At 43.0% G+C, this 235,435-nt stretch overlaps 3 protein-coding genes and 1 long non-coding RNA gene across 27 annotated transcripts; 3 read left to right on the top strand and 1 right to left on the bottom strand.

The window, feature by feature from the left end:
* Positions 1-968: 968 nt before the first annotated feature.
* On the bottom strand, positions 969-58,570 carry KYAT3 (kynurenine aminotransferase 3). Of its 15 annotated transcripts, none has more exons than XM_075131658.1 (15): positions 34,496-34,615; positions 32,914-33,029; positions 31,149-31,320; positions 25,770-25,828; positions 20,164-20,308; positions 18,186-18,335; positions 16,975-17,061; positions 15,789-15,914; positions 15,571-15,691; positions 7,793-7,869; positions 6,946-7,035; positions 6,001-6,187; positions 5,031-5,104; positions 4,376-4,462; positions 969-3,271 (listed from the first exon to the last, which is right to left on the bottom strand). In XM_075131658.1, exons 3-15 carry the CDS (start codon positions 31,155-31,157, stop codon positions 3,209-3,211), a joined length of 1,275 nt encoding a protein of 424 aa, XP_074987759.1. In that variant the 5' UTR covers positions 31,158-31,320; positions 32,914-33,029; positions 34,496-34,615; the 3' UTR covers positions 969-3,208. The 15 variants fall into 15 exon arrangements, with proteins under 15 accessions (XP_074987759.1, XP_048717330.2, XP_074987763.1 ...); XM_048861373.2 differs by lacking the exon at positions 34,496-34,615 and adding an exon at positions 33,706-33,801; XM_075131662.1 differs by lacking the exon at positions 34,496-34,615 and adding an exon at positions 33,706-33,800 and having other exon boundaries at positions 31,220-31,320.
* A 53-nt stretch (positions 58,571-58,623) lies between these two features.
* Positions 58,624-107,596, top strand: LRRC8B (leucine rich repeat containing 8 VRAC subunit B). 6 transcript variants are annotated; one of them, XM_048861365.2, is made up of 7 exons: positions 58,624-58,761; positions 80,598-80,653; positions 86,722-86,860; positions 94,632-94,731; positions 96,008-96,139; positions 97,071-99,232; positions 99,986-103,466. In XM_048861365.2, exons 6-7 carry the CDS (start codon positions 97,097-97,099, stop codon positions 100,256-100,258), a joined length of 2,409 nt encoding a protein of 802 aa, XP_048717322.1. In that variant the 5' UTR covers positions 58,624-58,761; positions 80,598-80,653; positions 86,722-86,860; positions 94,632-94,731; positions 96,008-96,139; positions 97,071-97,096; the 3' UTR covers positions 100,259-103,466. The 6 variants fall into 6 exon arrangements, with proteins under 6 accessions (XP_048717322.1, XP_048717321.1, XP_048717324.1 ...); XM_048861364.2 differs by lacking the exon at positions 96,008-96,139 and adding an exon at positions 92,225-92,567; XM_048861367.2 differs by lacking the exons at positions 96,008-96,139; positions 99,986-103,466 and adding an exon at positions 106,092-107,596.
* A 34,188-nt stretch (positions 107,597-141,784) lies between these two features.
* Positions 141,785-170,991, top strand: LRRC8C (leucine rich repeat containing 8 VRAC subunit C). Of its 5 annotated transcripts, XR_012669700.1 has the most exons (5): positions 141,786-141,989; positions 142,810-142,891; positions 158,469-158,610; positions 161,287-169,439; positions 170,423-170,991. XR_012669700.1 is itself a non-coding variant. In XM_048861648.2 (4 exons), the coding sequence occupies exons 3-4, from the start codon at positions 158,473-158,475 to the stop codon at positions 163,546-163,548; spliced, it is 2,400 nt and encodes a 799-aa protein (XP_048717605.2). In that variant the 5' UTR covers positions 141,786-141,989; positions 142,810-142,891; positions 158,469-158,472; the 3' UTR covers positions 163,549-170,991. The 5 variants fall into 5 exon arrangements, 4 of the variants coding, with proteins under 4 accessions (XP_048717607.2, XP_048717605.2, XP_048717608.2 ...); XM_048861648.2 differs by having other exon boundaries at positions 161,287-170,991; XM_048861651.2 differs by lacking the exon at positions 141,786-141,989 and adding an exon at positions 141,996-142,170 and having other exon boundaries at positions 161,287-170,991.
* A 48,665-nt stretch (positions 170,992-219,656) lies between these two features.
* Positions 219,657-222,265, top strand: LOC142073114 (uncharacterized). Its single transcript, XR_012669796.1, has 2 exons — positions 219,657-219,728; positions 222,158-222,265. It is a non-coding gene; the product is annotated as an uncharacterized LOC142073114 (long non-coding RNA).
* Positions 222,266-235,435: the final 13,170 nt, after the last annotated feature.

The following is a 235,435-nucleotide window of genomic DNA, read 5'->3' as shown; positions in this document are numbered from 1 at the left end:
CCAAGCATCGGGATCCAAAACAGATTGCTAATTCAAGACATAATTTAGAAAAGCACCACTGACTTTAATAGTTTTCCTTTTGTATCTGCAGATCCTCAGCATGTTTGAAAATCAGGCCACGTTGGTTTAGGTACCAAAATATACATTTGGGGCCTTTAAAGGCCTGATTTAGGCACCAATGGCCCCAATTCTGCAAACATGCACTTTTAATTTTTACTTACAGTGAACAGTAAAAGTTGAACCAGGTGCAAGGTGTCTCAAGTTGCGCATCCAATGATGAGCTGCCAAAAACTTAACAACCAGTTCCCTCCTCATCCCACGAGGGGGTCGTGGCCCACCCCCGCCCCCCGGGACTCTTGCCCCATCCAACCCCCCACGTTCCTTGATGCCCCCCCCCGGGACCCCGTCCCATCCACCCCCCTCCCCTGACTGCCTCCAGAACTGGGCAGGTGGGTCTCGTGGGCCACTATAGTGGGTGCCCACCCTGCCCCTAAGAGCCAGAGGAACCTGCCGGGGGGCAAGGTGAACCAGAGTGGGGCGGCGCATTCAGGGGAGGAGGCGAAGCAGAGGTGAGCTAGGGCCGGGCGTGGAGCTGCCGGTGCTCCAGCCCCAGAACACCCACAGACTCGGCACCTAAGGTGCCACTTTTGGTCAGTTGTTAATTTAGAAGCCCTTTTACAAGGGCTTCTAAATTTAACAACCGGTTCCAGCAAACCGGTGCAAACTGGCTCCAGCTCACAACTGTGTGCATCCAAAATCAGTGGCCACTTTTGGAAGTTTTAGCCTCTGAACGTCCTCTGAAGCATCCAGTTCTGGCTACTGTCAGTGACAGCACTAGATGGACAGTTGGCAATCATGCTTCTGATACTACAGGTACCATTTTTACAATATTATGCAATGGGATACTTACTGTCTTCATGAACACACTATTTTGTGCATGTTTGGCCTTAATGAAAGCAAATCTACTATTTTGTGTAAATTTCTCATTTTTAATGGTTTGTTAAATTAGCCTACTTTCATTCTCTAACATCAGCAGAAGTCAAACACCTCAAACAAGCATATTATGGAAATGGTAAGTGGGTGGGACAGCTGAATGAACTCCAACATGCAAGTTCATGTATATGCCACCATTTGTGTGTTTAGACTTTTGATTAAATGAAAAGATATGCAGATTACACGTATCTTAGCACATTGCTGTGGTCCTGATCCATGACCAGGCTCCTAAATGCTACAGTAATACACATATAGCAATAATGTTAAACCATGACTTTCTGGAGAAGTCAGCCTTTCACAAGCCCTGAGATTCACATGGAGCAATCTGTACCATGCTTTATTGCTATTGTGAGGATATGTCTAATTACTCATTCATCCCAATTACCCAGAAAGCAAATGTACTGACATAAAAACAGCTATCTTGGGGACATCTCAACATAAGTGGTAGAAATAATTGGCATTTCTAATCAGTATTACATTTTTTATGCTCCAAATCTGCTATATTCAAATACAGATATGGCACTATGGTTATTTACAATTACATTTTGATAGGCAATTATAAACTACTGAATTGTGTAAGGTATTGAAACCCTTGTTGTTAAGGTCAGAAGCCAAAATTCCGGTGTTGTATTATTTTGTATCATCAGTCTAAGGGATTAGTAAAATTTAACTCATCCTATACCCTAGGAACCCAGTTTCTCTCACAGAAATCTATATATTTGTTATATTTATATTAGCAGATTTGTTAAAGTTTAAGATAATTGACAGTGCTTGAAAAATGGCAGCTCTAAGCCTCAGTGTGGTTTGGGGTTCCCCTTTCTCTACTCCACCTGCCTTCTCCCTATGTGCTTCATCTACACTAGAGAACATGGAATTGATTGTAATTGAGCCAATTGTTTTACACCAACTGAGGTACAAGCATATTACAAGCTGAAGCATGTTAACAACACTAACTGTTTTGTCCTGCACCCAAATTAGCACTCTGCTCAACAGATTCTGCTGTAATGCCCTCTATGTCAGGGGAGTTGCAAGTGTAGGGCCAGCATTAGGTGGTGGCAAGCAGGGCAATTACTCAGAGTCCCATGCGACAGGGGCCCCGAAAAGCTAAATTACATGCTTCAGCCCTGGACAGTAGATCTCAGGCTTCAGACTCCTGAAAGGGATACAGTAGTTTGGAAAGATTGAGAACCACTGCTCTAGGTAGATACCCACTGAAATCTCCCAATGTGAATTGTACCTGGGAGCTGAGCCAGGAACTAGGGGATATTGGGGGTTACCTCGGAGATAATGGGATTTTTGGAAGGAGAGGTCAGACTGCCACAATGCCCCTGGAATCTCACAATTTCCCAGAGATATATTCCATAACTCATCTGGAGCCAATTTCATTCCCAGACTATTCTTTCACCATGCAGACCTGATTTAACTCTACTCAATCACCACCCTTTTAAAGAGTTCTGGTGGAGTTTTTTTGAGATGGCAGTACAAAGTAACTAGAGAGACAATGGAGGATGTTCTGGCTGAAAGCCCAGGACCAAGATCAGGAACTAAGAGAGAAGCCAGACGGTTGTTACCAGCCCACTCTATGGCTGTACAATTTACTTGTGGATAAAGGCACTGTTGGACTAAACCCATGACCACAGATCGGTAGAATTAAGGATATGTTTACATGGCAGTCAGAGGTGTAATTTCATTATGGACTGACATAAAAATAGCAGTGAAGGTGTGGTGGCACAGGCTTCAGCACAGGCTATACAAATCTGCCAGGAACCCTGTACTCATGTTGCTAACCTCTGCTGAAGCCAGAGCTGTTTCTACACTTCTATTTTTAACTGTGCTAGCCAGATTAAAGCTAACATGGGTATGCCTTATGCTGCAATCATCTCTCTGATTGCAGGGTAGACTACAATGCACCCGATGAAGTGAGCTGTAGCTCACGAAAGCTTATGCTCAAATAAATTGGTTAGTCTCTAAAGTGCCACAAGTACTTCTTTTCTTTTTCGAATACAGACTAACATGGCTGTTACTCTGAAACCTGTCATTATTTGCAATGGATAAATTGTTATTCTGGCTACTCAGCAGGTAGTCTCCCAGAGTTATTTGTAATTTCATATGAATCATGTACTGTATTTAGAGTACATTGGCTTTTAATGGTATAATGAAATACCCATGTATAAAATAATTGTACTAGATGGAATAATTAATACAAATATAAAAATCAAGATGTAGGATTATTCCAGTTCTTCAGGATCTCCTCAGCTGCATCCAGTGTGCTGTCTTGCTGCAAGTATAGAACGCCACAATTACTGTAGGTACAGAGCTCTACAAAATTGAGTATCAGCCATTTTTACAGCACTGCAAACTAGTATTTTTTGACAAAGTTACAAATTGTATCTTGTAAATATCCAAAGGATTCAATAATTTGCCACTAAACTTTGTAACTATATATCTGGAGGGTACACCAAGAAAGGAATTCAAAGTTAGATTTCTTGTAAATATTGTATTTTTAATGTACAAAATTTTATAATATCCAAACAACTCCTTTGCTTTCCTTAGTGTCAATACTATCAAATGTACGTAGAAATCACTCCCATTACATTTGCGTGACTATCTGCTGTATTTACAGTAGTGGTCTTGTCCACGCTACATTTGAAGTCATGCTAGCATAGTTAACCTAACCTGTGTGTAAAGGTGGGTTTTTTTGTTTTTAAATACCCATGTAATGAAGTTGTGCTTTGAATTCTCTTCCCTCCACCCTCACCACCTCAAGCGTAGGTATTCCATATTCTGGACAGTTTTGTGACTTGGCTATCGCCCTGTACGTCGTACAAAGTAGTCTATAGCGTGATTTGGCTAGAATTTTGTTAGAAATTATCTCTGTCCATACTGGGCAGGGAAGCCTCACTAGCAACACACACACACACTCCATCATGGTATTTGCTAAGTCAGCTTGCAAATCCGTTGAGTGATCCGAAGGAATCCTGTCAATGGAGGCTAAGGAGAGAATCATCTTATTCCCTGGCCACTTACCCATCCCAGCCAGTGCCACCTACTTTGAGGGTTGAAAGTTCCTTAGCAAAGAGGCAGTCAGGTTGCTCTGTGTTTCTGCAACCTCACCACTCTCCATTTCTGTCCCTGCTTCAAATCAGCGTGGGCCTGTATTTTGTATTAATTTTTTCCTCCATGTGCCTATTGTTGCATTCTTAATAAAACTAACTTTTCAGTAATGCTATTAAAAATGTCAATATAAAACCAACCAAATAACTAACTGCTTAAGTGCAAAAACTAAACACAAAACAACTCCTTTAGATTAAACTAGCACAAAAATTTAGTAATAAGCAACACTGCTATCAGAACAGTTTTCTAGAGCAGGACACAAACTTACTTTGATGAAGCAAAAACGTATATATTTCTCAAACTGCTTTTTGGTGTCTGGGCCACAGAATGCTGTAAGAGGAATTGCTGACAGTTTCTGAAATGATGAAACATAATGATTTGCCTATTACACACAGATAAAGTCAATTTTAGGTTTGATAAATTGTACAGCCAAGATTTTGGAGCCTTCCCTTCCTTCATTAGAATTGAATTGGCTTAATTTTCAGAATTCACATATCAAAAATAAGTACCTAATCCTGCACCAGTGAAATCAATGGGTTTATCTTGACTAGGAAGAGTGATCAAGTTTAGGTTTGGCATGTGCTAGCTAAATCTGACCTAAACTCAACCACTTTTCCTAGGCAAGACAGGTAGCAGGATCTTGCCTACTGCAAACATGTAAGTGTGGAAAATAGCAATTATTGGGACTTGTCTTTATTGTTTTGTGCTAAGACTACAAGCTACATTTTCAGTAGGATTTTAGCCACTAGATTCCCACAGTTAGGGTGATATGCACAGCTAAACCTCTAGGCATGCTTTAAAATGTAAATATCTGAGCTGTATCCTTTTATAGGTTCAGGTCCAGGTGTATTTTTATTTTAGATATAAAAATATTCCTAATTTTTAATATATATCTGAGTGACTGGGTAGAAGAGACATCTTACCTTAGATTTTATCATCCATTTCACAAATTTATAATCATAATGTTGATTCGCCTCCATATCAGACAGATCCACATCTAAAAATAAAAATGAACGTAAAATGGAGCATAATATTATAGCACCTCCCAGATTCCAGTGGGAGGACACTTCTCTCTCAGTATTCTTTATTACAGTTGATACTAGAGTCACTATAAACCACTAGGAAGAGCTGAACCAAGTCTTGTGCGCCATTCAGAGTCTAATCCTGGTTTTGTCAGGGACTTGTTGTATGACTTGGAGGGTGGGGGGCGGGGAGAGGAGAATGGGATATTTACCTATTTCAAAGGGGCACTATGAGGCCTAATTAACTTAAGTGCAAAGTGCTATTACAGGCAGTCAATGGAAGACAGAAGACTGGGTCCAGGTCTACACTAGGAAAAATCCACACCTCAGAGATGCAGCTATACTGACCTAGCCCCCTAGCATAATTATAAAAATTCTTCCATCAACACAAGGAGGTCAGTTACCTATGGCAATGGCAGAATCCCTCCCACCACCTACACTGAAGTGCAACAGCTACAGTTGCGCCTCAGTGTAGGTACAGCTCTTCCTAGTGTTTTTGTAGATCAGTAATTCTCAAACTTTTGCAAATCATATACCTTCCTAAACTATAAATCCAGTTAACCACCTTCTCACCTAACCCTAATTTCACATCTTCCCTGCAACAGTCATCAGACTTGATTAAATGAAAAAGTAATACAAAGGCAGTAATTAGAAATCACACCACTCAAAAAAATGGATGAACAGAGTTTACCAAAACTTACAAAAATAATCACCTCTGGGCCAAGTTCACACACAGAACATTTTAGCCCAAAAGGAGTTTGTTTGAAAGTGTTACGAGAAACTGAAAAAAATGGAGGCTTAAAATGGAAGTTGCATTTTAATCTTAACTATAGTGTATGCTCCCACTCCCTCATAATAAACCTTCACTGACTAAGTGCAGAAACATCAACAATCATGAAGTATCCTCCATCTGGAATGACAGGTTTCAATCCAACTTCTTGGAGTAGCTCAGCCATCCGATTACGCTTGCCTTCCAACTCTCGAGACAGCGAGTAGAAGTAGCAGTCTGGGTCATCCATGCGTTTAAAGTCGATCCAAAGAGCTTGTGCCAACGCCTCCTGCAAACATAATCAGCATACAAAGTTTTCCTGCAGGTGGACCCTTGCACACATGCAAAGTCCTACTGAAGTTACTGGGAGAGGTCACTGGGACTTTGCATGGTGTATGGACCTTCTCACATAGATCTCTTTGCAGGACCGGGGTCTTACTGAGTCCACAAATACCCCAAACCACTGCATCACAAAATGGAACGTGTGCATTTATTTTGACAAGCTGTTATTATTTACTCTTTCTAGTGTTGTAACACCTAAAAGTCTCAATCAGGATCAGGCCCACATTCTGCTAAGCATTGCACCAGAGGAAGTCACAGTCCTTGCCTCAAGAGTTTACAGTGTAATTTGAAGTATAGTTTAGTTTTAATTATTGATGCTAATACATGATAGAATACTAGTAAATAACTGTTTGGTAAAAGTAATTCACAGCAATATGAGATGTCACTGCAGCATCCTGCAATTACATTTTGGCTGAGAAAGGAGTGAGGCTGCCAGGCTTTGTGCAACAATGGTCACCTTTGCAGATTAATGCAATGAGAATTTGCAAGGTTCTGGTGTATTTTTTAAATTGCCTCATTAGTGACTCTAAAATTTGCCTTCTCTACCAGCACGTTTATCCCCAAGAAACTACATAAAAATATTTAGACATCTCAAAATTCATACTAATTTGTTTTAATTGTATTGCAGTAGTGCCTGGAGGCCCCAACTCCTTTATGCAAGACACTGTACAAACAGAACCTCTCTCCTCTCCCATCTGTATCTACCTGTAACGGAGTTGGGCATGTATACAGCGTATTTTGCTGAACAACTTGCAAATGTTTTATCAAATGCTGTGGACCAATGGACCATCCAAGCTAAGGGGGAGGAGAAAAAACAGACATCTTAAAAATAAGGCAAGTTCGCAATTAGGACTCATAATAAAGAATTAAAAGTTGAAAGAATTCGAGGTATTCACAATGGGAAAAAGCAATAGTGCACTTCTGTTGACATAAAAACTGTACAAGTTTTGCTAAATGGCAGGTTTAGAAATGCTGGAGATAGAACTCATATATACTAATCAGTATAAAGCATTGTCATTACTTTACCAGAGCCAAATAAAATATTTATTGGTCACATATTTAATGGGACTCAAGCTAGCCTGAATTGTTGCATCTCTAATGTATTATGGGTGCAATTTTATAGGCTAAAACTGTGCACACAAGCAATGGTGTTTTAGATCTGTGGAAGTAATAAAATCCTTAGATGTTTTAATGCCAACATTTTACACCCGCTTCACAAAACTGGAAACAGGTTTTAAAAATACTCTGTATGTATCCTTCAGCAGTTTTGGCTCTTTCTGCAAAGCAAATAGTGTTTTGTACTTAATTTTTTAATATTCACCCCTCCCTTCCGTTTCACTTTCACAAGCGTTTATTTTTAGAATTAATAAGAGCATTGTTAGAGAGTGCATATTAAAGGTAGGTAGCATTTCCAAGTGAATATTGTCTGCAATTTTTTGTGAGTTGGATGCACAGTAAGCTTTCAAATGATAGAATGCAAAAATAGACAAGGTTTAGGTCAGATAAATACATATTATTTATGTAACAGATCTCTTACTCTTGTTGTTCTTACCTTCCAGCCAGTTACACTATATGTCTTTCCAGCACTTCCTATAGTTATTGTTCTCTCCCACATGCCTGGCAGTGTAGCTGCACATAAAATAAAGTGACTTGGTTGCCAGTGCACATACATGTTCCATACAATCACAAAAACCTGTACTGTTCCTAGCTAAGAGCAGCAATATTTTAATATAATATTGTAACAAACAAAGCTAGGAGAAAAATTCTTATTTTAAATGAAAAATGGAGAAGTGTATTTTGGAATAGAAATTAGGCAAGGATCAAAAAAAAGAAAGTTAAGGAATGAGCAAGACACACAGAGTGAAAACATCTTTCATTTTATGAAATTTGAATTGGTATGAATTTGGTGCTTGTGAAAGGTACCAGACTGTCAGCCCTGGAGACCAAAGCCTCCATTTAGCCACAGAACAAATGCTGAATGACCACTGGCGCACACTGCTACACTTCCCTCTCACTGTGCTTTAATCTGAATTGGAGGGATCACCCCTAGAAATCCACCTCCGCTACGGCCATTCAGTCCTTGTCCACTCTGCGGGTGCTGCCATTAGGAATGTTAAGCAGTGCCAGTTGTGGTGACTGAGCCATTCACGCCCCCAAACATCTACTAATTCTACGTCAGCAACTTGAAAAACATCCATCCCTTAAGAATAAGTTTTGAACTGAGAGTGGGTGAAAGAAAGGGCAATGAAGTAGTTTCTCAGCTGTTACTGGATAACAGCAAAATCAAAATAATCATCATGGGATTGATTACAGTGTATCTCAAAATCCATAGTATCTGCCAATCTTCGCTACCGTTTATAAAATACACGGGAATAGCTGAACTGTTACAACTACTACTGAGATTCACAACTGTATCCCTGTAATGCACAGTCTTAGCATTCCTGCAGCCAGCCAAAGTGTTTCTCAGCACCTCTTAATTTCTGTAGAATTTAAGCTTTAATTTAAAAAATTCAATGTCAAAGCCTTATGATAGCACCAATACCTGCAATCTCCCCACCAAAATTTAATATTAACATACTTAAAAATATTTCACCAGCTGCCGAGAGTCAAAATGTGGCTTCAGACTTGCAGAAAGTGGATTCCTCAGTTTTGCAGAGTTAGGTTATGTCTACACTAGGAGCACTTTATTGGTATAGGACTACTGCTATACTATACCAGCAAATTGCCCTAGTGTGGATACAGAGATACTGGCAAAGCTGCGCTTTGTATCGATATAGCAAAAACACCGCGCCCCACCCCCCCTCCGAATGAAAACAGGTTTGCTGGCATAACTGCATCTAGTCCAGGGGTTTCTGCCTGGACAGCTATATCTGTCAGGGATCACACCTCTTCACACTCCTGACCTGCCAGCATAGTTATGTCTGTCAGGAGTGTGCAGAGGTATGATCCCTGACACACATAACCATGCTGGCAGAAGTCTACATTGTAGAGTTGATCTGGGCTACAGAATAAGCCTTCCAAAAGCATCCCTGGCTATCTGCTTTTGGTTGAAACTCCCAGATCTGTTCCGACTATCTAGCATAGACATAGCATATACAGTAGGTCTACTCTGCAGGTGGGAGGTGTGATTCCGCAACTCACATAGATATACGGGCACTAGCTCTGATCAAGCTGGTGTGCTAAAAATAGCAACGTGGCTGCAGCAGCGTAGGCAGCTAGCCAGAGCCGCCACCCGAGTACATATCTAGGATCTTAGACAGGATTGTGCTTGCGCAGCTAGCTTGAGCTGCCACCCATGCTATTTTTAGCGCACTAACTTGATCAGAGCTGGCAGATTTACTAACATTACACCTCCCACCTGCAGTATAGCTAAATCCAGGAGTTCTTTGCTCTTTTCTCAACACTTATGGGTGGTTCTTGGGCTGTTGGTTTATGCCACAGACCTAGACAGCTCTTTTTCATCTCTGATTTCTGTAGTATCCAGCTACAATGGGATTGTTAGCTGGACAAGCCTGTTAACTAGTTCATGGCTGATCATTGTAACAGTGGATAGGTCTACACTGGCTAAAAAACCCACAGGTGGCCCGGGTCAGCTGACTCGGGCTCAGGCTCCGGCTCCAGGGCTGAAAAATTGCTGTGTAGACATTCGGGTTCCAGCCCAAGCCCTAAACACAGCAATTTTCAGTCCTGCAGCCTGTTCCCCATGAGCCTGAATCAGCTGACTCAAGCCAGCCACGACTGTGTCACAGGGCTTTTATTCCAGTGTAGATGTACCCAATGTTGACATTTACACGGTCATTGCCAGGCCTCAGAATTAACACTGTATTGAGATGAACGAACCATCACGCCCTTTCGGGGTGCCTCATCACTAGGAAAAAAGGTGTGTTCTTAACTCATGTTATCGAGCACATGGTAACTGGGGACACTTAGGAAAGTTAATACAAATTAACTAAAGGTGAGAATTTAAAGTGAATTTCTCAAACCACATTAAATTCTTGTGTGGAAACTCCATTCAGCATTAAAGTGATCTTCAGTTGGTTTAATATATAGTGAATTATGCTAAACCAAATTTAGGCCATTTTAATTCTGCTAGAGCAAAAGACTTTTCTTATATCTGCAGGCTTTTTCACAGATGGCTTCAATGGAATGTCCTTTCTGACTCTCACAATCCATGGACCACTTCATAGGATAAGCCCAGATGCATTTCCCAAAGTTGTTACAGATAAGGTTAGATGAGGGCACAAGGACTAGTGATTTCAGTTGTCCTGTTGAATCCCATCCCATTGTCATACTAAAGAGCTATTGCCAAATCCAGCACAACTGTCAGGAGTTTTCTCTAGGGAGGCCCATAAGCAAGGCCGTCATAGACGTAATGGCAAAATTCCACGGGCAAGTTTTCACAGTACCTACCTGTACTAGAACTGGTTCAAGTCAGTGCCCATCACTGTCATTTTGGGGCACATTTACAAATGTAAAACACAAAACAATTAGCAAATGAGAAACCCATCTTCCCCCTAACCAGCACTCACCTCTCCAACAGACTTGTAACCTTGAAAACAAAAAGTCAGTTTGAACAGATGCATCTTCTATTGAGCTATGTAGGCTGTAGTATTTAAGCACCACGTCCTAAAGGCTGACAAACTGGCTCCAGCATACTGCAAGCACAAGTGAATTTCAAAGCTAGGTGCCCTCTGTTTAGGCCATGTCTACACTATAGGTGCTATAGTGGCACAGATCTATGGTGCTACACCTACAAGCATGCCACTTAGCCAAGACACTTCCTACAGTGACAGAAGGGGTTTTTCCCCCTCACAGGAGATAATCCAATTTTCCAAGCGGTGGTAGCTACGTCAATGGAAGAGCTGCAACTAAGCCCCTGAGCACCATAGCTACGTTGACCTAACTTTTAAACTTAGACCAGACCTGAGACTGTTTTGCAAACTACTCCCAGGAATTCAAGCATGGGGACAGATAGCAGGAGCATTCCACACAATAATAGCAGGGAGAAGGTAGAGGGGGAAAGGGCAGTCTATCACTTTCACAAGCCATAAATTCATATGCAGGATTAAATGGAATGGGGAGCATTTTTTCTATGCTATATGGCAATATCATTATATTCAAACTCAGTACGGTTTAAAATAATTAATGCCAATTAAGTGCTGGGAATTATCTGTAAGGTAACACATATAAGCATATTACCTGGGCTGGGGCACTGTTTGTTGAAATGCCAACAGAATCCTCAATTACGATATGAGAACTCTAAATCTGCCACTATAGCTCTAATCGTTACTCATAAGAGATTTGCACTTTTACAAAAGTCAGATAAGGGTTAGAGACATGATGAAGTGTTCTATATTAGAGAAGACTGCCTGAGCGACAGAATAAAGACTATGCTAATTTTATGATATACCTATAGCTACCCTATTAGATTATATAATAAGAACCACCACCAGACTCTGTAATATCCATTTTGCATCTTTCATGTAAGAAGCGTCACTGAATTGATTGAATGTGTAAAGCTTAATATAAAAACCTTGCAGCTTCTACATAGTGAAATAGTGGATTTTTTTCCTTGTATTATTTTTAATGTACAGTTATAAAAACTAAGAAGCTGAAGTTAAAAAAAAAAGTCTTGCTTCTTTTAGTAAAAGAAGACTTTATCAGTTACATTTTTACTCTGAAGGTTTTATGGTTGGTAGGTTTTTAACAATAAATTGTAAGATCATTTGATGGGATCTGTTAGAGTATGCAGCTAAAGCCAGTTGACTCACACTCTAAGCTTTAACTTGAGTCATTATCACACTGGAATTGTAAATTTTATGTTGTGCAATAAAAATGCTTTTTGTTCATCTGGTATTTTTTCCTTCAAAATGTTAAAACAAAGTTATACTAATAATACTAAGAGTTATTTCCTCCATGTCCCAGTGGGCAACAGGCCTCTTGTATGATATTATGATTAGGCCACCAAGTTGGCCTTAAAAATAGGATTTTTTTAAAATAGCATGAGAAAGCAAAAAAAAAAAACCTCGTGGCCTGCATGTCCCACAGATATCAGTGGGAGCTGAGCATGCAAAAGGACTGCATCTTCAGCAAGCAGAAAGCAATACATTAATTCAGTTACACTAAACTCATCTTAACTACCAGTTTTCCAAAGTCATTGTAGACAAAAAAAAACATTTGCTTATTCCTAGTTAATCTCAATTTTATCATTAATAAAAATTAGTGGGTAATTTATCTGTAAATCTCAAAGCACTTTATAAAGAAGGATATCATGATTGTCACTTTAAAAGATGGGGAAACTGAGGCAGGGAGACATGAAATGGTTTGCTCAAGGACGCACATTATATCAGCATCAGCGCCAGGAACAGAACACAGTTCTTCTGACTGTCAGGAAAGTTAATTTTATGCCTTTTGGGTTAACATTTTAATTTCAACAGGGCTACTTTATTGGGCATCATTAAAATTCACCTTTATTGTCCTAACATGGGACTTCATAACTCTACAGTCCATTACTTTTCAGCTGGGTGTTCATGCAAGTAGCTACTTCCAGAACCAAAACCTGTGTATAGCTGAGAAGATAATCCTTAATAATAAATTAGCAAGGCAAGGGATTTTGGGGGAAAAAAAAATTGAAGGAGAAAGTAGTTAAGGAGATCAATGGTAATTGGGACAAAATACAACACGGTTTTACAAAAGGTAGACCATGCCAAACCAACCTGATCTCCTTCTTTGAGAAGGTAACAGATTTTTTAGACAAAGGAAACACAGTGGATCTAATTTACCTCAATTTCAGTAAGGCATTTGATACGGTTCCACATGGGGAATTAGTAGCCAAATTGGAAAAGATGGGGATTATATGAAAATTGAAAGGTGGATAAGGAACTGGTTAAAGGGGAGACTACAGCGGGTCATACTGAAAGATGAACTGTCAGGCTGGAAGGAGGTTACTAGTGGAGTTCCTCAGAGATTGGTTTTGGGACCAATTTATTTAATCTTTTTATTACTGACCTTGGCAGAAAAAGTGGGAATGTGCTAATAAAGTTTGCAGATGATACGAAGCTGGGAGTTATTGCCAATACAGAGGGGGAATGGGATATCATACAGGAAGAGCTGGATGACCTTGTAAACTGGAGTAATAGTAATAGGGTAAAAGTGCAAGGTCATGCATTTAGGGATTAACAATAAGAATTTTTGTTATAAACTGGTGACGCATCGCTTGGAAGTAACAGAGGAGGAGAAGAAGGACCTCAGAGTATTGGTTGATCGCAGGATGACTATGAGCTGCCAATGTGATATGGCCGTGAAAAAAGCTAATGCGGTCTTGGGATGCATCAGGAGAGGTATTTCCAGTAGAGATAAGGAGGTGTTAATACCATTATACAAGGCACTGGTGAGACCTCATCTGGAATATTGTGTGCAGTTCTAGTCTCCCATGTTTAAGAAGGATGAATTCAAACTGGAACAGGTACAGAGAAGGGCTACTAGGATGATCTGAGGAATGGAAAACCTGTCCTATGAAAGGAGACTCAAAAAGCTTGGCTTGTTTAAGCATAACCAAAAGAAGGCTGAGGGGAGATATGATTGCTCTCTAGAAATATTATCAGAGGGATAAATACCAGGGAGGGAGAGGAATTATTTAAGATCAGTACCAATATGGACACAAGAACAAATGGATATAAACCGGCCATCAGGAAGTTTAGACTTGAAATCAGACAAAGGTTTCCAACCATCAGAGGAGTGAAGTTCTGAAATAGCCTTCCAAGGGGAGAAGTGGAGGCAAAAGACATATCTGGCTTCAAGACTAAGCTTGATAAGTTTATGAAGGGGATGGTATGATGGGATAACCTAATTTTGGCAATTAACTGATCTTTGACTATTAGTGGTAAATATGCCCAATGGCCTATGGTGGGATGCTAGATAGGGTAGTATCGGAGTTACTACAGAGAATTCTTTCCTGGGAGTCTTGCCCACATGCTCAGGGTTTAGCTGATCACCATATATGGGGTCGGGAAGGAATTTTCCTCCAAGTCAGATTGGCAGAGGCCCTGCGGGTTTTTCACCTTCCTCTGCAGCGTGGAGCACGGGTCACTTGCTGGAGGATTCTCTGCATCTTGAAGTCTTTAAACCACGATTTGAGGATTTCAGTACGTCAGATATAGGTCAGGGGTTTGTTACAGTAGTGGGTGGGGAAGATTCTGTCGCCTGCATTGTGCAGGGGGTCAGACTAGAGGGTCATAATGCTCCCTTATGACCTTAAAGTGTAGGATTCAGACTTCTCACAATCCACTAACTAGGATTCAAACTAAGGCCACAACCTCCAAACATTTACACACATGATTAACTTAAGCACTTGTGCAATCCCATAGACTTCAGTAGAACTACTCATGAACGTAATACTAAGCACATGTAAAAGTGTTTGCAGAATCTGGATTTAGGGTTATTGGCAGCATATATTGGATGTGCCTACACTAAGATCCAGCTCCTAGTGAAGTCAGTGGAGCTGTTTTCATGGATTTCAGTGAGAGATGGATCAGGCCCTAAAAAAGCAAACTATTGCAGGGACCCTGATAGCATTAAATGTTTAGTTGTCTGATTTGTCCTTGCAATGGTTTTGTTTAGCATCTCTGCCTGAGAGAACAACTGAAGCAAGACTCCACATAGAGCCCAGAGTGATTTCAGTGTTTGAAATGCCCATTATTTTTTAATACCCTCTGCTTGGGAGGAAGGTGTAGGAAATAATCTTCTACTAATTTTGTTCTTTACCTTTTTCCAACTTTTTTTTTCCTGTTTTTTATGGGAAAAACAATAATGTGGTTTCCTTATTATGCACTAGCCTCACTGATTATGTCAGCAGAGCTCCAGGAAAGAGGTTTGATAGTGAGCTCTTGTTCCCTTCCCTCAGCTAGCTCTGCAACAAAGCACACCACTGAGATGTAGAGTCTCTAAGGTGCCACAAGTACTCCTTTTCTTTTTGCAGATACAGACTAACATGGGCTGCTACTCTGAAACCAGTGATTATGACGTTATTCTTCAACAAAGAATTGAATTAGGGTGGGATTTTCAATAGGACCTAAGTGGTTTAGGAGTACAAGGCCCATCTACTTTCTATGGGACTTGCATGTCTCAATCCACTTAAATGCTTTTGAAAATTCCACCTTTAATCTTTTAAATAAAGATTTAGAAAATAAAGGATGTTCCTCATCAGAGTTTCATAATTTTAAACTAAACCAAAATTATAGTTTGAACTACTTGACAGCATCAGTTATCTTTGAGATGCGCATTTATGATATCCTTCCACAACCATCTGCGTGGTTATACAAAAATCAGTACCTATTTTAATGTGTTTATTTCCTTTGTACACCAGCCATTCATACACCTCATCACTGAAGCACAGGGTGTCATGTTTAATACAGAGATCAGCTATTACCTGGAGTTCTTCTTTGGTAAATACCTAGAAGGCAAAAAGAGAGGGCCAATGCATTAATCAGTGTATTTAAGATACACTCTGAAATTACAACTACTATGTTAAACTAGAATGGAAGTCTTACCTTGCCTATAGGGTTGTGAGGAGTATTCAGTAGAATAGCTTTTGTTCTGGAATTAAATTTACTAGCAAGTTCAGTTGCATCTAAGACCCAATCAGCACTAGATGCAGAGTTCCCAATAACAGTTTTCTAGAATAGGAATAAATGCCTGTATTACTTAAGTGCAACACACATTATAGCCCAGACCAGGCCTTTCCCCATGCAAAGCTCACAGGAAGACCAAAGTTAGGAAACTATCTGTGCCCTACTGCAACATGTAGTCAAGAGGAGAAAGCTTCAGCCAGTCAACGAGCAGGTGGAGAGCATGACCCTTCTAAGCTTCATACAGTTACACATTACAGTGAGGGACATGGCATAAGAACTGCTGGAGTTCACCTCAGTTCACAAAGACAGGGTCAAAATTTCTTACACCGGGAAATCCCTGCAAGTCTTCAGGAAGTTACTAATGCTGTAGAACAGTTCTCCCCAGCTCTGCCTCCCACAAAACTGTGGGAGCTCAACTGCACAGAGTGCAGGCACAACGCCTTCCTTAGGCTGGAAGAATAATACTAGGTTACTTCAATACCCATCCCTCTAGATTTTTGTTCCAAAGAACAGAAGTTTTCTGGTCCTTTCAGTACAACTAATTAGTAGTTTTCTTTCAAATATCTGAGGTGTTGCTATTTGAAAATCAACCACAGAGAAATTGCTAATCTCCATAACTAAAAAGGAAACAGTCATTCCACTTTTTGTGGTAAATGGAAGACCATTCCTAATTTAGTAGGCAGTTTTTGGAATAGAGATTATATCCCATCACTTCACAAGCTGCTGAACAGGATCAGAAACCAACTCTTTAAAATAACAAATACGTAAACTAGGCATATGATCACCCTTCCATTATTTTGTGTTTCAAAACTTTTCTGATGGTGTCAAACAAAAGGACTTTAGGAGCTTTCAGCATGCAGAAGTTGAATTAAATGGGAAACAGTGCCCTACTCTTTACAACACTTGTAGAACACTATTTCTATAATGCTTTGGATAGCATCACCTCTGAGCCTTATATTGTAGCATTTTATCTCATTTATTATATAGTTGTATGTTAAGAACAACTAAACGGGGACCATCTATAATGTGATTATCAAATGTTATTAATCACAGAATTATTTTGTAAGACTAATAATAAATAATAATATTTTTTTTAAAAACATACATATCTCAATGGGATAAAAACAGGTTTTCCTCCTGCCATCTTCACCATGGGCTCATAACAGTCAAAAAATGGCTCTATTATTATCACCTGAAATTAAAAATACAGTCAGCAAGACCTAGAATTGAGAAATTACTATGCGTCATAACATCATATTACTTTCTTCAGATTTACTTTGGCCATATGAATTTACTGTGCACCTTGGGCATTCAACCCTGATTTGATAATGCACAATTTTCATCGTCTTAGAACATCATATGGCAATGCTCTCAATCTGATAATTAGAGGTACTACTCACTAAGATAACATATATTAGTAGTACTTCAGAGATTAGACATGGGCAATTCTTCTCAAGTTAGACACTACAGTTGCTACTAGCATATAATGTTAGAAGTGCTTATGGACAGAGACACAAAAGGTATTAAAACGTGGAGAGACGAGGCAAAAGGGGCAGTGAACAATGGCAAAGGATTAAGGTAATACAAAAGACTCAAAGAGTGACAGAGACAAAAGGGGAGAGAAGATCAAAGCAACAAGGAAGAGAGAGAAAACAGATGAGAACACAAAACAGAAGTATTCTTAAGAAAAGGAAAAAAGCCAATGTACCACACCAGAAAAAGCACTTGTCAGTTACAGTGTCTCCCAAATACCGCTTCCCAAAAAGCCATTTCAGGTATCTGGTAGCAGTGGGAAACAAAGCAATAATGAAAGGATGAATCATCAGGCCTACCACATGAAAACAAATACTGATCCTAACTTTAAAAATGTGTATACTTTTTTTTCCCTTCACATTGGTACCATATAATAGTCTGAAACAAAATCTGAACTATAATGGCTATTCAAACATTGAGAACAGATACCCTGAACCATATTTAGTTTCTTGATGCAGACAGCAGCCCACAAAGTTTGTAAAATAGGAATTAGTGGGTGTTAACGGCAACAATGAGGTAGAAGTACAATAAATAGGGGAGGAGGCCTGCATGTTGGTGAATGGGATGGAGGCATCCATGGGACAGTCTCCTTATTGAGATACGGCCCAGTCTCTAAAAATGTTTGCCAGCCCCTCACCTACATGACAGGGCTCTTAATTATCTGGCATAGGCTAAATAGATAAAACTGCAATTTATATATTTTTTAAAAACACTAGAAAGAAAACATCAACATAATTAATTTTATTTTGGTAGCTATAATAAAATACTTCAGATAAAGCTTACTTCATCTCCCACTTCAATTAACCCCTGTATTGCACTAAACAGAGATCCATATCCTCCCACTGTCACCAAGACGTCTGTGTAAGGATCAATCTTTCTTCCACAAACCTTCTCATATACCTGGGACAAGGCTTTCACCAGCAATGGATGGCCCTGTTCAAAATAAAGAAAAAACGCATGTGGTGTGCGCTATGTATTAGGTAACACAGACAACTGATAATACAAAAATTTATCTATGCACACATACACGCTTTATCTCTCAATAAACAGAAATAACTGTGGACAGAATTATTAATAAGTAGGAGATTACTGGTATGATTAAGAGGAGATATTGTCCTGTAAGTGTTTGATTTCTTTCATACACAAAAATCAAAACAGGAGGAGGAGGCTGTTTGTTTGAAACAAAGAAAAATACAAGGTGAGCCCCTACACTACCAGTTTTAGCCTAAAATCACAAGTGGGTTTTAAAGGGGTTTGTGGGTGATGGGGAAGGAAGAGAGGTTCAATTTCTTGATTCCTACCAGGCAATTCTTTCTACATCTGATGTTTTTGGGTTCTAAAATGCCAATTTAGCAGTATCCTACCCCAAGGTAGCTCCAGGAGCCTCTGGTGTGCTAGGCCAGTTATGAAGGATAATATATAACCCCATTTCATTCCCTCCCCTATAGGGACACAGAGAGGGAGAGGTCTCATTGTTTCCTTTCCTTGCACTCCCTCATCTGTCTGTATTGTGATGGGGTATATAGGCCTCCCGCTGGCTGGAAAGAGAATAATGAGAGCCGTGGGCTCAAACTCCAACCCATTACACCTGTGAGATCAGTCAAACCTGGAGGAAGGAGATAAAAGAGGAAAAGCCCGGCTTAGTGGGTACTGAGATGGGCAGGCCTAGGCCTGCCAGAACTAGACCAAAGGGGACCCTGAACCCAGGCCACAACTGAATTCTTGGGACAATGAATGAATGAAGAAAGGAGAAAAAAAAAAAGACTGTAGGGAAGATTAAAGGTTGAAAAAAATCAGGGAAATCAGAGGGGACACCAAGCAGCAAACCCTGAACAGCACCCACTACTCCTCAAAGGCGTCTAAGGAGTCTGCGTATTGCCCAGAGGAGTTCTGCCTGGAGGCAACTGGATGAGAGACTGGAAATAGACCCCCATAGTCATAGAGCACCAGAACCAGTCCAGATTCCTTCTCCTGGTGTGATGGATGGCCATCTTGGCCAGCGCCAGGAGGAGGTTAACAAAGAAGTCTCAACTTTCTAGGGCCTCAGCCCAACTTAGTAGTAGATAACTGGGAGAAGGTGTGGATTTCTTGTGCTAGCCCCTTGAAGAGGGGCCAGCTGGGCCCAGCAGAAAACTAGAGACTGCTAGATGCCAGAGTCTCTCTGGAACAGGTAGGCCTGGTATACAACCTTTGACTATGCTTTGTTCCCTGTAACCAATTTACTCTCTTTTTGGTATCTGAGGACAGGCTAAGGTAGGAAGTAACCTATGGAGGAAGCAAAAGTCCGAACAGACATACCTTAGCAACTTATTGCAGGGTCCCTGAACTGAAACCCACAGGGAAGGGTGGACCTAGTTCCCCTACTGACCCTCTGAGGATGGTGGTGTGAAGATTTCTGGAGACAAGGGCTGGAAGGCCAATAAATGTGAAGTTGGGCTGAAGACTTGACATGAAGCTACTGGACTATTGTTGTACTGGACTTGGATTCCCTGGAAGGGGTGAGACCGTAAGTGACCTGGCCAGAGGATTGGCAGGGTACACATGCTGCACTATAAGATGATAATCTGAGTGAAGGACTCTGCTTTAAATAAACCTACACTAGGAATGTTGATCAGCAGCTGGTAAGCTCTATTACAGAAACCCACGCTTGGAAGGAGGAAGAGGAGCCAAGATGAAAGGGAACAAAGTTATACACCTAACTTAAAATTAAGTCTTTAAGTTTCCCATGTAACAAACTTTCCCCAAAGTTCAATGTACTCACAAAGCCACGTGTGTACTGGTTCAGCCTATCAACTGTCGCTGCCTTGGCTAGCTCTTCTTTAACATAGCTAGGAGGGGATATATCTGGAAGGCCTTGACCAAGATTAACAATTGAGGGGTCTGCAGCCACCTTAGTAAATTCAACCCTAGGGAAAAATGTGTGTGTGTTAAAGTTTTATCAAGAAAATTATCCTGCTCATTTGTCAACTTTAAACATAAAAGCAATGGGCTGAATCCACAGTGGGCCAATGGACTCTAGAAAGGCAAGACCCCTAGAGGAGAGGAGGGAGCACTGCAAGGCTATTAGGAACCCCAAGTGTGGGCAGAACCATCTGGGGAGATGGTGTCTCCAGAGCGTATCTCCTGAACAGCCTGTATTGCCAGGACTCATAGGGGACCCTGTCTGCAAACAAAAACTACACACCCCCAACGTACTCCCTGAAGGAAGGCAGCAGTGAAACAATACTGCTGGGGTGAATCCCCCCCCACTCAGACCATAGTGGATCTTGCTGAAGCAGGCAGGTGCAATTACTGGGGTGAATCTAACCTGAAAGCCTAGCAAACGTTTAAGCCAGCAAGACTCACAGTATTAGCCAGTCCTCTCACGGAGCTCTGTAAACATTCCTAGTCATACCAGTCTATGGACCGATGCATGGAACAACAAACTCTATTAAGCCCGCCAAAAGCTAATTATAGAATTTTTAGCCTGCAATTTTTTCTCCTTTTGTGTGCTCTTTCCTTCTGCGCTTCCCTCACCATCCAATTGTTAACCAGATAAAAAAAAATTACAGTTACAGTGTCACAGCCGTGGTCTACACTACACAGTTAGGTCGAATTTAGCCGCGTTAGGTCGATTTTATAAAGCAACCCCGTTCAGTCGACCTAAAGGTCTCTTAAAATTGACTTCTGTACTCCTCCCCGGCGAGGGGAGTAGCGCTAAAATCGACCTTGCTGGGTCAAATTTGGGGTAGTGTGGATGCAAATAGACGTTATTGGCCTCCAGGAGCTATCCCAGAGTGCCCCAATGTGACCACTCTGGACAGCATTTTCAACTCCAATACACTAGCCAGGTACACAGGAAAAGCCCCGGGAACTTTTGAATTTTATTTCCTGTTTGGTCAGCATGGCAAGCTCAGCAGCAGAGGTGACCATGCAGTCCCCTGCAGAATCGCAAATGAGCTCCAGCATGGAGCGAACGGGAGACACTGGATCTGATTGCTGTATGGAGAGAAGAATCTGTGCAGGCAGAAAAAGAAGAAATGCTAATGTATATGCCAAAAATCGCACAGGACATGATGGACAGAGGCTACAACAGGGACAAACAGCAGTACCGCGTGAAAGTCAAGGAGCTCAGGCAAGCCTACCAAAAGACAAAGGAGGCAAATTGTCACTCTGGGTCAGAGCCCCATACATGCCACTTCTATGATCAGCTGCACGGAATTCTAGGTGGGAGATCCCACCACTGTCCGTGCACACCTGCAAGGGGGGAGTCTCACGCAACACAGAGGAGGAGGAGGAGGAGGATAAGGAGGAGAATGTGCAGCAGGCAAGTGGTGAATCCGTTCTCCCCAGCAGCCAGGAGCTTTTCATCACCCTGGAGCCAATACCCTCCCACAGCGGGATCCCCGACCCTGAAAATGGAGAAGGCACCTCTGGTGAGTGCACATTGGTAACTACAGTACAGGGCTTAAAAGCAATAGTGTTTAATGTCTGATTTTCCCTGAAGACCTGGGATGCATTCGCGGCCAGTACAGCTACTGGAAAAGTCTGTTAACACGTCTGGGAATGGAGCGGGAATCCTCCAGGGACATCTCCATGAAGCTCTCCTGGAGGTACTCTGAAAGCCTTTGCAGAAGGTTTCTGGGGAGGGCTGCCTTATTTCACCCTCCACGGTAGGATACTTTACCACGCCAAGCCAGTAGCAAGTAGTCTGGAATCATTGCAGCACAAAGCATGGCAGCGAATGGTCCTGGGTTTTGTTTGCATTCAAGCAACATTGGGTCTTCATCTTTCTGTGTTAGTCTCAAGAGAGTGATATCATTCATGGTCACCTGGTTGAAATAGGGGAATTTTTGTACGGGAACAGTAAAAGGACCCCGTTCATGCTGGGCTGTTTGCGCTTGGATAAAAGGGATCATCCCATAGCCATGCGGCGCGGGGAAGGGTGAAGGGACCATCCCAAACAGCCACGCGGAGGGGTAGGGGGAGGCGTGTGCTGCACATTCACCCGAAAACCGCAGCCCCTCCTTTTAAATGGCAAACCGAACCAGCATTGCTTGCTATGGGAAAGGAGGACGCTGCAGTTTGAAAACATTCCCACATGTTATGAAGGTGTTAGAAGCCAAACCCCTGTACCCTTTGGCTTACCATGGCTGCCTGGAAACCGAATTCTGTTGCCCAGCCTTGTGTGATGTGTCACCATACCAGCAGGTGCTCAATATAAAAGGCAAAATGCGACCTAAAGCACATGTGCTGTCTGCTTTGAATTGCTTGATTCACTGTGAAAGAGTCTCCCTTTTGTTCTCAGAAATGTATCATCTTAAATTTTACTCTCCCTTTTTATCCCCCTACAGGTGCAAATGTTTCTATGCTCCCCCTATCATCTCCATCCCTGAGGTTATCGCAGATTAGAAGGCGAAAAAAACGCACTCGCGATGACATGTTTTCTGACCTCATGCAGTCCTCCCGCACTGATAGGGCACAGCTGAATGCATGGAGACATTCAGTGGCAGAGTCCAGGAAAGCATTAAGTGAGCGCGATGAGAAGAGGCAGGATGCAATGCTGAGGCTAATGGGAGAGCAAACGGACATGCTCAGGCGTCTCATAGAGCTGCAGGAAAGCCAACAAGAGCACAGACGGCTGCTGCATCCACTGTACAACCACCTGTCCTTCTCCCCACCCAGATGCCCAAGAACGCAGGGGGGAGAGGCTGTGGGCACCCAGCCACTCCAGAGGATGGCCCAAGCAACAGAAGGCTGTCATTAAAACAGTTTTGATTTTTAGTGTGGCTACAATAAGCGATGTGCCCTTGTCCTTCCCTCCTCCCCCACCCCACCCGGGCTACCTTATCAGTTATCTCCTTTTAAATTTAAATTAAATTAAATTTAATTTAGAAAGAAAGGTTTCAAAACAATAGTGACTTTATTTCCTTTGTCAGCTGTGATCGAAGGGGGGGAGGATGGTTGGCTTACAGAGAATTAAAAATCAACAAAGGGGGTGGGTTTGCATCAAGGAGAAACACACACAGCTGTCACACCATAGCCTGGCCAGTCATGAAACTGGTTTTCAAAGCCTCTCTGATGTACAGCGCACCTACCTATGCTCTTCTAATAGCCCTGGTGTCTGGCTGTTCAAAATTGGCAGCCAGGTGATTTGCCTCAACCTCCCACCCCATCATAAATGTCTCCCCCTTATTTTCACAGATATTATAGAGCACACAGCAAGCAGTAATAACAATGGGAATACTGTTTGCGCTGAGGTCTAACCTAGTCAGCAAACAGCGCCAGCGAGCTTTTAAAGGTCCAAAGGCACATTCTACCACCATTCTGCACTTGCTCAGCCTACAGATGAACTGTTCCTTACTACTGTCCAGGCTGCCTGTGTATGGCTTCATGAGCCATGGGAGCAAGGGATAGGCTGGGTCTCCAAGGATAACTATTGGCATTTCAACATCCCCAACAGTAATTTTCTGGTCTGGGAAGTAATCCCTTCTTGCAGCTGCTCAAACAGCCCAGAGTTCCTAAAGATGCGAGCGTCATGCACCTTTCCCAGCCATCCCACGTCGATGTCGATGAAACGTCCCTTGTGATCCACCAGTGCTTTCAGCACCATTGAGAAGTACCCCTTGTGGTTTATGTATTGGTTGGCAAGGTGGTCCGGTGCCAAGACAGGGATATGTGTTCTGTCTATCGCCCCACCACAGTTAGTGAATGGTTTTGCAATGGGTTTCCCTCTGACCTGTACATTTCTGAGAGTCACTACCCTTGATAGCCAATGCAATCACTGACGTTCTGCTACTTGAATCACAGCAGTCCCCACAGTAGATTTGCCCACTCCAAATTGATTCCCAACTGACCGGTAGCAGTCAGACGTTCCAAGCTTCCACAGGGCTATCACCACTCGCTTCTCAACTGTCAGGGTAGCTCTCATCTTGGTATTCCTGCACTTCAGGACAGGGGAAAGCAACTCACAGAGTTCCAGGAAAGTGGCCTTGCACATGCAAAAGTTTTGCAGCCACTGGGAATCATCCCATACCTGCAACACTATGCGGTCCCACCAGTCACTGCTTGTTTGCCGTGCCCAGAATCGGCGTTCCACTGTATCAACCAGCCCCACTGCCGCTATGATGTCCCAACTGCCACATGCTGTGCTTTCAGAAACATGTGTGTCCATGTCCTCCTCACAATCATCCTTGTGCTGCCATCTCTTTGCCAGGTTCTGCACATACTGAAGGATAATGCGCAAGGTGTTTACAACGCTTACAACAGCAGCGGTGAGCTGAGTGGGCTCCATGCTTGCTGTGCTATAGCATCTGCACAGGTAACCGAGGAAAAAAGGCGCAAAATGATTGTCTGTAGTTGCTTTCACGGAGGGAGGGAGGGAGGGGAGATTGACGACATGTACCCAAAACCACCTGCGACAATGTTTTTGCCCCATCAGGCATTGGGAACTTAACCCAGAATTCCAATGGGCAGCGGAGACTGCAGGAACTGTAGGATAGCTTCCCACGGTGCACTGTTCCATGAGTCGATGCTAGCCACGGTAGTGAGGACGCACTCTGCTGACTTAATGTGCTTAGTGGGGACATACACAATCAACTGTATAAAATCAATTTCTAAAAATCGGCCTAATTTCGTAGTGTAGACATACCCACAGACACAGCCATCAACAACTGAAATTGCTGCGAGGAGACTGAGGCAGGATGGTCATTGATGAAAGAGCACCAAGTGCATTTAAACAATCTGCCCAACCCCTCAGTTAATGTTACAAACTAATGAAATCCCACTAGATGGCAATGACACACCTGATGCTACTTTGAGACCAATTTAAGCCCTGGATAAAAATATAGTAAAATATATTAGGTTAATTTGTACAGCGACAGGTTCAAGATGATTAAATGAAACGGGTGTAAATTAGAAAAGCTAGGTTGTTCAACAAAACTAATCTATACATCTGTAGCCCCTTGTTGCCACCATACCTAAGAATCATAGATGCTGGAACTAGGGGTGCTGCTGCATCCCCAGGCAGGAAGTGGTTTCCATCATATACAGGGTTTACAATTTGGTTCAATAGTTCTCAGCACCCCCACTATACAAATTGTTCTAGCACCCCTGCTGAGAATTACTTTTGTTTTACTTTGGTTCATTCTGCACTTCAGAATTCTAACTTACTCACAGCTTATGACCTTGTATTGGTTTAATTCACATCACCACCACCATCACATTTGGCCCATTGAATCCATCTTCTAGGCATACGTGTGAATACAATTCAGCACCAGGGATAACAAGAGTTGTATATTTCTGTGGTGCTGGATAAATAATCAATTTGGAAAAGATAACACACTAGTTGATTTTAGAATTCTGCATATATTTTAAGGTGTCACTTACCATACATTGACATCAAGCCCTTCAATTCGTTTTGCGTTTTTGTGCTTGAAGGCCATTGTCTACAAGATCAAAATATATAGACAAAGGGGTTTAGCTAAGAATTGCAAAGTCTTATATTGTTTGACATTGTAACATTTCGTGAGAAACCCTCTCCTACGCCCTTTCAAAGATACCATAACTGAACAAGTTCAATAATATAACATTGCTCATATTATAAAAGCCTTAATGGACGATAATCGCTTGAGTTCAGTCTAACACAGGGGTGGGCAAACTTTTTGGCCCGAGGGCCATATCGGAGTGTGAAACTGTATGGAGGGCCACGTAGGGAAGGCTGCACCCCCAAACAGCCTGGCCCCCTCCCCCATCTGCCCCCCTCAGAACCTCCAACCCATCCAACCCCCACTGCTCCCTGTCTTCCCAACCCCCTATCCAGAGTGTTGCTCTTTTAAGACTTCTGAAAGCATGCTCCACACCTTATCCCTCTCAGATTTTGTAAGGCACTTCAGATTCTTAAACCTTCGTTTGAGAGCTATCGCTGTCTTTTGAAATCTCACATTGGTATCTTCTTTGCGTTTTGCCAACTCCGCAGTGAAAGTGTTCTTAAAATTAACAACGTGTGCTGAGTCATCATCCGAGACTGCTATAACATGAAATATATGGCAGAATGCGAGTGAAATAGAGCCAGAGACATACAATTCTTCCCCAAGGAGTTCAGTCACAAATTTAATTAACGCGTTCTTTTTTTTTTTTAAATGAGTGTCATCAGCATGGTAGCATATCCCCTTACTGGTGGCCGAAGCATGAAGGGGCATACGAATGTTTAGCATATCTGGCAGGTAGATACCTTGCCATGCCGGCTACAACAGTGCCATGCAAACACCTGTTCTCACTTTCAGGAGACATTGTGAACAAAAAACAGACAGCACTATCTTCTGCAAATGTAAACAAACTTGTTTGTCTGAGCGACTGGCTGAACAAGAAGTAGGACTGAGTGGACTTGTAGGTTCTAAAGTTTTACTTTTTTTATTTTTGAATGCACTTATTTTTTGTACATAATTCTACATTTGTAAGTTCAACTTTCATGATAAAGAGATTGCATTGCAGTACTTGTATTAGGTGAATTGAAAACAGTTTATTTTGTTTTTTTACAGTGCAAATACTTGTAATCAAAAATTATAAAGTGAGCACTGTACACTTTATATTCTGTGTTATAATTGCAATAAATATATTTGAAAATGTAGAAAACTTCCAAAATATTTAAATAAATGGTATTCTATTATTGTTTAACAGTGCGATTAATCACTAATAATTTTTTAATTGCGATTACTTTTTTTAAATCGCTTGACAGCCCTAATTATTGAGAGAGAGAGAGAGAGCGCGCACGCACGCACGATGTGTTTGTCAGAGAAGGCAAGGTCAAAGAAATGGACCTTGCACTTGAAGCAGTTTGCGATAGTCATTAAGATTCATTGAAAGTATTTTTATTCAGACTACTCAAAACTTTTTAACACTTATGTATCTCAAACACTGGGGAGAAAATGTTTTTGTTATAAAGTCAACACACATGCTCTTGAATTAAGGGCTAAGAAAATTCACATATAATAGACCTCCAAGGATCCTTCCTATAAAACCAGGGATAACCAGACCCAATATTTGTGGTATCTTTAAAGTTTACAAACACAACAACAAACACCAAAAGAGAGAGAAAGCAGGAAAAACTCTTCTGGCCTTCATACAGTCAAACAAAGAATAAAAAGGTAAACCCATTCCCCCCGCCCACTCTTTATAGTGCAGACAGTAACTCAATGATAGAACTCAACAACTGCGTTAAGATCATGCCTGCATAAAGCGTGGGATCAGAAATCAGTTAACCAAAACTTCTGTCTCAGAAACTAGGCCTAACTGGTGGACAAAATATTGAGGGGATTGGCTATTCCACCTATCACTACCTTTCGAGATCCTTCAAGAAAGGGACTTTGGGCTGTCGAGCAAGCTTCACCATCATGGCTGCCACCCCCACTGTCTCCTAGAACCCATGACCATCTTCAGCCTAATCCCTCCTAACCAGGCTGGGCCATAGAGAGGAAGCCAGATGACATCACCTCCAGCAGTTTCAGCTAAATCCTGAAGGCAACCTGGGATGTAAAACTTCACTCCCCCACACTCCCCCGACGTGCTCTTTTCCTTATGTACCGCAATTCTTTTCTTTCCTATCGCTCTCCCCTTTCTCCTTCTGTCTAATATGAGCCTGGCTTAGCCAGCCAAGACTGCATAGTTTGCAACACTGCTGTGAGCCTGTGACCACAGAGGCAGCTAAGCCTAAGCACCACAATGCTAATGCCCTAAGCATCACAATGCTGGGATGAGTTTGCTGAGTCCTAGAATGGCTGATAAGACGGTGTGCGTGCCTGTTTTTTCCAGCAGTGAGGTTTGCAAGTGAAAGTCAACATCAGAGACAAAAGCTGCATTTTCTTTGCTATTCTTTTTTCCCCTCTTAGGAAACCGGATTGAACTTTTAACAGCAGCAGCAGCAGCACCTCCTGCCTATCTCAACTAATTTCTTCTCTTTTCCCCAAAAATGACAGTTACTTCAATCTTTGATGCCACCTAAGAGATTGTCAAAAAAAAAACCTCTTCAATAAAAGGAAAGGGAACAAGGGATGTTGTAAAACAAAAGCCTTACTCAATACTTTACATTTCAAATGCTTTAACTGTTTTTCAGTCTTTTTCTGTATCTTTAATAAAATCCTAGAAAGATTGTAATGGTATGTTTGCCATAATACTGTACTAAGGAGGCTGAGGTCTTTTATGCCAAACCCCAAACCTTGTTTAAAACTGTTTAATGTTGGATAGTATCTGGGTTACGTTAACACCTTTGGCCCAATTATTCCACCTAATTTAATACTAACAGGCCCCAGTCCTGCAAACATACACATGCTTAACATTATTAGTGTGAATAGCTCTCACTGGTGTTGATTGGACTGTTTGTGCTAGTAAAGTTAAGCCCATGTTGCAAGTGTTTGCAGGATAAGGGCCTATGATGTCAAATCACTTCTTTCACTATAATTTTATTGCATGGGCCAGATTCTAATCTCAGGCACATGGCATAAATTTCGATGAAGTTCAGCATAATCCATTTATCCCAACAAGACATCAAATCTGTTTTGGAGAACTTGGCAAGTGAATGTGCGACTCTTGCCAAGGGACATATCCAAATTGCAATTAAAAGGGAGTTTTGGTTAGATATGGTTCTTTACTAGGTGACACTGGCATATGCAGGTGTCTAAAAGAGTACTCAACCACTGCACTGATGAGCACAATGCAGACGGAGATTAGTGTTTGGCCATAATACACCCCCCAATAATATGAATATTTTATCATGCCCATTTCAAATAAGCACTTCTGGCAGCTTCCCTTTTGCTTTTTCACATGCTAGGCTACTTTTTTTTTTTTTTAAACTATGAAAAACTGAGAAGTCTAGCCCTGAATCTCTCTAGTTAGTAATCAGGATTCTGTGTGGTCCAGTGGGCAGCTCATTGTATTGATCAACTCTTAAGATCACTTCAATTAGCTAACCACAACAGGCTACTCAATAGCAGGATTGTTATGACTGAATTACAGTAAGCTTAAACTGTACTAAATATTTCTCTCCTGGCTGAAATCTTACTGAGAACTAAAAGACTGCCTGTTACAGCCTTCATATCACAGAACATTGTATGTTCGATTGTTAATAATTAAAACTTTCTCTCCCTATATACCTTGATCTTAGTTTTGATTCTGATGTCATAAAATGGCATTTCTGACCCTGTATTGGCTATCAAGGGCCCCAGCTCAGTTTTGGGTTCTAGCTCTGCCTACTTCAACTTTTAAAAGGCCAAGCAATTAACTGAAATTATTAAAATGAGGTAAGATTAAGAGAACAGAGCTGTCTTCCAGGGAGAAGAAAAAAACACTACTGAAGCGTGTCCAGATGCTAGTGAGAATGCTGAGGATTTCCCTATTTTATACGATATGCCACTCTTTCAATTACATGATTGGTTTACCTTCTCTTATAATAGAAGTACAAGGAGACTTCCAATGAAAGTGAAAGTTTAATACTGATAAAAGGAAGTACTTTTACACAATGCATAATTAACTTGTGGAATTTAATGCCATGAACTATTATTGAAGCCAAGAACTTAGCAGGATTCAAAAAAAGGATTACACATCTGTGTGGACAATTAGATAAGATATAAAACACATAATGCATATAAAACATCCTGCTCTAGGGCATAAGCCAACTTGGCTTGGAGTTTAAGAAACTTCCCCCAAGGGGAATTTATTCTATAACTGTACACTATGGAGGATCTTGCACCTATTTCTGAAGTATCTAGTGATGGACACTGTCTGAGACCAGGATGCTGGACTGATCCAGTAATGCAATTACTATGTTCCATTACACTGTCCCTAGGATCTCATCCATCATGGTGAAAAACTGCACTTTCTTTTGACAAAGTTAGATATAAAATGGTGTCACATGATTCCATAAGCAACTTAAGTGAGACTTCAAGAATATATCGTATACAATAAACTTAATCAAGTGTCAGAGTAACAGCCGTGTTAGTCTGTATTCGCAAAAAGAAAAGGAGTACTTGTGGCACCTTAGAGACTAACCAATTTATTTGAGCATGAGCTTTCGTGAGCTACAGCTCACTTCATCCGATGAAGTGAGCTGTAGCTCACGAAAGCTCATGCTCAAATAAATTGGTTAGTCGCTAAGGTGCCACAAGTACTCCTTTTCTTTTTAATCAAGTGTAGCTCTCTCTCAGGTACCTGTATAGCTAGCTCCTATTGGCATAGTATCTGAGGACCTGCAACACCCCTGTGAGAAATACTATTATCCTCATTTTATAGATGGGAAATGGAGGCCCAGATCCACAAAGGGACTTAGGCATTGCAACACTAAACATTGCAACACCTAAGTTTTAGGCACCTACAAAAATCGCTAGAGCAACAGTGGGATCCACAAAGCCTGGGTTAGGCATCTAGGGTCCCTATACATTCAATGGGGAGAGATATGCACCTAAGAATGTTATCGACAAATGCCAGCATGCTAGATGGGAAGCATGGAACTGAACCCATCTCCCGAGTCCCAAGTTAATGCCCTGGGGATATCATCATGCTAGTGTGGTTTAACATTTGATTGATTTGAACAATAATTTATTGCAGTTTTCATATTAAATGTCTGGGATTAAGGCAACAAAAAATGAAGAAAACATAATGCTTTGTGGACCTTCTCACGGAACATGGATGAATCTTAAACTGCCTAACAAAAATGAAATTTTTGCCATCAGTTCAGTGAACTAAACCAAGTAGACATCCAATCCAATATATACTTACTGGCAGCATCACAAAAATAAATACAGCGTGACATACACGTAGTGTAATCTACGAACTGATGGAGTACATACTTCAGAGGTCGAAAATCTGAAGAATCTTACAGGATAAACTGTCTTCAGTAGCTGTGTCCTAATGCCAAGGCAGCAGAGGCTTTGCTGAGCAAAGAACTTGCCTGCACAATAATTTAGAAGATTATAAATAAATAAATAAATAAATAAACAAACAAACAGAACACCTTTATCTAGTACTTACAGATACAAGACCAGAAATGTGTATTTCCCTACACAAAGTTAAGCAATTTTAGAGCCTGAGATTTTTCTTCTTCTCCCATCCCTCCCCACACCCACCCTAGATGATTATTTCCTTATCATACCTAAATACAGGGATGAAGCTTTTTAAAAACAGGGAGTTTGCAAGACATTTTTTAATATCATGAAAAAGGAAGTTTTAATCTATTTGACAGAACTGAATTAAATAATGGTCTCTTCACCAAGAGATGGATGAAAATAAAACAAAAACCTAAATCCAAAGTCTATACAGCTAGGGGATTGCTAATGGGATATGGAAACTTGTTTCTAGTCCACTACTTCAAATCCAGCCAGGTCAGGAGCAACTAAAAATTATCATCATCTGATGGCTCTTCATTAGAGTATTTGAAACAAATTAGTGGTTTCAGATGGATTTTTTATGAACAAGTGCTCACATAGCAAACAAAAAAGAAAACAATCACTATCATAGTTGGTAGTGCCCATCTGAGAAAATACTATTAAGGCGACTGATTTTAAAGTACTAAGAATCCATCCTTGAAAAATCAGTCCCCTTTAAGGTGTCCCAAAATCGCCAAAATTGAGATACCTAAAAAATCATTAGTCAATGGGGAAATCAAGATCTATGTATTATTTACTTCTTTTTATATAAAAAGTAAACATCAAGTTTAAACTGGTTTGGCAAACATCAAATTTATCAGAGCAGAAAATAACACACCCACAGAAGACATTTTGTACAGAGTAACAGACCATTCATTGGCCTGAAAAAATGACCCCAGTAATCCATGACCACAAAAAAGAAGGAATAAGAGATGTTACTACAGGACAGGTTTCAGAGGAACAGCCGTGTTAGTCTGTATTCGCAAAAAGAAAAGGAGTACGTCTCTAAGGTGCCACAAGTACTCCTTTTCTTTTTACTACAGGACAGCCACTTTTAGAATGTGTATTTAAGTAAATTTATTGGTTGACAATGTCAAAATGATTGTTTTTTCTCTAGTAAATTCCAATATAACCGAACTGACCTAACTTCAGAACTGCAACATCACAGCAACATGATTAACTTTGTACTGCAAAGCTCAATGATTAGAGAACAAACAGGAAAACTGCAGACTATATATCCAGTGGGGGATGGGGAGAGATGTTAAAAGGAATCTGAGAAATACTGTCTTAAAAGAAAAAGAAAGAAAGAGGTAGGCTGCCCATACGTACCGAAACTAGAAAGTTTTAGTGGACTACAAACGCAATGGAAATAACGCAAATAAAACTGAAAGGGTCTGATTTAACCCCAGAAGAGCACAGAACTTCAGCATTGTGGAGGACAGATTCTCTGTCAAATACGAATGATTGTACCTAGCCATTAAAGTGTGGTTCATACCGAAAAAAAAATTTTTTTTTAAAAAGCATCTTGAACTTTCATATTTATTGTTTCAACGACTCCATATCAAATGTATCCAGTTAAAAGTATACTGATTCCCAACCACCACTACATGCATACATACTTTATCGAAGTCCTGAGAGCCAAAATAGGTTCTTTCCATCTCATGCAGCCATTACCAGTAATAAGGGTTCTGCAGGCCAAATTAGACCCTCACTGACATCTGGGCAGTCTGGCTACCTTCAAAAATTTGAAAAGGTGTTGTTGATTGGATTACTAAATAAATAATAAATAATAATAATAAACAATTCTGTTCCTGATCCACAATTAGAAATCCAGTAGCCTCAGCCCAGCAGTTCACAGAGCTGATGGGCTAACAGAAAATAAAACAACAAAACTTATTTTTGACACTAAAGTCAGCAGATATGACTGAATATAGAAAACGAACAGGTCCGATTTTTAGGTCTTTTTCCCGCGTCCCGACCGCTGCCCGGTCAGGAGGCCATTTATCCCGATATTGCGGCTTTGGCCGCTCCGGCGTTTTTGGCTCGACAACTCCGGCCGCTTTCTTTGTTGTTGTTGTTGTTGTTGGGTTTTGTTTTTTTGGTTGCTTCCCGGCGTCCCGATATTTTCTCCGTTTAATCTGGTCACCCTACTCTGCACTCTCCCGCCGTGGGGGCTCTCTGCAGCACCCCCGAAGTCTGGGGCTCTCTGTCAGTCCCTCCTCGTGGCTGCGGCCCGCTGCCTACCACTGGCGGCCGCTCTGCCCTGCGGAGTCCCCAGGAGCCCGGCGCACGGCTGGGAGGGAGGCACGGGCGGCAGGCCGAGGCCAGCTGTCCCCTTACCCTGGACGGCCTGTCCCAGGAGCAGCGCGGGCGGCGGCTCAGCCAGCCCGAGCGGGGGACACGCAACTCACCGTCTCCGCTTCGCCCGGCCCCGGCGCTTCCCACCCGAGAGGGGTGGGGCCGCGGCCTCCTTCCCCAGGCTCCAGGACAGCGTCTCTCCCCAGGCCGCTTCCTCTCCCCTTTGTGACCCTGTCACTGCCCCGAGGGCCCCACCCCCAGCAGAGAAATGCCCCGCCGCAGCGGTGGTCGCCGGGGCGCCCCTCCCCCACGCCATGGGGGTGTCCCCTGCCCTATACACCTGTAGTTTTCAAACCTTTTTTCTGCAACCCAGTTGAAGAAAACTTGATGCCCGCGACCCAAGGGAGCTGGGGGTGAAGGGTTTGGGAGGGGCTCAGGGCTGGGGCAGAGGGTTGGGGTGCAGGGGTGAGGATTGCAGGGTGGGGCTGGGACTGAGGGGTTCAGGGTGTGGGAGAGGGCTGGGATAGGGGGTTGGGGTGCAGAAGGGGGTCAGGGCTCTGGGCTGGGGGTGCAGGCTCTGGCTGGGGCTAGAGATGAGGGGTTTGGGATGCAGGAAGGAGCTCTGGGTTTGGGGGGCTCAGAGCTAGGGCAGGGGGTTGGGGTGCAGGAGGGGTGCAGGGCTTTGGGCTGGGGGCACAGGCTCTAGGGTGGGGCTGGGGATGAGGGGTTCAGGGTGTGAGAGGGCACTCTGGGCTGGGGTTGGGGTGTGGGAGCGGGTCAGGGCTCTGGGCTGGGGGTGCAGGCTCTGCGGTGGGGCTGGGGATGAGGGGTTTGGGGTGCAGATGGGTTTCTGGGTTTGGGGGGTGCTCTGGGCTGAGGCAGGAGATTGGTGTGCAGGCTTACCTTCAGTGGCTCCCAGTCAGCGACACAGCTGGGATGCAGAGGCAGGCTTCCCGCCTGTCCTAGCACCGCGGACCGCGCTGCACCCCAGAAGCAGCCAGCTGCAGGTCCAGCTCCTAGGCGGAGGCATGCAAGCAGCTCCATGCTGTTCTCGCCCGCCAGCACCGCCTCCCCCACAGTCGGTGCTCAGGGCGGGGCCAGCGTACGGACCCCGCCTAGGAGCCGGACCTGCTGGCCACTTCCGGGGCGCAGCACAATATTGGAACTGGTAGGGACTAGCCTGCCTTAGCTCTGCAGCACCGCCAACGGGACTTTTAACAGCCCAGTCGACAGTGCTGACCAGAGCCGCTGCAACCCAGTTCTGGGTCACAACCCAGGATTTGAAAACCACTGCTATAGAGCAACCAGGGCATGTGACCCCCCTAAATAGATGCGGAGATCTCACTCATCTCCCCTACAACAGGTGTCACACCCCCACCCCACTACAGCAACAAGATGGGGATTAATCCCTACATGGAACAAGCAGGATATGTAGCCACCTGTCCAGGTTTCCCAGGATTGGCTTGTGTGTGTGATTAATATTTTATTAATGTTCATAAAGAATTATTTAAAAATACAAAATGGTAAACAATGTACAGCTTGTGTGTGGTACCAAATACCATACAGGTCACAGGATAGCCAATCAATTTATGCAATCATGAAAAGCTGCAAGACTGGGCAAAATAAAGTCAGACAATATTGCACAGACATAATGTGTTTCAGTGGAGGGGTAACAATAATAAAGACATACACAAATAGGCAAAAAAAGGAAGGCGGAAATGAGGAGGCAGGATGGGAAGAGGGAGGGAAAAAGCACAAAGGTCAAGGTGAAATGGAAGTCTGGCATATTTGAATTATCTCAGTGTTCTTTATCCAAATGTATCAAGAAACTTGGTTCACATTTCAGATTCTTCTCACAACCATAATAACGAGAGATATACTTTTGTTTTTTGAATGTAAGCTAAGGTTCAGGAGAACAAGACAGAAACTTCAGATAAGTACTAGTACATCACTTGTGTGGATAGCTGCTGTTTCCAAGTGGCAACGCCACAAATCAGTTATGCATGTAATCCTAAAAAAGGGCCAGTTAAGTTTTTCTGTCACACTACACCATCGGGAAGTTTGGTTATGTGATGTATTTACAGAAAAGCTATTTTTATGAAAATTTCATTGTTTTACAAAATGCTATTGTTTTATTTTTTTACTCTCACCATTTGCTTTCACCAAGATGCTATAATATAAATAGGGCCCTACCAAATTCACAGTCAATTTCAGGGTCATAGGATTTTAAAAATTGTAAATTTCATGATTTCAGCTATTTAAATCTGAAATTTCATGCTGTTGTAATTATAAGGGTCCTGACCGAAAAAGGAGTGGGGGGTGGGGACACAAGGTTATTGTAGCAGGGATTACAGTACTGCAACCCTTACTTCTGCACTGCTGCTGATGGTGGTGTTACCTTCAGAGCTGGGCAGCTGGAGAGCGGCAGCTGCTGGCTAGGAGCCCAGCTCTGAAGGCAGAGCTGCACAGAGGTAAGGATGGCCTGGTATGGTATTGTCACCCTTACTTCTGCACTGATGCCTGCAGAGCGGGCCCCTCAGTCAGCAGCTGCCACTCTCTGGCCACCCAGCTCTGAAGGCAGCAGTGCAGAAGTAAGGGTGGCATGGTATGGTATTCCCAGTCTTACTTCTGTGCTGCTGCTGGCAGGGCGCTGCCTTCAGAGCTGGGTGCCCGGCCAACAGCTGCCGCTCTCGGGCTGCCCAGTTCTGAAAGCAGCAAAGAAGTGAGGCTGGCAATACTGCGACCCCCCCCCCCCTAAAATAACCTTGTGACCCCTCTGCAACTCCCTTTTGGATCAGGACCCCCAATTTGAGAAATGCTGGTCTGTACTGAAATCTGTATTGTATAGGGTAAAAGCACACAAAAGACCAGATTTCATGGTCCGTGATGTGTTTTTCATGGCTGTGAATTTGGTAGGGTCCTAATCATAAATCCAACTGTATAAGATTTTGAGAGAGTGGGAAAGTTTATAACTAATTGTCACAATCACAGGGCAAGCTATGCTTTAGATTCCATTTTGTCCTCCTTGAGTGGACCCTTCTGCTGACAGGCCTGGCTTCTTCTCTCTCTGTGGTGGGTGGGGCCACATGGTTCAACCACTCTGGAGGTATGTCTACACAGCAACTGGGAGGTGCAATTGCAGCCCATGCAGGCCTACCAAGCTAACTCGTTAAAAATAGCAGTGTAGCTGCAGCAACATGGGCTAGCCACCCAAGTACAATCCTGCCCAGGATTGTAGGTACATACTTGGGTACATACTGCAGTGTAGACATACCCTGAGACTGGATCTCAGTCTGGCAGCTCCCCACTTGTGTGAAAAAACACACCCCTGACCGACATAAGTTTCACCAACAAAAGTGCTGGTGCGGACAGCGCTATGTCAGCAGGGATGGTTTAATTATGCCAGCAAGAGAGCTCTCTCCTGCCGGCAAAGACTGGCAACACAAGAGACCTTACAGTGGCATAGCTGTAGTGGTACAGCTGTGCTGCCTTAACGTCCATAGTGTAGACATAGCCTTAGTCAATGTAGTGGGTGACTTACATCAGTGGGAGCTACATTTTACTGTATACCCTTACAGAGTTACGCTTATGAGTAATTACGTCGACCTAACTCTGTAAGGCCAGGCCTTACCCCAGTAGCCTGTGACAGCAGCTGATTAAAATGACTCAAAAAGCAGCTTCTCCTAACTCTAACTTCAAAACAAAGCATTATTTATTTTTTCACCCAAAGATATATAGCACACAGAGCAAAGCGGGAAAACAGCATATACACTAATCCTTCCTTGCAGGCTTCTATAAGTTCCCTTCAGCCCAGCTACTCCAGTTTCTAGCTGGGAAAAGCAGGATGCCCTGCTGCAGTATGCACTCTCTCTCTTTCTCTGTAAGCATTTCAGTCCCTGCTGCTCACTCCCCCCAATCCTTTCCTTCTAACCCAGGATCTTCAAGGCTTTAGTACCCATTGATCCTAGATTTGAGTCCTGGAAAAATAAACTGTTGCCAGCCTCTCTGGAGTCAGGCTGGGGTTATCCCCCAATCAATAGCTTCCCCACTGTTTCATCAAAGACCATTAGTATTCTCTCACTGAACCTAATCTTTTCCATTGTTTTGTTTCCTGTTTGTTTCCCCTTAGCCACCTCCTTTGGTTTAACTCTATGCAGTCAGGCAGCATAATATCAGCCAGGTGAATTGAGGTGTACATGATATTTATAAAAAAATACAGATATTTCCCTTATTCTCCACACGAACACGTTTTAGAAAACTCCAAATATGATTTAAGTAGCTTTTCTGTGCACAATAATGTTGTGATTTTAACGTCCAATATCATAGAACCTTGCCAGGTTAGAAGAAACAGTATGAATCTTCCCTTTACAATGGTACATAGATGTTGCAAGATATCAGAGCTTAAATCCAATTCTTGTTTTACAGCATCCAGCACCATAGACAAGTGTTATTTGGATGGGGAATTACACATGAGAGGAATAGGAGAATCCATTTTCTGGTGATTTTTTTTATTTTATTTTTTAATGGGAATGATGTGAAGCTACTAAGAGGCCTAGCATGTCAGTAGTAGTAATGGAAGAGATAGATTATCAGGCTGGAGTGCAGATGGTTTCATAGAGGTGTATGATAAACGTATTACATGGATATCACCAGTTCATATTTGGTGTGTATAAATATCTGTTAATACATACACAGCAAGAGAGAGGGAGTTAGTTGAAGAAAATCAGTGTGTCAGAAACTAACCAGAAGAAACCTGCCTACATATAGCTAGAATTATGCAGTGTAGTTGTAGCCATGTTGGTCCCAGGATATTAGAGAGACAAGATAGGTGAGGTAATAGCTTTTATTGGCCCAACTTCTCTCTCACTTACAGAAATTGGTCCAATAAAAGATATTACCTGACCCACCTTGTCTCTCTAATAGCTAGAAGTAATCATAGAATCATAGAATCATAGAATATCAGGGTTGGAAGGGACCTCAGGAGATCATCTAGTCCAACCCCCTGCTCAAAACAGGACCAATCCCCAATCAGACAGCTAGAGACAGCATGCATGGAGCTAAGAGGAGGAAGATGTGAAAAAAGATTTGCAAAGAGATGAACATTTTATTTAGCTTTTTTTCATTAACACTTAGGGTTTGTCTACACTTACCAGGGATCAACAAGCAGCGATCAATGCATCAAAGGTCGATTTAGCGGGTCTAGTGAAGACCCACTAAATCAACCACTGATCACTCTCCTGTTGACTCCTGTACTCCACTGGATCGAGAAGAGTAGGGGGAGTCGACGGGAGAGTGTCTCTCGTTGACATCACGTAGTGTGGACCCAGCGGTAAGTAGGTCTAAGCTATGTTGATTTGAGTTATGCTATTCACGAAACTCAAATTGCATAGCTTAAATCGAATTTTCCCTGTAGTGTAGACAAGGCCTTAGCAACAATACTTCATTCTAATCATCTAATGTTTCCAAAGCAGAGCTTCCACAGGACTGACTCTTCAAAGTAACCTCTCAAAATGTCCACCAGAGGGCAGCAGATGATAAACTTTTACTTGCCACAATAATGTTTAACAACCGGAAAGACCTTAATTTTAGAAGGCTTTGAGCTAGATTCATGGTCTTGATGCAGCAACTTTGCACAGGTCTGCTAGCACAAAGAAGACATGCATCTGAAAAATCCAGGTAGTGATGGGTATATACTCCCATATCAGCTCCTCCCTCTCCACAAGCATGGGTGAAGTGGATACGGGTAGGATGCTAACGGTACAGCGACATTAAAGCGCTGCCATGGCAAAGGACCCTCCTTAAAGCACTGCTGTGGCAGTGCTTTAATGTCGTTGTCAATCTGCCCTCACCCGGGCTGTCGACGGGGGCAGAGTGGGAGCTACTGCTACTCCGGCAGTGGCCAGAGCCCTGGGCCCTTTAAATCACTGCTGGAGCCCCGTGCAGCGGGGGCCAGGCAGTGCGGATGGGCTGGCTGGGGGATGCTGACCCCCCAGCCCTGCTCCTTCTGCCTGAGGCCCCGCCCCTTCATAAGTGCTTTGTTACTTTCACCCTGACCATGATTAATTGATTAAGTCTGCTCTAGTGATTGGCAACTAGTTAACTGACCACACTGAAAATTCTAGTTACTCTCTGTACTACCTAACAGCTTACAAGCTCTTCCCAAATTTGACAAACAATTTAATTAATTACATATTGTAACCTTGTGTGCTCTGTGCTGCAAAGACTCTTTTATGTTTCAGTCAGAAGATTCTGAAGAAGGCTCTTGCTTCCTGATTCTTTTAGAGTAAATTAATTAAGCAATTAAGCCTAAGGCTAAGTCTACACTACAGACCATACAGCAGCACAGGCCTCCTGTATAGCCACTCCCACCAACATAGCGCTGTTCACATCAGCGCTTTTGTCAGTGAAACTTATGTTGGTCAGAGATGTGTTTTTTCACACCCCTGACTGGCAAAAGTTTTGCTGACAGAAGTGCTACTGTCGACAAAGCCTTAGTCATGTTGTTGGCAAGCTTAAGAGTAAAAAGTTTCTGTTTCAAACACCAGTAACTGTAAAAGCTATTCCACAGCAGTGTAAGCAGGAACAATGACATTTGAACCTAATGATCTGATGGATTAAATAAAATTTTATAACCAGTACTTTCCAAAGTATTAGTAAAATTAAAAAACAAATCAAAACCCCAAGACCCACCTATAACAAATACACCTTTAGGTTTCAGGTTTCCGGGTGGTAGCCCTGTTAGTCTGTATCAGCAAAAACTACGAGGAGTCCTTGTGGCACCATAGGCTAAAACCCATGCATCTGATGAAGTGGGTTTTAGCCCACAAAAGCTTATGCCCAAATAAATGTGTTCGTCTCTAAGGTGCCACAAGGAGTTCTCATTGTTTTTACCTTTAGGTGTGTGGCTAGATATTTGCATTTGTGCATTTCTTTGTCATATTTACAAAAGAGAAGATATTGTTTATATTTAGAATACTTAATGAACTCAACATCCACACAAAGGGTATTTATGTAGCATAATTTTAAAGAGCAGGAAATATCTGAGATTGACTTTGAATTTAGGAGTTTCTTACACATTTAGTTAATACACAGTATTGTATCCTGTATATCCCTGCCTAACCCACTATCATGCATAACACCTTGTTTGTTTCTTTTTAACAAAACTTGGATTTGAATTTATAATAAAAAATTATGGCAGGAAATTTATTTCTATGTCTTCAACTGTTGTAACGAGAAGAAAGAAAGAAAGTCTTTAAATCTGATTTTCTTTTACTATAATACAGCTAAATCTTATTTGTAAAAAAGGAGTTGTGGTCAAGAGTCGCCACAGTTTATAATAGATTATTGTCAGCCAGTTCGATTAGACTGGAAAAAAATTCTTTGCAGAATGGATGCAGTTCAGATCATACTCTTAACTGTAATGGAAAGAACAGCTGTCTTGTTTGCTGGCGTTATCTACAGTAGTTGTGTGCAGACAAGAGCCTACAGTACCTAAATCTTGGTCCAATGAACATATTGAGGCAAAGCACAGAATGTGGGGCAGCTTCCTCTTGGGATATAGCTAGTGCTTCCTAAAGCAGCACTGTATGCCATGAATTATACAGTGCATACATATAAAACCTTAAGGAAGAATGGATTTGAAAAACCACATAAATAAACATATACCATGTAAATAAATTCCTTGTATGCCAAATGGATTATAATTAACTGAATTATATATTTAGAGATAAGTTATTATTTGTCTCTGTGTGTGGCAGCATTAGTATGAATGAGAAGGCTTTTTAGTCTGCCTGCCAATGGTAGATCCAAAAAAATTGATTTATACTATATACAATTGTGACAGATTGTAGCGGCACTACCAGTTTCCCTGAGAACAAGTATTTAGCCTCAGCTCAGTTTCCCCCTCCTCTAAAAGAGATCCTGTGAGGAAGGCCTATAAATTGGATGCTTAGAAAAGGGGTGGAGGGTGGGGAGGATGCCTGTGAAAACTTAACTTAAAGTTACATTAAAGTTAAGTACATGAATAAGTTTATACGGGATAGGGACCTATGTAGCTTTCAAACAGCACTTTTCCTCTTATAAACGCCAAGCTTGAGAATTTTTGTATTTAACCCAGACTGTAGAATTTCCTCCTAACTATAGATTTCTGAGGAGGACAAGCAGTATTCAGTCTAGGACCATTAACGTGTTTAAAGGGCAATAGTTCACAAGCCCTCAGAGCTAGAAACAGGTACTATATACCACTGGAAAGCTAGGAATCGCCCCCTTTCCAATCATGTTAAATCTTTTGTATTTAGCTCTGGTAGACTATGATATTGAACTATAAATCATGACAGAATGTGTTTAGAAAAGCTATTTTAGATTATAATTAGAGGTTTAAAATGTATCTTGGACTCATGATACGAAGCACAGGGTTTTCAAGCAGAGGCACAGATATCTGAAAAATAGCATCAATAAAAATTGAGAACTGTCCCATTCCTAAAAGAGTTTGCTCTAAGAAATTATTGTGTGGCACTAAACAAAACACAAAATGATGTAGAAAAAAGACTGGGGCCCCAACCCCACAAAGACTTACACACATGCTTAGCTTTCCGCTTCAGTGGGACTACTCACAGTGCATATAGTTAAGCATGTATGTAAGTCTTTGCAGGGTAAGCATCTGTGTTAGCATTCATTTGAGATGATTCACTTTATCTTTTGTAACTTAGCATCCTAAATACATGCCACTAAACTCTTTACACCAAACTATGCACACTTATATTTGTCTCCTGTGTATGTTACACGTGATTTTCACATTCAAAACATATGATCCTTTTGCCTGATGGAGTGTAGAATAACATTTAATTAGGAAATAGCAGTTTGTACCAAAAAACGATAGCTAGCAGTGTTCAAAAAGATATCACAGCCAGTTAGTTTGAACCAAGTGTCAGGATTAGCTTTGCTTCATTATCCTCTTCGCATCTGAGAATTCTCAGTTCCTAATGACAACATATGTTTTTATATAATATATATAAATCACCCACTTGCCTGTGATATTTGCTGAGTAAAGCACAGAGTGGATGACTTAACTCTGCATGTTTTGGTCTTGTCAGCCTGAGGTTTTTTTTACTTAATATTCATGCTGTTTTTACCATCTCATCCTATCATTTTTTAAAATCTCTTTGACTTCTTCATCAAATTATTCACAGATTTACATCTTATAGAAGTTCATGCGACAAGTTGGTTTTTTTCCCTACTGAGCCAAACCATAAATAATTGCAATTGGCAGATCCAGTGAACTATTTATTGACAAATTTCGACATGGGGGTAAATCTGGTTCTGTTCAATATCTTCATCAATGATTTAGATAATGGCACAGAGAGTACACTTATTAAGTTTGTGGATGACACCAAGCTGGGAGGGGTTGAAAGTGCTTTGGAGGGTCAGACTAAAATTCAAAATCATCTGGACAAACTGGAGAAATGATCTGAAGTAAATAGGATAAAATTCAATAAGGACAAATGCAAAGTACTCCACTTAGGAAGGAACAATCAGTTGCACATATACAGAATGAGAATGATTGCCTTGGAAGGAGTACTATGGAAAGGGATCTGGGAGGATCATAGTGAATTACAAGCTAACTGTGTGTGCAAAAAAAGCGAACATCATTCCAGGATGTGTTAGCAGGAGTGTTGTGAGCAAGACACAAGAAGTAATTCTTCCACTCTACTCTGCGCTGATTAGGCCTCAACTGAAGTATTGCGTCCAGTTCTGGATGCCACATTTCAGGGAAGATGTGGACAAATTGGAGAAAGTCCAGAGCAGAGCAACAAAAATTATTAAAGGTCTAGAAAACATAGCCTACAAGGAAGGATTGAAAAAAATGGATTTGGTTAGTCTGGAGAAGAGAAAACTAAGAGGGGACATGATAACAGTTTTCAAGTACATAAAAGATTGTTACAAGCAGGAGGAAGAAAAATTGTTCTCCTTAACCTCTGAGGACAGGGGAAGAAGCAATGGGCTTAACTTGCAGCAAGGGCAGTTTAGGATGGACATTAGGAAAAAATTCCTGTCAGGGTAGTTACACACTGGAATAACTTGCCAAGGGAGGTTGTTGAATCTCCATCACTGGAGATTTTTAAGAGCAGGTTAGACAAATACCTGTCAGGGATGGTCTAGATCAGTGGTTCTCAAAGCCGGTCCGCCGCTTGTTCAGGGAAAGCCCCTGGCGCGCCAGACCAGTTTGTTTACCTGCTGCATCCGCAGGTTAAGAACCAGGAACTGAAACTAACCAAACAAAATTGAGGGTAAGAAAGCTATTTTCCATGTCCAAGTTGAGTTAAACGCAAAAAGCAAGAAAGGGTAAGGAAAAGAAAGAGATGGGCTCAAATGAAAAGCCTGGATCTCAATAAGAATGCATTAAAGTATATTTTCCTTTCTTGTACACGAGAAAATTGTTCCAAATATCTGCAGATAAAGTGTTAGGATTTAAACTGCAATTTTGTAGAGTCATAGTTGTAATGATCAAGCTCTTCTAAAGTGTCATGTGCAGCCTTCTGGACCTGCAGGGCTGCCATAGTCAACAAATATTTGTTTTGTGTTGAAAGTTACTAAGAGAAGGAAAATTCCCCTTTCTGAGCCTGGCGTGGTTAGAGGCTGCATTAGAAGTTGTCTTGGTAAATCTGACAAAGACACCAGTGTCAGCAAATGACAACAATGTGCTGGGATCTCCAGATGAAAAGCCTATTGAAGTGTTTTGGAGTAGTGGAGAGTAATCCTCATCCTTCACCAGCATTTACAGAGCAGTTGATGACTGTGGAAAACATCATGTTTAGAAAAATCACTGCCTATGCTACAGTATACCATACTTGTTTGTATTTCCTTTTCCTCTCATTACTCAGAACACTTCTTTGATCCTGGCTTTTGAATTGCTGCTCTATTTCAAACCTTCTCTTTCTCAGTACACTCCTTCAAAATGTCTTTATTTCTTATCTTTCTCACTGTCTTTCCACACAAGATCCTTAATTGTTGTCAATGTGGGTTTTCCTCTGGCCACAGCATGGAAACTACTCTCCTCTATGTAGCTAACTTCTTTCTTTCTTCTTTCATCCACCTTAACCTCAATGCAGCTTTCAGAGCTGTCAACTACTCTGCCTCTTAATAATAGGTACCACTTTTACTCAGTCTTTTGACAACTTCAGTGTCTTCTTTCTATTCCACTTCTTTATCTGTCTTGACTAATTTCACAGTAGCAGCCACGTTAGTCTGTATTCGCAAAAAGAAAAGGAGTACTTGTGGCACCTTAGAGACTAACAAATTTATTTGAGCATAAGCTTTTGTGAGCGACAGCATCCGATGAAGTGAGCTGTAGCTCACAAAAGCTTATGCTCAAATAAATTTGTTACTCCTTTTCTTTTTGTCTTGACTAAGTAAGCTTCATGATCCTGAGGTAACTGTCTCAAAGATTATCATGATATTAATGGGAAAGAAGAGTGTCCTTTTATGGTTCATTCATCTCTCTCCTTCCCGAATTCAGACTGTAACCATGGCATCAGTACTGCTGAATTTCCTTTCAATTTTCTTTCCTTTCAATTGCCATCACCTCCCTAAAATATGGCTTATGTATACCACTGCCTCAGGTCTAAGTCTGCTGAAATCCTCATCCAGGCCTTCATCTCTTCCTGCCTTGCCTAGTCCAGCTTCTTTTTTTTATTATACCCTCAAGTATCAGTTCTCTAAACTCCATCAAGCTCTAAAGTGGATATCTGCAGATTTGCAGGGCTCTACACACAATCACACCACACTTGGCAAAAAAGCCAAGTTGTTGCAGCATCTGCACCTCTCTTCATCTGTCTTCTCCCTTGCTTATACATCTTTAATTTCTCTTTTCCTCTGTTATTTATCTATTTTAACTTTATAACTGTTATTTAACTCAAAGTGTTTTGCTGTGAAATAGTTTATATCAAAGATGATATACAGATAACATCGTATTGTATTATTATTAGAGAGAGGGCCAGACCCAAACACTGCACTTTGGGCCAAGCTCTATTGTATTGACAGGCTTTGTGTATTATTTTGAAAATATATCAGTACCTGCTGCTTCTCCTATCACTCTCCTCCCCACTCCCCCCGCCCACCCTACACACACATCTTTGAAGTAGAAATCCTCTTTCTGACATAATACTCAGTTGGGAGGATTCAAGTCATTATTTTTAAACCACTAAAGTGTAAAGAATATTTCTAAAAAGCCCCCTCCAAGATGCTGCATGGGAGTCACATTATTTGGAGGACAGTACACTTTAGGCGAGGGGTTGGCAACTTTTCAGAAGTGGTGTGCCGAGTCTTCATTTATTCACTCTAATTTAAGGTTTTGAGTGCCAGTAATAAATTTTAACATTTTTAGAAGGTTTCTTTCTAGAAGTCTATAATATATAACTAAACTATTGTTGTATGTAAAGTAAATAAGGTTTTTTAAATGTTTAAGAAGCTTCATTTAAAATTAAATTAAAATGCAGAGCCCCCCCGACCGGTGGCCAGGACCCGGGCAGTGTGAGTGCCACTGAAAATCAGCTCACATGCCGCCTTTGGCACACATGCCATAGGTTGCCTACCCCTGCTTTAGGCCCTAAGAAAAGCTCCTGGTATCCTTTTACCAAGACAGCAAAGCAAAGGTAACAAAGGAACAATTAAGCCAAAATTAAAGTTACTTCCATGTTTTTGATAGAGCTGGCACTTTTTACTGTTGAACCAGAGTGAGACTAATGCTTACTGAAGTGTGTAAACATAGTTGGTTTGAAACCCAGCCACAGCCTTGATTCAGCAAAGCACTTAAGCATATGCTTACATGTATCCTATTCAGCAAAGTGCTTAATTACGTGCTTAAGTCCCATTAACTTAAATGGGATTTAAGCATATACTTCACTGAAATGGGGCCCAAATCAGTATATTCCTCCACCTAAAGGGCAGTTTGAGTCATGGTACAATCCTTTTATCTACTCATCTTGTAGATTAACCCCCCCCCACACACACACACACACATTCTCTCTCTCTCACTCTTTCTCTGTTATTAGTATGTAATTGCAACCTCTGACAAAGCTTTGATGGCCACAACACACTATTCTAACAAGAGTGTGATTTGAATACAGGAAGATGCATCTGGATGTGACGGTTTCTGTCAAAACGTCATTTAAAATGACAGATACTCTGGTTATTACCAGCAGGCTGGAACAGATGGCCAGGCAGGAAATATAGGACCCAGTTATTGAATATACTGTACCATTGTTTTTGGCTACTTTATGAGTCACAAACTGCATAAACAGTGCTTAATCTCTTTGAAGGGAATGTAACCTTTTGCCATGGTGCCCAACATAAGCATCCTACAAAGGAAATCCAAAGCTTATCAGGGTTGGATGCAATATAGCTGTAATCATAACGGTCCCGGGATATTAGAGAAACAAGATGGGTGAGGTAATATCTTTATTTGGACCAACTTCTATTCATGAGCGAAACAAGCCTGGGACAAGCGTGAAGTTGGTCCATTAAAAGATATTATCTCACCCACCTTGCCAGGGTTGGAGGCAGTTTTAAACACTGACTTAATTTCATCTGTTATATGGTTCCACTTGTCACTAAAGAGGAATTAAAAATTGATATAGACTATATCTATAAAAAGCACCGTCAAACTACAGATGCATAGAGGTGTCCTTAACAAGTACCATGTATGCTATAGAGTCATTTATATTTTTCAGGGCCTCTGCCCTTTAAAAGGGCAAAAAATGATGCTGTCTTGCTGCTATTGCTACCTTGTTTGCATTCACTTCGTCACAAACAGTCATCGAATATGGGAAACAACACAGAGTGAAAAAGGAAAAGGAAAATACACACCTCTCAAAAGCCCTGCATTAAGCAGGATGTTCCAAATTTGGGCTGTCTTTCTGTTCATACCTCACAGTTCACTTCCAAAGCGAATTAAGATAAACTGAATTAAGGCCACTTTAATTCTGAATAACAGTCCACATAGGGATTTAATGTGGTTTAATTAATCCACTTCAAATTCAGACCTTTAGGTCTTATCTATTCTTGAAATGCTACTGCCGCACAGCTCCACTGCTGCAGTTGCACTGCTGTAGTGCTTCAGTGTAGATACTACTAGTGCTGATGGGAGGGGTCTCCACCTCCCTGAGAGATGGTCAGTAGGTCGACGAAAGAATTCTTCCATTGACGTAGGGGCATGTCTACACTACAAACTTAAGTTGACCTATGTTAGGTCGACTTACAACCATCACAGTAATTGTGGTGCTCGTCCTCACCAGGAGTGCTTTACCCGACTTAAGAGGCTCTCAGCTTCACACGCGGCTCCCCACTGGGAGCTGGCTCCCCACACACACACACACACACCCGCAATATCCCGTTCCCCTGGGCTCTCAGCTCCCCGCCAGAGCCGTGAAATTGACAAGAATGACAGCCAATGGCTGATGTAAATAACTTGCAGTGTCTACACGGACACTGCATCACCCTAAAGACACCGACATAAGCCCTATGCCTCTCGTGGAGGTGGAGTTATTATGTTGGTGTCGTAAGGCACTTACATCGTCAGGAGCAAGGCTGTAGTGTGTACTCTGACATAATTAGGTCGACGTAAGCTGCCTTACGTCAATCTAACTCTGTAGTGTAGACCAAGCCTAGTACTGTATACACTGGGAGGGGTTAGGGCAGCTTAACTGTGCCAATCAGGGGGGTGGATTTTTCACACCCCTGAGCTACGTAGTTAGGGTGGCTTAACTTTTACTGTAAACCAGGCCTTAGTTCAAATTAATTTTCTCGGATATCCTTCTGTAGACAAGCCTTACATTTCTCATTGCATTGCAACTAACAAAGCAGCAGCTGATCATCCTGGCCCCATGTGCCCAATATTGGCTGCTTCCATATTACCAGGGCTGCTCTGGTCTCTTCTTTTCCACATGACTGGAATTAAGGCACAGGATTAATATGCCTCGGCTTTGGAGTCTCAGAATTTCAAACTGTGCAAGTTAGCCAATTCAATGGTGAGAATCTGGACTATTTGATTTTAGCCTGTAATATCCAAGGCTCTGGGATTGTCATCATGCAAGCAGAGACTACATTGATCTTCCCAACCAACAGATGCTGGATAAAACTTTTCTGCTTGCCACAATCCTTAGATGAACTAATTAAGAATCCTTATGCAAGCTTGATGTTGTTCTAAAAGCTATTGGCAGAATTTCTTGTTTGCGTATATAGTGCCACAAGAGTTTGGCAGGTCCATCCACATGTGGATTCAGCTGTAAGCTGCTATATATCCAACAGAGGTCAGTGTTGCTCTAAATTATCCTTTCAAGATAGGTTTAAATCAGAATCTATGTAATATGCAATTTCAGGAATTACAAAAGGAGACACAGAAACTTTAGTAAGTGCAAGAAGCAATTGAATAGTATCAGACTTCCTGAATATACCAACTGGGAAAGCCCAAAGAATTGTAATTAAAGTATTTGTGAACCTATAGTGTTGAGGTGCCACATTTCAAGATGCTTCAGATCAGAGCCAGTGGCCCTAGTAGAAACATCAATGGTATTTTATAGATTACAGTTGTCAGAAGGGCTCCATGGGCCTCTCAGGATGATCAGATGATTTTATATTGCTTCAGCCAGACCATGCAGCTGTTGTCTTCTGTGTCAGAAAATGGGATGGGGAGAAGCAGAAACCAGGCCAGAAAAAACATGGCTACCAATAGCTTTGTCAGAGATGCATGTGGTGATCATAAGAAGAAGTTATCTAGCAGGCAAATTCTTCATTCAAGAGGATTGGCTCAGGGCTTGTCTATGGTGTGGGGGGAGTGCACATAAGGTAACACACAGTATGCAAGCCACACCAATAGCATGCAAATGAAACACCTGTTCCATCTTTTAATTTGCATCCTGTATATACAAAGTGGTGGCTTTACTGCCTGCCAAGCGTGTGGCGTTGTCAGACAGTATCTCAGCCTGCATCCTAGGATTTATTTTTTTTCCTTGTGAATTGTAGGATGCAAAGCAAAAGCCAGGCGGGTTCAAAAATTTTTTTAAAATCCCACTTTCTTTGCCCACGCTGCCTTTCTGGGTAGCTAGCGCCCTTTTTTGAATTGCTGTTGTTGGCCATCATGGACCCAACAGTGCTCCACGCCACTTATGCTGGCAACTGCGAATAGGCAAAGGCTACTTGGGCTGTATTTCAGCACTCAAACTTTCAGCTTTGGTCTTCACCCATTGCACCACTCAGCAGATGATATGGCAACAAGCTCCTCCAGCATCAGGAGTATTAAATCAACATATTGTGTTTTGCACCATATTTGTCAGTAAAGGAAAAAAGCCTTGATGATGGTTGGGAGGCTGAGGTGCAGAGACTTGCTCAGTAGTTTGAGCAGCTAGCAAGGCAATCCGTAGAAAATAGAAACAGATGGGTCAATGTTTTCAGGGATGCCTATTGTTCTTATTTTGTCACAGACAAGTATATGCTTTGCCTCTGCTTATTCTTGTTCACGGGACTTCTGGGGTATGGCTTGAAGTTAGCAGGAATGTTGGAAGGCTCAAAACAACTGGGCTCCCAGCTGCCACTGTTCTCTATGCCCAGAGGTTGGCTCTGTGAAGAGAATGGCCTCTGAGAGTATTGGGGGGCGGCGGGGGAAGAGTGTACAGCAGGAGTATTATCCAGGAATTAAAGAACATATTTGGTTCCCAGTTTACAGGACTGAAGTGCCTGCCCCCCTAATAGCAACATGCATTGAAACAGCATCTTGGCTTAGTATTGCATCCATGAGTTGCCTTTGCACCTCCCTGCCTTTTTTCATACTTTATTTGGCCATTGTGATGCTTTCCCTGGCATCTGCAACTCTGTCCTTGGCCACTGCCACAGTCTCTGGGGAGATCTCCCTATCTTATTCCTTCTTTGTCCTCAAATACTGCCTCCCTCTCTCCACTATTTTAGTTTTTCTTTGGGACTCTGCAGTGAGGTCTGAAAACATTTAATCCTGAGTTTTCCATTTTCACCCCCTGAGATTGGCCAGCCACTTAGTTGTTGATAGAAGCACTGTCTTTGAGGTGTAGCCATTGCAGGTGCCGTGGCTGTGGGAATATGAAAAAAACACATTTGCTTATTTTGCACATATATACACACATCTGTGAGATTCTTCCCAGTCTTGGTGGAACCTCAAAGGTGGTAAGTGGTCTGTGTTTCAGGAGGTACTGGGTGCACTGTGATTTTTGTCTGTTGTGCTTTGGAGACTGGGGTGGTAGTGGTGGGAATTATGTTCCTGGTCTGGCTCTGCAGTTTTGTTGTGCCTTGGTAGTGCTTATACGGTGTCAGGAGAGTTAATGAGGGGCATCTGGGGGTGAGATGGATAGTAATCCACTCTACATCCCCTTTTAGACTGTCCTGACTTTCAGTGACATTATACTGAGGTGGGAGACAAGGAGGCAGAGAATGGCTTTATTCAAAAAGGTGAAGGGCAGACCAGCGAGATACACTGTGAAGTAATTCACAAAGATGTTCCCCCCCAGAAGCACTGCAGGAGTGGACGGGAGTTGCAAGCTATACTGGAAGAAATGACCATACTGCTATCCCCCATCATGTCCAGACAAAAATTAGCAATTTCTTAGTCTAAAGTAAATCCATGTATTCATGTCTGAATATCGGTAAAATCATAACAGAATTTCAGAAGCCTTCACAATCCATCACTAACATTGAGCACTCAGAAGCTGACCTTTCTCAAGGTTATTGTTATCTCTACAGCTAATGTGACCAGTGTACATAAGTTTGCATCTGTTGATTCTGACATAGGAGTCTGCTTCTCTCCAATACTATTTCTAAAATAGGCATTTGTCTTTTTTATTCATCAGGAGGTATGCAAGAGTCTTTACCAGCACCACATCTCAAAAGCTTCAATTTTCTTCTTTTCAGCAGCATTAACTTCCCAGGATTCATACCCAGAAATCACTACAGAAAAATTAGGCTGTTCACCAATCACACCTTCATACATTTCAAGATGCCATAGTTTTCCCACACTTTCTTAAGAGAGGCCACTGCTGAGCATGCCATCCCTAGTCATCTTCTGATTTCTTTGGAATAACCTCCTTGGTTGGATACACTGTATATGAGCCCAGATAATTAAATTATTTTCTGCCTCTATATCTTGTCCATTGATCGTAATGTCCACTTGCATCCTGTTTTTGTTTTGCATCAATGTATATGCATTTTGTTTTCACTGCATTCAGTAATAGTCCATTGTAGGAGGTTGGGGTCGTCCCTCCCTGACCATCTGGGAGAGAGGCCCCATCCCCTCGCTATGCTGCCTCTGTAGTGGTCAAATTCAGGGGGAATTAGCTCTGGCAGCTCAAGACCTCCAGCAGGGCAGAGAACGAAACAGGTAGGTAGACCTAACCCACAGTTGGGGCAGAGCAGCAAAAGAGTCTCAGAGCCCCAGGCCCTCAGGCAGGGCGGGGCCCCAACTGGTTAGGAAGCTCTGGCCTGCAGTCAGGGCAGAGCAGCAAAAAGAGTCTAGGGGCCCTGGCCCTCAGGCAGGACAGGGCACCAAACAGTTAGGGCTTTGGTGCTGTAATGGCTCAAGGTCCAGCAAGTGGGAGATGTTCTTCTCCTCCAGCAGCTCTAGCCCAACTGAGCTTAAGGGCCCGCCCTTTATAATTCCAGTTCCTGTCCCACCCTTCTGTTTCCACCCATCAGGGGGTGGGTGAGGGAGGCCACGCCCCCTCGCTACATCCATATTCCTCACTAACTGTTTTAGAGCCTCCCACATTCATTGCATTGCAACAGTGGTTGTAAAAAAGAGCATCTTGTCATCAGACTTAGATTTTCCTTTTTCTCCCCTGCAGACATGGAGAAAGTGTAGAGAAAAATAGATAGGTTCTGCAATAATTGTCAGTTCTTTTCCTGTAATAATGCGTGTTATAGGCATTTATACCTGAGCAGGGAGCAATAGTTTTTGTATCTTTATGATCATACAATGTCCATATGTGTATGTGACGGGGCGAGTTAGTCTGCTGCAGGGCTTCCCAGAGGGCTACAGAGAGATCATCACCTGGGGAAGGGCAGGTGCTTGCTCCGGAGAGGTAGGGAGAGCTCCTGATGGGCTGCCAGGATTTACAGGCTCGAGGCCCTGGGAAGAGGGCAAAGGAGCTGAAGCCAGAGGCAGGAGCAGAAGGAACTGAGGCTGTGGGAAAGTGGTTGAAGGAATAGAGACAGTGAGCTGGAAGGAAGAGGCAGCAGGATGCTGCTGTTTACAGCGTTCCTGGGCCAGGGCTCAAAGTAGTTGGTGGGCCTGGGCGGGCCCCTCCCTCCCCACTAGCTGCTGAAAGAGCAACCCAGCTGTGGACTGCCAAGCTGCTGCGAGGAGTATCTGGACTCTTGTTGGAGCAGTCCCGGAAGTGGGGAAAACCGGATGGTGACACGGCCAGAGGCCTGTGCCACAAAGCAGATGCCGAGGGACAGGATAGGGGCTGCGGCTGCACCATGTACTGGCTGCCATTTAGAGATGGTGAATGGTGGTTGAGAAGGGGTTTCACTGGGCAGGAGAGATGAGGAGAGGGGAAAGGAAAATAGGTAGATGGGCATGTGTCCTTTGTTGTGTGGGCCTGAAAATGGTTGATGGTCAGGTTTTTAGCATGTGACAGAGGCCAGTTGCCTGGGCAGGGGAGCTGCCACCTTGGAAATGTGTATTGGGGACAGAACAGACAGTGTGGGCCGTAGGAGGGAGGGAGGTGGGGGCTGGAGACTCAGGATCTTATGCCTAAAATGGCTGCATCATCTGGAACAGAAGCTAGCATGGCAGGTACCGCGTTGTCTTTCAACCTGGCTGGCATCTGGGTCCTGAGTCCCAAAGAGAACCCAGTTCTCATGGGACAGCTCCTTATTGGCCTTTTCATCATCCAGTCATTCTTGCTGGTTGTCCTTGGGGCAGGAGGGAGGAGTGGACAGCAGCAACCACAACCTTTCTGGGTTGGATGGTGTGTAGTTGTGCAAAATCCTGTCCAGTTCCTCACAAAATGAACAGGTCACATGTCTACTGCTGGATTTTTTTTTTCCTTTCATCCCCAGTTTAAATGTAGGTCCTCCTGATTTCTTGCTCTTTAACCAGCACTAGTCGGCATCCCAAACATGGACCTCTGCTTTGCAATGTCTACAAACAGATCTTTATTCCTGTGGCTTCCACGTGAACTTTCTACACTGATACTTCACTCCAGATGGTGATGAGATCCAAGGTCTCAGCACAGGTCTAAATGGTGAAGCACGTTGTGAGCCTTCTGGACTAGTATTTCCTCAATGCTAAAACACTCCAATCCAGGAGGAAATGGGTAAAATCTGGCCCTGCACCAGCTTTTAAACAGGGAAGGGGACATTGTGGTAGGGGAGGGCACAAAGGTAAACAGATGGGTCAGTAATCCAGTTTAAACTCACCACATAGACTAGCCCTCAAATTGCAGATAGTTGCTGCCAAAGGAATGGTCAGCCAAGATATTATTGTTCCTGCAACTCTGCACAGTTAATAAGGGTATGGGGAGCCACATATTGATCTCTCTGGCACTGTGGAGAAAGCTCAGTTAGCAACAGTTTGCAATAGGTTCAGAGAACCAGAAACCTGAGCAGTGGATGGCTTTTCTCTAAAACAGAGGTTCTCAAACTGTGGTCTGCGAGCTCCATTCAGGTGGTTTGCGGATAGTTCCCTCTAAGGTGCGCGCCTGGGCAGCCGCACACAAGAGAATGAAGGGCCACCCACCTAATTAGTGAAGCCGCACAGGCATGGCTCCACTAATTAGGTACCTAGACTCTGGAGAAGACACACATGTAAGGTGAGGTGGTGGCCTTGGGGGGAAGAGGGAGTAGGTGGGAGAGGGCAATGGGGTGAGAAGAGGGAGTGGGGGGAATTTGGGACACGCAGGACTGTGGCGGCCAGAGAAAAAGGCGACTTTCCCCAGCTCCAGGGCTGTGGCTGCCAGGGAGAGACAGCCCTCCTTACCAGCCTCAGTTCTGTGGCTGCTGTGGTGAGGCAGATACCCCCCTCCTTCCCAGCCCCAGCTCGGGGGCTGCTGCAGCAGGGGAGAGAGGGAGAGACCCCCTGCTCCTTCCCCACTGCAGCGGGGGAGAGAGGGCGCATCCATCGCATTAGAAAGGTAAGACTACTGATATTAAAATATGAGTTGTGTGCTTTTATTTGTAGAACAAAAACAGTTTATTATTATTAAAAAAAAATTATATAGCACTTTTATCCAAAGTGCTTTACAATAGTTAGCTAATGGTACAAACAACATTTGGAAAGATAGTGAAGTGGTCCGCCAAGACCCTCAGCAATTTTCAAGTGGTCAATGAAAAAAAAAGTGTGAGAATCACTGCTCTAACGCATATTGGGACACTTATGTATGTCATAGCTCCTGTCTTTTTTTATGTCCCCAGTGTTCTCAAAAATGTGAAACTGAAGGGATCAGGGTAGATGTTTGTCTCACATTGGTCATACAGAGTATAGTATTTGAAATTTATATTGCTTACCAGAATTTGGGCAGATTTGTAACTACTTTCATAGTGTCCAAACACCAATCTAGAAAAGCTTTGTCTGATGGCATGGCTTATGAGAAAGTGAACTCTGAAACACTTTGGATTGTCATATGGTAGCCAGCTATCTCCAACGCATAGTATATAGTGTGGAGAACTTTTATCGAGGCAGTGTTACACCAGGAAGGTTGGGAGAAATTCATTTCTCATATAACACAATTGCAACATGAAGTTATATGAACACAATGAATACGGCCTGTTAAATGTAAAACTATAGGTGCACAAATGAAGACATGTTGATTCTTTCAGTGGGTGGCTAACAAATTATTCCCTCTGGACACCTTTAATCTTCATCCGTTTGACTTTTCCAGGGTGTAATTGATGCGCTGAGTGGTCCCCCTATGCTATTCCTTCTGTTAAGTCAGTAACAGAACAGATAACTGCTAAACCTAGCAGATTGACCTCTATCAGTTGTTAATGTGGCTGTTATGCAACTTCTGAGGTATCAGATTCAGTTTTATGACTTAATCTGATAAATTTCCTTTAATTTTTAGCACAACAGAATGTTTGTCAGAACTATTCCTAGTTTTGTAATTTAATAGGATATTAACTCATCTTCTTTTGGCTCTAATCCTGTTGCTGCCAATGAGACAATGTGGCAGATCCTGGATATAGTTCAAGCTTTAAAATTTAGCAGAATTAAAAAAATTATAGGATAAGAAGATATTTTATTTATTTTGTTTACAGCAGGGAAAATAGTTCTATTTCATCTGAATGGATTAAATCATATATCAGGAAAGTACAGACACAGCAGAGGTTTTATCTTTCTGATGGAAATCAAGGTGCAATCAGCAAAGGAGATAGCAATGTCATGAGCCAAAAGGCAATTGCTTTTTAAAGGAGAAATTTGCCAGCCTGCTATCTAGTGCTTACTAGGCATTAAGAGGAGTTCTGAATTCAGTAACTGCAGACAATTCCATTCAGTCTTCTTTGTTGACCTGGCAATAATCATTTAAATGAATTCAGAGTAATGCTAATCAAAGTCCATCCCCTACAGGTTAAAGGGATACTATGGATTTAAAATAACAGTAACTTTGTAAACATTTTCTTCCCTAAGTTACTAATAACATTTTAGATTATTAAAAATAATATTTTTTTAAAAAAATTTACATTTAATTGCTTATGTTTGTTTACATTTTGTATTTCTCTCAGCTTGGACAATGAAGTCAGTTTCACTTTTGTTTTGAGTCTGTTTTATTTTCAGGCTCTAAGTGCTGTAATGTTTGGGTTGCAAGGGAGTGTGTATTTTTATAAATAACTCTTTTAGTTGGAACTAAAAACAAAATTCTCCTTTTAGGATTTGCATGTGCTCATTTTCACAAAATCTAGAGTTTGTGCCATTTCATTTATGCTGTTCTCTCGAGCTCTGAACAGAAAAGGAAAGTTTGGTGCCTTTCTGGAAAAAAAGTATTTCTGAAAGTAGATCCACTTTCCTGGAAGCCAACCTGATCGTTGGATAAATGGCTTTTTATAGTGGAATGGGTATGAAGAGTAATTCTGTATTGTAAATTGGGTTTCAAATGAATCTCTGTTAGAAAGCTGCTAAGAATGAAAGCTGGGCATAAAAATTCTGCCAATAGATTGAGCTGTCTGTCTGAGTCACTAGAAGGGGGCCGGAGCATTCTTGTCCCAGATTATAAGAGCCAGATGCAGAAATCTAAGTAGGAATGAAAAAAATAATTTCAGTCTTTAATGGACAGAGGCAGAAGGGAGGTTGCTCTTTGCATCATGTTTGAAAGGAAAGTTTATACTGCCAGCTATAGAAAGAGGAAGTGAAGAGGGAAATTCAAATAAATGTGTATATATAAAGAATTGTTCATATTAGTGAACCTTTTAATTTTATTCTAGGGTTCCCATTGGAATTTGAATTGGCATGGAAGAGCTATCCACACAGACAGAGAGATCATATTACTGTGACTCAGAAAGCATTTGTTTCTGCATGGACAAAAAGGAAAATCCTTGCTGCAGTAGACCATAGGATTGCTACCACCAGCTTTGATATTGATGGGTCACTTATGCTTGCAGGAAATGTAAAGATGTCAAATGTACTTTGAGTACAACTCCATTGTAACTCTCCAGAATGGCAATATTGTTATTATTTCTAATGCACAAATGTGCCAGGTGCTTCATAAGAAATACGTATGAATAAATTAATGCATCATACTACATCATCACATCTTTGTGATGTAAAGATATTTTGCCCACAGAACACAGCAAGAAAGATAGCAATCCTAAGCATTAGAAAAAAGAAAATGAGTACTTGTGGCACCTTAGAGACTAACCAATTTATTTGAGCATGAGCTTTCGTGAGCTACAGCTCACTCATGCTCAAATAAATTGGTTAGTCTCTAAGGTGCCACAAGTACTCCTTTTCTTTTTGCGAATACAGACTAACACGGCTGTTACTCTGAAACCAAGCATTAGAAAAGTTACCCATGGCAAATTATTTTGTCATCTGCAAGGAATATATTATAGGAGATAATCCCACACTAGCCCCTGCAGAGGGGAGTTGGACTGGATCAGGAGTTGTCTTGATATGGACCACATTTAATAGCAATATTATCTTTTGGACCACCTTCCCTCCCATTAATAAACACACAATATTCCTGTGGCAACATTCCTTTACCTGGAATAGGAATACTGGGTAAAACATGTATTTTTAAACTTCTTTAATGCAGTTTAGCAGCTGGAAATGAAAAGCCAGCTGTCTACGGACTATCAGCAAGTGCTTTGCAGAACACCAGCAAATCTAAAATCACCATTTGGGAACCTCTAGACTAGATGACCTAAGGGGTCCCGTCCACCTGTAACTTCTCCGACTATATGAGAGTCCAAAGGCCAGGTCCTAGGAAGGCCACGGCCTCCAGTTCAGCCACGCACGGGTGAAGGCAGTGGTGTTTCACCGCCGTGGCTATCACATACCTGGACTCTGTGACCACATGCGAACTTAAAGCTGTTTCTCACATCGCCCGTTGTCTCCCCCGGCGCTGGATCTTGCTCCCAAGCTCTTGCGAGCAGTCGCTGTCTCTGGTGCTAGGTGTTTGTAGGGTGCCCAGCCAGCACCCTGGGGCCTTTACCCTGACTGGGGGCTTTGGGTGCTATCCTATAGCGATCCCCACTGCGGATGCACGGGCGGCAGAGGCGCGGGCAGGGACAGGCTGATGAGCCCAGCCCGGCTGCGGCAGAGGAGTCCAAGGGCGGGTTTGCTCCGCCGGGCACTCGGGCGCCCACCCTGCCCAGGGAGCCCAGGCGAAGACAGCCGCCTCCCTCCCAGGCTGAGCCGGGTCCCCGGGGGGGGGGGGCGCTTATCTCGCCGGCCAGGCCCGGGCGCCGCGGGAGGCCTCCAGCTCTCACAAAAGGCGGGGCGGGGTGGGGCGGGCGAGGCTCTGCGCCTTTGTCTCCGGGCCCCCCCGGGCAGCGGTTCCGCCAGTCGGGCCCCCATTGGCGGAGGGGCGGTAACGTGACCAGCGAGGCGGGCGGAGCCTGAGGTGCCGGTTGGAGCCGGTCCCTCGCGGGGCGAGCGTGCGGCAGGGAGGCTGAGCGCCCGGCGGGCTGGGCCCTGGGGGACGCGGAGCGGCCAGGTAAGCGCGGGGCGGTGGGCGCGGCAAACGCCTGGCTGCGGCCGGGGCGGCGGCGGCGGCGGCGTGAGGCTGGGGGAGCCGAGCGGCACCGGGGCGGCTCGCCCGCCGGGAGCACCGGGGTGAGCTGCCCGCCCGGTGCCGGAGGCTGGGGAGCGGCCTGCCCCCGCCCGCTGCGTGTGGTGCTGGGTGCCCCCGGGCATCTCCCATCGGAGGTGGGCTCCCGGGATCGGCCTCCTGCGTGTGCGGGGCGGGGGCACGCGAGTTGCGGCCAGTGTCTCTGGCCGGCCCTGGGTACGTTGCTGTGCCCCGCGGGGGGGGGCAGTGGATCTGGCTACCTGCCGCTGTTGGCTGCCCCCGTCAAACGGGAGATCATCCTTCGGCGAGCAAAGAACCGTAGCGTGTGTGTACAGCCTGTTCCGCCTGTGAACCTTGCCTGCAGGTGCGTGGGGTGGCTGGGGCCCAACCCAAAGCTTTAGTCTGCTTTACATAACTCAGCTTTCTTCGCCTCTGTCCTCTGGTGACCCAGTGGCCCACAGGTTACCTCAGGGCTTGGTTTCTGCTCTCCCCAAAATACCGATGAGCAAACCCCAAATCCAGGTGTGAACTTAGGGTCTGATCCTCAAAAGAGAGGGGCCCAAAGTCCGGTTCTGAACATCCGATCAGTAGAAAAAGATCAGATCTGAAATAAGCAGCTCAGGCTTGTATTTTGAATGAATACCTCTGGGTTTCCTCCCGAGAAACAGTTCAACATAAAACAAAGAAACTTGGCTTCTTGCGCTTGCTGCTTTCCTGGCTAAAGTCAAACACAGCTTCTCTTTTTATATTCCGAGCCATAGTGTTGAAATATCAAAATGCAATGGTGGAATGAAACTTGGTAGGTGGTGCTTCTATTCTCTAGAGCAGGGTGGCCAACCTGTGGCTCCAGAGCCACATGCGGCTCTTCAGAAGTTAATATGCGGCTCCTTGAATAGGCACCGGCTCCGGGGCTGGAGCTACAGGTGCCAACTTTCTAATGTGCCGGGGTGCTCACTGCTCAACCCCCGGCTCTGCCACAGGCCCTGCCCCTACTCTACCCCTTCCCACCCTCTCCTCTGAGCCTGCCATGCCCTCGCTGCTCCCCCTCTCCCCCAGAGCCTCCTGCATGCCACAAAACAGCTGATCAGGAGGGAGGGGGAGGTGCTGATTGGCAGGGCTGCCAGTGGGAGGGAGCACTGGGGAGCGGGGGAGCTGATGGGTCGGGGGGTTGCCAACATATTACTGTGGCTCTTTGGCAATGTACACTGGTAAATTCTGGCTCCGTCTCAGGCTGGCCACCCCTGTTCTAGAGCAAAGCTGATTCAGTCTCCTGAACAGAAATGGGGAACTTGAGTTCTACAATAAAATTAAAAAGTCAATTACACTACAGTGATAAAACTGTCAAAATTGACTGCCCTATAGCTTAACCTACTTTTAAAACAGTGTCATTTAAACTGTCCTGATTATGGAAACTGTTTCTGAAATGAGAGCAGAAATTTTAATTTCTAGATGACTCTGTAGCAGGCGTTCTCAAACTGGGGGTCGGAACCCCTCGTGGGGTCACGAACTGTCAGCCTCAACCCCAAACCCCACTTTTCCTCCAGCATTTATAATGGTCTTAAATATATAAAAATGTGTTTTTAATTTATAAGGGTGGGGGGGGGTCCCACTCAGAAGCTTGCTATGTGAAAGAGGTCACCAATACAAAAGTTTGAGAACCACCGCTCTATAGCAACAACTGAGGGCACTGAGTCCTTTACACTCTCGTGTGTGAGAGTACATATCCTGCTATGCCTCTGCCTTGCTTCTCTGTCCTTTCCTACTGAACTGGTAGGGTAAGGATCCTGCTTTCTGATGGCAGGATTCTTGCATATTTTAATATCCTGCCTGATGTGCACACCCTCAAAGCAAACACAGCTGCTATGTCTGATTGTAAGTATAATGGCCTTGTATGTTTATTTAAATCTTTCAGAAAAAGATAAAAGGGGGGGGGAGAATAAAAGTAAAGTGCAAATTCACCATATCCTCCAGTATTTAAGTACAAGCCTCAGGATATAAGTTGAAAGATGATCATGATTATTATGTGCACTGAGTATGTGTGTTAGGAAGAAATGTTTATGCACCATATATAATCTTGCCCAGCTGGTTATATGAGTTATGGGTGGAGCTTTGTCCCCCCCCTCCCCCTTTATTTAAAATGTTAGATACTAGTTGCTGCCAGAGGCATGGTACTAGTTTAAATAGTGGTTCTTATATGTGATTTGTGGCAAATCCGAACTATCGATCATATGTACAGTATAGCTTGCAAAGCAGTTTGGATGGCATTCTATTGTACCTAGGTATTAAATTCTTGGTACAATCCATAATTTATGTTGGTATGTAGAATAACCTAATTTTACTGTATCTATTTTTGTTAATTTTGCCTGAAAAACAGTTTCAAAGATGCCTGTGACAACATGCTTTTTTGCTCATCGGTACAAAAATGAAGTATACACTGACATCATTGAAGTCCTAGTTTGAACAGATTTATCCTAATGAAACAAGAACACACTGTAAAAACCAAATGCTTTTAATGGTAACTTTAACAGAATAGCTGCTATGATAATGTGTTAAAATCTATTACAAAACTGCATTCTGGCTTCTCTGATGCCATTTTAGTCTATATCCATGCACAACCTTATTTATTATAATATCCTTTCCATTAAACCATTAGGGCATATCCCTTAGGCCCTGTTGAGATGTGAAAAGATTTTTTTTTTTTTTTGTAACTATCTTCCAGAAGTTAAACTGGAAGGCTGACATCTTTATCAGTTCTTCTCTCCCATCTTCTAACCCCGCCTATCTTATCCAACCTACAAACTCTTTTCTTCATTGGTAGAGAGGATTCAGTAACATTAGATAATGGAAGTAGTACCAACAGATCCTTCTCCCGCAAAGGCCAAGGGAAGAGGAGTTGATCTAAGTTTTTCTGTCACTTTCCCTTTCTTCCAGGAAGTCAAAATCCTCATGAGGAGGAAGACAATTTAATTTTTCCTGTTGCATTTCCTTCATAGTTGTACTCTGGAGTAGATGAAACATGCTGAGTAACTTCTGGGTAATTTTCAGCGACACTAAATAATCATCCCTCAGAACTGGGAATAGGATACTGCAAGATAGATTCTATAGAGTGAGCTGCTATAGTGGGAGCACAAAGTATAACATTTTTGGTGGGTTCCTGGCACTTCTCCTGTTCCTCCAGTACATGACCAGGCCAGCCAAGTGTCACTCCTCTCAGTGATAGTGCTGGAGAGAGACCCTCCCCCCATAAAATACTTTATAATGCATGGAAAGGTCATGCATTGGGCTTGGAGTCAGGAGACCATGAGTTCTAGGCTCTCCTCTTTCAAAGAGCACTGTTAATATTTCTGCAGTTCACAACCTTTATTATTGAGCGAGGCCTTATACCCTACTTAGGAACAGAACGCAGATCTCTATTATGACAGACCCAAGTCTTATCCCCTTAGATCAGTGGTCTTCTACCTTTTTATACCCAAGATCACTTTTATTTAATTTAAGGGCAACCCAGGATCTACCCCACCCCTTCCCCGAGGCCCCGTCCCTTCCCCAAAGACCTGACCTGCTCACTCCAACCCCCCATCTCTCTGTTGCTCACTCTCCCCCACCCTCACTCACTTTCAGGGGTGGCCTAAGGGGTTGGGGTTCGGGAGGGTGTGCGGGCTCTGGGCTGGTGCCGAGGGGTTTGCAGTGTGGGAGCGGGCTCTGGGCTGAGCTTGGGGCAGGGGTGCAGGAGGGAGTGAGGGGTGCAAGCTCTGGGAGGGAGTTTGGGTATAGGAGAGGGCTCTGGGCTGGGGGTTGAGGTGCAAGAGGGTTGTGGGGTGTGGGCTCTGGGAGGGGGGGGCAGGAGGAGGTGTGGGGTGCTGCCTCTGGGAGGGGGCTCAGGGCTGGGGGTTGGGGCGTGGCCTCCTGCTGGGCAGCACTTCCCTCCAGCGGCTACCAGTCTGTGGTGTAGTGTGGCTGCCGCTAAGGCAGCTCCATGCCTATCCTGGCCCCACGCCACCTCCGGAAGGGAGTGTCATTGCAACCTGGTGCATAGAGTCAGAGCAATGCTCATTCAGATTTGGCCCATCTTCCCCACTATCATAAGTGGTGCTATAACCTGAGTGGTGCAGCAGCCTCGTGTGCCAGGTTGCAATGCCCAGCAAGGAACCCAGCCCCGTGGGACAGGAGCTGCTGCTTCAGGGTGAACTCGTTCTGTAGACCCCCTGACCCGCCACGGGCCTCCTGTCCCCCAGGAGCAGGACCAGATACCCCCACACACACACGGATAAATTGAAATAACAATTCATAAAAAATTATACAAAAAAATCCCAGAGGCTGTACCCATAAGAAAGTCCCTGTTCTTCTGCACAAGCACCTTTCCCTGATCGAGGTTGAGGCATGCTACCAGTGCAATGTGTGGGGATAGCTTGCCCTGCTGCTGCTCTGTAGAACAGAGGTCTTACATGTCAAGCAGACAATTTACATCAGCATTAAATCATATAATCTCTTAAATTTATGGCAATATGCAAATTAGGTAATTAAATATCTTACATCTTCATGAGTGACATTTTATTTACCAAACTTGACAAATATGCATGATCAGAAAACAAAAACAAACAAAGAAATCCACAAAACATTGGCAATTATATTTTTTGAGGCCTGTGAACATTATTGTAAATTAGTACAATTGGATAATGTACTAGATTTCCCCCTCTGGTGGTCTAGATTTAAATCCTAATTGAGTCAAAAGTGAATACTAATGCAATATTAAAGTTTCATAATATTGAGATTTTTCCCACAAAAAAACCTTTTGATTTAAGGTTCCCATACTCAGAAAATGATAGCTGTGGATGTTACTAGCAAAATATTGTGTTTGAAAGAAGACCAGGCAGTCTGTGCTTCTCAGTTTATCAAGAGTTTATGAACAAGCTAGCACCATACCTAATCTCTTTGCAGAATTCACTCTGGTAAATGCAATCTTAATTTAAGCAGAATCACACTGTGGGAAAATAATCTTAAATGGAATATTAAGTCTTAAATGGAATATTTTCCATCATTGAATAACTATGAACTCAACTTTTAATCTTAGCAGTTTAATTTTAAAATTTTGAAAATTGTTATACAATCTGGACTGAATTTTCATTATTTTATGTGAATCCATAGAAGCGTATTATTGCTCCATTTCTGAATGTGTGATATTACAAGGCCCTAATTCTGAACTCGTATACATGGAAGCAAGTCCTACATATTTCAGTGCAAATTTCTGAGGGCATAATTCACTCTAAGACTGGAGAGGTTAAAGGAGGTCATGCTGTCAAGGGAAGACTCTTAAGAACCAGAGCACAAACCCCAAATTGGTGGTGAGTTCTATACTTAGTTTTCACCAATCAATTATCAACTGTAAACTCCTCAGACACTGTAACAGTCTTAACATGGAATCATGGACAGTCTCCTTGGGTACTCCCATGTGTCTTGCCTATCTTTGTGATAGATGATCCCTCACACCATGTATGACAGCAATATTCAGATTACTCCCAGTCCTAAAGTACCAATCACCCCAGGTCAATTGCACTTTAGATCTCACACCAAAGACAACACTTGTAGCCAATCCTGTAACATTATCTGTAGCTTTATTCTACAGGAAAAGAAAAATGAGAGTTGTTTACAAGGCTAAAGCTGGCAAACCCATATAGCAGGGGTGGGCAAACTACGGCCCGTGGGCCGCATCTGGCCCGCCAGCTGTTTTATCTGGCCCTCGAGCTTCCGTTGGGGAGTGAGGTCTGGGGCTTGCGTGGGCGGCACCTTCAGACAGGTCAGCACACAGCAGAGCTGCCTGACTGCTCCTCCGCGTAGGGGCTGGAGGGGGGACATACCACTGCTTCCGGGAGCCACTTGAGGTAAGCACTGCCCAGAGCCTGATCCTCCTCCCGCCCTCGGAACCCCTCGGTCCCAGCCCGGAGCACCCTCCTACACCCCAAATCCTTCATCCCCAGCCCCACCCCAGAGCCTGCACCCCCAGCTGGAGCCGTCCCCCTGCCCCATGCACCCCCTGCCTGGAGCCCCCTCCCGCACCCTGAACTTCTCATTTCTAGCCCCACCTCGGAGCCCACACCTCCAGCCAGAGCCCTCACCCCCTCCCACACCCCCACCCCAATTTCATGACGTTCATAGCCCGCCATACAATTTCTATACCCAGATGTGGCCCTCGGGCCAAAAAGTTTGCCCATCCCTGCCATATATACACAAATGAGTTCCGATCTTAAGTTTCAAAAAGTAACAGAAGTGTCTATAATAAGCAAGCTCTATATGTCCTTGAGGCCTAACCCAAACTAAGTACTAGGGATCTTTTGTTTATATGTAGTAATCCTTACCTCCTCCTTCCCCCCCCCCCCCAAGAGTCCAAGCAGCATAAAGTTACAGTTCATCCTTTTTAGGGGGGTTTTATTCCCTCCCCCCCCTTCTGCTTTGAGATGCAAACTCAGCTGATAGGATAAATTTTTAAAGGGTCAGGGCAAATAAACCCACTGCCAACTCTTTAAAACAAGTGACATACTTTCTTACAGGCTGTCCTGACTCTTCTGTGCTACCCTCCCAGGAGTCTCAAATTAAATTTAGGGGTCCCCTTACTTGTCTCCCATAAAGGAGATCAAAGGGGGCAAACCCGGTAGACTCTTGGGTTACACTCGAACACGCGAATAACAAATAAGGGAGCAATGCATCCCAGTCATTTTTCTCACCAGATACCATAGATCCTCAGCATAGGCTTCAATGTCCAGTTGACTCTTTCTACCAGACTGTTAGTCTGTGGATGATAGAGGGATGCCTGTTAAGAACAAAAAAATGGTCATCCTGAGTCAGACCAATGATCCATCTAGCCCAGTATCCTGTTTTCCGACAGTGACCAGTGCCAGATTCCCTAGAAGGAGTGAACAGAACAGAGTAATCTATTGAGTGATCCATCCCATGTCATCCAGTCCCAGCTTTTAGCATGCAGCAACTGTCAAGCATTTCATAAAGTCTAAACACATTCTTGTAATTCTGTTGCCTATTTTAACAATACAAACACACAGGTGAGCCAGAGGTTTCCATCTATTTGTCAGTGGTCAATAGAGACATGGGAACTTTGGCACTAGCTGGCACCTGGTCTACCAGCATCACACATACCCATCAATAAGGAATCTGATGATACTAATATAACGTGGCGGTAGGGAGGCAGCTGTTTTTATTAATTTTTGTAGTTTTAATTTAGTTATTAAATAGTGAGTCAAATATTTTATAGACATGATTTACTCAAATGACATTAGAGAGATGCAGCACATTTCAATTTTGTATCCAAAACCAATCTTGTGTCACCAACCATAATAAAGTGATACCAGCTTTTTAAAAAATCCCTTAATCATGTTAAATTATAAGATTTCTATAACTTAAAAGTAATTCTAATTCCAGTATACAGTTTGATAATGTGTATCTTCCCATTAGCCCAGGAATTGTATTGACAAATATTATAGTTTAGACATTTAATACTGTAATTTTTTAGGAAAATATTGCTCTTTGAAATACGATTATGCTATTAGCACTATAAAATCTATAAATAAAAATTTTAAATTAAGTCTATCCTGTGAAGAACAACAAATCTGAAAACTCAAATGCTATATATGAACTGAAATAGATTTGTGGATGGGTGAATTTGGGAACTGAATTGAAATTGTCATGTCTGACTCTCCAGCCAGTGGTTTTATGTTGATCAAAAGCGGTGATAATTTATGATTTCCAATCTGCAAGAAACGGAGGAGAGTGAAACTAATTCCTGTATTGCTTTGCTTGTGGATTAGCATCATGTGGAAACTAAGTAAATGTTAGACATCTTGTTTAAATATTAACGTTGTAGTGACACTGACCCCAGTTCAGCAAAGTACTAAAGCATGTGCTTAACTGAAGTGGGATGGGATCACTGGTATGCTCAAGTACCTTGCTGAATTGGAGCAATGGTGTCTACATGGCGAGCCTTTCAGCTTCGACAGACTCGGGCTTGCACTACCATGCTAACAATAGCTTTGTAGCTAGTGTGGTTTGGGCTAGAACTCAGGCTCTGAAGCCTAGAGAAGGGGGACCGCTTCAGAGCCTGATCTCCAGCCCAAATTGCAACTTCAGAGCACTGTCTACATAGCTGTTTTTAGCGTGATAGTGCAAGCCCCCCACACCTGAGTCGGTCAGCCTGGACTGAGAGGATCGCTGCTGCAGGCTGTGTAGATGGACCAAACAGAGTGCACTCTGTCTCACACCAACAGTCTAAAAGTTCACAGGTAAGGACCTCAATCATTGTATTTGCTGAAGTTCTTAATTGACATCAATGTTAGTAAGCTTATTATACTTGATTCAGAGTTTGTAGTATTCAGATGAAAATTTATAGTGGTGTTTCAAAGGCAACCTACAGAGAAGTGATTGTTCCTGTAATGTTGCTAACTGAAGAAGCTGATATTGAATCTTAAAAGTAAAAGATTTTGTCAATCTTAAGCCACTTTTTAAGGAGACTTGAGTAGCGCTCTTGGAAATAACTTAATGCATAATATTTTGCTCTCCATATTATGTAATGTATAACTCGGCCTTGATGGCAGTATAAAAAGTACGTGTGTACACAGATATTGAGTCATGTTTTGCATTCACCTTGTGCAACTCAGTGAGATTACTCCAGGTCCTCAGTGCAGCATTTGGCTTTTTGTGTTTGCGCTCCGTTTGAAGACATAAAATTGCTAGTAGTTACATTAAGAGATGACGGTTTTCTCTGTGTGTGTAACAAGATTTATAAAGGGTCATATTTAGGCAATAACAATATTAATGTGTGTTCTAAAGTGGAGGAGGGAAATTGAAGCACTTCATTTAAATTTTTTTGGTGTAGTTGACCCTACAGTCCAGCAACAGCACAATATGCAGGGTGTAACATGGATCCAAAGTGCACTGTGGAGGCAGCTCACTCGTTATCTGAAGAATGGGAATCTCTTGTTACTTGGCCACCTCAGAAATGTAGTTTTCTCCTTCGCCCCCTCTCTACTTCACAAAAATTGGTTTTATGGCTTAATTTGATACATTTTCACTTTCAGTGCATTCCACTGAATGCATCCGATGAAGTGAGCTGTAGCTCATGAAAGCTTATGCTCAAATAAATTGGTTAGTCTCTAAGGTGCCACAAGTACTCCTTTTCTTTTTGCGAATACAGACTAACATGGCTGCTACTCTGAAACCAGTGATAGTAAGGTGGACTTCAGATTTTTTGCATAACATTTATAAGCATAGTACCCAAGACCTTACAAGATATGTGGACACACAATAGACATGTTATCAATTCTGTACCACCACATCAATTTGTACCACTGTATCACTTTGTAATTACACATCCAAAATTTGTTAATCTTACAAGGCTGACTTTGAATCACAGCTGAGTCTTTTTAGAACCAAAAATATTTCATCTTGCTCAATAAGAGATGCACTAACCACAAAGAACAATTTAGTCAGCTAAAATAAATCAGCTTTCCAATGACCAGGCTAGAGTGATAATATATTCTGTTCTGTAGGGTTGCACCTATACTTACGCTTCTACAGATTCTGTTACAATGTAGGACTCGGAAATAATAAACTCTGAATCTCCTATCTTCCCTTCAGGAAAAGCTGTTTCAAGAGGACAGCTCGCTTACTTATCATTTCAGCAGTCGAAATGTGGGTCACCAGTGTTAGATTTTTGGCTGCGTATGTGTGTTTTTCCTGTGTGCTTCCCCACCTCTGCGCAGACAGACAGCGCAGCAGACCTCAAGCAAACCACCCAATGACCACAAGATCCGTTAAGCTATGAAGGCACCAGGTCAGCTTTATTATCAACAAAGCACAGTAATAGCACCTGGCAGACTTTGAGGATAACAAGGAGTCCGTGGCACCTTAAAGACTAACAGATTTATTTGGGCATAAGCTTTCGAGGGTAAAAAACCCCACTTCTTCAGATGCATGGAGTGAAAATTACAGATGCAGGCATAAATATACTGACACATGAAGAGAAAGGAGTTACCTTACAAATGGAGAACCAGTGTTAACAAGTTTCAGAGTAACAGTCGTGTTAGTCTGTATTCGCAAAAAGAAAAGGAGTACTTGTGGCACCTTAGAGACTAACCAATTTATTTTGAGCATGAGCTTTCGTGAGCTACAGCTCACTTCATCGGATGCATACCAACTTTAGTCTGCTGCAGTTTCCACGGTATGCATCTGATGAAGTGAGCTGTAGCTCACGAAGGCTCATGCTCAAATAAATTGGTTAGTCTCTAAGGTGCCACAAGTACTCCTTTTCTTTTAGTGTTAACAAGGCCAATTCAGTCAGGGTGTATGTGGTCCACTCCCAATAATTGATGAGGAGGTGTCAATACCAAGAGAGGGAAAATTGCTTTTGTAGTGAGCCAGCCACTCCCAGGTCCTCTTCAAGCCCAAATTAATGGTGTTAAGTTTGCAAATGAATTGTAGCTCTGTAGTTTCTCTTTCAAGTCTGTTTTCGAAGTTTTTTTTATTGAAGGATCGCTACTTTTTAAATCTGTTGTTGAAAGTCCAAGAAGATTGAAGTGTTCTCCTACTGGCTTTTGTTTGTTACCGTTCCTGATGTCTGATTTGTGTCCATTTATTCTTTTACGTAGAGAAAAGAAAGGGGGGGGGAAAAAGAATAAATGCCCAAATAAATCTGTTAGCCTTTAAGGTGCCACTGGACTCCTTGTAGTTTTTGTGGATACAGACTAACACGGCTACCCCTCTGATAGTTTGAGGATACTATGACATGTATGCCCATGACAATGGACACAACTCAAGTGAATGGCAGAACTTTCCATTCCCCTCTCAGCTGGACCAAGACACTCTCTTAGAGATACCTCTTTATACCTTGATACAAATAGCAATAGTCAGGCTCTGAGCAAACATCAGGCTCTGCCTGCTTGCAAGTTCACAGAATCTGACAAGAACAGGGCTGATATTGCAATCTGATATCAGCCCTGTTCTAGCCACATTCTGTGAACTTGCAAGCAGACAGAGCCTGACATTTGTTCAAAAGTCAGGACTTTTGCTAACTTTGCTTTATATCAGCAAAGCTTGCCCATTACTTTAGCTCAGGCCTCATACCAGGCCTATAATACAAGGGCTTATGTCTCAGGCTCTCTTCCTACTACACCATCTACTGTCAGCAAAACTTAAAAGCTCTTGAAAACTTTCTATACAATGGTTGGTGTTCTTTTTTTTTTTTAAATCAGCATTAATCTTAAACTTTTAGCTGTATTTCAATGTGCTGGGAATTGACTTGACATACATAATGCATGTATTTTTGTAATATACATTTTGACCTGCTAATCTCATTTAGATTTGTTATTCTTAACAACTGTTCTTTTTATAAGGCTGTGTAAATCTTATCACTGTCAGCTTGCTTTTTAGTTCAGATTCAATGATCTTGAAAAATTCTGCTTATTTGTAATAGATAATTGTTCAAGTAATTTTAGCAATATTAAAAGCTATTCTAACCAGAACAAAGTGCATAAAGAATGCATTTAGAGTGCTGGGGTTAGAGTAGAGAGAATAAGCACACTATGGATACTCCAGATGGAATAGTACTGGCCAGGAGTTGTGCGGAGTAGTTAGTGCATAGAGCCATGCTATTTATTTCTGTGGGAGCCTGCTCTTTGATTGCTTGGCTATAATAATAATGCCTAGCTCCTATGTAGTACTTTTCATCAGCAGATCTTAAAGTGCTTGACGCAGGAGGCTTGTATCATAATCTCCATTTTAAAGATGCGGGGGAGTTGCAATAACTTGCCCAAGGTGACCCAGCAGGCCAGGCAGAAGCATTACAATTAGCTGTGCTAGAGACCATAAATAGTTCAATATTATAAAGCTGTTCCAAAAGTGAAGAAATTTAAGTTAATGTAAAATGGAGATGAAGAAAATCCATGACCACTTATGCATTTTATAGCACTGGACGTAATTTTTTTTCAGAGCAGAGTATTACATTTCAATCTTAGCTTTTTGGTGTTCAGAGGTCCTAGTATGTTAGAGCAAGACCAGCAGAATCCCTGCAGCTTTTAAATAATTTTCACAGATTCATAGATTTTAAGGCCATAAGGGACTGTTATGGTAATCTGGTCTGACCTCATACATAACACAGGCCATAGAATTTTACCCAATAATTTCTTCATCAAGTCCTAAACTTCTTTTCTGAGCTAGAAGATCTCTTTTAGAAAGACATCCAGTCTTGATTTGAAGATCTCAAGTAATGGAGAATCCATCACATCCCTAAACAAGTTCTTCCAATGTGAATTATCCTCACTGTTAAAAATTTACACCTTTACATCTAGTTTGAATTTGTCTAGCTTCAGCTTTAATCTGTTAGTCAGCTACTAACAGAACTATTGATCCCTTGTATCCCTACCTTGCACCAAAATATGGAGAGACGACCCTCATAGACCTCATATCTCAGAAACACCCCCTTTGACTGAGAGGTCTGCTTTTAAGGGGTTATCTTTGAAACACTGTAGGCAGGCCCTGTGTGGATTTACAGGAGTGCCTGCACTTCCTGGAATGCCTCAAGGGGTATCTGAAGACACTTTGCTTGGTTTTCAGTGAGCTGGGTGAGACATCAGAAAATAGTTAAGAAAAAAAAAACAGTAGAGACTGTGTAAGATGAGGGCCACAGAGCAGAGACCCCTGCCTTACCCTAGGAGGGTTTTTCTTTCTCTAGGAGATGTCTACACTGCATCTGGGAGCAAGCCTCCCAGTCTGGGACCACATACTTGTGGTAATGGGGCTCCTGCCAGTGCTCTAAAATTTGTGTTGATGTTGCTCTTTGAGCTGGAGCTCAGGCCTTCAAGGTCACTCCCCACAGTCTCATAAAGCTGGAAGGTGTGTCTCTTGGCTCTGGACTGGCCTGTGCAGTACTGAGGTAGGTCAGGATGAAGGAGCTCCATGTCTGGGGCCTGCATAGCTATGTAAGGATTTGGGGAGCCAATTGCAGATCCTCATCTTTCTGTCTGATGTGGACCTGTGGTGATTACAGTAACCCTGAAGCACCAGTCACGTCTCATAGGGCTGCCATACTGGGAAGGAGTAGAGAAAAGAAGGGGCTGGGGGAGTCCCCGAGCTTATCAAAAAAGTTTCCTTGGTATGGGATGTTTGTAATGATGGTGCCTTGAATCCTATGCTTGGTGACAGCTCTGTTTCAGAGTTGGCAGCCAGGAGTACTGAGTTAGGGCAAGATAGCCCCCTTTATAGGGACTCTTCTCTTTCCCCTTCCCCCAGGTTCAAACTTTAGGTAGCCACTGAGAATGCACAGCATTTTCCTAATACCCTTTTTCAGAGTCGCTGGGGGTGAAATCCGTGATATCAAAACTAAGTTGCTGCATAACATTCATGCAGTCACCTCTATGCAGAGGTTTCTCCCCATCTCCTCACCCCCCTGCCCCCCACGATTTGGTTATGGATTTGCAAAACAGACCCAGGAGCTCTGTACTAAGGCTGGATTTTATCCCTAAATGCTGTAGGATTCAGTTCTTTATCATTGTAGCTTGGCTTGCCAAGTAGTAGTAGCACACGTTTGTTTGTTTCTTAAATACAGATTAACTTTGAATTATTTATTGTATCCTTATATTCCTCTGTCTAAGTGGTTCCCTGTGAAGTGTTTGTGCATTAAGGATGCATCACTTCCCTGGCTATATTTGATATCAGCATTATTAACTAGATTATACGATGGGATGGTGGTAGCAATGGCTAATGTTTTTTCATTATATGATCCTGATAAAATATCATTCTGCTGTCTGAAAGTAAGAGAAATATCCATGGACTTTTTTTGTCTGTATTATTTTCCCTTGGAGCAAATCTTGCAGAACCAAAATCCCCATCAACTATAGCAATTAGCCCCTTCTCCAAAGTGTAAACTAAGTTAGTGCATGTACCGCTGGAAGACATAGAAGGGGCAGCTAATAAGGAGACTGGGAAGGGGTCTGTACCCCAGAGGTGCCACCTGCTGGTTGAGTGAGAGCATGACAGATGCTTTTCTGTCTTGCGCACCTGATGATAGCCACTCCAGCCCCACAGTGGTCTGTCCCCTCTGTGATTCAGCCCTCCATTTGGGGGCACAAGTTGTGTCCATCCCTTCTGGGGTATGTAAAAAGTCCAACAAATGCTAGTTCCACTGCCCAGCAAGGGACTTCAGGCTTCACCTAGCCAAAGTCCCAGACTCAGGACTCTCTGGGTTATGGAGTCTTCCTCATCCTGAGTCTAGTCTTGGGGATAGGCTTTTTGCCACCAGCCCCATTAGGAGGCAGGTTGGGGAACCCAGGACCACCCTCTGCACCAGGTTCTGATCCAGGACCCCAAGGTAGGCAACTGAGTCCTGCACCCTGGAGTGCTGTGCAGCTGCCTCCTTGGATCACTTCCAACCAGCCTCCCAACACAAGAGGGAACAACAAAGCCATGTAAACAAAATAAATCAAAGAATAAGTCTCCCACCTTGCAGAGTCCTTTTCCCTGAGCAGGTCAGACCATCAATAGTAAGGGGCTTCCTACAGTGCTCCTTTTGCAGCGCTTCAGGTTGTAGTTCTGCTTACCTCCCTAGGCTGCCCGTAAGTAGAAAGGGAACAGAGTAGCTCAAGGTCCTCCTCCAGCCTGTGCATGCACTGCAGGTGTGGCTTGTACACCCCACCTCAGAGATCCATACAAAGTTTCAATCAGGAAGCAATTCCTCTAGCACTCTTCAGTAGTTTGGGTTGTCAGAATAACCAAAGCGAGGCTCCGAACTGAATAGTCCAGCAATGTTAGTATTTTACAGCTCAGCATCCATAGGGCTGCAGCAAGAGAAACTGAAATGGGACATTGCCCCAACTCACTGGGTAGAAAATAGCTCCAGCAAATTCTATGTATTAGATACTTGATTATATTTGTAGTCTTTCCACCTCTCAATCTTTGTCTTTGTCATCACGCTTTCTCCAGTGTGCCATTGTCAAACATGCTCACCAATGGCTCTGACCACATAGTCAGCTTAGGGCAGACAGCCCTGCAGAGTAGAATTAATTTTTTTTTTTTAATTTAAATACATTTTTCTTTTAAAAAAATATAAACCTACTTAAAAGTATGACAAGTTATGTTAAAGCCTCCCTCAACTTACTACAGAGTAATTGTTTAAATAAAAATAAAATACACACAGACAGATTTCAAAATGGAAGTATTAGGATGGAAGTCCAAGTCCATGATGTGGCTGACAAAATCCAGGAAACACAGCTTCATTAGTTTGGATGCAAGCAGAGGATGAATGAAAGGGATATGCTGAAGATAGCTTAGCAGAAGAGGGTGCTAGAAAAGAGAAACTGAGGGAGCAGTGGATAGATTGCATCAAAGAATATAAGCAGGTGGACCTTAATGCTACCTCCGATGGACAGAGATCGTGGATGCTTACACAATGATCTGACCTCAGTTGAGGGGATAAGGAGAAGAAGAAAGATTTAAATTTTAAAAAAAACATTCCAGCTGTACATTTGCTGCTGAAGTTCTGAAGAACATCACATCACTGAACTGGAGGAAGTCACTGGGTAAGCACCTTAAAACAGAATTTTTGAAGTGTTAAACCAATCTTTAACAGCAGTAGCAGGAGAATGGAGAATATTTTCTTCATTTAAATTTATTCAGCTAATTCAGATTAATGCTTTAGAACATAAGAACGGCCATAATGGGTCAGACCAGTGGTCCATCCAGCCCAGTATCCCGTCTTCTGACGGTGGCCAGTGCCAAGTGCTTCAGAGGGAATGAACAGAAAAGGTAATGATCAAGCGATCCATCCCCTGTTGCTCATTCCCAACTTCTTGCAAACAGAGGCTAGGGACACTTCCGAGCATGGTTTTGCATCCCTGCCCATCTTGGCTAATAGCCATTTATGGACCTATCCTTCATGAACTTATCTAGTTTTTTTTTAACCTTGTTATAGTCTTGGCCTTCACAAGATCCTCTGGCAAAGAGTTCCACAGGTTCACTGTGCATTGTGTGAAGAAATAGTTCCTTTTTGTTTGTTTTACACCCATTGCCTATTAATTTCATTTGGTGACCCTAGTTCTTGTGTTTTGAGAAGTACTAAATAACACTTCCTTATTCGCTTTTTCCACACCAGTCATGATTTTATAGACATCTGTCAGATTCCCCCTTAGTTGTCTCTTTTCCAAGCTGAAAAGTCCCAGTCTTATTAAACTCTCCTCATATGGAAGCTGTTCCATACCCCTAATCATTTTGTTGACCTTTTCTGTACACTTTCCAATTCCAGTATATCTTTTCTGAGATGGGACAACTAGATCTGCATACAGTATTCAAGATGTGAGTGTGCCATAGATTTATATAGAGGCAATATGAAAATTTCTCTCATTATCTATCCCTTTCCTAATGATTTCCAACATTGTTAGTTTTTTTGACTGCCGTTGCACTTTGAGTGGATGTTTTCAGAGAACTATCCATGATGACTCCAAGATCTCTTTTCTTGAGTGGTATCAGCTAATTTAGACCTCATCATTTTATATGTATAGTTGGAGTTATGTTTTCCAATGTGCATTACTTTGCATTTATCAACATTGAATTTCATTTGCCATTTTGTTGCCCAGTCAACCAGTTTGTGAGATCCCTTTGTAACGCTTCACAATCTGCTGTGGTCTTAAGTGCAATTGAGTAGTTTTATGTCATCTGCAAATTTTGCCACCTCTCTTTATCCCTTTTTCCAGATCATTTGTGAATATGTTGAATAGTACTGGTCTCAGTACAGACCCCTAGTGGACACCACTATTTACTTATCTCCATTCTGAAAACTGACCATTTATTCCTACTCTTTGTTTCCTATGTAGCAATCCATTTCTGATCCATGGGAGGACCTTCCCTCTTATCCCATGACAGCTTACTTTGCTTAAGAGCCTTTGACGGACCTTGTCAAAGGTTTTCTGAAAATCTTCACACTATATGCACTGGATCCCCCTAGTCCACATGCTTATTGGCCCCCTCAAAGAATTCTACTAGATTGGTGAGGCATGATTTCCCCTTACAAAAACCATGTTAATTCTTCCCCAACAAATTGTGTTCATCTATGTGTCTGATAATCCTGTTCTTTACTATAGTTTCAACCAGTTTGCCCAGTACTGAAGTTAGACTTACCAGCCTGTAATTGCTGGAGTCGCCTCTGGGACCTTTTTTAAAAATTGCCGTCACATTAGCTATCCTCCAGTCACCTGGTACAGAAGCTGATTTAAATGATAGGTTACATACCACAGTTAGCAGTTCTTCAATTTTACATTTGAGTTCCTTCAGAACTCTTGGGTGAATACCATCTGGTCTTGGTGACTTATTTGTGTTTAAATTAATCAGTTTGTTCCAAAACCTCCTCAAATGACACCTCAGTCAGGGGCAGTTCCTCAGATTTGTCACCTAACAGGAATAGCTCAGGTTTCATTTAAAGTTGAGAAACCATCTGGGGTTGAAAAATCAGGAAAGCTTGTTTTTCCCCTTTCAATCTCTGAATAAAAATGAGGTTGAGATCTATTTCTGAAGTCTTGAAGGATATAGTAACCAGTTCTGTTAATTAACTGACTGAATTATCTGTAGTATTAAATATCCAGATCATGTAAGGTAGTTTTATTTAACTAATAAACAATTTTTTCCATCCAAATGCAGTTTGATTCTAATTACAAATAAAAAGAAAAGGAGTACTTGGGGCACCTTTAGAAACTAACAAATTTATTTGAGCATAAGCTTTCGTGAGCTACAGCTCACTTCATCGGAACTGTAGCTCACAAAAGCTTGTGCTCAAATAAATGTATTAGTCTCTAAGGTGCCACAAGTACTCCTTTTCTTTTTGCAAATATAGACTAACACGGCTGCTACTCTGAAACCTGTAATTACAAAAAAATTAATCATAATCTAGCAAGTAAAAAAAAGTCATTCACCGTTTTTAACATCATAAAAAGTGTAAAAATTAAGAATCTGAATAAATGTATGTTAAGTCATATAGTTGTTTAAATATGTATAGATATAATATATCTTGCTGGCTAGCAAAAAGTACCAAATCTAGTGTAAATGCTTATATTTAGTTGCAAATTAACTTGTAATGGTTACCAATCAATACAAATCACACCTTCTTTAGGAAAATAACTAAAGTACAAATGTAAAACAAGATTATGTTGCTTGATATATTAATTGTTTGTTGATTAGGTTTTTGTTTTAGTTTTAGTTTAGTCTGTATAATATACAGAATCAGGCTCAGTATTATCAGAGTTACAGCTCTGGGAGCTCCGTAGGGCACAACAGTGACAACAAAAACACACACTCAGGGAAGACCATCAGTAACTGTACAAATTTGATGATAATGATGATTAGTCCAATAAGTAAAACAATCCAAACAAGTAAAGTGAGATAGTATAGTATAGAGTGACTGGCACCATTACATGTATATACTCACCCTGTTCATGGGGACAGCTCTAGAGCAGGGATCTCAAAGTCCCGGCCCGAGAACCTCGCCACTGCAGCCCGCAGAGGAGAGACGTATGCAGACACCACCCCCCGCAGCTCCCATTGGCTGGGGGAGAGGAACAGAGATACCATCACTACTTGCTGGGCAGAGTCAGCCGGGGAGGCAGCATCATTATTGCTGGGCAGAGTTAGCCATTGAGGCAGCATCACTTTTTTCCACAATGAATATAAACAAGTCAAAATACCGAACACAACTATCTGGTGCACACCTTGCTGCAATTCTGAAGGTTTCGACTGCTCAGTCACTGAGGCCAAACACCAACAAACTGACAGAACTGAAGCGTTGCCAGGTGTCTGGCAAACACTAAAAACTCTCTGGCAGGCGATGAATTGTATAAAGTTGTATGACAGTTTTTATTATTTCTAAGAAATTTGAAATAGAAAATGTTTATATTGTATTTTTTTTTTCTGAACGCCATCTTCAGTGACATTGGCCCGCTGGGAGGATTTGAGAACTGGCACTGGCCATAAGATAAATTGAGTTTGAGACCCCTGCTCTAGAGGGTGAGACAGATCCTAGTCTGACTCTCTGGTATGCTGATGAAGAACTCCAATGGCTGTATCTGAGACCAGATGTTTGATAGGCCTTTTGCTGGTCCTTATGCATATGTACAAATAGTTTTTCCCTCCTTTACCATATCTTCACTTTCTCACTCTCATAACATTGGGGTATCCTTATCCTGTAGGTTAGTACATTAATTAGGCAAAGCTCATTAGTATATACATCAGTTGAATTACTATGGTTACCTGCAGTTGAGCATCTGCTGATGTCCCCTTCCAAAAATACTCGAAACTGGTGCAGTCTGCCTTCTTGCGGTTACCTACCAGCAGATTGCAACACTTGTTTATTGTTTTGTAATAGTCACAAAGTCTTGTGCCATCTCGTGACTTAAGGTCACTATTAGTTTAATTACATATGCTAATTTATTGAGCAGCTATTCCTACTCAAGCTATAAGGCTTTATGCTAACTACTTAAGCTGCTATTATAGATCCAGGCCTATGGCTCACTTGTGTCCCTGCTATCAGTTCCTTATCCTTTTATCTTCTAATTTCTACTATAATTATTACATGGCTACAATTAAAATCCATTTAAATCAAGATATCCTGCCTGCTGATTTTAAATCATAATTAAAAACAGTCCACCCTGTAGCCATGCATTCACACTGACAGCCACCTTCTTCTCAACTCCTAACATACTCTCTACAGTTCTACTTGATTTTCTAGCTGTGAAAAAGTCCAAACCTAAATCCTTCTTTTTTCCAGTCTTCTCTCTCAGGGCCTTGTTACAATAAGGAATTGCTTCATAACTGGATCCAACCTCCGATCAAAGGCAGGGCATACAGTGCTGGAGTTGCCTTTGTTATACCAATAAAATAAAAACCAGCAGGATCTTCTTAAAGGGGAAAAGGCAAAATTCACCACATTTATTGTGGATACAGAAAGAATCATAGTAAGCAGTTAGTTATAGCTATAACATTCCATTCAATCTCATATTTATTCACACATTCATTCATACACACACAGGTTCTGCAAGGTTGTTATCATAGTTACCAGCCTTAGAGTTGCTCATGCCAAGCCACTGGCCAGGTGGCCTGGACATGAGGAGGGAGCAGGGCCTTGTCAGATGCTCATCTGATGCTCCTGGAAGTTGGTTTGCAGAATCAGACCCCCAAAGCTCTCACTTTCTAGAGTCCATTTTTATAGGAATTTCTTCCTATGCCAGTCTATGGGAATTGCTTCATCATGCTGTTGCTGAATCAATCAGCAGATGGCACATTCCTGATGGCACCGTGCTGCTAGATGTTACCTTGTTCTTTGGTTCTCCCATTCTTGAGGCTGTTGAGTGGATTCCAGTCTGCCCTCCGGTGGTCCTCTGGTTATTTCCACTTGACGCCTTCTTCAGCCGATGGACACTGGATTCTTAGGCTGGCACCTCCCTGATCATTCAGTTATTATCCATCCACATACATCCTCTATCTCTATTTTAATCACAATTGTTAATACAACGAAAGGGCGGGGAGTCTCTGGGTGCTGTTTCTGTTGTTACAGAGTATTGTTTTGAGTCTCTCTGCGTGAGTAGTTGTTATTACAAAGAATTGCTTTGAGAACAGACTCTGTCTTAGAATGTACTAACGCAATTAGCAGCTTGCAAGTTTAACACATAGAGGGAGAGAAACAGTACCAAAAACCAAGAGACCTCTTAATTAGTAATACCCTGGAATTTAAACTATGGGGAATTAAACTCATTTGTGATTTTAATACAGAACTTCTTTAATATGATCCAACACCTTTTGCAACAGTCAGAGAAAATACTTGGCTTTTTAAATTAAATCAATGTAATTATATAAACTCCTATCATGAAAACCCTCTCAATGTGGATGCAACGGGAAAGATCGTAAAGAAGTTAGTCATATAGAATAAACTGAGTTGCCAGATTCAAGCAGTAGGATGGGTACATAATGCTCTCGCAATCCATTTTATGTATATTCAGTAAAACAACTAGGGAACAAGCTAGCTTTTATCTGTAAGGGTACCCTAATATGTGTGCATTGAGCATTGTTCGATTAATTCTTATTCTTCCCACACACATTCTTTGTACAGTTTGCGAACTAACCTCTCTTGCTGTGCTCAAGTGTTCCTTCTCGAGGGCTAACGTGAATTGGTTTTCCTCTTTGCCAACTTGCAGAGTTTTGCCTGTCTGTGTATTTGGACTGCTTTGTGTTTTCTTGATACACTTTAATGTTTTGCATATTGAATTTTTTTGCATGGTGCTGAGATACCGAGCGATATTTAAAAGTGTCAGATGTTCTAGTGAGGGAAGGCCATATATTTGAGTTCTGTGAAGTGTCACTATTTGAAACTCTTTTCCCCGCTAATTGATGTGCTTGATGTTTTGACTTGTCTGAACATACCGTGGGGGGAGAGATAAGAAAATACTAAAATAAGTTGGTAGAGCATTGTCCTTTACATTAAATATAGTAACTTCTTCACACTGAAAATAAACAAGAGCTGACTTTACACCATGCCACTAGGTGGTGGTTTGGTTAAATTGGTCCTATTTTCATTTTGTAAGAATGTTGGAAGTGGTGATTTCCAACAGAATCAATTTATAAATCTTATATTGTGTTCTCTATAGTGTACCGTTTAAGGTTTTTTAAAGCATTTATTTATATTGAAAAATTCATAATTGTCCATGTGTAATAACTAGTTTGTGTTATCTCTACAGGAGTTGTCAAGCAGAAATTCCAACACCAGAGCTCCTAAGTAACTGGCATTCATCAGGTAAGACCAGTGTTTTGAATACTGAAAAAACTCTGCCTTATCTCTCTTTGTATTTAAAATAAGATAAGCAAAGGTTTCATCACTTCAGAAACTAAGTAAAAGGAGCAAGTGCAGAATTCTTCTGCTTAGCATTTAAAAAATGAATTGCACTATAGACTCTATGTGGGTGTATAGACCAAATTACTAAAAGAAGAATCAACAGGCATTGTAATAAGGTCAGATAGATAAATCATGAAGAGCAAATAAAACCTATGCCTTTATAATAGCAAAGAATTCACCATTTGGATTCCCCGTAAAATTGATCTGGAGCATTCTCTGCAAGATAACTTCTTATATCTGCCTTTTCTATATTCAACATTTTAGATGCCATAGATTAGGACTTTTGCTTCAGAACTTGTACAAATCTTTGTCAGGCAAATTTGTAGTTAATAAATTAAAGGTACAACCATGTTTCATTGACAAAATAATTTTAAAGGGTTACTGTAAGTGCTCTTCAGAGTAAGCTTAGGTTTGAGGAGGGGGGGTTAAAACTAGTAGGATGAACATAAATATTTTGACACATTTGGTTTAGATCTGTATTTCTACTAGTTTAATAGCACTTAGAGCCAACTGCTTGCCCAGACCAAATCTGTATTTTTCCTGCCAAGTGGACAAACAGAACTATATGTTATGTGCTTATACTGAAGACTGTCTTGCAGAAAGAATGAAGAGACCACGGTGTCTTAGAGCTTGTTTATATGGGAAAGGGTTTTTTAGTATAACTTTAGCATTTTTTGGAATAAATTGCTTTGTGTCCATGCAAGCTTTTTGTTTTGTTTTCCAGTTTATCTGGCATCTGATCATGCTTTAATTAATCTGCTTTGGAAATGAAATAACTCTATTATGGAATGAGTTACACTGCTTAAAGGTTCATGTGTATGTATCCCTATTTTTAATTAACCATACTGTTTCAGGTAGTCCTTCCACTCTTCTAGCGATATCTGCATGGCATTGCAGAAGTAACGCCGGTGGCTGTCTGCCAACTCGTCCAAAGCCTCCCGCCTGCATGATTGCTAGTACATCTGGTATACTTTGTTCGTATTAATGATAGTCAGGATCATAGTGCTCAGCAGTGCTTTTTCCATTATGTGCTGCCTGATGTGTTTGGGCAGTTGGAAAATCGTCCTGGCCCACGAAAACCAGATGAGTTTATGGGATACCAGGAGAGGAATCATGGGAGTTTTTCTGTTTTGTATTTCTGTTGATCCCAAGTCCCAGCATTCCAGTAGGTTTTGGTAGGTATCCCACAATGCTCTGTGAGAAAAATCCCTGAACGGATAAAGCCTGGCAGCAGAACATGGGATATCTGCCCAAAATGCAGAGCAATTATTTTAAAGAAAAAGTTGAGCCATGTGGACACAGTGATTCACAGAGTAAGTAGATAGGTTTCAGAGTGGTAACCATGTTAGTATTAAGTTGGCGTCAACAAAGTGGTGTGGATGCACTATCACGATACTTATGACAGTATAACTACAGTGCAGGGGTCGGCAACCTTTCAGAAGTGGTGTGCTGAGTCTTCATTTGTTCGCTGTAATTGAAGGTATCGCGTGCCGGTAATAAATTTTAACGTTATTAGAAGATCTTTCTCTATAAGTCTATATTCTGTAACTAAACTATTGTTGTATGTAAAGTAAACAAGGTTTTTAAAATGTTTAAGAAGCTTAAATTAAAATGCAGATCTTATCAGTTTAGTGCAGTGGTTCTGGAGTGGAGTGCGAGATGCCCTTTCTGGGGGCGCAAGACATGCGAGATTTTTTTAGAAGGTAAATCACTGAAAACACAAGTTAAGCACAGGCACATAAGTACAACTACTTTGTTTCATCAAACCTATGTATTTATTAACATTATACATTTTTTTTAACGATTCCTGTAACATACGAACAAAGTTTTCAAGTTTTTAAGCTAATTGTAGTGTAATTTGATAAGGGGTGAGAGAGCATATTTTGAGAACTCCAAACCGTCAGTGCGCTGAGCGGGGCTGGGTGTAGTGTATTAAATTGCTCCCCATAGGAATGTGCTACTTACAGTGTATTACTTACGGCTGCCGGTCCTGATGCTCTGAGTGACATGGTAAGGGGACGGAAAGGTAAGGGGTGGTTGGATAGGCGTGGGAGTCCCGGGGGGGGCCTGTCGAGGTTGGGGGTGTGGATGGGGTCGGGGGGGGTTGGATGGGTGGAGGATTCTGAGGGGGGCAGTCCAGGGTAGGGGGTCCTAGGAGGGCGTGGTCAGGGGATAAGGAGTAGGGAGGGGGGTTGGAGTTGGATGGGTCAGGGTTTATGAGGGGGGCAGTCAGGGGGAAGGAAGTGGGCCAGCTGTTTGGGGAGGCACAGCCTACCCTACCGCTCTGTAGTGTATTAAATTTCTCCCCATAGGAATATGCTACTTACGGTGTACCACTTACAGCTGCCAGACCTGATGCTCTGCAAATAGCACATTTCTACAGGGAGAAATTTAATACCCTACATTGGCGGACAGTCCCAGCCGCCGGCCCCACTCAGCCCACTGCCGGCCTGGGGTTCCGTTCACCCAGAACAGCGGCCGGGACCCCAGCTGGCAGCAGCGTGCCAGTAAAAATTGGCTCGCATGCCACAGGTTGCCAACCCCTGCTATAGTGGAAAAACCTACACTGGGAAAAATTTTCCTTTGTAGGCAGGCCCTAAGTTTCATTGCCTGACATGCTGGGCTAATATTCAAAATGTAGCACCTCACCATATGAACGGGACAAAAGACTTCTGTGTGCCTTATGTTTCAGGTCTCAGTAGTAAACTAGCAATGGTCCACATGACTCAGCTTACACAGAACTTGCAAGAAGGTAATAAAGATATGGCCCAAAATATCTGCTTATGGTGAGATGGTATAATTCACACTGCCAGACACCCAGCATAAAGCACATGGTGCCTACTGAGGACTTGAAGAGAAAAGCACAAATTAAACTCTCCACTCTAAAATAGTGAAACTGAAGGAAATCTAGCTGGGAAGGTGATATCTTCACTATGTAGGTTTGAAGTAAGGAGAGGGTTTAGCTACTGAGACCTAATTATGCTCTCCAGCAAGATTTCTCAGGGTATTAATTACTTGCCCTTATTACTTAAGGATTTCAAGAGGTTAGAATAGTTTGTTCTAATAATTGGGCTGGTATCTATTTACAGTTATTTCACAGATTAAAACAAAGAAATCTGTCCATACAGTGCTTTTGCAAACAGTAGGGTGTACCCTTATGACTGGTTATAAAAACTTCCAAACATAGACAAGAAAAGGACAGGGAGCCACAAAGCTGTGTTTAAATGTAGTAATCCATCTGTAATTATTTGGTAGGTTTTAGAACAGACTTTTATTCTATTGCTACATGCTGAGGTGTTGGGCACTTCCACCACACTGATTGCATTGCTCAGTTTCATTCATGGAACAATCAGTTGCAGGGTTAATTTGATAAAACTTATTGTCATCAGCAGTCTTGTGGGAAATTAACAGATGCATAAATAAGCAGAATTTTCTGCACAAAGATGGAAAAACACTGAGGGCCGATGAAAGAAAGCAAGTAAAGTAAAAGAAAGAAATGAAGAGTGTGAAGCTAATTTATTTCAAGAATAAAGGAGCAGATGGTATCACCAATTACGAAGGATGTGATCCAATGCCCACTGAAGCAACACTCACTTAGGGGCATGAGATTAACCTCTAGCTGCCATTTATTTTGCAAACCGTTCTCCTGGCAAGGCTCTTGTCCCTCCCCTGGCTGACGATTGTCTTAGACTTTCTCTACGTGGGAAAGTTGCACTAGTTTAACTTAAATATTCTAAAACTGATTTAGTTAAACTGGTGGAAACTCCTATATAGACTTGCTTATTTTGATTTTAGTTTGAACTGATTCCCAATCAGTTTTCAAGCGAAACTGCAAAAAGCCACAGTTAAACGAATGTAAATTTCTGTGTGGACACACTTATTTTGGTTTAAATTCACATTTCCTGAAATGTTAAACTGCAACTTTCTCAGCACTCCGTGATCGGGATTGTCAACCGTTCATACTCTTTGCGTTGAAACTAGTGACACCCAGTTGGGCTGGCTGCTGCAGGAGTGAATTGGCAGAGTAATTCCACACCAACACAGCATCCTAGAACTTGACACTGCATCACGTGGCTTTTGAATGCTGAGAAATTACTTCAAGAATCTCTGACGTTTTCACGTGTGAATCATAAACAGGATCTGTTTAAAAAAAAAAAATCTTGTCACAGCTTACAGTGAGTTTTCTTTTGTAATTTGGACTACTTCTGAAGCTTGTTCAGAGCTTTGTGAAAATTGCAGCTCAAATAGACTATTTCCCTCTCGCCCACCGCTGAAGATTAAAGGCCAAAGTGACCGATGTAATCAGGCAAAAATCTCCATTGACGAAAATTCATGACAGTTCAGTTCAAAGTCTTGTAATCATTTCCATCTCTTCTACAGTCTTGATGTTTTGGTACAGTTGATCTTATCAGTGGTTGCTTACTTGACCAACAATAAACTGAATCCTTTGTAGTCAAACACAAACTGTTCTTCACTGAGTGTGGGAGAATACTCTACATCTTGAAGGATTGCTGAGATTTAGTCACTGTAATATGTGATCAGTTTACTTTTGGTCAAACAAGGAATACAGCCGCCTCTTTTAGAACGTTTTAGCAGCACATCAGTAGGTGAGGCAATACATTGAAATAAACCTAATCTAGCTCAGTTCAAATTTTAAAATGAAAAGCAGTTGATTGGAACAAAATCATCTACTTGTACCTTCCAGTCTGCTTAGGATGTCGTGTGTATTCTCTTGCATAATATTTTGTATGGAAAATCAAGCAGTACAGTGCTAGGGTTGTCATTGTGACACCCCACTTGCTGAGCATGGGTCTGATTTTAAGACCTCACCCATATATTAATAGACAGACCCTTCATTTTAGAACCAAAAATGCTCAAGCCTATGGATTGTATCAGTGTTTGAAACCATTTTCCAACAATATTGCGAACAAATGCTAGTTCTATCCAGTGCTAACAGTGTTGGGAAATGGTTGTCTAGCACAGTTACAGCAACAGTATGTGTTTAAGAATATGCATGCTGTAGTTTCAATAAGGGGTTCCCTCTCATAGGTTATTGAAACACTAGTATTAAGAGTTTTCTGCAAGGCAATTGTGATTCTGGTCTCAAAGACCTTCTGCAGAGATTTATTAATGTTGCAGAATTTTACATTTTTATTGGTTGAATTGAATATAAAAGGATAAATGTTCATACATGTTCTATTTCTCACTTACAGCATCCTCCAGAAAGAGCTAGGAAAGGGTTTGTCTTAATTTTGTTGTCTTAGTCCCAATTGTGCTTAGTGCTGTATAGACACAGAAAAACACAATATCTACTGTAAAGAGCCTACAATCTAAACTGCATGAAAACAAAGACGGAATTGTTCAAACAAATATGATGCAACATTGAAAGGCCAAACGTCAAGTCATGTAGAATTTTTATAAATATACTGGTGGGTGTAATGCTGAAAGAATTAAGGAGCCAGTTGTGCAATTGAATCTGCCTGGATTGTGCAGCAGTCTGTTGACTTTGGTGGAGCCTGACACACAGTCAGTCTACCCATGGAGTTCTGATTGCAGGGCTAGGTCCTTTGTTTTTAAAGACTGGATTTGGAGTTGGAGTGCATGGTTGTAATGAGAAGGATGGAACAGAGGCAGCATGAAAAGTGACGTGATGATGAGTGAAAGAAGAATAAAAATAGGGTTTGTGTGATTTGTTTCCTTGTGGATTCACACTTTCTCTTAGTATGGGAATACTGTCGGTGTCTAATATAGTTCCTATCACTCAGATTTCTAAAAATTATGCCTTATGTAACTTTAAGTTCAAATTTAGTTTCTCGCTTGAAGTCTTTATTTGCTTTTGAACATTGCTTTTCCTCCAAAGCTTCTGCAATTAGTGTTGGAGGTCAGGAACTACAGCTTGTCTAATCAGTGACCTGGCAATAATAGTATTGGATACATTTTAAGTAAAAATTGTTGGTGTCTCTTATCAGGGCCAGAAAGTACATCCTGTCTCACTGGAATAACAGAAGGGGGCCTTCTGAAAGACGCTGGTTGAAAAGACTTGATGCGTGTGCTCTTCTGGAAAAGAGAACCTACAGAATTAGAGAGTCATCTAAAATGCTTGACAAGGTGTGGACTACATAAATATGTTTTCATTGGTTAATGAATGTATTGTAATTTGAGCCCAATAATACATAACAGTGGGCTCATTAAAGACTGCTAGTTATGAATTGTCAACAAAAAGCAATATCTCTTTAAAAGTAGAACTGAAACTCCTGTTCAGTGAGTCTTCCTCTCACACACCCACATCCTTTCCTCCCAGTTCAGCATTCCTGGGGAGAGGAGAAAAATGCAACTTCTGGGTCTTATATATATAATGTGGCATAAATTATGCAGCTTTGACAAGTGATAGCAAAATCTAGAGATCACAAGACAAAGTAGTATAACAAAACTTTTTAGATTTTTTTAAATATTTTTAAATATAGTTTTTTGTCTGGTGAAAAAAATTTCCCTGGAACCTAACCCCCCCCCCCCCCCCATTTACATTAATTCTTATAGGGAAATTGGATTCGCTTAACATCATTTCACTTGAAGTCGCATTTTTCAGGGACATAACTACAATGTTAGGCGAGGAGTTACTGTAAATAATTACTTCAGGTCTGAAAGTCTTACAACGGTGGTCGATGGAAACAAAACACTAGTAATTCGTTACAATTTATAAAGGGATGTAGTCCCTACGCAATATTACAAATATTTATATATATAAACACACACACACACACACACAGTATAAGTTTTAAACAAACAATTTAATACTGTAAACAGCAATGATTATTGTGAAGCTTGGTTGAGGTGGTGAAGGAAGAGGGTGGGATATTTCCCAGGGAATGCCTTACTGCTAAATGATGATCTAACATTTGGCTGAGCCCTCAAGGGTTAACACGTTGTTAATGTAGCCTCACACCCTACAAGGCAGTACGAATGGAGGGAGGGGAGACAGCATGGCAGACAGAGGGACACACCCTGTGTGTGGGGGAGAGAGAGAGAGAGATGTGCATTGCCCCTTTAAGTATACTGACCCCATTCTAAGTATATTGCCTTTAAAAAAAATCGGGAAGTTGAGACAGCAGCTGTGGCCAGTAAGCTCTCTCTGTCCTGAGCCCTGTCCTGTCTATGGAGAATGGGTAAGGGGGGGCAGGAGTAGGGGGGAGGGGGACACCCTGACATTAGCCCCCCTCTTTCCCCTTCCCCTGCACAGCAAGCAGGAGGCTCCCAGGAGCAGCTCCAAGGCAGAGGGCAGGAGCAGCATATGGCAGTGGGGGGAGGGACAGCTGAACTGCCAGCAACTGGTAGCCTGCTGGGTGGCTGCTGCACAGGGAACTTAGAGGAACAGGGAGCTGATGCGGGGCTGTCTGTCCACTCTGGTTCCAAGCCCCCACCAGCTAGCTGCAACAGGCTGCTCTTCCTGCAAGCAGTGGACAAAGCAGGCAGCTGCCAAAGAATGTTATAAGGGTGCATTGCACAACTTTAAAAGAGCATGTTCCCTAATTGATCAGCAATGAAACAGTGTTAACCGGGACGACTTTAAGTGAGGAGTTACTGTACCTGGAAAGGTTTCAGAGTAACAGCCGTGTTAGTCTGTATTCGCAAAAAGAAAAGGAGTACTTGTGGCACCTGAGAGACTAACCAATTTATTTGAGCATAAGCTTTCGTGAGCTACAGCTCACTTCATCGGATGCATACTTGGAAACTAACTAGTTCCAGTGCTTTGCTGTCAGGGTGACAGGCCAATTTAGTCTGATGTAATTCCAGTGAAATGGGCAGAATTACTGTAAGGATGAATTTTTCACATCTTTTAGGAAAGATTGCCAGTTGAATTAAAGCACTTTGAAAAGCTTTTATGGCTTTGATATGGGTTAAAAGCTGCCGAGATGGAATTAGAACTGTCAAATCCGCTACACTTAAACATTATTTCATTTCATGAGTCACTCAGATGTATTCAAACTACAGATCTGATCTGGAATAAGGATCTTGTATTTTAATAAAATTGGTTTAAGCAAAATTATTGTTAAATATAGTACAAAATGGTGGGATGTTAATTGCTTAAATATTACAGAATTAAACACTGAAGTTATAAGCAGGATTAATGCCTATAAGTTAATTTTAATGCACAAGCATAGTTTGCCAGAGGTTTCAGAATTTAATTATTAACCAGTCCAGATGGTGTATAAACACTAAAAAACTTAGTAGTATAACACTTGAATTTTTCTAATAGAAAAATGTTCTTGTGGTCAGAGACTAGAGAAAACACATGGTCTGTCTGGGATATACAGTAAAAGGTAGCAACCTTCTGGATGTGTGTGTTATAGGGAACTACAAACTGACAAAGGGAACTTTGTGTAAAAATATATATATATATATATATATATATGCACATAGTTTAGTTTCACTTATATGAAAACTTCCATCTGTATATAAACAAAAGCTCATTATAGTCTTTGCTTTATAGGACTGTTCTAAGAAACTGTCACTAGGTCATGCTTTCTCGATATTAGTTTATTAAAAATATCTTGAGACATATTTTCATCAGTCTTTGTTTTGAATTGATTTGAGTTTGCTATTTTCTGTCCTGACTACCATCATTTTTTAAAGGACATGCATAACTCTTTATCAAACAATATGAAGGATAATCGCTGTATTGCTTTATTTTACATTGAGTTTTATGGGCTGCTGTATTCTGTGGCGTCCTTGCTTACGCTGTGAAATAGTGTAACTTTCCATCTGAAAGAAGGCTAGATGAAGTTTCCCTGCATTTGCAGTTAAATCAGGCACCTCATCAGTTCAGTTCAGCTGTAATTGTTGCTAATTACTTGTCAGTAATAGTTCAAGTTCATAATGTAGATAAGGCCTGAGAATGAGAGGCCCAGTAAAATACATAGGCATACCTGTAGTATTTCACTGGTGACTAAAGTAGGTCTTTATAGCTACAAGAAGAAATCTTTGAAAGAAATTACAGCAGCATCAGTATGGTATTTAATGTAGACTTGCTTGAATTTTCTGTCTCAGTTTCTGAACTGGTTTCTCTCTCTCTGTCTAAGGAAGTGGGGTACAGTTGTGCAGGATGTGACAGCAACTTTACACTTCTTGCTGTCTTTAAATCTTTATAGCATAGTCCCCTGTAGGCAGTACTTAATTTATGTCTCTAAACTTGGCAAATTCGTTGCCCTGGCACCACTGGGCTTACCACATCTATTATGAAGTAAAAAAACTTGCTTGAGCCCCGGCACTGCTTTCATAACAAATTAAGCACTGCCTGTAGGTATCCTGTAGGTATATTCATGTAACACTGAAATATTGTACGCTGTGTATTTTGACAGTGTTAAATTAAGAATTTTTTTCTGGACCATACTATCTTTTAAAATGGATGGGATAAAAAGATAAATGATGAACAATATGGAAGTGTGATTCATTACAGAAGAAGAATAAGCTTGAGCAACAATGCACAAGGGTTAGAAGTATATATTCTGCCAGAATAGACACACTTTAAGTGTAAAGGATAAGGTCTAACATGGTACTTATGACCCACTCGTAGCAGATTAACTGACTGGAAACACCTCTTAAGAGTATGGTATGGATTTTTTTTAAGGAATATTTTGTAAATATAATGAGACTTTTAGCTGATTTGTCAGTCAGGGGCCTGCCATAATTGGGTATAACAACTATATCATGTGCTCTTTGCAATTATTCTGTATGCCCAAGTTATATTCCAAATTTTAGTATCCATCCCATTTTTTGTTTTACCTCCACAGTAGATCTGGATTGTTCTTAGCCTGTAATAAATGGTAAAAAGCAGTCCATTTCTGGCCAAAGGAGGAAATGGAATAAGTGAATTGAGACACAATTACAGTTGCTAAACACCATTAGTATCTAATTTATTGGTTTATTTGCTCGGCAAAACCCTTTGCCTTGTACAAGGAGTGTCTCTCTTCTATTTGAAGAGAGTCCAGTGAGGCAGGGGTAAATAAACATCTTTTTAATGTGCAGTCTATTCAAAGGCAATTTTTTGTGCTTTGTTTTAAAACCATTTTAATTTTACTCAGAGCTTTCTGTTGCCGACCCTCATTAGTTTCAAAGGCTTATTAAAGTGTGGCAGGTAGTAGTAACATACAGACTGATTTTAGGACGGGGACTGTGGGTACCCAGCCAGGATAGCCATGAATTAGGCTTTAGCAACTGCAGGCAAGCAGTAAACAAGCTGCATATAAACTGAATAAAGCACAGAGAACTGTGTCTATATTATAATTCTAGCAAGTCCTCTCATAGGCCCCAGTTCAGGAAAACACATACACAGCCTTTCTGAATAGGAATGCTTTATGGAATCAAAGCCATAGGGACCTATTGGCAAGAGCTGGATATTCTTAAATGGGTTGTAAATAAGGGATTGGAAGTGGCCAACGCAAGCAGGTACTGTATTTAAAACTACTGTAATTTAAAATCCATATGAAAGCAGCCCCTCCATTTAAAATACACAAGTAATCTACTAGACAGTGAGACTTCTCTGTCTGGAAGGAGGAAAAGCTCTTCAACTTCAAATGGGACAAAGAGTGAATTGCAGTTTTACTTCACTGTTAAACAAAAAACAAACTTTGTTCAGATAAACTTCAGCAGTGTAGGACGCAGAATGTCTAACTGAAAAGATTTCAGAGTAGCAGCCGTGTTAGTCTGTATTCGCAAAAAGAAAAGGAGTACTTGTGGCACCTTAGACTAACCAATTTATTTGAGCATAAGCTTTCATGAGCTACAGCTCACTTCATCTGAATGCATCTGATGAAGTGAGCTGTAGCTCACGAAAGCTTATGCTCAAATAAATTTGTTAGTCTCTAAGGTGCCACAAGTACTCCTTTTCTTTTAACTGCATCTCTGGCCGCTAGGCTGAAAGGTTCTTTTCAGAGTCCTTGTTTTCTGTGTCGTTTCTCCCCCCCTGCAGCTCTTGAAGCCCAAGAGGTGGGGTGCTCAGCCTCTCCAGTTCCAAAGCTGGCAGGAGGTGGAGAGGCTTCTCCAGCCTCAGAGTTGGGGGGAGACATAAGGGGCAGAGCTGTCTGGCCCTGGAGCTTGGAGTCTGGGAGGGAGGTAGGCAGGCAGAGAGTCAGAAGACTCAGAAGCCCTCCTGGAAGGTTTTTGTCAATTTCACTTTTTACCTGCAGGCAGAAAGTAGAATTGACAAAGCCTTCCCCGGGGCAGCTGGGAAGCTGAAATTTTCCATCAGGAACCTCAGAAGAACAATTTTCCTACTAAAAAATTGGACTTAAAAAAAAAAAAATCAGAAAATCATTCCAACAGAAACTTCTGACCAGTCCTATGAGTTTCTCATGTTGTCTCCATTACTATGCATTGCACGCTTAATTATGTGATTAAACACTTTTTGCTAATTGGGATTTAAGCCTTTGTATTACTTAAACTTACAGGAAAGTTACAATTGCCTTTTTATTCTAGGTTGGAATTGAATGCAGCCGTTCGACAGCCCTCTTTCTGCAGCAGACTCAGTGCAGGTGGACCCCTGCACAGAGGCTCACTGGCTTCAGTGGGGCTAGGTCCACCTGAAGTCATTTGCAGGATCAAGGCCTTAATTTGGATATTTGCAGTACCATTTTTCATGGTCTTGAACTTAAGTGTTTTGTTTTAAGAAGCAAGAGAGGGGGCTATACCAACAGAAAATTTGTATTTAGAAAGTACCAGGATTCATTTTGCAATGGACCTTTGAAGTTAGCAATGCCTGATTCTTTCAACTTGTTTAAGAGTGGATCTCTGCAAGCATATACCCGGGAGGGGCAAAAAGGTTGTTTGTCTAGATGTTCAAATCTGGTGGAGTTCTAGTGTTAGAAGGCTTTCCCTTCACCCTCTCCCCTGGTTCTTGTCACATAAACAGAAAGCAGAAGACCAGAAGTGCAGACAATGCAATGTTTATTGGGGTTACTTTCCAAGCAAGCATATCCCTCAGCCCTTCACACCAGTCGAGCTTAGCTCTATATGCCGATAGTCTGTTCCCCAGTGTTATGTTCCCAGCTCTGATGCCGCAGAGCATTTACCCCGTGTCCCCCTTCCCAGCTCTCAAGAGTAGCAGCCGTGTTAGTCTGTATCCGCAAAAAGAAAAGGAGTACTTGTGGCACCTTAGAGACTAACCAATTTATTTGAGCATAAGTTTTTGTGAGCTATAGCTCACTTGCTGTAGCTCACAAAAACTTATGCTCAAATAAATTTTAGTCTCTATGGTGCCACAAGTACTCCATTTCTTCCCAGCTCCGACGCCGTAGAGCGTTTATCCCATGTCCCCCTTCCCAGCTCTGACGCTGCAGAGCCTTGCCTGTGTCCCTGTTCCCATTTTTTCCCCCTTAGCAAACATGATTCCAATTTCCCTTCCCTCTACTTCCTGTTTGACCCAGTTTATATAGTAATATTTTCAGCTATACCTTAACCAATCATTTTACTGAAATTTAACTAACCAATCCTAATATATTGTAACATAATTCTCTAACCAATTATATCCCACTAGCCTAATTAACTTACACCTATCAGAATTAATTATACAATAGACGGAAACAATTAGAGAACCAGACAGATTAACAATAGAAAAGTGGGGGCCATAAAGATAAAACAATACAGAAATGAGGGTTTCACAACCATTAATGAGTGATTTCTTGCCAGACAGGATGCTATCAAACTAAGTTTTCTTTAACCATCTTAAGATCTGTTTCTTTATCTGGTGGTGATGGGCACTATCAGGACAGGATGGTCTTCCTAACAGCCCAATACCACCTTATTTCAATGTGAATAGTTTGAAATGTGGGGATATGACCCTAGAGTTCCCAGCTTATGGCTGTCCCTGCTGCTTAGCCAAAGGCCTTAGATTAAGAACAAGGCTTCAGACTAGCCTCGTGAGAGAAGGCCCATACACAGGCGGACTGTGATTTTGATTCTTTGTTTTTATACTCCTGTAACTAACTAAATGATAAAAATACACCCAAGTTCTTAAGTATAGGCCTTTACAGGCAGGCCTGACTATCTGTATTCTAACATCTAGCATTTTGATTCTCTGATATTTGATTTGTCTTTAGGGGTAGACAATAGCTATCTGAGCCCTCCTTCAATTGCTTTTCATTAAGAGGTTCCTAGAAACAGCCCACTGTCTCCTCATTTCATAAAAATTGGCTTCAGCAAAGTGAGAGGTTTTTTCCATCCATTCCATCTCCCTTAAATCTTGAAGGACCAGGGAAACAGTTCGGTTTAGTCCTGTGGCTGCTTGCCTTTTAAACTCTTTGGAGTTGAGGCACCCCAAAGATTACCAGACAAAAGTATACTTTCTAATCAGTTTGCCCAGCTCTAGCATCTTGTAACTTTGGATTAATAGCATCCAGAGTATGGATATTAATGTTATTTGGCAATATTTTATTAGCTTGTCCCAGATAGTAGAATTTGTACTCTTGTAATGGAAACTATTACCTCTTTGTATGTCAATGTTGAAAAAATATTGAAATGGACTAAATTATATCTTTCTTTTCTTCGAAATCATGCAGATTCCTCCCACATAGCCATTAGCAGGAAACTATAGCATTGCCACCCAATATTAGGGATAAGTTCTTTTATGTGGTTTCCTTTTTGTTTGTCTTTCGTATGGGTTTGGCATGGTGCAGAAAACTTGACCTTCAGATTGTTTCTGAGTATATTGTTGTTGCAGCTGAAAAATGGAGAACATGCTGAATTAGAGAACGTGCTTATAAAGCATACACTTTAAACAGGTCACATCAGCAGTGGGGTAAGAATTCTGATTAAGGCTGACCTACTTGCTCTCTATTCAAAATAGTCTCAACTACTTCAACTGTACTCCCAGTGTTTTCCCATGCAGAATGAAGATAAATGCAAAGATGGCATGTCCAAGGAATTTTAAAAGGTGTAGACCTCCTGATTGAAGATGGTTGTGTATCTTATTCTGTTTAACTAGTAAAGTAAGTATGAACATTAAGTATAGTACATAAATAAATATTGATTTGCATGTGCTGAATTAAAATAAACTCAACTATTTACTGTCATTAACATGTAAAATACAATAGAGCCTTGCTAATACACACTGATTGGGCCACTTACCCTGACTATTGAATTTTGTGAATTAGGAATAAGCAAAAAATGCAAACACAATGTGTCATGATCTGTATTTCTCTTCAGTTGTGCTTAATTATAATACCATACCATGCTAGTTTTCTATTCTGTAGCATATCTTATAAAACCAAGTGTTGGTAAGCATACACTTCTCTGTAGAACTCTGCTTCTAAATTTTTGCTGGGGAAAGACAGAAGGGTTATGGGGGGGGTGGCGGCTATGTGAATTATAGGATGTCAGCCATCAAAGTTGTACTGCATTTCTAGTCTATTTGGGGTGTTCTGTTTTCCTCAGTTAAACAATTCTGTCTAATATCAGCAAGTCTATGTCAGGTGGTACTGCTGATATCTCATCAAGATTGACATGATCTCCTTATTCTGTACTAATTGGCTATAGTAATCTGGCTAGGATAATTACTCCTGGGGGAATTCTACACCAAAAAATTTAAAAGTTCTGTGCACAATGTTTTAAAATTTTGCAAAATTCTGCATATTTTATTTGTCAAAATAACACAGTGTAATCACGCCAGTTTCAATTATTTTGGTAATTTATTTCAAAATGCCTGTCAGCAAGTTTGTCTGTAACAATACAGACAAAAAAATTAGGAAATATTTTTGACAGATTCCTTACTAGACATATTAATATGGATTTTGAGTAATAATAATTCATTTAAACTACAATACAGAAACATATTTCCCGCACCCCTCAGAAACAGTGTGAAGACTTGGCAGAGTCAGGGCATGGGTAACAGAGGAGCTGAGGGCAAGGGAAGTAATTGCTGGGAAGAAGCCTAGGAGTGAACTTGGAGGGTTATTGGATGTGGGTGGGAGAAGTATGAAACATAATTTTTTTTGCAGGGGGTCGGAGAGGGAGGATTGTTGGGGTGCCTCCCCCATGCAGACCCCTAGCCTCTCCCATTCAGTCAGGCACATCTGCCCCCGTCCCCATGTAGCCCCCTCCCATTCAGTCCCTGGCTCAATGCCGTCACCCTCTAGCTCCTGAGCCCATGCCCCAGTCTGTCCACTCCACTAGTCGTTCTGAACCCCAGTCTGTGACCTGCTCTGTCTGTCCCATGCATCCTCACCTGGCTCCGATGACTGGCTGTCTTCTCTTCTGGCACCACAGCAGCCCTTGGAGGGTGAAAGGTGTAACTGCAGCGCCTCCCCAGCAAAATCTATATTCTGCGGAGAAAAAAAATCTGCGGGGTGGGGGGACATGAATTCTGCACATACGCAGTGATATGGAATTCCCATAGGAGTAAGTAATGGCCAAGAGCAGTCTTAACTCTTTATGCTGTGATTCCAGTGCCTTTTCCAAAAGGAGCAATGTAATGTTTAGTATTGTATAACTTTAAATGCTAAACAATAAGTGAACTGCTATTTGTGTTTTCTAGTAACAATTTCCCTAGCTGAGTTCCACATTTTTGTAGCTGTTCCTGTCTCAGAGCAGTAGAAAATGGAATGACCAAAGGGTCTGTCTCATCTCTGACGCATATAATGCTGTTTGAACTCCTCTTCTTTAAATGTTCATATTGTAAGACATGTTTACTTTATCTGAAATGGACCAAAACTTGGTCTCGTCAATGAGTTCATCTCTTTTTATTAAAAGAGAAATGTGCTCTGACTTGAGGTCGGATTGTCAGCATTGAAGCCTTTCCTAATCATTTACTTAGTTTTTACAGAATGTTACATATATTTCTTTAAATACTTCCAATACCTTTTGTGAGCCACATAAGTTTTAGCCCCATTTCACAGATGGAAAAACTGTGGCACTGAGATCACAAGACCATGACTGAACAAAGCACCCAATCAATGCTTAACTTTGAATTCAGTGGGACTACTCTTGTTTTTAGTCTCACTGGTAAAGTTCTATTGGAAGAATCAGTGGAACTACTCAGAACACACCTACTTTAGGTAGTTTTCCCTTTGACTTTGGGGGCTAAATCAGGCCCTAAATGACTTCCACCAATTCATTATTCAATTTTATGCAAGTACTAGGATTACAATTTGGGAATTGCTGGGCCATAGTCCAAAGCTCAGTCCACTAGATCAGTGTTGTTATGCTTTTTTATAAAGGAGTAAACTGCCTAATAATCAGAACTTAAAATAACTGCATTGCATAGTTCAATTATATTAAGTAAATAGATTTGAGCACTTGTTCTAAGGATCTTTCTCTTTCTCTTCTCTAGTTGCTGCTGTCCTACAGGTGAAAGTCATGATTACACTAACTGAACTCAGATATTTAGCAGACGCTCAGTCATCCTACCACATATTAAAACCATGGTGGGATGTCTTCTGGTATTACCTCACCATGATTATGCTGCTAGTCGCTGTACTGGCCGGGGCTCTCCAGCTCACTCAAACTAGAGTGTTGTGTTGTCTTCCTTGTAAGGTAGAATTTGACAGTCATTGTGCAGTGCCTTGGGATTTGGTTAAAACGAACCTTAACGTGTCCTCTAGCTCTGCCACACAAATAATTCTCCCTTTGAGAATCCAGAATGATCTTCATCGGCAGCAGTATTCCTACATTGACGCAGTGTGTTACGAAAGACAGCTTCATTGGTTTGCCAAATTTTTCCCATATCTAGTGCTTCTGCATACTTTCATTTTTGCAGCTTGCAGTAACTTTTGGCTCTACTATCCTAGCACAAGTTCAAGGCTTGAGCACTTTGTAGCCATTCTTCACAAGTGTTTTGATTCTCCATGGACAACACGAGCCCTCTCAGAAACCGTTGCTGAGCAGTCTGTGAAGAGTCTGCCACTATCCAAATCCAAAATATTGCTTTCATCACCTGGGAGTTCAACGGATACAGAGGCAAGCAGGCAGTCTCTGCCGTATGCACAGCCTGGTTTAGAAACAACTGGAAGAGAGAACTCTTCGAGTGTTCTAGACAAAAAAGAAGGGGAACAAGCTAAAGCTATATTTGAAAAAGTGAAAAGATTCAGAGTACATGTTGAAGAGAAGGATGTCATATATAGAGTGTACATGAAACAGATTATAATCAAAGTCATTGTATTTATAATAATAATGATTTATGTCTCCTATTATTTAACTTTTATTACACTTGAAATTGATTGTGTAATTGATGTTCAAGCCTTTACAGGTTACAAAAGGTACCAATGTGTTTATACACTTGCAGAAATTTTTAAAGTATTAGCTTCATTTTATGTTGTTTTAGTGACCTTCTATGGCCTGACCTGCACGTACAGTTTGTGGTGGATGTTGAGAAGTTCACTTAAGCAATATTCTTTTGAGAAGTTAAGAGAGAAAAGCAATTACAGTGATATCCCTGATGTAAAGAATGACTTTGCATTTATTCTGCACTTAGCAGATCAGTATGATCCACTTTATTCACAACGATTCTCAATATTTCTATCTGATTTGAGTGAAAACCGACTGAAACAGATAAATCTTAACAATCAGTGGTCAGTGGAAAAACTGAAAAGTAAATTAATACGAAATTCCCAGGACAAGATGGAACTTCATCTTTTCATGCTAACTGGTCTTCCAGACAATGTCTTTGAACTGACTGAAATAGAAGTTCTAAGCTTGGAACTCATTCCTGAAGCCAAGCTTCCTTCAACAGTGACTCAGTTAGTCAATCTCAAAGAAATGAATATTTATCATTCATCATTAACTGTGGATTACCCAGCACTAAACTTTCTAGAAGAAAATCTGAAAACACTGCGTCTAAAATCCAGTGAAATTGGAAGGATTCCACTTTGGGTCTTTCATCTAAAAAACCTCAAGGAATTATGTTTAACAGGATGTTTTGTGCTAGATTACCACAGCTCTATATACAATGAAGGCTTTCAGGATCTAAAGAATCTGAGAACAATTTACTTAAAGAACAGCCTTTCCCGTATACCTCAGGTGGTTACAGACCTATTGCCTTCACTGCAAAACTTGTCTATCAATAATGAGGGAAATAAACTGGTAGTACTAAATAACTTGAAAAAGTTGGTAAACCTGAGAACCTTGGAGTTGATCTCCTGTGATTTAGAGCGCATTCCACATTCTATTTTTACCCTAAACAATTTGTCTGAAATAGACTTAAAAGAGAATAATCTCAGAACAGTGGAAGAAATAATGAGCTTTCAACATCTCAAGAACCTATCTTGCTTAAAATTGTGGCACAACACCATTTCATATGTCCCTGTGCAGATCGGTGCATTATCAAACCTGGAACAACTGTACTTAAATTACAATAACATTAAAAATGTTCCACTGCAGCTATTTCTTTGTAAAAAGCTACATTATTTGGATCTTAGCTATAACAAACTAACTTCTATTCCGGAAGAAATCAGTTATTTGACAAATCTGCAGTACTTCGCTCTGACAAAAAACCATGTAAGTAGAACTTTTACATTACTTTAAGCTTTATAAATTCTGATTTTTTGGTCTACCCTGTTTCTTCTTGAAGACTCTGTGGCCTGCTAGAGCTCACCAGCTTTATGGCATTGTAAACCCAGTTAACTGAGAGGGGAAGTGATTTTTTTTATTTTATTTTTTTTAAAACTGGTAAATGCAGGGTCTAAATAATCAGGTAGTTGACACAGATGTTCTGTGTAAGTTGGCCTAGTCTATAATGACTGTTCAGTTGGGTTCAACAGTGTTTTATCTAACTTGATTGTTCACAGCTGTATTAAAATATTATTAAAGTATTTGTAGAGCAGACCAGGCCTCTGAGTACTCGCTGTACTGCATGGATGCAGTTCTGCCTGCCTTGCCAAAAGGATTGTGGGGTTCTTAGGAGGTGCCAAAGGAATGTCATTTATTAAGCATAATTCTTAAGAAGGAGCATAAGTAGGAAAAACAATTTGATTTTTAGATTTCCTTGATGTTCTGTGAAGAATTAAACTTCTCACCTAGTCACATTCATAACCAGAGATACACACAGCACTGTTTTCATCTAAATATTGAAAGTAGACTTTCTCCTGACTGTATCACTTATAGCATACAAAATTGTCCTTTATTTACTTTATTTACTTTTGTTCATTTAAAAGCATTTTGTGGGTAAAAAGTGCATTGGGTAATGAAAAATACGCAGTTTCTGTATAGGTTAACAAGCTTTAATTGGCATGTCCTCCGTCCTCTTCGTAGATTGAGATACTGCCAGATGGATTATTTCAGTGCAAAAAGCTGCAATGTTTACTTCTGGGACATAACAGCCTGACGAGTTTGTCTCCTCGTGTCGGTCAACTGTTGAACCTTGTTCAGCTAGAGCTGATTGGGAACTACCTTGAATCGCTTCCTGCTGAACTAGAAGAATGTCAGTCTCTGAAACGGAGTTGTCTAATTGTAGAAGAAAGGTTGTTAAAAACGCTTCCACCTTGTGTGAGAGAGAGCTTGCAGACATGCTTGGATAAATGCTAAATGAGAGGAGACTGTGTACAGCAACAAATCCTTTAGGCCTTTGACTTACTATCTGTGTAAAGATAGGTGTAGGTGGAAAGAAGGAAGAGAGGTAACAAATCATTTGCAATTCAGGGCTAAATCTACCCGTGTTGCCCTGAGTCATCTTTATAAGAAAAGGAAAAAATTGCATTTGTCTTAAAACAAGCAAACAAAAGTGTAGACTTAGCAGACAGACACATTTGTGAATAACTTGATATGTAAGTGATTGGGTTCACTGGCTGATGTGCTTTCAGTAGTAAATGTTTATGGTCATGAGTGTTGGGATGGAAGAGTGGGTTGCTTGGCTGTAGAGTGTGTCTCATTTTTTTTCATGGAAAATTTTATTTCTTCTAAAAACAATTTTAAATGGCTTAATCTGATGTCTTATTGGGAGCAAGGATTACCTAGGTTTGTTTTTTCAGACATATACTCACCACTGACTTGGAGTAGCATGTGTTAAGTTAAGATAGTCCTATTTAAAATAGCACAATTAACTGGTTCATCGTGCATTCTGAAAATCATTTTACAATGTACTTTTACCATTTTCATGTTTTCATGTGACAAGTGTTGAACGTTAAACTTGTAACTTTGGAAGGTGCCACTTAACGATTTTTATTAAAACAGTTGGACAAGTATTCTACACACCCTCCACAACCCCACTTCAATATTGTGTGTTTAAAGTAGAAAGATTGAGCTAATTATCTTGTTTGCCTAGTAGGTGGGATTCAAATATAGCTTGTCTAATTTTTAAAATTAATCTGAAATACCCTAAGTATTCAAGTAGGTACTGTTCATGTAACAAAGGTACTTGCTTTGTTCACATGTACTTAACTGAGACAACCTAAATGATAATTCCATGGCATCTACCTTCACTGATTGTAATGGAAAATGGAACACAGTGTAGCCATGAATTATTTGATGGGTTGTGGGGATCCCAGGTGTTAGTGTGGTGTGTACTCCCACTTGCCACTTAACCTTCCAATTATTGACTCCCTCAGTGTTCCCTCCCACTTTCCCCCGCCCATTGTGGTGTTAATGTACTGGTGAAAAATTTTCATAGAAGATTAATGGATAGAGAGGGAAAGGTACAACCTTCTTTTTTTAAAAAAAAAAGGGGGGGAGGGGGGCATGCGGTTCAGAAGTGCTTGTAAAAACACCATAAGCTTTCTCTCTTCTGCTAAGTGGTATGTGTCTACACGGTGTGAGCTGAAGGGAAGCTTTTACTACCCTTTCCTTTATTTAATATACTCCAAACTGGAAGGAAATTAAGTGGTTGCAGTTTTTATATATTATTTTCCTGTACACTTTGTTTCATTATCTACTTCTAAGTCTGCTCTTCTGGAATTTATCATCTCGGCTAAGAACTTTGGATTTTTCCTGTTATGGTATGTGTGTGTATATACACACACACACAACCTGTTAGCATGCGTTCAGGGAACACTATTCTAATGTGTTAAAATTCAAATGTAAAATGCAGGCTAATGTATGTTTAACCAGATACAACTACAGCTAACAAAAACACTAGAAACGTTGCCTTCTTAAGATTCTTGATGTTGAATAATTGTAATCCCTGGTTTGTCATTAAATCATTAGAGGATGAGTTAATATATCTAGTTTATTTTTGGTCACTCTTTGCTCTCATTCACAATGGCATTGTCTTGGAGTTAAGGTTTACCTTTTAATTTATTTTTAAAAAAATCGTATACTTAAATTCTGATCCCCTACATAAAAATAGGAGATGATCTCTTTAGCTGTCTAACAGGTTAATATGTATTCATCATACAAATTGCATTCCAAAGAACTTTCTAAATCATTTTTCTCAGGGAACCAAACATATGGAACTTCATGAATTTTTGCATAGCTTTTCAATCTTTTGTTTTTAGTAGGTGCTGTACTGAAAATTTTTTGTATCAACTGATCAATGACATCTAAATGTTAAGCAGTATTCTGGAATAGTATCTCTTTGTAACTTCCATTTCTAGTTTTTCAAGTCAGAGTTCAAGATATAATTTTCATGTCTCATGATCGGTCCAAAGGTACTTGCATAGTTCACAAACAGAGCTAGTCTTGGAATACAACTACATCAGAGCAGAACAACTTGTGCCATTATCGATAGAGTTGAGTTAATAATTACGGTATAAATGCCATGTGTCAGGACAATTTTAAAATCACTTTGTGCTGGAATTTGATGCACAAGATTTTGGCCTACAAAGTACTTTAAAAATAATTATTATTACAAAAGTGGATTTTGTTTTTGGTAAAAGTTAGTCTTAAGCTTTATTTCCTTCCTTTGTTGAAAAGCAGTATTGATATTTAAAAGAGCCTAAGGTTAAACATAACTGTTTGCACCAGACATTTAAAACAAAATTTTTACAGCTTTTTAGTTGTGTAAGTCCTTTTTCATGATTAGCACACTGACACGGCTTAACTATGGCTTTGATCTACTTAGTATGCATTTATTTCATCCAGAGTTATGTCCTTCCGAAGTGAACTAGACTAATAGGAAAATAGAGGCTGATCCTCCCTTCTTAAAATGTATATAACTCCAAAAGAAGCTGGGGAAACTGTCTAAGAACTAGGGGATTAGACCCACAAACACTGTTTCATGGATGGAGTCTTTTTAAAAAAAAAAAAAAAAAAAGCCAAAAACCTACAGCTGTAGTGGATGTGTCTAATGTTCTTTCCCTTTAAAAAAGAAAAATGAACTCAAAGCCTACATCTTAAAGTAATATAATATAAATGTCATGTTACACCCTGACAAAGGCCAGGAAGTTTAAAGGCTGGCATCTCTGGCCTCAACTCATGCCACAGTGTGCCTTTTTTTGTTTTCCTTTCTGTATCCACGCACTCCCCTCCCTAACATTTAAGAATTGAGGATGGAGGCAACCGTAACTGAATTTCATGATGTCTATTTCAGTCATCATTTAAACATCAGTTTAACATTGAACATTTGTTCAGAATGAAGAGATCATCAGGGAATCAGTATATTAATCCAAATTCATAACTACCATACAACAAGCTGTGGTGACATCTGCCCTATTTGTATAAACCAGTCCCGTTCAGCAAAAAAAGGCTTCTCAATTTGTTTCAATACTGTTCTGTTATTTATGTATTTTGTATTAATTGTGACCCTGTATATTTTGGACATTTCTTTGGCTGAAAAACTATTAAATTTTTTGCATTACAATTCTATGCACTTTATTTCCTTACCTACATACATGTCAGCAGCATTTCTCCCCATCTTTGACATTTAGTCATTAGAACTTTGATCTCTTCTGTTAAGGCAAATCAGTTATTTTAATTATTTATAGTCCCTCTGCGTTTGGATCAGAAAACGCACCAAAGAAACCCTGCTTCTTGAACTGCTTCAGCTGCCTTTAATTTGAATTTAAGATGCAGTATAAACAAGTTCTGAACACTTTTTGGTAATGGAGTGCAGCATTACACAGTGGAACCTTGAGACACTGAGCAAAGATCACTTCTGACTGGCTCTCTGCTGTTTTGAGTCCCCTGTGTTGAGCAGATAAACTTTAGTACATTTAACCCACTGCTTAATGATGGTCTATAGGGGGTTCTCAAGACAAATTATTTGGTGGCCTCAGAGTGCGGCCACCAGCTGTTGCTGATGGTCGCTCTCACGCTTTTTCCTAAAATACTTACGGTAATTAGCTTTAAGAAAAACAAATAAATATGGACATATACATGTCCAAATCATTTGTAATTTATTTATTGCTAGCATGTAAATCTGTTGTGAAACGTGATCTTAACATACAAGTATCATCACTTTTCACAGTGGACTTAGCTCCAGCAATCCTGGGGACAAATTAAGCCCTGGATGAGGAGGTTGGCGGGGGCAATGGTGTGGGTGGGTGGCCAGGGGAGGCAGCGGGGGCTAGGTTCTGAAGCCCCTGGCTGGGGGACAGAGCCCAAAGCCACGTGGCAAGAACCTGGGGCCCCCTGCTGCACAGTCGGAATCCAGGGCTGGAGCCCAAATCCAGAGCCCCTAGTGAACTCACCAGCTGCCTGCTCCTCCAGTATTGTGCTCCAGAGGGAGGCAGGGCCCAACCCCTGCTGTCAGCCCCAGCAACCAACACCAAGGAGGTGCATCCAAGAGCACCGGGGGGGGGGCCCTGTTCCCCTCCCCACTCCCCACAGTCAAAGCCCAGGAGGCTGAACTGTAAGAAAAGCCCCTGGTGGCTGCATGCAGCAATGGTGGCCACACTTGAGAGAAACTGGTATATATTGCTCATGTTATTAATTGTATGGTAATCTTTATTAACGGGTTGCTAAGATAGAATGCTCACCCTATTGTGTGTTTTAGTGGGACTTAGCTTTTGCAGGATGCCATGTTTAATGCAAAGTTTCAGTTTATAGGGCTGGAGCTAAACTGAGCATGTATTGGCAGGTAATGATTTTGAAATATTCCTCTTGCAAAGAAATTGTGAAGGCAATAGCTGTGGCAATATCAGGAGCTTCAGCAGGAGTGTACTGTCTAGGCAGTTCTCGTACAGTGTGCTGTAAAGGAAACACTTCTCGGTGATGGAAGCTACTTAGCTTTTATCCTCTTCATAGTCACTGTCTTGCTACAGAAAGGCCAAATCCCCAAACCTTTCCAGATCCACTTCTGGGAGCTTCTGATTTTATATAAGCATGGAGTGCAGGCAGGGGTCACAGTGGGAGGGGGGAAAAGGTGATGGTACTCTTCCACTTCCTGCCCCCACAATAAGTTCTTCCTAGGCAGGTGACCAAAATGAGACACTGCTCACAGAAAATTGTACATACATTCAAAATATGATCCTGAGTGGTCTTTGGACTCTCCTGGGCTTCTTGGGCTTGGTTCCATGATTTGGAGAGGGAAAAAATAAGTGGTATCTCCCAAATGCTATATTCTTGGGGCACCAGAATGAGACCTTGTGGTAAATTGTGCAGATCTGTGATCCTTCCCTTCCTCTGTTGTATGAGGACTGGAATGGTTAGCAAGGTTGACATCTAAATTATCATCACTGAGTTAATGCTTCACTAAGATAAATGGGGTAGTCCACATGTTAGAGCTATGGTTCCAGGCTCTGTGAAGACTTGTCTGTCTCATTTAGGGCTTATCTGCATGCACACGTTTATTCTGGAATAAGTGTCCACATGGGGAATTTAAACCTGGATAGGTAGAGTGGTATAAAGGCCAGTAAATTTCCCTATGTAGACCAGCTCTTAACCTCAAAAATGTGAGTTTTTCTACAACCAGTCAATAGATTTTGGAGAACTAGATGTCAGGAGCTTGGGAGAGAGGCTTGTGTGGCAGAAGGGTGTGAGCCCTGAGTGTATGAAACAGCTCGATTGTTTAAATCAGTAAAGTTCTAGAACCTTGAGGCAAATTGCAATAGCTGTGAAAAGTACAGAGGAGTAGCACCACGTGATCACGTACACCTGCGATGACTGAGGAAGACCACCTTCTTGAAGCTGTGTGAGGAACTTGCCTGATGCTCCATTGCCAGGACACAGATGCAGGTTGCTATTGCCATCTGGAAGCTGGCTGCCCCAGCCTGTTACAGATCAGTGGCTAACTAGTTTCCTGTTGACAAACCAACTAGTGGTGCTTTGGGGATGGAAGTTGGAGGCAGTTTGCTGTGATTTAGTCACAGATGGTGGACATAGCTAATATACCTAAAATAATAGATGGCTTTGAGTGAATGGGGCTCCCAAAACATGCTGGGACTCCCATGGCACAATTGTGCCCATAGTCTGCCCGCCACACAATGCACATGAATGACAATTGTAAAGGATACTACTTGATTGCTGTGTGTTCATTCCTGAGCAGCAAGAGGATGCACTGAGAGCGTGTCCATACCCTGATGGAAGAGCACCTGGCAGAAGAAGGGTTAACTACACACTGAGCAGCTGCAGATGGCAGTGAAACGTACATTTGACCAGCAAAACAAGATGGTGAGGCCTGCAAAGTCATTTAGATGACACTGTGCTCAACACCATTCATCTTATCGGGGCACGCTGCCCACTACACAACATCTGTGAGGATAAGGGTGAGAGCTTTCACCGCGAGTGGGCTCAAGATGGTGCTGGTTTACAGGCCCAGTACAGGAAACCAGAAAGTGGCCTATGATAACAGGGGCTGGGGCCATGCAAACAATGGAAATAAGAGATGTATGTGCCCACATCCTTGTGTTGTGTAAGGGGAGTGTGATGCTGTGTAGTGTTGTAGTATGCATATCCATTTAGCTATCTGCTAGTGCTTTTATCGCTTTTAAGAGTTTGAGACTTTATTCAAAGATTTGGATGCAATGTCCTACCTCTTTGTTGTTTTCCAGTCAGTCTCTCACCAATGTGTAGTGTAAAAACTAACTACTCTTAAAAAATTAATATGGGCAGCTCAGCTGCCATTACATAAAGTATGCAAATGTTCATAAAAGTGAAATGAACAGGAAGGCTGATCCAGTGCCAACTCACTAGTAATGAAATTCAAAGCTCATATAAACCCAGGTGGGAGGGGAGAATTGGGCTAAAAGCCAGGTAACAGCCTGAGTTAAGTGCAGTGAAGAGTCATGCCCATAGCCAGCCACGTATGGCCCAGCTGCCAGGAACCAGCCATGTGTATTGATTTCTTATTTTTAAAATGATCGGACTTGTTCAGTAGAGAAATTGCATGAAAGAAAATCATTGTGCAGATCAAATAACTTGAGCCCTTTGTCTAAATAAAATTACTTTCTGCATCCTGTAGGTCTGGGTTGGTTTTGAGTTTGAGGTGTATGTGTGAATGTTACCTAGAACCTACTCATCAGGAATGTAAAAGTAGTTTTTAAATGCTGGAATTGATGTTATGGAAAAATTTTATATAAGGTCAAATGTATATGGTGATTTACAAAGTAAAATCAAGGCATCACTGTCACAAGAAAATATGGAACTGTTACCTTATCTCACAGATTTAAAATGTATGCTACGTAACTGGCTGCTGTGGGAAAGAACAGCCAGCCACAGATAATCTTTTTGCCCACAAGGAAGAAGACCTAGCAGCACTTATTTCTGAATTGGCTATAGAAAATAAGATTTTATACTGTGATTCATTTTCCTGTTAATGCTGTGTTTGTTTAAAAATAAAAACTTCCCCTCCTGTCCCAAACTGTCCAATCAAATCCTTGCACAAAACCAGCCACCAATCCACCACACCATCCAGCAGCCCATCAGCAACCACACATTAGTGAATCAAAATTATTCCATTTCTCTGATCTTTAACAAAGCAACACACGCATCTCTTGCCATCTCAGCCTTTTCAAAGGGCCGTCCAAAACACATTCTGGCGGTGTTGGACTAATGGCAGCAGTGGCCAGGTGATGAATGCAAGGCAGACAACTCTGCTGACAGTTCCTTCTTATTCCAAGGGAGCAACAGCTGGAGGGTCTGCCCAATGTGGCTGTGACAGTCACATGGGAAGAGATGTGTGATCTCAGGTAGGAAAATGCCAGGCCATTAGGGCTCTAAAAGTCAGTGTCACCACCTGAAACTCCAACTGGAAACTCCTAGATAGTGTGCTTAATGGAGCACTGGGGCTCTGTGTTAACAGCAAGACAATCCTCTCAACTGAGCTGCTCTGGCTTCACTTCCAGAGCAGGTTGTGCATTGCAGTCAGGGGCTACTGGAAAGGCAGTCTTCATTATCCTTGCTATCAGATCTTTTAAAAGCAGCTGGAAATCTAACCAGATCTGGGAACCAGGTCAAGAGGCTGATAGGTCTGTCAAATATTCCAGCAGCTTCCCCCAGCCTCCCACAATCCCCTTAATTTTAATCTACATTGAGTCTCATTCACCTTGCGCTCATCCATGCCCTAATCTCATCCAGACAGTGGGAAAGAGGGTGAACACCTGTGTCAAGGTTCCTTCCCCACTCTGAACTCTAAGATACAGATGTGGGGACCTGCATGAAAAACCCCCTAAGCTTATTTTTACCAGTTTAGGTTAAAACTTCCCCAAGGTACAAGCTATTTTACCTTTTGCCCTTGGACTTTATTACTGCCACCACCAAGCATCTAACAAATATATATAACCGGGAAAGAGCCTGCTTGGAAACGTCTTTCCCCCCAAAAATCCTCCCCAACCCTACACCCCCTTTCCTAGGGAAGGCTTGATAAAAATTCTCACCAATTTGCATAGGTGAACACAGAGCCAAACGCTTGGATCTTAAGAACAATGAAAAAACAATCAGGTTCTTAGAAGAAGAATTTTAATTGAAGAAAAAAAGTAAAAGAATCACCTCTGTAAAATCAGGATGGTAAATACCTTACAGGGTAATCAGATTCAAAACATAGAGAATCCCTCTAGGCAAAACCTTAAGTTACAAAAAGACACAAAAACAGGAATATACATTCCATTCAGCACAGCTCATTTTATCAGCCATTTAAACAAAACAGAATCTAACACATATCTAGCTAGATTACTTACTAAGTTATAAGACTCCATCCCTTTTCTGTTCCTGGCAAAAGCATCACGCAGACAGAGAGAACCCTTTGTTTCTCTCTTCTCCCCCCCCCGCTTTGAAAGTATCTTGTCTCCTCATGGGTCATTTTGGTCAGGTGCCAGTGAGGTTATCCTAGCTTCTTAACCCTTTACAGGTGAAAGGGTTTTTTCTCTGGCCAGGAGGGATTTAAAGGTGTTTACCCTTCCCTTTATATTTATGACAACTTCATTCTCCCAGGCAATCCTTATTTGCTATAGGAAATTCTCATTTACTAACGTGATGGGTGCACTGAATCCACTTCGGCAAGCTTGTGTGAAAGCCCTGGCTTCCCACTGAAACCAAGACGAGTTATGGGTACTTGCACCTCACCCTGTAATGAATAACCCTTTGTTTCCCAAAGATGTTTTAATAAATGAAGGTTGTTGTAAAGGTGGTGGTTTTTCTGTTCTGCAGATATAAATTATAACCTATGCATGAAGAGGAAATGGAAACAAAATTATTTGCTATTTTAAAAAACTGGCAAGAAAACAAACAGCAAGGTTAAGATCAGAAAAAAAAAATTGGATTTGAATTAAATCTATTTTATGCCAAGTGTATGCAGCTCTTGTTAAAATCAGGAAACAGCTGGCCTAGATAGCCCTGATCAACAGAATTCATTCTTTCTCCAGCATTGGTTCATTATGCACTTTATGACGTTCTTGAGAGACAGATTTCTAAATGCTTTCTCCTGTCTTTTAGCTACAGCTGCCCATTTTCTGGATAGAAAAATACCATTGGATTGTCAATGGATTGTTGAGTTTAATTCCAATAGATTCATATATAATCCAGTGTGAGTACAGGCAAGGCCTTATATATTCTATGACAAACTAGGTTCCAATTCTGCAGCAAGGTTCCTGGACCACCCAGTTAGAGATTATGTAATTTTATTATTCATTTAATTAAAAAAAAATTAAGGTTTTTAATTAGCTATATCTGAAAATTACAATCCAATCATCCAGCTTGTTCTGCCTGAGAGGAGGGACTTCTGTCAGCACAGCTCTGTCCGTCAGGGATGATACCTCTTCACACCCCAACTGACATAGCTATGCCAACAGGAATCTGAATCCAAATTCAGAGCAGGTGCTAACAACTTTATTCACTATGCTCACCTCAGGCCTATCCTTCAGATGACATTTTGGGGCCAGCCCATCTACCATGTGAAGGAATGAAGCTAACAAACGCCACCAGTAAAAACTAATCCTCTTGGAAGGGTTGCCTATATGTTGAATAGTGATCCCTTGAAACTTGGGCATTTTCCAGTTTGCCAGGAATTGAACATTTAGAAGGGTGCAAATATAAGTTTATCTCCAAAGGATTAAGACTATAGTTTTTTAGGATTTGTTTTAGGAGTTATATAATTCTGTGGGACAGTGGGAAGGGGATAGAGAAGACAAATCAAGGCAAACCCTAATTAAATTATGCAATTTTATATTCTAAAAATCAGATTTGTGTATGTATCAAATCCCTGCAGACCTGCACCACACTCTATTTTCAGGGAAGCATGGTATTGCAGTTCAATCGCATGTAGTTAGTAATTTAACACACACACAGAGGCCAGTCTGTCTTTTGCCTATTGTGACATGCCCTTACACATAATATGACCATCAATACACTCTACCAGATTGCTGATCGAGATGAGTAAAATAGTTTCTCACATAAGTACAGAAATCAAACAGGTGTAAGTATCTACTTACCAATGTGATTAAGTGGTTAATGAATTAGCCCAGATAATATCAAGATCTAGCAATACCGGAATAAAATGACTGATGAAGAAAGAAAAAATCTACTCCGAATAAGTTTAAAATGTTCTTAGTGAGGTGATGTAGACCTACATCCAGTCAGGATCATGGCCTTTGGTTTTTGATACTTCCTTTCCCATTGGGTTTTATTTTGAAATTGCCCTCTTATATTTAATTCTGTGTACACGTAACCTGCTCTTGTGTCCCTAAAAGCTGTCTAACTACTGTCCAATTGGTTATGCCTGAAACTTCATGTAGATGTGGCTTCTAAACATCTATTTTTAAAAAATCCACAATTCCCTAGGCTTTACTGAGGACATGAACTAAAACATGATTTTCAAGTATCAGGGGGTAGCCGTGTTGGTCTGTATCCACAAAAACAAGGAGTCCCGTGGCACCTAAAGGAGTAACAGATGTATTTGGGCATAAGCTTTCATGGATAAAAAACCCACTTCTTCAGATGCATGGAGTGAAAATTACAGACATCATACTGACACATGAAGAGAAGGGAGTTACCTCTGTTATACCAATAAAATAAAAACCAGCAGGATCTTATTAAAGGGAAAAAGGCAAAATACCACATTTACTGTGAATACAGAAAGAATCATAGTAAGCAGTTAGTTATAGTTATAACATTCCATTCAATCTCATATTTATTCACACATTCATTCACACACACAGGTTCTGCAAGGTTGTTATAGTTACCAGCCTTAGAGTTGCTCATGCCAAGTCACTGGCCAGGTGGCCTGGACATGAGGAGGGAGCAGGGCCTTGTCAGATGCTCATCTGATGCTCCTGGAAGTTGGTTTGCAGAATCAGACCCCAAAGTTCTCACTTTTTAGAGTCTATTTTTATAGGAATTTCTTCCTATGCCAGTCTATGGGAATTGCTTCATCATGCTGTTGCTGAATCAATCAGCAGATAGCACATTCCTGACGGCTCCAAGATGTTATCTTGTTCTTTGGTTCTCCCGTTCTTGAGGCTGTTGGGTGGATTCCAGTCTGCCCTCCGGGGGGTCCTCTGGTTATTTCCACTTGATGCCTTCTTCAGCCGACGGACACTGGATTCTTAGGCTGGCACCTCCCTGATCATTCAGTTATTATCCACACCAAGCATCCATCCACATACATCCTCTATCTCTATTTTAATCACAATTGTTAACACAACAAAAGGGCGGGGAGTCTCTGGGTGCTGTTTCTGTTTTTAGAGTATTGCTTTGAGTCTCTCTCTGTGTGAATTGCTTTGAGAACAGACTCTGTCTTAGAATGTACTAACACAATTAGCAGCTTGCAAGTTTCACACATAGAGGGAGAGAAACAGTACCAAAAACCAAGAGTCCTCTTAATTAGTAATACCCTGGAATTTAAGCTATGGGGAATCAAACTCATTTGTGATTTTAATACAGAACTTCTTTAATATGATCCAACACCTCACAAGTGGAGAACCAGTGTTGACAGGGCCAATTCAATCAGGGTGGATGTAGTCCATTCCCAATAATTGATGAGACGGTGTCAATTCCCGGAGAGGGAAAGTTGCTTTTGTAGTGAGCCAGCCACTCCCACTCTCTATTCAAGCCCAAATTAATGGTGTTAAATTTGCAAATTAATTTTAGTTCTGCAGTTTCTCTTTGAAGTCTGTTTTTGAAGTCTTTTTTTGTTGAAGGATGGCTACTTTTAAATGTGTTATAGAATGTCCAGGAACAGCAAAGTGTTCTCCTACTGGCTTTTGTATGTTACCATATTCCTGATGTCCGATTTGTGTCCATTTGTTCTTTTACGTAGAGACTGTCCGGTTTGGCCAATGTACATGACAGAGGGGCATTGCTGGCAGATATCACATTAGTAGATGTGCAGGTGAATGCTGATGTGGTTGGGTCCTCTGATGGTGTCACTAGAGTAGATATGGGGACAGAGTAGGCACCGAGGTTTGTTACAGGGATTGGTTCATGGGTTAGTGTTTCTGTGGTGTGGTGCATAGTTGCCAGTGACTATTTGCTTCAGGTTGGGGGGCTGTTTCTACACGAGGACAGGCCTGCCTTCCAAGGTCCAAGGAGAAGGAGGGATTGTTTTCCAGGATAGGTTGTAGATCGTTGATGATGTGCTGGAGAGGTTTTAGCTGGGGGCTGTATGTGATGGCCAGTGGTGTTCTGTTATTTTCCTTGTTGGGCCTGTCCTGTAGTAGGTGACTTCTGGGTACTCTTCTGGCTCTATCAATCTGTTTTTTCACTTCAGCAGGTGGGTATTGTAGTTTCCATCTCACCATCAACCTCAGCCTAGACCAATCCACACAAGTGGTCCATTTCCTGGACACTACTGCGCTAATAAGCGATGGTCACAAAACAACCACCCTATACTGGAAACCTACTGACCGCTATACTTACCTACATGCCTCCAGCTTCCATCCAGGACACATCACACAATCCATTGTCCTGTCCACAATCCTGAAGCAAATACTCTCCAGCAACCACACAACAAAAACACTAACCCATGAACCTATCCTTGCAACAAAGCCCAATGCCAGCCCTGTCTGCATATTTATTCAAGTGACACCATCATAGGACCTAATCACATTAGCCACGCCATTAGGGGCTTGTTCACCTGCACATCTACGAATGTGACATATGCCATCACATGCCAGCAATGCCTCTCTGCTATGTACATTGGCCAAACTGGACAGTCTATACGCAAAAGACTAAATGGACACAAATCTGACGACAGGAATCATAACATTCAAAAACCAGTAGGAGAACACTTCAACCTCTCTGGCCACTCAGTAACAGACTTAAAGGTGGCAATTTTGCAACACAAAAGCTTCAAAAACAGACTCCAATGAGAAACTGCTGAGCTTGACTTAATATGCAAACTAGATACTATTAACTTGGGCTTGAATAGAGACTGGGAGTAGCTGGGTCATTACACATATTTGAATCTATTTCCCCATGTTAAGTATCCTCACACTTTCTTGTCAACTGTATAAATGGGTCATCTTGATTATCACTACAAAAGTTTTTTTTTCCCTCCTGCTGATAATAGTTCATCTTAATTAATTAGCCTCTTACAGTTGGTATGTTACTTCCACCTTTTCATGTTCTGTGTGTGTGTGTGTGTATCTATATCTATAGATCTTCTTACTATGTGTTCCATTCTATGCATCCGATGAAGTGAGCTGTAGCCCACGAAAGCTTATGCTCAAATAAATTTGTTAGTCTCTAAAGTGCCACAAGTACTCCTGTTCTTATTGATAACAATGCCTGCATCTGTAACTTTTACTCCATGCATCTGAAGAAGTGAGGTTTTTGCCCACGAAAGCTTATGCCCAAATAAATCTGTTTGTCTTTAAGGTGCCACAGGACTCCTTGTTGTTTTTGTAAAACTTGTTTTGCTCTTCAGCTTCCTCTGCAGGCACTAGCTCAGAGTTTTAAAGGACAACTTTAAGATGATCTAGGATGAAAAATTCCGGGCTCTTGGTTTATTTTTAAAAGCATGATACATGTTTTTTCATGAAATAAAAGATGAAAACACTATTTGAATTTAAACTTCCCCAGCTGCTCAGAGAATGCAGGACTGGGCAAGTGTGTGGAAACGGAAGTGTTACATTTGAAATCAAATGTAGTCTTAATTTGCATTGCCCAAATAGGATGAAATGTAAAAAGCAAATGCCCCTTGTAAGTAGGAGCAAAGCAAATTAGGTTCATAAAAGTCAGGTTTAATGAAACTAGAGTATCATATTAAAGTGAGGTCAGTGAGCATGCTGATTTTCTCAATGGATTTTTCACCTGCTGCAACAAGCCTTACTCCCAGAGCAGGGCTGATCTCCTGAGTGAGGCTGGAGCCCAGTGGAGAGGTACCAACATCTACATTCACTTCACGCTCCATCAGAACCAGAAGGAGAGGAGTGATTCAATGGAAAGCGAGTCATCGCTGTTAAGGAAAACGTCCTCTTTGAGCTGGGAGAAGGGATCAGCAGCGGTGCTGGGGAGTTTGTTACAAATCACACAGCGCTGAGCGGAGCCCCTCACATCCTGGCCTGAGCTCCTGGCCGCAGCCAGGCGGGCACAGGAGGGGCACTGCAAGGCAAACTGCCCCACGGTGCCCTCCCCACGCCACTCTGGGATTCTCCATTGCTTGAGGCTGGGCTAGTTCAGTCTCCACACGCAGCTGGTCCTTGGGCTCCTCCAGCGGGAATCTGTACCCAGGCAGGGCATGATGTCAGTGCAGAGCACAGCCCGGAGTACAGACATCCCCTTTCCCCGGGGCAGCGCCCATCCCCGCTCACCTGCCGGCTTCCTGCCACCGCCCCCATCATGGGGCGGGACTGGCGTGAGCTCATTTGTGCTGCCTTGTCTCTCCCTCCTGCCCTGGGAATTTGTCTCTTCGCTGTGCGCTGGGAGTGACTCATCTGGGAAGGTGTTTTCTTGGGTGTGATGTAAAAACAGCCCTGGGCGACTCCCACTGCAAATTCACCCTGGATTTTTAATTCTCCCCACCCCCCGTTATCATCAGTATATTTCTGGCTCAGATCCTCTCACTTTATAGTGGAGAGATTCATCTGCTGGGCAGTGGTTCCCATTGCACTTGGGCAGGTAATTGCCGGAGATGTGATTTAGAAGACTTCGCTGGCGGGCAGGGTTTATAATGGAAAATACCATCACTTTGCTGCATGGGTTACACATGCAGGCCTGGTTCTAGTCGTTGCAGGCCAGGATGTTTCTGCATTGGAGGTGGGGCAGTAGCACTCAGATTGTTACGGCTGCTGAGACAAGCTTATTTAGCAACTGGTGTTTCCAAGTGCTCTAAATGTGCGTGGTGGGTGGGGGCGGGGTACTTGCAACAGTACTAGAGCCGAGGAGAGCAGAGGCTGGAGATCGCTCCATTCTGATCAAAGTGTTATCTCAAATGGGAGCCAAGATACCTACGCCCATTATACAATTGGAGTTAACAGAAGATAAACACGCCCCTTTTTCTCCGACGAGCAGACCCGCCCTCTCCTGTCACCAGTGGACTGATGCAGATGGTCTTCCCTATGTGGTGTGCAAATAATAAAGACTGACCAGAAATAAGGGGCAAACAACAGGTAAGTGCATTGAGAGAGAAACTACAGCTGAGGGAAGGGGATAAATGAAAACGAGCAATAACTCTACAAACAACGCAAACCCAGTAACACAGCAGCTCTCCCTATGAGCATAAAGCTCAGGCCCAAAATACAGAAACCACCCTGGCACTTGAAAATGTAACCCCAACTATGAAAACCCTAATTATATCTCACTATATTCCCAGCACTTTTGTGGTGGCAGCGAAGTCCAGGACCTCCACTCCAGGGGTAACTGGAGCCCGCAGAGGAGGAGCACTGGAGAGTCCCTCGATGACCATTGGGATGGAAGAAGCAGACCAAGAACCCTCTGGTGGTTGTTGTTCCCATAAACAGGAGCATCTAAGGTGGAATGCGTCTTCTGTTTTCTCACCTCGGGAATGAATGATATTTTTCGTTGGTGCACTGGTGCCACGAAGACCCGAGCCGCACTTGCCCTGTCACTAAGATGGACTGCACCACCAGTCTGTGATTACAGTCCTTTTATACAGTTTGTGGTGGGAAAACATGGTATGATCCCAGGAAAAGCAGGAAACAGTCTGAGGTGGTTTGGCCTTGAGATTGCCCAGTGGCGGGAAAAAAACAGTTTAATCCTGTTACATCCAGGCCAAGTTGACAGTGCATAGAGGGGTCCCAAAATGGAGTCACAAGTTGACAGTTCAGACTCCTTTTTGGATTGCTGCAATATCCTTAAACTGGATTATTGGGTCTGATACACACATGCAACTTAATAAACTATGAACAATATAACATTTCATACCCAACAAAAGGACTTTGCCAAGTCCACAGGGAGCCAGCTGGCTGCACGTGATCTTGACCTGAGAATGCCCCAGACTGCAATAGGGCTGGTGGGTGCATTTGGAAATTGCAGCAGAGCCAACACTAGTACTAGCAGTAACTGAAACTGTGTTTCCAGGCCCCAGAGATGTCACTTGATCATGGTTCTGAAAGTAAATATGCCACTCAGCTGACAGGGATTGGTAGCCCCTGACTCCAGTGGTTACACAGTGAACTTCATGCAGTTCATTAGCATTTTGATGAACTGCCAAAGGATCATCAGAACCCACAACAGTAGTTAAAACTTCCCAAATTCAGGTATACCAGCCTGGCATTCCTAATTTGGCTTCAAATACCTTTTAAAATATTCTTTCCACTGTCTCAGGTTTGGTCCAGTGTACAACAACTTTATCTTTTAGAGCTTGAAGTCTCCAAGACAAGCAGCTGCTGTAGCTAGAATGTAGGAGGAAAGGAATAAATAGGTATCAGGAGAATTTTCAAACTATGATTGGGTTACATATCTTTAAGATGACTTTTACAAATCATTTAATTTGGCAAAATAAATAAAATATATATGTCTGCTGCCCTCAAACCGCCCATCCCACATGTGAAATTGAATGAACTTTGAAAGGGGGAGAAATAAGTGTGATGGGTTGGGTCACAGAAACCCCCTTGGGACTGCCATCTGATGTGCTGGGACTACCTCTGAGCCCATTTTCCCTGGCAGCTTGGGACTTCAGTACCCTGCCTTGTTGAGCCAGACATGCTAGCCTTCTACAAACACAGGCCCAGGTCTGAACCATATCCCCCAAAAGCTGCAGGCTTAACTGAAAACAGTTTAAGAAGTGCTCCTGTCTCCAGCACCCAGATATCCAGTTCCCAATAGGGTCCAAATCCCAAATAAATCCATTTTACTCTGTATAACGCCTATAAAGGGTAAACTCCTAAATTGTTCGCCCTCTAGAACACCGATAGTTGTGCTTCTCTCTGTTTGCTCCCCCACGTATTAGTTACTTACTCTGGGTTAATTAATAAGTAAAGTGATTTTATTAAATATAAAAAGTAGGATTTAAGTGGTTCCAAGTAATAACAGACAGAACGAAGTAAGTTACCAAGGAAAATAAAATAAAACATGCAAGTCTAAGCCTAATACAGTAAGAAACTAAATGCAGGTAAATCTCACTCTCAGATGTTCCAATAAACTTCTTTGACAGACTAGACTTACTCCTAGTCTGAGTCCAGCAATCACTCACACCCCCATAGTTACTTTCCTTTGTCCCAGTTTCTTTCAGGCATCTCTTTGGGCTGGAGAGGCTATCTTCTGAGCCAGCTGAAGACAAAATGGAGGGGCTTCTAGGGCCTTATATAGTTTCTCTTGTGCCACATCCCAGTTACAAGATGGGGTCTCTAGCCACCTGGGCAAGTCACGTCTATGAATGAATCAGCTTTTTGCAGGCCGACGCTATTGTTTACATGTTAGTTTGAACGTTCCCAGGAAAACTCAGATGTGGACTGGCGTCTCCCAAAGTCCATTGTTAGATAAGTACGCCCAATTACTTGAATAACCCCTACACGCTATGTTGACCAAATCTCTTATATGCTTCCTACTGCAAACACTTTAAATACAACCATAGAGCCAACACTCATAACTTCGACATAAAAATGATGCATGTATTCATCCTATTTGTATGCATGTAGTAGAACACAACCTTTGCAAAGATATGTTACATGACATATCTAGCATAAAACATACAGAATCATAGAATATCGGGGTTGGAAGGGACCTCAGGAGCTCATCTAGTCCAACCCCCTGCTCAAAGCAGGACCAATCCCCAACCAGATCATCCCAGCCAGGGCTTTGTCAAGCCTGACCTTAAAAACTTCTAAGGAAGGAGATTCCACCACCTCCCTAGGTAACGCATTCCAGTGTTTCACCACCCTCTTAGTGAAAAAGTTTTTCCTAATATCCAACCTAAACCTCCCCCACTGCAACTTGAGACCATTACTCCTCGTTCTGTCATCTGATACCATTGAGAACAGTCTAGAGCCATCCTCTTTGGAACCCCCTTTCAGGTAGTTGAAAGCAGCTATCAAATCCCCCCTCATTCTTCTCTTCTGCAGGCTAAACAATCCCAGCTCCCTCAGCCTCTCCTCATAACTCATGTGTTCCAGACCCCTAATCATTTTTGTTGCCCTCTGCTGGATGTTTTCCAATTTTTCCACATCCTTCTTGTAGTGTGGGGCCCAAAACTGAACACAGTACTCCAGATGAGGCCTCACCAATGTCGAATAGAGGGGAACGATCACATCCCTCGATCTGCTAACAATGCCCCTACTTATACATCCCAAAATGCCATTGGCCTTCTTGGCAACAAGGGCACACTGTTGACTCATATCCAACTTCTCGTCCACTGTAACCCCTAGGTCCTTTTCTGCAGAACTGCTGCCGAGCCATTCGGTCCCTAGTCTGTAGCGGTGCATTGGATTCTTCTGTTCTAAGTGCAGGACTCTGCACTTGTCCTTGTTGAACCTCATCCGATTTCTTTTGGCCCAATCCTCCGATTTGTCTAGGTCCCTCTGTATCCTATCCCTACCCTCCAGCATATCTACCACTCCTCCCAGTTTAGTGTCCTCTGCAAACTTGCTGAGGGTGCAATCCATACCATCCTCCAGATCATTTATGAAGATACTGAACAAAACCGGCCCCAGGACCAACCTCTGGGGCACTCCAGTTGATACCGGATGCCAACTAGAAATGGAGCCATTGATCACTACCCGTTGAGCCCGACAATCTAGCCAGCTTTCTATCCACCTTATAGTCCATTCATCCAGCCCATACTTCTTTAACTTGCTGGCAAGAATACTGTGGGAGACCGTATCAAAAGCTTTGCTAAAGTCAAGGAACAACACGTCCACTGCTTTCCCCTCATCCACAGAGCCAGTTATCTCGTCATAGAAGGCAATTGGATTAGTCAGGCATGACTTGCCCTTGGTGAATCCATGCTGACTGTTCCTGATCGCTTTCCTCTCCTCTAAGTGCTTCAGAATTGATTCCTTGAGGACCTGCTCCATGATTTTTCCAGGGCCTGAGGTGAGGCTGACTGGCCTGTAGTTCCCAGGATCCTCCTTCTTCCCTAAGATGGGCACTACATTAGCCTTTTTCCAGTCATCTGGGACCTCCCCCAATCGCCATGAGTTTTCAAAGATAATGGCCAATGGCTCTGCAATCACATCCGCCAACTCCTTTAGCACTCTCGGATGCAACGCATCCGGCCCCATGGACTTGTGCTCATCCAGCTTTTCTAAATAGTCCTGAACCACTTCTTTCTCCACAGAGGGCTGGTCACCTCCTCCCCATGCTGTGCTGCCCAGTGCAGTAGTCTGGGAGCTGACCTTGTTCGTGAAGACAGAGGCAAAAAAAAGCATTGAGTACATTAGCTTTTTTCACATCCTCTGACACGAGGTTGCCTCCCTCATTCAGTAAGGGGCCCATACTTTCCTTGGCTTTCTTCTTGTTGCTAACATACCTGAAGAAACCCTTCTTGTTACTCTTAACATCTCTTGCTAGCTGGTTGCCTGCCATATTTACTATTCTTTCTACCAGTTATGTCATATTTACACTCAAGCATATTTCTATCAAGCATTATGGGGTGCAATGTCACAATAAGGAAGGGGGAAAGGAAGGAAAAAAGTTTAATTTAGGAAGAGAGTGTAGTTCACAACTGAAAACACCACCCAGGAAGGGTGCCTGTACAAAGTGCTCCTTCACTTCTAGTGCAATTACTTTATGATCTTAGGGAAAAAAAAGTCCTTGATCCAAAAATACCATCTGGTACATAATAAGTATGACAGGAGCAAAGCAGGAAGTTGGGCATGGCTCCAGGGCCAGAGTTAAGGTTGTTTGGGAGACTGTAATTGTGAATTTCTATGCTGTCAAATGTTTGGGGTTTTTTAGAACACATAATTTCCTGTCTTTTAAATGGTTTGTTATTGTTTTATACAAAATTACAGTGTTCTTGTAAAGTTTACAGCATTTGAGTCAGGGATTGTTTGTTTTCAGTCCAGTAGCAGTTTAACTTTTTTGTGCAGGAACTGTTTGACACAGAGAAAGCAGAATGTGGTGTGGATGTGGAGGCTCCCAGTCATACTCCAAGAGAAGATCTTTGCTATTAAACATTCTCTCTCCTTCTGCTTTAATTTACTTTCATGTCTACTAGTGTTACAAGGAGGTCAAAGAAACCTTGAGTTGGGACTTGCGTAAAGTTGCAGGAGTTATGACTGCTCTGTACATCTGTTTCACATTGCATGTAACATCTTTAGGGAGCATTATTCTAGTGTGAGCAGTCTGTTGGTGTAAGAGGGTGCGCGTGTCTCTCCCCTTCTGACAGGGCAGGAGGCTGCACCTCCTCGCTGCTTTGCGAGTAGGGCACAGCTCGCAGCCTGTGAGTCCACCTGGTGATTAGTCCAATTAGCAGTTAGTCCTTCTGCCAAATCCCTCAATCAGGGCAGTGAGCAGACGTGGTCGGCAATCAGCCCAGGCCTTAACTAGTCTTTCTGCCCCCGTCCCTCAATCAGGGTGTTTCACAGTTTATATCTCAGGCTGAGTCTGTGCGATACAGCCCAGCAGTTCAGGGTGAGGAATTAGCAAATCAGCAAATGCGCCTGGTGCCCTAGCTCCAGCGGGTGCCAGACCAATTCAGGCCTCCTGGCCTATTAGTGGGGAGGTGGCCACCCTCCACAGGTGGGGTGCCCGGGATAGGGGGATGCAGGCCCTTCCACTCCACTGTGTCCCAGCCCAGGACCTTATTATTGGCAGGGTAGTTCGCCACTAGGTCAGCGGGGATCCACCCGCAACACGCTAGCCAGCTCACAATAGTTCCACAGCCGAACCCTATTCTGCATCCCTGGGCTCCTTCCTACCCTCCACAGCTTGGGGTACCTGGGTTTCGTGGTCATCCTCCCCTGGGTAAACAGCCCATGGTAGTTCACCCATGGTGTTGCTGGTCTCCAGCAATTCAGATAACTCCTCTGGTTTGGCAGCCATATCCTTCAGTTCCAGGCTCCAGCAGCAAGGAAGAGACATCCTGCTCCTCTGGCAGCTCTCTTCCTACTGAGCTAGGAGGCTGGCCTTTTATAGTCCCACTTCCTGTCCCGCCCCTCTGCTTCCGGCGGAGCGGCCGCAGATGGTCTGGTTCTGCCCACCAGGGGTGATTTTGGGTCTTTCCCATTCTGACAGGACAGGAGGCCATACCTCCTCGCTACCCCCCTGCCCCCTCAAGTCTGGCCCCCAATCTTCAGGGCTGGCATTTTCTGCCTCCCCCAACTGGGAGAGCCCATCTGCTTTTGCATTCTCCTTACCCGCCCTATGTTGAATGGTAAACGTGAACAGCTGCAGAGTGAGGTACCACCTCGTTAGCCTCACATTGGTGTCTTTCATGTTCTGGAGCCACTTAAGGGGGGCATGATCTGTGACTACCACAAAGATATTCCCCAGGAGGTAGTATTGCAGGGCCTTAACGGCCCACTTGATCGCTAGGGACTCCCTCTCAAAGGTGGAGTAGTTCTGTTCCCGGGGGGGGGAGAAAGTTTCTGGCTGATGTATAGTATGGGGTGTTCCTCGCCGTCAAAGGTCTGGGAGAGGACAGGCCCAAGTCCCATGGGCTAAAGCATCAGTCTGGACCACAAACTTTTGTTAGAAGTCCGGGCTATATAAAACTGGCTCACCGCAGAGGTGGTCCTTCAACATCTGAAAGGTTTGGGTGCACTCTAGGGACCAATGGATGCGTTGCAGCTGGTTCTTTGTTAAGAGCTCGGTCAAGGGGGCAGCAATGGAGGTGAAGTTGGTGATGAAGCGATGATAATAGCCTACCAAGAACTGCCTTACTTGCTTCTTTGTAGTTGGGGCAGGCTAGTTTTGGATTGCCTGGACCTTCCCAACTAGAGGCCGTACCTTCTCCCGCCCCAGGACATACCCTAAGTAGGTGGTCTCCTGGAAGCCAATTCGACATTTCTTGGGGTTAGCCGTCAAACCTGTGGCCCGAAGGGACCACAAGACAGCTACAAGACAGTGTAGGTGTTCTTCCCACCTTGTAAATCACCACATTGTTCAAATAGGCTGCAGCATATTCGAGGTGTGGTTGAAGAAGGTAGTCCATTAACCATTGGAATGTCATGGGGGCCCCCCATGAAGTCCAAAAGGCATGTGGGTAAATTGGTAGAGCCCGCTGGGTGTAGCGAAGGCAGTTTTCTCCTTCGAGTTAGTTTCCAGCGGGATCTGCCAGTATCCTTTTGCAAGATCCAGGGTGGTCATGTAGCTGGCGTCACCCAATAGGTCCAGGAGCTCATCAATTCGGGGCATTGGGTATGCATCAAACTTAGAAATAGCGTTAACTTTCCGAAAATCAATACAGAATCTTTGGATTGGGAACCAAGATGATGGGGCTCCACCGCTTACTCTGGGAGGGTTCTATGACCCCTAATTCCAACATGGCTTGTACTACTTGCTCTACTGCCTGCTGCAGTCACTGAGGGAGGGGTTGGGTGGTCTCCTATACTACTTCCCCAGGTGGGGTACAGATGGTGTGTTGGACATGTCTGCCCTGGTGCAGCCGTGAATGTTTCGGGGAAGGCTTTTAGCAAGTATCTGGTCTGTTCTATTTGCTTGGGGTTGAGAGATTTGCCAAGGAGAGGCTCCTTTCGCCCCGTAGGAATAGGGACCTGAGGTCCTAGCTCAGGATCTGGGGTTATCAACAGACTCTCCCGATCATGCCAGGCCTTTAAGAGATTGACATGGTAAATCTGGCGCTGCTTCTGCTGCCCTGGCTGGTGTATCTCGTAGTTTACAGGCCTGACTTGGCGAAGGACTTTGTGGGGGCCTTGCCATGGGGCTAATCGCTTGGACTCCTCCGAGGGGAGTAATCCCCAGGTTCAAAGGTTCAGGCTCAGGTTCCTCAGTTGTAGGCTTGGGCTCCGGCTCCCTGGGCAGCCTGCAGGTTCTCCTTGGTTAGGTTACTGTCTCAGGTGTTCATGCAATTGCATTATGTATTCAAGGAGCCCCTGGGTTGGCGAGGAGCTCTGTTCCTAGGTCTCCCACATGAGGTCCAGTAGCCCCTGCGGCTGGCATCTGTACAGTAACTCGAATGGGGAGAATTGGGTGGAAGCTTGTGGTACCTCTCGAATTGCCAGTAGCAATGGTGGGAGGAGTTGTTCCCATCGACACAACTCTTCTGGGGGAGAATTTTTGCATCATCCCCTTTAGTGTCCGATTGGCCTCATGGAATGATTCATCGGTTTGAAGATGGTAAACTGAGGTTTGAAACTTCCAGATCCCTAACAGGTGACTTCTGAGCAGCCGGGAAGTAAAGTTCATTCCCTGATCAGTTAGTATTTCCTTTGTAAGCCTACCCGAGCAAAGATTTTTGGGAGTTCCACTGCAATACTCGGGGTGGGGATGGCCTCGGGGATGTACTGAAAGCCTGCGGTGCTCCTTGTGAGGAGTTCAATTAAATCCATAGTGACACTTTCAAAAGAAGTCTTCACCACCAGCACAGGGAGCAGGGGTGCTTTCGGGACTCCAGCTGACGCAGCCCACTGGCATTCAGGGCAGGATGCACAGAAGTTCTTGGCATCCTGGTGTACTCCTGGCCAGTAAAATCTGGCTAGTATTTGAGCCAGGGTTTTCTCTTGGCCCAGATGGCCTGCGGCAGGGATATCGTGGGCCATCCTCAACATGGTCTGCCGGTGACAGTAGGGTACCACAAGTTGTGAGTGGGGTTCATGGATATAAGGGTCCTGGTAAGCCCAGTAGAAATGTTCACCCTAAAGTTCAAACCAGGGCCACTGAGTCATGCCCTGCGGATCTGTAGTGACACCATTGACACATGCCACCTGGTCATAGGCCCGGCTTAAGGTGAGGTCCTCTTTTTGGTCTCAACAGAAGTCCCCTTCTATGCCCCAGAGGGGTCCCTTGTCCTTGGGCGCTACTCAGGGTTCAGCTGGAGGGTTGGTTGGCCCTCCCTCAGGTGGGTCTAGAGAGTCCCTGGGGGATTGCTCTTCCTTGTCACCCTCGATGGGTCTCCTTCCAACCCCAGCCTCTCTGGCCCAGTTTGGAGAGATGCTGCCTGCAGGATCTGGCTGAACTCCGGCCAGTCTCCCTCGTGGATGACGGGATAGGGGAGGTTCAGGACAACTCCCTGTAATTTGTCAGGTTACTCCCTCAATTGTGTGGGTCAGTTGAGCACTGGGGTACACCTTCACATCCCCATATACACAGCAGAGTTGGATGGGCTTGTGGGTCAAGCGATCAGCTGGAACGAGGTTTTCCCGCACCATCGTTAGGCTACACCCCAAATCCACAAGGGCCTCCACTTGCCTTCCCCGGAGGCTAACTGAGATGATCACTTTGGGACAGGGATATTGGTGGGCCTGGGCATCCCTGGCACAGAACTTGCCGAAGGAACAGTCCATAGTGGGACACTGCCTCTGGAGGTGCCCTAACTGGCCACACCTAAAGCTGATCGTGGCAGGACCTGGTCAGGGGCTGATCGTGGCAGGACCTGGTCAGTCCTCCAAACTCAGAGGATGATCTGGGCTCTCTCTCAGAGGAGGCCTTCGCCCACTGTCATGGCTCATCATAGGGCCGGGGGGGGCTTCGGGGTCGAACCCACGGAGCCACCACTGCATCAGTCGTTTTCGCGGCATTGGGGTGGGTAGGGTATTGCCAGAGATCTTGAGTGCTTTCCCACACCCGGCGGTCTGGGGGTCACCGGGGTCTCGGCCGTTAAGGCATCCTCCATGAGCCCAACTGCTGCCTTCAGGGTTGTAGGCCAATGCCACAGGACCCACGCCCTCCCTCAGGGTGGGAGGATGTGGCTACATTGTTCCACTATCACTTGTTCGGCCAGTTTGATGGCTGTGTGTCGCTCTGGTTGGAGCCAGCTCCAGCGGGCATCCTTAAGTTCCTGGGTGACAATGCAGAGTCACGCCCCCAGCGGATAAATCTTCCCCCGAAACCTATGCTGGAAGGTTTTGGGTATTACGTCCAGAATGTCCAAGATAGCAGCCTTAACGGCCTGGTTGTCTCGGGCCTCCTTGTTAGGAAGGCTCCAGTAGGCAGCCTGCGAAGCCCCCATCAAATACATGGCTAGGAGCATGTCCCATTGTTCTGGGGCCCGCGCGTCGGCCAAGGCAACCCACTCAAATGCAGCTAAAAATGCCTCTGGGTCATCTTCAGGACCCATCTTTGTGAGCTGGACAGGTAGGGTGGGGGTCACTGGGGCTCCTGCCCCTCCGGGGCTGGGGTTCTGAGGCAGCAGGGCACGTTGTTGGAAGCATTGCCTCTGCTGGTCCTGCTTTTGGGCCCCCAGCTCCCAGAGTAGCTGCTGCTGCTGGGCCCTGAGATGTTGAATCAGCTGCTGCTGCTGGGTTTCAGTCCGCCACTTCATCAGCTGCTCAAGCTCCATCCTGTTGTTCGGGTCTATTCCGGCTTAGGTACACTCACAGACCCTCCCCTCTGTCTCAGGGGGTGGTCACTGCCTGCATTCTCCACCACGGGTCAGGAGGTGCGTGTGTTTCTCCCCTTCTGACAGGGCGGGAGGCCGGACCTCCTCACTGCTTCACAAGCAGGGCACATATCACAGTCAGTGATTATCACCTGGAGATTAGTCCAATTAGCAGTTGTCTTTCTGCCAAATCCCTCAGTCAGGGCAGTGAGCAGGCCTGGTCAGCAATCAGCCCAGGCCTTAATTAGTCTTTCCGCCCCTGTTCCTCAAACTGTGAGACACCCTGATTATAGCTCAGGCTGAGTCTGTGCGATACAGCCCAGCAGTTCAGGGTGAGGAATTAGCTCCCAACCGGGAGCGACAGCAAATGCGCCTGGCGCTCTAGCTCTGGCGGGTGCCAGATCAATTCAGGCCTCCTGGCCTATTAGTGGGGAGGTGGCCACCCTCCACAGGTGGGGTGCTTCACAGGGGGACGCAAACCTTCCATTCCACTGTGTCCCAGCCCAGAGCCCTATTAGTGGCAGGGTAGTTTGCCACTAGGTCAGCGGGGATCTGCCCGCAACACACTGGCCAGCTCACAATAGTGTGACAGTCAAACCCTATTTGGCATCCCTGGGCTCCTTCCTATCCTTCCCAGTTTGGGGCACCTGGGTTACACAGTCGTCCTTGGTCTCCCCTAAGTAAACAGCCCATAGCAGCCCCGGCAGTTCATCGGCGTTGCTGGTCTCCGGCAATCCAGGTAACTCCCCTGGTTGGGTAGCCGTTTCCTTCAGCTCCAGGCTCCAGCAGCAAGAAAGAGACGTCCTGCTCCTCTGGCAGCTCTCTTCCTAGGAACTAGGAGGCTGGCCTTTTATAGTCTTGCTTCCTGTCCCGCCCCTCTGCTTCCAGCGGAGTGGCCGCAGGTGGCCTGGTTCTGCCCACCAGGGGTGATTTCGGGTCTCTTCCATTCTGACAGGGCAGGAGGCCATGCCTCCTCTCTACAATTAGTGTTTCACAGGTGGCTATGTGGTCTGGAGGAAAAAACACCAAAGTGGGAGGCAGATGGTTATACTGTTATTACTTTATTTTATTATTTGTATTGTGGTAGTCATGTACCAGGACTCCATTGTGCTACACACCGTACAAACACTGAACAAAGAGAGAGATTTGTAAGCAATTTGGGGCAGGGACTAAGTATAAGATAGAGCCAGTGGGTGGATGCAGCCAGACAGACTGGGGAGTACAAAGAAACACTGAGACAATATTGGTCAGCATGATAAGCAGTGGTCTGAGCACACCGGCAGCTCGCTGTTAGCTGATAGGTAGCAAGAAGATGTGGTGGCTGTGAAGGCCCTGGAATGTGAAGACAAGTAGTCTGTTTGATGTGATAGAGAAAGGGGATCCAGGACAGGGATTCAAAGAAAGGAGTGACACCATCAATGCAACAAGCTAGGAAAATGATCTTTGCAGCAGCATTCTGAAGGACAAGAGTGGGGCAAGCTGGGATTTGTTAAGGCCAGAGAAAAGGATGCTGTAGTAATTGAGATGTGAGATAATGGGAGCCCAGGATAGATGGAGCTTTGTGGCTGGGGAGGAAAGGCTGTATCTTAGACGTGCTGTGCAGGAAACATTTGCAAAATTTAGAAACAGTGTGAATGTTGTCTATTCCTGACTCCAACGTCAACATGGTGTGTAGCCTTGGGCAGGTTGTTTCACACACCTGCCTCAGTTTCCTCAATTGTAAAATGGAACAGATAATACTTTACCTTACAGGGATGTTGTATGGGTTAATTAATGTTTGTACAGAACGTTGCATTGGTCAATCAAAGTGTTACATAAATGCTAGGTAAAAATTTAATATTTATTAGCCATAGAGAATAGGGCAAAGCAGCTATGGCATCATTCCATCATTGTCCTTCAAGCCGTGTTAATCAATGAGAGGAATAAAATGACTGTCCTGTAGTACTTCCTTGGATTTACACAGATGGTTTCTGCATTTTCCTGCATTTCTGTTAGTGCTGGACCAACAACAGAAACAGCAACAATAGTAGCAGCTTGAGAGACTGTTTGGCAGCATGTTGCAGGAACATATAGTATCTATTTTTTCAGTTCCACACAAATGCCTCTGTGTATCATTGAAAGACTGTTGCAGAATTAGATCTCTGCAAAATATTCCCACTGAACCCCAAAGCCGTTCAGATGGAGCCGTGGTTCCAAGATTTGATGTGCTCAAAAGCCTCAGCCAAAGGTCAGTGAAATCGGCTGAGTTGGTTTGTCTATAGAGCTGAGAAAGCTGCCAGCTCCCCCTCCACGAGTCTATCAGATTCTGCGCCCACAGATGGTGCTGAAGGAAAAAGGAGATCTCCCAGGGCCTGTTAGAGGAGCAGATATCCTTTGGGGTGGGGTGAGGGCAAAGGGGTTCCCCTGCAAGGTTTGGATTAGTTGAACCCTGTGGGTCAGTTTCTTCCACCCTTACTCATACCTTGCTTAGAAAGTACTTTCATAGATCTTATTTCTGGAGTTAGGTACCAGTGGGCATGAGCAACCGTGGGAGTATCTGGCTCTGAATGAATGTGCAAGGGTTGGTTTTCTAGGGCTTGTGAACCAAACTGCGGGAGTCAGATTTTTAACCAAAAGCTGCAGGGCTTGCATTCCTACATAGAATTGCTAGCTGGCTGCTAATTGTCATTGTACCTGTCCCCTTATGCCTAATGAGAAAACCTGTGTTAATCATTCATTTATTATGGCAAAATGCGACACAGACCACTCACCGACTCAATTAACACTGTTTTTAGTTAGAAGAATAGTAGATTCCGTTTCATAAGGCAAATCCTATCATTGGACAGAATACTATTTATACTGAGCTAACCATCTATTGATTTGCAATCAGAACCTGCTCCTGGGGTATCAGATACCTCTATTAGCCTAATAAAGCCTTTTCACATCTCAGCTTTCTTCAGTCTTTGCTATAGGAAGTGGAACAAAATCAACTGGTTTTTAGACCATACGCAAAACCTTTGTTTAACCTATTCCTGGAAATTCCCCGCATTACCTACAGTTGTGTGCTCTATCTGCTGTCGTATTTCTAAATTAAAATAGTTTAATTAATTTCCACTTGTGTTTGAGATTTCTGGAAGGCTTTGTCATATATGGTCATCTAAAAGGGCTTAGATGCAATGAAGCAGGTACCACACCATAACCAAAATGCACAATCAGCCATTCAAATAAAGTATTAAAAATAGATTTGGATGAGATGCCTCCTGTGTGCTCTGAGTCCATTAAAAATCTCCAACTGTACATATGTAATCCTTAGCCACAGTAAATGTTCAGACAATTCATTTCCCCCTTTTGAACAAATGAACCATTATATTATACACTGGATCAAGTACAGCACAGCCTACAGCTAGCCCAAAACAAAGTTCTCAGACATTTCCCCCCCCGGCTTTGTACTCATAATAAACAAAAACATCTCACAACTATAGCTGCACACTGGCCTGTACTTAAATAGATGCAATAGCTACACTCTTTGACTGCTAAGGATTAGGAGTAACTTCTTAATAACAACAAAAAAGTTGCATCTAACCTAAGAAATATCTCAGCTTTTTATTTTGAATTAACAGAGTTGAAAAATAGCACCCTTAAATCTTTGTTGGTTGGTGTGACTGGGGCTGGTTTTTCATATATACATAAATCTCTGGCAATGCAGCTTAGGCTCCTCAGACAAGTATACAAATCACACAGCAACCAGGCACACAGAACAGATCTGAGAGGAAAAGAACAGGCTCCAACACTACAATGGTAGGTCTATCTTTCACTTGGGTGGGTCGGGAATGGCTGGTGGCCAAGAACTAGAGTAGAACGAGCACTTTCAAAAATAAAAACATACAGACTCCAGAGCCCAGATTCTATGGTCTGGCTGAGTTATGCCCAGCATGTAGTGGAGGAAGGGAAAGGAACCATCTCAGGGAGTAGCTGGCCCACTAAGGGGAGTTGGAAGCAGCTACATCCATGATGGATTCGCTACCTCTCAGCTGAGACTGATCAGCTAGGGATCAGGTGATTATAAAAGCCAGCAAGTAGGCCAGTTGGGTAGAGTGTGACCAGACAGTCCTTTGCTCATGGAGGAGGGCTATAGGAAAGTGGCAGAGACACAATCTGTAGGGAATAGAGATGCCCCTGCAGGAGGCGGTGGGTTAGGGTAGTGGTTCCCAAACTGGGATTCATGAAATGTTACAGGGGGTTCTCAGGAAAAAATTCGCTAATGGCAGACAGAGTTGTCCCTAGGGACCCCGGGCAGCACGCGGCCAGCAGCCTGGAGCTCCTAGACTTCCAAGAGCTAAGCAGATCAAAACAAGCATATCTATCACACTGAGGAGATTTAAACTTCAAGACTCCTTAAAAGAAATGGACAGGGAGGTGAATAGTTTTTGCTTTTTTAAAAATGAAATAGGCAGCTAGTGTTGTTTTTAAAATGATTATGAAGAACAAGTTTAAGCTTTTTTGTAACGTGCGTTGTTTGCCTGGACGGCTCAAGACCTGAATGCTTGTGTAGGAGGAACTCTTTGAGTTGGTTTCCTAAATACCTTCATGCTGTTTCACAGCTGATACTCCTTGGTGAAACATAGGAGCCTTGTCTTACAACAGGCTTATTCAAGCTATGAAAGTGAGATCTTGGCAGAGTGTTGCCATTTTCATAATGTAATAAAAATACTGTAATGATTAAAAATTAATAATGAATAGTGTGTAATAAGCATATCACAAAAACAAATTTTTATATTTCCAAGATCACTGCTTTTATAATTTATACTCAGGTAAAGGAGAAAATCCCTGGAAATATTCATTTTTAAGAGGGGGTTTGCAAGACTTGAAATTTTAGTGAAAGGGGTTCACAGGTTGTTAAAGTTTGGGAACCACTGCGTTAGAGGGAAGAGATAGTTAATGTGCTGTACTATTTACATGTGGAAGAAATAAAGCTGAAGCCTTCTGAAAAGCGCCTGAACAAGACTCTGGGCATGGACTTACTTCTTCCTGGTTTGAGGGGGACAGGCCAGTAGGCTATAGGTCAAAGGTGGGTTTATGCCGCAGGGACTTGTTCAATCTGAAGGTTGTTCTAATTTATGTCTAACTGTCCTAGTCCCAACGGGCTGTTCAAGCAACCAGAAGTGCAGTGGTTCCCTGGCCACCATGCTCATTTTCACTCAGGGACACCCCCTTCACTGACTCTAAACCATGGGAGTGGGGGGAGGAATTCTCTTTATGCAAGAGGAGTCCAAAGAGGGCCCATTAAGCTGGCTTTTAGCTTCTTTTTCCCATTTAAAGTAGCATGAAGTGGTCAGACACCCACCCCAAGACTTTCAACAGATTAAGGAAAACCATTTTCTAGTAATGGCTCAAGACCAAATTTACCCTTATTAAAAAACAACAAAGAAGAGGTTCTAATAACTGTGTGTAGTGTATGCCAATCCACAGATGAGTCTGTGGGTCAAAAAGGGAAACTCACCCCATGTGATTAAATGCATTCCTAGGTACATCCATGGCTGTGGGGGTATGAATAAAACGGAAACGCGGTCCACAACAATCCATAGCTTCCACCAACAAAGATGTGGAAACAATGGAGCAACATGGTGCTTGGGAACCAGAAAGGGAGTGGGGCCCATTCGTTCTGTGCCTGTGACAAGCCCATTGATATTGGAAATGCTGGGCCCAGTTCTCCCCTCTGTTACACTGATTTTACACACACCTTCAATGGAGTTATACCAGAATAAAACTAGTGTAACATTGTGGAGCAATAGGGCTTGTTTTACCTATTCTGATTGTAGCAGGATGAACATTTCTAGATTATAGTAGATGTGAAAGCTGGTCCTAGAATACATTATAGCGGCTAATGTCCCAATGCCTACCATTAGAAATGCCAAAAATGAGTCTTATGAGCTGACCTGGGACTTCAGTTCTAGGTACCCAATCTCTGCTAACATATAGAGGCCACCAAACGGACATCAGCAACATTTGATCACTAACATCCCAGGCTGGATTCAAACCAGCACTTCTCGGTGAAAGCCTTGAAGATTCTATTTCCCAATCCCTACAACCTTCCGGCCCTTTGCTGAACACTGTATTTCATCAAATCATTTGTGATTGCTTTCTAACAATGACCACTATTGTCAGCAGTTACCACCAGACTCTTACATGTTAGGTAGCCAGTACTGTTGCTATATTTTAAAACCCCTTAATTTAAAGATTTCATCTAATTCTGATCCTTTCCATTTTCACTCCCCAGATAACGACCACACCATATGTCTGACTAGTCAGCTTCCCATGCAAATAGGGAATCAAAAACTCCACATGATTAACAAACATTTATCTTGTTTACATGAAAAAGCAACTGTTTTAAAATGCTATGAAACATTGGGGGAAATTTCTTTCAAACATTTACTTTATCGTTGTTGGAGGTACAATGGGAATTTTTTTAGGAACATGCTGTTTATGTGTTTTAGTTAATGAATTATTGACATAGATTTGCTGGCAGAGAAAGCTCTGAAGACTGTTTTAAAGGCAGTGGAAGAGAGGCTGGGTAATATAATGGTGGGATTTTGTAGGAGAAAACAAAGAATAAAGATGTAAGGCTGAGATTTTCAACAGAAGCTAAGAATGTAGAGATGGGCACCTAAATCCCTGTGGCTCCTTTGAAAACCCTAGCCTAAAACACGGTGACCACAGACTACACTCTGAAACCTCTCATACCAAAACAAATCAACTGCACCATGTCATGTTGTGTGTGTTTCTAAAATAATGTAACACTATGGAGGGGATACCATGCAGAATTCAGCACTGTTAGAGCAAGTAAAGACACTGATGGAATTGGAGCAGCTCTGAAAGCATTTATGAATACTGTATGTTGATCCAGTTAATGGGGTATGTACTGGTTTAGTTTAATAGGGGGCTGTAAGGAAAAACAAGCAGGAAAGACACAGAATGGCTCTAAAGAAGTAACTTCTCCACAAACACTTAAGGGTTAAGAGACAATACCATTACAGGAAAAGGCCAGCACTCACAAAAGATCAAAAGGGCCACAGCAGTTTGAAAGGGGACTCTGTCTCAAGAGCGGGGGAGTTATTCAGGGGAACTTGACTCAGACATAGGCACTCAGTGGGTTGTCTGAAGAAGTTAGCCCTGCCTAACTTACCAGCAGGAAATGGTAGAGCCTTCAGGTAAGATATACCGGCTTGTACACTCTTGTTCCTAAATCCTTTTTTTCTCTTATGCTTTGTTCCTATTAAAATAACCAACACTTGAGTTTAAGAAGACCGTCTGATCACTATATATCACTGGTCAGACTTCCAAAGGGAAGAACCAGTCAGACCTGCTGGTGCTGGGTAAGCACAGTGGATACACAAGGTACTGTAGCCCCAGCACTGGTCTAGGAGTAAGTGAACAGTGGAATTCCATTGCCGGGGGAGAGTAAGGCACACGGCCTGACATGGCGGGGTGTACGAGAAATGGGGCAGAACTGCATCTGGCCCTGGAACTGTGCCAGAGATGAATGATGATTTATCATTTTTAATGCTGCTGACTGGCTGAAATAACTTGTTACCATATGTGACTACTTAATTCTGCTGGCTGGCTGGCTGCATTAATGAGATACTTGTATACAAGTACGTAATGCTGCAGAGAGGCCATCATTACAATGCTGTACGTTCAGTTAGTTGTTAGGACACCAATGCATTTTGAAAGGGCATTTTTATTGCCCTTTTTATTCATTATATAATAAGGACCCAATCCTGACAACTCTTATTCATGTGAACAATCCTTACTCTGTCAGTAGTCCCACTGAAGCATGGACTTCCCTTCTAATTCTGGCCTGCTGAACCCTCTCTTCACTTAGATCCTTCCTTAACACTTGCCTCTTCCACAATGCCCATAAGAAGGTCATCAGTAGTAATAATCATTATGTTTAAAATAACATGTCAGTGAACCATCTCAAAATCCACATGCTTATGCTGAGTAACACCGGGCTTTTACTGCTGTAACCCTGTCCTCCTTCCCTGCGTGTGTTACCCCCACTCATTACATCATGGCTAAAATTAGCCTATAACAGTGGTTCCCAAACTTTAATAACCTGTGAACCCCTTTCACTAAAATGTCAAGTCTCATGAACCCCCTCTTAAAAATGAATATTTCCAGGGATTTTCTCCTTTACCTAAGTATAAATTATAAAAGCAGTGATCTTGAAAATATAAAATTTGTTTTTGTGACGTGCTTATTAGTCCAGTGCCAGGTTTACAATGGCTCCAGTGGCTCCATGGAGCCAGGCCCATGCTCAGAAGGGGCTCTGGCCTGCTCCGCTTGCACTGCACCCTGAGACCCTCCTGGCTCCTCCTGCCCACCACTCGCTTCTCTTGGCCTGCCTGGTGGCTGGCCAAGGGCTCCTCTCTGCCCATTGTTCCCACCCCCTGCTCCTCTCAGCCCCACAGTGCACCTCCGGCTCTGGGCAGTCTCTGTTTCCCACCACCTGTGGGGCCCCACCTGTCTCCCCGGAGCTGAGCCGCCTGGGACTGGTCCAGAAACCTGGCCAGTCTCAGCCAGGTGTGGGTAGGGGGTGGGGGAGACAGTGCAGAGGGCTTGGCTGGGCCCCTGCAGGCAAGTGCATCTTGAGGGACTCCGGCCGGCCAGGACAGGTCCTGGCCTAGCTGATCGTGCCACTCCCAAGGGTCCGGAGCAATTTCCAGCCCTGGGACCAGCCCTGGCAGCGCTGCCAGCTCAGCCCGGCAGACATCGCCTCCCAGCAGGGCTGGTGAGTGCGACTGGGAGGCAGGGCTTGTGGGGGGGTGAGTCTGTGGAGAGTATGGTGGGGTGCTGGGCTGTGAAGGGGCAGGGAGGATCTGTGTCTGTTGGGGCACTAAGGAGTGGGGGTTCTGTGGGGGGTGCTGGGCAGTTGTGGTGGGGCTGTGGGCAGGGGTGGTGCTGTGCTGGGTGCTGTGCATTTGTGGGTGGCTCTGCTGGGGGGCTGGCCATAGGGAGTCAGGGGCATGGGGGTTGTGTGGTGTGGCATATGCCCACCCCCCCATGGGGTAGGGGCATGCTGGCAGCACAGGGCCAGGCAGGCCACTGTGCATCTGGCAACTGCCGGTTTGTAAATAGTGACCTTGCATTGGGCGGAGCAGGGATGCCCCTGCCATGCAATGCCCCATTGCCTCTGACTGGACCTTACTCTGGGGACTGACCTCCCCACGCCATGCTCCATTGCCTCCATGGGGGCCCACAAATATGTTTGGCGCCAGGCCCACAAAAGGTTAATCCGGCCCTGCTTATTACACACTATTATTAATTATTATTTATCATTACAGTATTTTTATTACATTATGAAAATGGCAACACTCTTCCAAGATCTCACTTTTGTAGCTTGTATCACTTTGAATAAGCCTGTTTCACCAAGGAGTATCAGACGTGAAACCGCATGAAGGTATTTAAGAAGCCAACTCAAAGAATTCCTCCTACACAAGCATTCAGGTTTTGAGCCGTCCAGGCAAACAACTCACATTACAACAAAGCTTAAACTTGTTCTTCATAATAATTTTAAAAACAATACTAGCTGCCTATTTAATTTTTAAAAAGCAAAAAATATTCTCCATTTCTTATAAGGAGTCTTGAAGTTTAAATCCCCTCAGTGTGATAGATATGTTTGCTTTGATCTGCTTAGCTCTTGGAAGTCTATGGGCTCCGGGCTGCTGGCCCCGTGCTGCCAGGGGTCCATAGGGACAGCTCTGTCTGTCATTAGGGAATTTTTTCCCGAGAACCCCCTGTAACATTTCGCGAACCCCCAGAGGTTCATGAATCTCATTTTGGGAACCACTGACCTATAAAATCCTGTGATCTTCTCTTTGTCCTGTAAAATGCCTAATACACTTTGGGACATTGTAAAAGCAACCACAATAATAATGAATAACAAACTTATCAGCTCAGCTTTTCAGTTAAAAAGGAGTTTTCAGACAGACACTAAAGAATCTAATGTTGATCAAAAGCATACTAGTCTTGGAAACAGCATTCGGAAGCCCAGTTCAGCCAAAGTTCAGAAAATGGGAGTCAATCCTTTTTGATGGTTTGTGCATAGTTCTTCACTTATTTAACAATACAAGGTATTTGGAGACCATTGTCAACAGCTAAAATTGTCTCTATAGATAAAACAATTTGGGCCAAATTCTTCCCTGGTGTAACTGCACAGATTTCACAAGAGTTACATTAGGGATGAATTTATCCCCTTCTCCTTGGGAACAGCAAGAGAGATCAGGAAATTAAACTTCCCTTGAGCTTTTAAATTCAGATTAAAGCAGTTTTCAGTATGTCTAAAATATTCCACACTTTGTAACAGTAATATATATTTCAGCTCATCTAAGAGCTTTGCTTTTCCTTTCCAGTTTCACCCCCGATCCACTAATGCTCATGATTCTGAAAGGCCACCCTTGAAATTGACTTTATTATTTGCATATTTTGTTTATTTAAATTCTAATTCAGATTTTAAAAATATTTTACCTGCTAGAGAAAAAATTGAAAAATACAAATCTGGCGAAAAGCAAATTGTGTGGGTCATATAAACTTATAAAGGCTGAGGTTTAAAGTAGCCTAAGAGATATCAGGAATCCCAAGTCTTGTCTTTCCTATCTGAAATTAACCAAATCTCAGTCATGTTCTCAGAGATGCTATTGAAAACAGTATTGTTTGGTCTATGTTAGAAACATACACTGTTTTCAATAGTTGCTGAATAGTTGATGGGAAGCATTTTCAGCAATGGTTCCATTTCCTTGAGTAGTCAAAACTCTTGATTAATGCTCCCCGACAGAAATGGTCTGCCCCCTAACACTTGAAGCACAAAGAGTGTGATTCTCATCTTCCTCTGGCTTCAGTACTACTCACAGGAGTGATGAGTGCTGGATGTGCCCTGGTTTTATATTTTACAAGATCAATTCCTGGAAGTCTAACTCAGAAAAAAGACCCAGGCTGAAGTCAGTGGAAGTCAGGGAGCTCTCTTCTGTCAGATGCTAAGCATCTCTGCCAGGGTAGTCCCTCAGGACTGGGCCGTCAGGGCTATCCTAGAGAATTAGACTATTGCTAATTGAATTGGTGGGATAATACCAGAGTAAGCACTAGTGTGGTGTGTTCACATGACTCGTGGGTTTGGATGCAAGTTGATTGTAATTTTACTCTGTGTCCAAACCATCACTGCATTACACTGTCGTAGTGTTGTGGTTGTACTGCCTTCTGCACATATCTCCCACAGTGTCTAGTACAGGTGCCTGGGAGATTTCAAAAGGCCTTCTGGGGTCCTGGACTGCTGAATTAGGATCCAGATCTGAGCTTTCATTGAGTTCAGAAGTTTTTGGATCTGGAGTTTTGCTCTGGGCCTATCACTGGGCCAAATTCTGCTATCAGGTATACTTGTGCAAATCGAGATTTACTCCACATGTATACTGGTGTAAATGAGAGCAGAGCTTTAATATTACTGATTTTGATTTCTTTTTTCCCAAAAGAAACATTATAAACGGCCAGGGATGTAGATCTAAGAATCAGCTCACACTTCAAATCTTATCTTCAAGATTCAAGCCATGTCTGTTTTTCAATTTGTGTCTGTTGTTGCATAAAACTAAACCAATACTTACTAAGTGACCAAACATAAACAAACCAATTCCACTAGGACAGGAAACTCATCAATGTGTTTACAATGTGAAGCATACTGAGGTGAGGTTTCCTTCTTCCTCAAAATATTGTAATGCAATTAGTTTAAAGCAAGAAAAGTCCTGGATCCTTAAGCTATGACTTACAATATGTGACAATCTCTAGTAAATACTGGCATATTAGGTTAATCAATAATGATACCTCTTATGCAGCCTCATCCAAAGGCCAATGAAGTCAATTGGACTCTTTGACTTGAATGGGATTTGGATCAGATCTTCAACTGGAAAAGAAACATAAAAGAGGCATAGCTGAAAGTGAAGTACAATTGCAAACTGCAACCACATAAACATTTTTCAGTTTTAAAATTGGATCACGTCTATCTCCACCTCCATGACTTTTTTATGAATTTGGTGATCATTCAAAAATAGTTACAGGCTTCAAAAGCCTCCATAGTCTTAAAGCATGTAATACAGGCGTTTGTATATTTGTGCTGAACAATTTTCAATACACAGCAAAATGTTTCCAATGCACCAAAGATGACCCTGGCCCCAGTCCTGTAAATGCTTATGCTGATGATTAACTTTATACACATGAGCAGTCCCCATGGGACTATTCCCATGCATAAAGCTACTCATGTACATAGGTCTTTGCAGGATCAGGATCCGTGTAATCTGCACCAAGTATGGGGGAGTGGGGGAGGGGGAGGTTGGGCCCAGTCCTATTCCCATTTAAGTTAATGAGAAAATTCCCATTGGCTTTTATATATCTATTATGTAGACATTAATACCACACATACACGTCCATAGCATCTGAATACCTTTGTTAGTGGTGTGACGTTCCCCTCTGGTGTTATCTGGAGCAGTGATCTGCTAGGTCACTCCAGTCCTTGACTCTGGGAGCCAGCCTTACCCTGCTCTGCTGTGAGAACCCCCACTCCTGGGCTGTTCACACACAGCCTCTGGCATGTAAACTTCTCCTTGGATTGTGCAACTGGATGACACTACCCAATATCTCCGGTCCCAAACACAACCCTAGGAACCTCCATCTTGCAGTGTCCAATTATGCCTACTGGACCCTGCAAGTTTATATGAGTTCATCAATTTAACAAAGAAATTGATGTGCACCAGGTTTGTTATTCCAAGGGGAGTGTCTGACATGCTTCAAACCAAATGCACTGCTTCAGGTAGACTAAACAAATAGATTTATTAACTAGAAAGACAGATGTTAAGTGATTATAAATCAAAGCATAACAAGTCAGATTAGGTCAAATGAAATAAAACCAAAACACATTCTAAGCTGATTTTAACACTTTCAATGCAAAGAAACTTAGATGCTTCTCACCACTGGCTGGCTGGTTGTCCTTTCTTCCCTCTTCGCTTTACCCTCTCACCACCTTCAGAGTTAGGTGAGCATCGTAGTCTCAAACTGACCAAAGAAAGAGGGCTGGCTCACTCGAGCGTCCAACAGATCCTTTATTGTTGCCTAGGCCAGTGTCCTTTGTTCCTGTGAGGCTAGGCTGGGTTTGTCTCATACATGCCCTGATGAGGTGTGAACTGTCCCTCTGCTTTTGGAGATTTTTTGCCTGGGCTTGCTTTAAGCCATGAGAATACATTTTCAGCCTCATAACTATATACATGAAATTATAACCTATAGCATTACTGAAACGACAATTACTATAACATCACTATAACAACTATGCTCAGTGCATCATGAGCCTTCCGAAGACACCCAACATGACAAACTTAGTCTATTTCCCCCTCTGAGACCCCATTTCAGGAAGGCAGCCTTATACATAGGGGCACTTATGCACAATTTTAACTGTAAGCATGTGCTTAAATCCCAATGATTTAAGTCTCATTGACTTCAATGGGCATGAAGCACATGTTTAAAGTTAATCATGTGCTTAGGTGCTTTCCTGAATCTACTGTTATAGATAATGCTCTGACTTTGCTGGAGCACTAAATATGTGTCCCTGGCCTCTAACTCACAGCCAGAATCAGGCAGGATTTAGATTTTTGGCAAGCTTTTTAACCCCTGAAAAAAGAATTCTCCTCCACAATAAAGACATAGTCTAGTTCAAATAAAAAGAAATATGGGTCTCCCTACCCATTACTTGTCTGGCAGTTTGTAAATTCCTTTTTCATTCCTAGAAAGAGGAGCAAGTCAAAATCCCAGTTCTAGATCCTTTATTGTTTCTCAGGGTCCTCTGTTTGAACTGGAAAGTAATGGGCTGTTTCTGGACTAGAATGTATATTTGCTCCAGATCCTGTTCCAGTTATATTTAATTTAATCCAACAACCCTGATGTCTCTAATCCTATTAGTTTTCAAGATCCTCCACACAGTGTTTATATTTTTTTGTTTTTATGAACGTTTTCTCATCAGCTATCTCTAAGTCCTTGACAGCTGCTCCCTCCAATGCAGAAATTGTCTCCATTTCTGTGCCCTGGTTCTCCTTGAGCTTGACATTTTTCAGTGATAGAGGACAGTACTCTCTGCAGGTCAGTAAAAACACTTGCTTTTAACAACTCTTCTGAATCTATATCTTGTGAATTGCTAAGATAGATATTTATGCTTTTAATTTACAATCTGTCAGTCACTGTCATTGCTAATGCAGTTTCAAAGATCCCAGACCTCTTAATGTTTTTTTCTATGACCCTGAGTTTTAGGGTCAAACACTTCCCATAACATTTTTTGCTGTCATTCTCTGGACAAGAATTGAAGCTGGTTGCCAAATATGAAAAATGATTTTTCTTTTTTTCTTCTTCTTCAAATGTAAGCTACCCATAAATAGTCTCATGACACAAACATCAAATTAACTAAAACACCACATTTTCACTAATTTCTCATGTTGGTATTAACATGAATATTACTGTAGCACGAACAGGCTATGAGATCAGGAGCCACTTGTGCTAGGCACTGTACAAATGTAGGGTAACTGACAATCTCTGGTGGGGAGGTCACATATGGAAATATTTTTATTATTATTATTACAGTAATATTTCCTTAAATTCCATGGCAACGATTAATGTACTTTTATTAATAGGGCTTCAAAAATGTTCTTTAGCCCTCCTGTAACATTAGGAATCTATTCAGGATCTTCATATCATAGCTATTCTTCATCCAGCATTAAACTGTTCAGAGCATAGGTCACAGATGTTAGATATGGAAAAAAGGATGGATAGTACACTTGATCTGAGCCCAGTGTTCCTTCATCTGTACATCAAAGTGCTCCAGGCTCTCAGACACCCCAGAGGAGAACAGAAGAGCTTTCACATTAAGTCTTGAACCACAAGGTGGTTCTGCACATTCTTGTCCGCCACCTGAATCATTCCAAAGAGTTCCTAACATTTGTTTCTAAATATTTTAAAGCCACAATTCCTTTGATAAATGAAAAAGGTTATCCTGATTTCTGGAGGGATGATGGGGATCCCAAATAAACATCAAACTATCAGAGAACAAATTCTGAAATCACCTGGGTGAAATGTGTGGGGCACGTTCAGGGAGAACAGAGCAGCTTCCCTATGAGAAAGGAAATCCGGAAGAACTGCAACCCTGAGCCTGACACTCTCACTCTGTCTGGAGCACTGTGCGGGGAAACGTGTCCCCCAGCAACAGCTCCATTGATCTCATGGCATTAGTCATCTGTGTGAAGTTATGTACTTGTTTACAGGCTGGGGGCTAAAAGACACAGAGAAGAGAAGCAGGAAGGATTGGCTGGGGAGCCCAGGCAGGGCAGTAACCCAGGGCCAGATCCTGCAAACACTGCCTATCAGGTGCACGCTCCCTGCAGCTGCCAGGGGGCAGGGATTGGGGTAGTGGACCCCCGCCTGTTTTCCTATTGCTCAGTGAGTTTGGTGGGCTAGAAGGTGCCTAGCTGGCTCTGGGGCACTGACAGGGCAGTGATGGGTGACCAAGGCTTGGCTTTCTTCCCTGCTCCTTGCTGCTAGGGGCCAAGGCTCGCTGCTGGGCTCTACTGGCAGGACTTGTGGGGACGATTCCTGGCGATCCTCCCGCTGACTAAGCTGGGCCTAGGGCTGGCCAACCCCCCGGGAGTCTCCAGGAATTAAAGATTAATCTTTGATTAAAGATGATGTCATGTGATGAAACCTCCAGGCATATGTCCAACCCTGAGCCGCGGCCAGGCTGGGCCCCCCCAGGCGGGTTACCTCTCCCCACCCAGGCAGGGGCAGGGGCAGGGGCAGGCAGCAGCCGCCGCCCCTCCCTGGCCCAGCCACGCGGCCGCTCTCTCGGAGGGGACCCGCCCCAGGCCAGGCGGGGACTAGCCCCGCTTCCTGCGGCGAGCCCCTGGCGTCGGCGGCCGGGACTGCAGCGGGAGGAGGGGCGGGGGCAGCGGCCTCGGCGGCGCCCAGCTCGGAGCGGGGAAGCAGCAGCCAGCCGCACTGCCGCCGCCGGGAGCCTTGAGCGCCGCTGCCCCCGCGCCGCAGCCCGCTGCATCCCCCCAGGTAGGCGCCGCTCGCTGCCCCGGCCAGGCGGGATCTCAGCCCCGCCCGCTGCCCGCGGGGAGCCGGCTCCGTTAGACGGGAACCCGGCAGCTCGGCATCCTCCGCCCTGCGCTGTGCGGCGGTATCTGCCCCCGGGCCCGCGCCCCCAGCCCGCCCGCCAGACCTCGCCCGCAGCCTCCAGGTACTGCCCCGGGGAAGGTGCCGGCCGCGGGCTCCGGGCGCTGGAGAAGCCCTGGGAGCGGGCAGGGCTGGCGCCGTCGGGGTGGGGCTGCTCGAGGGGCTGGGAACCATCCAGAGGAGCCCGGAGGCCTTTCCCCTGCTGGCCCGGTGGGCAGAGGAGCCCTGGACCCGCTCGTTCCCTCCCGGGGGCTGGCGAGCTACCCATCCTGCCTTTTGCTAACCGGGGCAGGCAGCTGCATTTCCGAGGCAGGGAGGGCTGCTCTGTTGGGCAGCCGCGCAGAGCTGGGCTCCTCCAGCAGCCAGGGGAGGGGGGCCCCAGCTAAAGAGCCCAGGAAGTCGGAGAATGCAGCCAGAGTCACTAGGGGACTCTCTCCTCTCCCACCACCTTCACCCATCACTGAAGAGCTGGTTTAAACCGCGAACGTTTCGGTATTTCATTGTGCACAGTCCATCTCCCTCCCCCACCCCCACGTCTTCTGTAGCTCTGTGAAAGCCAAACTTTATCTGGAATCTCAGAATTTCCTCTGCTGACACGGTACGTTTTAGGGTTGCCATCAACATAAAGCCAATGTAGATGACAACAGACGAACCCCCAGCGTTGAAACCTGTAGCAATTTTGGACATTTGGTTTTCTGTTTAGAAACAGTAAGCTTGAGTTACCATGGTAGAAGCAACCCTGAGGAGTAACGGTACAGCAGAGGAAAACAGCACCAGCTTCTAGTGTAAGTGGCATGTTTTCTTGTTCCCGTTCTTCTGGTTTACGAAGAATACAGGTAAAAGAAGTAGTCTCAGTAGTTGAAAGATAAAATAGTCGCGATTCATATGGATTAGTTGAGTTAACCTGTTTTTGTTGATTGGGGGGGGGATAAATAAGGGAAAGCTTTGAATATGCAAGCCACACTAAGTTCGACCTTTTGGTATATCTCTTTACAGAGACATGAACAAGGATTATTCCAGTCCTTTTTATGTACTCCGAGCTTAATCAGGAATCTGTGAAAAGGGGTTTATAAGTGATGGATTTGATTAGCACTTCCCAAGGTCTGAGCTCAGAAGAGCAGAATATTTTATATTAGAAATTTCAAACTCTGTATTCCTAGCTCTTATTTGTTATATGTGTGGTTTGGTAGTTAGTAGTAAGATTCCAACGTCATGAAAAGAGATGACCCAAGAGAAAATATAGTTAAAGGCTCAAGAATACATGGCTCCGATTTTTGTCAAAAATTAAAATGACCCTGATTTCAAGATCAGTTTAAAATAGAATTGCTATGCTACAATGTGCTGGATTTTTTTGTTCATTGTAAATGAAATGTAATTTATCCAGTTAACCAGACAGAATTGACCAAGCAAAATGAGTAGCATATGAAAGTCTGCCAAATATACCTTATAATAATTCCATTAGGATTTTTTCCCCAAAATTGATGATTTTTATCTCACAAACAAGTACTTGGGGTATAGATTTGTTTTGTATTCTCTTACGAAATTTACGCTAGGTGTCAGAGAACATAACATTTGGAATAGCACCATTAGAAATATATGTAAACCTTTGCTTGTACAGATCACTTAGGTTTTGAGGATACTATGGAGTATGCTAAGAAAGAGAAAAGCTCTTTTAAAAAAATACATACATGTGAACAGTTGGGGGTGGAAATTGCAAACAAAGCAAAGGAAAAAATGTATGCTGTTCAAATGTAATAAAACTCAGTTAAAAATCTATGTATTTTAATTTCATTTTTGGGCTTAATCCTTGTAGTTAAAAGTCCAGCACTCCTCATTCCCACTTAATGATCTGTATCTACTGAAAACTCCCTTTCACTTCTGTGGTGCAGGGTTGGACCTTGAAGAGGAGTGGAGGGTGCTGAGCATGTCACAGAATTGGGCCCTATTATGATTTTTAAACTAATGGTAACTTGCTTATGTGTAAACATGACTGAATTGTCGCCACTGATGCATAAAGGCCTTGTACTGAGCACCTGTGGTGTCTGAATCATTTCCTTTTCCAGTCTCTCTCTAATCCTGTTAAAAAGTTTGCTGAAGTTTTTGCTTTGTTCTCCTTCAATGTCTGAGTGTTTAAAGGCAGCCACTGGACAGCTCATATGCAGTTTTAGATTTTATGGTATTATTTACGTTGTTCTGTGAATTGGTTTCAAATGTAAACTTTTGGTTCCCAACCCTAAAAATCTGATTACTCTGTACATACACTATTTGTGACCAGTGCCTCCTGGTTCCCAATAGAGGCAATCAGAAGAATCTTTCTGAGTTTCATCACAAAGGTACTTAGTTGGGTGCTCAGCACTTTCTGGAAATCAGGCCTCTTTAGTGTGCATCAAGCTGGGCTCCCAAAAATTGAGGCATCCAAAATCCCTCATCACTGTTTAAAATGTATGCCCACATTAGTGGATATATTTCTGTAGTAAGTGTGTGTGTGTGTTGGGTGGGGGCATGAGAAAGTTAAACAAAACTCGGGTGGCTGGATGGTCAATAGGCAGAATTATACTGTCTTGTGATTACATGGGCCAGAAGGTGTCAGCACTACAGGAGATGCAGAACCTTGGCTTTCTTTGAGCAGTGTCGTGCAGTGACCTTAGAACAACACTGCTTTACTTCAGAGGCAGCGAAACTTGGCCTTCCTTAACTGGAAGAAATATGCTTCCCAACCAAACACCTCTGAATGTGAAAGGAAATGAAAGAGGCAGTTCATCAGAACAAGTCGCAATAGTGGAAGCTGTGTATTTAATTCTCGAGCTGGGCTGGAGAGGGTTTCTCTCTCTTTCTTTCTGCTAAACATTTTGATGAACCTGATTTTTTTTTTCATTCAAATTTTTTTTTAACTTTTTTGGGGTTTCTTAACCTGAAAATCAAACATTTTTCACTTTCTGAAATCTGAAAAAATGTTTGGTTTTCAGGTTTTCTAAGAAACCCCCAAACTTTTCAAAGGAAAGAGATTTTTTTCATTAAAATCTCAGTGTAGCTGAGAAACCACTTTCCACCCCAAAAAGACTTTATGGAAAATTTTCAGCCAGCATTTTACTCCACACATTTGGTGCACTGGAAGCTTCTCTCTACAGTTCATCCTTTACCTCTCTGTCTTGAGATCTTGTGACATAACACTATTTGGGAACTCAGGGCACAGTGAATGGGGACCTCTGAATACCGTCGATGCTGTGGATTTATTAGGTCTTTTTCTCCCCTTGAGAATGACCAGATACGAGGCTTGCTTCACCCTTTTGGGCTCTGAGTATGCAGTTTGTACCTGCTGTACCTTCAGGCATAGCTCCTTTAGTGGGATAATTCACTCCCAGGGCAGGCCAGGCACTGTTACCACTGTTGTTCTCTGCCAAAGGAAGCTTCTTTAAACTTGTGCAGTAGACACTCTGAATTGGCTTCTCTTTATTCTTATATAAAAGTGCCAAACCACATCCTCAAACTAGGCGTTCCTCTGCCTATCTTGCCTGAGGGGCCTGATATGGTAGGCATTCTCAGAGCAAGCTTAATCTCGCACAAAATGGCTTGTGAAGGAGTAGGTGGTAATTACATTTGCAGTGGAGCAGAGGGACTGAACCTGGGTCTCTCACCTCCCAGGTGAGTGCCCTAATCACAGGGTTGTAGAGTCATTCTCACACTCTCTTTGGCTCTGTGCATATTTAATTATTTATACACAGTAGAACAACTTCAACAGGGGACACTGAGAGTGCTCTCCCCCAGAATATCCCAGGGACCAATGGTTAGGGTACTCTTCTGACGGGGGAGACTTAAGTTCAAATCCCTTCTCCACATCAGGTAGAGGAGGGGAATTGAACCTGGGTCTCCCACATCTCATTGGGCTAAAAGTTTTATAAGGGAGGACACTAGCACCAACACCTCATCCTCTGTTTCTTGCAAACCACAGTTTAGATGGCTAATTCCAGGAGAGGGTGCAAAGCTGAAAATCCCAGGCACAGATAGGCACCTAAATCCAGCCCAGATTTAGGCACCTCACTCCTTTGGAGAATGAGCCTTAGGCCACATCTCTCTCCTTGACATTTCCTCTGGTTAGCTGAGGTGGCTCCCCTACTCAGTGTGTTGGCTTTTGTGAATTCTAATCTTCAGTGCCTGTCTCTCCCCATGCATTCTATAGGGAGCCTGGATGCCTACAGTGGCATTGTGATTCCACTGGTGGCAAGTCACCTAAAAGTTAGGCATTGCAATGCCTAAGGGCTGGTTTACACTACAAAGTTAGGTCAGCTTAACTACATCACTCAGAGCTGTGAAAAATTTCATGCCCTGTGCAATATAATTGAGCTGAACTAAGCCCCAATGTAGAAATTACGACGTCAACCAAAGAATTCTCCCATCAACCTAGTTACCATCTCTCGGGGAGGTAGATTTACTACAGCAATGGAAAAACCCCTTCTATTGCTGTAAAGTATCTATGCACCATTGTAGCCTTTTCATGTAGACATACCCAGAGTCCCTTTGGAGATCTAGCATCTGATCTGGACTGACCACTTGCATGCTGCTGAAGATAACTGCTAAATGCAGCAAACCAAGAGTCAAGTGCTGCCCCATGTATCATACCAGGTATGTCACACTGGAGTGCCCAGGTTTAATGCTGAAATGCAGTAACAAAAAAGTAGATATTGAATGGTAAGAAATGTAATTTCTGTTTGTCAGCTGAAGAGAGACAGTTGTTAGGCAAGTCCTATAACTGGTACAATCAATCTTGATGACTTTTTGATGAACTGCACCCTCCTCTTGCATCGTGACATAGAACTGCTGTTAAATACCTTCCATGCACACTTTGAAAATAGAACAGAGGAAACCCATTTTAAACGCCATTTTGTGAACACTATTACACCTGCTGTATTATGATCAGAATTCCAGACAACTAAAAAAATTTTGGCTTGACTACTAGGAGTTACCTTTCTGTGTGTTGTGGTATACCAAAAGACTTTTTGGTTAAGAAAACTCTAATCTGCCCTCAGAAGGGCATGGCTGGACACTGAGGCCGAGTCTATACTATGGGGATTATAGTGGCATAACTCTGGTGCTATAGCTACGTGAGTATAACTCCGTAATGTAAATGCAGCCCACAGCAATGGAAGGAACTTTTCCGTCACTGTAGGAGCACCATGCCCTGAGCTATGGTAGCTAGACTGATAAAAATATTCATCTTCTGTTGACCTAGCTCCAGCTACAGTGGGCGCTATGTGGATTTTTCAAATCCTGAGCACTGTAGCTATGTCGACCTAAATTGTAAGCGTAGACCAGGCCCAATGAGCTGAAAGAGTCTTATAAAGAGTTCAGACTCAGATCTGTTTTTCTAGATCCTTCAAATCTTTGAGCTTTATGTCCTGTAAGGATCCACTTAATGTTAGTAGTTATCAATATACAGTAGCTGTTAACATTTCTTTTTCTATTAATTCAGAACAGGATTTTGAAATAAGGAGGTTATCTGGACAGAATGCCTAAAAAACAGCAGTCCTACATATTTTTTTTTATGCATGTAGACTATATCAGTTTTAAAAATTTGAAAATTATATAAACTAGCCTTTCCTATTGCCCAGTCAGAAATGATACTATTAGTATAAAATGGGCTATGCTTCTATGATTGATCTGTCCTACAAATGTGGTCTCTAGTGGGAAGCTTTTTACACTAAGGAGAAAAATGTGTGATATACATTTCTGGCTGAAAATATCTGTATGTTTATCCAGGTGTATTGGGATTAATATTTTATAAGAATACTGCAAACTTTAAAAAGTCCCCTTGTACCACATGCAAGGGATAGAAGAAAAGATCCTTTATATGAAAAAGGCATAAATCATGAAAGCAGACACTTCTTTAATTTTCTTTGGCTCCACTACAGTCTTTAACATTTCTGATGATAGAACTGCTTGAGACTCAGAATGGATCTCTTTAAATATTTTTTATGTTTCCTGACCTGGTCATGGTTGATTTTTAATTTTTAATTATATCAGTGAAATTTGTTTATGCAACTTCAGATTTATGGATAATGAATATTTGTATTCAGCTATGGCCCCTACATATTTCTAATCAATTAATTGCACTATTTTTTACAATGTTTGTATTCCCTAAAATTGAGGATTATTCCTAAGTGTCTGTCTGTGCTATCTGAATATGTTAAGGATTTCTGAAGAACCTGGCAAAATTTTTGCTTTTCTGAATCAGGCTGTCAGATTTTAGGATGTCTTAAAATATCACTTTTTGAATAATTTCTTCTTACTCTATGTTTGAGTTTGATCTAATAGTTTTTTTTATCATGTAAAGAGCATTTTGAGGCAGAGTCCTAAGCTTGAAAGATATGTTAACCCTGTTAAGATAAGAGTGTTATTCCCAAAGCTGCAAAATGCTGTATATGCCTTTTGAAGCAAAAAGAAAAGGAGTACTTGTGGCACCTTAGAGACTAACCAATTTATTTGAGCATAAGCTTTCGTGAGCTACAGCTCACTTCATCGGTCTCTTTTGGGACAGAAAATTTGGGGACTTTACTATTTCTCTAAATCCTGCATAACTTGTGTACACACAGCTCTCATTGATCTCAGTGAGGTTTTGAGGCGCATGATCCAGCCCTACTTTTGTGTTTCCGTAATCCAACAAAGTTGAGAGAGCAGTTGAGTATGCAAATGTGTTTATGCTACTCACATGAAAAGGTATTATGGCTTTTATGTATTAAAAAAAAGAACAAGAATATTTTTTGGGCTACTAACTACGCAGCAATAGTTTCACTTGTGTGTAGGCTGAAATTGCTGTTACATACATTTAAAAACACAGCATATAAAATCAGTTCCTCTTTGACGTATCTGGTGGGTCTTGAAGTTTGTCTCTGAGTTTCTTCTGGAGCAGTTGATGATGTCACAAACACTTAAAATAGAACAAGAAACATTTCTTGCACTTCCTCCTCTGTATTTGTTATGTGTTGTGTCTATTATTGTTTTCCAACATCTGCACATAATGCCATGTGTCTGCAGAATGACACAAGCCACCATTTTCAAAAGTGACTAGTGAATCTGGGCTCCTAGCTGGAGATACCTGAGATGAAATCCTGGTTCCACTGAAGTTGATAGCAAAACTCTCAATGATTTCAGTAGAGCTAGGATTTTCAGGTGAGTGTTCAGCACTTCCTGAAAATCTGCCTCCCTTTAAAATGTCTGAAGTGCCACACACTAGTTGCTTATAAAAGACTTGGCCCCAGTCCTTGCCCTGGGGGGTCCTAGAAACTGGGTAAACAGAATCTTAGAACTCAGGGTTTTACTGGAAAGTGATGGAGAATCTTTTTAAAATGCTGTGTGTGTGGAAATGTGCTGAATTATAGCCCTGGAGACAAAAGTCCTGTTTCTGCACTGGACAGGCATAGCCCAGGGAACAGTGTATAAGCCTCGTCCTGCAGCCCTTACCTAAGGAAAACTCCCATTAAAGTCAATGAGGAACATTGCTCATGTACAGATGGTAGGATGGGGCCCTATTTTGTGTTTGAACCCTGACCTGCAGGGACCATCATGTTTCGAGGTGAGAGAATAATCCATTCTACAGAAAAATTCAATGTTGTCCCTCCACAGAAGGCCAACTAGTACTAATTATGATGTGGGAGATTTTTGTTCTTTGTGGTATCAAATCAGCCTAATTTCACAAAGCCATCAGAGAACAATTTTCAGTCACTATCAGCTCAGACTGGATTCTTTCCAGAGAACTAGAGAAAATAATCTATAACACTGTTCATCCACACATCCTGTCACACTTTACAAAGGTAGTAAGCCTCATTATGCACATTTTACAAATGGGGAAACTAAGATATAGAGAGATAAAGTGGCTTGCCTGAGATTATGCAATGAGCCAGTGACAGAGCTGGGGCTCGGACTCCTGACTCTTACTCCATTGTCTCGCTCATTAGGCCACATTTGTTGATCAGCCCCATCCCCCAAGAAAATGAATTTCAAATATTTTGTTTTAAAATGTTTCTAGAATACAGTAAACATGTAGACCTAAAAATAACTGCTTTGAGGACATAAATGGATCTTTTAAAATGTATTTTTACACACTTTCCAGTTCTTTAAAATTGAGTTTATTATTGAGCAGTAGCATCACTTGTTTGTATTCCTTGTTCCCAAATATTGATGTTTTTCACTGTGAAATTCTTAGTTATGATCAACAGAACTAAGGGAAGCTCACCAAAAAAAAAAAAGCTGGCAAAAATTGTAAGAGCTTTACAAATGATCTGTATTCATTGTAGTTTTTCCACCAGTCCACAGAAAATAGTTGTGGCTTCAAAGCTTAACAGGGGAGGGTGACTCATTCTTAGATATACTGTTCCCTTCAAATGCCTAAAAGGTAGGAAAAAGTTAGTAGTAAGAGTTTTATTTATTTACGCATGTTATTTATGTGTTACAAGAGGACCATCCAGAGGCCCCAGTCAGGATTAGGTACACACTGTGTTGGACACTACTCAAACATATAGTAAAATGATTGCCAAAATCGAAGACGTCAGCCAAGACCTTATTATATATTTTACACACATAATTAAAAGAACATTGTTAAGATGATAAAGTCAAGCACTTAAATGTTAGGAAATGCCAGTATTAAGGTTGCCTGTACACCCTTTCCCTTTTGTGCATATGAATAACGAAACAGTCATCCATTATGTGGTCATGTACTATTTTTTTTCCTTGCCCAACCAGTTCCAGTCTTCTGGTTCCAGCTCCCAGTTTCTTTCCCCCAGTCCCAGGCTCAGCAGACTCCTTGTCCCAATTTATTCCTTTCCCTCCCTTTGCCTGTCCTTTGTCCCCTCTACCTTCAAATCAGATGGCGTCCTCCAAAATGCTGACTGGGTGCCAGCAGAGGATGGGATTCATTGAGAGCACAGGAGAGACAGGCTCCCTATTGTTGGTTACAGTGCCCAGCCTGGAGTAGCTGAGAGCAGCAATTTCAGAGAAATTCCTTCTGAGCCCCTATAGCTTGGGGTTGGAGCATACTCCGTAACTCTGCCGCCATGGCGCATGCGTACTGTCCAGTCACACACAGGAGCTGTGAGGGGATGGAGTATGTTCAGTCATGCTGTGGGAATGGTGCATTCACAGTCTGGTTAGCACTAGGAGCAGTGAGAGGCTCAAGCATGCTCAGTGAGGGTGGAATCTTCAGTTATTTCTAGCTACTAAATCAAAGAAGTCTCCACTGAGCATGTTTAAACTGCAATTTTTCAAAGGCTTATAACTTGGCCAAATGTGGCAGATTTTTGCCTGGACAGCAAAAGGTTCATCACTGACACAAACACCAGGTCCTACCAAATTTCAAGTCCCTGCTTCAAAGCCTTTCAAAGAAAAAAATCTCAAGAATTTTTTAATATGGGCAAAATGTATTTTCCCCCAGTCTTGTTCTCAGAAACAGTGGAACCATACTGGCTACATTTTTTTTTTAAAAAAACACCAACTATTTCAGACTGAGGCAGACACCCAGCGTGCAAAATTTCAGGCCAAACAGTTCAGCAAAGTTGTAAAAAACTGAAACAAGGTCTTAAAATGGGAATTGTCGGATGACCTCAATACATGGTAGAGCCTTCCCTGCTTATTCTACTACTGTTCAGTCCAGGTCAAAACTTGGCTGTAATCAATGGGGCTCCATACGGGTGCAGTGATTTTTGCCTAACCCAGCACCCCAGGTACACCCATGCGGATCTGGCTGCAGGACTGTGGCCATAATTTAGTCTTATCTACTCTAGCTGGCGAAACAAAGAGCTGAATCCTGTGGTCTCTGTGCAGACAAAAACCAAAAAATAACTCGGAAGATTTATCTGCTCAGAACTGCAGAATTGGGCCTTCTGTCATTAAAGTTTAGCTTGTTTCCTTAACTTGGTGTCTCGTCCAAGGCCAAAGATATTACAGTATCCCTTGAAAGTTGCACTGAAATATTACTCGTAACAAATGTTTACGGTCTGTGACAAAGTGCTCCAATTTCAGGAGTGTGCAGTGTAATGTTTTATATGAAGTAATACTCCGTGTATCCAGCACTCATCCAATACAAGGAACATAAATGCTTACAGACTCCATCAGCCCCGCAGCTCCCAGGCCATAGGTTCATTGCTGCTCGTAATTGCCACAGCCTGTATGTTAAATATACATTGCTCTCTGCTTTTTTAATTAATATGAATGGTCCATAATTTGTGTATGTGTAAGCCCAGAGACTTACTTGCAGCAGTTTTCCAAAAGACACTTCATAATTCATACTAACACAAACAGTATATGTAAGCCAGCAGGGAGAGCTACTTTTGCCTAGCCCAGCACTTTGTGCCATCAGTGGATCTCCTGGCTTGAAATAGCGTGAAGTCCCCCATGGTTACCATCTGTCCCAAAATCACAGAATAGTCTTGATGCACAAACCTTCCACTCACAGCCCTGCTGCTGTTCTGCCCTCAGCTGGAGCCTGCCTGACCTTATGCCCTTCTAAAGTCAATGGAAAAAATTCCCACTGACTTCAGAGGAGCAGGATCAAGTCCATAGCCTTGTGACACACCCTCAAGAGGTGATGGCATTGATTCTCTATCCTATACTGATGCAGAGTTATGACTGTGAAATGTATTGCCAGCGAATGAATAATTTTATATCTCGTAGCTGGTTATTTTAAGAAATCCCACACCTTTCAAGCCTCCAAGGTGTATTTAGTTAATTATACTTGCAACCCTGTCTTCCTATTATTGTCACCTTAATCTTCTCTCTTCTCCTCCATTGTGTTCTTCACTTCCTGTTGCATCAGTGAGCTCCTGGAGACTGTCTTATTAAATATTTGCATCCAGCACAATGAGGCCCTGATCCTGTAACACACACAATGAATAATGATTGCCTCCCTGTGTTGTAAAACAATTGATTATCTTGTTCCACATGAAGAATAAAAATAGAGAAAGGCTTGACCTGTAGTGAAAAACTCTGCAGTTTGGCAGACCCATTACTCTTGGAGTGGCAAATCTTGTTCCTCTGTGGGTGGTCATGTAAGAAACAAAAACAGTGGAGCTGCCATTTTATACTGTATGTAGCAGACAAGCTGTAGTGAAGCTGTGTATGGGGACCCAGTCTTGGGGCATTGTTCAGCGAGGATATGGGGATGGTGTGGAAGGTGGCTGGGACAGATGGGGCCTATCAGTGGGTCAACAAATGATACCAATCCCCTGATTGATCTCCCATTTAGGGAGCGCAGAACAGTCGGTAGCCTCTGCCACATCCTGGAGACTGCAGTTATTCTCCCAGAGAGGTTGATCCACCTGCTGGTACAGGGAAGGGGAACTCCATCCTTCCATCTCCTGCATGTCACCTGTGGACAACACATTTGTTTGGCACTTAAAGAACCTGGGGAAAGCAACTCTATACAAGCAGCCATCTTGGTGTCAACTTTTTATTATTTTTGAGTGTTCCATGAAGAAAATATGCTAAGTGGCCATACAGACATCTACAAAGACATGCTCCCTATCCCAAAGAGCTTGCAATAGATAAAATAAAGGGACAGTGTCCAATTCATTCTTTATATTTCATTGAATCTGCTTTTCTAATCATAATACCTATTTAAATTGCATTTGGAAAGCAGAGACAGGTAAGTTAAAAACGCACAGCAGTTTCATGTGATCAACCCCCTTGTGCAGGTAAAGGTTAGCATGTATCCACTACCAGTTATGCTACACAGAATGAAGTATGTTACTCAACAGACATCTCTTTAAAAATGACCATGGTAGCCTGTTATTAGACCCAAAGGCTATAGTCGCACTATCGTTGGCTGTATCTTTTTAATTCAGGACAGTATTTTAGATGCATTTGTGCGTGTGGTTTTTAATTCTAAAGTATTTTTCAAGACACTTGACAAAAACACACTGGAGAAAAAATATAGTAAAGCTCTTATAAACTACTAAACTACCTCTCCAGCCTGGGCCTGAGGATATCAGCCCCACAAGGGGATAGTCAGTGAATGGAAAACCCTGCTCTGCTAGCATCACCCCTCCCCAGCTGCACCCTGCAGGTATTCCTGTGAGCTGTCAGTGGTTCAGGAATTGAATTATTTAATTTCCTTCCTATCCTGAAATGCATGTCATCTGCATCTCCTGATCTATAAAATATATTCACTTTTCTCTTCAGCCACATTGGCAAGAACCTTCATTACTTCCTAACTGTCTATACCACTTTTCTTTATTTAATTTGATGAAGGCCAATTGCAAACAGGCAGATTAGTGCAATGGCGTAGCCATTTTAGAATCATAATTTGATTTAATTTCTCTCATTTATTAATGAGACTAATTTGTCTCCAATTCCCTTCTTCCCCACCCTCATCTATTTATTCTCCTTAACTCCTTTAGGTTGCATTAACTCAGTCTGCTTTTTGCTGCTCTTATCTGCTCCTGAAAGCATTAACTGACTCTGTGGGCCAAGTTCTCAGCTGATGTAAATGCTTGAAGCTCCACAGAAGTCAAAGTTGCTGTGCCCATTTATACCAGCTGAGAATGTGGCCCTCAGTGCTCTTGTTTGGTTCTTCCCCACATCTCCATTCCCAGCACATGCCTGTTTGTTTGTTTATTATCTTCATATTCCTTCAGAAGACCACTCTGCCCCCTTCTTTTCCATGTGCTATTCTTTTGCTGTGGAATTTCAGGGTTCCTCAAAATTCTTCTGCACTCCTGTATTTTCACATCTCCTCTCATTGCCCATATTCACTGAATCAATTTTCAGTTTCCTTTATTTTCCATTGTTTGAAATACCTCCCTAGAAACATTAAAAATATATTTCCCTACTAACCCCCCGCCCCCAGTTTTCTATCTGGCAAACCCTGAATTTTATTTTGAATTGATTGTTTACAAGCTTGTTTTGTGTTGTTTATCCCTCCGTGTTTGTATACCACCATTGGCTGGTTCTCAAAACAAAGTTTAACTTGGGCTTCTTCTCTTAATTCTCTGCAGCAGCAGAATACCAGATAGTCTAGCTCATGCCTCCCTTTCTTTTTTAAATTTCTGGAGAGCAAGGTGGGGTAGGGGAAGCAAGAGAGAAAAGAGAACGAGAGTGATGATTTTAATTAAGAAAATTTAAGAGTATTTAGAATTCAGAGATTCTCCAACCAGATTATAACAACATTTAATGTAGGTCAAAGTTTAGGCCTAAACTACTGGGTATTGTGCCTGTAAATAGTAACTGTGGATGCAACTGAATTGAAGTCAGTGGAGCAGTACCAATTTACACCAGCTGAAATTCTAACCCACAGTGTTTAAATTCATCTTTAATATTGCAATTCCTTTTAATAACATAAGAGAAACTCCAGTAGTTAATGTGTTGATCTGTGTCCTGAAATGTGGCATTGGTTTTAAACTATCTCTGTTTTGACTTGTTTAAAATAGTCAGCAGAATATAGATTGAATCTGAACCTTTTCCGTTTGCAAAGTCCTTGTCACATCTGATTGGAAATGAATCTATGAATAAAATACTGTTTGACTGTAACACTTCTTTAGTGTCAGAGTCCTTGTGCAGTCTGGAGGAGTTCTTTAGCAATTCTTTGAAAAAGATAAACATGCAGTCTGTTTTTCTGAAGCTTTGGAATCCTCTGCTTATGGAATTCCAAGGTGTCTTCATGGCAACAGGGCTAGAAGCGGAATGTGTAAAATCAAGCTACTGTTGTAAAAGAAGTGGTAGTTATATGTATCCACTTTTCGTTCAATCATTCAATCCAGCAGCATTGTAGAATACAGATACCTTCCTTTGAATTTCTTACAGGCCTCTGCTGTGATTTCTAGTGCCACAAAGGTAGCCTGCCATTAGAAATGATTTCATTGAGAAAATGGCTCAAATATCCCATACCTTTGTGACCAGTCTCCATCTGAATCTTGCAAATATCCATGTTTGCAAAATATTGCAAAAGAAGGATCAAGTGTAGAAAGTCCCCACTCTATGTACAAAGGACACCCTTTGTATTCTATTCAATTCAATTCCTGTTCCTTGTATTCATTGTATACTGTCATTATTGTTCATTAGTTCATTCACTTCCACCATTGGGACCATATATTGAGTAAAGAATGCTGAACAGGACCTTAAATAACATTCTGATATAGTTGTCACAACAAAACTAAACACTAGATTGACTCACCCCTGACAAGTTTTTTTAATAGTAATTTTTTCCCTCTTCATATCAATATTTTTCAGAGTGCTTTTCTTCCCTGGTGAGGTTCTCTAGTCTGAAAGAATGGTTACTAATTTTCAGATGCTGTAGATCTTGATTTAAAAAGATCAGTTGGTCTGTTTCTATTTTTAAAGTAACCAATGTATAAACTTTCTACTGTGCAACAGTAACGGGGCTAAGTATTATCTGGCGCTGGTTTGGACAAAAATTTCCATTCTGTGGGAAATTCTAACATTCCAAATTTTTGTTCCAAATCAGAACAAAAAGCCAGAATTTTTACATTTCCCACAGCATGTTTCAATATGACATTTTCTGACAGAAAAACATTGCATCTGAAAATTTTCAGATTGTTCAAGTATTGTTGCTTAGGTAGACTCAGATCATCCTTCTCCACAGATAGACCTGCTATAGAGGATGCGAGAGATTTTCCCCATGGAGATTCTTCCTCATCGTCTGTGGACCACCAACAACACAGTGATGTGGTCATGTGTTCTTGAGCAGTTCTGACATTCCAGCTAGTGGAGGGTCATGCTACATATGCTCATTATCCAATATAGTAGGAGGGGAAGGGAAGGAGATCCGAGGAGCATTTCCTTGTAGTGGCATAGACTATATGTCTTCATCTAAATTCCTCATCAGTTACCTGCCTATAAATTAATCAAACACAGTTACGATAAAACAAAACTTAAAAATACATAGAGAAAGCAGAATTCAAATTTAGCCGGGCTTCCCACTGATTTCAGTGCAGAATGATTTCCCATCCCATCCACTCCTATGCTCAGTGCACTTCTTGCTGTATGTTGCCAACTCTCATGACATTAGGCGCTGTTCTTAAAGCTTTCCTTCTGGAGTCATAAGATTGTGTGAGAATCTCAACTTTGGTTTAAAAAAAAAAAAATCTACCCCTCAGAGTTGTGGAGAAAAGCTTGAAAATGTGAAGCCTACAGGATCTGATGCGAGAAGACATATCACCTCTCCACCCCAAAAACAAAAAACATCCCACAAAAAAATCACACACACCCCCAAAGTTGTTATCAAAACAAAACAAAAAATGATTTTGAAGCCATTCTCATGATCTGTGGGATTTTTGAATGTTTGGAGCTGGCAGTACTTCTGTTATCAGCAAAATGCCAGTTTCCAATGACTGAGCTGACAGTCAGGTAAATAGCAAAGCTTTATCAGGGATCACTAAGTGGCATCTAATAGACTAACATTGTATTTATATATTCTTTAAAAATATCTCTGAGTTTTTGTAGAAAAATAATAATTTTAAAATAAAATCTGAAGGAATAGCATTCCAAAATTATTTAGATTTGTTCTGGAAATAAAGAAAAAGAAGGAAGGAATCTTCCTAGCAATGGCCATAAAAGAGTGCAGATTGCAGTATTGAAGAAAAAACAATTTATGACATGCTTTAGCTCTTGCTCAAGAGTCTTTCCTGTGAGTGACACTTATGCTGTCAGGTAAAGGATACCTAAAGTACAGTGCTCCACTGATAAGTGCTGGTCATATAATTTAAAGGGATCGATTTTTCCACTGTTTTCTAAAAGAAAAGAGAGTGAAGAGAAGGTTTGTCCTATTAATCACTCATACCAGCTCTTCCTCTTTTGAAGAAGCACTTTTCCCCTGGTTTCTCTGCTGAGTTTTTGTGAGATAAGCACACAGATATCAGAAGGGACTCTCTTGGCTGGGTGTAATTTCATAAAGAGAGCCGTATAGCATCACCATTACTGCAACAAACTGGGCATCAGTGCAGGCCTATTGATACCGACACTGCCTGATAAATAACTCTGACTTTTAATATGGTTTTGTGAAGTAATGCTTCAGTTGTAGTGGTTTTGTTGACAGTGTATGAAGTCTGAGGATTTAAGAAGACAATATGTTAATGTAACTAATGCTTAGAGTGCCTTCTATCCAAGGATCTCCAAACACATTATAGCCATGAATGAATCATCCAGAAACACCCTTATGAGATGACTATTATGCCCATTTTTAGGTCCAAGGCACTGGGAGGGAAGTATGGGAAGCATGGAATGCCTAATGATTGTAGAAGGTCAAAATAGCTTCTTCTTTTTTTCACCCAGTGAGTCAAATATCTTTTTCCATGAGTCATATGGAATGGAGGAAGATAGCATGAAATGACTAAACACCAGCCTTGCTTGACTATCTTTCAGAAACATGATTCCTGTCACCGAATTTCGTCAGTTCTCTGAACAGCAGCCAGCATTCAGAGTACTGAAGCCATGGTGGGATGTGTTTACAGACTATCTCTCAGTAGCCATGCTGATGATTGGTGTCTTTGGATGTACATTACAGGTAAATTAAACAAAGTATAACTTAAAAGCATGTTGTCAGGGGTGTTCAAAAAACGCCAGACAGAGCCTTCTTCAGAAGACCATTATCAAGTTTTGTGTTCACTGTAGTCACTGACAGCAATGCCAAAATCTGCTGGCCCAGATGAGTAATTTGTTTGAACAGATGAATAAAATATCATGGCCCAGACCCATAGCTGCTGAAAATCAGAAATCAGTGGAACTATATTGATTTGCACCAGCTGAGGAATTGGCTCATTTGTTTTTTAATGATCCTCAGTCCTGGCAAAGGAGGGTGAGTAGATTTTGTGCCTAACCTGGTCAATTTTCATTACAATTTTGCAAAGCAAGCCTGACTGTAGAGTTAAATTCTTGTTTTTCCCTCTTTATTATTTACAACTTTCTTAGGGTCTTAAAATATATTTTTGTCTTTTCACATTTGGCACACACAAATTTTATTTTTCTCCCTGTGTTTTGAATAGAGCTGAAATGAATATGCTTATTTTATTCATAACCACCCATAATTAATAACTGCCTCCTCCATGCCAAAACATTTCGAGGATGCTTGGTACATAAACAATTGATGTTAACTGCTGGGTTAGTTAAATGTTGCTACAGAGCCAAAATCTGATGAGGAGCAGAAAGCATTATGTATGGTGGGCTCCACAAAAATACCTGTTGTTTAAAAACAGTATAGATATTTGGTCATGAATATTTTTTGTTTTTACATCTGTAAATTTGAAGGATCTTTCCACCAGGTTTGAGAGTAGATCAAAGTGTAGACACATAAACATTAACAGTGTCCCTTTTAATTAAAAAAAAAGGGGGGGGGCCCTAAATTGTGATTTTGCGTAGGAGGCAGTGCACAGTTGTGCAGACCCAGGAACTACCTATCAAATCAGATCTATCTCCCAGTTTTCCCCATTCTAGTTAGGACATACCCTATGCTCGGATTATACCTCGTGCAGTATACATCCCACAGCCTTTGCTCTACCTACTGCTTGCCCACCTATGCAGGAGTAATGACTCGGCAGAGGCTGCTTCTCTTCTGCATAGACCTATAGAGCATGCCACAATCTGGCCCTATGTTTCTGTCACTGATATGAAATAAGTCTCATCATTTCTTGTTTAACCCTTATGCCGTTTCTTACCGATTCACATTTTCTTAGCAGGATTTTGATCCAGCTGACACTGCTGGATCCAGTAATACCTGTAATGTGAAACTCACATTCCCTAGGAAGTGAAGTTAAAGGGACAAATTCTCTGCTGTCATAAGCTGGCAGACTTCAGTGGAGCTCTGCTCATTGACACCAGCAGGGAATTTGCTCCTGAATTTCAATGATAAATGTCTCAAATTGTGCAGGATGTAAGTTAGAAGTTTGTTTGTGTTATATTTTTTAAATATCTTCTGCTGTGTACAGAAGATCTGTCAGTATGTGATATATTCAAAAATCACACTTCACAAGGGCACTTTTTGGGCTAGCAGCCAAGTGTTTGTTGACATAAACAAAGCATAGTTTCAGTCACTTGCATACTTAACTGCTTGACTGAATAAACCACAAGGGGAATGGTGTGTGAAAACAATGCAAATGAAACAGACAAATATTTACATTCATGTTTGTTACAAATGTGTAAACCCAATTTCAAGATAATGGGCCAGATCCTCAACTGATGTTGATTGGGGTAACTCTGTTGACTTCACTGGAGCTTTATACCAGTTTATACCAGTTGTGGATCTGGCTCAATGTATGTAAAGGTTTCAGAGGAACAGCCGTGTTAGTCTGTATTCGCAAAAAGAAAAGGAGTACTTGTGGCACCTTAGAGACTAACCAATTTATTTGTTTAAATTGGTTAGTCTCTAAGGTGCCACAAGTACTCCTTTTCTTTTTGTATGTAAAGGAGCTTTCTAAAGCCTGATCTACACTACTGTGGTAAGTCGACCCAAGTTATGTGACTTCAGTTAATTGAATAACATAACTGAAATAGACATAGCTTAGGTCAACTTACCGCGATGTCTACACAACGCTGTGTCGATGGGAGATGCTTTCCTGCCGACTTACATTACTCTTCTCAGGGAGGTGGCGTACACAAATCAGTGGGAGAGCACTCTCCCATTGATTTAGCATGTCTTCACCAGACCTGCTAAATCGACACCCACTACATTGATTGCAGCAGTGCCAGTCTACCGGTAAGTGTAGACATAGCCTAAGTTTCAGCAGTTACCATGCTGGAGATAGTTAAAAAATAGTGGTGGGGTCCAATTCTGCTAGGTGGCATGCTCCCTCAGCTCCTGCTGAAGCCAATGGGAAGTGTGGGCACTCAGGCAGAATAAACCCCTGTGTGTATGTGTGGTGGGTTTAAATCTGATTGGTTAGTGCTAAATTCATGCAGTGATCATGAAATCAAAGAGAGAGCTATATGTTCATAGGTTTGTTTATATGTGGAAGGTTTTTTTTATGTATGGAGACGACTAAATAGGTCAGACAATCTAGTTTTTAGCATATATATTAAGGGTGTGATTAGCACATAACTAATAATAATGGACTTAACCACTGAACTAGTACTCAGCATAGAGTATGTCAAGGAGAAATTACATTTAGCTGATGCTATTAGCCAAACAGTTATGACATTAGGCATCATCTCTTCATAATTTGAAAGTGTATCTTTCTGTGTGTTTCAGGTCATGCAAGACAAGATAATATGCCTTCCAAAAAGAATACAGCCTTCACAGAATCACTCTCACATTCCAAATGCAGTCCCAAATACAACTCCACTTCCTCCACCCAAACCATCCACTACTCCTGCCACTGTTGAAATGAAAGGACTAAAGACTGATTTAGACCTTCAGCAGTATAGCTTTATAAACCAAATGTGCTATGAACGTGCACTGCACTGGTATGCAAAATACTTCCCTTACCTTGTCCTTATACATACTCTGATATTCATGCTATGTAGTAACTTCTGGTTCAAATTCCCTGGATCAAGCTCAAAAATTGAACACTTCATTTCCATACTGGGGAAATGTTTTGATTCTCCCTGGACAACAAGGGCCTTATCTGAAGTGTCTGGGGAAGACTCAGAAGAGAAGGACAACAGGAAGAACAACATAACAAGGTCAAATACTATCCAACCTAGCACAGAAGGCACTTTGGTCAAGACTCAGTCTTTAAAATCGATACCTGAAAAGTTTGTTGTAGATAAGGGGACGGCAGGGGCATTGGATAAAAAAGAAGGAGAACAGGCAAAAGCACTGTTTGAAAAGGTGAAGAAATTCCGACTGCACGTTGAAGAAAGTGATCTGCTCCATGCTATGTATGTTCGTCAGACTGTACTTAAAGTTATTAAATTCCTTATCATTATTGCTTACAATAGTGCACTAGTTTCAGAAGTTCAATTTACAGTAGACTGTAATGTTGACATACAGGACATGACAGGATATAAGAATTTTTCCTGTAATCATACCATGGCACATCTGTTCTCTAAACTTTCCTTCTGCTACCTGTGCTTTGTAAGCATCTATGGACTAACATGCCTTTACACTTTATATTGGTTGTTCTATCGTTCACTAAAGGAATATTCCTTTGAATATGTTCGGCAAGAGACTGGAATTGATGATATCCCAGATGTTAAGAATGACTTTGCTTTTATGCTTCACATGATAGATCAATATGACCCTCTTTATTCAAAGAGATTTGCAGTGTTCCTGTCTGAAGTCAGTGAAAACAAGCTGAAACAGCTGAACTTAAACAATGAATGGACTGCAGATAAATTGAGACAGAGGCTACAAACAAATGCATATAACCGGCTAGAACTGCAGCTCTTCATGCTTTCTGGACTTCCAGACACAGTTTTTGAAATTACAGAGCTGCAGTCTCTAAAACTTGAAATAATTAATAATGTTATGATACCAGCAACCATTGCACAGTTGGATAATCTCCAAGAGCTCTCTTTGTACCAGTGTTCTGTGAAGATCCACAGTGCTGCCTTGGCTTTTCTGAAGGAAAATCTGAAGATCTTGAGTGTCAAATTTGATGACATCAGAGAGCTTCCACATTGGATGTATGGGCTCAGAAATTTAGAAGAGCTCTATTTAATTGGTTCTCTCAGTCATGATATTTCCAAAAACATTACTCTTGAGTCTTTTCGGGAACTTAAAAGCCTTAAAATTCTCTACATTAAAAGCAATGTATCCAAAATCCCACAATCAGCAGTTGATGTTTCAAGTCATCTTCAAAAAATGTGTATTCATAACGATGGCACCAAATTAGTGATGCTCAATAACCTGAAGAAAATGGTTAACTTGACTGAGTTGGAGCTGGTTCACTGTGATTTGGAGCGCATACCTCATGCAGTTTTTAGCCTTCTCAGTCTCCAGGAATTGGATTTAAAGGAAAACAACCTCAAATCAATAGAAGAAATAGTTAGTTTTCAATATCTGAGAAAACTTACAATCCTAAAACTGTGGTACAACAGTATAACATATATCCCAGAGCATATAAAGAAACTCACTAGCCTAGAGCGTCTTTCCTTTAGTCACAACAAAATAGAGGTTCTTCCATCCCACCTATTCCTATGCAACAAAATCAGATACTTAGACTTGTCTTACAATGATATACGATTTATTCCACCGGAAATAGGAGTGCTGCAAAGTTTACAGTATTTTTCCATCACTTGTAACAAAGTGGAGAATGTGCCAGATGAATTATACTTTTGCAAAAAACTTAAGACTCTTAAGATTGGGAAAAATAATTTGTCAGTCCTTTCACCTAAAATTGGTAATTTAGTATTCCTCTCCTATTTGGATATTAAAGGCAATCACTTTGAAATTCTCCCGCCTGAACTTGGTGAGTGTGGGGCTTTGAAGCGGACTGGCTTGGTTGTAGAAGACACTTTGTTTGAAACTTTGCCTTCTGACATTAGAGAGCAGATGAAAGCTGAATAATTTACTTCCTTTTACTCAGTTTTACAGAAAGATGCTTCTACCAAATATACTATATAAATAATTTGATAGTCTGAATATGCCTTTATTGATGTGTTTATTTTATTTTTTCTTTTGTCCTTTTAACACAAAACTATCTGTACAAACAAATGTGGAGTAAGGAATATATATATTTTTAAATAAAAATTTACTTGTATTTTTTCACAGTTTAAAAATATTTAAAAGTTTATTTTGCCCTGATAACAAAAGTGTCTGAAAAATTATTTTGTACTGGCAAAAGCTAATGGTTAGATCAACTGTTTCTTAATTTTGGCTAGAAGAGGATAGTGTGCTTCCAGCTGTCTACCTTGAGTAGCATATTTTTTAATAGATGAATGTATCATCTCCTGGGCCATTGTTAATACCTTAGGATCTTTTTTTCTAGGGGCTGATTCTGTGGGATGTTGAGCAGCCTCAATCCCTGTTTTCATCAATGGTGCCCAGTACCTCACAAAACCTGACCTTGATTAAATGTCCTTTTGTTGAGACTCCACACATACCAACTATTCTCCCAAGTGGTCAAAGTCATTTAGGCCTGGTGTACACTAGGCGGGGGATTGAGCTAAGATACGCAAATTCAGCTACTAGAATAGCATAGCTGAAGTTGACGTATCTTAGATGGACTTAAATCACTTACTTTGCGTCCTCGCGGCGCGGGATCGACGGCCAACGCTCCACCATCGACTCCACTTCCGCCTCTCGCCATGGTGGAGTTCCAGAGTCGACGGCAGAGCGATTGAGGATCGATTTATCGTGTCTACACTAGACACGATAAATCAATCCCCAACAGATCGATCACTACTTGCCGATCCGGCGGGTAGTGTAGACATGGCCTTAGAAAAGTTTCTAAGGGGCCTACGGAAATTAGGTGCACAACTTCCATTGAAAGTTAATGGGCACCTAACTCCCTTAAGCCCCTCTAAAAATCTCAGCCTCCATCTCATGCAGTATGCTGAACAGAGCACATCTGCTGTCGTTATTCTTCAGAACGGAACGAGTAAGGCTAAGATTTTCAAAGTAGTATAGGAGAGTCAATCTTGGAAGGAGGAGTACTTGTGGCACCTTAGAGACTTTTAGTCCCTAAGGTGCCACAAGGACTCCTCGTTCTTTTTGCTGATACAGACTAACACAGCAACCACTCTGAATCCTGGAAGGATTCAAGTTTTAGATTTTTTTAAAAGAAGGGGATGTAGCCTCCCACCTTCCATTAATTTGAACAGAAGGTATGTGACTAAGTCACTGCTTTGAAAATCTCAACCCAGATCTTTACATTCTGCAAGGTAAAGATGAAATACCACAGTCAGGGAGCTCTCCCTCCCATCCCACAACCAAGGGCCTATTCTTACACAGTGGTGAGTGCCTTCAACTTCCATTGAATTCACTCCCCTCCCCCCAACACTTCTTCCCCCCACACCAGGGTGTTTGGCATCTCATATGACTGAACTGTTTGGGGCTTAGGATCATTGCAGTTATCTTTGGTCTGTGAAGCTTTTGACCAGGAAACAAAAATGCTTCCAGCAGCTAAGAAGCTCTGCAGTGGGCTTGGTAGCATATTACCAGGCTTGGCAGAGGAGCCTTTAAGATTATCAGAAACCAGATTAAATTAAAAGAATCTAATATTAACATGTCAAGTCTCAGCATAGCAGAGGATGGTGGTGAAAATCACATTTGTTTTAATTTCCCAGCTAGTGATTAAATTGAAAATTGTACAATTGGAAGCCTGCTTTTTTAAATAATTTAATAATCTGTAATAGGCTGACACAATAGTATATCAGATTGGGAATTTTATCAGCTAAATCTATGTTAAATTATTTTGTCAACTACTCCTGCCATTTACGCTTACATGGGCAGGTCTGGCAGGTGTTGTCCATTTTAATTCTATGTGCTGTTCGAAAGCTAATTTAAGCCTAATAAAAAATAATTTAAAATTTCCCAGGGCGTCTCCTCTTCCCCTGTATGTTTGAATCACAATGCAGGCACTGGATAATTGCTAGCAGATAACTAGAAATAAGTATTTCCTTTGAAAGGGCAGTCATGCTGTTTGTAAATTGCAGGGGCTTGGCTGCTAATTTTTCAAAGTTATGTGAAACAATTACTAGGTAGTTGTCAGGGTATTTGCTCTTTGTTGCCAGTATTGCTTGTGTGGCTTGCACTATAGTTAATTTAAGTTTTGGGTATTGGTACAAAAGCATGTTGTTGCTTTAAGAATCTGACATATGGGGGTGGGAGAGATGAAGAAAAATATTTTTTTCCCCGTTAATCCAGGGTGTACTATGTAGTTCAGTAAGAATACTTGCCATAGTACCAAAGTCTGACTTACTTTTTCCATATAATTAACAAGATGGGTTGGATGTGAAGGAACCAAAGCAAGCTTTTTAAGTTTAGCTCTATAACTGATGTAGCTGTTGCAAGGGCTACTTTTATTCATATATGGAATGCACTTACAAGAACTGCTTCAAATGTGCTTCAGTTGGATGTGATTTGGGAGAGAGAAATGTTTCATTGCTTGTATTAACCTAATTGTGTAAACCCAAGTGCTGTAGTTCCTGATGAATGTAAACTGTTTAAAATGTCCAAGAAATCAGTGAATCTGTATCATTCTCTTACTTAGATCTGAAATAGGAGATTACATTAGGGTTGATTTAAAAAAAAAAATCTTTACAATGTCTATATTTATAGATATAGCATTTCAAAAACATGATTTATGTTGTGTCTATTGTCTCCCTTGTATAGTGCAGTGTATATTCTGAATGGAAATGACACACACCTTTTAGCTAAAGTTTTGAAGGCCTGGCCTACAGACAGTTTTTGTACTGGTATAACTAGGTCAGTTAGGGATGTGATTATTTATCTATTACAGTTGTACCAGTAGTACCTCTAGTGCAGTGGCTCTCAACCTTTCCAGCCTAGTGTGGCCTTTCAGGAGTCTGATTTGTCTTGCATACCCCCAAGTTTCACCTCACTTAAAAACTACTTGCTTACAAAATCAGACATAAAAATAAAAAAGCGTCACAACACACTAGTTGAAAGAAAAATTGCTTACGATCTCATTTTTACCATATAATTATAAAATCAATTGGAATATAAATATTGTACTTACATTTCAGTGTATAGTATATAGAGCAGTATAAACAAGTCATTGTCTGTCTGAAGTTTTAATTTGTACTGACTTCGCTAGTGCATTTGATGTAGCCTGTTGTAAAACTAGGCAAAATGTGTAGATGAATTGATGTACCCTCCAGAAGACCTCTTTGTACCCCCCTGGCTGAGAACCACTAGTGTGGACACAGTTATACTGATATAAACGTGCTTTATACTGGTATAGCTTATTCCCCTTCCTGTATGGGAGTAGCTGCACTTCTATAAGCACATTAATATTGGTATAACGGCATCCACCCGCGGAGGTTTTATCGCTTTAATTATACAGATGTAGATAAACCGGTATAGTTGTGTTTAGACAAGCCCTTAGAATCACAATGAATGATAAAATATCAAATCACAGTTATCAGTTTAATCTTATGAAACAAACTCAGGTAAACGGCCTGTTGGCTTTTTCTAAACTTCTTAATATCTAGTCTGTGGGATGTATTTTAAAATTACAGTATTTTAGAAATGCTCTTGCTAACAAAAGATTGTTTCCTAATTCCATATGAGATCCAGGAAAGATTGCATATGTAAATGTAAAAGTGCCATATTTACTCAGCCATTCATTTACTACTCATACGTATATTTACCTGCAATGGATTATGGAAAATCTTTCTGGGAACTACAGTAACCTAGTAAGAATGGATGGACTTTTTATTGATAATACTATAGTCATGATTTGAATGAGTATATATGTCCAGTTATATTAAACAGGTGCCAAGTAACTAACAAAATTCCCTCATATAAACAAAGCATTCTATATCATTGCAGAAAATGCAAATCATTCTTAGTTATAGAAACAGAGAGAACAGATGGTGGATCAAACATAAGAAAACTACCTTTTGATTTTTAAAAATGTGTACTGAACCTGAAAAGCAGACCTATTGCATGATCAGAATCTGGGTATGTCTGTTTCCCCTGTTGTATCTAGCCAGTCTGACTAGCTCGCACATATTCCTAGTGAAAAGCACCTGTTCCAAGTCTCATATCTCACATTTCCAGCACTTCCATTAATGCATGTGCTTAAGTGATGACAAGACCTGTAAGACTGTCAAAGGAAATCTTTGAAATTTGACTTAATAGACAAACGGCTTAATCCTGTGGTGAGAAACTTCTTAATTGATAATAGGCCTGCCTAGTGTTATATTGCATTAAAGAACACACACAAAAAATAATAAAAACTGTTTTTTTGTAATTTAAAACATTGACTGACTGTAATGTGATTATTTGTTTTGCAAACATTTTTCTTTTCTGTGTCTGTTTTACCTAAAGACCAATCATAACCGTTTCCTTGATTTAATGATTTTTGGGGGCTGAGGAGTTGGGAATATACTTTTGAAATACATCAAAAGGTTTTAAAGATTTATAATAATTTAATCTGACCTCCTGTGTAACAGAAGTTATAAAATTTTCACCCAGTAATTCCTGCATCAGCCCCAAAACTTGTAATTAAACAGTGTATATACAGTGCTCTATTTTATTTGTAATATTTTCATATCCTGCTTTTCTGTGTCCAGACTAAATTCCAGCTGAGGTTGGCAGCATGGAATTACCCTGATTCCCTGTGTAGTTTCAGCGGGTTAAAGTATTCCTCTCTCCAATTCTCTTGAATGGTTATTTTGAAATGCTGCTGCAGGCTGTTAACAGGCTGCCAACATGCAACCTACTGTGACTGCATTTCAGGAAAGAGGATTTTGGTTCTTGCATCTGATTTATATTTTATTACTTTATTTAGAAAATGTACCTATCCAAAGTCATGGTCATGCGTATTGGTGGCCTTCACCTTGTTAAAGGGTCTTGGACTCTTAGGCCTGGTCTACACTACGAGTTTGTCGGATTTAGCAGCATTAAATCGAATTAACCCTGTACCTGTCCACACAACGAAGCCATTTTTTCGACATAAAGGGCTCTTCAAACCGATTTCTGTACTCCTCCCCCATGAGGGGATTAGTGCTGAAATCGGCATCGTCTTTGTGACTTAGAGTTAGTGTGGACGCAATTCGAAGGTATTGGCCTCCGGGAGCTATCCCACAGTGCACTATTGTGACCACTCTGGACAGCACTCTGAACTCTGATGCACTGGCCGGGTGTACAGGAAAAGCCCCGGAAACTTTTGAATCTCATTTCCTGTTTGGCCAGGTGAGATCATCAGCACAGGTGATCATGCAGAGCTCATCAGAACAGGTGACCATGCAGTCCCAGAATTGAAAAAGAGCTCCAGCATGGACCGAATGGGAGGTACTGGATCTGATCGCTGTATGGGGAGATGAATCTGTACTATCAGAACTACGTTCCAAAAGACGAAATGCCAAAACATTTCAAAAAATCTCCGAGGCCATAAGGGACAGAGGCTACAGCAGGGATGCAACACAGTGCCAGGTGAAACTTAAGGAGTTCAGACAAGTGTACCAGAAAACCAAAGAATCAAACGGACGGTCAATCAAACTGGAGAGCCCCGAACATGCTGCTTCTATGCTGAGCTGCATGCAATTCTGGGGGGGCCGCCACCACTACCCCACTCCTGTCCGTGGACTCTGATGATGGGGTACTCTCCGCCATACCTGAGGATTTTGCGGACGGGGAAGATGAGGAGGAGGAGGATGAGCTTGAAGAGAGTACACAGCACACCGTTCTCCCCAACAGCCAGGATCTTTTTATTACCCTGACTGAAATACCCTCCCAACCCAACGAAGCCGGAGAAGGGACCTCTGGTGAGCGTACCTTTTAAAATATAATACATGTTATAAAAGCAAGTGTTTTTTAATGATTAAGTAGCCCTGAGGACTTGGGGATGCATTCATGCCAGTACTGTTACTGGAAAAGTCTGTTAACGTGTCTGGGGATGGAGCGGAAATCCTCCAGGGACATCTCCATGAAGCTCTCCTGGAGGTACTCTAAAAGCCGTTGCAGAAGGTTTCTGGGGAGAGCAGCCTTATTCCATCCTCCATGGTAGGACACTTTACCACGCCATGCTGGTAGCAAGTAATCTGGTATCACTGCATGACAAAGCCTGGCAGCGTATGGTCCCGGTGTTTGCTGGCATTCAAGCAACATCCATTCTTTATCTCTCTGTCTTATCCTCAGGAGAGTGATCTCGTTCATGGTAACCTGGTTGAAATAGGGGAATTAATTAAGGGGACATTCAGAGGTGGCCATTCCTACTGGGCTGTTTGCCGGTGGCTGAAAAGAAATCCTCCCCGAAGTTAGCCACGCGTGGGGAAGAGGGGACATTAGCACTGAGCTGTTTACATTTGGCTAGCAGGGATCTTCCCTGATACCAGCCATGCGGTGGGGGGAGGGTAATGCGATCATCCCAGAGAATTGGATGATTGGGGGGGGGAGGTTAGTTTGGTTTCTGCTGTTGCACGTTAACAGGAAAACAGAGTACTAAATGGCCAACTCAACGTGCTTTGCTTGGTATGGGAGAGGAGCGCACTGCTGTTATGAAGGTTGCAGAAGCCGAAAGACTATGGCTTACCATGGCCGCCTGAAAGCCGAATTCTGTTTCCCGGCACTGCGTATGTGATCTCTAACGCCAAAGCCGCAGGCACTCAATGTAAGATGCAAAATGCGACCTTGTATCAAAATCACATGTGCTATGCAATGTGAATAGTGTTGTTCACCATGAAAGAGTATAGCCATTGTTCTGTAAAATGTACCTTTTAAAATACTTCACTTCCTTTTTTTCCTCCAGCAGCTGCAAATGTTTCAAGCCTCCCTCCTCCATCCCAAAGGCTATCTCAGATAAGGTGGCGAAAAAAACGCACATGCGATGAAATGTTCTCTGAGCTCATGCAGTCATCCGGCACTGACAGAGCTCAGCAGAATGTGTGGAGGGACACAACAGCAGAGTACAGGAAAGTGGCCAATGAACGTGAGGAGATGTGGTGGCAGGATGATCAGAGGAGGCATGAGGCAATGCTGGGGCTACTGTGGGATCAAACGGACATGCTCCGGCATCTGGTGGAGGTTCATGAATGGCAGCAGGATCACAGACTGCAGCTGCATCCCCTGTTTAACCGCCCTCCCTCCTCCCCGAGTTCCATAGCCTCCTCACCCAGACGCCCAAGAACGTGGAGGGTGGGGGAGGCTCCGGGCACCCAACTACTCCACTCGAGTGGACAGCCCAAGCAACAGAAGGCTGTCATTCAAGAAGTTTTAAAGTGGCCTTTTCCTTCCCTCCTCCCACACCCCACCCGGGCTACCTTGTGAGTTATCTTCCTATTTTCATAATCAATTAATAAAGAATACATGTTTTTTAAACGATAGTGACTTTATTTCCTTTGCAAGCAAGCTGTGATCGAAGGGGGGAGGCTGGGTGGCTTACAGGGAATTTAGAGGCAACCAAGGGGACGGGTTTTCATCAAGGAAAAACAAACAGAAGTGTCACACAGTACCCTGGCCAGTCATGAAACTGGTTTTCAAAGATTCTCTGATGCGCAGCGCTTCCTGCTGTGCTCTTCTAACCACCCTGGTGTCTGGCTGCGCGTATTCAGTGGCCAGACGATTTGCCTCAACCTCCCACGACGCCAAAAAACATCTCCCCCTTACTCTCACAGAGATTGTGGAGCACACAGCAAGCAGCAATAACAGTGAAACCAATAATCCCACTGAGGTCTGAGTGAGTCAGTATACTGCACCAGCGACCCTTTAAACGTCCAAATGCACACTCTACCACCATTCTGCACTTGCTCAGCTTATAGTTGAACAGCTCCTTACTACTGTCCAGGGTGCCTGTGTATGGCTTCATGAGCCATGGCATTAAGGGGTAGGCTGGGTCCCCAAGGATAACTATAGGCATTTCAATATCCCCAACAGTTATTTTCTGATCTGGGAAGTAAATCCCTTCCTGCAGCCATTTAAACAGACCAGAGTTCCTGAAGACGCGAGCATCATGAACCTTTCCCGGCTATCCCACGTTGATGTTGGTGAAATGTCCCTTGTGATCCACCAGTGTTTGCAGCACCACTGAAAAGTACCCCTTGTGGTTTATGTACTGGCTGCCCTGGTGGTCCGGTCCCAAGATGGGGATATGCGTTCCGTCTATAGCCCCACCACAGTTAGGGAATCCCATTGCAGCAAAGCCATCTAGTATGACTTGCACATTTCCCAGAGTCACTACCTTTGATAGCAGCAGCTCAATGATTACGTTGGCTACTTGCATCACAGCAACCCCCACAGTAGATTTGCCCACTCCAAATTGATTACTAACTGACCGGTAGCTGTCTGGTATTCCAAGCTTCCACAGGGCTATTGCCACTCGCTTGTGATCTGTGAGGGCTACTCTCATCTTGGTATTCTTGTGCTTCAGGGCAGGGGAAAGCAAGTCACAAAGTTCCATGAAGGTGCCCTTACGCATGCGAAAGTTTCGGAGCCACTGGGAATCATCCCAAACCTGCAACACTATGTGGTCCCACCACTCTGTGCTTGTTTCCCGTGCCCAGAATCTGCGTTCCACAGCATGAGCCTGCCCCAGTAACACCATGATCTCCAAATTGCTGGAGACCGTGGCTTTAGAGAAATCTGTGTTCATGTCCTCATCACCGTGCTGCTGTCACCTCCTCGTCTGGTTTTTCAGGCGCTGGTTCTGCATAAACTGCACGATAATGCGCGAGGCGTTTACAATGGTCATAACTGCTGTGGTGAGCTGAATGGGCTCCATGCTTGCTGTGCTATGCTTCTGCTCGGGCAATCCAGGGAAAAGGGCGTGAAATGATTGTTGCTTTCATGGAGGGAGGGAGGGTTGACTGATGACATTTACCCATAACCACCCGCGACAAATTTTTGGCCCTATCAGGCATTGGGAGCTCAGCCCAGAATTCCAATGGGCTGCGGGAACTGTGGGATAGCTAACCACAGTGCACCGCTCAGAATGTCGACGCTTGCCACGGTACTGTGGACGCAAACCGCTGAATTAATGTGCTTAGTGTGGATGCATGCACTCGACTTTATACAATCTGTTCCCAAAAATTGACTTCTGTAAAATTGGAGTACTTTTGTAGTGTAGACATGGCCTTAGGGATTCTTGCATTAAAGATGCTATGTAAATTCTTCAGTTTTAGTAGAAGTAAGTAGACTGTGTTAGCTGGCTCTGCTTTCTTTTAAGTTTCCCATGAAGGACTCATTTGTAATTTGAGAAGAAGGATTTTGTCAGACTCTTCAGTGCTCTCAGTCACAGCAAGAGATGAGTGGAAAGAGAAACCACAGCATCATGCAGTCCTGGAGGTGCTGTTACAGCATCTGAACAAAACAAATCAAGTTTAATCACTTGTTAGATTAAAAAATATTGTAGCCAATCTACACATTACCCCAAATTCAAGCCAAATGACTAACTGAAATGTTCACTAATTCTGGTTTGGGTTTACTGCAGAAATGTCAGTAAAGTCAAAGCTTAGATCCCCCTCTTCCCTGTTCCTGTTTTTTACCCAAAATAGAGGGATTCTGGGGATTGTAGTCCAGAGGGAAGAATGGGAGTAAGAGGAATGATAGGTAGGCCTGCTGGGAAGGGAAGCTTTATAAAGGCTAGTCCTTTTCTTCATTGTGAGGGAGACCAGGGGAAAGAGCAGGACTTGTGGTTCTTTCTGCTCAGAGGACCAGGACAGAGTAAAGTAGATGAGAGGGAATAGGCTGGGTTTCTTTACTGGGGAGAGAGACTGGGTAAAAGCAAGAGCTCTGAAACTCCAAGGGCAAAAGGATTTACTATGAAGCCTGTAAAAGGGGCCAGGAAGGAAATTTAGGAAGGTGATAAGGGGTCAGTGTCCTGGAGTTACCCAGAGGAGGGCCACAGTGTAGGAGATAGCTATGGGAGAACCATAACCTATACCACTCTGAGGAGCTGCCTGCTGATTTTTGTAATTTTTGCCCTGCATCAAGAAGGGTGAACCTGTCACCAGGGGTGAAACTTTGAACAGACCCTGGAGACACGGCTATGGCCCAGGGAGTGAGGGACTTGATGAAACGCTGCTTTGGTCAGAATTTTAATTTCTTTTGGACCTTTATTACCCTGGAAAGGGCGAAGTTCTGATTTTGCTGGAGAACAAAGAAAACTCTGAGGCAGCAGCCAATGAGGTAAGCAACTGCTATGTGGCACAAGAGTGATTTTCTTTTCCTTCAAAGATCATGTTTTAAGTAAACAAACAGCAAACTCTACTTTAATCAAAGTCCACCAATCCAAGGAAGATTTTTCGCTTTAAGGAAAACAATCCATATTTACAATTCTAGAATCATGCAATCAGAAATATAGGGCTGGAAGGGACCTTCAGAGATCTAGTCCAGTGCCCCATGCTAAGGCAGGACCAACTATACCTAAACCATCCCTGACAGGTGTTTGTCCAGGTGTTCTTAAAATCCTCCACTGATGGGGATTTCACAACCTCCCTTGCTAACCTATTCCAGGACTTCATAGAATATCAGGGTTGGAAGGGACCTCAGGAGGTCATCTAGTCCAACCCCCTGTTCAAAGCAGGACCAGTCCCCAACTAAATCATCCCAGCCAGGGCTTTGTCAAGCCTGACCTTAAAAGGAAGGAGATTCCACCACCTCCCTAGGTAACCTATTCCAGTGCTTCACCACCCTCCTAGTGAAAAAGTTTTTCCTAATATCCAACCTAAACCTCCCCCACTGCATCTTGAGACTATTACTCCTTGTTCTGTCACCTGCTACCACTGAGAACAGTCTAGATCCATCCTCTTTAGAACCCCCTTTCAGGTAGTTGAAAGCAGCTATCAAATCCCTCCTCATTCTGCTCTTCCGCAGACTAAATAATCCCAGTTCCCTCAGCCTCTCCTCATAAGTCATATGCTCCCTCCCCCTAATCATTTTTGTTGCCCTCTGCTGGACTCTTTCCAATTTTTCCACCATCCTTGTAGTGTGGGGCCCAAAACTAGACACAGTACTCCAGATAAGGCCTCACCAATGCTGAATAGCGGGGAATGATCACATCACTCGATCTGCTGGCAATACTCCTACTTATACAGCCCAAAATGCCGTTAGCCTTCTTGGCAACAAGGGCACACTGTTGACTCATATCCAGCTTCTTGTCCACTGTAACCCCTAGGTCCTTTTCTGTAGGACTGCCTGCCTAGCCACTCGGGCCCTAGTCTGTACCAGTGCATGGGATTCTTCTGTCCTAAGTGCAGGACTCTGCACTTGTCCTTGTTGAACCTCATCAGATAACTTTTGGTCCAATCCTCTAATTTGTCTAGGTCCCTCTGTATCCTATTCCTACCCTCCAGCGTATCTACCACTCCTCCCAGTTTAGTGTCCTCTGCAAACTTGCTGAGGGTGCAGTCCACACCATCCTCCAGATCATTAATGAACATATTGAACAAAACCGACCCCAGGACCAACGCTTGGGGCACTCCGCTTGATACCGGCTGCCAGCTAGACATGGAGCCATTGATCACTACCCATTGAGCCCAATGATCTAGCTTTCTATTCACCTTATAGTCCATTCATCCAGCCCATACTTCTTTAACATGCTGGGAAGAATACTGTGGGAGACCATGTCAAAAGCTTTGCTAAAGTCAAGGAATAACATGTCCACTGCTTTCCCCTCATCCACAGAGCCAGTTATCTCATCATAGAAGACAATTAGGTTAGTGAAGCATGACTTGCCCTTGGTGAATCCATGCTGACTGTTCCTGATCACTTTCCTTTCCTCTAAGTGCTTCCAAATTGATTCCTTGAGGACCTACTTACTCCATGATTTTTCCAGGGACTGAGGTGAGGCTGACTCGCCTGTAGTTCCCTAGGTCCTCCTCCTTCCCTTTTTTAAAGATGGGCACTACATTAGCCTTTTTCCAGTCATCCGGGACTTCCCCTGATTGCCATGAGTTTTCAAAGATAATGGCCAATGGCTCTGCAATCAAATCTGCCAACTCCTTTAGCACCCTCGGATGCAGTGCATCCGGCCCCATGGACTTGTACTCGTCCAGCTTTTCTAAATAATCCTGAACCACTTCTTTCTCCACAGAGGGCTGGTCACCTCCTCCCCATACTGTGCTGCCCAGTGCAGTAGTCTGGGAGCTGACCTTGTTCGTGAAGACAGAGGCAAAAAAAGCATTGAGTACATTAGCTTTTTCCACATCCTCTGTCACTGGTTTGCCTTCTCCATTCAGTAAGGGGCCCACACTTTCCCTGATCATGTTGCTAACATACCTGTAGAAAACCCTTCTTGTTACTCTTAACATCCCTTGCTAGCTGCAACTCCAAGTGTGATTGGGCCTTCCTGACTTCACTCCTGCATGCCTGAGCAATATTTTTATACTCCTCCCTGGTCATTTGTCCAGTCTTCCACTTCTTGTAAGCTTCTTTTTTGTGTTTAAGATCAGCAAGGATTTCACTGTTAAGCCAAGCTGGTCGCCTGCCACATTTACTATTCTTTCTACACATCGGGATGGTTTGTTCCTGTAACCTCAATAAGGATTCTTTAAAATACAGCCAGCTCTCCTGGACTCTTTTCCCCCTCATGTTATTCTCCCACGGGATTCTGCTCATCAGTTCCCTGAGGGAGTCAAAGTCTGCTTTTCTGATGTCCAGGGTCCGTATTCTGCTGCTCTCTTTTCTTCCCTGTGTCAGGATCCTGAACTCTACCATCTCATGGTCACTGCCTCCCAGGTTCCCATCTACTTTTGCTCCCCCTACTAATTCTTCCCTGTTTGTGAGCAGCAGGTAAAGAAGAGCTCTGCCCCAGTTGGTTCCTCCAGCACTTGCACCAGGAAATTGTTCCCTATGCTTTCCAAAAACTTCCTGGATTGTCTGTGCACCGCTGTATTGCTCTCCCAGCAGATATCGGGGTGATTGAAGTCCCCCATGAGAACCAGGGCCTGTGATCTAGTAACTTCTGTTTGTTGCCTGAAGAAAGCCTCGTCCACCTCATCCAGGGCCGGTGCAAGGATGTTTTGTGCCCTAGCCGAAACTTCCACCTTGTGCCCGCCCCCCTCCACCTCTCCCTCCCCATTGGCCCGGGGAGCCGTGCAGCAGCTCTTTCCCCCTGCCCCCCCCGTCGGCCCCGGGAGGTGTGCGGCAGCTCCCCACCCCAGCTCACCTCTGCTTCGCCTCCTCCCTGAGCATGCCGCTGCCATTCCGCTTCTCCCGCCTCCCCAGGCTTGCGGCGCCAATCAGCTGTTTGGCACCGCAAGCCTGGGAGGGAGAGAAGCAAAGCAGGGCAGCGGGCTCAGGGGAGGAGGCGGAGCAGAGGTGAGCTGGGATGGGGAGTGGTTCCCCTGCGCGCCACCCTCCCCCTGTTACTTGTTGCAGGCGGCCCTCCCCGCGCTCCCCTGCCCCAGCTTACCTCCACTCCACCACCTCCCCGGAGCGCGCTTTTGGCTGCTCCCAACCACTTGGCGCCCTAGGCGGCCACCTAGTTTGCCTAGTGGTTGCACCGGCCCTGACCTCATCCCCTTGGTTCGGTGGTCTATAGCAGACTCCCACCATGACATCACCCTTGTTGCTCACACTTCTAAACTTAATCCAGAGACTCTCAGGTTTTTCTGCAGTTTCATACTGGAGCTCTGAGCAGTCATCCTGCTCTCTTACATACAATGCAACTCCCCAACGTTTTCTGCCCTGCTTGTCCTTCCTGAACAGTTTATATCCATCCATGACAGTACTCCAGTCATGTGAGTTATCCCACCAAGTCTCTGTTGTTCCAATCAAATCATAATTCCTTGACTGTGCCAGGACTTCCAGTTCTCCCTGGTTGTTTCTCAGGCTTCTTGCATTTATGTATAGGAACTTCAGATAACTTGCTGATTGTCCTGCTTTCTCAGTATGAGGCAGGGGTCCTCTCCTCTTGCGCTCTCCTGCTCGTGCTTCCTTCTGGTATCCCACTTCCCCACTTACCTCAGGGCTTTGGTCTCCTTCCCCCAGTGAACCTAGTTTAAAGCCCTCCTCACTAGGTTAGCCAGCCTGCTTGCAAAGATTCTCTTCCCTCTCTTCGTTAGGTGGAGCCCGTCTCTGCCTAGCAATCCTTCTTCTTGGAACACTATCCGTTGGTCAAAAGAAAAGGAGTACTTGTGGCACCTTAGAGACTAACCAATTTATTTGAGCATGAGCTGTAGCTCACGAAAGCTTACTTCATCGGATGCATACTGTGGAAAGTGTAGAAGACCTTTTATACACACAAAGCGTGAAAAAATACCTCCCCCCACCCCACTCTCCTGCTGGCAATAGCTTATCTAAAGTGATCACTCTCCTTACAATGTGTATGATAATCAAGGTAGGCCATTTCCAGCACAAATCCAGGGTTTAACAAGAACGTCTGAGGAGGGGGGTGGGAGGGGTTAGGAAAAAACAAGGGGAAATAGGTTACCTTGCATAATGACTTAGCCACTCCCAGTCTCTGTTCAAGCCTAAGTTAATTGTATCCAATTTGCAAATGAATTCCAATTCAACAGTTTCTCGCTGGAGTCTGGATTTGAAGTTTTTTTGTTGAAGAATTGCAACTTTCATGTCTGTAATCACGTGACCAGAGAGATTGACGTGTTCTCCAACTGGATTATGAATGTTATAATTCTTGACATCTGATTTGTGTCCATTTATTCTTTTACGTAGAGACTGTCCAGTTTGACCAATGTACATGGCAGAGGGGCATTGCTGGCATATGATGGCATATATCACATTGGTGGATGTGCAGGTGAACGAGCCTCTGATAGTGTGGCTGATGTTATTAGGCCCTGTGATGGTGTCCCCTGAATAGATATGTGGGCACAGTTGGTAACGAGCTGTGTTGCAAGGATAGGTTCTTGGGTTAGTGGTTCTGTTGTGTGGTATGTGGTTGCTGGTGAGTATTTGCTTCAGGTTGGGGGGCTGTCTGTAGGCAAGGAAAGGCCTGTCTCCCAGGATTTGTGAGAGTGTTGGGTCATCCTTCAGGATAGGTTGTAGATCCTTAATAATGCGTTGGAGGGGTTTTAGTTGGGGGCTGAAGGTGACGGCTAGTGGCGTTCTGTTATTTTCTTTGTTAGGCCTATCCTGTAGTAGGTGACTTCTGGGAACTCTTCTGGCTCTATCAAGCTGTTTCTTCACTTCCGCAGGTGGGTATTGTAGTTGTAAGAATGCTTGATAGAGCTCTTGTAGGTGTAGTTTTGTGGTATGCTGTAGTTTCTTTTGGTAACTCTCAGTGGGATCACCACTTTCTACAAGCCATTACCCTCTGATCCCACTGAGAGTTACCAAAAGAAACTACAGCATTTGCTCAAGAAACTCCCTGAAAAAGCACAAGATCAAATCCGCACACACACACCCCTGGAACTCCGACCTGGGATATTCTATCTACTACCCAAGATCCATAAACCTGGAAATCCTGGGCACCCCATCATCTCAGGCATTGGCACCCTGACAGCAGGATTGGCTATGTAGACTCCCTCCTCAGGCCCTACGCTACCAGCACTCCCAGCTACCTTCGAGACATCACTGACTTCCTGAGGAAACTACAATGCATCGGTGATCTTCCTGATAACACCATCCTGGCTACTATGGATGTAGAAGCCCTCTACACCAACATTCCACACAAAAATGGACTACAAGCCGTCAAGAACACTATCCCTGATAATGTCACGGCTAACCTGGTGGCTGGATTTTGTCCTTACCCATAACTATTTTACATTTGGGGACAATGTATACCTTCAGATCAGCGGCACTGCTATGGGTACCCGCATGGCCCCACAGTATGCCAACATTTTTATGGCTGACTTAGGGGACGAGAGCTGAGGAAGCGTTGTTCTAATGCCCCTACTCTACTTGCGCTATATTGATGACATCTTCATCATCTGGACCCATGGAAAAGAAGCCCTTGAGGAATTCCACCATGATTTCAACAATTTCCATCCCACCATCAACCTCAGCCTGGTCCAGTCCACACAAGAGATCCACTTCCTGGACACTACAGTGCTAATAAACGACGGTCACATAAACACCACCCTATACCGGAAACCTACTGACCCCTATTCCTACCTACATGCCTCCAGCTTTCACCCTGACCACACCACACGATCCATCGTCTACAGCCAAGCTCTGTGATACAACTGCATTTGCTCCAACCCCTCAGACAGAGACAAACACCTACAAGATCTCTCTCAAGCATTCTTACAACTACAATACCCACCTGCGGAAGTGAAGAAACAGATTGATAGAGCCAGAAGAGTTCCCAGAAGTCACCTACTACAGGATAGGCCTAACAAAGAAAATAACAGAACGCCACTAGCCGTCACCTTCAGCCCCCAACTAAAACCCCTCCAACGCATAATTAAGGATCTACAACCTATCCTGAAGGATGACGCAACACTCTCACAAATCCTGGGAGACAGGCCAGTCCTTGCCTACAGACAGCCCCCCAACCTGAAGCAAATACTCACCAGCAACCACATACCACACAACAGAACCACTAACCCAAGAACCTATCCTTGCAACACAGCCCGTTGCCAACTGTGCCCACATATCTATTCAGGGGACACCATCACAAGGCCTAATAACATCAGCCACACTATCAGAGGCTCGTTCACCTGCACATCCACCAATGTGATATATGCCATCATATGCCAGCAATGCCCCTCTGCCATGTACATTGGTCAAACTGGACAGTCTCTACGTAAAAGAATAAATGGACACAAATCAGATGTCAAGAATTATAACATTCATAATCCAGTTGGAGAACACGTCAATCTCTCTGGTCACGTGATTACAGACATGAAAGTTGCAATTCTTCAACAAAAAAACTTCAAATCCAGACTCCAGCGAGAAACTGTTGAATTGGAATTCATTTGCAAATTGGATACAATTAACTTAGGCTTGAACAGAGACTGGGAGTGGCTAAGTCATTATGCAAGGTAACCTATTTCCCCTTGTTTTTTCCTAACCCCTCCCACCCCCCTCCTCAGACGTTCTTGTTAAACCCTGGATTTGTGCTGGAAATGGCCCACCTTGATTATCATACACATTGTAAGGAGAGTGATCACTTTAGGTAAGCTATTGCCAGCAGGAGAGTGGGGTGGGGGGAGGTATTTTTTCACGCTTTGTGTGTATAAAAGATCTTCTACACTTTCCACAGTATGCATCCGATGAAGTGAGCTGTAGCTCACGAAAGCTTATGCTCAAATAAATTGGTTAGTCTCTAAGGTGCCACAAGTACTCCTTTTCTTTTTGCGAATACAGACTAACACGGCTGTTACTCTGAAACCTATCCGTTGGTCAAAAAATCCAAAGCCTTCTCTCTGACACCACCTGTGTAGCCATTCATTGACTTCCACGATTCGATGGTCTCTACCTGGGCCTTTTCCTTCCATAGGGAGGATGGACGAGAATACCATTTGTGCCTCAAACGCCTTTATCCTTCTTTCCAGAGTCACATAGTCTGCAGTGATCCGTTCAAGGTCATTCTTGACAGTACCACTGGTGCCCACTTGGAGAAGCAGGAAGGGGTAGCGATCCAAGGGCTTGAATAGTCTCGACAGTCTGTCCATCACATCATGAATTGTAGCTCCTGGCAAGCAGCACACTTCTTGGTTTTCCTAGTCGGGATGGCAGATAGATGACTCAGTCCCCCTTAGGAAGGAGTCCCCATCACCACCACCCGCCTCCTTCTATTGGGAGTGGTGGTCGTGGACCCTCCATCCCTAGAACAGTGCATCTCATGCCTTCCAATCGGTGGAGTCTCCTTCTGCTCCCTTCCCTCAGATGTATTATCTAGTCCAGTGTCCGCATTAGTACCTGTGTAGAGAACATGAAACTGGTTGCTCACCTGTATCTGCATTGCTGGTACATGGATGCTCCTCTTTCTTCTTCTGGAGGTCACATGCTGTCAAGTTTCTTCACTGTCCTTCTGTCCCCGCTGCGCAGCCTGCTCCAATTCTTCAGAATGTTGTGCCCGCAGAAGCATTTCCTGATGTCTGTCCAGGAAATCTTCATTTTCTCTTATGCAACGCAGGGTTGATACTTGTTTCCTCTAGATCTTGAACCTTCTCTTCCAATATGGAGATCAGCTTGCACTTTGTACAGACAAAGTCGCTTCTGTCCTGGGGAAGAAAGACAAACATGGCACATCCTGCGCAGGTCACAACAGCTGAATGCTCACCATCCATATTACCTTCCTTCTAAGAGCTTCCTCAGATGTTGTAGTAACTACTCAGAGAAGCCTGCAAGATGAAAGCCTCAGTGGGCTCTCCCCAGGTGAACTCCCTCTGTTTGCTGCTCAGCTGGTTTGCTGCTGGCTGCCTTTTTATAACAATCAGGCCCACCTGGAACAAAGCACTCCCAGTTCAGACTTTTCAAACAATCAAGCACACGGTCAAACTGCCAAAATGTCCCCACAACAGACACTCAGCAACTCACCAACACAGGCCCCCTAATGCAGCACATAGCGTACCTCCTCTCAGACAGATCCCAGTCAAACTCCATCTGTTAGCCTCGCTGCTGTTAGACTTACCTATCCTTATTCCTTGAAAGTTTTTCCTAGTATCTAACTTAACTCTCCCTTGCTGCAGATTAAGCCTGTTACTTTTTGTCCTACCTTCAGTGGTATGATGGGGTGTCTACCTTACACAAGGCCTGAATAGTTAGAAAGACCAATTAACTCCACAACAGGCTGCACCTGGAAGAAAGTCAGGGCCCATAAACTCTAACTGATGATGAAGCACAGCTGGGCAGGGGCAGGATGAGCTGGAATAAAACCTGGAAAGGGAGAGCAAGAAGAGGTTTGCAGGAAGGAACACTGCAGTCATGACTAAAGAGAAGAGTCGAGGAGGAGTCCTAGTGGTAAGTAAGCCCTGGAATCCTGCCTGGGAGTACAGACTCTGGCAGGAACCCAAGAAAGGGTGAAGTAGCCACAGGGAAGGGAGGAGGTTCCAGTGGTAGCCAGATGACAGAGGAAGGAAGGTAGGAAAGAGCCCAGGGAAACAGTGACAGGGTCTGAGATTGCTTAGACCATAGTTGCTGGACTTAAGGTTCCAGTGCTTACCAGCCACTTAAGAAGTGGCACAGATTGTTCAGTGGGACTTTATTACCACAGAATGGGTAAACTGTAGAGACCTGACTGGAGCGCCAAATCAGGAAGAGGGTGTACTCTTGAGTCCAGAGAAAGACCACAGGGTGAGCAACTGAAGGAGAGGGCATCAGACCAGTCAAGAGCTAATCCCTGGGTCGCTACATACCGCATTCCTGTTCATAAACACCAGAATAATTAGCCTTTTTTGCAACAGCATCACACTGTTGACTCATTTGCAACTTATGACCTGTACATCCCCAAGATCCTTTTCTGCAGTACTATTGCCTAGACAGTTATTTTGTAGTTATGTATTTGAGTTTTCATTCCAAAGTGTTGTACTTTGTGCTTGTCTTTATTGAATTCTATCTTGTTGATTTCAGACCGATTCTCCAATTTATAAAGGACACTTTTTGAATATTAATCCTGTCCTCCAGAGTGCTTGCAACCACTCCTAGCACAGTGTCCTCTGTAGATTTTATAGGCATACGCTCCATTCCATTGTGGAAGTCATTAATGAAAATATTGAATAGTACCAGACCCAGGACAGAACCCTGTTGGACCCCACTAGATACCCCCTCCGTGGTTGTTGCAAACCATTGATAGCTATTCTGAATACAGTTTTTCAACCAGTTGTGCATCCACCATATAGTTATTTCATCTATTTCCCTAGTTCATTATGAGACTGTCATGTGGGACTGTGTTAAAAGTATTACTAGAATCAAGATATATCACTGCTGCTTCTTCCTTTCTATCCACTGTCAAAAGAGGAAATTAAGTTTTGTTTGGCATTATTTGTTCTTGACAAATCCATGTTAGCTATTACTTACCACTTTATTATCGTCTCAGTGCTTCAATCATTTGTTCCAGTATTTTTCTAGGTATCAAAGTCAGGCTCACTGGTCTATACTTTCCCAGGTTCTCTTTTGAAAGATAGATGCTATGTTTGCCTCCCCAGTCCTCTCGGACCTCACTCATCCGCTGTGAGTTCTCAAAGATAATGACTAATGGTTCAAAGATAGATTTGCCTAGTTCCTTACATATCCTAAGAGGAATTTAATCAGGCCCTGCTGACTTGAATATATCTAACTTTTCTCAATATTCTTTGACCTATTCTTTTCCTGTTCTGGCTTGCATTTCTTTCTTTTTGTTTTTAATAATTAATTGTGTTGAGTATCCGGTCTCCATTAACCTTTTTAGTGAAGAATGAAGCAAAGTAGACATTAAACACCTCAGACATCCACCTTGATTGTATTGGCCTCATTAACACTACAAAAGTAATTTTCCCTCTCTTGATATTCATCCCTTCTTGTCAACTGTTGAGAATAGGCCACTTCCACCTTAATTGAATTGGCCTTGTTAGCACTGACCCCCGCACTTGGTAAGGCAACTCCCATCTTTTCATGTGCTTTTATATACTGCTTATTGTATTTTTCACTCCATGCATGTGATGAAGTGGGTTTTAGCCCACAAAAGCTTATGCCCAAATAATTTTGTTAGTCTCTAAGGTGCCACATGGACTCCTCGTTGTTTTTGCTGATGCAGACTAACACCGCTACCACTCTGAAATCAGATTTCTTGGTCTGTCTGTTATTAGCTCTACTTCCTTACTAAGCAGTAGACCTACACTTTCCTTCATCCTTCTCTTGCTCCTTAAATACTTATAGAAACTGTTCTTATTACCTTTTAATGTCCCTTGCTAGGTGTAATTTCATTTTGTGCCTCAGCCTTTCTGATTTTATACCTAGATATTTGTGCTTTTCTTTTGTTTTCATCCTTAGAAATTTGTTGTTTCCACTTTTTGTAGGATTCCTTTTTTGATTTTTCAATAGCTTCTGATTGTTTCTGTTTTCCCACATTTTCCTTTTTTGGCTACCTAATCTAGTCATTTATGGCACACTTCCCAGACATTCGTGAGCACTAACTATATTAGTAGATTAATTATCCATCCATAGAATACATGAGTCACACAAGGAGACTCAAATTCTTGTAGCTCTGACACCATCTTACTTCTGCCACCCAGATTCCTTCTTTCCTTTCTTCCTGTCATTGGGATGCTTGGAGTATTCTTTTTATAAACTATGTAAAATAGCCAAAACACTTCTGATACTGACTATGAAGATTTTCATGGTCAATATCCCATGCAGACAAAGGACCCAAGAAGATCAGCTTTACAGGGATTTGAGGAAAATGATGCGTATCAAAAATCTACGCACTTCAGACTCACTCATACTCCTGTTATAGGTTTTGCAAAATGCCCATTGGCTTCTATGGGGAGTGTCAAGGTTCCTTCCCCACTCTGAACTCTAGGGTACAGATGTGGGGACCTGCATGAAAACCTCCTAAGCTTACTTCTACCAGCTTAGGTTAAAACTTCCCCAAGGTACAAATTAATTTTACCCTTTGCCGTTGGATTTCCACTGCCACCACCAAACTTTATCTGGGTTTACTGGGAAACGTAGTTCAGACACGTCTTCCCCCCAAAATCCTCCCAACCCTTGCACCCCACTTCCTGGGGAAGGTTTGGTAAAAATCCTCAATTTGCATAGGTGACCACAGACCCAAACTCTTGGATCTCAGAACAATGAAAAAGCATTCAGTTTTCTTACAAGAAGACTTTTAATAGAAGTAAAGGAATCACCTCTGTAAAATCAGGATGGTATACCTTACAGGGTAATTAGATTCAAAACATAGAGAATCCCTCTAGGCAAAACCTTAAGTTACAAAAAAGACACACAGACAAGAATAGTCATTCTATTCAGCACAGCTCTTTTCTCAGCCATTTACAGAAATCATAATCTAACACATACCTAGCTAGATTACTTATTAAAAGTTCTAAGACTCTGTTCTGTCCCTGGCAGACAGACACATACCCTTTGTTTTTCTCCCTCCTCCCAGCTTTTGAAAGTATCTTGTCTCCTCATTGGTCATTTTGGTCAGGTGCCAGTGAGGTTACCTTTAGCTTCTTAACCCTTTACAGGTGAGAGGATTTTTCCTCTGGCCAGGAGGGATTTTAAAGGGGTTTACCCTTCCCTTTATATTTATGACAGGGAGAAATTAGATTTAATTAAATGCTGGATGTCAGCAAAGCCTTGTCAAAGCTGAGCTTTCCACTAGTACTCCTGCTAGTCCATCATTAGAGCACTTAGGAAAATATTTCTGCAAAATTCTTTAGGTACAGTCTGACAAGGTTTAACAGTTCAGGGGAGATTGCCCTTAGCCCATTAATCCAATGAGGCAATAAAAGGTAACATGATAAATCTATTTATCCCATAGCAATGGAATTTATCACATGACTATTAGCTCCACATATATGTATATATTCAATCCAGGAACTAATATGGTCCATCCTATACTATAATATTGTCCATCCATTTACCCCCCACCACACTTAAATAGTGTGGTGGGGGGTAAATGGTTTCTGACTGAAGCTGCTCAGAGACTTCCAAAGAATAAGTGCTAGGAGGTGAATTAGTGCAAAGGCCTGATCCTTCACCACTGAAGTCAGTGGGAGTTCTGCTATTGACTTCAGTGGAAGCAGGCTTAGATCACAAGCGAGGCGGCCAAAGGAGTACAATAAATGTAGTGTGTGACATGAATATCAGTTCAATACATATGATGTGTGGGATATAGATTATAGATATGTTTTGTATAGGGTATAAACCTAAAGTTTGAGAGAGAGAAAGAGATCCAAGAGACAGATTTTGAGCGCTTCAAAAATTCATGGGTGTTTTAGGTCAGGGGTTTTGGTTCAGCCCTTCATAAAAATATAGGTTGTTTGCAAACTTCAAGCCTGGATTTTGGACTCGGCCCAAACTGTGTCTAAACACACAACTCTCACCATCCTTTTTTTTTTTTTTTTCAACCAGTAATAATCTGGATGAAAATTATTTTTCTTATTTAAGCTCAGCATAGTGAAACCCTAGCTTTAAATCAACTTTCCTGCAAAGTTTATAAAAAGGGGTTGGAGATGGATGGAATTTAATACTATTTGGGCCTTAATTCCATACATTTCTTGTTTAGAGGAAGCAATGCCTGCAGGATCTGCCAAATTAATTTATGACTATGTTATTCTTATCCTTTCCCTGCCTTAATATTATTGTATTAGAAATCATTCAGCAGTTAGAGATTTAATGAGGATTTAGACACAATTCTTGAAAGGAATTTAGACAGAATGCAAACATATGGTCCTAAAGTTTTCCCCACTCCAACTATTTTTCCATTTCTCATGCTCTTTTTTTCTCTAGAACACGTTAAACTCTTTACACTCTCCAAATATGTGTTTATAGTCACTTCAGACAATTCCAACATTTTGTTATGGTCTCTTAAACCCAAGTTTCATCATATGAGATTGGAGTCCAACAGAGTTTATGGGAGACTTTGAACTGATCCTGCTCTAATGCCAAATCTTAGCAAGCTTTATAGCTCTTAGCAGATTTTGAATCCGTCTTTATCATGCATTGGATGCTTAGGTTGGTTTCCAAGTTAGTGAGTCTTATTCCATGGTTTTTTTTTAATAACATGGTGTCACTGGGTTCTTTGTTTTCAAGTCTTTAAAGTACTATTTCTCATGAGTGTATAAGAAAATGCCCTAGATCCTAGATTTATGATGCCTCATATAGAATTATGTGATTTTTTTTTCTCCCATTACAATCCACAGGGTTAAGTTTTTGTTCTGAAAAACTTCAAAGCATTTAAATATAATTTTTTTTTCCCTTTTTTGGTTGTGGTAGAGAGAGGTGAGATGTGGGGTGGGGGCATATTTCACGTCATACAACAGACAGCAGATGTTATGGAAGCAAGAATAAAGCCACTAGCTATGACATGTGAAGCAACAGCTGATGAGGGTAAGGTACAGGGTGTGGGATGATCTGAGCAACATAACTGAAAACAGAAGCCTGACCTCTCAGAAGGCTAGTTTATTACAGCACTTACTTGGCTGGACATGGGAAGAAAGAGAAGCAAGGTTCCTGCTTAGATTGTGACTCTGGCTGGGGTGAAGAGAACAGGGATTAAATACCATAGTTATTCTTCCTGTTATGAGTAAATGGGTGGGGAATGGGAGGAGCCCTGGCTCTGCCCTCTCTACACGCTGGGCAGAGTAGCTGGCTAGACACACAGTGGTCCACTGATAGAGGTGAAATAACTTATTCCTCTCCCAGGCCAAGCAGGAAATGTGGATGAATTGGTGACTGTCACAAATTGTTCTTTGGTCCACTCCTGTGATAGTGCATTCTGCTACCTCAGGCTGTATATTTTGAATCTAGCCTACAATGACAAACCATATGGAAGTCACTTTTCCCACCTACTAAACACAGACCTAGGAGTTGGAAGTTCTGAATGCTATACTTGGCTCTGTAACTTATTTGCTGCCCCTCCTCAGGCAACTCACTTAACCTCTCCAGGCCTCCTGTTCCCCATCTGTGATAGGGGGATAATTATCTACCTCTGAAGGAGGTTGTAAAGATGCATTCATGAGTTGCAAAGTGTTCTGATGATCTCTCAAAGTATTTTATATTACTGTTATAAATATCAGCAGATTTTTGGACCCTTCCCCACAAACTTTTGTATATATTTAAAAACATAGTCAACAATTTAAAATAGTATCCATTGCACGTAATCCTGTCTAGCAAATCATCCCATGGAACCAGTTGATAGCTGGTACCTGGGTGAGCTGTAAATAACTGAAAATAAAGTGCTTTTGTTTTGGCTGGTTCCAGATCCTGGCTTTAAATGGTTGGATTAACAATGTGTTCTGCCCCTGCTGTTCTCCTTCCTCCTTGCCATGAACATTACTGCTGTTACACTTTCACCTTTAATCACACTCCTGTCTCTGCTTACAATGCAGTTGATTGCTTATTGTCTTATCCCATTTCTCCTCCTCCTCTGCCCTTTTTTTTAAAGAACCTCCTCTGTGGTTCTTTTCCTAAAGTTCCTTCCAGTCACGATTTCACATGCCTCTGCATAGCCCTTAATAAACCTAGAAATATTGCCTGTATCCAAAAGCTTGGAGACCACCATTCAAGAGGGTCACAGAAACCAGAGCTGTTCATTGAAGTGAGTCGGGTAGAGCAACACGGCCATGTGAAATGATTGAAAGGCAGCCTAAGGCAATAGGGAGAGCTTTCTCTTCCCTCTCTCCAACCCCTCCCCCCCCTTCTAGTGTCTGTGACGTGCAGTATGTTAAAGTAACAAAAGCAACTAACTAAATTCTGACTAATATACACTAATGGTGCTGCTTCACTTATCTACCAGAGCCCTTGTCTCTTTGGTGCTCAGCACCAGCCCAGCCCAGGGAGATTATTGGCACTGACGCAGGGCAGAGATGAGGGGAGTGCGCTACGTAGTAGGAGAAATATGTTCTGCTGCTACTTTGAGTTGCTCTTTTCCTTTTACAGCTGAAATTTTAGGAGTTCTTTGGGGAGACTCTTACTTCCTGCTTCATTTCTCTTTCAAAATGCCCTCTTTCCCTCTATTTACTCTGAGGGCTTTTAAAATGTCTCTGCCTATGTCCAAGTCTCTCCCTCTCCTGTTCCCTGTCATAGAGATTACACACCACATTATGCTCAAAATAAAAAAAGGAAAATGCAGCCTTACAGGAAAAACTGGGCTATTTTTAAACTTCCTCTCTCTCACTTTGTATCTGGTGGGGGTTTTCAGCATCCAGCACCTTTTGCTGTCTTCCTGCTAGATAGAGCTCCAATGAGGGCCAAAGCCTGCGGGGTCCTGTGCAATGTGGCATCCTCTCAACCTCCAGGGAAGCTCTCACAAGACCTTATAAAATTGGGACCTAAGTGGGTAAGAGAAAAGCTTTTATTTTCTTGACTAATTAAGGTACTTTCCGGATGGGAAAGGGGAGGCGTTGCTGTTGTTAACAGCAAAAACCGTACTGTGGTTAGCCAAGAAAAATAAATAAGAGAAGCTTATATAAATACTAATTCAAATATATCACATAAGTCAGGTGTACCTACAGCCCAGATCCTCAGAGGTATTTAAATTCACTGAAGTCAATGGGAGTTAGGCACCTAAATACCTTTGATCTAAACCTAAAAGATTATCTGATAAAAGCAATAAACTAATATGAAATCACTGTATATGTGTGCACACGCGTGTGTGCATGTACACAAAGCTCCCTGGACCTACCCACTGATAATTTTCAAACATAGCAGATGTCAAATACAGCTGGGGAATAACATGTGACTGTGTATCTCTTAGTCTTTATACAACATTAAAATACAGAGACTTTCCCTTTGGTGGTGTGGTTTTTTTTTGTTTTTTTTTTTTTAAATATCTTTGGTAGGAAAGCAATGGATAATTCAGCTAATGTTTCACATGTCTGCTGGTTCGTTTTCCTGGTCTCTCTTGCATTTGGAACGTCTGTTAATAAACAATTGCTTCCTTTTGCCTCCCAGAAGGACTGAGCAATAGGTTGAGGGGAAAGGAGACAAAACTAAAGCTGGAAAGGAAGAATTTTTGCAAGGCTTAACTCTCTGAGGGAATTGAGCCCAGATGAGGCTAAAGATACCTCAGTGCTGCTATCGGTTTTAGCAGATGGGCTTGCAGAATGATTAGGAAGAACAACTGAACTGCACCATCTTCAGGTGTCTTTTAGAGGAGAGGCTGGATGGATGGAGTAAAACCAATGAATCCAAGCAGTGGTGGATTAGCCAGTGGGACAATAGGTCCATGGGGGGGGGGGGGCACTGGAAAAATTGGCGCTCCCGTGCCCCGACCCTATTTCTTGGCAGGAGCACCGGGGGAAAGGGGACTGCAGGCAGAAGGGGTAGGGAGGGGCCCCCACTTGTTCTGGCCCTACAAATCCATAATCCGCCTCTGAGTCCAAGGAAAATGGACTCTCTTCCAGCAAATATTAGAAGTCTTTCATGTGACTATCCTCCCTGCCCTCCCTTGCTTGGAAAGAGAAAATCCTCATCAAACAGCTAAAAGTGGCTCACCCAGAAGGCAGAGAGTGGGACTTGAAAGTGAGCTAAAAATAGGAAAAAGAGGGTTGTCCCCCTTATCCCCTTCTTTGTAATGGAAGAAGAAGGCTGCACTAGAATTGAAGTCTATCTTGGTTTTCCTGAAACAGACTATGACTGACTGGAGAGCTAGTAGGACTCGATCCAACTCCCATTCAAGCCAATGTTAGTTTTTCTGTGGATTTCAGTCCAGATACCATAGGGCTCTTTGTTTTTTGCTAATAATTAACTCAGATGCCTGACGAACTGATGGAAGAAAAGCACTTGTGTTAAAGATTCAGTATTCCCATCTCTCCAGTTAAAGCAGGGGTGGGCAAACTTTTTGGCCCAAGGGCCACATCTGGGTATGGAAATTGTATGGTGGGCCATGAATGCTCATTAAATTGGGTGTTAGGGTGCATGAGGCTATGAGGGCTCTGGCTGGGGGTGGGCCAGAAATGAGTTCAGGATGCAGGAGGTGGCTCTGGGCTGGGGCAGGGGGTTGGGCTGAGGGCTCCTGCTGGGGGTGTGGGCTCTGGGCTGGGGCTGAAGATGAGGGGTTGGGGGGCAGGAGGGCCCTCCAGGCTGGGACCGAGGGGTTTGGAGGGTGGGAGGGGGATCGGGGTGGTACAGGGGGTTGGGGCTAGGGGGCGCTTACCTCAAGCAGCTCCGTGTCCACAGGCACCACCCCTTCAGCTCACATTGGCCGTGGTTCCTGACCAATGGGAGCTGCGGGGGTGGTGCTTGAGGTGGGGTCAGCGTGCGGAGCAGGATGGGGGACATGCTGCTGCTGCTTCTGGGAGCCACATGGAATGGGGCACGCCACAGACCCCGCTCCCCGGCAGGAGCTCAAGGGCCGGATTAAAACGTCTGGAGGGCCGGATGCAGCCCCCGGGCCGTAGTTTACTCACCCCTGCTGTAGTGGCTAGGGCCGCTAGCTATAGACCAAGATCCCATTGTGCTACAAATACAGGCCAAAAAGACATTCCCTGCCCCAAGGGGCTTACAATCTAGGTATAAGACAAGAGACAACAGCTGCATACAGACAGATGGGGAAGTATCATCTTCATCACTGTGGTATCTGAGTCCTTTCCAATAGGGAATTAATTAATGTGAGTATCATCTGTCAAGTTTGGTTCATTCTGTCCCTATAGAGCAGAGCAGGATACTGTTTTGTTTTGATGGGAGCTTTTTGGATTTAGTTTTTAATACATTATATGTACATGATGTTGTGTATTTATTATTGAAAGCCAGTTCCAAGAGATGTGCCTTGCACTTGGAACAAAAGGTGGTGAGGGTCTTAGATCCTCTGTGAGTGAGTTCCATGGTCTTGGACCAGCCCCCTCAGGAAGCACAGTCTCCTGCACAGATATGTTTCAGAGTAACAGCCGTGTTAGTCTGTATTCGCAAAAAGAAAAGGAGTACTTGCGGCACCTTAGAGACTAACCAATTTATTTGAGCATAAGCTTTCGTGCATCCGATGAAGTGCATCCGATGAAGTGAGCTGTAGCTCACGAAAGCTTATGCTCAAATAAATTGGTTAGTCTCTAAGGTGCCACAACTACTCCTTTTCTTTTTGCACAGATATGCTTTACCTTTATGCTGAACAGCTCCATTGTCCCTGAGAAGCAAAGCTGTAATTGGCATAGGTCCAGGCCATTGAGCATCTTGAAGATAAGGAATGAGACCTTGAATTTGACTCTCTTCTCTGGGAAGCCAGTGTACAGTGCAGAGGACAGGTTTAGGATAACCTTGCGATAATGTGTTGCTGTATTCTGCGCTAGTTGGAGTTTCCCAAGTGTTGATGGCTTCATGCCCATGTATATGGCAGTGATGTAGCACTGATAGGAGGTGACAAAGGTGTGTATGATCGAGGGTCAGCATTTTTCTTGAGGATGGGAAGGAGTCTTCTAGCCAGCAGGAGATGGTAGGCGATGTTATTCATGGCCAGGCCTTCAGTTACCATGGGCTTTTCAGCTGCTTTTGCTGGGCTGGTGGTCTGTGCATTACTCAGCACTTTTGAAGAGTAAATGAGTTCACTCTTGATGCCTTCTCTGGAGCTGCTGTATCCACACCATAATGGACAAGCCCAGGGAAGATGTTGGTGTCAACAGGGTGGGATATTTTAAAAACCCAGAAGTAAATGGCCTATGAGCAGTTTCCAGGATCTGTCTTTGGTTTCTACATTTACCTGACATTTTAACAATACATGTATTGGCTTTGCAGCAGCAGCGAGAGTGATCTGCTCTGTGTCAGCTTTTACATCTGCCTTTTTTTTTTTAAAGCCATACTCATTTCATATGCTCAGTAATTCAATTCAGATTTGAAAGGAAATATATGAGAAATTAATTGGCAGGACAGCAGCAGTAATAAGCTTTGCTGTGAAAACTCCAAAGGAAAAGAACTGAAGACTCAGTAAGATGATGGAGTCATTGGCAAAGCTTGCAAATTACCTCAGCAAACGTGCAACTCTGGAACAAGAGAGGGGGACCCATAGAAATTATATGAAAAGATTTAACTGCAGTGAGACAGTCTTCCTGACCCCTGCCTTGTTATTCACAGGTCCAAAGTTGTGCTAGGTACCTTACAGAACATATAGCAAGACACCATCCCTGCCATGAAGATCTTCCAATTTTCAATATGTCTAATATTTGCTCTTCATGGTTAGGGATCTCTTTCTGTATTGCTAGACCAAAGCTCCCTGGACGATCACTTTGCATTTTGGAGACCAGCAAAGTGCTCACAGAAAATCAACTTTCAGTATCACATGTCCCCTACTGTAAAAATATGCAAGACAGAAAAGACAAACCAGTGGGGTGTGAAGAGTGACCTAAAAAACTGGGTCACATTTTTCATCCACAAGTTTTTTCATTGAAAAATGCAGATTCATGTCAACTGAAACATTGCATGAATTTGTGTAAAATTTGCTGAATTGTTTTAGTCAAAAAAAGAACAAACAAAAAACCTCAAATTTAAAAAAATCAAAACTTCATTTTGACATTTTTGAAAGGAACCTGTTGATTTATTTTATTCAAAATGTTGTTTGAATTTTACCTCAACTTTGTTTTTTAAAAAGGTTAAAAACTCAAAAACTAAACAGAACATTTTATTGCGGGTTGAACAAAATGTGTTTTGTCCCTCTCCGCACCCCAACTATTTGTTTTCAGCAAAAACAATTCATTTTGAATCAACCCAAAATTAAATGTTTTGGTTTTTGGTTCATCCCATGAATTTTTGCACAGTTCTATGACTGGCATTTTGCTAAGTGGACAACAGCTTGCATTGGCTTTGAAGTGCAATATTCACTGATCCAAAGCCTGTTGAAGGGAGTGAGAGTCTTTCCATTGACCTCAGTGGGCTTTATATCAGGCCCTAAATGCCAAAATCCTATCCTGTCGTGTGAGAATATCCTATGAGAGGCAAGCAGGAGCAAAGCAGGAAACAGGCCTAGTGCTCCCTTAAGTCTTGGGGTATGTCTACACTATGGAATAAGGTCGAATTTATAGAAGTCGGTTTTTTAGAAATCGGTTTTATATATTCGAGTGTGTGTGTCCCCACAGAAAATGCTCTAAGTGCATTAAGTGCATTAACTCGGCGGAGCGCTTCCACAGTACCGAGGCTAGAGTCGACTTCCGGAGCGTTGCACTGTGGGTAGCTATCCCACAGTTCCCGCAGTCTCTGCTGCCCATTGGAATTCTGGGTTGAGATCCCAATGCCTGATGGGGCTAAAACATTGTCGCGGGTGGTTCTGGGTACATATCGTCAGGCCCCCGTTCCCTCCCTCCCTCCGTGAAAGCAAGGGCAGACAATCATTTCGCGCCTTTTTTCCTGAGTTACCTGTGCAGACGCCATACCACTGCAAGCATGGAGCCTGCTCAGGTAACCGTCACCCTATGTCTCCTGGGTGCTGGCAGACGCGGTACGGCATTGCTACACAGTAGCAGCAACCCCTTGCCTTGTGGCAGCAGACGGTACAGTACGACTGGTAGCCATCATCGTCATGTCCGAGGTGCTCCTGGCCATGTCGGCTGGGAGCGCCTGGGCAGACATGGGTGCAGGGACTAAATTTGGAGTGACTTGACCAGGTCATTCTCTTTAGTCCTGCCTGCAGTCAGTCCTATTGAACCGCCTTATGGTGAGCGGGCAGGCGATACGGACTGCTAGCAGTTGTACTGTACCATCTTCTGCTGAGCAGCCATGAGATGTGGATGGCATGCAGTCCTTCTGCACCGTCTGCTGCCAGCCAAAGATGTAAAAGATAGATGGAGTGGATCAAAACAAGAAATAGACCAGATTTGTTCTGTACTCATTTGCTTCCCCCCTCCCCTGTCTAGGGGACTCATTCTTCTAGATCATACTGCAGTCACTCACAGAGAAGGTGCAGCGAGGTAAATCTAGCCATGTATCAATCAGAGGCCAGGCTAACCTTCTTGTTCCAATAAGGACAATAACTTAGGTGCACCATTTCTTATTGGAACCCTCCGTGAAGTCCTGCCTGAAATACTCCTAGATGTAAAGCCACCCCCTTTGTTGATGTTAGCTCCCTGAAGCCAACCCTGTAAGCGCCCCTCCCAGCGTCAGAGCAACGGCAAACAATCGGGCATCTGAGAGTGCTGTCCAGAGCAGTCACAATGGAGCACTCTGATGGGGCTAAAACATTGTCGTGGGTGGTTCTGGGTACGTATCGTCAGGCCCCCGTTCCCTCCCTCCCTCCGTGAAAGCAAGGGCAGACAATCATTTCGTGCCTTTTTTCCTGAGTTACCTGTGCAGACGCCATACCACGGCAAGCATGGAGCCCGCTCAGGTAACCGTCACCCTATGTCTCCTGGGTGCTGGCAGACACGGTACGGCTTTGCTGCACAGTAGCAGCAACCCATTGCCTTCTGGCAGCAGACGGTGCAATACGATTGGTAGTCGTCCTCGTCGTGTCCGAGGTGCTCCTGGCCACGTCGGCTGGGAGCGCCTGGGCAGACATGGGCCAGGGACTAAATTTGGAGTGACTTGACCAGGTCATTCTCTTTAGTCCTGCAGTCAGTCCTATTAAACCGTCTTATGGTGAGCGGGCAGGCGATACGGACTGCTAGCAGTCGTACTGTACCATCTTCTGCCAGGCAGGCAAGAGATGAGGATTGCTAGCAGTCGTACTGTACCATCTTCTGCCGAGCAGCCATGAGATGTGGATGGCATGCAGTCCTTCTGCACCGTCTGCTGCCAGCCAAAGATGTAAAAGATAGATGGAGTGGGTCAAAACAAGAAATAGACCAGATTTGTTTTGTACTCATTTGCCTCCTCCCCTGTCTAGGGGACTCATTCCTCTAGGTCACACTGCAGTCACTCAGAGAAGGTGCAGCGAGGTAAATCTAGGCATGTATCAGTCAGAGGCCAGGCTAACCTCCTTGTTCCAATAAGAACAATAACTTAGGTGCACCATTTCTTATTGGAACCCTCCGTGAAGTCCTGCCTGAAATACTCCTTGATGTACAGGCACCCCCTTTGTTGATTTTAGCTCCCTGAAGCCAACCCTGTAAGCCGTGTCGTCAGTCGCCCCTCCCTCCGTCAGAGCAACGGCAGACAATCGTTCCGCGCCTTTTTTCTGTGCGGACGCCATACCAAGGCAAGCATGGAGGCCGCTCAGCTCACTTTGGCAATTAGGAGCACATTAAACACCACACGCATTATCCAGCAGTATATGCAGCACCAGAACCTGGCAAAGCGATACCGGGCGAGGAGGCGACGTCAGCGCGGTCACGTGAGTGATCAGGACATGGACACAGATTTCTCTGAAAGCATGGGCCCTGACAATGCATGCATCATGGTGCTAATGGGGCAGGTTCATGCTGTGGAACGCCGATTCTGGGCTCGGGAAACAAGCACAGACTGGTGGGACCGCATAGTGTTGCAGGTCTGGGACGATTCCCAGTGGCTGCGAAACTTTCGCATGCGTAAGGGCACTTTCATGGAACTTTGTGACTTGCTTTCCCCTGCCCTGAGGCGCATGAATACCAAGATGAGAGCAGCCCTCACAGTTGAGAAGCGAGTGGCGATAGCCCTGTGGAAGCTTGCAACGCCAGACAGCTACCGGTCAGTTGGGAATCAATTTGGAGTGGGCAAATCTACTGTGGGGGCTGCTGTGATGCAAGTAGCCCACGCAATCAAAGATCTGCTGATATCAAGGGTAGTGACCCTGGGAAATGTGCAGGTCATAGTGGATGGCTTTGCTGCAATGGGATTCCCTAACTGTGGTGGGGCTATAGACGGAACCCATATCCCTATCTTGGCACCGGAGCACCAAGCCGCCGAGTACATAAACCGCAAGGGGTACTTTTCGATAGTGCTGCAAGCTCTGGTGGATCACAAGGGACGTTTCACCAACATCAACGTGGGATGGCCGGGAAAGGTGCATGATGCTCGCATCTTCAGGAACTCTGGTCTGTTTCAAAAGCTGCAGGAAGGGACTTTATTCCCAGACCAGAAAATAACTGTTGGGGATGTTGAAATGCCTATATGTATCCTTGGGGACCCAGCCTACCCCTTAATGCCATGGCTCATGAAGCCGTACACAGGCAGCCTGGACAGTAGTCAGGAGCTGTTCAACTACAGGCTGAGCAAGTGCAGAATGGTGGTAGAATGTGCATTTGGACATTTAAAGGCGCGCTGGCGCAGTTTACTGACTCGCTTAGACCTCAGCGAAACCAATATTCCCACTGTTATTACTGCTTGCTGTGTGCTCCACAATATCTGTGAGAGTAAGGGGGAGACGTTTATGGCGGGGTGGGAGGTTGAGGCAAATCGCCTAGCTGCTGGTTACGCACAGCCAGACACCAGGGCGGTTAGAAGAGCACAGGAGGGCGCGGTACGCATCAGAGAAGCTTTGAAAACCAGTTTCATGACTGGCCAGGCTATGGTGTGAAAGTTCTGTTTGTTTCTCCTTGATGAACCCCCCCGCCCCTTGGTTCACTCTACTTCCCTGTAAGCTAACCACCCGCCCCTCCTCCCTTCAATCACCGCTTGCAGAGCCAATAAAGTCATTGTTGCTTCACATTCATGCATTCTTTATTCATTCATCACACAAATAGGGGGATGACTACCAAGGTAGCCCAGGAGGGGTGGTAGAGGAGGGAAGGAAAATGCCACACAGCACTTTAAGCACAGCACTTTAAAAGTTTACAACTTTAAAATTTATTGAATGACAGCCTTCTTTTTTTTGGGCAATCCTCTGTGGTGGAGTGGCTGGTTGGCCGGAGGCCCCCCCACCGCGTTCTTGGGCGTCTGGGTGTGGAGGCTATGGAACTTGGGGAGGAGGGCGGTTGGTTACAGAGGGGCTGCAGTGGCAGTCTGTGCTTCAGCTGCCTTTGCTGCAGCTCAACCATACACTGGAGCATACTGGTTTGGTCCTGCAGCAGCCTCAGCATTGAATCCTGCCTCCTCTCATCACGCTGCCGCCACATTTGAGCTTCAGCCCTCTCTTCAGCCCTCCACTTACTCTCTTCAGCCCGCCACTTACTCTCTTCAGCCCGCCACCTCTCCTCTCGGTCATTTTGTGCTTTCCTGCACTCTGACATTATTTGCCTCCACGCATTCGTCTGTGCTCTGTCAGTGTGGGAGGACAGCATGAGCTCGGAGAACATTTCATCGCGAGTGCGTTTTTTTTTCTTTCTAAGCTTCACTAGCCTCTGGGAAGGAGAAGATCCTATGATCATTGAAACACATGCAGCTGGTGGAGGAAAAAAAAAGGGACAGCGGTATTTAAAAAGACACATTTTATAAAACAGTCGCTACACTCTTTCAGGGTAAACCTTGCTGTTAACATTATATACATAGCACATGTGCTTTCGTTACAAGGTCGCATTTTGCCTCCTCCCACCGCGTGACTACCCCCTCAACCTTCCCCCCTCCCTGTGGCTAACAGCGGGGAACATTTCTGTTTAGCCACAGGCAAACAGCCCAGCAGGAATGGGCTCCTCTGAGTGTCCCCTGAAGAAAAGCACTCTATTTCAACCAGGTGACCATGAATTATATCTCACTCTCCTGAGGATAACACAGAGAGATAAAGAACGGATGTTGTTTGAATGCCAGCAAACATACACTGCAATGCTTTGTTCTACAATGATTGCCGAGTACGTGTTACTGGCCTGGAGTGGTAAAGTGTCCTACCATGAAGGACGCAATAAGGCTGCCCTCCCCAGAAACCTTTTGCAAAGGCTTTAGGACTACATCTAGGAGAACCGCAAATGCCAGGGCAAAGTAATCCTTTCACATGCTTGCTTTTAAACCATGTATAGTATTTTAAAAGGTACACTCACCAAAGGTCCCTTCTCCACCTGCTGGGTCCAGGAGGCAGCCTTGGGTGGGTTCGGGGGGTACTGGCTCCAGGTCTAGGGTGAGAAACAGTTCCTGGCTGTCGGGAAAACCGGTTTCTCCGCTTGCTTGCTGTGAGCTATCTACATCCTCCTTCTCATCATCATCTTCTTCGTCCCCAAAACCTGCTTCCATATTGCCTCCATCTCCATTGAAGGAGTCAAACAACACGGCTGGGGTAGTGGTGGCTGAACCCCCTAAAATGGCATGCAGCTCATCATAGAAGCGGCATGTTTGGGGCTCTGACCCAGAGCGGCTGTTCGCCTCTCTGGTTTTCTGGTAGGCTTGCCTCAGCTCCTTCAGTTTCACGCGGCACTGCTTCGGGTCCCTGTTATGGCCTCTGTCCTTCATGCCCTGGGAGATTTTCACAAAGGTTTTGGCATTTCGAAAACTGGAACGGAGTTCTGATAGCACGGATTCCTCTCCCCAAACAGCGATCAGATCCCGTACCTCCCGTTCGGTCCATGCTGGAGCTCTTTTGCGATTCTGGGACTCCATCATGGTCACCTGTGCTGATGAGCTCTGCATGGTCACCTGCAGCTTGCCATGCTGGCCAAACAGGAAATGAGATTCAAAAGTTCGTGGTTCTTTTCCTGTCTACCTGGCCAGTGCATCTGAGTTGAGAGTGCTGTCCAGAGCGGTCACAATGGAGCACTCTGGGATAACTCCCGGAGGCCAATACCATCGAATTGTGTCCACAGTACCCCAAATTCGAGCCGGCAACGTCGATTTAAGCGCTAATCCACTTGTCAGGGGTGGAGTAAGGAAATCGATTTTAAGAGCCCTTTAAGTCGAAATAAAGGGCTTCATTGTGTGGACGGGTGCAGGTTTACATCGATTTAACCCTGCTAAATTCGACCTAAAGTCCTAGTGTAGACCAGGGCTTAGTCAGGGAGTGTATTGATAATCCCCTGGCAACTCTCAGTAATCCCGAAGCAGCCAGTATGGGACCAATTCAGACCTTTGTATACCCCAGGGGCTATAATCAGCATTAGATGATGGCAGCAGGTCTATACTACTACTTTTTTGGAGTAACAATGAAGAGTACATTGCTTTCCCAGCTCCCTAAACTGTCCTGACCTGCCCAGGCAGAATGTCTCCTAGGCCTTCTGCCCATTCACTATTTTTCCCCATCACACCACATGCTCCTAGAGGCATGAGTTTGCCCTACGTATTATTATTAATTGACCCAAGCATAAGATGTTATCTTTGTAGCCAGGTCTGGTAGACTTAAAGCAGAAGCATCTTTAAATTAGTCTGTCAGCACTGAAAGGAAGTGAAAAGAAGTCCCAAGTCACTGTTATGTTGTTCTTTGGTAACTACATGGGATTCATGTGAGGCCAGGGGCAGCAGCATGGTCCCTTATCTGCTTCACAGGAGGGTTCTATGCTGCCACCTGGTGTGGTCTGCCCATGCCAGCTGAGTGGCTGATGTATAGCACACTACTATAATATAATATATAATATAATATAATTTTATAATAATAAATAACGTTGCTAAGAGCTTGTCTACATGGAGATGCTATTGCAAAATAAACTAAAGTGTGAATTTAAAGCGCAGTAGCTATTCCACACTAACTCCCCGTGTGGATGCTCTTATTTTGCACTGAATGTGCTTTTTAGCAGCTTATCATAATTCACCACTACACTAAGGCACTCCTCGTGTAGGATATGAATGTCCACATGGGATGCTATTGCAGGCTATTTCCCTGTCTAGACAAGCCCTGAGAAGAAGTGAAGACTCTTTAAACCACTAGGCTGGCAGGAGAGTCCGATGGTGGTTCTGCATGGTAGAGCTGTTCCTAATAATTGGTATCTGACTGATTTTTAAAAATTCTTTGAAAATGGAGGAACATTCATTTCCAATTGCAGTAGTGATGAGTGGACAGCTCTCTTCCACCAAATTGAAATTGCCTGCATTTTTGGTAAAGACTCTGAAGGGCTACATAGCTCAGCCCCTGAATCTCTGCATTTTGTGGCACTAACATCGTGGAGTTTGCTGGGGAGGAGGAGGGAAGGGTTTGATGCCAAAAGCCATGCTGGAAGATGGAAATGGGGAGATTTCAACCCTGAGCATATCTGCGAACACTCAGGACCACTTGTTGAAATATCAGTTTTACCATGTGAAATCTCTTCGTTCCTGATTCCGGGATTCCCTGGGGCTGATGTACAGGAGCCATAAAGCCAGCAGATCGCCCCACAGGGGAATATTCCCAATGTAAGCAGGATTCCCCCTACAGTGCAGGGCGGGCAGAACAGCCTTACAGTGCCTCTCATCTCCCAGTTTAGAGGGCCTGACAAATCCATGGCTTGGGGAGGGAGATGGGAGGGATGTGACTGGAGCATAGTGCACTTTTAACTCTTCTTAGCTCTCTGCCTCAGTCAACTATACATCACAGCAGCCCCTAGGGATGATCTAACTTCTGCTGGGCATCAGAATAATCCAGCAACTGGGAGGACACCAAAATGTCATAAAGCTACACTGCCCCCCTTACTCCTCACATACACACTCCTCAGCTGCATAGAGCTCAGCATCAGGGCCAATATCATTGGATTATTGTCATATTTGGAATGGCAACACTGAAAGATGTGCTATGGACTGGTGGGACTGCAAATAGGAGGCTGCATCTGTGGGGGGATTATATTCTATGGCAGTGGTCCCCAAACTTTTGAGGGCTGTGACCCCTCTTACCCCTGTCCACACACACCCTCTCTCCCCCTCCCCCGCCGAGCCAGGGCCGGGAGCGGGGCCGCGGCTCAGGTTGGGAGGGATGTGGATGGGGTAAGGGGGCTGAGGATGGGACTGCAGCGGGGGGGTGGGTCTGAGGCAGGAAGCAGGGCGTTGGCTGGGGGCGGAGGTGGAGCAGCAACCAGGCCACAATGGTGGCCAGCAGCTGAACCCCTGGCCAAGTGCTGAGGCTGGGGATGGGACCAGGTGCAGGACCGGGTAGCACTCCCTCCCTGCCCCCTGTGGAGGCTGATCTGGGCCCACTCTGCCCCCCTGAATGTTCCTCTATTCCCCCCTAGAGGGGCATGCCCACAGTTTGGGGACCTCTATTCTCTGGGTATGCCTACACTGCAATCATGGAGTATGACTGCAGCTTGAGTAGCCATACTTGAGCTAGATTTAGTGCAGCTAGCTCAGGTCCTGGTAGGAGGAAAGCTGCAGCAGCACATGTGAGGGTAGAATTCTGAGCATGCTGTTACACTGACGTTGCTTAGATGTAAATGACTATCTGAGGTCAAGGGAGAACCAGACCCCCGTATCCATAAAGAGGTGGCGAAGGAACACCTTGTAAGATCAGTAGGGCCAGAGGAGATGAACCTAAGAGTCTCTAAAGAACGGAGAGAAAAAAACTGAAGAATAGCTCACAGTCTTGCTGAATATAACTTGGAAACAGCCAAGGCAGCCGATGCAAGAGGAAATGCTAATGTAGTTTCAATTTAAAAAAAAAAAAAAATGATCCACTGACCAGCTACTGTTTCAATAGCAGGTAAAATCTTTAAACCAAGAGAAGAAGAATGTGCATGTATATATGTAAGCGTTTAGGAGAACATCCTGCTGAGGGATAAATGTCATGGAGCCATAAAATATAGATCCTGTCAGTGACTTCTATGTAACTGTGAGCTTGGTAGATGTGATTCAGCTTTTTTCAGTAAAGCTTTTATACATTGCCACATTAAAAACAGAAGTTGGCAAAATAAATATCCTGTGGGTAAAAAAATAGCTGACAGGTTGTGAATAATTATTAATGATGTAACCTCCAACCAGGTGGAGCTCTCTAGTGGTCTCCTACAGGGATTGGGCTTGCATTCTTCAATAGATACATTGCAGGAGGTTAGACTAAGTGATCAGAATGGTCCCTTCAGTCCTTAAAATTAATGATTAGTGGTAATCTGGAGGACCCCCCCCCTAAAATGCACACCAGCTGCATTCAGAGGGCATGGCTATACACAATCTTGCCCTCTGTAAATGGGCTGGTAACTTCCCAAAACAGCTGCAAGAGCCCTGCCTCCATTTCCCCACATCTCAGGGTCTTCCTCAATAAAACTACCAAGCAGCTCTTCTCTGGTTCATCAACACCCCTCCTTGGGGCTGGTTTTATTCAGATAACCAAATCATTCCCATAATAGAGTTCTCAAATTTCCATTAAGCCCATCCGCCACATCTTTCCTGCTGTGGGTCTCCCAGGCCTTCCTCTTCCTGGAGTGTTTTCCTTAAGGAAAATGCTCCTAGTAGCCATTCCATGCTTTGGCAAGCCTCTGTTAAAGTCTCTCAATCCAGCGTCACCCCAGTTGTCTCTGGGTACATCTAGATTGCAATGAAAAATCCCTACCACCAGGCCTCAGAGCCTGGGTCAGCAAATTCAGGCTCACAGGCTATAAAAATGCACTGCAGGCATTCAGGCTCAGGCTGGAGCCTGGGCTCTGAGACCCTCCTACTTCATGGGGTCTTGGAGCACAAGCTCTAGCCTGAACTAAAACATCTACACTGTAATTGTATTGCCCTAAAGCCCCATTCAATTAACCTGGGCAGACTAGCCATCTTTTATTGCTAGACCCTTTCTCTCCCCACACATCCCCCTCAGTCTATAGCTTTCTGTAGCTCTTTATAGGGGAATCAGTTCCTCTGTACCCAGCTGGTTCTATTAAGTAAACCCCACGCCCCATTCTAGGAGTGATGGGCTCCAGGCCTCTGGCCCTTAAAGGCCAGGACCCCATCACATAGCCCTGCCTTTAGTTAAACTAGTGCAAACCCCTGTGGGGGTTAGATAAAACTAATTTTATCAGTTTAGCTTGACCATGTAAATTCACAGGTTTAAACTGATTTAAGAGTACCCATATTGCTCTGACTTAACTAAACTGGTTCAAAATTATGCCTTCAGTTAATGCAAAGTTAGTGCAACTTTGTGTGTATAGCAGGACCTCAGAAAATACCACTCTGGGATTGATGGGAAACTCCAGAGAAGATTGCTCAGAGCTACAGAATGACTCACCAACTATCTAGAAGTGGGTGGATATAACTGAGGTGAGACTTTGTATAAACAAACATGACATAATAAACTTTGGGAGAATTAACCAGCAGGAATACCAAGGGCAGGCTTTCAGTATTACTGAAAACTAGTACCACATTACTGCTGAGGTCACAGTGGGCACCAGTTCATAATGTTATACTGCTGCTAAACAGGCAAATGCTATCCCTGGGGATGTAGAATCCCTCATATGACAAAGCTACTTTATTCAGTCATGCCAGAATTGCATTTGACTGTCCGCAGTTTTAAAAAACACCAATATTTAGAGACCCTAAAAAGGAAAAATAAAATAACAGGGGAACTAGGAACTCTAACGCATTAGCAGGAAATCCTGGAACTTGGGCTATGTCTACACTGCAATAAAATCCCAGCCATTGTCTGGGTGAGTGGTCTCAGGCTTGCAGGGCTCAGGCTGTGGGGCTATAAAATTGCAGTGCAGATGTTTGGGCTCAGGCTGAAGCCTGGGCTCTGGGACCCTCCACCCTTGCTGAGTTCTGAAATAAGGCCTAATCTGGCACCCTGTATTGGCTTCACCAACTTCTGTGTGTGTTTTAGCAGAGTAAGGACTGTAATAATAATCTAAAGGGGATTAGTGTAGAGGAGGGTCTCCCTTGAGTTAACGTGAGAAGTCCTCTTTGATCCCTTCATCTCTGTTTCTAGGGTTAAGTCACCCATTAACTGTATGAATGTTTCCGTTTCTTCTTTTCCTTCTCCCTCAGCTCCCATATTAGTTTCTTCTCCTTTATTCCTTTACATTTATTACATGTCCTTCTTATTTATCAAAGACAAGAAAATGAAATAAAAGCGCATTGCCACGATGAGGTCACTCTGGACGTTGTTATTAGAGCACTCTGCTTTAGACCCAAATTGTGAACAATAATCAGATTTTCTTCCACAACTGCATCTCTTATCAATGGGGTGAATGAAATAAGAGGAAAATGATGCTCTTTCCCTGCCAGATGGTCAGTGGGTTGTCATATACTTTTGGAATCGCTTTGGCAGACCTGTTTGTGAATGTTACAGAGTGACCTTTCATAGTCAAAGGCCATGTCTAGATAAAGATAAAAGGGGTGATAGATTGTGCTAGCTAACATGTTCATTTGAACAGTCTAGTGTAGAATACAGCACGTGCCAAGACAGGAGCCTAGGCACATGCTATTGTACAACATGTCTTGTCTTGACTAGAGTTTTAGCACTGTAAGGTCCGACTAGCTAACATGTCCTAACATCGTGCCTGCAGAGCCTACCCTAGGCCAAGCCTTCAGGGCAAAACCTGTACACTCCAAAAGTAGGTGCAGGGAAGGCCTTGAACACAGCAGCAGAGCTAAGCATTTGTAGCTGGCGTGGGGGCAGGATGCAGGGACTGCATGCCTTGCTCCCCGTTGAATTGTGCCTGCGTGAGCCTTTCCCCCTGCCCCTCAGCCACTGTTACTGCCACCAGTGCAGCTCCACCAGAGATAGCAACACACCAGCCACGGGCACAAGACTGAAAAGACTTGGCGGTTAAAGGCCCCAGCACCCTGTCTACATGAGCACTCCTACTATTTCTACCCATTGTGCAAAATGTTCAAGAAAAAAAGCTTGCAATAGGCAAAGGTTAATGGGTCCCTATTTAATCCACGATGGAGGATGGGGCTGGATTGATGGCTCCCTGGCTACGGATGAGAGGTGGTTGGGAATTTTCAGTTAGAATGATTTTCTGACAGAAAATGCAGTTTCTGCCAAATCAAAATTTTCCATCAGGAAAAATAAAAATTAAATATTTCAGCTTTTCACCCTGATTTGGGATTAAAATAAATGTTACAATATTAGAATTTTCCATAGCTCTGCTATAGATTTTTCTATGGCACTTGTCACAGGTAGTATCTGAGCACCTCCTCTACACTAATGAAATTATTCTTGCTATGTCCCTCCAACCCCTTTAGCAGTGGGTGTGCTTGTGCCCGCCCACTTCCCGAAACCCAATAGGACCCCTCCAACGCAGATCACTACTATTATCCCCATTTTACAGATAGGAACTGAGATACAGAGAGATCTTGTGGCACACTCAAGGTCACACAGGAAACACAGGGTAAAGCTAGGAACTGAACTCGTGGTTAAATCAATGGGACTCATGAGACAAAACCTTCCTGTCTTTACCAGCTAAACCCCACCCTCTCACCAAGTGGGAGTTACAAAGATTCAAAGGTAGCCATCTCTCTGAACATGCATAGCAGCAAACGAGTATCTGGGGAGGTGGATCCCATTCCTCCCTGACCAAGCTTGTTTATTCAAGTTCTGCACAGGGACCAGGATCTGGTCCTTTACCAAGGCACTGGACAACCACAGGAAACAATGACACTGATTTTGTTCCACTTAAATATCGCTGTAATGCCATTAACTTCAAGGGTGTTACTCCTGATTTGCACTCTTGTAAGTAATAAGAGAATCCAGACTGTTGCTTAAGTCCATCTGCCTTTTTGATTGTTTTGGTTTGGATGTTATAACAGGGTCTGTGTTCCGGCACACAGCGAACTCTCCCCACCCCTCTCTGCTTATTCCATTGCCATGATCCAGAGTTGTACCTCCTGCCTATGGCTGGCAATGCCATCACTGCACCTTCTGGTCCTCATCCAGCCATTGTCCACTGCTGGTGTCACTTACAGGCTTTCCCTTTCTCAGAGGACCCTTTGTTCTAAATATCAATCTTCCCACTGAGTACAATAGTGACTTAGTATTTGCAATTGTAATACCTGATATGATCAGCAATACTCTGAATGCAACAGCCAGCCCTTTCCAGTAAAGCCCTCTAGTGTCTGTTAGCTTCATACACACTTATCCTTTTGAACTTTGTACCATTACACTGGGGTACAGCACTTGTTTACCTTCTCTAGAAATGTCAAAGTACATAGTTTAATGATGGATTTCAGAGCTCATCAAAAATCGGATATAAGCTACTTGGATCTACATGCTGCACTTCAAAGGGCAAAAATGTAGCAGCAAATTGGAATTTGACACTGCTTCATCAAAATGTATCCGTGCAAACTCCTAGGTAAACAAAGATTTTTCTCTCTCTTTATTCTGGTAATTCAGATGCAGTTTATTTATCACTAAAACCAACAATTGTTTAATTTGAGAATGGAGATTACAGGCCAGGTTCTGGACCTGATCCTGTATTTGTTAATTTCAGTGGGAGTCTGATTTATCTGAACTGCAGAACCTGAGCCATTAATTGTAGATGTAATTAGACTCAAATGTCTAATGCACTGGTGCCTAATCCACTGGATTGGCCATTATCCAAAAATCCATCAGGCTAATCTACTGGCATGTAGAAACCTAACCCAAATTACAGAGAACAATTATCACAGTTTGAGATGATAGGCTTATTTTCAAGTCTAACCCATTTAAAATCCACATTTATGGTAACAAGTGCTAAAAGTGTCTTTTTCTGTAATCCATTCAAAAGCAATTTTTTACATATGCCAATTATACTGTGCCACCTCCTGCAGTGAAGAATATTTAATTAAATGTTCTTTAATGTTTATAAGTAAAACAATTACTTTAAAATAACTATTAGGAGTTAACAACAGTGAGCTGCAGAAATCATCTGAGCTTTACTTCAGAGGCTTAGATGAACGCTGGTATCTGAGAGAGTGCAAGGAACAAGCATGTGACACAGGCACATGGGAACTGCCATACAGGACCAGACCTATGGTCCATCCAGTCCGGTACCCTGTTTCTGACAGTGGCCAGCACCAGATTGCTATGTTGCCATGTCATGATAACCACATCCCTTTCTGCAATGGCTGCTTTCCTCCATTCGGACATTTCATTTTATACCTATGTCAAAAGGCCTGTTAATCCTGGACCTCCCTGCAAATCAGTGCCAACTGATCAGACTGAGACGTGGGAACACTAAACGGAGCAAACTGGAAGGCAGGTCAGACAAACCTGGAGGAGCAGAGAGATGCATGTTCATTTTCACTACTCACTCTCACTGCTTTTCATTACACCGTCTCCCCCATCCCTTTTTTGTACTGTACTTAGCTTTTGTCCACATTGGGGATTTGTCCTGATTTCAGCCATCAGTGGTCACCACCAATATAGTTGCACAGTTGCAAACCCTTAGGGTGAAAGCCTGGCCCCATTGAAGTCAATGGCGAAACTCCCATAGGCTTCAATGAGGCCAGGATTCAACCCTAGTGTAGACAGCTCTGTTTGTACCTTAGCCCTGCTTGAAATCAGGGGGAACTCCGCCTTGGGGATTGAACATGTGCAGATTCATTGGTGGTGACCACTGATGGCTGAAATGGGAGCAAATCCCCACTGTCCATAAGGCCTTTTGAATCAGGATCTTGTTCAACAGGGTTATCTGTCCATAAGCACCTAGTACACTGCTGACATAATACATTTGGTCAATCACACAGTTTTTAAAAATTATTTGTGTTAACATTAAATAGCAGAACATTACTGAGAGCATGGGAACATTTTGGGCCAGATCTTGTCCCTGCCGCTCAGACACACTGGCAGGAGTGAGGATGGGGCCTCAGTATGCTCCCTGCTTTGTGGGCCAGTGAGGGAGCAGATACTATGCCCCTCCCTGGGATTCTGGACAGACACTGTGCAGGGATGTAAGAGTGGAGGGGAGAGGCTCCTCTTGCCCTGCTCTACCATACAAATGCACAGGGCCTGGCAGAAGCTAGCCCTTCATCTGAAAGCCCCAAATCACCCAAACAGTAAGAATAATTGCATTGAGTATAGTTGAAGGGGCAAAGACTGTCTTTGATGTATTGTGCAAAAAGAAGAAAAAGAAAAAAAGCCATCTCCAGATGATTCAGTGTCATCTTGCTTAGTCTGAAGAGAAACTCCCTCTTTGTCTGTTAATCTGTTGGTTAAAAGGGGAAACAGACATACGCTGCATTCTCGGTCCAGTTCGAAGGCATCTTCTATGATGTTTGGCTGCTGCGAAATATAGTTTCAGTTTCTTGCCAGCATTCCTTAGCTTTATTACCGCACAGTGCCTTGGACAAGACAGTCTCACTCAGGGCAAATTACAGGTTTTCCAAACGTCCTGATGTATTAACTCCTTTGTGTCTTATTCCTTTAATTTATCTTAGTAGTTCAGTATTTCCTGAATGTCTTCCTCATATTGTGGGCGAAGCATACCCTGCCTGGTAACCTGGCCTAAGATATTTTAAATGCACAATCACAAATGAACAGTTTTGAACTTAGTGCATTTGAAAACTGATTCCAAGTATGATGATGGGGGAAACACCTACAATTTCTTTAGATGTCCCATATTTAATTCCCTCGATAATCTACATGGTTTTATGCAGCGTGCACAGGTAGCCACTGTGTTAAGTAAAAATATATTTGCTTTCTGTAACTAAACAGAAGATCCATTCTTATGAAGTAGGAATTTTATAGTGAAAAATTCCTAATGTACAGTCTGCTTAAAAATGGATCCTCGGCAACTGTAAGTGCCTAGTTACAAGTGTTATGGGCACGCTATAAATAGCTAAGGGTCTGTTTCTGCTTGAAAGACTGTAAAAGATACTATGTATTGAGTGTACATTACAATATTTGTATTATGAAAGGTGGCATTTAAGAATTCAACAGAGCATTTGCTAGTGCTTGGTTTTTGACCGTTTTTTGGAGAGTTTTTATGACTATTTCATGTGTGTGTCATGCCCAAAGATGTATTAAGCATTAGTGTATCCCTCTTGCAGCTTCAGCAGATCATCAAAAGTTTTCAATTTATATAAAAGTCCCATAAGATGGAGATGGAGTTTATAGGCTGCAGCTGTGCAAATGTCAATACACAAACCTGTCTGGCAGGGCTCAGAGCGGCATATGTTTAACGGTATTTAAGTGCCTAAAGGTGGAGCTAGGGGCCTAGTGGGATTTTCGGAAGTGCCTAGGCATCTAACTCCCATTGATTTCAATAGGAGCTGGGACCTAGGCACTTTTAAAAATCCCAGTTGCATCTTTAAGTACCTAATGACCTTTAAACACCAGGCCCAGAGCGGTTAGCATTCTACCTCAGCAGAATTCAGGCTCCAAAACTCCTGAAATGGCATGTTTTTTTAAAAAAAAGCTTAATGCTCTTTCACTCCATCAAGAAGATGATGATTCAAAATTGAAAGGAACGAAAAGGGAAAATAAAAGGAAATAGAACTGGGCAGAAGAGAAGAAACAGCTAAACTGTGTGTCTGATGTAGACTGCCTCTTCTGCTGTGCTCCTTCTTGCACTCCCACTCAGATTAGCCCCTCTGTACTGCTGCCAGCTCGGAGCAGTTCTAAAGCATTCCCCCACTTTGAGCAGAGGCATAGATATGGTATCAAAACCAGTTTATCTTTAATCACTAGCGTGCATAATACCAGAAATAAGTTGTAGCTGTTCCACTTATTGCAGGCTTTAATGCATGCTGCCCTTCAGTGGCGGATCTTGGATTAGCTGCCAAGCAAACTACAGTACAGCCTACATTTATCTTTAAAACTATATGTTGATTTGTAACCTTTATACACACACAATGCTCAGAGGTCAGAAAATTACATTAAAGGGTCTCATTCATTACCTTGGTGATGCTGCAAATTCTGTATATTTTATTGTCTGCCTTAGCAATAAATTCCGTCCAGGTTGTGCAGGGGGAAAAGAACCTGCAACCCCTTTCTCCTTTGCATTCCTGCACAGGACTAGCTATAATCGCTCTTTATTCTCACTGAGCACAAGGAGTGCTCCAGGCTCTGTCTCTTCAGGCTCTAGGGGACGGGTGAGTGAAGTGAAGGCAGAACCACAGCCCAGCCCCTTTTCCTCACATCAGACAGAGAAGCTGAGCTGTCACAGGGATGAAGGGGAAGAAAGCACACGACAGGCTGCATAAGGGTTGCACAGCTCCCACTCCCCAAAAGTCCTGGAGGAATTCTGCTGAGTCTGCTGTGAGCCTTGCTTCCCCACCCCCTTCCCCTGCCCCTCTATGTGCCCAGTTACTTAGGGACAATTTGGATCTAGTAGATTCTATACAGGCTGCTGTTAATTTGTGTAATAAATACAGCATAAGAACAGCATGGCTGAGTTACTGAGAGTCTTAACTCCCTCCTCCCCCAGTATCTACACTGAGTGGCAACTGGAACTCTCCCCAGGGTAATATGTGTTTAAACTGGTGTAACAGCAAGGCCTGCAGATTGCCCTTTCTAAACGGGCAGTGCTCCATATATCATAGTATACAGCAACCAGCATCACAGTCATTTTCTTACTTTTACTGTTGTCAATAGATCACCATGTCAACTACTTGAGCCACTTTTTAATTCTGGAGCAAGATGTGTAATCGAAGGCCTTTATGAAATGGGTGAAGAGAGAAGAATGAAATCCTTGGCTAATGACTGATGCAACATGAATACTCCAGAGGCCTGAACGGTGTGTTCGGGAATATTGTACTTGTGATGGAAAACTACATGAAAGGCGTATCCCTGCAGGAGTAATTGCCTTCTTCGGTTAACCCCATTTTTCTTATACATGATTTCATTCTATCGGGGTATTGTACATTTTTCTCAGCAGATTTTCCCACAGTCAAAATCTTAATAGATAGAGGATTCAGAGAGAAAAATTATTACTTCATTTCCCTCGATATGTAGATTTTTTTTTTTAACATCGTCTGATTTTAATTCCTACGCTCCCCAGGTCTTAATCTAGACCTCAGAAAGGGGGAGCTATTCCCCCATAGCCAGCCCCACTGTTTAGTAAAATTTAAATCCAAAATACCGTAGGGCAGAGTGAGTTTCATTTAAAAGGTACCTAATTTTATCAGCATCCCATCCTTCCTCATTGCCTTCGGGTTCTTTCTTGTCCCAACAGAAATATGCTCGCCCTGGCAATAGCAGCAACTGCATTCTGAGACGCGACATTGATAGAATACAGGGGGCTTTGATGCTTCTGATTAACCTTAAAGCAGTGTCTAAAATGATAACCTCAGCGTGGAATATGTGTTACTGCACAGAAAAATCTGTACAGCTGCCACAGTAAAATAGACCAAGATCACACAACTGGGCAAGCAGGAAGTTCCAGAATTATGTTTCAGCAGTTTTCTCTCAGGTAAACAATCTAAAAGCGGTAAAATTACTCTCAGTAATCTAAGATGTGCTGGGCAAAAAATACGTCAGCACAACAGATTTGCAGAATCCCTCTGGCAGGTGTTAAAAAAAGCATCCAGCTATGTTGTAATCATTCTATAAATCTATAGTATGTGAGCCTGTATCGAATACCTTAATACCTGATTTAAGAAAAGGGTAAATTCATGACTTCTGGGAATACCAATATTTTAATGTCAGAACTGTTATCCTTTTAGATGCTGCTTTAAGGTTAATCAGAAGCACCAGGGCCAAATTTGCAAATAAATGTGCCTGTTGACCCTGCAAGTTTTGTATAGGCACTGTGACGGGGTATACCTGCCCTGCATTGGACAGGAAGGGGTTTAACCCCATACTGTGGACTGAGGAAGTCACACCCCCTCACCCCTGCTGGGCATGCTCCAACTAAGCAGCCCAGCTCAGTCGGGCTGATTGCCGAGGAGAGAGGACATGTGTTGCAGGCTCCCACCTGAGAGTTGTCAGAGCCTGAGACCATGGAGGCCAGGTGTGCCGAGATCCAGGTGAATACCCGGCTGCCCGTAGAAGCCCACAAGGGAAAGGAGTTGTTGGGAACTTTGCCAGTCAATGACCCCAGGGATCCCGAGGACCTGTGGACTACAGCAGGGTAGGAAGTAGCCCAGGGGAACTAGACATTGATCCAGTTGTGGAACTGGGAACAGCGTCAGTGTGTTTCAGAAGGATCCCTACTGACCCAGTGGTGGATACACTCACTGCTGATAGAGCCCTGGACTGGCACCTGGTGGAGTAGAGGGGACCTGGGTCCCCCTACTCTGGCCATCAACCCACTCCTGGGTGACAACCCCTGCCTGGCCACCAGGCCATAATGCTCTACTTAAAAAGGCAGTCCTATTGACTTCAGCCCCGAGGCCATACTGCCCTGCCCTGTGTCAAAGGGCAGCCCCATTGGCTCTGGCCTCTGGGCCATGCTGCCCTGTGCTGAAGGGCGGCCCTACATCCAAGGACAGTCCCCCTGATGGGGTATACCTGCTCTGCAACAGCACCTACTGCATATCCTGCACTTGTGTGTATAAACTATGGAGTTGAGCATGGGAACACATAACAGTTACTCTGTTTATGTACCCTGTTTATATAAATAAGTGCAAGATTCATGGGCACATTGGGCACCCATGCAAAATATGCAGGTACAATTTTTATTTTATAAATGTATTTTATTCAGTAAACAAATGAACCTGAAATAAACATGCAGAGGACAATAATTTTGCTAGTAGTCAGTCAATGCTCTTTATGTGCACAGGTTTGGGCCTGATCCTGCTAACAGTTACTGCTGGATATAGTGCTTCCTACCATGAGTAATCCTCATGGAAATTTTTTTTCTGGGACTGGGATTAAAGGACAGCATGCTCTGGAGCTGGCTTTTCCCCCTTTCAAACCTCCCCAAGCCCTGACACATGGGTTTCTGCTCCCCTTTACTCATTGGCTTAGAGGGCAAGAGCAATGTAGGGTCAAGGCCCAGATCTTCAAAGATATTTAGGTGCCTAACTCCCATTTAAATCAGTGAAAGTTAAATGTCTAAATACCTTTGAGGAACTGAGCCCCAAATCCTACTGCCAAAATAGACAAGCTTTGGTTTGGTTTTTCTCTTGTCCGAGAGGCCTGTTATTTCTAGTGCTGTTTGTTGTCCTGTTGGTGGAAACTTTAAAAAAGAAAGAAATTGCTCCTATGCATGAAAGGAAACCTACTTTAAAAACAATTCTACAAATGTAGTAGATTCCCAGCTGGGCTCTGGGAACAGGGCTCGGGGGCATGGGAGAGAGCTGGCTGCCATAGCTCTAGGAAGCTCTCTTTTGGCTTGTGAAGTGCTGATCCCCTGCTTTGGGCAGTGGACGGTGCTCCGCAAGCTGCAGGAGGTGATCAGCACCTTGTGTGATTAGGCAGTGGGATGGAGAAAGTATATCTTAAAGTTTGTCTTTGGAAGGTTCTTTATGGACCACTGCCAAAATATAAAACATAGAAAAAGTTGTAGGGTCAGATCTTCTTCTGGTGATTTTAGTAGAACTATATCAATTTACAACAGCCCAGTATCTGACCCAAGAAGCTTTCATGCCGTCAGAAAGAAAATGCATATCAGAAACGTGATGCCCTCAGATACCAGCAGGGCTTGTCTCAGAGCAGCACAGAACATTGGTATGTATTGTATGGCATGCGCTGCTCTCTCTGATGCATTAGTTTTACTTGGCTTTGTGGAAGAAGCACATTTTAAAGAAGGATTTGAATGAAGAGAGGGTGGCTGTTTAATGCACAAGGAGAGGAACGGAATTACAAGAGCAATGGTGGAGATACAGGGCTCAGAGGATAAAGACTGTAGTTGGAGAAGAATACATAAGGGGAATTAAGAATGAGTGTGGGCAGGAACGTAAGACTTGCTGTAGTGGATTAGACCATCTAGTCCAGTGTCTTGACTCTGACAGTGACCAGCACCAGATGCTCCAGAGAAAGGTGTAAAAGCCCTCACTGGGCAGATGTGGGGTAACCTTCCCCCTATAGGAGATGAGATGAAGGGAATGAGAGCTGAGGTTCAAGTGAGGCACAGTTGTTCAGAGCTTTGCAGCTGAGACTGGGAAACGATGTGGAAGAAATCAAGAAAAAATGTAGCTTTGAGTCTCCCCTGTATGGTGTCTACACAAAAAAGGCATTTGGTATGTGGGCTGGTGTCAAAAGTTACTGAACAATGAGGAATAAGAGGAGGTGGTCTGATCCAGGAGGCTAATTTCAAACATGTATGGGATACTGCTGTACATGGAGTATGGGGCGAAGGGGGGAGTGGGGTGGAAATTTAAAACCCAAATATATGGTGGTGGGATGACTTAGTGGGCAAAAATTTCACAAATGAACATTGCAGTTAGATTTAGGACAGCACAGTCCTTCACTTGCACTGGGCTCACAAGATATCATTACAAGATAATCTAGTGAAATTTTACTCTTGCTGATTCAAGAAAGTACATGAGAATCCCCCAGATCTGTATTTAAAAAAGGGTTCCTTTAGAATCCCCCAGATCTGTATTTAAAAAAGGGTCCCATCTAGAGCTGGCACCTGCCTACAACAATTTTGAGGCGATCCAGTCAAAATAAAGGCTATTGCAGGGAGAAGTTATTACCAGTGGAAGGGATTTTTAGGGCAACATATGCTAAATTAGTAGTTGTGAAATGTGAGATAGCAACTCATAGGAGAAAGAGACACCCAAAGAGTACTTGATTGCACAATAGGCCATAATACCTTTTCATTTCATTCAGAAACTGATGTATGCAAGAAACCAAAAACAGTAAAACTACTGCAAAACTAAAGGAGTACTTGTGGCACCTTAGAGACTAACCAATTTATTTGAGCATGAGCTTTCGTGAGCCACAGCTCACTTCATCAGATGTGTACCATGGACATCTGATGAAGTGAGCTGTGGCTCACGAAAGCTCATGCTCAAATAAATTGGTTAGTCTCTAAGGTGCCACAAGTACTCCTTTTCTTTTTGCGAATACAGACTAACACGGCTGTTCCTCTGAATACTGCAAAACTGACTCATTAAGTAAAATAACAGATTTTATAATGTTTCTATCTAACACTTTGCTTTTCCGATGATGATTCTCACCATGCAGTCTGAAACCTGAAATCACTGAATGTATCCTTGAATTGGTAGAGTCTACACCCTAATCCCATTACAACCTGGATGTGTGCCTGTATGCATGCGTGCACACACACACTAGGTTGGCGTGCAAAACTCACACAGAGACCCCCTTTCAGTGGGTTCCTGTTGTAATCTAAAATTTTAGTAGTGTGGATAGGGAGGAGATGCCAGACCCCGGAGATGTGCTGGAGGAAGAAGTGACAAGATTTGGACATCGACTGGATGTGTGTTGTAGATGGCCCAGGAGGGAAAGGGGAAAGAGGAGATTGGTGTCAAGGTGAATTGTTGGGTTTTTTTAGGGTGGAGAGAGACTACAGTGTGATATACTGTGAAGGGAAGAAACCTGATGAGAGTGAGAGGTTAGGAAGATGGTGATGGAGGGAGTGGGGCTGGGAGAAAGGGACCTCATGAGGCAGGAAGAGTTGGAGTTACTGAGCCAGTTGGAAAGGTAAGAGGAGACAAGCAGGTGAGAAACCTTCTCAGCAAAGGAGGAGTGGGGAAGAGTACAGGGAAGGCAACCTTACGTCTAGTCTTCTCAGTTTCCATGAAGAATCTGGCAATATTTTGCATGGAGATGGAGTAAGAGGGAGTGTAAGGTGTGGGGCAGGAGAACGAGGAGAGAAAAGGGATGGGGATGACTGGGAGTGAGGATGGAGAGGGAAGGGACACAGATGGTGATAGGGAAGGATGCAGCAGGTGGAAAGGTTGGGGATGGAGAGAAGATGATGGGGGAAATTGTTCCAGTAGCTAATTACTTTCACCGTTTAAAAATTACACGTTATTTCCAGTCTAAATTTGTGTAGCTTTAGCTTCCAGCCATTGGATTGTGTTCTGTCTTTCTCTGCTAGATTGAAGAGCCTATTATTAAATATTCATTCCCATGTAGATGCTTATAAACTGTAATCAAGTCACCCCTTAATCTTCTCTTTGTTAAGCTAAATAGCTCTTTGAGTCTATCACAATCAGGCATGTTTTCTAATCTTTTAATTATTCTCATGGCTCTTCTCTGAACCCCCTCCAATTATCAACATTCTTCTTGAACAGAACTGGACACAGTTTTCCAGCAGTGGTTGCACCAATGCCAAGTACAGAGGTAAAGTAACCTACCTGCTCCTACTCAAGATTCCCTTGGATATGCATCTCAGGATTGCATTAGCTCTTTTGGCCACAGCATCACACTGGGAGCACATGTTCATCTGATAATGGTGGGGAGAGAGAGAAAGAGGTAGAGTTGTCAGGAGCAGAAGTTGTGGGGAAAATAGAAAGGGTTGGAGATGGAAATCTTGCAAGGAAGGGAGGTAGAAAGAGAGGAAATGGAGTCTGGTGGGCATGGTGGAGAAAGAAGACTGAGTGTGTGGTACACTACCTGAGAAATTAATTAGCAAGTGATCACTCTGCATTAAATGATCTGTTAAAGCAATAATTAGATAATCAGCCAATAGGGAGTTAGTGAGCAAGTCATAGGTTGTTGGGACGACTTGGCTTGGTCAAACAGCGTCAGCAAGAGCCCGAAGGGAGCAGGTGGGCCTCAGAGCCAACTTGGCTGGAGCATCAGAGTTGCATGGGAGCAGGTGGTCAGCAGATGCTGAGGCTGTGGTTACTATGGCAATGTAAGCAGAGCCAATCAACAAGTGTCTGAAGGTGGCAATGGTATCCAAGGGGATATCCTTGCAGGTTTTCATCACCATGATATCGGAGCACCCACGTGATTCCTGAACTACCCTGCTATGGTCTAATCCTCCTCATTAAAACTAATACAAGTTACTTTTGTGGATAAAGGAAATTTAGTGTAAAGAGTTTGATTTAAAAAAAAATAATCTTCTGCAGTGTTTTATATAATAAAAGTCCCAGTACAATGAAATACAGTGGAGCGATCAACAGAAGTAAGGCCTTTGGGTGCTGCTCAGTGTATAGACAGATTTGTGATTTATCGCATCTGGATGCAATGGCTTAGTGGTCTAATTTTCAGGTTTGAAATACTTATGCTCCCTGGGAACTGTAGTTTAAATCTCAGCAGCATTGACTCAGCCCTTCATCCTTCAGAGACCGACACACTGAGTTTTGGCCAGTTGACACTGTGTGAGTATGTGATGTTATTGATATAAACTGTGACCGTATAGATCATTGTTGCAACTAAGGTCATATAGTAGCACCAAATCTTGTACAAAGGAGGTTAAGTAAGGTCTATGACAAGGTTATGATTTGCTGGTTATGATTGTTATCTGTATGCATGTCTCATTTTTGTATTTAAAGTTATAAGTATTGACTCTATACTGTCTGTATTTTAAACTTGTGCTATGCTTCTGGGTGACACCCCAGACAATTTGGATCAGCACTGCCTAGCCTGCTTGATGGCCCATTAAGGACCATCAGCTATACAATTGACCCATTGAGAGAAGGCAGATACACCTTGTAACTCAGCAAGGCATGCAGGGATATGCCTATGGACAAAACTCTAAGGTTTTTCCATACCATGTGCTGGGTAGCTTGTTTCTGGAACAAAGGAAGCACAGGCCACATGGCAAGAGACTATAAAAGGCAGCTGCATCTCCTCCATCTGGTCTTAAGTCCTGCTTCTTACCTCTGGAGGAACTTTGCTACAAACTGAAGCTCTGAACAAAGGATTGAATGACCCATCCAAGCTGTGGATGTACTCCAGAGACTTGATTTGAACTTGCAGTTTATTCCATCACTGCTACAAGCCTGAACCAAGAACTTTGCCATTACTGTATGTAATTGATTCCATTTAACCAGTTTTAGCTGTCATCTATATTTATTTCTCTTTATGAATAAACCTTTAGATTTTAGATTCTAAAGGATTGGCAACAGTGTGATTTGTGGGTAAGATCTGACTGGTATATTGACCTGGGTCTGGGGCTTGGTCCTTTAGGATCAGGAGAACCGTTTTTCTTTTACTGGGGTATTTATTTTCATAACCATTTATCCCCATAAGAAGTGGCTGCTGGTGGTGATACTGGGAAACTGGAGTGTCAGAGGGAATTGCTTGTATGACTTCTGGTTAGCCAGTAGGGTGAAACCGAAGTCCCCTCCATCTGTCTGGTTTGGTGTGCCTTAGAAGTGGAGGAACCCCAGCCTTGGGCTGTGACTGCCCTGCTCTAAGCAATTTGGCCTGAATGGATACTCTCAGTTGTGTCCCACCAGAGGCTGCATTGTTACAGGGTGTCTTGAAATGTGGCTACATGAATATTGGTCCTGTTTGTTCATCATGGACAGAGAATCCATGACCCTTTTCATGGGATTGGGACTTGCCACCCTCCATACCCACCCAAGTGTGCTGGTCCAAAATTACCGTCCATTTCTCTTAATGATTTCTGAGCAAATCAATCAGCGCTTTGAATATGTAAGTACTATGTAGCATTGTTTTAACATCCTACTATTAAAAGCAGAAGACAGAGATGTTTTTGCCAAAGAAATGGGAATAAAGCTGCATTGCACTAAGTGCTGCTGTTTCCAGGGTAATTCTTAACCAATTCAAAGAGTAGGGAGTTTTAAGGCCTCTTCTGCAAGGTGCTGAGCACTCCTTGTGAGGTGCCAAGTTCCCTCTGCTCTTGTTGACTTCAAACACCTCACAGGCGTTTAAACAGCTAATGTATCTGTAGGGCTTGACGTCAACATCACTACTGGAACTGTGAGAATGAATGTGCTTGTGACAATATTTTTCACCATATAAACTGTTATTTCCATGCATGATGTAGCAGCCCTCAAATGAAATGGTTTTGCTATTTGAAGGTTAGCAGCATCCAACAGCAGAGGGAGCTCTCTGAGAGGAAGAAGGAAAGAAAAGCTGACAGTCTGGCAAAGGTTTATTGCCGTGGGGGGAGGGACCAGGGAAATGGCAGGGACCAGGCCTGGCAGATGAAGAGAGAGCCCAGGGAAACGGGTTAGTGAGGGTGAGTATGAAAAGCAACAAAGATGCACCTAAAGGAGTTTTTGAAACCTTGAACAGACAAGGGGAGAGAGGCTTGGGAGGGGACCAGGAAATGAACGGGAAACAGCCAACATATAACCTAGATGCCAAAGAGGCACTTTATAAAGACAAGACAAAGACAAGAAAGAGGCTGGGGATAAAAGTGCTGGGACATTATCAGTCTAATGTGGTAGAGGAGATGTCTGAGAGTAACTAGTTCAGAGAGAGAGAGAGATTTTCTGGTTCAGAGAAGCTGTTCCATCGCTTTTTGTCCATTTTATTGAGAAAAAATACTGCTATATAGTTACACATTCACTTCTTCTCAGCATCACTAAGAAGGTGGCTTGTTAAAGTGTTTTGAATGGAGAGATTGTGGTGGCTTGGCAAACTAGGCAAGGGAATCAGGAATTACCTGGGGTCTTTACAGTATGTAGCATTAGGGAAATCTGAATTGTGTACACAATTTATAAAGGTTATAAAATGTTTTAAAAATGCTTTAAAAATGCATTTTGTCACTCTCCTAAAGTACTTACAGCCCATTCATGTATGCAGGATTTTCACTGTAAATCTGACATTTTACAATGATCAAATGCCATAAACATATATTCAAGACAAATCGGAGATCACAAGCACTGTGTGTATATATACACGCGCACACACAATTATGGGGCAATAAATATTGTAATGTAATGGCTAGTTCTGCCCCATATTGGATAAAATCAACATAGCTCTCTGTGTCATGGTCTCTATACTGCCAGCACCAGATGAAGATTCTCCTTTAGCTCAAGTAATAGGGATCCATCCATTTAAAGCAGGAAGATCTAAATTCTACCCTTACCAACACCATAAAGTTCCAAATGGCCATGGGTAAAGCACTGTGACAATCATGAAGTCTGAAATGGCGATGATTTGTTATGGTTTATTGAAATGAGCTATGTGGTCCTTTCCACTTACGATGTCAAAGATCATGGTTAGCCTGAACAACCAAAATGTTATTTTTGGTTGAGTTGTGATCAAACTTTCTTTTTCGTATTACATTTTTTCTATAATGATAAAATAAATAAGGAGACTTAGTGATGTGTTTGTTTTCTTTCTTGCTGCTTAGCACTGAGCAGGCTGTAAGTGCTACGGAATGCACAAAAATAAGGATAGTACTTTCCCTAAATAGCTTACATTCTAAACGACAAGTATGCAGTGTTGTAGCCATGTCAGTCCCAGGATGTTAGAAAGACAAGGCGGGTGTGGTTATATCTTTTATTGGACCAACTTCTTGTTTCTCTCACCAACAGAAGCTGATCCAATAAAAGAGATTACCTCACCCACCTTGTCATTCTAAAGGACACACAGAAAACAAGAGACACTGACAGGTTTCAGAGGAACAGCCGTGTTAGTCTGTATTCGCAAAAAGAAAAGGAGTACTTGTGGCACCTTAGAGACTAACCAATTTATTTGAGCATGAGCTTTCGTGAGCTACAGCTCACTTCATCAGATGTTTCCACGGTAAACATCTGATGCATCTGATGCAGTTTCCACGGTAAACATCTGATGAAGTGAGCTGTAGCTCACGAAAGCTCATGCTCAAATAAATTGGTTAGTCTCTAAGGTGCCACAAGAGACACTGAGAAACCCAGAGATGGAATTAGTTTAATTCCCAGTTCCCACAAATATTATATATACATCCTATTACAAACTCACTTCTTGTCAGCATCACTAAGAAGGTGGCTTGTTAGAGTATTTTGAATGGAGAGACTGTCGTGGCTTGGCAAACTAGATAAGGGAATCAGGAATTACCTGGGGTCTTTACAGTATGTAGCATTAGAGAAGACTGAGTTGTGTACACTAATTTACCAGTGGGTATCTAATCAGAGTGGCTTGAAGAATTTGAGTACTTTGATTTGTTGAAATGGTTTTTGAACAGATACCAGGAAGATGATTTCACTAGAGTAATTTCATCTTGTGGCTTCATTTTGCCTTGAGTAGAGACTCTAGAGTCAAGTCGGTGATTTTGTTTGATATATATTCTGTGTACACATAAATAGGAGAATGAAACGAAAGTGAAATATTAGTCTAGCGGTTCCGGATGAAATTGGCTCATCTCTGCATCACAGATTTTAGCTCAGAAATGGCAGGATTCAGAATCTGCAGACTCACAAGTATAGAGTCAATGGCAGATGTGCTGGTACCGGGGCGTGTAGCAGCACCCCCAGGCTTGAAGTGGTTTCCGTCATATACAGGGTTTACAGTTTTGTTCAATGGCGTTCAACACCCCTATTATAAAAATTGTTCCAATGCCACTGATCAATGGGCCCAGTATCAATTATCAAGGTAAGGAGGATGCTGTAATTGTAGTTCCCCAAACTCCCTAGCTAACCCTCTGTGTTTTAATGAGATTTCTTTCCTCTCTGTTCACAGAATAACTTGTGGTCCTTTTGGTCTCACCTACACAGTTTATGCAAGGCCAAACAGCAAGAGAGTCAGGAGCTGCTGCATATAAAAAAATAAATGAAATCCTTTTTCTGATGCTCTGCCTACTCCCAGACCTTGCAGGACCTTGCCTTGCAAGCCTAAAATGACAAGGTATTGTGTCCTCATTCACTTCAGGTGGGAGATGCACTCATCATCTTGCAGGTTCAGGGCTGTGGTATTTTGCTCCCACATCCACCCTTTCTGGCTCGCCCTCCTCCCCCACCTCTTCTCCTCCTGCTCTGGAAGTGCTGCCCAGCTGTGCCTCTTGTTACATATGTGTGACTTGGCTATTTTTAAACTTTCTTCCTCTTTAAAAATATTAACTCAAGAGACTTTAATGATTATAATTTAGGTACTGTACTTAAAACAGGAGTGGGGGGGGGCAGGCAGTAAAGGTTCAAAGCTAGCATGACGCTAGTTAAGTGCTTTGGAAAGCTACAGCTGACTGGCCATTTTTAAAAAAACTACCATCTCCCCCTTAACCATGCAATGCAATTTATTTTTGTGTCATGCACATTCTGCACGGTGCCACAGACCCTTTGCAGAGAAACTCCGTCACAAACTGAAGGGGAATGAGAGGGTATCAGGCAAGAATTGAAGTAGGGAACAATGACCCAAATGTCCCAGAGGGAGGCAGGGAGACAGCTCCAGCTAGCTGGGCAGCCTGTGTTCTGACAGCCAAAAGCCTCTTGCAGTCCCCACTTATTGTGGTCAGACAGTCTTTAACTTTCATTTTCTATTCAGCCATTTTAAATCGTGTAGCAGGTGAGGAAGGAGGAAGGATATGGGCCTTTCTAAGTTCAATGCGATGCAAAATTTAAGATGGGACAGCTATGAGTGAGTGAAAGCCATGACTGAAACAGGGCCTAATTCAGGCCTGTTCCTGTGAGGTGCTGAGCGCCCTCATCTCCCTTTGACTTCAGGGAGTTGTGGGTACTTTGCACACCACTAAACCAGGCACATGGGAAGTAGAGTGAGTATGCTTTGGGGGACATGGACATATACCAGATCCTACACAAACAGAGGAGCAGCTGCCATTTTGGATGTCCGAAACCAACCCAAAACCTTAGCCCTCCTTCTGAGTAGCAGTTATGCCCCTGCTGAGTCCACAGTGCTGCAAATAACAGGCCCAGCAGTGGTGAATGGGATATATAGACAGGAAACTACATTTTCACAAGCATAGCTCTTGCTCCTCTGCACACCAACCTTATTGTGGATTTTGTGGGGTTTAAAACCTTTTAATCAATGAGTATTAGCAATAGATGGTAAGCAAGCTGGGGCAGGGGTCAGCCTGTTTGCTAGGTGTACGTACAGCACCTTGCACAGTGAGCTCCTGATGCCTTCCTGAGGCCTTTTGTACAAATAATAACTAATCACCATCATCACCTTCAATGTACAGCGAGATGGGTCTGCCAGGAACTCATGGTAAACTGAAAGTCATGTGTGGGGTAGGTTACTGGTATAAAATTCACTACATGCGGGAGGAATGTTTTATAACCCTACCTATTGCCTGCCTGCACTCATCCCACACTCAGACTCTCAGGAGTAACTGGCGATTTGTTACATCTTGGAAGCAAGGTAGAACTTTTACTGTCAGCAGGATTTTCTTTTTTTTACAAAGTTCAGGATGAGGGCCTACGTATCCCTTTGACCTTCTGTCAGTATAAATTATGTTCTGGATTTGGTATTTTTCACATCATGTTTGTTTTCTTTTACTTTCACTTTGTATTTTCTCTGCACCCAATAGTACAGTACAGTAAGATGGCTGTACAAAAGCTCCTGGTGTCTTATTAAGATTAAGCCAGTTAATCACTAATCCATTGTAATTTCTTTAGTGTTCTGTGTTCTGCTGCTTAAATATGCTTTGTAAGGTATAAATTTGGAACTTTGGAGCTGTTATTTCATAGCTTGTAGTTGCTTGATAACATTACCTAGCTTTCAAATGTACTCAGTTCACACTTTTTAAAGGAGACTGACCAATCGGTTTTATCTTCCATAGAAATTCATTTAAAAAAAGAAATATCAGGAAAAACTAAGTAATCAATGTAACCAAGAACAGCAGACACAAACTACTTCTGGCATCTTTACCTTCACTTGAAGAAATTCACTGAACTGCTATTTGCTAGTCCACACAAGTTATTGACAGATAAAATATAAGTTTCTTATTTCAGCAAAGATTTAAAAGCTGAATGCTCATAGCAGTGACGTCTCATTGCAAAAACTCCATTACTTTTACAAAATACTGTATAGCAGGTTGAGTAGTGAGAGAATTGGTGGGTGCAACAGGGATGTAAGGGAGAAATTAAGGAGGGTAAAGATATTAGAGATTGTAACTGATTTATTTGACAGTCTTCACGGGCTTCTTTGTACTCTTTTCAAGTACAAAGAAGATACACTGTCAGGTTGATGTTTTCCCCCCCTCAAAGAGGAGGCACTGGAATGAATAAATCAAGAGCCACAAGTCACCAGGATTGTGCAGTAATATATGCAAGTGTTCTGAAGGAACTTTGGTGTGCCTGAGCTTCTAACAAATATATGCAATCTGTCATTGAAATTGTCTGCTATACCAGGGTTGGAGGGTAGCCCAGTGTGGTACCTATGTTTACAAAAGGTGCTAGTGTGAGCCTGAAAATTTCGGAACGGTGAGTCCTACTTCAGTGTGAATAAAATTGTTTGAAACAAAGATTAAAAAGAGTATTATAAAACACCAAGATGAACATGATAGGAACAAACCAGCAATAGTTCTGCAGAGCAAAATGGTGCTTCTCTAATATACTAGAATTCTTTGAGCAGGGTTGAGAGCTGGTTGACATAATTTAATTGGACATTCAAAAAGCTTTGCCAGTGTTCTGGTTACAGGGCCAGCTGTACTTTAGACTCCCTTCAGTCCCTCTTGAGTGCACCTTGACCTCAGGTAATACATTGGCTTTCTGCCCTTCTCTCAAAGGGTGGAATCCTTCAGTCCAAGCACTCTTTTTCCAGGCTGCAACTGTTGTACCAATAAATTAAAAACCAGCAGGATCTTATTAAAGGGAAAAAGGCAAAATACCACATTTATTGTGAATACAGAAAGAAACATAGTAAGCAGTTAGTTATAGCTATAACATTCCATTCAATCTCATATTTATTCACACATTCATTCATACAAACACACACACAGGTTCTGCAAGGTTGTTATCATAGTTACCAGCCTTAGAGTTGCTCATGCCAAGCCACTGGCCAGGTGGCCTGGACATGATGAGGGAGCAGGGCCTTGTCAGATGCTCATCTGATGCTCCTGGAAGTTGGTTTGCAGAATCAGACCCCAAAGTTCTCACTTTTTAGAGTCTATTTTTATAGGAATGTCTTCCTATGCCAGTCTATGGGAATTGCTTCATCATGCTGTTGCTGAATCAATCAGCAGATAGCACATTCCTGACGGCTCCGTGCTGCTAGATGTTATCTTGTTCTTTGGTTCTCCCATTCTTGAGGCTGTTGGGTGGATTCCAGTCTGCCCTCCAGGGGGGTCCTCTGGTTATTTCCACTTGACGCCTTCTTCAGCCGATGGACACTGGATTCTTAGGCTGGCACCTCCCTGATCATTCAGTTATTATCCACACCAAGCATCCATCCACATACATCCTCTATCTCTATTTTAATCACAATTGTTAATACAACAAAAGGGTGGGGAGTCTCTGGGTGCTGTTTCTGTTGTTAGAGTATTGCTTTGAGTCTCTCTCTCTGTGAATTGCTTTGAGAATAGACTCTGTCTTAGAATGTACTAACACAATTAGCAGCTTGCAAGTTTCACACATAGAGGGAGAGAAACAGTACCAAAAACCAAGAGACCTCTTAATTAGTAATACCCTGGAATTTAAACTCTGGGGAATCAAACTCATTTGTGATTTTAATACAGAACTTCTTTAATATGATGCAACACAACCTCCCTTTTTTCCAACCCTGTTAGGACAACAGGTCCAACTGTGTCTGGCATGGGTGGCGGGTATCAAAAGCTGGGGGAGGCTGAGCCTCCACAAACAGCCCTGCGAGGCCCTACCCATGCTCCACTTCCAGACCCCCTCTTACTTCCCAGGTGTTTTATGGCTCTTTCCCTGTAGCCAGGGCCAAGGGCTGGGACTAGTAGGGGCCAGGTTGTGGCTAGGGACTCCAAGTGGCTGGAGCACGTGCTCACGCTGCCCACCCACTCGGCGCTCGGAGGCTGGGGCAGGTGGTGGTGTTGGGACTCGCGTGCTGCCCATGGTGTCTGGCACTTATAAGTCCTTTTCCTCCAGGGACTTTTGACCAACAAGCTGATTAAAGTAAAAAGGGCTTCTTCAAAACAAAGCATTGTTTAGTCCCCCAAAGGTTCATAGCACACAAAGCAAAGGGCCTATATACATCTTTCCCCTTACCTAAACCTTCATCTTTCCTTGCAAGCATTGGTGTCATAAATATAAAGGGAAGGGTAAACCCCTTTGAAATCCTTCCTGGCCAGGGGAAAGCTCCTCTCACCTGTAAAGGGTTAAGAAGCTAAAGGTAACCTCGCTGGCACCTGACCAAAATGACCAATGAGGAGACAAGATACTTTCAAAAGCTGGGAGGAGGGAGAGAAACAAAGGGTCTGTATGTCTGTCTATATGCTGGTCTTTACCGGGGATAGACCAGGAATGGAGTCTTAGAACTTTTAGAAAGTAATCTAGCTAGGTATGTGTTAGATTATGATTTCTTTAAATGGCTGAGAAAAGAATTGTGCTGAATAGAATAACTATTTCTGTCTGTGTATCTTTTTTGTAACTTAAGGTTTTGCCTAGAGGGGTTCTCTATGTTTTTGAATCTAATTACCCTGTAAGATATCTACCATCCTGATTTTACAGGGGGGATTTCTTTATTCCTATTTACTTCTATTTTTATTAAAAGTCTTCTTGTAAGAAAACTGAATGCTTTTTCATTGTTCTCAGATCCAAGGATTTGGGTCTGTAGTCACCTAGGCAAATGGGTGAGGCTTTTTACCAAACCTTGTCCAGGAAGTGGGGTGCAAGGTTTTGGGAAGTATTTTGGGGGGAAGGACGCGTCCAAACAGCTCTTCCCCAGTAACCAGTATTAGTTTGGTGGTGGTAGCGGCCAGTCCAAGGACAACGGGTGGAATATTTTGTACCTTGGGGAAGTTTTGACCTAAGCTGGTAAAGATAAGCTTAGGAGGTTTTTCATGCAGGTCCCCACATCTGTACCCTAGAGTTCAGAGTGGGGAAGGAACCTTGACATGGTGGCATAGTGGTGGGATTAACCTGAAATCATTTTGAGATCCAGTTGAGATTTTCTGAACTAGAAATACAGATTTTAAAAAGGAAATTTTTTTTTCCTTTGGAAAGGAAGTCCTGAAAGCAGCTTGTTTTTTCTCTGCTTTGTGGCCAAGCAGAGACAAAAGGGGATTATCTTTGTGAATTGCAGGTTTTCTTTGCCTGGAGGCAGGGTACTTAACTCCTGCAGGGAAATTCACAGTCTTCCAACCCAGAGGGTTTTTTTTTCTTCCTAAAAGTAAATAGGGGGTGTGTGTTCTACCCATTTGCTTTTTCTTTGGGCTGGGTAAGCAGGTTTCCAAGTAGTTGGAGGTTTTTTGCTTTAATTTGGGCCCAGAGCAGAGACAAGGGAATTGTCTTTTTCTGTAGGCTGACAGTCACTATCAGAGAATAGGTATTCTATTCCAGCACAGCAAAATTTTACAGCCAAGTTTTGTTTGTTTATTTCTAAACCTCGGGTGTAAAGTTAGTTAAAAACAGAGAGGTTAGAATGACAAAATCCGCGGCTCGACTACAGCTCGAATTAGCTAAATTTCAGGCTGAGGAAAGACAAAGGGAACATGAAAGACAGATAGAACTCATGCGGCTGAAGAAGGAACAAGAAAGGGAGGCAGCGAGAGAAGCAGAACAACACCAAGCGGCTGCTCACAGGAGAGCTATGAAAGCAAGGGACAAAGAACTGGAGGAGAAGGAAAAAGAGAGGAAGTATGTGGAGGCGATGGAGAAGATAAAGGCTCAGCAGAATATCCCAACAAACCCTAGTAATCCTTCTCCAAGTACCACTTCCCATCCCAGAAAGTTCCCCACCTACAAGGCAGGCGATGATACTGAGGCCTTCCTAGAAAACTTCGAAAGGGCCTGCCTTGGGTACAACATCTCTACTGACCAATACATGGTAGAGCTGAGGCCGCAGCTCAGTGGACCCTTAGCTGAGGTGGCAGCTGAAATGCCTAAAGAACACATGAACAAGTATGAACTGTTTAAATCCAAGGCGAGAGTCAGAATGGGGATAACACCCGAGCAGTCTCGTCGGAGGTTCAGAGCCCTAAGGTGGAAACCAGACATGTCATTTACCCGACATGCCTACCACATTGTGAAACATTGGGATGCCTGGATATCAGGAGCAAGTGTTGAATCTCCAGAAAATTTGCCCTTCCTAATGCAAATGGAACAATTCTTAGAGGGTGTTCCTGAGGAAATAGAAAGATACATCCTAGATGGGAAACCCAAAACTGTAATTGAGGCAGGAGAGATTGGAGCCAGATGGGTGGAGGTGGCAGAGAAGAAGAAAACTGGAGCGGAGACCAGAAGGGACCACCCCAGACCACACCCTATTACCGGGAGCCGCCCAAAGCCCCACCTACCTCCCAAAGAACCCTCCAGACCCCTTATCGTCCCACCACCCCATTCTCCAGCAAACCACCTTGCCCCAGTGACCCGTCAGCTGGACGATGTTTTAAATGTAACGAGCTGGGGCATGTAAAGGCCAACTGCCCCAAGAACCCCAACAGGTTACAGTTCATTGCACCGGAATCACCCCAGAGGTCTGCAGGCCCAGATACCTCCCAGATACCCTTGGAGAGGAGGGAAACTGTGAGTGTGGGCGGGAAGAAGGTCACCGCGTGGAGGGACACTGGAGCACAAGTGTCAGCTATCCATGCTTCCTTAGTGGACCCCAATTTAATCAACCCAGAGATCCAAGTGACGATTCAACCCTTCAAGTCCAACTCTTTCAATTTGCCTACAGCCAAGTTGCCTGTCCAGTACAAGGGCTGGTCAGGAATGTGGACTTTTGCAGTCTATGATGATTATCCCATCCCCATGCTGTTGGGGGAAGACTTGGCCAATCATGTGAAGCAGGCCAAGAGGGTGGGAACGGTCACCCGCAGCCAGGCTAAACAAGCCGTGAGGCCTAGCTCTGTTCCGAAAACTTCTATCAGGACCCGGTCAGAGGTGATGGACCCAGACCCCAGGCCAATGTCTGCAACAGCAGTAGTGGATCCAGTTCCAGAGACCCAGACGGAACCAGTCCCAGAACCGGAACCAGCCGAACAACCAACACCAGACCCAGTGTCAGCACTGAATCCAATACTTGCAAACTCAACACCAGAGGGCCCCACCGACCCTGAACTGGCAGCAGCCGATAACCCGACCCAAGAGGCTCAGCCGGAGCCTGAATCCCAACATAGTGCACCAGCGGAGAGCGGTTCACAGTCAACAGAAACAGCTCCATCCCCTATATCGCTTCCAGAGGGACCAAGCCTAGGTCCACAATCCAATGAGGAACTGATGTCTCCAGCATCAAGGGAACAGTTCCAGACCGAACAGGAAGCAGATGAAAGCCTCCAGAGAGCTTGGACGGCGGCACGAAGCAACCCACCGCCTCTCAGCTCTTCTAATCGATCCAGGTTTGTTGTAGAAAGAGGACTTTTATACAAGGAAACTCTTTCTGGGGGACACCAGGAAGACTGGCATCCTCAGAGACAGTTGGTAGTTCCAACTAAATACCGGGCCAAGCTCTTGAGCTTAGCCCATGATCACCCTAGTGGCCATGCTGGGGTGAACAGGACCAAAGACCGTTTGGGGGGGTCATTCCACTGGGAGGGAATGGGCAAGGATGTTTCTACCTATGTCCAGTCTTGTGAGGTGTGCCAAAGAGTGGGAAAACCCCAAGACCAGGTCAAAGCCCCTCTCCAGCCACTCCCCATCATTGAAGTTCCATTTCAGCGAGTAGCTGTGGATATTCTGGGTCCTTTTCCGAAAAAGACAGCCAGAGGAAAGCAGTACATACTGACTTTCATGGATTTTGCCACCCGATGGCCGGAAGCAGTAGCTCTAAGCAACACCAGGGCTAAAAGTGTATGCCAGGCACTAGCAGACATTTTTACCAGGGTAGGTTGGCCCTCCGACATCCTCACAGATGCAGGGACTAATTTCCTGGCAGGAACTATGAAAAACCTTTGGGAAGCTCATGGGGTAAATCACTTGGTTGCCACTCCTTACCACCATCAAACAAATGGCATGGTGGAGAAGTTTAATGGAACTTTGGGGGCCATGATACGTAAATTCGTAAATGAGCACTCCAATGATTGGGACCTAGTGTTGCAGCAGTTGCTCTTTGCCTACAGAGCTGTACCACATCCCAGTTTAGGGTTTTCCCCATTTGAACTTGTATATGGCCGTGAGGTTAAGGGGCCATTGCAGTTGGTAAAGCAGCAATGGGAGGGATTTACACCGTCTCCAGGAACTAACATTCTGGACTTCGTAACCAACCTACAAAACACCCTCCAAACCTCTTTAGCCCTTGCTAGAGAAAACTTACAGGATGCTCAAAAAGAGCAAAAAGCCTGGTATGATAAACATGCCAGAGAGCGTTCCTTCAAAGTAGGAGACCAGGTCATGGTCTTAAAGGCGCTCCAGGCCCATAAAATGGAAGCATCGTGGGAAGGGCCATTCACGGTCCAGGAGCGCCTGGGAGCTGTTAATTATCTCATAGCATTCCCCACCTCCAACCGAAAGCCTAAGGTGTACCATATTAATTCTCTTAAGCCCTTTTATTCCAGAGAATTAAAGGTTTGTCAGTTTACAGCCCAGGGAGGAGACGATGCTGAGTGGCCCGAAGGTGTCTACTATGAAGGGAAATGTGGTGGTGGTGTGGAAGAGGTGAACCTCTCCATGACCCTTGGGCGAATGCAGCGACAGCAGATCCAGGAGCTGTGCACTAGCTACGCGCCAACGTTCTCAGCCACCCCAGGACTGACTGAACGGGCATACCACTCCATTGACACAGGTAATGCTCACCCAATTAGAGTCCAACCTTACCGGGTGTCTCCTCAAGCTAAAACAGCTATAGAACGGGAGATCCAGGATATGTTACAGATGGGTGTAATCCGCCCCTCTAAAAGTGCATGGGCATCTCCAGTGGTTCTAGTTCCCAAACCAGATGGGGAAATACGTTTTTGTGTGGACTACCGTAAGCTAAATGCTGTAACTCGCCCAGACAACTATCCAATGCCACGCACAGATGAACTATTAGAGAAACTGGGACGGGCCCAGTTCATCTCTACCTTGGACTTAACCAAGGGGTACTGGCAGGTACCGCTAAATGAATCTGCCAAGGAAAGGTCAGCCTTCATCACACATCTCGGGCTGTATGAATTTAATGTACTCCCTTTCGGGCTGCGAAATGCACCCGCCACTTTCCAAAGACTTGTAGATGGTCTCCTAGCGGGATTAGGAGAATATGCAGTCGCCTACCTTGACGATGTGGCCATATTTTCGGATTCCTGGGCAGACCACCTGGAACATCTACAAAAAGTCCTTGAGCGCATAAGGGAGGCAGGACTAACTGTTAAGGCTAAGAAGTGTCAAATAGGCCTAAACAGAGTGACTTACCTTGGACACCAGGTGGGTCAAGGAACTATCAGCCCCCTACAGGCCAAAGTGGATGCTATCCAAAAGTGGCCTGTCCCAAAGTCAAAGAAACAGGTTCAATCCTTCTTAGGCTTGGCCGGTTATTACAGACGATTTGTACCGCACTACAGCCAAATCGCTGCCCCACTGACAGACCTAACCAAAAAGAAACAGCCAAATGCTGTTCAGTGGACCGGAAAGTGTCAGAAGGCCTTTAACAAGCTTAAAGCGACACTCATGTCTGACCCTGTACTAAGGGCCCCAGACTTTGACAAACCGTTCCTAGTAACCACAGATGCGTCCGAGCGTGGTGTGGGAGCAGTTTTAATGCAGAAAGGACCTGATCAAGAATTCCACCCTGTAGTGTTTCTCAGCAAAAAACTGTCTGAGAGGGAAAGCAACTGGTCAGTCACTGAAAAAGAATGTTACGCCATTGTCTACGCTCTGGAAAAGCTACGCCCATATGTTTGGGGACGGCGTTTCCACCTGCAAACCGACCATGCTGCACTGAAGTGGCTTCACACCGTCAAGGAAACTAACAAAAAACTTCTTCGGTGGAGTTTAGCTCCCCAAGATTTTGATTTCGACATCCAACACATCTCAGGAGCTTCTAACAAAGTGGCTGATCCACTCTCCCGTGAAAGTTTCCCAGAATCAACTGGTTAAAATCGTCCTTGAGATGTGGAAAATATTGTTAGTCTTTATGTACTTGGTAGTATATTTAGAGATGCATGTGTCTTATTAACTCTGTTTTTCCTAGAGCTCCAGGAAGAAATCCCAGCCAGTGTTTCACCCTAGCTGAGATTTGGGGGGCGTGTCATAAATATAAAGGGAAGGGTAAACCCCTTTGAAATCCTTCCTGGCCAGGGGAAAGCTCCTCTCACCTGTAAAGGGTTAAGAAGCTAAAGCTAACCTCGCTGGCACCTGACCAAAATGACCAATGAGGAGACAAGATACTTTCAAAAGCTGGGAGGAGGGAGAGAAACAAAGGGTCTGTGTGTCTGTCTATATGCTGGTCTTTACCGGGGATAGTCCAGGAATGGAGTCTTAGAACTTTTAGTAAGTAATCTAGCTAGGTATGTGTTAGATTATGATTTCTTTAAATGGCTGAGAAAAGAATTGTGCTGAATAGAATAACTATTTCTGTCTGTGTATCTTTTTTGTAACTTAAGGTTTTGCCTTGAGGGGTTCTCTATGTTTTTGAATCTAATTACCCTGTAAGATATCTACCATCCTGATTTTACAGGGGGGATTTCTTTATTTCTATTTACTTCTATTTTTATTAAAAGTCTTCTTGTAAGAAAACTGAATGCTTTTTCATTGTTCTCAGATCCAAGGATTTGGGTCTGTAGTCACCTAGGCAAATTGGTGAGGCTTTTTACCAAACCTTGTCCAGGAAGTGGGGTGCAAGGTTTTGGGAAGTATTTTGGGGGGAAGGACGCGTCCAAACAGCTCTTCCCCAGTAACCAGTATTAGTTTGGTGGTGGTAGCGGCCAGTCCAAGGACAACGGGTGGAATATTTTGTACCTTGGGGAAGTTTTGACCTAAGCTGGTAAAGATAAGCTTAGGAGGTTTTTCATGCAGGTCCCCACATCTGTACCCTAGAGTTCAGAGTGGGGGAGGAACCTTGACAATTGGTAAATTCCATTCAGCCCAGTTATTTCCATCTCTAGGCTGATAAAAGCAGACTGCACACTCTCCCTCCTTTGGTGTGTCTCTGCCAGCGTTTCCCTCCGGGGCAGCTGCTGACAGCCCATTAACCACCCCCTTCTTCTCTAGGCCAGTATCTTCAAGGTTTTAACATCCCCTTTGATCCTAGGTTCTGCCTTGGAAGAATAAATTTAGCAAGCCAGGGGTATTCCCCAATCATTAGCTTTCCCATTCTTTCCTTAAAGACCATTGGTATTCTCTGGGATTCTACCTTATCTTTACCATTGTTCTGTTTCATGTTGGTTTTCCCCTTGCAGCCTCCATTGATTTAACTCTATGCAGCCAGGCAGGACAATATCACACAGGTAAACTGAGATGCACATGATATTTATAAAAAATAAAATGTTTATTTGCCTCATTCTCCACACAGTGTCTCTCACAAGAGGAAATATATTGTCTTTGGGAGAGAGGTAGAATGCTCTCCTCTGTTAGAAATTATCTAGGAAATAATGGTCAATTTCTCAACCTGGCAAAATGCAGAGCAGGTACCCCAGAGTTCCCTGGTATGGCTGATATTCTCTAATGTATTTAGTAATGATTTGAGAAAGCAGGGATTGGTGAGGGGGCAAAATTTGCGGATGGCACAAAATGATTTTGGTTTAATTAAGACTAGAAAATTAGCCTAATTTAAACTGCCGTTGTAAAATTAAATGAATATATTACATTCTGTGATGCACTATCATTGTATTTTTGCTTGCTAATGTAGTCACTAATGCCTAGAATTCAGGAATCTGTAATGCCTCCCGCAGCCATTAGTGCAAATTAGCAAGGCTCACTCACATGTTTTCTTAATCATAAAGGGTCAGATTCATCCCTGCCTAGGTACTGAGCTGATGCAGTTTGTGCCTCTCCTGTTCATGGGCTTTTCAGATTCAGGGAACTCACTTTTGTTTCTCGTATATCTTTTTTTAGATAGCATAACTTGAGGGCCACTCTAACTCATACTCCTGTAGCAATGGCCAGCTGTGGACCACTGCAGGAAAGCAGAGAAGCTGGGGGTCAGGTTTGCCTTGAGCCAGAACCATCACCTCCTTCCTCCATCACACCTTGGAATGCCTCACATCCTGTGTAGAGGATACACAGCCATCCATGTGCCAGGCACAGGGGCTCCTATCTGGCAAAAGGGGCCATAGGGCACTAAGGAATTGGGCCTAAAGGAGACTGTTCTGAAGAAGGCAAACATCACACTCAAAACTGGGGAAAGGTTAAGAGTTTGTGTGACAGGAAAGTTTTAAAATAAGGGAGGCATAGAGCTTAAAGAGTTATAATTACCTTTAGAGACACGCAACTAAAAGAGATAAAAACCATATGTTCTGTAGGAGGTGAGCCTTTTACACTCCATTACAGCACCTACTACATGTTTGTGTCAGAACTGGGCTCTAATTGTATCTAGATCTCTCTGGTTCTAACTGTTTTCTCACTTACTGCTTCTGGATTTTTTTTCTTGCTAGTATGTCTGGACTTAGCAAGACTCCTTTGATTTGACACTAAACTTATATGTGGATCCAGCTAGTTTTGTCAAGTTCTGAGTTGGTAAAAAATCTTTTTATGCTTGATTGTAGACAGCTGGCAGAAAAATTCAGGATTTCCCAATCACTGACGCTTTTTATTATCTGTCTTCACCTCTCTTGATGTTTACCAGCATGGCCTGCTTTTATCTCTGTTAATCCTTCAGTGCATGGAGCCCCAGAAGCAGAGACCCTACATAAGCATGGCCTCTATGTCAGTTAAAACAAAACAAATTACCCTACCAAGGTTACACTTGTGAGACTTTTCAAAGCTGGCCAAAAATAATATAAGTGATGATCTAAGAGAGAAAAATAAC

This window comes from Caretta caretta, chromosome 8 (assembly GCF_965140235.1).
Source record: "Caretta caretta isolate rCarCar2 chromosome 8, rCarCar1.hap1, whole genome shotgun sequence".
Lineage (NCBI taxonomy): Eukaryota > Metazoa > Chordata > Testudines > Cheloniidae > Caretta > Caretta caretta.
The sequence above is the reverse complement of the archived record's forward strand: the minus strand, read 5'-3'. Positions and strand labels throughout refer to the sequence as shown.

Excerpts from the sequence above, each read along its gene's own strand:
- KYAT3 (XM_048861368.2), bottom strand. The coding sequence starts at position 34,636 with ATGGAGCTGCTTGCATGCCTCCGCCTAGGAGCTGGACCTGCAGCTGGC. Across the intron at positions 15,915-16,974 it reads TTTTTATCCCATTGAGATAT|AAAACTGTTATTGGGAACTC; the intron begins GTATGTTTTTAA and ends TTCCTATTCTAG. Across the intron at positions 7,870-15,570 it reads AAATAAACACATTAAAATAG|CTACACTGCCAGGCATGTGG; the intron begins GTACTGATTTTT and ends TTTTATGTGCAG.
- LRRC8B (XM_048861366.2), top strand. The coding sequence starts at position 97,097 with ATGATTACACTAACTGAACTCAGATATTTAGCAGACGCTCAGTCATCC. Across the intron at positions 99,233-99,985 it reads TCGCTCTGACAAAAAACCAT|ATTGAGATACTGCCAGATGG; the intron begins GTAAGTAGAACT and ends TCCTCTTCGTAG.
- LRRC8C (XM_048861650.2), top strand. The coding sequence starts at position 158,473 with ATGATTCCTGTCACCGAATTTCGTCAGTTCTCTGAACAGCAGCCAGCA. Across the intron at positions 158,611-161,286 it reads TCTTTGGATGTACATTACAG|GTCATGCAAGACAAGATAAT; the intron begins GTAAATTAAACA and ends TGTGTGTTTCAG.